The 222,660-nt window shown below is 45.4% G+C and overlaps 10 protein-coding genes across 32 annotated transcripts in view; 3 read left to right on the forward strand and 7 right to left on the reverse strand.

The window, feature by feature from the left end:
- HNRNPD (heterogeneous nuclear ribonucleoprotein D) overlaps window positions 1-4,945 on the reverse strand; it is a 9,356-nt gene extending 4,411 nt beyond the window's left edge. For 2 of the 3 annotated variants that reach the window (XR_004240211.1, XM_032109192.1), the window contains exons 1-3: window positions 4,595-4,945; window positions 1,000-1,168; window positions 110-271 (exon numbers count right to left, since the gene is read on the reverse strand). Coding sequence is in view for 2 of the 3 variants with exons in the window: in XM_032109192.1 (XP_031965083.1) it covers window positions 110-271; window positions 1,000-1,168; window positions 4,595-4,794 (531 nt within the window). In the remaining variant the exon portion in view is untranslated. The remainder of the gene's footprint in view (window positions 1-109; window positions 272-999; window positions 1,169-4,594) is intronic. The other variant, XM_032109193.1, reaches the window with a different exon arrangement.
- Window positions 4,946-6,563: 1,618 nt separating this feature from the next.
- Window positions 6,564-10,653, reverse strand: HNRNPDL (heterogeneous nuclear ribonucleoprotein D like). Of its 5 annotated transcripts, XR_004240213.1 has the most exons (9): window positions 10,452-10,653; window positions 9,989-10,157; window positions 9,739-9,900; window positions 9,347-9,478; window positions 9,120-9,234; window positions 8,293-8,460; window positions 8,017-8,113; window positions 7,531-7,634; window positions 6,564-6,834 (listed from the first exon to the last, which is right to left on the reverse strand). XR_004240213.1 is itself a non-coding variant. In XM_032109198.1 (8 exons), exons 1-7 carry the CDS (start codon window positions 10,538-10,540, stop codon window positions 8,043-8,045), a joined length of 906 nt encoding a protein of 301 aa, XP_031965089.1. In that variant the 5' UTR covers window positions 10,541-10,653; the 3' UTR covers window positions 6,564-6,834; window positions 8,017-8,042. The 5 variants fall into 5 exon arrangements, 3 of the variants coding, with proteins under 3 accessions (XP_031965089.1, XP_031965088.1, XP_031965087.1); XR_004240212.1 differs by having other exon boundaries at window positions 7,531-8,113; XM_032109198.1 differs by lacking the exon at window positions 7,531-7,634.
- Window positions 10,654-10,959: 306 nt separating this feature from the next.
- ENOPH1 (enolase-phosphatase 1) lies at window positions 10,960-20,229 on the forward strand. Its single transcript, XM_032109199.1, has 6 exons — window positions 10,960-11,092; window positions 14,668-14,769; window positions 15,623-15,825; window positions 16,744-16,876; window positions 17,147-17,270; window positions 18,294-20,229. The coding sequence occupies exons 1-6, from the start codon at window positions 11,009-11,011 to the stop codon at window positions 18,431-18,433; spliced, it is 786 nt and encodes a 261-aa protein (XP_031965090.1). The 5' UTR covers window positions 10,960-11,008; the 3' UTR covers window positions 18,434-20,229.
- A 159-nt stretch (window positions 20,230-20,388) lies between these two features.
- TMEM150C (transmembrane protein 150C) lies at window positions 20,389-47,815 on the reverse strand. Of its 4 annotated transcripts, none has more exons than XM_032109202.1 (9): window positions 47,767-47,815; window positions 35,640-35,774; window positions 30,351-30,435; window positions 29,298-29,351; window positions 29,148-29,180; window positions 28,978-29,045; window positions 25,690-25,817; window positions 23,195-23,372; window positions 20,389-22,565 (listed from the first exon to the last, which is right to left on the reverse strand). In XM_032109202.1, exons 2-9 carry the CDS (start codon window positions 35,644-35,646, stop codon window positions 22,357-22,359), a joined length of 762 nt encoding a protein of 253 aa, XP_031965093.1. In that variant the 5' UTR covers window positions 35,647-35,774; window positions 47,767-47,815; the 3' UTR covers window positions 20,389-22,356. The 4 variants fall into 4 exon arrangements, with proteins under 4 accessions (XP_031965093.1, XP_031965094.1, XP_031965091.1 ...); XM_032109203.1 differs by lacking the exon at window positions 47,767-47,815 and adding an exon at window positions 40,956-41,058 and having other exon boundaries at window positions 30,351-30,432; XM_032109200.1 differs by lacking the exon at window positions 47,767-47,815 and adding an exon at window positions 40,956-41,058.
- Window positions 47,816-48,709: 894 nt separating this feature from the next.
- SCD5 (stearoyl-CoA desaturase 5) lies at window positions 48,710-73,962 on the reverse strand. Its single transcript, XM_032109195.1, has 5 exons — window positions 73,641-73,962; window positions 58,017-58,147; window positions 53,523-53,728; window positions 50,964-51,196; window positions 48,710-50,430 (listed from the first exon to the last, which is right to left on the reverse strand). The coding sequence occupies exons 1-5, from the start codon at window positions 73,816-73,818 to the stop codon at window positions 50,240-50,242; spliced, it is 939 nt and encodes a 312-aa protein (XP_031965086.1). The 5' UTR covers window positions 73,819-73,962; the 3' UTR covers window positions 48,710-50,239.
- A 7,562-nt stretch (window positions 73,963-81,524) lies between these two features.
- Window positions 81,525-121,406, reverse strand: SEC31A (SEC31 homolog A, COPII coat complex component). Of its 10 annotated transcripts, none has more exons than XM_032108735.1 (30): window positions 121,302-121,406; window positions 120,824-121,065; window positions 120,170-120,252; window positions 119,518-119,641; window positions 117,155-117,353; window positions 116,011-116,106; window positions 114,321-114,461; window positions 113,168-113,310; window positions 112,143-112,242; window positions 110,742-110,903; window positions 110,415-110,567; window positions 108,803-109,042; window positions 108,171-108,245; window positions 106,082-106,132; window positions 105,215-105,292; window positions 102,944-103,019; window positions 102,145-102,323; window positions 100,494-100,620; window positions 100,211-100,356; window positions 98,358-98,531; window positions 97,664-97,837; window positions 95,020-95,112; window positions 94,226-94,355; window positions 92,883-93,239; window positions 89,594-89,641; window positions 88,058-88,116; window positions 85,792-86,064; window positions 85,282-85,401; window positions 83,133-83,204; window positions 81,525-82,279 (listed from the first exon to the last, which is right to left on the reverse strand). In XM_032108735.1, the coding sequence occupies exons 3-30, from the start codon at window positions 120,246-120,248 to the stop codon at window positions 82,100-82,102; spliced, it is 3,849 nt and encodes a 1,282-aa protein (XP_031964626.1). In that variant the 5' UTR covers window positions 120,249-120,252; window positions 120,824-121,065; window positions 121,302-121,406; the 3' UTR covers window positions 81,525-82,099. The 10 variants fall into 10 exon arrangements, with proteins under 10 accessions (XP_031964626.1, XP_031964625.1, XP_031964628.1 ...); XM_032108734.1 differs by having other exon boundaries at window positions 120,803-121,065; XM_032108737.1 differs by lacking the exon at window positions 105,215-105,292 and having other exon boundaries at window positions 120,803-121,065.
- A 332-nt stretch (window positions 121,407-121,738) lies between these two features.
- THAP9 (THAP domain containing 9) lies at window positions 121,739-127,612 on the forward strand. The gene is made up of 5 exons (XM_032107997.1): window positions 121,739-121,834; window positions 121,905-122,100; window positions 122,181-122,469; window positions 122,747-122,897; window positions 123,773-127,612. The coding sequence occupies exons 1-5, from the start codon at window positions 121,755-121,757 to the stop codon at window positions 125,700-125,702; spliced, it is 2,646 nt and encodes an 881-aa protein (XP_031963888.1). The 5' UTR covers window positions 121,739-121,754; the 3' UTR covers window positions 125,703-127,612.
- A 162-nt stretch (window positions 127,613-127,774) lies between these two features.
- Window positions 127,775-168,389, reverse strand: LIN54 (lin-54 DREAM MuvB core complex component). 5 transcript variants are annotated; one of them, XM_032107999.1, is made up of 14 exons: window positions 168,230-168,389; window positions 151,120-151,847; window positions 145,438-145,558; window positions 142,574-142,719; window positions 140,940-141,095; window positions 138,447-138,663; window positions 137,659-137,732; window positions 137,305-137,502; window positions 135,435-135,526; window positions 134,174-134,245; window positions 131,768-131,870; window positions 131,438-131,575; window positions 130,508-130,710; window positions 127,775-130,169 (listed from the first exon to the last, which is right to left on the reverse strand). In XM_032107999.1, exons 2-14 carry the CDS (start codon window positions 151,810-151,812, stop codon window positions 129,968-129,970), a joined length of 2,415 nt encoding a protein of 804 aa, XP_031963890.1. In that variant the 5' UTR covers window positions 151,813-151,847; window positions 168,230-168,389; the 3' UTR covers window positions 127,775-129,967. The 5 variants fall into 5 exon arrangements, with proteins under 5 accessions (XP_031963890.1, XP_031963891.1, XP_031963889.1 ...); XM_032108000.1 differs by lacking the exon at window positions 168,230-168,389 and adding an exon at window positions 167,728-167,821; XM_032107998.1 differs by lacking the exon at window positions 168,230-168,389 and adding an exon at window positions 166,588-166,686.
- Window positions 168,390-168,605: 216 nt separating this feature from the next.
- COPS4 (COP9 signalosome subunit 4) lies at window positions 168,606-177,576 on the forward strand. Its single transcript, XM_032108003.1, has 10 exons — window positions 168,606-168,784; window positions 169,887-169,966; window positions 170,701-170,852; window positions 171,865-171,968; window positions 172,733-172,886; window positions 173,993-174,143; window positions 174,495-174,665; window positions 175,953-176,068; window positions 176,414-176,498; window positions 176,994-177,576. Exons 1-10 carry the CDS (start codon window positions 168,708-168,710, stop codon window positions 177,125-177,127), a joined length of 1,224 nt encoding a protein of 407 aa, XP_031963894.1. The 5' UTR covers window positions 168,606-168,707; the 3' UTR covers window positions 177,128-177,576.
- Window positions 177,577-211,157: 33,581 nt separating this feature from the next.
- On the reverse strand, window positions 211,158-212,784 carry PRPF31 (pre-mRNA processing factor 31). Its single transcript, XM_032110414.1, is given in 8 exon segments — window positions 211,158-211,668; window positions 211,670-211,721; window positions 211,724-211,781; window positions 211,783-212,028; window positions 212,030-212,260; window positions 212,262-212,425; window positions 212,428-212,706; window positions 212,709-212,784. Coding segments are annotated over 8 exon segments (1,617 nt in total).
- Window positions 212,785-222,660: the final 9,876 nt, after the last annotated feature.

Below are 222,660 nucleotides of genomic sequence, written 5' to 3' on the forward strand. Positions count from 1 at the left end.
AGCTCACAGTAGCATCCATGCAGGCTGCATGTGGGGGATGCTTTTTATTAATAAATTTGTGAAGACAGAACAAGTTCCACAGATATAAGCAGTTTGTTTCACCACATACCTCACCAAAACCTCCAAAATATTCCCTTATTTTCTCCTCAGGTGTGTCTGGAGATAAGCCCCCAACAAAAATCTTTTTAACGGGTTCTTTTGTTTTCATGGCTTTAGCTCTTTTTGGATCAATGACCTTTCCATTCAGCTTGTGTTCTTTCTGGTCCATGACCTGAGGAAAATTAAAACACAATCTTACACAGTTCAAGCTAAATGTTTCACTGATGTTTTGAGTAAGGCCAAATTTGCTTCAATTTCAATACTTGGGTTACACCAATAATTTGTTGCACAAAACCAAAGAGTTTTATGATTTTTGATCACTATCCACTGACACTTCTGACAACTGGAACCACCTATTAACCAGCAGAAGCAAGAGTGTAACCTTTCTCAAAAAGTACTCTACTCATCCTCAAACCTTATGAAGTAAAAAATCTGTACTTTAGGTATCACAAAGGTCAATGAAGGCGAAAACTTTTCCATGTGCTGTATTTTAAAATGCTGCACAGCATTTTAAAAAAGTTAACAGACAATTTTTGCTTGGATAGAGCCCAAATGTATCAAAACTATTGGCTCTACTCTAGGAGTTCACATTACAGCTCTGGAATTGAAAGACTTTAAGTTCTTTGCAAATGCTGCTGTCACAGCAGTAGGCAGTGACATTTATACACTGTACTTTTCAAGTGCCCAAATCCACACCTCAGGAATCACTGGTAGTCCTGGACACTGCATCATGAGTAAGATGGTTCATAAAAGAAAGCATTTCAACAAGCACCTTAAGCACACTGCACTCCTGAATCACCTTTACCAGAAGATGTACAAACACCAGTGCCTACAGCCATCCTAGTAAGTGCTTTATCTCCGATACCTAAATTTCATCATGTTTCATTACATCAATCCCACCTTATCTACGCTCTCCGATTCTTTGAAGAGTACAAAGCCGAAGCCTCTCGATCGCCCAGTGATGGGGTCTAACTTCAGGGTGCAGTCTACAACTTCCCCAAACTTAGAGAAGTAGTCCTTCAGATCCTTCTTCGTTGTGTCCCAGCTAAGGCCACCGATGAACATTTTCCTGTTAAGACAAGATGGTCAATCTGTAAATGTGTGTTACCCAAAATCCTGCACTGCCAAGCTTTATGAACTCAATTACCTAATGCATGGAACTGGCAGTATTTTACCAGTCATATCACTACACACACAGGCCTGCACTTTTTGACAGCTTGCTTAAATGATTCTGGCCAGGACAGATAAAGACTTTCACATACACAGACGTTTTTCACCATTTTCTCCTGCAGCTGCTTACTCTGCTGTCCCAAGAAACTACCAACAGTGACAAAAATAGTCTTTTACTACTTCCTTACATCCCTACCACTACTGACCCACCACAGGCTTAATTCCATTTAGTTATCTGTGGAGCCTCCACCCAACTGCTCATGAAACACACCCAGGCAGATTAGATTTACAAGGAAGTGTGGTTAAACAGAAGCATTTATCTACCAGTCTGGACTGGACATATGCCCAAATTAGTAAACTAAAATAAAAAGTTTAGTCAAGTTCCCTTCCCCAGAAAGCAGTAAAGAAAAAGCAAAGTATTGGATGGTCAGAAGTTACCTTTCTTCACAAAAACTTTATATATACACCTGGCATAATCCAGTATCACTGAGAGAACGTCTTTCTGATACTTCTACAGCACCAGTTTTGCTAGGCAGATGTGTACAGCACATAATTCATGACTTGTATTTTCAAAAGCACACTGGAAGCTTAGAATCAAATCATAACCACCCCACCATGTTATTAAGGCATAAATTTTTTTTTTTTAAATTTTAAAAATATGAAAAATGAAGCCAATATACACCCAAATCAAACATTCCAAGTTATCAGGTATAGGGCTTAGGCACCCATTCAAAAGAGGATTGGATTTGAGATGATCTCTTTTAATACTGATAACGCAGATTTTACAGTGAGCTCTAACCAAAAATTATGATCCATTATGATCTATAAAAGCGCTTTCTACAAAGCTTTGCACATTTTCACTGTCCCAACTTATTCCACAATCAGACACAGTTTTCTGAAAACCTGAAAAACCACTGTACCATGTTTCCAACCCTTCCACTTCCCACACACAAATATTCCTGCCAATCATGCAAAATAGCATTGTACCTCCACAACTCAAACTCTCTCGAATTAAAAGCTGCTCCTGTGAACTAACTCTGTTGAATTAGCTGCGCTCTCACAGAATTAACAGGAGCATTCAGTTTCTGACAAACATATCCACACAGATGACAGTTCAGGAACTTCAGATGTTTTTATAACAAGTCTTGGAATTTGTGAAGAGGGAGCACCAGTTCCCCATCCCTTTATCCATTTTTCCCACTAGTTCCAGATCTCTCTTCAACAAAGTACCAACAGCCCTTTCTATCAGGTTCTGATTGTCTTCATGGAAGAAATGGTCCATCCTGGTAAACCAGCAGCCTCATACCAGTACAGAGAGTAAACCAAAGTATGCTTGCTGCCCTCTGTTCACCCATCATTAAGGTCCTTAGTTCGTTTGCTGTTCTGTGGAGGGTTTCTTAAGCATCCAAAACACAGAAACACAGAGGATGCAGCATCGTGTTTCTGACACATGGGGGGCAGTGATGCTCTAGCAGTTACTACTGAACTCACGCTTGCTACACAAACCACCTGTCTCAACATCAACACACAAACCCTGCTTTGTATCACTAAGGACAGACAGACCAAGAACACGAGCTTGAAACCAACAGCCTCTGAAGGGTTTTCATCCCTCCACACAGTAACTGCACGTTTGAGCCCAGTCACAGAGCAGCAAACCACGACTGCTTCCATCTGCCCCTACATAAACTACTGCTCCAAGGCAAAGCTGAGCTCAGGTCAAGGCTACACCACAAACGTGAGCACAACAAACAATTCAGGAGCAGTGTCACAGTGCTGCCAAAAGCTTGTAAAATACATACATTATTCCTAGCCCACAGTCTGGCTGGTCTAAGTCACTTCAGCACATACAGTTTCCCAAAATAAAATCCCAGAAGTGCACTGGGAAAGCTTTCAAACTTCACACTTGGCTAAACAAGGTATCACAGGTATGCTGTTTTCCCTTTACTACCAGAAGTGTAGTCGAAACACTTTGTTTCCTGTACAGCATTAAGAATTGACAGGTCAAATAAAAAGACTGAACTAGACTCCAAGTCAATGTGTGATGCATGTAAGCACTGCCCAACATCCCTGCACCACTTAGAGACCACTCTTTCTAGGCTGTGCTGCCTCAAAAGAACCTGAGCTTGCTCCTGAAAACCCTTTATTTGGTGTGTATTCCAGGGCAAGAAATGAAACAAGCAGGCAAACTCCGAAGATATTTAAAGCCATTAAGAGCAGGTGAGAAGTAACAAAACCATTCTAATTTTTTGCTAGTCCCAGCAAAACACTCAATAATAGGTTCCTCTCTCCCTGTAACATCTCAAATTATTAACATCTCTCTCAGCAACATCCCAGGTTATTACAGAAGGAAGAAGACACTGGAAGGTTTTGCAGCAGGTATCTGAAGAACACAGTAGCTAGTGCTCCTTTATCCAGGTTATCTTCTGCCTTGACCAAAAACAGACCTGCAGCTCCAGTTTCTCAGGGGTCAGACAGGAGACAGCAGAGCACATCAGCCTGTCCCGTCACTGGACTGACTACATGCAAATTTCACCGGCAATACGGAAGTGACACTGCCCCAGGCAGAGACCCTCTGAAGATTAAAAGTTGTCTTTATTCTCCATGAAACACAGTAACAGAATATGCTGAGTTGGAAGGGACCTATCAGAATCATCAAGTTCAACTCCAGCCCTGCACAGGACACCCCAAGAGTCACACCATGTGCCTGAGAGAATTGTCCAAGTGCTTCTTGAACTCTGTCAGGCTTGTCCTGTAACCACTTCCCTGTGGAGCCTGTTTCACTGCCCAAGCACCCTCTGGGTGAAAAACCTTTTCCTTATACCTAACCTGAACCTCTCCCGACTTAGCTTCCCGCCTTTTCGACTCCTACTTCTAGAGTTCGGACACCACCCAACATAATCCTCCCCACAGCAAGTTCCGAGAGAAGCAGAGGGACGCTTTAGGCTGGGAAGAAGTCCCGGTGCCTCTCGCCTCTTACTGACACTCAACTGACACACTGTAATGTCTGCAGCACAGGGCAATGCTGTGACTGCAACCAGAGCATTCAGCCACACCGAGTTACGGTCTTAACGCACGCATCGCACTTTAACTCACAGAAAATACATCCTTAAAAAAAAAAAATAAGTAAAAGAGGTCTGTAGCTTGGTGCACATCACACCATTTGGACACCCCGGGACCAGACACCGCCCCCGCCGCCCGGCCCGGCCCGTGACGTTGCCGAGGCGCCAAGTAAACAAACAGGGCGGCGAGCGGGGCCGAGGGGGGCCGGGCCGGGCCGGGGGCGCCAGGCCCCGCCCGGGACACACAACCCGCCCCCGCCGCTCACCCCTCGTCCTCCTCGTTCTTGCTGGCGTCGATCTTGGCTCCCTCCGACTCGATCCCGCCGCCGCCGCCTCCTCCTCCTCCTCCCCCATCGGTGCTCCCCGCCCCCGCCTGCCCCTCAGGCTGCTCCGCCGGCTCCGCCGCGCCGTCCCCGGCGCCAGCCGCCACTGCCGCCGAGTCCAGAGCGAACTGCTGATCCGACATGGTGCCGGTGCCACCGCCGCCGCCCCACACCGGCCACCCCCGGTGCCGCCGCCTCCCCGCCGAGGCCCCGGCCCCGCTGGCGGCCCCGGCCGAGTGCGCCGATCCCGCCGAGTCCTGCTCCTCTCGCTCCCTGTTTTTAATGGCGCCGCCACCGACCCAACCTAAAATGGCGGCCGGAAGGAGCGCGGCGGGCGGGACACGTGACACCGCCCCCGGGGAGCCGTGAGGGAGCGCGGGGCGGGCTCCGGCACAGCGCCGGCAGCAGCGGAGCCTGGGCGGGCCGAAGTGGGCAGTCACGGAATCGACAGGGCTGGACGGGGCCTCGGGAGATCGTCCAGTCCACCCTCCCCGCCCAAGGCAGGGCCACCTGCAGCGGGTGACACAGGAACAGGTCCCGGTGAGTTTGGAATGTCTCCAGAGGAGACTCCACAACCTCTCTGGTCAGCTGCTCCCAGCGCTCTGCCACCCTCAGCTTAAGAAGTCCTTCCTCATGGTGAGGTGGAACTTGTGTTTTAGTTTGTCGCCGTTGCTCCTCGCCCTTTCACTGGGCACCACTGAAAAGTGTCTGGCACCTCTTGGCACCTGCCTTTGAGATATTTATGTGCATTTATGAGATCCCCTTCAGTCTTCTCTTGATTAAACAGGCCCAGCTCCCAGTCGCTCCTTGAAAGAGATGCTCCAGACCCCTCATCATCTTTGTGGCCCTCTACTGGACCTTCTGCCCTATCTCCTTGCCTTTCTTGTGCTGAGGAGTGCAAACCTCCTGTACACAGCACTCCAGCCACACTTCACTAGGGCCAAGTAGAGCAGGAAGACCACAGAGTGAAGAAAACTTGGCTTAGTGGGGTTTTGTATATTAACAAACCACTGTAGCAATGAAGCCATGTCCTTGTGGCACAAGTCTTCTTCAGCCCCACAGAGTTGCTGTGGAGGACAGTGCTGGATCCAGCTGCACTCACACAGTCCGTGTATGAACTCACACACTGCTGTGGCTTCTCCCTGCAGTCCCATACCAATTCTCCAGTTTGTGCCCAGTGACATCAGTGAGCTTTAACAAGCAAGGTTTATTTTGATGCTTGACTAGGTACTTGTGCTGAGAAAAATCAAAACTTCAGGCAGACTACTGCAATCCTTCAACCTCCGTAAGAATGTATATGCTCCATTACCCATCCCAATCATTCTAATCCAAAGAGAACCTGCTGGGTAACAGTGTTCCTTCTCCAGCAGCCACTCAGGCTTTTAGTTGTTGCTTGCTAGCATGCACAAGATGGGAACCCCATTTTCTAATCCCAGTGGTAAGAGTACGGTACAGGACCTAACTTGTAGGTGCCAAGCTGTACAGAAAAGAGTTGCTGACCCTGAAGCTCAAGAACTTGTGATCTCCTGCTTGAAATCGGAATAGAAGTGGTGTAGGAAAGTAATTAACCTAGGTTCTAGAATATTCAAGGTTTAAAGTGCTTGAAAAACTCAACTCTTCAAGTACTGCTATCGGCATAAAAAAGTTGCTGCTATACTTCTAGATCGCTCCTGAGATGTTCAAAACTGGCAGCATTGTGCCACAGATCACTCTCCTCGTTTCTGCAGAGGGCAGGACACAACTCTACCATCTTCCACAGTGATGCTAATTCCAACCACTCTGGTGCTCTTTTTAGACAGATCAGGAAAAAAAGTGTTCTCACAGTAATGCTGACCTCCAGAGAGGTACCCGCCCTTCTGTCCAAATGAGTTTTAGATCTTACACCACTTTAAGGTGACAGCAAGACTACACGCTCACTTAAGTAAGCATTTATTAGAGAATCCTTTAACATGAAATTGTACAAATAAAGTTTGTATAAACACAAGTCCACATTGTGTCATAACATGAATGGCAAAAAGAAAGTAAAAACCATAAAAGAAAACTAGTCGGCCGCTATGTACAGTTGGACACAGTTGTGTCATACACTAAAAGTCTTTTACAAAATAGTCATTTCCTCTCACGAAGACCACCCTCCATTCACTCACGATGCGTTGCAAGATGGCTTTTTGTTGCAGTATCTCTACCTAAAAAATCAAGACAAAATGCATGTCAGATCTGTGACAGTTACTACAGAATTGTTAAAAGGTCCATTTTCATGAACTGCTTTAAGTCTTCTATATATTCCTTTCTTCACTGTTAAAGATCATATGCATATTTATTAAGGTAACACAAGAGGTTTGTTTAGTTACCCATCAGTAATTTGTTTTCCCAAATATTACCATTCAGCCCATCTAGGAAGCTGCTCCAAAACAAAAAACATCCAATTTAGACAAGTTAGCAGGCTCTGGATCGCTTTCTTTCCACTGAAGACACTGCCAAAAGGCTTTCTGATTATTTGTTTATACAACTAAACGACTTATGTGCAACACAAGTCAGGTCACTTTAGTTCAGACAGTCCATATGCATATGATCTTTAATGTTTATCCAGATTTAAAAGTTCGTTTTGGTTTGCAGATTTCACTATTAGCTATAAAAAGAAAAAAGCAAGCATTAAAATCTTAAAGAATGCACATTTAAAATGAGGTTCCACAATTGAAATACAACACTAAACAGAAGACCAAATGATTAAGCTGTAAAGGCATTTATGTACTTTAACTCCTGTAAAAAACCATTTAAGTTAAAGACACTTAATCTCCAAAAAAGATTAAAAAAAGAAGCCAAAGTCTGAAGTTTTCCACTTTAATCTTTACGCTGGTACATGAAGTTGGAAGAGACCATACCACAGGACAGCGTTTTCTGGTGTATGCCTTGCGCTCTGCCTGCAACGTGCGACCCCAGAGATAGACGTGGTCAGGGTGACACACGGCCTGCAATGAAGTTCCCGCTGGCGGGTACAAACAAGGTATAATGTCAGAGTTAGAAGACAACATTCTTGTTTTCCTTAAGTTGTACCCATTTCAGTACTTTACCTGTTAATACTTCTAATAAGTTTAATTATTCCTCTAGACCACCTGGTACACAACGCAAACCAGAAAAACTCTTATGTTTTTCTGAAGTACTAAAGAAGATAAAGTCACATTTTTACAAAGTTAAAGATCTATAGACACGTAGGCAAAGCTGGTTTTAAAAAAAAAAGTATTTTTTAAGTTAACAAAAGCTTAATTAAAGGAAAAGTCATGCTAGGCAAGTTTTTACTCTTCGTTTGTCTATTGATCTTTAAATTAGATTAGACATACTCGGAGTGGAGCTTGCACTCATGTACACACCTGTTTGTCAAGTACTAGGTACTGCTTTAGTACGGCTGGTAGTTGTTTTGGTGGTTGCCGCCGCCACGGGACGCCTTCCCATACGTGCTTTGTTGGCCTGGAGGTAACACATGGGAAAAACCAGAACAATCCAGAAGCATTAACATCCAGCCTCAGGAGACTTCACACACAGCACACCAAGAGATCTGATCTTTAGAGCCATGTGCTGAGTAAGAGCAATGTTCCAGAGAGGGGATGCATGCTCTTGTTATCGGGAGTGAGGGCAAAACCACTTACCACTGTAATCTGTGTATCCTGGCCCATATCCATAGTTGGGATAGTTGTACCCAGAGTAGTCATAGCCTCCATAGCCACTGTAGCTCTGATCACTGTAAGCACTATTGTAATTTCCATAGCCTTGATCATAATAGTTATTAAATCCTTGGTTCCAGTTTTGTCCCTGACCTGAAACCAAGTATAGCAAGTGTAAGTTTCAAAACTTATTTCACTCCTCTCCTGTGGCACGTCATCTAACTTTCAATGGCAATCTTTCTATACTAGAGCTATTACCCAAAAGAACCCTCTTGCCTCCCCAAGAACAGTAATTTTCTAAAAAGAATTGAGATATCCCATTTGGATACGAGAATAATCAGTAACTGCCTGAGCACCAAGTGACACCACAGGACCAGCCTTACTGAGTGGTGTTGTGACTGCTTGACCTTGTAAGACTGAGATGCATTAACCTGTAGCATAACAGCTGATGCCCTCTGATCCATTTGAAGGTGCAGCAAAGTGACTGCACTTCTCCTTCTGCCCATGAGCCAATTAAGTGTGTCCCTTTCAAGTGACAGTGTAACTGCACTGGTTACACTGTCCACTAAGGGTGTACAAAAGCACCCTACAGCCACCTTCCCACTTCACCACTTGAACACAAGCAGATCAAGAGGAGATTCCTCAGCTTCAACAAGCAATCATAACCACCAAACACCACTTACTAACAGGCTACTTTACATATTTGATTACACATGAGATCTGCACACAGACAACCTGGAATATCTACAAACTCCTGAGTGTTTGGTAAGACACTTAGTACTTACATTAATAGAACCACTGAAAACACTCACCCCGTCCACGCCCCCTTCCGCCTCCACGTCCACCAGAAGAATTGCTTTTCCCTCCTTTCTGCTGCTGCTGCTGCTGCCTGTACACCTCTTTGGGCTGTGCTACTTTGATCTCACACTGTAAGGACAGAAATTCTTTAACTCAGCAAGAATTTCAAGAGCATTGTCAGCTGCTTTCACAGAAGGCTATAGAGATAGATTTCACATGCTAAGAACAGCAGTATTCCTACCTTGCCTGAACCAATCTGGTGGTATCTGCTCTCTAGTAACTTCTTTACTGGCTCTTCATCTGTGTATGTGATAAAACAGAAGCCCCTCCTTTCATTTGTCTTTGTGTCCATGGGAAGTTCAATGTTTTCAATCTGAAATCAAAATGCATATAAACAATGCATGAAATCTGTAAGCAACTTTTTATGCCATCAGAACCATCTGGCAGGGCAGCATCTATGCTGACTACTTCTGGCAGCTATAAATCCGACCATTACCATTCTATGAAGTCACTAACATATAGATTCAACAATCTCTAGTTTTGGCCAACTCCCTCCTCGCAAATTCTATCTTAAGAGAGAGGCAACACTGCACTTGAGAACTAGAGGTGTTCTTATATGTCAATACACCATACCTCGCCAAAAGCACCAAAGTACTCCTTAATCTGTTCTTCAGATGTATCTGGACTCAGCCCACCAACAAACACTTTTTTTGGTGGCTCCTTCCCTTTCAGTGCTTTTGCCCTTTTAGGATCTATTAACTTCCCATCCAGTTTGTGTTCCTTCAGTTCCAACACCTAAAAAGCAGACAAAGGAACAACGTCTCAGATCGCTACAGCAACACAAGCTGGCTTCATGCCATCGATCCGCAGGCAAAGCGCCCACCTTCTCCACGCTGGCGGCATCCTTGAAGAGCACGAATCCAAACCCCCTCGACCTTCCAGTGACTGGGTCTGTTTTGATTGTGCAATCCACAACCTCGCCAAACCGCGAGAGATACTCCGTCAGGTCCTTCTTGCTGGTGTCCCAGCTGAGGCCTCCGATGAACATTTTCCTGGAGGGCAGGAAACGCGTACGGATACGGGTGAGGGAGCGGCGGGGGAGCCCCCCCAGCGCCCCATAGGCTGCCGGTGACGTCACGGCCCCGATCGGCCCCCCCCGTCCCTGTCCCCGCCCCACGGAAACTGGGTCACCCGCCCGGGACACAAAGGCGGGCGCGGCCATGGTGCGGGAAGGGAAGGCCCCGCTCCCTGCAGCCACCGAGCCGCCCCCCCGAGCCGCAGGGCGGGCGGCCGAGATGGACGCGCGACTCCCCCACACCTCCCCCCCACGCCATCCCAGGCCCTACCCGTCGTCCTGCTGGTTCTTGCTCGCGTTGATCTTGGAGCCCTCGGCGAACTCCTCCTGGCCGCCGCTCATCTCGGTCGCGTCCTCCATGGCGGGGCGAGGGCGGCGGGGGTGCTCGTGCGAGCGGCGGAGACAGCGGAGACCTGCGTCCGGCAGAAAATGGCGGCGGAAGAGATCCGGGCACCGCCTGCTTCTGCCTTATATACCCGCGCCGGCAGCCAATCAGAGCCGCCCTCCCGCCCGGCGCCGCAGCGCCCCCGGCGGCTCGCGGCGGGCCTGCAGCAGCCGCCCTGCGGCCGCCATCGCGCGGGCCGGGCCGAGTCGGTGTCGCGGCTCCGGGCGGGCACGGGCACCGCCGCACCGGCTACCGGGACGAGCGGGCGCCGGCGCTGGGCGGGCCGGCCGGGGGTGGGTTGTAACGCGTAACCCAGAAACCCCGTTCAGGCGGCGGCGGGGCGGGGCTGGGCGGGCGCTCCGGGGGCGGGCACAGCCGGCGCGGCGCTCCCCGCCGCTGCCGCGCGTCCCCGGTGCGCCCCACGTGCCGCCGCCGCCGCCGCCATGGGCGTGCTGCCGGTGCCGGCGGAGGTGCGCGCCATCCTGCTGGACATCGAGGGCACCACCACCCCCATCGCCTTCGTCCAGGTGAGACCCGGTGACCGCCGGCACCGCGGGGGCTCCGGTAGCATCGCCGCTCCCTCCTATCGTGACCCCCCAGCCCTGGCGTCGCGGGGGCTCCCGTAGCATCGCCGTTCGTACCGTGACTCCCTGGCCTCGGCAGCTCGCCGCGGGGCAGGCCCGAGGTGCCGCCGGGAGCGAAAGCTGTGACCCATTTTCTGCGTTTTTCCGAATAATGCTCACGAGAAAATACGCCTTGTCTTGCCGATCGGCTGCCCCCTTGGTGGGCTGAGGAGCAGGTCACTATCGCTGAGATTCAGGGCAGGTCTGGGATTTTTTTCATGGATATAGGGCACTTGGAGTGATCGCAGCCTCATCCGGGAAAAGCCCTCGAGCATCGCTGTTCCTTTGATGGCTGGAGCTGCAGCACCGCACCCGGGTCTGCAGAGAGCCTCAAGTGCGATCTCTTTGAAGTACGATGCTTCTTTGCCTTAATTTCAGTAATTAACAATTTGCAGTTATCGGTAATTCTCGGGGTTATGTGCTGCCTTTTCCCTTCGGGAGGGTAGTACAGCCAAATGCCCGCAACTGTGCCGGGGGAGCGTGTCCAGCACTGCGGGAGGGCAGCGCAGGGGACACACCGAGTGTACGCAACAGGGACTGTAGTGGCACCGAATGTACGAGTGCTTCCCTTGCCTAGGAAAAGGCTTTAGACTGCCGGAAATGCTGGTTTAGGTGCAGAACCGAGGGGACTGGGAAGTCTGCGTGTCACGGGTGCTTGGAGAACCGCAGATTTTAATAGCCGCGGTCCCTCCTCTCCGGGAGGCTTTGGTTCGCAGGAGGGAGCGGCTTGCTAGGACAGCAAACGGATGTATCCCTTCTCCTGCCATTAATTAACCTGCATTTCCCCATGAGACGTTATAGCTTTTGGTAGATCTTTTTAGCCAGTAGCTTACAAAGGTGTTTTGTGACCCACATGGCAGCTGAAAGCTCCTGCCAGGCTTTCTAGAGGTTTCTGCTAACACAGTTTAACAGAGGAACAGTATGACCTACATCTTTCCTGTCCATGTTCTTCCAGTGCTCTTGAAGAAACTTCGGGCCTAGATGGCATTACAGCTGCCTCCCTCCCCTCAATATCTTTCAATTTAAACTGTTTGGACAGCTCAGGTTTCTTAACTAAACATCTAACAGAGTTTATGTCCACCTTGAAGCTGTTTTGCTGTTGTGAAAACAACATGCCATGCACCTGAGACTTCCGGTTTCCACCCAAAATCTTTCTGTTGTAGGGAGGCCAAATGAGTTTTGGTTCTCAATAAAATTCAGTTTGCTGGAAATCCTGAAAATGCTTGGAACAAGTTATTTCATTTGGTCTTTCGGTTAACCTCTATTTGCCTTTGAAAGGTCCACTGCTGGTTCAGCAGACACTTTAAAGTTATATTAACTTATATATATTAATATTAAAGATAATATTAAACGATTTTATTTAATCCTTTCGCTAATGTTAGAATTACTGAATATGCAAAGTAAGGAAACAGAATGAGTCAGTCGATGGGTGGATTAAGGAAAGATACCAGAAAAGAGATCATCTGGTGACCATCAATTAGAGGTCATCAAGTTTTCTCATTTGCCAGGTCCACCCTGGCAGAGTGGAAGTAGATGGCAGGGGAAGAGATGTCGTTAGATAAACTGCATTCCATGCGATTTATCTAGGATTTGTTAGATCTCCTGTAAAAGAGCATATTGTCACTGAACTTTGTGACAGCTTGCATGGACATTAAGAGGAAAATAGACCCTGGTTACTTGAAATCCTGCAAGCGCTAATTACAGCTTGCATGTAATAATTAATGAGCTGCATCGGTGGCTATTGATGGTAAAAATGCTTCCCTTTCTATGCTGGGTTTGACATTGCTGTAAGCAGTTGTGAAGGCTTAGGAGGGCTGTCAAGCTGTGTTTGTTGGAGAATGATTCTCCATCCTGCCAAGCCAAGGAGCCTGTCCGTTCCCCCAGCACTCACAGGAGGTAGGCAGAGTGATGGGAGCTGTGCACAGGCAGGCTCATATCTCTGTTCTCCAGAGGAGAGAGAAGTGGGTGAACTTAGAAGGGTCCCAGTTAAACCTATTCAAGAGGTTACAGCTGCCAGCTTTTGCTGAAAGCTGAAGTGGTGGAGATGGAGGGGTTTCTTTGCAAGACACAAGGAGTCTTTCTTCCACACAGACTCATGGCCTATTAAACTTAGTACATCATTGACTGGGATCACTCCTGACATCCACAAACCATCTGTCCCACTGGCTGTCCACTATTCCAGCTGTCACGTGGGTGTCCCCTCTTAGTTCACAGACCGATGCATTTGCCAATGGACCAAGACTTTTACCCTTTTAAAATCCCTCAGATCACAGAATCCACTGATCTTTCAGAGCCTGTTTGGAAGTTTTTCTTAGCCAGCACGAGAGTATGAAACACTGCTTTTGGAAAACAATTGGGACCTTCTGACATCTGAGTTGTAAAGGAGGTTAAACCAAGGCAGCAGGTCAGCTGCATTTCCCAGTGGATTCTCTTTAATTTCCTCCATAATTTAAAAGATAGTTTGAAAGTAAAGGAAATGAGAGTAACTGGGGGCATTACAAGGCTTTTGATTTCCCTAGATCAGTTTGTGGTAATTTTTTTGGCAATTTGCATTGTTTTTAAAATATACAACATGGAAAACACAATATTACAGCAATAGAAAATCCTGCAGTTCTGCCACCACATCACACTCTCAGGACCATTGCTTTCTTAATTCAGTAACAAGCTAAAGATGATATACAACAAGGAACAAGAAACTATGGTCCATTTTTTGAGGAGAGGTGAGTTCAGGTTAGTTTTTGCCCAATTAAGAAAAGCTCAGTTCTCTACCCAAAGGAAGGAGTTCCCTGCCCTTCTCCTTGACCTGAGGCTTTTCCCACACCTGGAGACACACAGTGGCTGCTTGTGGCTTCTGACTCGTGAAACACCACTAATGAGAGCAATTTGTAATTATTTCTGGTTGCCCTTGGGATCTCTGTGAAGGCTTGTAATTTTCCTGTGGCACTTTTCCCAAACCCAATCCATTTCATTTGCAAGACTGTCCTGTGGAGTTCAGTGTCACCAGACCAGGCTTTTCATTTTAAAAGGTCCTCTAACTTTGGCGAGAGGTTAAGATGTTTTCAGAATGACCTTTGCTAGGACAAGTGCCCCATCAAAAATACAGTGGCATAAGTTGTCAGTTCAGAGTACATACATTGTCAGCCTTGTACTCCTCAGCTGGTGGGTCACATATGCCATTTGAGAGTTTTTCTGGCAAGCCCAGGAAAAGTTATCACCCACCTTTCCATCACAAGCTTTAAAAGTTTCAGCTATGTAAACATTTGTGTAAAAAAATCCACCTGCACTGATCTCGGCCTGAGGTTGGCTCAGTCCTGTGACCAGGCAGACACCCTTGTCAGGAAGTTTCACCAGCTGCAGCACTGCAGGGCAAGCTTAAGTCGGGAAAATAACTGTACACGGCAGCATGTGCCAAGAGTTCCTTTAGAAGCCAGTCAGCCTTACCTCTGCCAGGTTAAAGGAGCAGCCTGTTTTTCTGCCAGGAGACCTTGTTCCCTTACATCAAAGACAACGTGAAGGAGTATCTGCGTGCTCACTGGGAGGAGGAGGAGTGCCAGCGGGATGTCGGACTTCTGAGGAAACAGGTTAAGTAACAGAGTTATTCTGTGTCTCTGGGTTTTCATAGCATGCCTGAGGCTTCAGGTCACTCGGACTGTCCTGGTTACCCAACATTTGTCCCTATCTCTTTGCCCCCACCCATGGAGGCCGGTTGCCTCGATGGTCAGATTCTCCCCCATCCAAAGCCTGGGGTTGCGCTTGGCAGGCAGCATCCTTCCCTCAGCTCACCTTGGTCTTCACAGCCCCTGGGCAGCTGTTGAGCCTAGCCTTTCCAGCTTTGTGCCTGCACTGTGCCCTTCTATTGTTGAATTCAAACCTCTTTTGCGAAGCAGCACAGGGCGATGGCAGAGCACTTGGCCCACTCGGGGCAGTGGATGGTGCCTCTGTACAGAGACGCAGCATCAGTTTGAGACCTGTGGCTGAAGCCAACAGATGCATTTGCTTCTTTGCCTTAATTTCAGTAATTAAATACTTAAGCAAGCATAGTTCTCATTAGAGTATTTACAGTACAGCTACAGTAATGCTAATTGTTTGGTTTGGAAAGTACAATTCAAGCAAGTATTTCTAAACACAACTAAGTCTCAATTTCCCATTGAGAAAAGCATTCAAACAATGTTGTAACCCCTCACGTGAAGAGCAGTTCAAGCAGTGTCCTGCACAGGGGTGCATGAAGGCAGGTGTTAGACCACTTTCCCTACATTAGAGGTGATGAAACTGCTCCGCCTCTTCCCTCCCCTCTTTTTATCATGGATGATTTCACAGAATCACAGAACATTCCGGGTTGGAAGGGACCCACAAGGATCATCAAGCCCAATTCTTTAGTGAATGGCCCATACAGGGATCAAACCCACAACACCACGCTCTAACACCACTTTCCAGGCGCAGGAGGACTCCAGCCTGGACGGGGCCGTGCCGATCCCTTTGGAGAGTGGCAGCGGGGAAGAGGAGCTGGAGCGCGTCATCCAGGCGGTTGTAGACAACGTGCACTGGCAGATGTCCCTGGACAGGAAGACCACGGCACTGAAGCAGCTGCAGGGCCACATGTGGAGGGCAGCCTATGCCACTGGGCACGTCAAAGGAGAGTGAGTAATTGTGTGAGTAGTTGTGTGCCCCCTCCTGGGGGACAGGTATGGGGGGCATCTTTCCTAAAAGTTTATCGGCAGAACAGCTGCATGAGCTATTCCTGGGAACAGCCTCTCATACAAATACAAATAGGATTACTAGCTCAGCAAGCCAGTATTTGAGAGACTTCTTGGTAAACCAAGAGTCTAAGGCACAAGTATGGGCTTCTTACAGTTCTCTGTCTTGAATTTTTTATCCCCAGATTGCACTCATATTTTGGAACAAGTATAAACAAGTCAGGGTTGCAGGGTCAGACCCCTTCAGCTGTTTCCTTCTGCTTTGTCTTTACCTGTGTGTTTCCTGCCTTTCCACTTCTTTGTGTCTTCAGGTTCCTCTTTACGTTTCAGCCACAACACAGGAGTGCATAAGTAGGGACAACTGGAGTTAAGCCTGATCTCCTTATTTAGGTTAAGAGATACTTGGTTAAACCGTGCATTTCAGGTTTCTAAGTAAGTAAAACAAGCCCATAAATTCACAAAGTGTTTAGTCAAATGAGGAACAAGGAAGAAGAAAATGAGCTCACAGAAAAATGTAAACATCCACCAGAGAAAATAACAAAACCCAAAAACAAGTCAAGAGAGACAGATATCCTGTTGGTTTTATTTTTAAAAACAAGGCTAAATTGTCTTAGAGTGACCCAAAAACCTTGGAGAAAGCTGCCTGCTTGGCTGCATTCAAGGAGTGCGATCTCTAAAATCTCCTTGCCCAGCTCTGCATCACCTGCTGTTGAAATAGACTCCCTGGTTCCAGGAGCCCTGAGCAGATTGAAGTCCCCTTGCAAACTAATGGGACAAAACTAATTGTCACAGTGCCTGGCTAATGATGTCCCTCCAGTTGCCTCTGGGTTTGCCCTTACCTGCTGCCCTGTTTTGCTCCAGAATCTTCGAGGACGTGGTTCCAGCCATCCGGAAGTGGCGGGAAGCAGGGATGAAGGTCTATATATACTCTTCAGGCAGCGTTGAAGCCCAGAAGCTTCTGTTCGGATACTCTACAGAAGGTGATATCCTAGAGGTAGATAACCTTACCACCTTCCTTACAGCTTCTCCCGCTGCAGAGCACTCCCCTCCCTCAACCACCCTTGCTGTAATACTTGTGGAATGAATTCTGGGACAGGAAGGTGGGGCAGTGGGTTTGACCCATGGGAATTAAACTCGAGCAGTTGACTGTGAGAGCATGACTGCACCAACCCCTCATTACTGTGGCAGAAAGGGAGGGAGGGAGGTTTGTCCCTGCTCTTCAGGTGGCACTCAGCCATGGCCTGTGCTTCACCCTCTCTTTCAGCTCTTTGATGGCCACTTTGATACCAAAATAGGCCCCAAAGTAGAAAGTGAGAGCTACAGGAGGATTGCCGCCAGTATTGGGTGCGCCACCAACAACATCCTCTTCCTGACAGACGTTCCTCGAGGTATGTGACCTGCCAGTCCTACTGGCTCTCACCTGTGCAGGGGAGGCAGGTGCTATTCAAAGTGTGCTGCTGACTTCTCACAAGCAGCCCAGAAATGTTGCAGACCACTTTGCTTCAGCACGTTCCCTCTAGCTGTTGCCATCCTCCTTCCTTACACACCTGGGCTTGCACACAGCAGTGGGATGTCCGTGTGCAGCGCTGCAATGAGGGAAAATAGGTCAAGTAGAAAACCTGCCTTTGCACCAGCCAGGAAGGAGAGACTGCTGAAGCAGAGCTGAAGCACGCCCCATTTACAAACAGGGTCAGTGATTTGGCCTGTGCTCAGGGGAAATGATGGTGTTTGCTGTGTTGCTATGTGGCTGGTTCTTTGTGCCACTCATGGTCAGGCTGTATTCATCAGCAGGAAAACGTGGCTTCAGGTTGCCAAGACTTGACCCCTGGAAAGCCAGGCTTGAGAAGCTAATTTCCCGCCTTTGCTGGAAACATCTTTCTGGCAGAAATGGTGCTGGGTCTCAGTCTTAGCCAGCTCAGTGCCCCAGAGTTAGTCCTTACCTCCTCCCCAGCCTTGGCAGCAGAGCTGGTGAGAGCTTGTAGTTACCTCCTTTTCCCTGGATCATCTTCCAGCGGCCTTCTGTGCTCAGGGAGTGAAAAGAAGCTTGTGAGAAGAAGATTGGGGGAGGGGGGTGTTTGACTCACAAATGACATAGGCCGACCACATCCTCGTGACAGGAATGGAGCTGATGGTGTGTGCTGCCTGCAAGGTGCCTTGGTCAGCCATCAGCTGGCAGAAGGGAAGGGATGGTGAGGCAGCCAGCTCCTGTCCACTCCTGCAGCTACAGCCATCCACAGCAGGCCTGCCAGGAGCGGGTTCCTCTCTAGAGCCCTGCCACGTGCAAATGCTGCTTTCTCAGTCTCAGCCTTTAAAGGCACTCGAGTGTTTTGGGGCATCCTCAAGCCTTAAGGACCCCGATATGAAGAGGTCAGTAAGCAGCTCTCACCTCCACTCTCCCCACTCTGTTTCAGAAGCCAATGCGGCCGAGGAGGCGGACACTCACGTGGCTGTGGTGATCAGACCAGGCAACGCAGGACTGACAGATGATGAGAAATCCTATTACAGCCTCATCTCATCTTTCACCGAACTTTTCCTGCCTTCCTCCACCTAGGGAAAGCGGTGCACGCACAAAAGACTGTGCTTCACCTAATTGTCCTTGTGAAATGTTAGGTAATTTTGTCCATAATCAGAATTTCAAACCAAATCCACATTATGTCTTGGGCCTCGTGCAGGCAGGTATGGATGGAGAGTATGGTGTGAGGTCCCTTGTGCAGTAGGACAGAGGCCTGCTGCCAGCTGGAGCTGGGAACAGGGCAAAGAACAGCACCATGAGCCCTGCTGTTCCTCCCCTTTCCCAGCTAGCAGTTAGCCAAGGGAATGCTTCCTTCAGACTCATCCCCTGAAATCTGGTGCTGAGATGCCCCACCATGAGCTCTGTCATTTTTAGAAGCAGTCTGCAAACAAGGTTTATGTCCCCGTGTCCCAGAGGGAGCGCTGGGGACCACGGGGGGATGTGTGAGCTTCTCCCTGCAGATGGGATTGCTGGCTAAGTCAAAAACATTCACAGTTAGGATTCCCAAAGGAAAATGCCAATTGTGGGCTATAATACAGTAGGTTTGGGCTGCCACAGAAAAAGCCAGCCCTTGCTGCAGGCCAGCTCTTTAGACAAGGAACAATGTATATCTTGGCTGTGTCTGCAGCAGCTCTAGGTACAAAACAGTACAACTTGCATATGGAAGCTGCTTGGAGCTCCACAGCCAGCCTACCCAGAATGAAGCCGAGTATATATAAATACAGCTTTAAAAATTAAATTCTGGACACACTTCACTGCTGCATCATGGTGCTGGGCTATGGGATACGACTGGCTGAACCCCAAAGTCAGCTTGACAGCTTTTCTCAAGTATCTCAGCACTGACCCATGGAGCTCCTCCTCCAGCCATCATCACCCAGTCCCATGTTCATAGCACTGATCAGCTGTGAGCAAACCTTGACAAACTGCTCCTGAGGGCGGACATCCTGCTGCATTTGATGAGAATTAAACCCCTGACCTTTTCACCTTACCTAAGTTGTGCCAATTGTAGATCAGATGGTCATGGTGCTTTTCCTAATGTAGTAAATAAAACCACAACTTTGCTTTCATTGTGTTCATTCCATGACAGCATTTAGCCTTCCTGTACTAGCACCAGTGATCCCAGCACCTAAAAGGCAATTTTACTATTTTATTTCTAAACCTGTAAACACTGTTTTCCTGCTTTCACCTTCCCCAGTCCTTTCTTTAAGGCAGCAGCCTTGTTCTGACAAGGAAGCTGTACTACCTCCCTGACCGTTTTAGGATTTCAGTTGTGGCTCAGTGCAGGAGTGAGAGCCACAGGTAGGTTATACCTGGTAGTACTGGAGGCAGAGGCAGCCTGAAACTCCTGTGTGATATCTCCACTTCCCCATTCCCCGCTGCTGGCACTTCATGCATGGGTGTCTTGCCCTCACAGCCAGCCAGAATATAGTATGTGCAGGCTGCCTTCCTGAGCTCTGATCTATACCTACAGCTGTCCCTGTTGAGAGCAGCTGATGGATAAAGAGCAACGAAGAGGCAGGCACTTGGGGAGGAAACCACGTTGTGCCAGCATGGCCCTTCTAAAAATTTAATAGTAGCAGGTCAGGCTGTGGGGCAGCTAGTCCAGATGCCTTTCTGGGCTGTGTAGTGAGTGTGATCCTGCTCCTAGGAAGAGCCTGCTAATTAGTGCTGTTACAATAAGTGTATCTGCATGGCTGAACAGTCCCTGGCTTCCTTAAGTGATAATGTTAATCATTACACTGTAAATAAATACTCACCTTTTGTTTTGCCTTTGCCATCAGAAAGCTATGCTTGGGGTAGGGACAAAAATAAAGCTCACTTTCTCCATAAAAGCACTTTCTTGAGTGGTCATGTTTCAGTGTATATCAGTTGTCATTTAGTTGTACTGAAATGTGCTGTTAGAAATACTCTTTAAGAAATGTACAGAGTTATCCCTAAAAACCTGAAGTTCAGTTTGGATTGCATATAGGAAAAGGAACAAAAGGAAGAAAAAATAACCACATCATCTTTTTTTTTTCCTTTGATACAATTACAAAATCTAAAATAATAAACTGAAAGTATTAATTAATTAGGGGGGAAAAGTCACAGTGGACTATTTACAGTAAAACACCGTTACAACAAATTGCTATTTTGTGCTCCATATGGATTGAGTGTGTGCCAGTGCAAGAGGATCCCCACCTGCATGTTCTCCAGACTGCCCCCTCCTGTCCTTGCCCAAGAGTTCCCTGGATGAGCCTCCGGGGAGCTGGCACCTCACACTGCTGTGTCCTTGGCCACTCTCAGCACATCCTTCCAGGAAAGCTTTCCACTAATGACACTGCTACAAGGAGGAAGCCTTCAGCAATTCACAACAACCCTCTGTTGGCAAAAAATGCTCTGGATTTGTAACAGCTGCCTGAGAATAAGTTTTGGTGCACAGAAAATAAAGGGCTGGCTGAAAGCTTTCTACTTAATACAGTTTGTCTCAACTGTTTCTCCTCAGAGGCCTGTGACCTTTGCAGAGGACTGAATGCCCTTTTGCCTTTTCCCTTTCTCAGAAATGCCACAGAGCAGTACAAGTTCCCCTTCAAGTGGCTTTTCCTACCATTTTAATTTCTGTTTGTTTTCCTGCAGCTCAGACAAGATGCAGATGTAAGCTGAGCCTGATTTGTGGAGGAAAATAGGAGCCATGTTCATGGGAGGCAACTCCCATCACTCCCCTGCCCAGCCAATACAGCAGCCTTCCCAAAATGAGGCTTTCAAATGGGCTTTGAGCTCCTGCTTCTCTGAAAACAGACCTTCTATTTGAAAACCTCCCTTTAGGGAGGGAGAAGCCCTTCTGGTTCTGTTGTTCCCTTCTCCAACCTCCAGCCCTCAGGCAGATCACCCACCCCCTGGGGCAGAACTCCCTCCTGGCACACTGGAAGCCCATTTAAACCTGAGACAGACTCCACTCAGGACAACTGGCCACACTGAGGGGCCCAGAGCCCAGCCCAGCATGTCTGAAGTTTGGCTTGCACAAGGAGCAAAACCAAACCCTGTGCCCAGAACCACTGGTACTGTTCCCGTGGCAGACGAGCCTAGTGTCTCTTAACACAATGTTTTCCCCCTCAGCGAACATAAAAAAATTTTTTTAAAAATTTTTGAAATGCTATACATGATGTGTGGTGGAAGCACTACACATTTGGGAAGAGCAGCCTTTTTGGGGTCATCTTCAGAGCACACAGACATTCTCATCTTAATTCAGCACCTCACTCCCACCAGTCCCCACCAGGAAGCCCAGCACAGCACCCCACTGTGTCACCCCCTCAGGCCTGGGGATGATGTGCCTGGCTACAAGGCAGCATCAGCCAAGCCTCACCTCCTGATCGCAGCACAGTTCCTTCCAAACCCAGATTTACCGTCAGCTGCTTTCCAGGCTGGAAGAAATGCCTGCCTGCTTGCCATAACAGCCAGTCCGTTGGGGTCTTCCACATCTGATTCCAGGTTCCGAAGAAACAGCTGCTCTTGCTCATCCTACCAACTTCCCCCAGTTGGCAGCAAAGAATACAACCCCAGAAACACACGAAAGATGCAGTCTGCTGCCTCGGGAACCAGTGACTCCCGTGGTGCCCGAAGAAGTCTGCTTCCTTCACCTCCTCCTCTGCAGGGTGGGCTGAGCAGAACGTGTCTCAGAGGGGCGTCACAAGGACAGGCTGCTGAATGTTTTGAACAACAGGAGTGTGACAGAGCCACTCCAAAAGAGTCACTGGTGGCACAAACTACGCAGCTTGTGCTCTCTCATGCTGCTGCTGAGATGGATCCACTCCTCTTCTGGCAGACACCTCTGTTTGTTTAGCTCTTAGTGAGACAGCCACCCTCAGAGCCCTTTGGCAATACCATCATGATTGCACATGAAAACAAACTCATAAAAAAGTGTAAATGAGGTCATGTTTCACCCATGAGACCACACCTGCCCCCCTCCCCCCCTGCCAGAGGACAGGCTACACCTGATCTGTCTGGTACTCGGAGGCTTCTGATAAGTTTTCAGAAAAGCTCAGGAAGTTTTCCTGGTACTCAGAACAAATGATCTCAAATCTGTAATGCCTGAACTCCACTGCAAAGGTGCCAAAGTAGCACAGGAAGCACATCACCAGGCCCCACTGGATCCTGGAAGCATGCATGTGAATGCCCCGGTCCATAAGGATGAAATCTGGAAGAGAAAGTCAAGGAGAACAAGTGGGAGCAGAGACACAAACCAGTTTGAAAGCCAACAGGGAAGAAAATCTGAACAAAGTCACCTGGATAAGTCAACCCATCCAGCCATCATGAGGAGAGTGTGAATGTGATGCCAGAGATGAAAGGGATGTCGGGTGTCCAATGGTGCCCATGGAGCACAGCAGCCCTCCTATACGGACCACGTCTTCCTGGACCCCAGATTGGGGTGATAAACATTTACAGAGGGAAACCCGGGTGCAGACAAGTCAGTGATTTGCTTGAGCATCCAGCTAGCCAGGGACAAAGCCAGCAAGTGGGGATCTGGCTGGGGGCCCCTACCTTCCAGGAGCTTCCCAGTGGGAACTGGATCAGATCACTGCACCGCAGGCAATGGGAACACCTTTCAAACAGTGAAACCTTTCATTCTATTTAGATCTCCTGCAAAATTGTCCCTTTCTGTGAAGTCTGGAAGCATACTCTACACAGTATGGCACTGAAGTAGGATTGTGCCATGAAGACAAACTGAGTAGCATTCCTAAATGCTTTGAGATGCTAGGGCCGGTGTGAGAAGAGCTGCTGCAGAATATGATACCTGGCTTCCCAGGGAGCAAGACAAAAGGATACAGAGCACCACACAGAGGGTGATGCTGGCTGAGAGAGCCACTCGTGGAATCCCAGCTTTCCGCCCCTCATTCTTCAGGTTGATCTTGAGGGTAAGGGCAGACTGGATCCAGCACGCCAATGTCCCGAAGCCAAAGGTCAGCAATGTGCCCACGATGTGGATCTCCTCATCATTGGAAAGCTAGGAACAAATAAAACAGTGATTGTGTGGACACAAGAGGAATTACCTGATAGCTAACTGGATTGCTGCTGAGGTGGGACAGGGGAGAGTGGGGATCACTGGGGTGAGAGACAGAGATGCTGTATCATTTCTTCTGGCAGAGGTGTAAGGTTAACATAACCAAGGTGAGTTGACAGCTGTCACAGTCAAGCAGATCTTCTGCCCAAAGCCCAAGAGCACCATGGAAAATGCAGTTGCTTGAGGACTGTCTCCACAGCTCCCTGACAAGGCTCACAAATAAATCCTTCCTTGGCTCCAAGTGATGGCCAGGGCAGGCAAGGACAACCCACTGGGTCTTGTACAGCTCCCTGCAATGGATGCAAATTGTGCACCTTCAGTGCCAGCTGCAGGGAGCAGTGCTGCCTGGGGAGTGGGCAGCCAGAGCCCTGACACCCCCTTGAGCTAGCACAAGCCAAAACACAAATACATGCTCCTGGTTTGGCAAGTTTCTCCCAGCAAATTTCCTCTTCTGCCCATCCTTGACCGTTGGGGTCTGAGGCAACATGAACCCAACCTCTCTGGAGTGCCAGTGCTTCCCTGTTCCTTGGGCTTCCCTGTCTCACAGGGCTCAGTGACTGTGCAACACTGCAAGGCAAAATGACAGCCAGGTTCAACTAGCAAGAATCTGCAAAGAGATCCCTTGAGGCTACAAATCCAATCAAAAAGTCCAGCATGGACTTAAGCCAAACAATTTTCCTTTTCTCTCTGCCTCTGAGGCGTTTCTAGAAAAGAAACTACCAGTCTGTAACTTCTCCCTGCAGCCTTGATTCCTGTTTGATGATTTAACAAATCCCCATCAAATAAGACACAATCTACAGGACAACAATCTAGTTGCTGTACCTCCACTGGTATCTCCCCTCCTCTCTACCCCGATTTTTTTTCAAGAGTAGGTCCAAATAATAATACAGGTAAAAATGGGATTGAGCTGCCTTTCCCAAGATAGCCAGCACTGCAAGGGACTTGCAGGTATAATGTCCCTCTAAAACACCCAATGTATAATTTTGAAGAAATATGACTTAATGCCATATTCAGCTCAGCAGTCAGGCAGGGAGAGGCATGGACAAAGGTCTCATTATGACATGCTTTCATGTTTGGCAAAAGATGCAAGAAAGGATACAGATAACTAACAATGAATGGATAATTAGAATCAGATATCAGAGAATAGAATCAGAATTCATAGACAGGCATGATTCAAAGCATCTACTGTTAAATTACAATCATTTGCTCCGAAGAGTGAAAAAAGGAAGGAGAGATTGAAACTTAGTGCCTTAGTATTCTTCTCAGAGGTAGACAAAGCTGTTACAAAGGCTTCATAGTTCCTAGCTGGGAAGCTCCTGCGAGAAAACAAGACTCTGGGTTTTGGGCTTGTGCTGTGGAGTTAGTAAGACCAATCCATAAAAGTCAAATTATCTCACACCTCATTCAAATAGAAAAAAAAGTCAACTGTTAAGGACACCAAGTTCCTTCAATAACTGTACAACCCAAAGAGGTCCTCACCCTTCACAAAACAAGTACCATTTCTGCATTAGCTCCTTGTCATGCAAAGCCAGGGGAGCAGCCAGCCAGCACTGACCTTTCTCAGTTCCTGCCATTATTGGGGGTCATTACTTGCACCCCAGTGAGAGGCAGAGCCTCAGAGTCAAACCCACATGCCACTAACTCTAATGCCTTGATTTTCACTGCAGCCCTGACAGACACACTTGTGACCACAGGGGACACCCATCCCTACAGATGTGGCAGGTGTTTGTTCCTATAACGTTGCAGGACAGAGGGAGAATGGGAGGGCCGCCATCCAGACACCCATCACATCCGGAGAAGTCCTGGCACTCCTCTGCTGTGTCCCTCTCCTGGCAGGTCTGAGGATCAGCAGGAGGTGGATTTATAGCAGCATATGTTTTAAAAGGACACGGAGCTGTCTGCTAAATCTGTATGGGCATTTGTGCATCTGTTTGCACAGATGTGTCCGCAAACTTCCCGCTCAACCCTTTTACCCAGGGCCATCTGTGCCAGCTCCCAGGGCTCAAGAGATTCGGGAGGTTCCTGCTGTGGCTCTCAGCATGCAGGTGCAAATCCTGCTGGAAACATGTGAAAAGTGATTGTGGCCCTTCATCTCAGCACACGAGGGGCAGACAGAGGTGCTGGAGCAGGTACAGGGAGGGCTGGGGCACATGCTTTTCCCGGGCTCACATCACAGGCTGTTCAAAGACCCAAGCAGATCCCCTAGAATAGCAGGGAACTCACATCACAGACAGAGCAGTCCAAGCCTGCAGGGCAGTACCTGAAAGTTGCCGAGTAGGGTCATCCCAAAAGAAGCCAAGCACAGTGCCACCAAGCCGCTGATGTTCAGCCAAGGGGTGAGCACCTTTGGCTTCAGCTGAATGAAGCGCAGGACAGCCATAACAAGCGCTGGGAAGGAAACACAAGGCAAGGGGTGTCAGTAGGTAGAACCTGCTGCAGTGAACACCTGCCTGGGGGCTCACAGCCCCCTCCTCCTCTTTATACCTGCAGGCCAGCAAGCTCTGTGCTTCTGCATGGCCCCACTTAATCAGGGACAAGACTAAGCACAGGAAGCATTTCTCTTGTAATCCAGATGCACCAAGCTCCAGGCTTCCTTTCCTCATTATGCTTTGTCTGCAAATTTTCTGAGGGAAAGAACACCTTCCTGCTTGCCTGTGAAGCTTCCACAAACACACCATGCATTCACTTAGTGGCACCTGCATTTGCATTGCTTCACTCCACTCAGGAGTCCTGAGCTCTCCTGGAGGAGGTATGTCAAACCCCACTTGTATTAAAAAGCATATGAATGGCACATATTCCTGCATATGGGGTTTGCCATAATGCCCACTGCCTCTTCTCCTCCTCTGGAACAAGTTCTGTTGCCACAAACATTCCATGAAGAATGGAACAACAGTCCTTCCATGCTTACAATTCTCCCAAGCACCACGGTATGTGATAGATGATAGATATGATACATCATACGTCGTATGATATGGCATAACCCCAGAAGATACTCAAATCGTGTATGCTTGCCCTCCCTAGGGAATGCTGCATGGAACAACACAGAAAGAAAGGCAATCAGTTGGCCTCCAAATGGGATTCAAACCAGACCACTAAAAATCAATTTAGTTGAACAGGGAAACTTGCTTGCTGTCAAACACCTTCTTATGCTCATGCTCAAATTGATAGCGTGCAGCTCATATTGTTGTAAATAGTTTGCCTTAGCAAATTACATCTGCATTTTCCACAAAACCCCTGGTATAATATAAAAAACATGGTTTAGGAAAATAAGGGCACCGTAAGTGACAAATACCCACTTTTACCCAAACTGCATAAGATATTTGAATTTACTCTCTCACAGGGGCTCTAGTGAATCAATCCGCTCCAAATCCTTAAAAATGAGAACTTTGTTCCCCCCCAAAAAGAGGACTTCTATTTTTCATCCCCAGGCAATTGTTTGGGACAGCCACCTGTGATTAGTCAAGTTCACATACAGGAACTTTTAAATTTCTATTTCTACAATACAGACTCCTGAAATTATGTGATCTTTTTCTAAAACCTGATGGGAATGACAAAAGGGAATTAAAAGTATGCTGTGCAAAATAATGGCACTTTCAGTTTCAGTCATTCCTACATTTCTAGAATGTTTCTGTAGTTTTCCTCTCCTTTGACATAACTAAGGTGGGCAGAGATAAAAGCTAAAAGCAGCTCTCAGAAGTACACAAATACAGCAGAGGAAAGTTTGACTTTATCCACAAAGCAGAGATTAGAACAGAACAGACTATTTCTGTTGGAAGGGACCTACAACAATCATTGAACTCAGCTTCCTGACCAATTCAGAGCTGACCAAAAGTTAAGGGCATTGTTATTAAGGGCATTGTTCAGATGCTTCTTAAACAGTGACAGGCTTGGGGCATCAACCCTCTCACTAGGAATCCTATTCCCATGTTTGACCACTCTCTCAGTAAAGAAATGCCTCCTAACAGAGAGTCAACAGCACCTCCCAGTTTGGGATCACCAGCAAACTTGCTAATGGTGCCTTCATGTCACTCATCCAGATCGTTGAAAAAAACATTGAACAGAACTGGACCTGGAAATGACCCCTGAGGAACAACCACTGGTGGCTGGATGCTAGCCAGATGTAGCTTCTCTACAACTCTGTGAGCCTTGCCCTTCAGCCAGTTCTTCACCCAGTGCACTATGAACCTGCTGAACCCGCAGGTGGACAACATCTCCAGAAGGTTGCTGTGAGGGACAGTGTCAAAATCTTACTAAAATCCAGAAACACTACATCCAACACCTTCCCTTCATCCACCAGGTGTGTGGCCTTATCATGGAAGGATACTGCATTTGTTCAACAGGACTTTCCCTTTGTGAGCCCATGATGACTATGGCTGGTGATTGCACTGTTCTTTAAATGTGTCCATATCATCTTGTCCCTAATTTTTCCAGGAACTGAGGTTAGACCAACAGGTCTGTAGTTCTCTGGGTGTTCCTTCATGCCCTTCTTGAAGACTGGAATGACACTGGCTGGCTTCCAATCAGCAGGGCCCTCCCCAGAATCCCAAGACATTTGGTAGATGATAGAGAGAGGTCCTGCCCTAACATCCACTACCTCCTTCTGTACTCTGAGATGAATCCCATCTGGGCCAAGGGACTTGTGAGCATTCAGCTGTTACAGCTGGTCCCTGACAATTCCAGTGCCCACAAATGGAAAGTCTCCTCTCCCATGCTTGTGATCCTTCAACTCAGAGGACTGGGCAGCCCAAGGTCTATCAGCATTTTATTAAAGACTGAGGCAGAAAAAGCATTGAATGGCTCTGCTTCTTCTTCATCCCTATTAGCCAGGTTACAGCCTTTTACAAGTATATGTCCAACATTTTCTTTAGGCATCCTTTTGCCACTGACACTTAAAAACACTCTTTTTGCTGTCTGAAACAACTCTGGCCAGTTTCAAATCAAATGGAGCTTTGGCCTTTCCTGTCTTCTCCCTGTTTATACAAACCACAGCACTGCAATCTTCCTGCAAAGCCTGACCTCTCTTCCAGAGCCCATATAATGGCTTTTCCTCTTAAGCCAAGCTGCTCTTCTCCCCCACCCTTTGAGTACAATCTCACACAGTGGGATTGCCTGCTCCTATGCTTCTAAAAGTTCTTAAAGACTGACCAGCACTCATGGACACATAAGCCCTCAAAAGCAGATTCTCAACATACTCTCCTAAGTACTTCCCTGAAGAGCTTAAAGTTTGTTTTCTTGAAATTTAGCATTCAAAATTTAGGGATCAAAGCAATTCCTTTTTTGTCATTACAGCAAAAGTTCTAAACTCAACCACTTCATGATCACCAAGGCCAAGACAGTCACCTACCACCACACCTCCCATAACACATTTGCAGTCTGGAGGTTGCATTTCCCCTGTTACATTTTTTTCTTTGCAATGGGAAACAGCAATGAACAGTTCAAAAGACTTCACATCATCACATTCAAGAAGAATATGTACAGGATATTACTTATGTTCCAGTGACTCTTAAAAAAAGCAGAAAGAGAAAGAAACTCCAGTTGTGGTTCCTACCTAGAAATGCTGCCATGTTCATGACTTGACTAAACACACAGCTTGCAGGAGGTGCATCACCTGCAATACTTGAAAATATAAAGTGTATCATTGTAACTCTAGGATGGCAAAGACACATAAATAATAAACCATTAATCAGAGCAGTACTTGGAAGAAAATAATTCATTTACCTTATATAAGGCGGTCTTTCGGGACCAGGTTTCCTAAGAGACATAGGCACAGGGAAAAAGATTCAAGGTTTTCTTTCCCATTTTGCTTTAATTGTTTTATTATTTTAAAGAAACAAGTGATTGAATATAAAGCCCACAAGAAGCTCTTACCTATCTGGTACATTTAGTGGGAGAATTTTGTTGTCTTCCACTGCTATAAAGTACCTGTCAATAAAAAGGAAAAAAGAAGGAAACAGTATAAAACTTCATCCCAGCTTCTATTCCAAGTATCACTCAAACAACACAGTAAGTGTCTCAAAGCCCACTGGCAGGATCTGCTGGAGGAGCCTGTGTTTCTCTCTGCTCAAGCAGGCAGTTTTGCTCATTTCTCAGCCTGTGTGCCTTCCTTTGTGTTGCATCTGGTTTGCATGATCGAGTAGACGAACAGGGTCACTGAACTGAGCTGCCTTAAAAATAACAAGCCAGGGGAATGTTTTCATCTTTAGTTTGAATTGTTTTGATTCACCAGGTTTACTATGGTACTCCATCCACAAAAGCTGTTTTAATAGAGAGGGGATGGGACAAGAAAAACAACAAGCAATGGAGGTCACACAAAAGGCTTAAGCTGCCCCTGCTGCTGGAAAGCAGCATCCATAGACCATGGCCAAAGCCACATCCTACAACATAACTGCTTCTCAGCCTGAGCATAGCTGCTGATCACACATTTATCACTCCCAAATTCGTGCTGCAGTCATCTGCCTGCATGCTTGGAGAGAGCCCAGCTCAGGGAAGTGCATACCTTGTGTGCATTTCGGTAGGAAGCATTAGGGAGAAAGTGAGAAGTCAGCACTAAGCTGCTGGCAGGTTGTCAGTGCTGGATGCTGAAGATTTTGAGTTTCCACCCCAAAGCAGGGCCTAAGTGTTTCTCCAAGAGCTTTGCTGAGTCATTCAAAGAAAATGTGATTAAAGGAAATTTTTATGTTTTTTTCTTTCTCTTTTCAGGCAGCTCCCAGTAAGACATATCAGGAAGAAAGCAACTTGGCTTGGGGAGCACAGAAACTCAGAGATAAAAATGTGATCCTCCAAGCCATGAACTGCCACAGACTGGCCCCTGCCCCTATCATGTGCGGTCCCAGCCCCACAGCAGCTCAAGGGCAGAGCACCCCCAAAAGACTCTCCTTAATGAGAAGCAAGCTCCCACATAACCAGCAGGAGATAACTTACACTATCCATAATCCAGCTGATGTAAACAGGGTAAAGACAAGAGGTAAAAACATCCACATGCTGCATTTCTTCCCATCCATACCTGCTAGAAACAAAGAACAAAGTAAAAACAGAGGGCAGAGTCACCCATCCTCCTTAGCCCTCCCCTTCTGAGAGCAAGAAGGGCATCCCCACAGCAGGTGCTAAGGCACCGAGCTCCTCACAGCCACGGCAAAGCTTTCCTGCTGTCACTACTGGCATAAGGGGTTCAGCTGCTGCACACAGGCAGCATGCTCCACACAGTTTCTGACAACCAAGGCGCTGGAGCCACGGAGCAGGAGACTCTTCAGCCACACCTACAGAATTGGAGTGGTTTTCAAAGTACTTCCCTCAAGGATTTTGTGCAAGGTGACCACAAGACCTGCAGCTCTGATTCCCAACTACTTCCCGCAGGCACAAGGCAAGGCAGCCTCCTACCCAGGGTCATTACCAATTCCACACACGCTGCCTCAGCAAAGCCTGCAGCATGGGGAGAGAGGGATGCCCGTGCTGTCATAATCCCCACAAAGCACACGACCAGCTCCCATCCTGGCCACAGCAAGCAGCTAAAAATAGTGTCTGGCCACACACAGAGCGGAGCCGAGCTCCAGTGCCGGCACCCAGCACGCTGTCAGGAGTCGGGATGAGGCGCTGCAAACAGGATCAGCTCTTGACATGCAGGCACTGTGAAACCCTGCATGTGGCGTAAGGGTGCTGCGGACACTGCCTCCTGAGGAAGCATTTGCCCTCCAGGTAAGATCATGCTGGATGAGCATCTGGAATGCCGGGGCTGTTCCTGTAATATGTGCAATTCAGAAACACTGCTGTGCTGCGGACACAAAGAGTCCCATGTCTCCCCGTGAGACCTTTGATAATGGATCAAGTATTTTCTCATGCTTTGTCCTCCTCCATAAATGTTCTTCCAGGCACCAACACAGCCAAGAGACACAAAGAAAGCAGAACAACACGAGGCTCACGAGCTCCAGCACCTGCTTTACTTTCACCAGGGCAGCAGCACCTGTGCCCCTGCACTCTGCCCCCACCCCTGCTGCAGGGCAGGTATTCCCTGGGGTCACCAGCCTCACGAGGCATAGTGAGGCACTGTGGGGTGCCATGACAGCTTGGGATGATGGCCTCTCATTAGAGCCTGCTGGCATTTGCAGCTCAATTACCTCATCCAGGTCCTTAAAGCCATGACCCTTCCCTTTGCCCCAAAGAAAGTACCTGCATTGTCATCCTCCTCCTCTCAGCTCCCCTGGCCTTCCTACATCTGCAGCACAGAGCCATGGTCTGCTCCCTGCTGTGAAGACCAGAGGAGAGTCAGCACCCTCACCCTGTCACAGCAGCCTGCAGCTCACTGCTCCCCTACGGCACCCAAGCTGCAAAGGACACGCTGGCTGGACTGCTCGGGGCTCCAGACTCCGGCCCTGCCTCACTGGGACAGAGGCTGAAGGGCTTCAGTGAGGCTCTCCACACCCTGTAGAAGGCATGGCACTCTCACTCTTGCTCTACAAGTCAGCTATCTTGTTTTCCCTGCAAATGACCTAGCAGGGGTACAAAACAACACCCTGGCAGTGCCAGAGTCACACCACACTTGCCCAAAACCATGAGGCCATGATTTGGTGCTGTTTGTACAGACAGCCTAGAGTAAGAGAGAAAAGCAACCTTAAAAGACAGAAAAGCAATCAGATAAGGTCTCTTCCCTGACCTGGAAGCAGAGAGAACTGCAGACAAGGAGCATGAAATGATGCAAGTATTAAGTATGCTGATTTAAAAAGCAGGCAGCTCCAGTGTGCATACAGATCTTTAGCATGGCGTAACAGATCAGAAGAAATTATCAGTGAGGGGGACTTGATCTCCCATCTCACCTCTATTCCTCTCCTCCTGTACAGGAGACACAGCATTTCATAGCTCTGTTCCCCGCACAGCTCCTGCTGTTGTGCTTGCAGCTATTCCATGAAGTGCTGCCCTTGCCTTTTCCTCCTGCTGCTCAGCAGCAATGCAGCAGCATTCCTTAGCTGGTGTTGGATGGTGCTCTGGTACTGGAAGACCCATGACAGCAATGTCAAGGACTGCTTCCAGGTGGCAGCTGCCCCACGTGCCACAGGACCGTGTCCCTGACAGCCCCTGGCAGCACAGTGCCCAAGTGCCAGCGCCCCATGCAAGGCAGACATAACTGTGGCCAAATTGCCCCCTCCTGCCTTGGCTGAAGAGAGCAGGCAGGTAACATCACCTCCTGTCCCTGTCTGCTCTGCAAGGTAATTACTGCTGTGCTGGACTCTCCTCTTGTCTCTGGTGGTGGCTGGGCTGAGCCAAGGGAACACAATTCTTTCATGTCAGGGGATGGCACATCTTATTTACCCTTCACCTTTGGAAAGGTACAAAAGTTTCGTTTACACAATAAAAGCAAACACCAGCCATAACACCTGTCCTCATTAACGGGTTGCCATAGCTCCTCCACTTCCCAGCATGGAAACTTCACAAGCTATTTCAGCATTGTCCGTCATGCAGAGAGGGACGTGGCAAGGGCTTTTCCCCCAGGCAGAGCAGTGAGGCAGCACACAGGGACAAGGATTCCACACCAGAATGAAGTGGGGAAATGTGAAAATACTGTCCAGATAACCACTGCTCTGTGCCGAGCTCTAAAATGGAGTGAGGCCAGGACTAGTGCCCAACCTTCCCAGAGTCAGAGCAACATGGCTACAGACTCACCCCCTTGGAAAACAGCCCTCTGTTTAATATTCACTGTGCCACACTGAGTCCCCTTCCATCAGCCACTAACAGAAAATGACATCTAATCATTGAATATTAAATGAATGATCAGTGCAGAGCACAGTGTCCTGATGGGAAGCTGGCTCTGTAGTTCAGACACCCTAATTTCAGCCAGCTAAAAAGAAGGAAACCACCTGCGTCTGATGGATGAAATACCAAAAGTAGGGAAGAAGAGTCCCTTCCCCCCACGTCCCCAAACAGCAACACCTTTTAATGTTGGCCATTGGCACAGCCCACACATGCTTGGATATGTTTCAGCATCCCCACGTGGGCAGGGGACGGTTTAAAAACAGAGCTCAGCTCCCGCACATTTCTCATTTATTCCCTGCTGTGTTGTTCGGGTGCCAGGAACAAAATTACATGTAATCCCAACTTCTTCCAAAGGAGAAACCCTAAGCATGTGCCAAACCTGCCTAGCGTTGCACTAGTGTTCAGCAGACATCATTCTCAGCAGCTGCCTTTGGGTTAGCCTTGTCCTCTTCAGGGACGTCCCCAGTGCTTGTATCTTCAAGCTGGGAGACCTCTGTGCACACTAAGACCAGCACCTCTAAAAGCAGACAGGAACAAGAGAACAAGGAACCCAAACATCACCCTCTTCTGCAGCGCCACACCAGTTTAGCCAAAGTAAAAGGCCAAGAGTGATAGGAGAAATTACCAAAATTCTTTACGGGAAATGTAGAAACAAATTCTTTGACAGTTAATTGCTCCACGGGGATGACATAAAGCCAGCCTTCCTTTCCACAGCTCTGTTCCGCATTGCTGCCATGACCAGTGGTGCCAAATCTGAGCAGTCAACTCCAGCTGGCAACAACAGCAATCTCTGCCAGCCCATGTTCTCCCAAATAAACACACTGCATCCAACAGGCAGCTGGTAATTTCCCATGCCCATTCGTCTTCCGTTTTTAAGGCTTGCACAGGAAGGCCTTCAGCGACAGAAAGCCCTCATGGTGCAATGGATTCACAAAGCTAACAAAAATATTTTCAGCATCACAGCTGACCCAGCCCACCTTCTCAAAAGCTTACATGTGGTTTTCCAGTCCCTCTTGACACACACTCTCACACCAGCACTGCAAAACCACTGTTCAGGTGTGCTCCTGCTGCCAGCTAATATGAGTCAGGGTGCAGAACTGAAAAGAGTTTCTCATTAGCACTGCCCCAGTGTGTGTCTTGAGATTTTCTCTCAATGCAAGCTTACTCATCTCTAGTTCCATTTTTATGTCTAAATCTGCTTAGACTGTCAGCTGCTTGCTCTGCTTTTTTTACCATTGCCCTGCTATACACCCTCAACCAATTAAGCTTCCGTTCCTCTAATGTACACACTTCAATTACAGCAGGCAGTTCACCAAACATATACTGCTGCTTGCTCAAGGTTCATTTAATATGGACATCTTAATTTCATCTGCCAAGCAAAGTTAGAGGCTCCTCCTGAAGTTGCTTTTACCAGAGAACATGAATGTAAGGAAGGACAAAATTACCACATTAACAGAGCCATACATCTTTTTTAAGACTAAAGCATGCAGATGCATTTGAAATGCATAAGCCAGAGCAACACTGCTGCGTTTCACAGCACTAGGCCATGGGGTTATTTCAGAGAACAGGTACAAAGCCAGGAGCACTGGGAGAAGGAGGACACTGTTCAAAACATAGAGCAAGTCATAAAGAAGTGCTGCCAGTCAGCAACAATAAAAGGGGAACAAACACATTCTGTCTTTTGGGGGAGCCCACTATAGCTCTCTGTTGGTTTTAAAAGCAAAAATAACCACAGTCACTTGATACCTAATGACTGTAACTGAGTGGATACAAACCAGCACATTATATAACCTGCCACCCACAAGGCACAAATGCCAACATAACAAAGCAGGGCGTTTTCAGGTTTATCTCAAGGTTTCCAGTGTGAGCGAACAATGAGAGAGATAAGATGTGACAGAGGCTTGTAAATACGTAACAAAACGGTGGGATAACAAGAAAAGAAGTGATCCCCTCTGTCAGCAAGGTCTGATGTTCTGCTTGCTTCAGGTACCCACCTACCTAACATCTCACAGATGTGCAGAAATGCCATTTTCATTTTATTTATACAAGAGGAATGGGAAAAGGTAAAGACATCTCCGGGTTGTGCATGGGGGAAGCAGGAGATGCGTCAGTAATCCTGCAACAATGTTGAGAGGCAATGTTTTCAGCCACGGCAACATCAGTACACGTTTCTTGTCTCATTTCACACACTGTGACTGCATCCAGTGTGCTAATGAAATGCTCTGGCCAACATAAACCTATCAGAGATGGGCCAACTGCAACAAAGAAATGAAACCTTCTAGTCACCAACAAACAGGGGCAGAAAAGGACATACTGATAACCACAGTGTCTGACCCAGAGATATTCCCGCAGCACTGCTGGGTCCTGAGGCCAGCGCACCCCACTGTACTTCAAAAAGTGCCCTCGGTTTTCTGCTTCCTGCTGCCCCACAACCTTCACCCTCAGTCACACATGGGTGTAAGTACTTACAGGCCATTTAGCAACCAGTGCTGAGCTGCTGTGTTACAGCCAGAGACGCCGACTGTCAACTCTTGTGGGCTGAGTCTGCCGGTCTCACACTTGGCGCTGCACGAACCAGGCACGCCCCGCTTCCAGACCACGCTCCTGGGTGTTAGAAAAGAAAAATGAATATGATCTGCCACCACAGGACCAAAGGGGTGTTCTGTAGGCTTCGACCCATGGACTTATGCCAGATCACACTGATTTCCATGAGGTCCCACTCGTACCATGAGCAGGGCTTGGGCAGTGGTGGCCCTCAGCCTGCAAAACGGCAAAGGAGGCAGAGAGAGGAGCTGGGTGAGGCAGAAGGAAACATCCAGTTCAGACATAAGGAGCTGGGGCAGTAGGCAGGGAAACCAGGCAGGAGCAGCCAGGGTGAGCTGGGGAGAACTGCATTTTGCAGGTGCTGTGTGCTTTGCCCCAGGGATCTCATTCTGCTTGGGAGCACTCACTGCAAGATTCAGCCATCCTGGCTCCTCCTGACCTCAGGGGCTGCACAAGCCAGGTGGCAACCAGCTCCCAGTGAGTCCTCCCAGTGTGTGCTGGACTGCCCACACCCAAGGGCAGATGCTTTACCACCTCTGCAAACGCAGATGTTGAGGAATACACGTAGTAGCTTGGTGAGCAGCCGCAGTGGGAGCTGCAGATTGTGGTGGTGGCTGGAGCCGCAGGCAAGGAGCTGTGACCTGGCCCCCACCCTTTGCCTAGCACAGGGCATGGGGACCTGTGGCACTGGCCAAGGGTGGCTGGTCACCCAGAGACTCCACAGAACCAAATAAACAGCAAGAAGGCCCCAGACTAAATACCACAATTGGAACTGGTGCACAGACTGTGAGGATATAAAAGCCTGGGGATTCTTTAGTTCAGAGTCCCCCTTACCCAAGGCACCAATTCAAGCTGTCATGGTGTTACTGCACCATGATTAAATTACTTAAAGGGTCCAGACCTCTGGGACTCTGCTATGGGAATCCTGGGGTCCAGCCAGTGAGGGAAACCTGTCTGACTGTGTGAGTGTGGGTTGTGTGAGGAGTCAAGCAGGGTACACACCAGCTTAATGGAACCACATGCTGTGAAAGGGCTTCAGTCCCAGCCTGGCACAGTGGGAATGTGACTGCCAAAGTGGCTCCTGGGTGGCCAGACAGGAAAGTTTCCTTTACACAGAGATGCTCAAGACTGGAGCCACTTTCACCAGACTTCTGAGACACAAGGGAAATCTAGCAGAGTCTCAAGACAGACCAAACCCATAGTCTCACACCACCACCACAACCACAAGGGCGTATCTTTCCCTTGAGAAACCTTTGGTTTGGGATGCTTGTGAGAAGGGCACTTACCTTAAAGTCCCAGCCAATCCCCAAAGTAAAGAGCTGCTGGAAAATGAGGAGGGCTATTTATCTCCTCAAAAAAAAAAAAAAGATAGCAAAGCTCTCCCAGCTTCAGCTGTGCTGTGAGGAAAGCCTCTGAAACCACCTCCTTGCTCTGCAGGCAATACAGAAATGCAGGCTGATGTTATGGCAAAGCCCAGGAAGTCAGAGGCACTGTGCAGACAGGCTGTCCAGTGACTGTCCTCCACCTCAACCACCCCAATCTAATGACCACAGTCTGAACCCACAATAAGCAGAATGAGTGTTTCTCCACCCATAAAGTACAGAGATCTTGACAGGGTATTAATAAATTGATAGACGTGTTTTATTTGCTCCTCAGTTCCAAAAATCACAAATGCCTCCAAGCATTTCCAACGTGCATGAGCAAGCAAAGCCAAGACACCGGAAGGGGGAAGGAAGTCTGCCCAAAAGGTTTGTCCCATTATCAGGAAAACAATGTAAGTGTTGGGAGTGGCAAGGAACACTTAACAGGGAGGTGAAACCTCATGTGTTGACTTACAAATAGCTTTGAAGGTAAGGAAAAACAGACTAAGCCCAGGGGAACAGACTTGGCAGAACATTATTCCTGATCATATTGTCTCCTTCTCCCATAGTTTATGGATGAGAAAGTACACACCCTGCAAGGACAGAAAAATTCCAGGTTCCCCTGCCTTTTCTACCCTGCCACTGTTTTTTTCCCACCAAATAGAAAACACAAACTCAAGCTACAGAGCTTCTCATGAAGTGCAAGCGGGGCTTCTCCCACCTGTCTACCCTGTCTTTCATCTATTTTATCCCTTCCACCCCTCTTCTATTCACCTTGTGGAAGCACAAGCTCCTTTCTTCACTGCATTTTGCAGCTCTACACTTTTGAAGAGACGTACGCTGTCCCCAGAGCAGCATTTCCTTTGGTAAATGCAACTTGTCACGGGGAAAACACCCCAGGCCTGAGAGCTGTTAGGGACTGTGGCAGAGCATACTGAGCTTTCTCAGGACAGTTTTCCCTCACCAACCTCTTCAGCCTGACGACTCACTCCTCCTCCACAGAAAGAGGTGCCTCTTCTTCACATATTCACCACCAAAGCCCCAGAGGAGCAGCAATAAGGTGATGGCCCAGAGGGTGAGCTACAAGGAATAGATGTGCAGTACCCGTGACTTGGCTTCTGCCACTCCACTAAAGAGGCCCCTTCTGGCACAGGGATTGTCTTTTGACTCTGTTGACACCTGTGGAAATCATTTTCCCTGGGAGACAAAGTACAACATAAGCAGTCATACACAGGCACTTCTGTGTTCACCACTTCCTTGCCAGCATTCCTTATCTGTAGGAATTAGCTACACTTGTTTATCAGTGCCTCAAGCTGCTACAAACATAAGCTGCTCTTTGTAGGGTGTTTGGGTGAGCTACAGTAGGAAGGTGCCATACAGCGTTTCCCCTCATGCAAACACGATGGACAGAGGGGAGCAGGGAACAGCTTCCAGATGTTCAACAGGGGCCAAGCCTGTGTGCCCAGCCCCTACATTGCATCCAGAGGGAGTAAAACTTTTAAAGTCTGTTGAAATATTTTCAGAGACAGACTTTTCTGGAGGAGACCACATTAAATGACCTCTGAGAGCATTCAGCTGGGCCAAGACCACACTGGGGAGGCTCTCTCTGACAAAGCTGTGGCCATCTTCAGTGTCTTGGCCAGGCAGAATCCACTCTTGCAGTTCTGTGGTGCCAAAACTGAAGGGCCACTGGTTCTTCTGGTTCAGGCAGTCACCACTATTAATACCAGTGGTTCCTCACGGGAAGCAGGAAATAATACAGCGAGAGCAGAAGTTCTCTCCCTAAGTACCTGGACCTGCCCCAGCACAGGAAATTGCAGGGAGGATGCTGGACACTCTCCCCACCATTGCAGCACATCAGCCCACATCCTCCAGGTTTTTGCTCCCTTCCCTTTGCTACCCATGGGAGAGGCAGCCCAGACCTCTCCCCTGCAAGCAGGGCCATCCAGAGGCAACCTCAGCATTAAAAATGTACAATAAACCTCACGTGAGGTAACCTATAGCCATTTTCACATCTCTCTCCTCCCATTCACTCTGCCCTTCTTTCTCCACCTGTTCCCAATGTGTTTTTCTTCCTTTTCACTCTCATCCTGCCCTCATCCTTCAGCCTCAGGTGACCTCTTCTGCAACCTGCAGGGACCCAAGGTGAGGAAAGACCTTTGCAAGTCTTCTTGAGGCAGCAGAACCCCACAATTACTCCCATTTTAGGCAACAGGGCCAGTGATTTACTCGCTGAGAGGTCACACTGGAAATCAGTGACACAGAGGAGCATGTGCTCACAGAGTGCTGGTCCAAGCCTCCTACTGCAGCAGCAGCCTCCTCACCTGCCACCACCCCCTATCCCAGTGTATCCTTCCCAATACATTGCTTAGGATCATCTTTCTCTTTGCTCACAGACCTTTCTCAGCTTCTGTACTCCCTCTTAACCTGCAATCACAGTTCATTGTTTCAGCTTGGACTGCAGGATTGGGACCTTAAAGCGTCTCTGTTGGGGCAAACCACAATCTTGCAATCTCAGGCTGCCCGGAAATGGCTGGGGGAAGAGAGAAAACCATGGACATGACGTTTCTTTCAAGAAAAAACCAACTGAAAACGTTGGTGTTCTTGCAAGCACACATCCCTGCTCTGCATCTGGAAAGCAAACACTGCAGCACAAAGAATCTTAAAAGGGGAAATGAAACAACTGCACTTTCAGCATCCAGGTTCAGAAAATGCTGACAGCTGGGCATGGATAATCACAAGAAAACAATTTGACTTTTAGTAGTTCAGCAGTGAAATCAGGAGCAAGACGTTTGTCAAGCAAATAGGAGTCCCCTCTCTTCATCCCATTACCCAAAGGCAGAAGGTGGGCAAGAATCAAGTCCCCCTTCTTTTAGGCACTGTCATCTGTTCGAGCAAGACACAACAGGCAGGCAGTGTCAGGATACACCTTTCACACATTGCCCTCCTCCATATTGAATTGCTAATCCTAATTAACCATATGTGCGTACATTGCTATGGCATGAGGATTGTGTGAATGTTGATCAGACAACCCTTAGGGTCACTTCCACAAGTAGCTTTGTTTAAAAGGGAAAAAAAAAAGGAAAAAAAAAAAAGCAGAAAGGTTAACTCATAATTTCTGCAACCTTTATAGATTAAGGACTCTGCATCAAAGGTTTGGCACAAGGATGATGCTCTAATTAAAAACTAAGACTGAGATCCCAAGCGACCCCATCATCACCCTGGGACATCAGCACCCAGCATCTTCCTATCACTCAGAGAGAGGCTCTCGTCCTTCCTTCCCTGAGGGACCACAGCACAGCTGAACGGCCTTTCTCAACACCTTAAATTTCCTCCACGAATTTTAACCGGACACAGCCTGCATGTCCTGACAGGACGTCCTGGCAGGATCTGGGGAAGGCTGGACCTGTCCCACTCCACAACCTCAACCCAGGTGAGCTTCTTCACAGACCCCTATGCAGCAACCCGGCCGAAGACCCTGCCGAGTTCTGTCACCACCACATCCCTCAGCGCCCAAGGGATGGATGCCCCAGAGGGATTCATGGATGAGAGGGATGCCGAAATCATGACCTGGCAGAGCTCTTCCACAGCTGGATCCTTCAGGCCCTGGGTGAAGCAGCTCTAATCCTCCTACCCAGCCCGTGTCTACCTGCGGTGACACAGGACGCTCCAGGACAGGCAGCGCGGGGTCCCGGCTCCTGCCGCAGGCTGCAGCCCCAGCCCCGCCCGCAGCTCCAGGGCTCCCCGGCGGCCGCGGGCAGCCGGACCACGGCCGGGGCGGGGGCGACGATCCGCGACAGGGCGGGGCGGCAGCGAGACGGCAGCGGGAGGGAGGGGGTGTCTGGCACTCCCGGCGCAGGCTCCCGGGAGCGGCTCCTACCTGCGCACCTGCGGACGGCTCCGGCTCCGGCGGCGGCGGCGAGCGCGGCCGGGCTGGTCCGAGCCCCGGCTCCGCCGAGCCCCGCCCCGGACGGGCGGGTCCAGAGCCGCCGCGGCCACCGGGGGCCCCGGAGCAGCGCGGGGGGGAGGGGGCTACTGGAGATGGAGCCGCTGTGTCGCTCTGACCGCGGGTTTGGGATGCTGGGATGCCGGGATGCCGTCACAGTCCCCCCGGGCGCTTCAGGGCATCCCCCGGACACGGCCAGCGCCACGCCCCGTGTGCAGCCGCAGCTCCGCCCGGTCCCGCTGTCTGCGGGCCGTCCCCGGTGCGGCCGTGCGAAAGCGTCCCTGCTCTGCCCTCTTCCCTGCCCGCCCTTCCCAGCGCCAGGAGCACCTACGCAGCCTGCGGCTCTGCGTGCGCCCTCTGCTCCAAGCCCCCGGAGGCACCGGGGAGGGCTCGCCGCACAAACCCCGCATCTTTGCAGCCCTCCCGGGAGTGCTGCCCATTTGGATGGGTATTTTGAAATAAGGAAGCAGCCACCCAGTAGCAAGAGACCCCAAGAACAGCATCTTCCACCCCTTTTCCCTTTCCTACTATGGTGGGCTTTGTGATCTCTGTAAAGTATCTCTGTGGTTGGAATTTTGAGAAAAACATTCCCAGCAAAACAGCTCGGTGATAACCATTTGGGACTGTTTCCTGGAGTGGAGGGATCCCATCACTGTCTGATCTTCATGGGATTAAGTCAACATGAATGCTACCACTTCTTTTTCCTCTTCCTCCCATCCCTCTGTGTCAGGATAACTGATGTTATCTAGCAACTGTGTTGTTTGTTTTCCTAAAATCCAAATAAGGTAGCACTTACACAAAATTTTGTCCTGGTGCCATCACTTACGAACGAACACAAAACAGACAGATGCCCAAATCCATGTCAGCCCCCAGAACAGAGCTGAGTTATACATCAGCAGTTTATCTGCATTTCATAGTCTGCCCTTCTAGCAAGGAGCACTCCTTCACTCTGCAGGTTTGGCCCTCATAGAACACTCTGAAAAGATTTCGTGTCACTGATCCCCAGGGACTGAAAATCCTTCAGAGTGCTGATCCTCAGAGCAAGCACTGCACCAGCAGGTCCCCTGAGCCCTTTCCAAAGTGGCTGCATCATCAAGGGAGAGGACAGACACTCCCACAGAAAGGCATGTACTGTGTATGCTTCTCGGTGTTTTAAAGGCTGAGGGGGCTATTTTTAGAGCTGAAATAACATTCTTCCTGCTTTGGTATTTCAAATCCTATGTTATCCTGGACTAATAAATGGTTCCTTGCAGCATTTTCTTTTTTTGCAACCTCACAAAATCCAGAGATCTTGGCCAGGTTTCTCCTCTGCCCCATGGCACTGCCATGCTCAGGAGCCAAAAGTGACTTTCCAGGCATGGCTTTCCTCGGGCAAGGAGTTGCTATTGCCTCCATGTCACCAAGAGAGGCCCCAAAATCAGGTGCCTGGAAAAAAATATGCTTGAGGTATCAGCATTAACCACATCCCTCCCTGCAAGGCTTCTCATGACAGCAAAAGTCAGGGAAGCTCACCTTAAAAGTAATAGAGGGGAGGTGTTTGAATCCCAGCACCCTCTGGCTTTCAGCAGCTGAGGTTGAAGAAAACCTTCTGTCAAACACGTGAGAAGTGAGTGCTCAGCCCCAGCAATTTTGGCCAGAAAGGAAAATGCAGCAACTAATGAGAAACTGCCTTAGTCACTTCACCTCTGCTGTCAGCCAATACTGGAAAGGAAACAATGCACCATATGGGATTTTAAGGCAATTTCATTTTTGGTAAACTCTGAGTGTCTGAGACATTTTGTTCACAGTTCTTTTTTGAGCAGATGGTGTCCCTCTGAGTGCTGGAAAACGCATGATGCTGACAGGCCCACCAAAAACCTATTACAAATTTAAAAATCACAGCTTGAAAAAAGGGCACAGCCTGGGGACAGCAAGCATGTGCTGGAGCCCACCCAGTGCAGGAAGCAAGAGAGATGCAGGCAGGCATCAGCTGTCGAGGGGTGATGTTACGAGGGTCCATGGAGACATTTCCTACAATCATTTCTTCAAGGGGACACCATGGGAGGAGCAGCCCCTCTCCCACGACCCTCATCCTGCAGCATCTCCCTGTCGGGAGTGTGAGGGTGCAAAGGGAGGTAAGACACGTGGGCACGTTGTGTTGGAACTGCATCCCACAATAAGGCATCACCTGCCTCCCTCATGGTAATGCTGCACATCCCAAAGCCCACTGCAAGCTCACGCTGACCTATGGGAAGAGTCTTTTCTCCCACATCTCCACCAACACTGCCTTGGCAAAGTCGAGCAGCCACAAGTGCCTGCCCTCACCTTGTTTGAGGTTACACCTGGCTTTCCCAGGGGTGGATGTGCCAGAGGCTGACAAGAAGGCACAATTGCAATGACACTTCTGGGCAGATGTGAGGATGCTCCTGGGGTGCTGTGAGCAGCGTTTGAATTCTTCTGTCCCAATCTACACTGGGTTTTCCTGCTGGGCCACTGAGACCCACAGGGGATCTCCCTGGCAATTTTCCTGGACTGCAAAAGCAACCTGCTCCAACGCAAGCAAATGTTCCCAATTACAGCTTTGCTTTGCTGTCTGTTCATTAGTATTTCCGCCCCTGATGAATTACCGCACATGTACATTCCCTGTCCAAATTTCACCACATCAGTGCTCTTCATGAGGAGTGAACTGCAGGCCACTCACATCTGCTTTCTTCCAGAGACAGAGAAGTGGCAACTCTGAGCCCCCCATGTCCTGACATCAAGTAGCAGGATCAGGCCTTGGCAGTATTTTATTTTTCATGTGAAGGACAGGACTACCACAGAGCTAACCCCTGCCCTTGCAGACCTCACTCACAGCTCAGGAGGAAGCAAAGCAACGTCATGCCCCTCTAGTTGCAGTCCTTCCCAGGGTGATACTACCATTGAAGACTGGCTGTGGTTATTCTGGACTGGATTTTTTGGGAGGAAAAGGTACACAGAGATGAAGAAAATGGAAAAGGGAATTGCTTTGAGTTTGTTTTCATTTCTGGGAGATACATGTCTTTTGAAAATACATTTGCCACCTTTTTCTCCTGTCCTGCTCCTTTCAGCTCCAAAGCTGGAGTGAGGCCTGGCAAGAAAGGTTGCCCACCCAGAAAGAGGAGCAAGGGGGAAAACGGGCGTAGGGATCACTCAGCAGCAGGCATTGGAGCTGCTCCACACCCTGATGCATGTGTTAAATACAATTAAAACTGTTGAAAGCCAGTTTAAACTGTTTCTCAGTTGAAGTGTTAACCCTTATTTCATTAGCCAGATCAACTCTTATCAAAGCCATCTGTTCCTTTATTGAGCTTTTCAAATATTGTGATAGACTTCATTTCTCCAAATGCCCTGCTGATAAATAGATGCCATCTGAGCAAGTGCACCTGAGGCTTGGCTTTGACAAGGTGTGCTCAGGGTGGCTGGAGAGGCAGTGACCTGCAAAGTGCACTCTCTCACCCTAAGAAACATACCCAGATCCCACCCCTATGAGATGAAGCTCTTCTCAGTTCACCCACATGATCCCAACCAAGAAAAATGCACCTAGATCAGGGAATGGAGCAGCAAATTGAAGGGACCCATTCCATCTAACTGCAGCAAAGTGACATCATTTAAATGTTAGGAAAGGAAATGGAGTAAATGGAAACAAAATTATACATTTTTTCCATAAAAAGAGAAGTAAAAAAAAAAAAATTACTGCTGTGATAGCAAATACATGGGATAAAGAGGACTTGTAGTCAGGGTGTGAGCTCTGGGGAAGAAATTTTGCAGTGCCAGAATGCCAGTGTGTGCAGCTGAGAGCTGCAGCCTGGTGTGCCCTGGCCCCAGTGGGTGTGTATTCTGGCCTGGCAGGAGGACAGTCCTACATGAAGCACAGAAAATTCTGGGGGGAAAAAAGGGACAATTTTTTTTTCTTTAAGAATAATGACATTGTGTAAAATAATTATTTCCTATTATTGTGCTGTAAATGCTACTGGAACTGTGTCAGTCAGGAAAATTTAGCAGCCACAGTTAATAAAAAGGTTAGGCATGCTGTGCAGATGTGGTAAGGACCATTTCACCTACATTTCTTATCTGTGCTGCTCATTGGAGCCTTTCCTCCAATCATTTTCCAAGTCCTGCAGGAGGGATTTTTTTATTGTTCTGCAGGCAGGCTTTGCTGCTCACCTGCTTCTCTTGGGCAGTAGATTTATCTTTAACAATGCTTGTGTATGGCAAGGCCTTTACCTGCCCTGGGGCCATACCTTTGCTCCTTGCCCTTTTGGCTTTAACCCCAGCTTGGCCATGGGTGGTACAGGAAGGGGAGAGGCAGCGGCACAGCTCCTGGAGTCACTTGTCTGAAATCCAGGATGGGAATTCTTTCATCATTTTCTCAAAAAAAGCCTAAATCAGGGTTTAACTCTCCAGGGAGTGGGGCAGCAGGAGATGGACTCAGCAAAAGCAATGCACCCCATGTGCAAGGGGTGATTTAAACAGCAACAGCCTCCAAACCATCCCGTGGGCAATTTTGCCCATGCAGGGGCACCCCAGGAGTTCTAAATTTTTCCCCTATTCTCACCTGTTTAGTGGGGCTTAACCTGGGTAGAGGTTTTTGACAGAGGTTTCTGCTCCCAGGCCAGGCACAACTGTGCCAGTGCCTCTGTGAGAGCTGGGGCACATGGGCACATGTTAGCACTTGCCTCCTTTCCCACTGGGCTCAGCTTTCAGTTTTGCTTTTCATTCTTCTTTTAAAATAAGATCTTATGGGAAATTGCACCTTGATTCCCGTAAACACCCAGAACGTGGTGAATGCTCTGTAACACCCTTTCCACATAAAGGGTAGAGCTACAAAACAGCCTAGGGGCAAAAATATCCAGATAATACAAGTCCAGCCTGGCCATGCCTTTGGGACCACAGTCTGGGAGCTGATGTATCATCAACCTCCCTCCAAACTGAGAGGCCTCCCAGCTGCAAATACCCTAAACATTGTCCAACCCCATAAATCAGCCACCACACTTCCAGCCTTGCACGGATTCTCAGGCTCACATGGACACAGGAGACCTTTTAGAAGATCTTTTTTTTCCTAGGAGCCTCCCACCCCAGCAGCTGAATGTGATACCTGCAGGCAGGCCACATTTCCCATCTGCCGGGGTTATTTCTAGAAAGCTGTGTTCTGGCTGCCAGCCAGGGGACAGCAGTTGCCTTGCACTTCCAAGCTGCAAAGGGATGCAGACATTCCCGGGGCTTACCAGGGAACAGCAGAGCCTCTGGAGGAAGTGGGCTGAGCAGAAATCCACCCTTCATACCCCAAGAGTGCAAACCCCGATGCATTTCTTCAGCGCCAGCCCTCACCCTCTCCCTGCAGCATTGCTCTCAGGGCACAACTTCAGTGCCAGCAGGTTTTGCTCATGCCTCCTGCTCCAGGGATTACCCCAGCCCAGCCCAGCTCAGCCCAGCTGCAGCAAGGATAGGGTCAGATGAGCCTGGAAGTTTCTCTGCAGTCAGCCAGCACAACCTTGGTCTCACCTCACACTTTGACTGCTGTGTTTGTGCTCCTCCCTGACAATTGATAATAACATTGGTTATTATCAATAACATTAACCAATAACATTGGTTATCAATGTTTGCATAACCAATCATGTGCTGTAATTTGGAGATTAAATCCTCCTCTAGAGATTGTGCCAAGTCCCAGGGGTCCCAGGGCAGGCTAGCATTCCCTCGAGCCACCCCATGCCAGAAAGCAGCTAGCCTGCTTGGGAGTTTCCACTTGGAAGGAGCACACAGCTCCACAGCCAACACTGCATTTCCTAAGGGACCCACCAGTTCTGGGAAAAGAGGTAAGACTGACCCAGTGCCTGCTGTGTGCCAAGGCTGAGAGCCTGGAAACACTCACTGCCACGGTGCATGGGGCAAATACGTGTTCCCGCTCCTGCATGCTGTTATTCCAGATGAGTCAACGTGCCAAGAACAGAGTTAGAGACAACACAGGATCAGGCACTGCCAGACCATCAGGTCTCAGAAGACAGTCAGTGTGCTCCTGGTTAAGTGCAACCTACAGCCAGCCACCAATCCACCAGCAGTCCCTCAACACTTCTGCACTGCTCAGGAAGCTCTAGCCAGGTCTTTAACTACCAAATCAGCAGGAGAAGTGCCACAGACCACAGAAATAAGTGCAGCTCATGCCCCAGCACCCACCCTACCAAGGCTCCACAGCTTTCCCACATCACTTCATTCAACAGTGGATGGATCCAGCACCTACCCCGGGAAATGGCAGTGGCCCTTCCTGCCTCCCACAGACCCTACATCTTCTTGAGGAAGAGAAAATCACACTAAAGAACATGAGCATAATAATTTAAAAAAACAAAAAAACCAAAACAAATGAGCAAAAAGTTCAAAACAAACACAAAACCACAAACAAATAAGCAAAAAAAGGAAATGCATGGAAGTATTCCTTGTTTTACCAAAATTTGAGGCACCCTCTTTAAAAATCTATTTTTCCTGCAAAGCCTGACACTTTTTTAATCAACTCTACCACACGGAGAATTCAATCTACAAAAAGAAGGATTCAGGTAGCATAAGCTTCCAGATAAGCATTTGATAGAGGAGCTTTTTCTTTTCTGAACAATGTTTCTTCACTTATTTTCAGTTTTTCAAAACCAGGCAACTTGACAATGGCTTCAATTTCAGTTTTCATATCCCTGAAATACACTGGAACTGCTGCTGCTGCTTTTGAAGTCTTATACCTGGGGGAGGGTGGGGGGAATCTTACCTTGTTGTAATTGTAGGTATTCAGAACAGCAGGTGCTTCATAGCAAAGCCACTTACTCTTACACCAGGCACTTGACAGGAATGAGCCTGAGGAAGTCCAAGCAGTAGCAGGACAAAAGAAAAATGATAAAGATCAACAGGAAGCTGTGTATTTTGGTGCATTCCCTGTAGTTCTGCACTCAGGAAATTGCACGAAGGAACGGATGGGAGCACCAGTGAGGTCAGGTGTTTGCACATCTTCCAAGCTTCGCTCCTACACTCACACCCCAAGTCCAAACCCATTACATGCACCACTTTGGAACCACCCTAGGTTCCCTATGATTTTTGCCATGGAAGGAACAGCTCTATCTTTCTAACCAGCAGGTCAGGAGCCTCCCAGCTCCAGGAGCTCATTTCCACACCATCCTGCAGCCACCGCAGCAGGGGGTGGGGAGACATCTCCTACTCGTGTGTGTGTAATTCCTGTGTCTGTCAAATGGCTCTGACTCCGGATGAATGCACATCAAAACACATCTTCAGGCATACCCCGGTCTTCAGGCCCAGCTCAGCAGAAACAAATAAATAAAATCTAAATAAAATGTTTAATATTTTTGGCCAAAGCATTGTCCTGCAGTCACACCGGGCTGGTATTTTTCTATTCAAGCAGGATTTTCACATGCAAGAGCCTGCCACAGTCTCCTTTCAAGTTTATGTCGGCTCCCAGTTTCTTTTCCCCCTCTATCAGCTTGGCCAGGAAGCCCTAAGTAATCAAATCTCTTGGTGCCCTTCCATTTGACAGCCTCCTCTTCCCCTGACATTCAGAACTGCTGAGGGGGGGAGGCATTTTGAGCCACACCAAATGCGTAGCGGGAAATGGCAAGCAAAGCACTGCTGTAATTCTGATGTGTGATGCACAAAGATGTTTGCTTTGGGAGATGTTTCAGAATTAAACACAGTGGCCAGGCTAACTCATAACTGTTTATTGTAAATCACTCAAGAGTTTACACATCATTAATGGCAAAATAACACTTTTTAAACACCTGCTGGATGAAAGACAGAATAAAGACAACTCTTTTATATTATATGGCATCATTTGAAAAACAAGAAACAGAACAAAAAAGAAACCATTTTATTTTTTTTCCCCACTTTTGCATCTTTCCTGAAAATATCTGGGCCTGAGTCTCAGTTATCTTGAGATCCCTGCCTTGCCCAGGGTGTGGGGCTGTGTGGCTGGGAAACAGGCACTCCCTCTCCGAGGAGCAAGGCAGTGACCTTCTTTATAAATGAAAATCATGCCCTCTATCTTCAAAAGTGCTCCAGTGCTGACAGTACAAAGCCTCTCTCCTGCACTGGCTAACATCTAACACAAAGGGCTATATGTCCCATTAAATCCACATGCCTTTTTTTTAGTATTTTTTCTTTTTTTTTTCTTTTTTTTTCCTTTTTTTTTTTTTTTTTTGGTTAAGCAAGGCAACTGTTAAAATTCAGAAGCTACATAACTGTCTTTATATTTTGCTCAGAAACCAATGGATGTTGCATGCAGCTGAAATACTAGTACAGGCTCTGACTTAGATAAAGGTCAGTTTTCTAAGACCCACTAGTCAAAGGCAGAAAAAGAAATTAAGAGGCCTCTTGTGCAAAAGGAGCTAAAATATGCATGCATCGATGGCCATGACTAATTAGAGTATGACTTAGGTCTCCAAACATTGAAACCGAAGCTTTATTTGGCTTAAGACATGGTGGAGCTCTATACATTTACAATTACAATGCGTATGTGACAACAAAGGAACCATCTCAATATAGCATCAGTTGGTATTTTGGACTGTATAGAGACTAATCTTCAACACAAAAGCCTGCTCAGCAATAAATGGTTTTCATATTTAGCAAAGACAGCGGTGCACTGGGCTGGCTAACAGGGCTAACAAAAAGAAGAAAGCAGGTTTCCAAACTAATATCTAACTAAATTGAGGGTGATTTTTCCCCTTGGACATACTGTATTTCATCAGTGGTGTTACTGTCCTTTCCATGAGTATGCAGCTGACACAGCACACTGGGCCCTGCCCTATCCCCCCCGAAAGATGCGCCTCAAAAGCTTATTGGATTAGCAGTAGAAACAAAAATCTCCCCTAACTGCACTTGGAAAGGACAGTTAGTTCCTTCAACCTGCCAACGTTTACCATGAACAAGCAAATTACAACAAATCTCAGACATGAACTACAGTGACTAAAATCAATCTCTCTCCTGTTTAACTGCAATATTAAATAATATGTAACATTTTTACACTTAATAGTCTTAAGTTTGGACATCAGACAGCTAATAAGGAAAGAAAAAAAAGAAGCTGTGGCTGAATCAATTCCTGGGGAACTGATTCAGCCCAACTGATCTGAAACAAAAAAGTAATTTTACCCAGAGGTAAATCCACCACAGGCACGGGGTTGCGCGCACACCCAGCCAGCCACGCGGACAGCAGCGCTGGCACAGCGCAGCGTCACTCCTCAGGCACTGCCATCTCCAGTCCTTTCCTTGCGAGCCTGGATCATCTCCTTCGGGGCCTGCTTGCGGTCAGTGACCAACCCCAGCCAAAACATGAAGTCAATGAACCAGGTGGTGGGGTTGAACTTCAGGCCCAGCTCGCTGGCTGAGTAGTCAAACGGGAAGGTGTGGTGGTAGTTGTGGAAACCCTCACCTGAAAAACAGAGAGAGAGTTTAAAGACCACATGGCTGGCACTTTTGTCAACACAGGAACACACTCGGGTGGGACACTCCAATACCCAAGTCTTGCATCTAGTGGAGGTTATGCTCCACCCCAGAGCTCTGGGGCAGACCCAAACCAGACTCCATTTCACTGCTCTGGGCTTTCCTCCCCAGCAGGAAGAGGCATGTCCCATGCCTTATGCTCAAGGAAGAAAACCAGAAGTGCTTCAAGAGGGGAGACACGCAACTGGGTGAGAAGGGGGGTCACTCACTTCTGCTGAGCAGAGCTTGCTGCTGGGTGGGTGCTAACACCTCCCTTCCCAGAGACTACATGGCATTATTTCAACGTGGGCACCATCAATACAACAAGGGCGTCTTCCTCTAGAACGTGCAAGCTCCAGCCTCCTCCAAACCTTGGCTCCAAGCGGCATCCAGCTGCAGGCACCCAGAGTCCCAACCAGGGTGAAACAGGATGGGACATCACTCTGAGCTTGCAGAGTGCAAACCCAGGGCTGCAGCACTCACCGATGGCTCCCAGGGTGACCAGGGTGTTCTGCCTGGGGTTGATGTTCTTGTCGTAGGGGCGGTTGCCGTACATGTGGGCGGCGCTGTTGACCAGCCAGGTGACGTTCAGGGAGATGGTGTACCGCAGGATGGAGGCCAGGAAGTAGGCGTTCCACAGGCTCTCGCCCCACAGGTACCACGGCACGAAGGTGGGGATCACAAAGCACATCAGCACAACTGAGCTCTTGTAATACCTGCGGGTGTTACAAGGTAAGGAGGGAGAAAAGGAATGCACAGGAAGACCCATCTTGTTGGTGCCCCTATGACAGGTTTAAAATAGACCCCTGCTTTTTCTGAGTTTTGTGGAAGGGATGAGGAAAAACAGAGTTTAGATTTATTAGACAGTTATTAAAACTCTGCATTTGCTGAAAGTTTTTTGGATAGGAAGAACTGTCATTTTTTTTTGACAAAACCAAATAATTTTCAATTAAAACCCACAGAGGATTGAAAAAATATTAATATTAGAAGTATTTTTGAAAGGAAAGAAGTTTTCATGAACACAATTCTCATCTGTAACACATGAACTAGTTTTGATCATCTTCTGTATGAAATAAATCAACCTCTTGCCTTGCAAGTTCTTTGCTTGATATATTTTGTTGTTGTTTCGGGTTATCCCTCACATGTTGGGCTCCAGAAGAAGATCTGCAGCTCTCCAGCAACACCAGCCGTGGTGAAAAGAGAGCATTCCTCAACTCTTTCATAGAACTCTATCCTCACTCACCTGAGCTAAGGCCCTCCAAGGAAACAAGTTCTCTTTCTTTGCTCCACCAAAGATAACAAGTAATTTCCAACTCATATGACTGACTTCTGATAAGGTTTGCAAACCTCATCAATTCAAGGCCAGGGTTTAAGTAGAGCTGGAGGAGAAAAATACTTTCCAGTCCAGAAAACTCCTTCAAAGTTAAAAGCCTCTACTACTCTGGGGAAATAGAATAAAATATGAAAATAGCTTATCAGGCACCAATTAAAACCATTCTGCAAGATGCAAGAAGCCCAGACTGAAGTCTTTGATGAAGACATGAAATCTCCCATCTGAACAAGCATCTGAGTACATTGTCCCTCTTTGACTGAAACATCCACCCTGGAGTGAGTGAAACCTCCTTACCTGGAGTGCAGGGGAATCAATGCCTCGACACATGCTTGGGGAACAGCGCTGCTTTCACCACATGAAAACTTTGTCATGGAGACACTTCACCTGTGAGCTCCTCTCTCACATCCCTTGCAGGATTATTGCTCCGTTATTCACAGAGGGTAGGTTTTGCTGTCAGTCGTGCCTGGAGCAGTACTGTGATTTCAGCTGAAGTGATGTGGTTTTAAACTGAGTGGTGCCTCAGCCACAACTCAGCAGCACCACTAAATTCAGCAAAGCTAACAATTTGGCCTTAAAACAAAACGTGACAAGAAGGATTTATTATGATTCTTACTGATCTGACCTGCTAGTTTTTCCACGCTGTCAAAAAAAACCCCAACACTGCAACCTTGTAGAAAGGAGAAACCCAAATTCTGATTTCCAGATAAGGGACTAAGCCCTAAATCCATATCCAGAGCAGAGACATTTGCTAAGACAACTTTCCTGCAGAAAACATACTTCATCACTTTGCAGCATGACCAAAGCAGTACAGCCTGCTTCTTGTGGCATGCTGTTGTCTTGGAAAAGGTAATAAGCAAGAGGAGCTGCAGCGAACTCCAAGGGAGCTGCTGTGAACAGGTACTGCCAACTGAGGAACCAGTAAAAGCAACCATACATGGAGGGAAGTATTCCTCACTCCTGGAAGATTTCTATTACAATGGTAATTTTTTGCATTAGAGAAATCTGTGCACTAGCAGGAAAAACCCCTGATTTTTAGACTCAACTGACTGCTCCCCTCACTCAGAAAATACACAAAAATGGCCTAAAGCAATTTTCCAAAGTGCCTGGATGAAATGCTTGCAAGCAGGAAAGTCTTCTTGTGCCTAAAACACAGGTACTCACATAGAGCACAAAGAATGTTGCTCAATTCTAAGCTCTTACAGAGTGTGTAGCAAACCGAACTAGGACTGAGCTAATTCCCAAGGGAGATAATTAATTCTGTATAGACTGGCAGTCTTGAGAGAGGTGGCACTTGGCCTGCACTGGCCCAGGGGTGCCAAAGATGACCTTGCGAGTGAAATGTGCACTTCTGTGTTAAGGCAATTAGTGACTGCAGTGTTTGCTCCTGTGATCAAAGAAGAAGGCCAAGATCCGAGCAACTTCTGCCACAGCTGTTTTCATAACCAGCCCTGGCTTTTTGGGAAAGCAGAGGGACAAGGACAGGGCTCACTGCTTGTGCCACAGAGCCTGCGAGGACAGTCAGCAAGTGTCAGCCACACGGGAATAGTGGGGGCCAGAGGAAAGGCATCCCAGCACCTGCAGTCCCGCTGGCAGGGATATCTCGGGGAAGAAAAGGCAAAGATGAAAATAAGGAATGAGCCACAACCAGACCACCAGGTGGAAGGATCTCTGCACCCCCACCTCACATCAGGACATAGTGCTGCACTTACTTTCTTTGGAACCTGACAACAGGGTCATCCAGCAGGTCAGTGAAATCCAGTTTCCTGCCCTTCTCGATGACGTCCCGGTGCTTGCGCACGAAGAGCCAGCCGATGTGGGAGAAGAAGAAGCCCCGGCGGGCGTTGTGCGGGTCCGCGTCCGTCTCCGAGTACTTGTGGTGCACACGGTGGTCTCGGCTCCACTCGTAGATGTCATTCTGCACAAAAAATATGGTGGGGTGAGAGGAGAGGGGCCAGGCACTGCAACCTCCAGTCCCCCCCCACAGTAACAGCAATGAGCCCCTCTCTGACACTCCTCAAAAAGGCTGTTGACTAAAACCCCCAGCTCTGCAGCCAGCCAGCCCATCACACTGCTCCCGTCAGTCCCCACACGGAATGGGACCTGTTCTGGGAACTGGTGACACAGACTGGACAAGTCTCAGGACTGGAAAGGGCTGTTAGAGCCTCTTGGCAGCTACCATCATCAGTCTGCCCTGGCCCTGTGTCCTCCCTGGGTATTTGCTGTGTGAGTTACCATTGTCAGCCTGCCCTGGGTGTCTGAGGATGTGCTGCAGGGACTGGGTACATCCATGTTTACATTGTTATTTTAAGGCTGTGCTATGGGGAATCTTGTATATTTATTTTCAGGGGACTACTGTGCAGAGGCTCTCAGCTCCTCTTTCTCAGCTGGTTGCAGCTGGTGCCCTCCAGGCACAAACACAGCACTGAAAATGGGACAGAGCTTGTGGATCACTACAACTACTGTAGTGAACAACATGACACTGAAATGCCTTATGGCTGTAAATGGAGTCATGTGGATTGCAGGGAGGAAGGGATGGACCACAATTTCACACTTGGATCCATGAAGAGAGACTTTCTGAGTTCACTCAGCCAAAGGGATTTCAGCCTCCCAGTTTGCTCTACAGGATGCCCTGGCTGGATGCACTGGACTAAACTGGAGGCTTCTGCAGTGGTGCTGAGCTGTTATTGCAGGGCATTGTATGCACATTCAGCACTTGCAAGCCTCAGGCCACACACTCATCTGTGAATCGAGTTGCTCAACACCAGCACCAAAACATGGAAATGTCAGTTAATGCCCAGATCCACAGGAGCTTGAACTTTAATCAGAGAGTTCTTAGCAGAGGGTGCTATTTCCATCTCTGCACAGTCAGGGAGGTACCCAAGCAGAAATACCCAAGGAAGGAAAGGCTTGGGTTACTTTTAGGAACAGCACCCACAACCACCAACCACAGCAGCTTTGCTCCTGGCAGAACTTGAGCAAACCATTTGCAGTGTCTCTGAGGTAAGAGCAGGACACCACCCATCTGGGCACTGAACATACCACAGGACAAAGCAAGCACAGGATAATGAAACTGTGTACACCTGTATTTCGTGAGGCAAAAGCCCCGTGCTGAAAGCATTGCAGAAGTCATTGCTCTTTCTTTTGGCTATCAACGTTTGAGAGAAAGCACTGAGGTGACTCTGGGAACAACTGCAAAGAGAAGCTAGAGAACCCGGCTCAAATGGCCCCACATCCAACTTCAGCTTTGCAAAAATGCTCTCTGCCTGCAAGAGCACACCAGGGACAAGTGAGGAACAAGAGCCCTGGAAAGATCTCAGCTCCACTGCGTTCAGTTGTACTCAGCCCTTTACTGTTGTCATGTAGTGAACACAATGATGCTGGGAGTGGGCTGGGAATGAGGGGGACATTTTCCTGCAGCACTGACTCATCTAAGACATTGAGAGGAGGCAGCAAAGATCAGCCCCTTACCAGTGCTCCAGTGTGTTGCACCTTAACTATCCCACTGCATGAGAAAACAAAGTAAACTGCAAAACAGCAAAGGAAGTCACCCAAGTCCTCAGTGAGAACAAGGGCAGACCTCTACCTTCCTACAGAGAAATCAAAAGGAATGAAAACCTCTACACTGCTTCAAGTGGCTTCGGTGGGAATATCCATATGACTGGAAAATGTCAACATTAAGTAATTTAAAAATAAACCAGGGTTATGCAAAAAGCACACTTAGAAAAGTGTGCTTTTTCCTAACCAGATATAATTTTCCAAGTGAGACTATTGATCAGTTTGTCACAAGAACACTTGATAAGTCGTTTGTGGGACAGCAGATAACCAGGAAAAGCAACGATACTGTGAGAAATTAACTTGGCTTTTCATGCCACAGCAAATGCCTGCAGAGCTGGCAAAAAAACCATGATTCCCCAGATGAAAGAGTTAGGAAGCCATGAAACAACTGAATTGCATCTAATTAAAAACCACAAAGGCTAAGAGGAAACAAAGGCCGGAGGCCAGAGCTGTTGACAATAAACACACTAAGAACTGGAGCACAGCATGTGTAAATATGCTCTGCGTGTATTAATAGCAACCATTTTTCAGGAACACATCAATTTTGATCAAGTTTCGGGTAAACACAGGGGTGAAATCCCTTCCAACGCAGAGAGCAACAGCATCATGCTGTGACAGTGATGCAGCCATGAGGCTTCATTAGCAGGTCCCTCAATAAACCTGCAGACTGAAACATGCCAATAGCCTGGGCTGTGTGACAGTCTCCATGTGCTGACACAGCTTGCCACACCACCACTCCTGCTGTGTACAAAAGCACCCAGCACAAACACAGATTGTGCCACAGAGTTGAAACCAGCATGGCCCAGATGAGGTGCTGAACTTAAAATACTAGGAGATCAATAAGCCAGGTATTACCTATGTCTGAAACAGACAAGTGACAGCAAGAAGCACAGTCTTTCAAAATTGTGAGAGCTTCATTCTAGATGGAGGAAAGAAACACAGCTCAGCATGCTCTGATCATAAAAAATCCACGAGGCAACACAGCAAAAGTGGCTGCATCTGATGGTATTCCAGAGGAGGTACAGCATGTCACAGCCCAGGCAGCATCAAGTTAAAACTCTACAGCAGAGCTTCCTTCCCCTGCCCTTCGAATTCTGAATACTTCCTCCTTATTTAGCATCCAGGTATGCTGTACATATCTCCAATCCTACCTCTTCCTCCCACAGCCAATGTGAAGGAGATGGACCTGAAAACTCATCACTCACTGTCTGTTTGTGGTGGTGGAAACAGCCTTTACGGGCAATGGATGTCATGGTAATTAGGAGCAGGCTTCAGACTACTTCAAACTTAAGAGTGGGCAATTTGGCCTTTCATCTTATTTCTGATATGAAGGGCACAAAGGTGGCTTGAAGCTACTTTGAAGTACTTCCCTGCCTCTGAACCACACCGTGTCCTCAGACAAAAGCAGTGAGGAGGCCAATGCAGCTAAGAGCAAAAACCATAGCAACAGGGGAGCAGAATGCAATGAAATCCCTGTGTGCAGGCTCACTGCAAACAGCTCTACACATTCATTTAAATTACTTGTGAAAGACAAGATCAGGGAGACAGTACCAGGGGCTTCTCAGAACTCAAAACAGTTGTTTAACACACTGAGCAAAGGGCTTGTAAAGCTCTGCAAGGAACCAAGCAGCAGATGGGAAACAGTTCTGAACAAAGAAAGGTTATAGTCAAAATGGACACATTTCCATTTTCAAGCAAAAGCATTGTGCTCTTTGTAATGTGTAGAGGAGCTAACTAATTAATTCTTTCCACCTCAAAAAAGAAAAAATCAAAGATGATAAATGAGCAGTATAGAAGTAGATAAAAGGACTCTTTTCATTCTTTGTCAAGGTTCATGAACAGAAAGTCAACCAACCAGAGTGAAAGGAAAAAGATGAAAACTCAGGGCACAACACATACGTGGTACTCGGTGCCACAAGGGGTTATGGCAGCCAAGCTCAGTAAGTTTAATTTTAGTACAGATAAGTTTAATTTTAGTGCAGGTTCCTATCCCTATCCTTACCAGCCAGAGGAGGAACCAAATTCACACTGAGAAGATGCTGGTTCAGGGCTAACTCCTACAACCAGCTGGGTGTTACACAAGTGTTTCTGTGGTCTAAGACTGCCTACCAGTAAGTACAGAGCTAGTAACACACTTCTTCACGAATGTATTTGAATCTGGCTGGTGAAAAACGCTGCATAAAACAGAGATAAATTAAGATTGTGAAAGGATGCCTGCTCTCCTTTCTGGGCACAAAGTCTCCAACTGCCTGGATGAACAGACACTTGGTTACACAGACACATTTGCATCAGGTTGGCCCTTATAAAAGTCTCCATGTTGTCCTGTGAGGCATGGGGCCTGACCTGTGCCACAGATCAGCTGCTGGGGTGGTGAGGGGTGCTGAGCCTCTGACCTGGTCACATTCAGCTTGGTCCTTAAGTAATTATTGCTCCTGGTCTATCTAGTGCTTATTGTTACGTGGGTGGTGAGAGGGGCTCTGCATCCCCTGAGCCAGCAGAATGTGTTACAGCAAATAAATGTCTTTCTGTCTTTCTGCTGGGATTTTTTCTTTCTTTCTTTCTTCTGCTGTCTCTGAGCTGAGGGGATCCCTGCACAGCAGAGAGAGCTGCCTGGAGGTCAAGAATCTGAACAAGCAACACCAGCCCACCTGGAAAGCCATGGAGTTAGCTGCAGCCAGGAAGATCCTCAAAGGCAGCTTGGCTTTGTAGGAACGGTGGCTCCACAGGCGATGCGCGCCAGCTGTCACGCCCAGAGCCGTCAGCAGGAAACAGAAATACGCTGAAAGACACAAAAACAAAACATGGGGTGTGCCACGGGGCCAAATGACATTATTTGTGCTCTCTTTGGTGTGAACATGGTCCTTGCCCTGGCTGCTGACACCTGCAGGGTCACTCAGGAGACGGGGCTGGGCAGACAGGAGGTGAGGTTCTCAGCCCACCTCTACCTCACAGACTCTCTGCCTAGAGGACAGGCTCATTTTGCAAGTGTAAAATTAAAACAAGAGCCAATTCAAACATTTAAAGACTATTGCAGGACAACTTCAAATCAATTTACACCATCTGCAGCAATGTGTTGCTTAGCCAGGGCTCCCTGCCACCCTACACACACAGACATGTTTTGGTTACAACAGCCTATTTCAAATACCTAAACAGAGTCACCAGAACAAATAAGGAAAACGCGATCCCCAAAAAGGGGGGTTCTATTTGTGTCTGCACAAGAGTCTGTCCAGCAGGGAACCCTGTTAGACAGGCAGTGGCTAGACAGGAATTCACAGTCTGCTTTTCCCAGTATGTAATGCAAAACATTTGTCTCTGCAAGAAGAAAACAAATGTATATGTAGGTGTGTGTCTACTGTGTCCCTCTATCAACTCCCAGCTCACAGTGCTTGAAATTGCAGCATCTGAGAGGAAATATAACAGAAAGATATTTGGGAAAATAACAGCAACCATATTTCATGTTGATTGTCACCCCTGCGGACTGAAGAAGCAAATGGACTTTTTCCACTCCGCTGGTGGATCCATCAAAAACAGATTTACCCAAACTGCTTCCCATTATGTCCATGGCCAAAATCCCTGTCATCTCCTGTACAGCAAACCAAAGCCTTTCTCAAAAGATGCAGCAGACAGCTGGAGTCAGAATGGTCCCAGTAAAGATGATGCCTCTCTAAAACCTGCTTTGGTTGCCATCAGTGAAGAGACAATTCTGATTTTCAGCAGGCTGCGTGCTCATGGTAGTCCTAGAAAAGGCTCATTTGTGCAGTTACACCCAGCGTACTGAAGTCTATCATGAAATTAAAATTTCTACTCGCCTGAAGGGAGGTACAGAAATGAACTAAATTCAGGCATTCTCTCTACACATTATCTACAGATTTTGCTGAATTTACAGATTACTCTCAGATCAGTAAAAATGCTGACACCACAACTCCTTATGCTCCAGTCTCCACTGTAGTCTTGCAGTTCTTGCATATGCCTTGTTAGAGCAAGGGTTTGGACTTCTATGAAATTAGGGAAAACCTATCCTGCCATTTTCTCTGTGTGATGTTGAGCTGTGCAGAAACATCACCAAATAAAGCCTTCCAAATCACTCAAATAACTGTAATTGTGGGAACAGATCTGTGACTACCCAGCTAACATAAAAATATTAAGGTTAGAGTCCTGAATCATTACAAGAACATATTTTCTGTGGGCTTTATGACTGGTTAACCTCCTGCTAGTCACGGGCTGAAATCTCCCATCTTCAGCAGTTTCTTTGCCTCCTTAAAGCACAAGGGGGCTTTTCTCCCACTTCAAAGCAACAGATCATTTAATTGACCAAGTGCTTCTCAAGGGCATCCATCCATCTCAATCATGAATGATTGCTCAAAACGAGAATGAAAGATAAATGGGTAGCATGAGAGATATGCAACATTAGGGTTGATTTCACTTCCCTTCTCTGTCCACTGTAAGAAAGAGGCTGCATGGTAGGTAAGAGACCACATGGAACATCTGCACTGAACACAATCTGGGACAACCCTCTCTGGCCCTTTCCAGCCCCCCAGCGACTTGCCAGCCCCAGCCCACTCCTGCAGTGCTCAAGTGATCAAGGAAACAGCTGGGGCTTATACCCACGCAACATGCCTATTTTTTGGCTTTGCAGAGGAGGAATCACAAGGGCAGGAAATCTTCCTAATATAAATCCTGAGGGCTGAAACATCCTCAGAAACAAACAAACAAACAAAAATTACTCAGGAGGTTCAGTGTCAGAGCAGAAACAAATCCTGGCAGACAAATGAATTGTTCGGTGATGGCAAGTTTTGTGATTCTTACAGCAATTAGGGTGCCCGAAAATAATACTCGACCATTAACTCCCAATATGTAGGTAGCCAAGATGACAAATATCTGCCATGTAAGAAATAGGTCTCAAGCCCTCCTCTGCAGAATAAATTAGGATTTCAAACCAAAAATCAGACTACCAACCATTTGATTTTACATTAATCATGCACAGCTACAGTAACTGTATGAGAAGAAAGCCACTACTTGCCCACCTGTCTCATTTTTGGGGATGGGAGTGTGCCTAGGGGGTGAACATGTCAATGAAATAGACAAGGATGACAATACGAAGCAAAGCAGCCAGTTAATAGCAATTCCTCCCTATACTGAAAACACCCTCTTACACCAGTAGCTAAAGAGGTCTCCTAAGTAAGAGAGTAAATAATATTTATTGCAGAAAAAGGGGGAAAAGAATAAAACCACAAGAAAAGTACCAATAAACAACCTGGAATTAAAACAATTAATGTTTTATTTCTTCTTAATTTAGTGGGATAGCTAATGTACAAAGAGAAAAACAGCCACATGTGTCCTCTGCATGTTCTGCTAAGGTCTGACAGGAGCATTTCCAACCAGGAGCTCACTCGATAGAGCACAGCACAAGCAAAATGATTCAGAACCGGAGCAGTGGGAGAAACATTTAAAAGAGGGAACAAAGAGGAAGAGAGGGAAGAGAAAACAGCAGGTAAACCTGTGCAAAAAGACAAAAGAGAGACCCAGTGCACAAGGACAGGGAGAGGATGCAAGAAGAGACAAGACACATGAGGTTAAAGTAATGTGGAAACAGGGAGCTGGCGGGTTGCTAGGCTTCCAGTACACTGTGCCTGTGCACAGATGCTATTTATGGGAACACACCAGAATCAATAGGCAGAAGATTTTTATTCAACATTCTTATTAATGACCTGAAACAAAGGCAAACAGCATACTAATTACAACAGTGGATGATGCTGTATTTGGAGCAGCAGTGAGAGAGCTAAGAAAACATGCAAGGATCTATGCAGAAACAGGGAAAGTAAGGCTCAAAGCAAAGACAGAGCGAAGTAATGTAGTTTGGGGAGCAGTAATTAGAGACAGGGATCTGTGATGAGGATGAGAAGCTTGGGGAAGCAGGAGCCTGAAAGGAGGATCACCAACAGTTCATAAAACATTCCCAGTGGGCCATATGATAAGGCAGCAAGATATCAGCATGATTTTGAACAGCAGGCACAGAGGTATCATCTCACTGTCAGACAGAAGCAATGAAAACTATACCAGGCAAATCATTTAAAAATGGATGAGAAATCAACAGCATAAAACATTTGAGCCACCTTTTTTGGAACAATTCATTGTGCCCATAGGTGCATTTCCATAAAAGCTTCACTAAGCCCAAAGCCAAGCTCATCTGAAAATCCCAGTGTCCATGGAACTGGCCTCTTATGAAGATATGGGGAGATGTTGCCACAGTCTGTATCTGCTTCACAGGCATCAGAAAATCATACTCTGCTCTAAGTGGTTGCTTAAATTGGAGAAGATCTCACCCTCTGAAAATTTCAATTCTGTTTTATGCTGAATATCAAAATTAGAATTATTTATATTATAAAATTATTCTGTTTCTAAAACCTGGGACCCCATTACAAAGATATGTATTTATTGTTTGTGGATCCAGCACATTACAGATTGATTTTGACTTTCACCTCATTATTAAAAAAAACAAATCAACCAAAACAAGATGCTCAACAAGCACTGGGTTCACTCTGCATATCTGAACAGACAATGCTAGCTCTGGAAAGCGAGGAGATGACTGGACACCCTTGTTCAGCACAGATGACAAGGAGACACAGTGGGATAGCAACTATCCACACATTACCAATGTCAAACATAACCTAGTTAGATGGAGCAAATCACAATTATCTCAGAGGGACAACACATCAGACAAGAAAATAGGAGCAGTGAAACAGAACCAACTGCACATTCACAATAGCACTACTGTCAACACACAAACCATCTTTAAAATACAGAATGACGTCCCACAGTTGTTCCCATGGGGTGGCAGCACACGGAGCCCGGCACCAACTCACACCCAGTGGCTGCGATCCCTGTGCAGGGGTGGCATGGAGAGGAGGGACAGCAGGGCCAGGAGCAGGGAAGGGAATCAGCTCTCGCCAGTCCCACCGCTGGCATCTCTCTCCCATGTGGCTCCCAGTCCCTTCACTGGGACTTGAACACTGCATTCAACCACAGCAAGGTGACTACTCTGAACCTGGCACAGGCCTGGACAGCCATCATCCTCACACTTTGGTCTCCGTGAGTTGTTCCAAACACAGACCCCACCACAGCTTTATTTTCCAAACACACTTTGGGACTGGGCAACTTCTGTGAACCTTTGAGCTTTTTTGCATGTTACAGCATGTAAGAAACTATTTTCTGCTCCTGAAGCAGGCTTGGTTTTAAGTCAAGTGATGACACATCTTACATCAGCCAGAATCGGGGTGTATCACATCAAGTGCTAGCAAGCAGGGCAGAAACTCCCACACCACCAGTGCCTCTCCAGTACCAACAATAGGGAAAAACACGTGGGGGAAAGTGCTCACCCCTTCAAACAAGACAGATGGCAGGCCTTGTGAAATCAGAGCAGTGGCTCACCTAGCCCCATAGTTTCTTCTAACAGGGGTAAGGGGACTTGCCATGCAAAGGAGACAAAAGAAGAATAAAGAACTAAAAAGGAAAAAAATGACAACACAGCCCAGTTACTGCTGCACTAGCACTGCCTGCACACTTTCAGCAGCGTGGACTTCAAGATGTGGCCTTTTGCACAGAGAGTATGTGAAAAGTAATTACCAAGGCCAAGTAATTACTGGAGGCTGTCCAGGAGTTGTTATCACACTCGGTCTGACCAGGAAGGTGACAGACCTTGGGTCAGGGTAGCCACCAAGGGCCAGGGACTTGGTTTTATGTCTTGTTCTGAGGACATCAGCCCCATTTACTCCTGTGCTGGCTGCTGTCCCCTCCTGTCAATCCCCTGACACAAAGCCCTGCTCACAACCAACCCACAGAGTTATTTTGTACGTGCTCAGGGAGCTGCTCCTTTGGTGGTGTCTTCAGCTTCCAGTTGCTATTTTGGAAAAACCTTAGCTCTTCTACTGTCACCTTTTTGGGGACAGCTTCAGAAGCACGCAGCACTCTGTTCTGGTGGAGGTCCCACTGCTGGGTCACGACATTCCCAACATTGTTTAGCCTACAAAGTCTGACACGTTTCCAGGCCCAGCCTGAAGTTACATTCAGCAAAAGGCTTACACATTTTTACAAAGACACACCATGTCTCCAGCAGTTCAAGGATCAGGAGCCAAGATCCCATGGATACAGGAGGGAGTAATTTCCTCAGACACGAATTCTAATCACATTAATGGCAAAGAAAGCATGTCTTTTGCATGGGGAATTAAAATTAACAAATGCAAGGGCTGTGCTTCACCTGTAGACATCTGTTACCTCTTCAGCAAGAGGGCAGCTGGAGATAGCTGACCTTAAAATGCTGTTCATGATGAAGACATCTCATGACATGACACCATTTGGTGGAAATTCTCTCTCCACAGTAGCCAGCGAAGCCTCAAGGAAGCTGCCGAGAAATTTTCATCTTAGCACAGGCCATTTTTTTCTCCCCCACATATAAAAGGATACCACAACTTGACTCATTTATATAAAAAAACTATTTGGGGATTAAAAATAACACGGATGGACATGAAACTTTTGCCTACTTCCACACCAGCATCCTGTGCTTATTCAATCAGATAAAAATTCCTTGTTAAGGATTTTTACTAACCAAACGAGTCAAACCCCAAGTTTTCCATTAGGCTGCAAGAACTGCATGAGACATCCAAACAGCAAGTTGCTCAAGTGCAAACATGCATAGCTGACTGACCGCCATAAATATGTAACACTCCTATAACTTCCAGTGCTGACTTCTTCCTTTCTAAAAATTAAATTACATCTGCATATCCCGTATCTGCCTTCTCCTCCTCACCTGGGGGGTTTTGCTGTTACTCAGTGGCAGATTCAGGACTAATATGACCAAACCAGGGAAAGCACTTTCAGTAGTGCTGAGTGGTGCCTAACTCCATTCCCTCTGAAATTCAGGGCAGCACTGCCACCCATTTCAGCAGCTGCACCATGCCTGGTCTCTTCTGAACTCCTAAGAGATCCTCCACTTCACTACACACACAGACAGAGGTAGAAGATTCTCTTCTAATTCAGGGCTCAGACCAGAAACACAGCTGATAATTTTGTGGTGCCTGGTATGCTTTTGTATGCTTTCATTAGATAATGTCGAGTTTGGGGATATATTTTCTTAAAATGCCATGTCTGCCCTCAGAATGGCAAGTTTTCCTACCCCAAATCAGACCAGCAGTCCTTCCAAACAGCTCAGTTTAAAATGCTGGCTGATGTCATGCACTGCACTGGTGGGAGGGCCAGGGTCAGCATGCAGCATTCTTGGATGTAGATTAGGTATCAAGTCCCCAGTACCCATCTCTATTGCTAAACTCCAGGGAAACCTTGGAGATCTCTTCCTCCACAGCAAAGAGACACCAGGGAGCGGTAACACATCATTTAACCTGCAGCATCCTACTATAAAAGTCTTGTTTCCTGACCTGGAACTACATTTATTAAGGAGGAGGAAATTTTCACCATAGTCCCTAAATTGCTGCCAAGAAGCGATGTTGAATCAGCACTCTGGCCCTGGGGTCTCTGGGAAGGAAACGCTGCTCTGCTAGCCAACCCTCCGCTCCCCGAGCCCTGCTAACTATCAAAGGCTGGCATCAAAAGCTCCTTGGGCTGGATTCAAACAAGCAAATGAGAAATAAAAAGCACTGGAGTGCAGCAGCACCAATTCCCTGGGCCGCCCACCATACAGGTCATGCCAGCTCTCACGGGGAGCTGCGCTTCCCTGTGGAGACCAGACATGTGAAATCTCAGGCTAGAAAGTTTCATCTAAAATTAGATCTACACGTCCTCTGAGCTACTCGAAATTGAGCCAAGAGAGAAAGAGATAAGAGGAAGCACATCAAAGGCAAAGGGGAAGCAGAGTTTCAGAGCTGCAGAGATGATTTCTGATGATGTCCTGCTCCTACACCTCTGTACTGTGGTGGAGCTCCAGGAGAAGCCATCTATCACATCCCCTTGGCCCTGCCATCCCCAGCTCATGAAATCCAGGCTGCCTCTGCCTGGATGCACATGCCTGCGTATGCATTTTCAGGAACATTCCCCAGAGCCAGCACTTTTGGCTGAGTATACAAAAGACTTTATTCCGGTTGGAATAGCAGAAATGTTCATATTGACAACTGCAGCCAATGTGACATAAATAAAGCCAATAGAGCAATGGAAATCATGCCTGAAAGCAATTATTCCAGCCAATGCCAGAACTCCCCTAGGAAGGAAATACAGATTCCCTGAACTCACCAGCAACTGAAGATTGCCTTAAGATGTCGAACAGCTTACGTGTATTTTTAGATCAAAAGAGAAGGCTGGAAGATGCTTTGGTTTCTCTGAAATTTTTGATGCTTATGTGTAGCCTGTCTCAGCTCAGCTGTATCCTGCATCATCACAAAACCATGGGCAGATTTCACTTCTCTCCCAGTGACCTCACTGCTGTCCTCAATCCACACACTGACTTGTGCTCTGGTGGGTTTTAAGTGCTCTATAAATGCCAAGACAGAAATAATGCCAATTTTACCTCTTTTTTTTCAAGGACAGAGTAGAGAAATAGCATGGTTAAGCCATTAGCACAGCACCCCTGAGCCTTGCATTCAGCAGGCAGCTCTGCCCCAAGGAAGAAGGTTTAGTTATTCTTTAGTTATTGTTTAGCATCCCTGTCCAAAAAGGGACAAAGCCAAAGCTTGCCCTGTGCAGAACCAGGTACATGACAGGGGAATGCCCTGCCTGATCCAGTGCCCTCCCCCTGACCACTGAAGCAGAGATCTGATGGATTTGACTTTTCAGGGCTTTAGAGTCCAAATGTATCACTGCACCTTGCCTAGATGCTTTGTGTTTGCTCCACCTGTATGCTTTCAGCTGCTACACCTTTCCCCACCCCTTCCAAAACCAAACACAGCTCAGAGAAAAGCCTCTTGCAAAAAATGGCCTCTTCCAACTTTCACTCTTGGCAGTTGGAGCCTCAGAACTGGGCTGCAAGCACTAAACCTCATTAAAATTAGAAGGCACGAGCCCCTTGCACCCAGCAGGTCAGTTAGCCAGAGCTGTCAGGTTAGAGGATGGTGCCAGGGCAGACAAGGAGACCTTGTGTGTGGGCAGGCTGATGCTCCCCAGGGGCACTCACCAGATGATTGCTCCCCACGCTCCCCCAATGACTCCTCACTATGTCCCTCCAGCACAAACAGCCCCGCCCCAGCCCAGCTCTGCTCCCCCAGCAAGCTCTAGCACTCAGAACATCATCTGAAAAGCCACTGTCCAAAAACATGTTGAGAAAGATCCTCCAGAAACCCCCATCCGCTGCTGTTGAGGCCCCTGCACAAGAGGGATGGCAGGCACACAGGATTCCCGATGCCAGCATCACAAACAGCCTTCCCCTCTGTTTCACATCAGCTTTGCTTTACTTAGCACAGTTATTGTTAATGTTTCAGCTCTCCAGTAGGGCAGCACATTTAATTGTTAGCCTACGTGGTAAAAATAAAATCTGATTACAAGAAATTGCTTGGCTTCAATTATAACATCAGTGTTAGTTACAAGTGCAGCTGTGACTGCAGGGAGGGTAGGTGGAGTGGCAGAGACGAGGAATCACACTAAATTCAAGATAGTAAGCCCCTTGAGACTTCTCCTGCAGAAAAGTCCATCCTGACTCATTCACTGAAACTCCTCAGAGCTTGCATACTGTCATCCCCACCTGCATATGGAACCAAAGATAAAAAGCTACAGCCAGAAATCCCTGATGACTCCCCAGAGCTGCCTGCACCAGCTCAGGGGCTGCTGGACCACGGCTCAAGAAGGCTTTCGTGGCCTTTGGCTGGGCTTTTGTGTGTCTGCCACAGCCAGCTCTGGGGGTGCCAACAAAGCTCCCCTTCACAAGGCTGCTGCACAGGGACGCCTCTCCCAAGCCCACGATGTCAGGGGGCAGCCCAAATGCCAACAATCCTGCCAAATTCAGACAGGGACTTCTACCTTTGCTGGATCCAGCTATCATCTCTGTCCTCATCACACAGATCAAAGGGAAAGAGTGCTTGAGGTTCTTGTGGCTTGCCTGGAGCACAGGTCAGAGCAGCCCAGCAGTGCTTTCTGCTGGGTGAACATCCCGATGTCCAAGCATGCAGAGCTTCCCTGCTTGCTCATCCACTCCCACTGCAGGAACTCCTCAGGACTGCCTTGAACCCACTCCTGAGAGCAACAGGACCAAAAAACCATTGCATGCATCCAGGGCTCAGCACACACACGGAATTTTTTCCCCCCTTCCTTTGCCATGCTCACAGTGACCATGCGATGTGCAGCACACAGGACGGAGGGAAACAACACAGGAGCACCACCAATGCACAGGGGATTAAATCAGGATAAGGAACAAAACCACATAGTTACAGCTGAACATTGTGACAGACAAGACCTTGTTTTAACTCCAGCAAGCTTGTTTTAACTCCAGCAACAGTTAAAACAAGAGGGGAGTGAACACTGGGGAAGGGAAAACATCTGACAGGCAGGAGTGTCCTCAACAGGAGATCATCTCAGAGCAGGATTCTGGAACAGACCCAGGAACACCCTCAAGTGACTGTATCCATCCATACCTGTTCCATCAACAGGATGCCCAGGGAAGTGGTGGAGTCTCCATCCCTGGGTGGATTTAGATGTGCACTTGTGGTGCTTAGGGACGTAGTTTATTGGTGGACTTGGCAGTGTGGGCTAATGGTTGGTTGTGATGATCTTAGAGGTCTTTTCCAACCCAAGTGACTCTGTGACTCTGTTCTATCTGTGCATTATGTGAGGGTGCGTTCCCAGTTTTACCATGGACACGGAGCTCAGACCATTCCCAGATGTGTTACAGCCACCTCCAGATCTGGGGCTTGTCCCATTTTTAAGGAGAGAAACACTGTCTGAGAAAAGATTTTGTTCTTGTCAGAGATGATGGGAGTTCAGCTCTTGATGCCAGGAGGGAAGGAACAAGCCAAGAACGTGGCTATTAAGAGTGACAGCTGTATAACTATGCTTTCAAATGAGCCAGGGGAGGACAAGCCAGTCGAAAACTTCTCTGGAGACAAGCAGGGCTACTGCCCTGTGCACCTCAGAGATGGAATTACCATTCTGATGCTCCACCTCTTCTCCACTCATCATCTAGTGGACCAGCTGCCGCCTTGAACTGCTGAAAGTATGGTGGAGCTGGGGGCTGATGAACAACAAGGCCAGCCTCCTGTATTCCACAGAAACCTCCCAGAGCTGCTCCCTGCTCACAGCTGGGACTGTTCTGGGAGCCAGCAGCCAGGAGATCATCCATGAGAGTAAGGCGAGGGAAGGTCTTTCTGTTCATTAAGCCCTTCTCAGCGAGTACCCAGGATAAAAGCACTTGTTCCCTGTTTCCTGACCCAAAACCTTGCCTACAGCAATCACCTGAGCATAACCACTGTCCAGGACACAGCGGAGCATAACCCCTCTCCAGAGCAGCAGCAGGAGCGACAGAGAAGTTTCCATCAGATGTCTCCATTTCACTGGGTGTGAAACAGAGACAGTATTTCCACTCTCCTTCATCCTCCTTCAGAGGTACCAAGGAGAACTTCCCTGGAGCTTGGATTTTTTTTATTTACAGCTGTCTGCGCCGAGTTTCCAACACTGCGTGTAGAAATGGTTTGGGACTAAAACCAGTTAACAACCAGAAAGCCAGCAGGTGGCACTCAAGAATATCCGAGGCTCTGGAACCATGCAGGACCAATAAAACTTGAATCTGCAGTGCACAACAGCAACCTGTGCCTTATTACACAGGCGTGCTACCTACCAGGCAGCCTGGGAAACAGGCGATCACCCAAAGCACTAAGACCACAATTGCTTCAATCTCTCTTATTAAAGGGATCCAGGCATCCCAGGCAGGATCCAGACTCCTGCCTGGGAGCAGCTTGTACCTCAGCAGGAGCGCAGCTGGGCAGCACCGCTGCTCCGTCTGCGCTCCCAGCCAGCCAGCACTCGCGCAGGGGGAAAGCTGTGGATAAGCATGGCACAGGGCCCGCCACGGCTGAACATGAACAATCTGGCGCTCTCAGGAGCACTAAAACATCTCCTAAATGCAGCTAAAACAACAGCAACAAGCCTCCCTTCCCATATGAGCACCATTAGGGCAAGGCCATCCTCCTTCCCAACTCCAAGCTCTGGCAGGGCACAGCGTGTGAACTGACATTCACTCATCCCTCAGGCAGCTCTGCCAAACACATCCAGGTGATTTGGGATTTCTGGGTGGCCATGCTTGTGCAAGTTTTTAAAGTTGTTTCAGCAGCCTGAAATAAAAGGTTTTAAAGCAGGTAAACAGCCTAATCTTTTTTGTGGCAGCTCTTTTTCCTAAAATAAATTTGGCTACTTCAAGCGCTTCCTCACAAGCCTTCTGTGAAGACTAAAAAGCACCTTTTTCCAAACAAAATCTGAGAAAATCACATGATCCCCCAGATGGAGTCTTTAGGAAGATATCATGAGCCCACCAAAAGAAACTGTGAGCAGCTGTTAGCATCGGGCGCTGCAGTGAAACATGCTGGTACTTCTGCCTGTACAAGGATTTCAGAGGTTTTTTTAGTTTGTTTTCCTAAATCAAACAGATAAACCTCACTGGGACTGCCACAGCATGGGCCTGGCTGGAAGCAAGGAGGTTCCTGGTTAAGAAGCATCATTTAATGGCACGTTACTATTGCAGGGGATGAGTCCTGCAGAGAGTTTCCTCCCAGGTAGCCTCTGGAAGGTGGTGCAGCATGTCCAGCCCAAAAGAGGACACCAGTGAGCCACAGCCACAGCTGGCCACAAGCACCCCTTTGCACAAGTTAATTCCTAGGAAATCTGCATGTTTGGCCCAGCCAGCCCCACTAGCAGCGAGCTGCTCCCACCCTGCTTCACCTCCTCGTGGGGGCCTGGAGAGAATGGTGATGCCTCCCCTTCAAACCCCCGTGGTGCTGAGCGCCAGGGGGAAGGCAGCAGGGTCTTCTCCACACACCCCTGCACCAAACCACAGGTCAGGCTGGCAAAGAGCAAGGCAAGAGAGCTCCCAGTGAGCCTAGGCTGCTGCAGCAGGGGACATTCCAAATCCGCTCGGCCGGTTCCATGGCTGTCCCACGGGCACAGCCTGGGGCTGCTCGATGCTTCGCACACACCGTCTGCTGCCTCTTGGGTCAAAGCAGCTCCCAGCTCATGGAAAATTTTGACATGAGTAATTTCGTTGTTTTTGTTCAGCTTGGACTGAAGTCAAATTCCACAGAGACACTGGGATGGCCCTGAAAGCCTATGTTTTAACCAGCTTATCTGTACCTCCCTTGAAAGATAACGCAGTTCCCAGTTCTGCACCAACTCAAATCCCCAATTCTGCACCACCCAGAGTGCTGTTTGGGATCCCTTGTGCAGCCCTAGCTCCACGTGGGGTGTGGGAAGCTGCAGCGCGGGCCTCAAGGTGCCAGTGCGGGAGGCAACGGGAACAGAGCAGCACAGATAATCCTGAGTAAACAACCAGCTGAGCCTTCCTTGGCAGCGTTTTCTCATTGTCTATTATGTACAGCTGGACAAATGTCAATAAATTACCAATGGAAATGAGCCCTGCCGAGCAGGCAGCTTGGCTTGAACAGCTGTTTTCTAGGTGGCACAGTGGCATTTAGGCTCCACTTTTCAATCGGTGCTGCATCAGCTGCCTCTGGGGGTGGGAAGGGAAGGAGGAAAGCAAGCCCTGCACAGAGGGAGGGTTTGTACCCGGCCTCCCCCAGGGGAGAACACAACGAGAGGTGGATGTCTTGGGGGAGGAGAAGGTAAAAAGCCAAGCAGGCAGTGGTGAGTCACGGGAAGCTGTCGGCTTCCTGCCAGACACCACGGAGGTCACAGCCAGCCACTGGCATCCCACTCCCAGCACACTTGTTCCTGCAGCTTATCCGTGGACAAGCAGTGGTGGGGAACATGGAGCGGAGCAATGCAAGGGCTTGCACAGGATCACTGGGAAGCTTCTCGAGTCCCAGGAAAGCTTGGGAAGAGAAAGGAAACCATGGAGGGATGCATGGAAGGCTGCAGCCCCTCCATCTGCACCCTTCAGCATACACACATCCCTGCACTACCTGACACTACACTCATACCCACCATCCAAGTTTGCCAGCATGCCAGCCCTGCTCCGAAGGCTGGCTGGCAGCCAGCACCCACAGAAAGGCAGTCTCACAGCTGATCTGCACAGGCAAGGAGACGTGGAGAACTGGGGAGGGCGAGGGACACGTCTGATTGACACTTCTTCCTTCCAACACAACTTTACTGGTCGGCTCCTTGCACGCTGAAGCGAGGTGTGTTTGTCAACTTAGGCAACAGCCACCCTTTTTTATCTACCCTGAGCTGCTCAGAGGCACCTCAGAAACAGGTCACCAGCCTGACAGCAAGCTAATTTGTCTGGCATGTTCTGAAGAAGAGTGTGTATTTTCACGTTGCTCACCACCTCTGAGGGGAGCAGACTTGGCAGCAGCCAGATGTGAGAGTGGCACGCAGTGTCCAGGACAGCTGGAGCCAGTGCCCTCACTCCCTACTGTGGAGCCCCTGTAAAAACCACCCACCAAACTCCTGTAAAAACTCGTGGTCTGCTTTAGGGTGGCTGTTAAAAATAACGATGTCAAGAAATGAGAGGCTCTCACTTTCAGAAGGAAAGGCATTAAGCTGCAAAGTCGTTGAGAGCTGTTTATTATTTAGCATCTGTTTAATCTCAACTAGGAAAAAATACCTCAGAGGATGAAGGGCTGAATTGGTAATTCTGTCCTTTGCCTCCAGCCTCAGGGATTTTTGTAATTAAGGACAGTGAAATCAGAGATTATTTCAAATTGTCTTCTTGGAAAGGCAAAACAGAAAAAGAAAGCCCACCTGCCTGCACACTGCAGGACCTAAAAGGGTTGAAAACAGACCACAGGCTGTGCATTCCGGCCATTCAGCTCCCACAGGCTCTCCTGGTCTCCCTGAGCCTCAAGCTGTGGCCAAGGTAAACTATGAAATCAACTTGAACACAACCAGGAATAGGGAGGCGAGAGGAGTAGTGCTTACAGAAGGAAACTATGCAAAACACAACCACCCCACAAACCTCTTCTAGTCATGAGCAAGCCAGGTGAGGGATTGTGCAAACCAGGCTGCCAGTCAAATGCAGGTGCCCTCCAGGGACCCAGAAACCAAGGATGGTAATTGATGGAAAGATTTATTTCCCAAATGCAAGCAGCAATGGTGGTGGTTTCTAGGGCTTTAAGACAGACTGAATATCAAAAGCTGAACCACTGAAAAAGAGATTTCAGATTTCCTCAAACAGAAGGAATAAGCCTGACTTCTAAAGCATTTAGCTGGGGCTTCTGAGGAGTCACCTCAACACTAATGATGGCAGCCTAACAACCCAAATTCCACATCTGTGAGTTCCTGCAGCACAGACCCTTCTTTCAGCTGTATGAAAGAGTTCTGGGCTGTTATATTCTCCACTCACCCAAAAGCAGGTTATTTATCCAAGAAATTGCATCAGCTGTAAGCAGCACACAAGTTTTTACCCTCTTGGCCACCGAGATTTATATGACTCAATATATGATTCTGCCTGCTAAATAGTGATGCTGACATTCACCATCCATTTGGTCTCACAAACCCTGACAAGCCTTGCTCAACACTGCAGTGCTTCTGTGTAGCTCCTCTCCCAGCATCATTCTTTTGTGGAGAAAAGAGGACCTCACTACAGGATGGAAGAAAAGACGCTGTATTTCATATTCTCTTTCCCAGATCGAATCCTTGGCTTTTCACGGCTAGCAGGACAGACACTGCAAGCCATCTCCCCTCAGAAAGCAGAGCCAGGCTTATCTTCTCTGTGCCAGCACCTTACAGCTCTTCCTCGACTTTTACATCTTCCCTAATGAGATGTATCACCTTCCCCAAGAAACAAACGACGAGCTGATTTTCTGCTCCAAACCGGGCCAGAAAACCGTGAGTGTTCGTTCACAAAGTAACACAGTGAAACAGCAAAGGGACGGCCAGCGCGTCCTCCCTCAGACCTTTAAACCGAAACATCAGCGCTTGACTGGGTTTTTTAACTAAAAAACCTGATAAATGTAACCGGAGGGAGAGTGCCTCCTGTTTCTACAGCAACCGAGGGCCCGGCGCGGCGCTGCCAATGGCATCCCGGGAGCGGCCGGGGGGGGGCTCGGGAACAAAAGCGACCGCGCCGGTAAACAGGGGACGGACACGGGGAAACCGAGACGCGCCCGCTGCCCCGGGTGCCGCCGCGGGCCGCCCCTCGCCCCCCGCCCCACCTGTAGCGCATCCCCCGCACTCACCCCAGAGCAGGGTGAGGATGTGCGCCCGCGGCACCAGGCTGAGCGCGTAGACGGCGCCCAGGTGCAGCAGCCCCATGAGCACCACGTTGCGCCAGACGATGGCCTGCCCGCCGCCCGCCGTGCCCGCCGTGCCCGCCGTGCCCGCCTCGCTGCCGGCCGCCCTCCGGGGCGCGGCCATCGCGCCGGCCGGGCGCTGGGGAGAGGCGGCGGCGGCCCCCGCGCAGCGCGGCCCCACAGCGGCTACGGGCGGCCGGGACGCGCCGCCGCCGCATCTGTTGCTGCCACCGCCGCCTCCATGGAGCCGCCGCGCCGCCGGCTGCGCCCCGCACCGCGGCGGGGACGGGCGGGGGGCGGCCGCCGGGACCGCATAGCGACAGCCAATGGTGGCCCCGGGCCGCCCGCCCCGCCCCGGCCCCGGCTCCGGCAGCGGCTCCGGCAGCGGCTCCGGCTCCGCCCGCGGCCGCCTCCCGGCGCGCCCCCGCGGCAGCGCGGCCCCGCTCCCCTGCCCGCACCGCTGCTGCCCGCACCTCTCCCCCCCACACCGCGCCCGCGGGCTCTCCGGCTCCCAGGAGACAAAGGTTCCAGTGGCGTTTAATTCTGGAAGCTCGTGCCATCAAAGTAAAAGATGCCTCTGGCGCTAGGGTGGAGCAGGTGTTGGAGAGATGGTGGGCAAAGTTTGCCTGTGTGGGAGTGACAAGGTGGGCACTGGAAACAAACACACAGGCAGCAAGCTGTCCATCGGCAGCGCACACCGAAGGAAGAGCTGCCACACCTGCTCTTTACTCCGTCCCACCGCGGAGGGAGCGGCGCGGTTTTAGCGCTCAGGTGCGGCTCCGTGGCGCTGCCGTCCCGCTGTGTGCCCCCCGTGCTGCCGCCACCTCCCGCTGCCAGCCCTGCGGGAGAGCAAGGATCCCGGGGTAGCGGAGATGCCGGGGCGGGCGTTGTTAATGGCAGGTTCAGCGGTGGCAGAAGGGTGGCCCGGAGGAGTGGCAGGCGGAAAGCGACTCACTGTTACCAGCGAGGTGCTTCACCTGCCGCGGAGCGAGAACATCCTGCACAGGCAGCGTACAGAGGGTTTAAGCCGTTAGGTAGGAACCAGACACTGATTCCAGATAAAATTCGTTTTGAATGCTCCTGGGAGGACTGGAGGCAAGGAGGGAACGGCCCGAGAGTTCCAGCAGCCCTCCGCCCTGGCAGGGACCAGATTTTCCATGATTTACAGCCTGCCATGTCCTTCCATTGCTGCGCCAGGGCCGCAGAAGGAGGTGATTTAACTTGCACTGTGTTTTCCTGCCCTGACCTCCTCCGGGTGCCCAAGGTCAACTGTCAGGCTTATTTCAAGTGTACCCACTACTGATCTAATACGTGACGTTCATTTTCCTGTTTGGACTCTGCAGTCTGATGTTGGGGGCAGGCAGGAGAGAACACTCCATCCTTTAATGATTTTTCCACATCTCGGTGCCTGAGAGCAGAAAGAAGCCCCCATCCCTTGCACAGCAGCTGCTCCCCAGCTGCTGATGGGCACACCCGCGCAGGAGGAGAGTGCACAGCCCAAGCTCACCTCCACACACCACGGACAGGATGCCCTGAATGTTTAAGGCAGGAATGTCAAGGTCCAAGGTGAATGAAATGGGAATGTTACCAGGCAGCAAGGAAATACGGGGACCCAGGGAGCGCACGTCTCTGAAAAGGCAGGATGCAACCATTCATCCTGACCTGGTTTTGCAGGCTATTAAAGCAAGGCACAGGATAGATATTAGTCTTGTACACTCAGGCAGATGCAAGTGGCACTGAAGCCTCGCAGCTGCCTTCCACAGGCATTTCCTGTCACCCTGGCAAGAGGCAAACACAAACAAACTGCTTTGCAAGATTTTCAGCTAATTTGAGTCACTGATGAACACATCTGTGAAGGCTCCCCCTGTGAGCCTTTGCACACAATACTCTAAGTTTAATGCCCCACATTTACCTCCAGTTCCGAGCAGTTTGCTTACAGAGTAGCCAACACAGCAGGGAAAGCAGGTGAACAAAGATGACATGGAAAATGTTCTGCTGTGGCCAGAGGTCCTCTGGGTGCAGGGAGTGCTGATGCGTAGGGTGGCAACTCTCGGGTAACTTCTGTGAAGGAGAAGTCCTCGTGCCCCTCTCCAGGTGAAGCTGGCTGCATGCAGAGAAAGCTTGTCAAGAGCAGCAGTAAAACTGTAAGGAGGATATTATGTGGTACCCAGCCCACCTGGCTCCAGAGGGGTCCCTAATGCTCATGGAGTTGCTGGTCCTGATGGAAGAGCAGAGGAAGCCCAAGCCAGACCAAAGTTTCCCCCCTGAGAATGTCATTGCATAGTGTTATTCCTCATGAGTGTAGCCCATCACTGTTCCCCTGATTCCAGTAATCACTGCTCAGGCAGTGGCAACTCGGTGACAGCATCAGCATTTGTCCCAGGATCACTGCAGTGGCTCTGGGAAGCAGCGTATTTTGGGACATGATGCTGTTAAAACTTATACCCTCTTTTAAAAAGCTACCTGGCTCCACAGATCATAATGTCAGGACTACATACCGCAGACAGAGGTCTGGACTTTCAGATTAAGACCTTGCTAGTACCCAGAAATGCAAAGAAAAGATTTTGAAAATCTGACTCCTACTTCTCTTGGTAAAAAAATAGTATTGGAAAACACTCAGTGAGCCAGAATTGCCTAGAGAAAAAAACCTGGGGAGCTGTAACCACAACAGCAACAGAGTTAAAAGATTTTCTCAATAAACATTCCAGGGTTCGTATTTTTAAAAGCGAAGGATGTGCAAGTCTGGAAAAAAAAAAAAAAAGCTTGAGTGTAGTTCAAAGATCTGGAAACAACTTGGTTTCGTCTGCTGTACCTAATGGTGAATGTAGATGTGCTGAAAATGAGAACTCAAGGCAGTGTTTTGAGAGAAAGATGACACCCTCCCTCTTGTTTGCACATCCTGCCTTTGCAGGCAGTTCCAGCGGGACTTTCTGTTGTCCTGCCTGTCCGTCTGCTCACTGAGTTTGGCCTCCACTGCTGCAACAATGCCTTTCCTGTGCAGGTAAAAGAGGCACCTGGCACTGAGCTGTGGTCCAGGGGACCTGTAGGTAGTTCTCGTTGCTGTCTTGTGCACTGCCTTCAAACGATCTCACTGTGTGGTCTGCCTCACACAGCTCTTGCTCAAATCTCACTGATGGGTGAGAGGGCTGGACTAAAGACTCAAATCCACTCACAGGAAGCAGGCAAGCGTGTAATTCCCCCTGGGACTGAGCCTGCCTTTCTGAACCTCGCTGAAATGCTCCACCAGGTTGCTGAACACGTTGGCACAGGCTCTGAGTAGTGCTTGGGTGCACCCCGCAAGTGATCAGACATCCTCAGCCTCGCCAGCGAGAGAGGGCTCATCCATCATCTGCACCGAGGTGTGAAATGCTGCCCTGGACAGCAGCCTGGGAATACCTCACTGGCAGATTCCCACTGCTGATGGGGACAGCCGTCTCTGTGCCACAAAGATTCTTCTGTGTTGCTGGGAGGAAGGAGGTTACAGGTCACTCTGCCCACACAACTGAGTGTCAGTCAACCAACGCAAGAACAAAGGACAAAGACCTAAATCTTGTGGAGCTTCCTATTCCAGCAGAAACCATCATGGACTTGCAGGGGTTCAGGGTTCAGCACTGCTGCTGGAGTTAGGTACTGCCCCTTAGACAAAGCCTGTTTTCTTTTCTCACTTTGCAGGGAGAAGCACGGGGGAATCCACTCAAACCTGCGCATGGTCCCCACCTGTTTTGTTCTGTGTGTCAGTGCGTGGGCGGGCAGCAGCAGCTTGTCAGGTTGATGCCTGTTTCATCAAAAATCCTTACTGCTGACTAACACGAGACCTACAGGCTCTCTGCCTTACTGGGGTGAGCCAGGCTGGCATGGTCCTCTGGAGCTGAGGCTGCGAAGGGCCTGAAAGGCTTTGTAACGTCTTCACATTTTTTACTATCACAAAGGTTTAAGAAACAGCAAAAACTGGGCACTAATGTTGCATAGCTCCAGAATTTATTTGTCCATCTCCAGTTATTTGACCTGACCATTTACTACCTTAGAAAGCCGAAGGAGTTCAGAGGGAGGCTTTTGCCAGGGTCTGAGAGTGGTGTGGCAGGAGGAGGCAGACACCAGCGCATCTCCATCCCAAGTGGGGCTTGGCACAGCACTGGCCTCACCTCCTGATGGGCCTGGACCCAGCAGAGCTTGGTTTTATGAGTGATATTGCTACAAAGCACATTAGTCTGCTGAGCTAATTAATTTCTAACTACCCCTCCTGAGGCAACTGAATCAGCAGAGAGCACATAATTAAACCCGAGATTGTTTTTGATATATTCTGAACATTCTTCTAGAATTCTCTGCCTGGAAGAAAGAAAGAAGGCAACAATGATGAAAGGTTCTTGGGAACATTGAGTATCATTTTAATGGCACTCAGTCCTGACTGCTACCAACACATTTCACTGCAGAACTATTTAACATGTCAGCAGTGGCCTTTCTATTTTTTTTCTATTCTCTTGCCATGAAAAATGAAGTAATGACCCCAAAGCATTGTTCAAATGAACACTTTAGGTAAAGAAGGAAACAAAGCCTAAAACATCAGAGGGACAAGGAATATGTGATCAGTGTTGGTGGATTGAAGTGCTTCTTGTGTACCTGGCAAAGAATTTGAGCCACAATTTACCAAGGAGCCTTCTGTATGCTGTCCAGGAAGGCACGGACTTACTGGGTGAGATCAGCTGCAGCTGCCTTTTTAGAGTAGTTCTTAATAAAACCCCTTTTAATTAGATGCTCTTCTGGATAACTTGCAGCTCTAAAGCTCATAGGAATTTAATCAGTTTAGCCTCTTTTGGGTGAGGATTGCATTAAATGTATCCATGGATCCCTGCTGACTGGCGACTTGGTGATGTATCTGTTTGATCTGCAGGATTGGCAGAGGAAACATGGGAATGATCAACTCATCATACAGCAAGTCAAGGCTGGGAGATTACCCATTTGAGACTGGACATGTTGCAACTGTGCCTGCTCTCAGTACATTATTTATTGCATGCCTCAGTATTCTCTGACGGTGGCCTTGGCCCTTGTTCAAGCCTGAGCGACTCAGCTCAGCACCAGGCACCTCAACAGGACACTGAGCATTCCCTGCAGGGGAGGTGCTGTCACTTGGTGGCAGATGTTCGGCTGGATTTCCCTTTAGCTTTGAGCCATTGCTGGCTCTATACCTGCTGCTCTGCCTTTGCAATGGACATTTCAGAACAATGAACACTTTGGAGCTGGGTGGGTTAAAAGGTAGTGGGGAGGGGGGCAGGGGAGGGAAATCTCTGACTCAGGATACCCTTTATTTCCCCTCTCAGGCACAGCAGTGTCCCAGCCAGGCTGATGACACAGTGGGGTTGGTGTTGCTGAAGCCACGTACCAGCACAGTGGTGAACGTGAGGATGAAGCTGAGGACAGCTTGCAGAACTCTGGGGAGTGGTGCCACTGCTCTGCATGCTGGCTCTGCCACGTTTCCCCTCCATAGTTTTTTGGGGAAACAGCTCTGGCAGCAAGACCCCTCTCCCTTGTCTCTCATTTGCCCGGTCCGTGTAGCACGTGCTTCCTTCTGGGCAGAGAAAACAAGGCACTGAACAGTGAACCCACATTCCCAATCTTTATGTTTGGGAGCTGCATTGTCCAGAAGGCACAAGACAGGACAAATCTGATGTAAACCTAGCACAGGCTAGAAAGGCAGCAGCAATTAAAGACAATATCCAACATTCCTGTCTAATGCTGACCTTGGACCTCTGCCAGCAAAACCAAGGCAAATCCATTACAGAGCTTTACAAGCACAAAAAGGTTTTCACTCAAGTGCTTAACTTGGATGTCCTGCCTGCAGCCAGCCCTCTCTGCAGCACTGCCCCTGTTACATCCCCACCTGTTTCCAGCAAATAGCACACAAATGCATTAACTCTGCCCTTCCCTGCTGGCCCTTTTGCTTGGATGGTGACTGCTGAAGTAGCAAGGTACCTCCCCATGTCAGCTGCCATCAGGTAACACCCATGCTGCTCTGATTGCATCCTTGAATTTCCTTCCATCCCTTCTTCTTACAATTCTGTAGCCTTGGGTGGCTACAAAGAGGAGCAGCTTGGTTGGTGTTATAAAGGTATAAATCTCTTCTCACTCAGTGAGATCAAAATTAGGCTATTTGGGGCCAAATTATTTTACCAGCATAACTTGGCAGGGCTTCATTGCCTTCTGGAAATGAAGACGGCCGTTTGCATTTATCCCATCAGATGGGTGGCTAATTGCTTGGCATTCCTTGAAGATATGAACAGACGGCAGCATAACCAATAATTCATCTCAGCTGCTCTCAGGAGAGAAGTAGCAGATTTTTGCATCCACTCCTGTTACGTACTCAGGCAGTGTAGTTTTCCTGTCCTGAGCTCCTTATGATGGCTGAGGTGGAAGACAGCTTTCCTTTCAGCAGGGAGAGGGGATTACTCCATTGCTGACATAGTGTCCAGGCCATGGGGTGACAACCCTGATGTCACCCTTAGGATACTATCACCTCAAAACCCCCCAGTGTTTCCCTCTGATCTGGTGGTCTCATTTTTGACCACTTCAATTTCCAGACCAAACCTACACATGGCCAGCTCAGACCACATTTATTCTCATGCTAACACTGCTCTCTAGTTCCAATGAACCCGATTCCCTTGTGCTCTTCACAAGGGGAACAAGCAAAGTTTATTTAATCTCTTCCCATTAAATAAACTCTTCAGTCCTGTCCCTAGCATGTGTGCCTTGCCGAGTCCCTTCTCTTTGGCATCCTCTGTGACACGGATGCAAGTCTCATGAAGGTTTGTGTCATTAAACATTCCATGGCTTTTACAAAGTCACATCTCACACAGGAGATATTCCCAGCCAATTACTCTCACATGCTGCTGCTCGCTCTTGTTCCCAACTTATGATCTTCCAATTTACAGCAGTGCTTTTGCCCACGACCCTGCACCTACTGGAGGGCATCCCCTTCTGCCACCACCATCAGTCTCCTCAGTTGTCACTGCCCAGAAACAGCCAGCTTCCCAAAATATGGACCAGCTGCCTGTCCTTCACAGTGCTTGCCACGCTTCCTGTTCCATGTCCACAACTCCCAAAAACAGAGAGAGCATATGCAAGGCCAGCTCCTGTATTCCTCTAGCATTACCTCCTAGCTGCTGGTTTGGTCCTGAAGTGCTGAGACTGCTTTTTGTTTTCCTTGCTGAGCAATGCATCACAGAAACCTCAGGCCAGCCCAGCACACTTGCTTTTCACCTTGTTGAGGGGGTTTTTTAAAATTTTATTCCTGCTTACCTTTGAATGTGTCTTCTTTTAAAACTTTTCTACCTTGAATCAAGAAACGAGGTACTGCTATACTAAGTATACTTACACAAGAGTACTTGTAATGCTGCTTAGAAACCTGTAACCTAGATCAAAAAATTTACTCCAATTGTTGTTTAGACTCCTCAAATAAGGTAACTCCAAACTGATGGTTTGTGTTCACCAATTTTAAAAGTTTATGAAGTAAGAAAATGCTGGAAAGGAAATAAAACTGTTTTGCCTGACAAATCTGTTTGAAGTCACAGAAGTCACCAGTGATTTACATTGTTATTTAGATGTTATTTCTTGCAGTGTGCATTGCCAAAGCTACATTCCACTGGCACTGATATTTTAGGGAGTTTTCATGCCAAATTGCTTCTTTTATTTCCAAAATCCAGACATTTCTTCCAACTGCTGTTCTTTCTGTGTTCTACACAGAGCTTTAGTGATGAAGTATTCTCATGCCCAGGACACAACAGACAGCAGCCCCACTGTACTCCAGGTTCAAAATCTCTCCATTGCACTTCATAAAGACAAATTTTAATAAATTTACATTTATTGAAAATATCACATTAGCTTTTATTTTGCTCATTTGCCCCAGTGCACAATTAAGCAATTTAACATGTAAATTGTAATAACAGAACTGCAAGCAGCTTCATAAAATGAAAGACCAAATACACTTATAACATGATCAGACTGTTTTTAATCTGGTGGATAAGGAACAGTGGGGTGGAAAGGGAATAATCTGTTTTAGGGTCTGATACACAACCTATCCTGTTGTTTCAACACATACATCTGTTATTAAAAGCCACTGTTTAGCAGTGTAACATGCACCTAAAAATTGACAACGTGGGGCATCATCCATTAAATATACTATTTGTAGATGAGAATCATTAGGGATGGGGAAAGGATTAAAATAAGAAGAAAAGCACCAGGGCTCCACAGCCCTTCTAGAACAAAGTACTTTGCAGGGAGAGTGTAATGCCATTTGCCAGCTCTACTGCGCCATGCTGTGAGGACGAGCGCTTGGTCCATTTCCTGCATGTCTGCTGTAGAAATGCACTTCTTTGGGAAAGCAACCACCAGGGCTTTGCAAGTGCAGGGCTACCTCACACCCCCAGTTTGTTGGCCTGGGTGAGGACGACCTTCAGGACTGGCATGAAAGCAGAGGTCTCGCTGAAGTTGCTGGTGCTGACGATGTGTGTGTGGATGTTCAGTCCCTCCTGGTAGTTGCGGGTTTCGATGCTCTTCACGATGTTGTGCAAGCCACTGATGATGGTTGGAGAGAGCTGCAAGGAAGGCAGGCAAGGCAGGTCAGCACAAAAGAAAAACTAGAAAGAGAGAAATTCTGAGTGTAGCACTTGGTCCTCAGGAAGGTGGAGCAATTAGTTCCTTCTGTTGGAGCCAGCCAACTTCAGAGCTGCACCACACTGGGAACAGTCACTGGGAAGTCTAACAGCAGACTTCAACCAGCATGGACCTTCTCTGCAGTACTGCTACGCCCTGCAAGCCTTCCCTGCCAGCCCCTGGATGCAATTCCCTGGGGTGGGAGACCTGCTGTGACAGACTCTTGGCACCAGAAAAACCTACTGAGCTTTTACACCTTTGGGTAAAGTTAATAGCTCAGCAAACATGGCCTGACAACAAGAGGATTACATCACTCTCATCTTAAGGTACTAAGACATTTAAGCACGGTCCTTTGTTCTGCCAAAGCCTTCTGGAAGGCTTTGGAAAAATTACCAGATCTTCAAAAGTACTTGCACATCTGCCTTCCAGTGAAGTCAGTGAGCCTCCAACATGGAAGTCTCCTGGGTTCTGTTTTGACCCCAGGCTGTGTGTCTCAGTTCCTTCCTGGAGCAGAGAAACAATGCCTGCTGCAAGGAGCTCTGCTCTTTGGCTCAGCACAGCACCACAAAACTCATGACAACCTCAAAACACTGTGAAGTCTGCACAGGTGTGTGGAGTCAAGCACAGTAACTAGCTGTTTTCTAAGAAATCCATGCAAACATCCAATAAATGGATCTGGAGCACACTTCCAAAGAAAAAACGAGCACCTGCTGCATATTGCCGAAGTAGTACTGCACCAATGAAGTCATTGGCCATACGTGATTGAGGGGTGGGGGGAAGTACAACAGAACTTACTGTCTGTTCCCTAAGTTTGTCATATAGAAACTCCAGGCGTTTATTTGCATCATCCAGCTTCCTCTTGGTTTGCTGCAAGAGAAATAAATACATCAAAGCACAGTGATTTTAAGAACCCCAGACTAACCTGATATCATTGCAAAGAGCAATGCAGCACATCAAATTCCTAACACATAATTTGGATTCATTGTTCTGCACTCTTCTCTCCTGATTTCGCTACGAAAGATCACGTGATATGACTGTAGTTCTCCACACGTAAATGCTCCAGTTGTCTACAGAGACTAGAAAACAGTAGAGGTACACCCCAAAAGCCACTGGTCATTTGCAAACCCCACTGGCATAGCTGATAAGAAAAGTGACAGAATTCTGAGTTGCAGCATGATTTTCTTCCCTATGGTTCATTGAAAAAGTATAGTGGTAATTGGATAAAATTCTTACTGGAATGAAGTATCCAGCAACATCAGCGAGAGCTTAAGGGCACATGCAAGTACTCAAGTTCTAAGTGTTTACAACTCAGTCATCATTTATGGCAAATCCTAATTATATTTTTCCTCATGTGATTAGTAAAGCCAGCAGTTTGTCTGTAAGTTTTTAGTGTCAATAGAACAGCTAATAGCCTAGCCCAATCTGTCCTTACAGACCCTTTGTGCTTCCATGACTTTTATAAAGTAAACCACCCACTGATGTGCCTGGAATTGTTTTGCCACCAAAATAACCCCAGTACATTCCACCTGGAGCTGCAGCTGCCGGAGAAATGAATTTTTACCCATTTTTTTTTTTCCAAAACAACATCTAAAATTGTAGATTTTACTTCAGAGTAATAAAGTAATAAAGCATCAAGGTTACAATTGCAGGAGCACAAAAAAAGCTGCTGGTCAACAGCAGCAGAAATGTCATCAGTGCACAAGAGTAATGGAACTTCCTCCTAAATCAGTCCATGCATGAAACCATCTTCACTTATCCTAAGTGCCATTTTCCCTGGCAACTGGAAACATTTCTCTGGATTAAATCCTGGAGAAAATAAAGCTTGTGGGAATGCTCTAGCTCAAGGGTGAAGACCAACTGATGGCTGCCTGCTGTGCTAGAAATTAGGGAAAGCTGTTCAGATGGCATAAAGGAGAACACAGCACACAGATCTTGGGCCACATGTGGAAAACTCCTCAGCAGCAGTTATGTCATCAAGGAACTGAGGTATCTAAGGAAAAAGTACCCCAGGAGGAGCAGGTATGAAACCCCCAGTTCTTTTGAACTGGCTAACTCTCAGATAAATGGACCACAGAACATTTGTTTCAAAACCCATGAAAGGTGCACATGCTACTTTCATTTTACAGATGGTCAGCTAGGACAAAGAGGAATAAATGGTGTCTAGGAAACTGCAAGGCATCTCTCCAGCCAAAGCAATTAGGTGGAAGTGCAAACTGGTTGTTCTCCTCGCTCTTTTAGTGCCCGTTCCCATTTTCCCCTTTAGAATGTAATAGCTGAGCAGTGCCTGTATTTGCTCTGACAACAACTGATGTGTACAGTCAGGGTGGTGTCTCTTGTCTCCCTGGGCTGAAACACTTTCTCTGCCTAACAAAATCAGAGAGACTTAACAAGAAGCAAGCAAAATGTGTTGGTAGTGCAGAAAAGCAATCCCCAGGTGCAGATGTGAGTGGAATGCTTTTGCCTTCTTTGTCTGGCTGGGAGAAGGGGCACTTAGAGGAAGAAAAGGTCAAAAGGAATGCAGTATACACTATATATACACACACACGTGTATATATGCTCGCTACAGCCTTTATTTAAAGGATTTTGAGCAATTGAGTGATACTGAACCAAGAAGAGCACGAGTCTGTGCTGCTGACCATGCAGATTCAGTGCACAAAGCCCTCTGCACACCACCAGCACCACCTTGTAGCATGTGGCAGGCACAAGCTGAACAGTCAGCATCTGGGCTTTGTGGTGGCATGTTATTTACTGGCCATCAGAAATAATTGAGAAGCTTTGGGAGGGATGGCTCATTTACAAAGTACTGGCTGCCATGGGAAATGTTTTTCCTATCCAGCTCCAGTGGTTGTCTTAAAGCTGTTAATCTTCCCCTTTCTCAGCTAACTGTTGCTTCCCTTTGAAATGAGTTTGTTATCAGAAATCACACATCACAGAAGTCACCTACCGGATCGGAGGCAGACAGCAGGCACCTCTGGATGAGAGCTTCAAATGTAGTCTTCAGAATAAGGTGCTCCTCAGGGATGGGCTTCTTGGTGATCTTCTCTGTTGGCAGTGCCTGCACGTGCTGCACAACAGAGAACAGGTGAGACTTTTCCAGGTCACTGTGCCCACATGTTGTTTTCAGCTAAACTGAGTGGCATTATTAGCTAGCTTGGCACAACTCCTATTTCTTCCCTGTGGGTGTGTGGAGGTGACTTTACCAGCAGCTGCTGTTGCTCCCTCTGGGAAGGTGTGGAAGTTGCAGAAGGAAGCAGCTTGTTGGCCCATACTGACTATAGGATTAGTGGCATCTAGGTGAAGATTACAGTACCAAAATGCCAGCACGGCACACAGCCAGTGCCTAGAAACTCCACAGTACACTTTGCAGCTACAAGAAAAGCCTGGATAACAGGATCCTGCCTGGCAGGCTCTACTGATGGACAAACAAACCCATGCAGTGCTGGGGCTACGTTACCTGGATGGCATTGCCGATTGGGGCCCCCGGGGCCCCCTCCGTGCTGGGTTTGGAAACAGTGGGTGACATGATGGATGGCCCCAGGGGCTGGGAAGCAGGCTGGAAGCCACCCTGCAGCACCATCTGCCCTGCAGGGAAGAGTGGAGGCTGGAAGCTGGGTGCACTGCTGGGCGGTGCCGGAGCCGGGGGCTGCTGCATCTGAGCCTGTGGATCCGCCAGCGGGTTCATGATGGGGGAAGTGATGGGGACTGGGGGCAGGAAGTTGTCAGGGACCTGGGAAAAAAGCAGGGCATTTGTGTTGGTGTGGCTGCTGCAGGCACAGCACAACACCCAGCTCTTACAGACTTCCCAAACCACAGTAAGTGGGAGCACTGGATACAGACATCACAGGGGCAGACAACACAGGATTGCACTCTGGCTAACCAAACCCATCCCTCGGGCTGCACAGCAGGAACTGCCTTGGGGCAGCCCAGCCAGCCCCTGGCCACAAGAGGTGAGTGCAGCCACCTCGAACCAGAGCCACTCTCCCCCAGCCAAGGGCACAAACCAGAGATGTGGCAGACTAGCACTATTAGAAGAGAAAACTAACCCACACCTACATCTATTCTTACTATTGGGTCATTATATTTAGACTTTTGTGTCTCACTTTCAAGGGTGTATTTTTGTCCATGCAGTACGTAGGTCGCAGCCAGCAACACGCCCCAGTAAAGCTTCTGAAAGCTTTCCAAGCTTCTGGCACACAGGTCTGCACTAAGGCAGATTACCAGGGCATTTCAGATTCATCCCTGAGCATCTGCCAGTCTTTACACAGGGGTGTTTCACAAACATTTGGAAGAGGGAAGAGACAACAAAATGAGCTTCTGGCCTCTGCTACACATCATGCAGGAATCCAAACAACAGAAAAAGGGCTTCCATGGGAACGTGCACACTTCTTTGGGTGCGCATGGAAAAAAAAGGGAATATTACAGAGCCCTGAATGAACAACCCTAGAATTAAGATAGTGGTTTCGGACAGCAAAAAAAATATTCCCAATCCAGCAACAAAGCCAGTAATAAAAGAAATGAATCACAGCAATAAACTTTTGAATGGTGAATAAGTTCTTAGTTAGGAGGAAAACAGCTGAAAATTATGGCTTGACGTTCCTTCTATTTTGTAATAGTGCATGTGGTGAGTCATTTTATAATATCCTAAACCACCCCTCAGACAGTGGACAAAAGGGAAACAAACACAGAAACACAACTGACAGATTTGTTAAATACCCAACAGGGAATGCAAGGAGCACATTCCTCACTTAGAAGGAGCCAACCCGCAAGCCTTGGCTACAGCAGAAACTCTGGCTGTGACACACACACACACAGACACACACACACACAGACACACACACACACAGACACACACACACACAGACACACACACACACAGACACACAGAAGTAGCAAAACCCTGTGTGCAGAAGGCTGCCTCTTGAGCTCTCAGCTCCAGCAGTCATTCTGACACTAAAAGTTCTCTAACCAACCTCCAAAAGGTTTTTCACCTTGAACTGCAGAGACCAAAGGGAAAGGAAGACTTCTGCCTTCACCTTCACCCAGATCTTATCTTGCCTGCTCTAACTTTTTTTGTTCTCTGCACACTTTAGACACTCCAGACTAACTCTTGCTTCCCAGGGTCAGAGTGGTGGATGACACTGACTGCTATGGAGATACTCCAGGCTATAGCAGCACCAGGGGATGAAAAGGCTCACTCTGCTCCATGCCAAGTGTTCCCAGTTATCCTGCCCTGCTGCAATTTAAATCCATTTTGCAAAACTACATTATCTCCATCATGGAAATTGTCTTACTCTCAACAGATCTCTTAGGGTCAGACCCTTCATCAGGATAAATTGCTTTCAGCTCCAGCAACATCAATAATCTATAACAATTTGCACAGACTCCTCATTTTACCTAAGTATCATCTCCTGCAAAACTCTGCTGCTTTCCTGCAGATGTAAACAGTCAGAAGTATTTGCTTCAAACCAGGAACAATGTTGTTATTAACAACCACAACTTCAGCAAAAACCCACCATCTCTTTAGAGGCTTAGATATTTGGAGAGGGATAATGCATATTAGAGACACATTAAGGCCATTTCTGCTCATGAGGTGCAGCTTTTGTTTGCTGCTAACCCTTCTCTTTCCTTATCCTGCCAAAAGGTGTCCCAGGAGCAGCTTAAACAATTGCTTTTCAAGTGACCAGCACTCAGCTGTGTTGAGGTAGGACTTCCTAGAATACCTTCTTCTTCTTGGCAGCTCTGTTCAGGGTGGGAGGGTCATTCCAGCCGTTCTGAGGCCCTGGGACGAAGAGAAAACAGAGACTCTAAGTACCTGGGAGGAGGTGATGCCTTCTTGAGCTCAGCTGAGCCAGCTCCCTGCCATGGCTCTACTGGCAGAGCCTGCCCTCTCCTGTCTGCTCCTCTGCCCTTCCCTGAGGGCCAGAACAGCTCCTGTGCCAGCCAGAGCCTCTCAACATCCCTGCCATCAGACCCTTTGGGCTCCGCACCCGCTGGGCAGGTTTGGGATCTTGACCAAGTGTTCTCAAGTTAATAACTTAATTATTAACTTTTCCTTCTCTTGCAGGAAGAAAGAGCTTTGAGCAGACATGCCCTTGAAAAGGGCCTACCATGCCCAAAAAAGCTCTGCTACACAACCTGTGTATGTGAAGAGAGCTTATCCGTGACATTTGTACATGAAGTTCCCCAGCAACACCACACAAAAAGAAGAGGCATAAGAGGCCTTAAACATTTCAGGCCAGATTCACCCAGCCACCTTGCAAACACAAAAGAGCTACAAACCCAGCTTTCCCCTGCCAGCTACAGCATGGTTTTGGGTGCTTTGTATCCCCAAATCAGAGCAGAGCTGCTTGAGCAAGGTGGAAAAGTCTGGCTTTCTGCACCAGGGGTGATTTGTTTGAAACTGGAAGAAGCACAGAGGAGGTCTGAGCAGATTCACTCCAAGTCTGGGGTGCTGCTCTGCACCAAACCTTCTGTTCTCCCAGGAAAACAAGCCCCCTGCAGCTGTGAGATTTGCACCCCAAAGCTCCATTAGTGCATTAGAAAGAGCTGCCCATCTCCTCATGGAGCACATGGAATCGGGCCCACGGCATTACATCCAGGCATTACCGGGGCCTCCCCGAATAATCAGGATTTATTGCACAAAGCCACAAAAAGCCAGCAAAACCAAATCCCTGCTCAATGGACTTTTTCACCACAGTGTTTTTCACTTAGCAGATGATGAATTTACCTTAGACTGCACAGCTTAACATTACTGCAGAATTTGCTCAATTTATCTGAAATTTCATTTGCTCCCGAGCTTTTGTCAAGCAAGTTCCACATCCAGAGCATCTTAAAGGGGTAAATGAAAAACTATTTAAAACCCCTTTCACGTCTGCTTTCTCTTTAACCAAAGGCAGTGCCATCTCCTGGCAGCCTCCTCTATTCCTTCCTATCCAGAAAATCCTAGACTATTTCAGATACAGGGAGTCCAACTGATAGGAGTAACATGTTAAGAAAATCTCCCAGACTGCTACTGCTGTTAATTTCCTGGAATAATTTGCATTAAAAAAGGAAAATATTTTAAAAGAATTTGTTTCTGTGGTTAAAAACTCCAGATATATTGTTATTGGTTTCAATTAAGGAATTAAAAATCAATTTGATTAAAGCCTAATTGGCAAACAGCATCACACAATGTCCTCTAAAGAACGTTTGCATAACTGATGTCTGTTCAATTAATTTCATGTAGTGGCTGTAATTATTTTCAGGTTAGGTGGTACCTAGTTCACCTGCGAAGGGAGAGGCCTGGTCTTGAGATGGTAGACTTTCTGCAGACAAAATGCAAAGATAACTAAAAAAAAAAAAATTCTTCAAAAATAATTAAGCAGTTGGCCTTTAATTTTTGACCAGCAATTTAGTTTCACAACATGCATCAGCAGAAAAAAACACCTAATCTAATTACTATGCCAGCTTGGAGACAGGTCATTTGTTCAAACCCCCCATGGAATTCCTTTTGTTCACCTTCCCCCAAAACAAGCCTGTTGCTCTTTCCATGCAGTAAATCAGTGTTTCTAGTTGTTTATAACAAATGTTGCAGGGTTCTGGCCCATTTTCTTATCTCTTCGGGTGTTCTCATTTTCTATTCCAGTGCAGCTGACAGACCATTACTCTTAGCCACAATCTTCTCCACACCATTTTACATTCCAGAAAGCTTTTTGATGCTTGAAGTACTTGAACTTAAGGTGGATCTCCAAGTATTTTCTCAAATCAAGGCACACTCTCAACTGCATGCAGCCCAGCAACCCAAGTATGTTCACACATCAACCTTACACTCACACACAGAGACACACTGCCTGCTCAGACTGAGCAATAAATCCAAATGGCAAAATGCAGCCAATAAAGCCCACACCATTTCAAAGAGTGAAGGAGCTTTGGGGATGAGGTAACTCCTGTCCCTGGGGTTGGCCTGCTCATAGTTCTGGTGCAAACCCTTCCTTTAGCTCAGAATTGGTCTACTGCATTTTCAAACAAGATTCAGGACGCTGAAAATTAGAACTTCCTTGAAAGTAGGTTCAAAGATCTATCACAAAACAAAGTGAGAAGGGTTGAAAATAAAATTAAATGTGGGCTTTTCTTGCTTACCGAAGCTCTGAGCACAGCTTAACATATTGATGTTATATACTGTTGCAAAAAACCAGAAAATATTTACAGAACTCTTTCTTTTTAAGTGCATCTTTAAATCCAAGCCAGTTCAAAGGTCAGGTGCTTCTCAAGAGTTCAAATTTGAGATCTGTTTTCCTTCCTCCCTTACTCCTGCCTATAAATGAGTCACATCTGCAAAGTGAAGCATGATGTTCCCAGATAAGATCATCACCCCACACAAAAGCACACTACTTCATTGCCAGGATCAGTATCTCTGCAGCAGAACACTCCGAGTCACAGGTGAGATCTACTTCTGGCTGCAGATCTCTGTGGTTCTACAGGATCTCATGCCAAGGCATCCCTAACTAGGCACTGCAGCTGCTCAGAAAATGTGTTGGTGGTTAGGCATATTAAGCATGTACACTGTCACTGCTGCACTTAGGAAAAAAGATTTTTTTCCTTCTTGTTTGCATGCTTTCTGAAAGGTGTAATCTAAACACTGGAAGAGAACAGAGTGTGCTCTTCAATCTTTTTTCCATAGTTCTCCAGCTGCACCCATCACTTGTGTGTATGCATGAGCCATCCTGGCCTCAGCACCTTGCCATGCCCTGGAGTCCACCTCTGCATTTCAGCCTAAGGCTGCAGAAATGGAGAGGATGCCCAAGTTTGGGTTCCTGAAGTCTGACACTTTGTACTGGCTACCTTCTCACCACACCTGCTGAGAAGAACATAAGCAGCATGGATAATTCTCGGAAAGTTTTATAAAAAGCCTAATATGAACAACTTTTAACTTTGACAAGAGCCTCACCCACTCTGAGCATGCCACGTGGACTATGTCACGTCACTGCAAGAAACTCAGCAAGTGGCAGATCCGAAGTGCCTGCCAGTGACGCAAGCCGAGTAGTAAAACGGGTAAGAAAGAACAATCTTCTTGTTCCTTGCATTTATTTGGAGGTGCAGAGACTATGCTGTCTGCATTATAATGTGCTGCTTGACATCCCAGGCCTAGAATCCTATCCAATACCTCTTCCACCATCCAATTTAATAATTCCTTTGGCTTAGAGATTCAAATTTGACATGCCCCGTAACATGGGGTCAGGAGAGGTCACAGTACAGCACCTCCAAGAACAAACAGAACACCAAATCTGGCTGCATGGTGAATGGAAAAGGCCTTTTCTCCCCTTGCAACTCTGGCAGCCCTACACCTATTTTTTGACAGGGCAAAAGACTGCTTTTCCCCCAAATGCAAGGGGGTATGTGAGCTGCCAGCCCCAAGGACACCAACAGGAGCATCTACTCATAGGATTCATGCTGCCAAAGGCAAAATGGCTTTTCTGCACTGCATCACCCCTAAGAGACTTTTAAAATAAGAGAGGGAATGACAGTGTGCACATTAGGGCCTGTCAGCAGACTCGACATCCCCAAAACATCCCTCAAATCTTGTCCAGCATTCCCTGTACTCTCTGCCTCCCAGATCTGGTCCTTGACTCTTCAGCTGGACCACCTGGATGTCAAGTATGTTTATGAGCAGGTTTAGAAAAGGACTGCTGATTCTTCCTGCACTGTCTGGCATGCAAAGCTGTTGCTTCACAGGCTGCTAAGTAAAGGGACAGGTTTGTTATGGCAGGCGAGGTCACTGTCCCACGGCAAACAGTGACACCCAGGCAGTCACAAGCAGACACAGAGCCCCACGTCAGCGAGTGCTCTCTCACCAAGCGTGCTCCAACGTGCTCCTACGTGTCAGCCACACACACATGCTTTTAATTGACATTCAGGGAAGAGACATGTGAAAGCATTTCTAAATCACTTCTGATTATCTTTTAAGGCAGTTGCAGCTACAGTAAAATCCCATCACCATAAGAGGTTAGGGACAAAATAGTGAAAAGGAGCTGATGTCACAGGAAATGCTGTTTGAATTAAATATGCTGCCAATCCTGGGCTTAAAAGGCTGCTCAAGAACCAGGGACACAGGGACAAATCACATCTGCAAAATCATTCTGCGAGGAGAACTAGGATCATCTTGTCTGCAGCGATTAGGAAAACTTGCTCATTTTTGTACTTTGCTCTCCAGTCACAACACAGGCTCTGACGCCAGTGATAAAATTGAGCCATGATCCATCCATGGCATACGACAGCCTCATAACAAGCCTGTTGTAGCATCCTGTCCTGGGCAAGACAAAAGCTCTGTGACTGTGGCAAGGTCTGGCTCGCCAGAGAAAGGTGACTGCTCATGCTGCTTAGTGCACCAACAGCCCTATCACAGATGCACAGGGGTGATGATGTGGTTTAGAAATGCTTTGAACTGATCTCTAAGCAAAAGCAAACTTTTTGCAGAGCATTCACAAGGAAAAAAGTGCATATTTAACTGAGTGGGTGAAGACCGAACCCCTCCCTCCTCCCTGCCTGCCCCCCTGTCCAAGCGCAGACCTGTTCTCTGGGATGCAGGAAGGTCACTGGTTGCAGGCAGAGTACCTGTTGGTCCAGTAGGTAATGCATAAGCCACAGAAGTTGCTGGAGGTCCTGGCCTGCCATGCTGAAAGGATGTGCCAGAAGAAGGAACAGGGTAGGAAGAGATGGGATTCAGGCTTGTTGGGGAGGGCTGAGGCTGCCCGGGGTACAGCGGGGAGGGCATGGAGTGGGCAGGGGCAGAGGGCAGGTAGGAAGGGGTGGTGTTAGGGGCAGGGCTGGAGTAAGAGGCTGAAGCAGGGACAGCAATAGGCTGCTGAGGCTGATAGAGAGCTGGTCCCCCTGTTCCAGAGGAGTACTGCTGTGTGGCCTGATACGCTACAAACAGGGAGAAAAAACAGTCAGTCAGTGAGTTCATAACAGAGCAGCGGTTTCATCTGCCTCTGCTTCCTGACTCTCCTCTCTTCATCCCCCTACCCCCCAAAACCACTTACCTGCCCAGCCAAATCCTGGTTCCCACAGCTCTGCCTGCACTTGTAGGACTGCTCGAATCCCCAGCCTGTCGCTGGGAGCAGGGAGGCACAGAGAGGATGGCCTTGGCTCAAAGGACTCCTCCTCTCCCACACACACTCTCCAGCCCAGAGCCACCATGCTGCTTGGGGTGGGGCTGGGACATGGACACTGTGGTCTTCTGGACCACTGCCATCCTCACAGGGGTTCACAGGGCAGGGAAAGCCCTACCCCAGGTTTTTACAAAGGGAAAGTCCAGGCCAAGGAAATGAACAGGCTCTGGAAGGGAATGTAAGCTCACAGGCTTTCACTGTGGGCCCTGCAGCCTAATTTCACTGCCTCTGCCCATCTATGGCCATTTTTCCTACATCATGCCAGTACTTTCAGTCCCTCCTTTGAGTGTATCAGGGCTCTGCCCCCTTCTTCACTCACCTCTACTACTGCCCTCATTTCCTCATCCCCTTTCCTATCTCCATGGAGCCCCAATGAGAAATGGATGGCCCAGCTGCACATAGATGACCTATGTCGCTCCTTACCAGTCCTGTGCTGCTTTCCCAGGACTCAGACTTTGGAGTTTCTGACCCTAGCGCAACCTTGGGCAGGGCCAGCTGTCGAGTGAGTCTGAGAGCTGTGGGTAGACACCTCAGCAGAGGAGGAGTGTTTGACAGAGGGTGTCTGGACCCCATCAAGAAATGACAATACTCAAATGTCACCTCACCTTTCTCCCCACCCCGCAGGAACTGTGGGACTGGCTTGGTCTGAACACTCCCAACCACAAGGAGAGGACTGGTTATTCCTGAGTTAATGCTGGCCCACCTGGGTGAGAGAGAGAGGGGGAAGCTGCTGTTACTCACTCTGTGGGTACGCTGGCCGCGCTCCTCCTTGCGAGTACATGCTGTAGTTGGAAGATGTGGCTTGCTGTGGTGGCATGCTGGGGCCAACAGCACCTGGCATAATAAACCCTGGAGGAGGTGGGTTGTCCCCCTGCAAAAAGAAAAAAGATTACAGGAAAAATGGTTGGGAGGGACAGGGTTTAACCAGTAATGGTAATGCAGTGCTGAAGCAGAACTGCTGCAAAATGATCAGTTCACATTTCAAGGCCCAAAACCACATTCCCTGGAAGAAGGGAATCACCGGCACAGGGACAAATGCCTCCAAGCACCCCAGTGCCTTAGGGTGCCCAGCACAGCACTGAAAGCACAGCTGGATGTGCAGTGACTTCAGCAGCAAGCAGAGCAGCACACACCTTCCTGCACAAGGGAGAGCTCCCTTCCCGTGCTGCCTGGTGTTCAGGCAGCCCGAGAGCGCCCTGCCATCTTTCAACTAAACTTCAATGTTAACTCTGAAGCTTCTAATCTCCATGGAAAAGGGGAAAGGAAAAATCATACTTCAAATATTCCAGTGTGGGGCAAGGGTTGGGGAGACTCAGGTCACACTGAGCTCCCACTCAAGGCTTTCCAGTGCCGCTCATCTGGGCATTGGTGGAAAAAAAAAAAGTAACACGATGCAGAGGAGTAAAACCAGAGCACACATGAGAGCTGCTCCTTCCATCTATCTATCTGTACCAGGCTGTGCCAAGTACCCAGACTATACAAGGGGACATACCAGGGTGGAGCAGAGGCTCAGAGAGGAATAATGAAGGTTATACCTGTATGTCAGAGGGACAGCCTGCAGGAGGATGGCTGGGAAGGGCAGTAGGAGTTTTGTTACTCCAGGTAGTGACAGTAGGGGCAATTCTAACCTGAATCGAACAAAGAAATACCAATCATGGAAAACAAAACAATAAAAAAGTCTAAAGGGTTTCACAAAACAAGATGCAAAGACGTGAACGCAAGAAGGTTTGCATGCTGGCACTTGTAATAGCCATGAAATCTCAGAGGAAGAAGGAAATTGCATTCAAGACAGACAAAAATCACTGTGCACTGGAGCCAAAGTAAATTGCAGAGTGAGGACAAAGCACAGTGGAATTGCAGCTGCAACAGGCTGTGGAGCAAGCGCAGTGTTACCTGTGCCAGTCAGCCAGGTCTCCAGCTTTCAGCACATTTTCCTACTGCATACGGCGCCCCCCCCCGCCATTAGTCCATGACAGCGAGCATCACTAACCACAGCTGCAAGCCCCAGGTTCCGTGTTAAATTCAAACATATGCCTCACACAAAAGGAGTCTGTTTAAACTGAGCTTCAGATGAATTAAAAAAGGTTAAAATCTGATACTCAGCTCTTGCACATGCACAAACACACATCGTAATGATAATTGCTCCCCAGCCAGTCTCCCGTAGCTCCTTTCCTCTATTTTCCTTCTTTGCCACTCCAAACGGCTTCAATTCCATACAACCACTTCTACCTTTCTGATGGGACAGAAATCAAGAACTTCCTGTGCCTGTCACATTCCTGAGCAAGGAGTGTGTGTGCTGCCCAACAGCAGGACAACATGGCTAGGGTTCAGGAGTGTAGGCAGAGGGAAAGCTGTGACCCTGCAGTCCTGGCTGGCTCAAGTGGCTTCAGTCTCTGTGTCTCTAGCCGCACACAGTGCTAGGCTAATGGTGCAGTCAGCTGCACAACAGCCAGTGCTAATGCCTGCATAACTCATCACTGGAGTATCTGAAAGACTTTTTCACCCCCTTTCATGCCTGGTTTATTCAGATGAAAAAGAGGGTTCACAAAACTATGCTAAAAGGAATCCAAATGTTAAGTGCATGTTCCTATTTGGGACAGCAGTTAAACAAAGGCTGCCTCAAGCTTGAACAAGTCACGCTTTCTTAAAAGGAAGTCAAACAAAGCAAGTGTCCTGAGACTCAAATATGTCATTTCTCTCCATTTTGGTTCATCAGCTCAGAACCTTTCTGACTGACACCTGTCCCCTTCAAGCCCTTCCTGCTGAGGATGAACTCCCTGAAAAGCCAGGAACATAGAGGGTTGTAACTGCCAGTGAACTTGAGGGGTTGTGATACACCCAGCCTTTAATTAATGAGCAGGGCTTGCTGAAATAATTGCTTGAGGCATTCTGGAAACAGTGGGAGAAAGAGGGAGCTCAGGTTTAAAAAAAGCATTGCTCATATCTCAACATCTAGAGGAGAGCTGCTATTCTCCAGAGCCAAACAGGAAACACACAGCTTCGCTTCTCAAGGCAACTCATTGCTTACAAGGAAGAAGGCCAAAGACACAGACAGCACAGCAGACTTGATTATTAATGATGATGCATTTAAAATCATATGCACTGGGGTTAGCAAGGTAAATCCTGGATGAATGCTTTGTCCCTTCTGAAATCTACCTTGCTAACACTCTGGAGAGAAGGCAGAGGCACGCACTGCTGCTGACATTGAGAATGCCCAACTGCCCCCCAATCTTTCATCCCTTCTTTCTTTCCTGCCCTGGTTTTTCTGGCAGGCACTGCCTGAGGAGCAGCACAGACAAGAGATAATTTCGCTTGTGCCAATCTCTGTGTAAGGAGAACACTCACAGCCCTAACACAGCTCTGCTCTCAGAAAAGACCAGCCCAGAGCACCTTTAGAGCAGGGCCAGATGAGCTGCAGTGCTGTGCTGGGGGATGAGAGACTGGCAGTGCTCCCTAAGCGCACACACAGCCAGGGCTGCCCAACACACCACACTGCCCTGATGGCCAGTGTGTTTTCTTGTAGTGTCATCCTCACGTTAGAGGCAAAACCAAGGAATTTTCCTACCCCATTCCTCCTCCTCCTCCCTGCACAGCTCCCTTATTAGTCTTACACTCACCAGGTCCGTCTTGTAAGCCCAGCTCACTCTCAGCCTCCCCACCAGCCCATGCCCCTTACAGCTGGCTGGGAAAGTCTTTTCACAGCAGGCTGTACCCACAGCTGCTGAAATGTGCCCTCAGTTTGCTATTGCCACTGCTCAGCAACTTCTGCAGCCAAAATCAGAGCTGGGGGTGGGAATAATCCGCCCCAGGGAGGCTGGTGAGCCCCAAGGCCTGCAGGGATGGGACAACATCAGGGACTGTGAGAGGGAGCACAGAGAACTCCTGCAGTGCTCTCCCACACAGCTGGTCTTGGCACTGAAGCACATTTTCAAACAGTGGGGAAAGACCAAATCTTCAGAAGCAGGCTACTTGATAAGGTGCTTAAAGAATGTTTCCGGATGAGAAGTAAAGGAGGTATCTGTACTGACTGACAGGAAGCACCAAGGACCTTCACCACAAGGCTCTCAGTAGAGGTTTGTCACACAGCCTCAGATCAAGAGAAAGCAAAAAAATTATTACATCCATGACTCTCCAGAACTCAAGCAACATGTCCCTCCCTTATTGCCAAAGGCCATTTACCTGCTGGTAGTACTGCTGGGCTGGAGCCTGGGGTGCCTGCATCCGCCCAGCCACCGGGCCAGCTCGTCCTTTGGGCATGGGCTCTCTCTCATATGGTCCCTTGAGGCCATCCTGTCCTGCTGGGAGCTCCCCTTGGGCTCTGCAAAGCCTGTCCCGTAGCTGCACGATGTTTGGCTGCAATCAGAAAAGGGCAGTGAAGGGAGGGGAAATGCACTGCCTGGCACGCGGTGTATCACAGCGAGAGGCAGAGTGGCCACTCTCTCTCAGAAGCCTGCTCCGCTTTATTTCATTGGAATAAGTCTTTTCTGCATGAGACATGAGGCCATTGGAACTGCCTTACAAGTGCCTGCCTCATTCCCAAACCAGCCTGTCTACAAATATCAGCTGATGGAAGATGAAGTCAGAAGAGAACAACCAAATGTCATTCGCTGTGTCTGGCTTGCAGGAGGGACACCCTTTGGCAGTCATTGGCTGCAGGCACAAGGGTGTGAAACCAAGAGGGAGCAGAAGTCTGTGCACGTCTGCCAGCTCAGTGAGGCCAGTGCAGGGTGAGGGTAACAGCCTGGCTGTCACATCCCAAGGTGCATGTCAAGTGGCAGCCCGGATGCCGAACTCCACTGTGAAGAGACCTTTGCTCCAAAGCACACCGGTCCACAGAGAGAGAGGGGAAGCAAAGAGCCTGAAGGCCCCATACCTGGTTGGTGTTGGCAGGGAGGAAGGTCAATGCTGCAGCCAGGCTTCCCTGAGCAGCCAGGAGGTTGGCATACTGGCTCATCTTCTCAGCCAAAAGGGCCCCCACGGCATTCGGGTCCACAGCCTGCGTGAGCTGCACAGCTTTGCGCAGGATCACGACCTTCTCTATTAAATCCTGAAAGAGCAGGAGGGGAAAAACCCACCCACAAGTGAGAACAATGAAGTGAAGGAAGTCTTGGCTAAGGACTGCTGTGGAGAGCTGCTCCTCAGGGCAGCCCTGCAGCACCCCTCCCACCCAAAGGGGAGCACAAGCCAAGCGCAGGTTTCCCGAACAGCCACAGCTGCACCAAAGGCATGGCTGTTCCCAGAGGATGGAACAGCAACCACCCACCAAGCAGCTTCTAACAGCAAAGCCAGCAGAGTTCAAGAGAAGTGCTTTTATTAAACAGGATTTCAGGGCCCTATCAGCACTGAGCATGTCCACCAAGTGGATGCTTTCATAAAACTATCTGGTGACAGCCTGAGAGCAAACAAACATCACAGCTGTCATCACTACTAGTGCCGGGCTGCTGCATGTTCATTTAGAGTGTTTCAGTAAGTCAGTTCTTATCCATCTTAAAAGGAGCTAAAAACTCCCTTGGGAGAGTTGTCCATAGTTTTCTAGTTGTTACAGCAAAATGGTTTTCCTGATATTCACCAGAAATACTCTATATCTTGCCTTCCTTGCACATCCCCAAACACCAGAGCTAGTCTTGGGTTGGGTTTCCTTCTAGTCCTAAATTACAGGAACATTTTCTGTTCCATTCTCTCATGTTTTTCTTACTGTATTTATACTACAAATATTCATTTGCCAAAATTAAACCCCTTTTTAAAATCTTACAAGAGATTTAATGAGAGTGTACCACACAAAAGATTTCAACCATACATTACTAATAGATTGTTTGCTAACCGTTTGTTTTTCCCAACAAATCAGCACTTCAAAAAAGGCAACTAAAAAAAAAAAACCACCAACAGCTTCTATTGCCACTATCATAGTAAACAAGCCACCTAATTAGGACTTTACCAATATTTTTCAATTTTACTGTCTGAGAGGCCAAAGCCATGCAATCAAAATGCAAATTCAAACTGAAGGTAAATCTGTAAATAAAGCCCTCAAAATTAAATAATTTTGATAATTCAAAACTGGAGAGAGTTAATGACATGAAGCAAAACTCAGATACACATCAGTTCCTTCAATTAACTACACAAGAGTCTCACAGTATCATCAAATAAATACTTTCCAAAACTGGTCCTTCAAAGGCCTTGAACAGATGGAAGAAACTAACATTGTACTATAAAATCAATTATTCCATAACTGCTTCATTCCACTCATCAATCCTATTCCCTCAAGATATCTGCTAGGAGCAATGTTTTTCACTGCTGGAAACCAAGCCTTGTATATGCAAACCCCTAGAGAAAACTCTCATGACAGCCTTCCTACAATTGTCTCTCCAGATTTAAATCTAATTCTTTTGATTTCTTCTCCTGAATTTCCAAAAGTATAGAAGTCCAAGTATTTCCTAACTGCAAAAGATGCAAGCACTGAAAGACCCTTCTTTACCACAACAATAAGTACTACAATTGTTTTTACACAAGTGTATTAGCAGCACCACCCAAAGAACAAGGCAAGCACAAGGGCCGCTGTACTTCCCAACACATTTTCCAGTACCACATTTATGTGTTATTTTTCCAGAAAGGAAAGGCTTGCATCCTGATGTACGTCAGTCAGCAAAGCTCTACACTAGGTAAGTTGATTTAAGAGCCAAATGACTGCAGTCTCTTATTTCCAACATCTTTTTTAAAAGAATTACCAACCTGAAGGGACAAGGGGCTATTTCCATCCTGAACTTTGGTCCAACAAGCAACGAGCTTATCCACGTTGCCGGCACAAATGTAACACAGGCAAGCTTGTGTCTGCAGAACGCTGTCCCCCTCATTTTCCAGCCTGCTACCCAGGAGATCTAGATAAAATATGAATAAAGATGCTGGTGAATCACTCTGGTGATCTCTCCCCACCACTGCTGAAGCTGGGGAAGCAACTGGCCGAGCAAAGCCATGGTACTGCTCCAGAATTAACCAGTCTGTGAAGTATCCTTACCGCAAAGGGCTGTAAACTCGTCTGGCCTGGCATAAGTGAGCACAGCAGCCAAAGCCTCTCTCCAATTCTGCAGGTCACAAGACTGCACAATCTCTTTCCAGTTCTTCGTTACAACTGCAGTGATGAGCTGGAACAGGACAGAGACCACAGTTAGAACCCTGGTAGGATTTCCTCTGTATAATACACAAGATAATTTGGATCTGTTCCAGTGTACTCATCCCCACTGTATCCAGGGTCAGGACAGGTACTGCACTGCAGTTCAATGGCTGCACAACAGCACATTTTACTTAAAAAGGAGTTCAGTGAAAAAAAATCACAGAACAAACTCAGAGAATATGCAAAGGCCAATTATTTTTGCTACAAAATGTACAAGAAAAGAATACACGAATCTCCACAAGCTGTTGCAAACAGTTTTCAACACTGTTTTTGCAGACAAAGATAACACACCAAGTACTTAGCTACAAGTCTTCTACACAATGAACAGGGAGAGGTATGGATTTTGTTTGTTAAACTGTTTCATTCAGCTTTAAGCTCTTGGTCTCAAGCTGACCAGCAAGGAGCAGTTGAAAAGGCTGCATAAAGGAAGCAGCAAGTTGGCAGCAATATCAGCCTGAGCTGGGCTGTAGTATCCCTGTCCTCCACCCACCCACCCACCCACCCAGGCTGCCTCTGCACAGCCCTCAGAATGAAATTCCAGTTTCTTTCTTCTCAAACTCTGCCTCCAGTTATTTTGCTTTGGACAAAAGACAGACTTGGCAGCTGTGCTGCTCTTTAGTGAACAAAGCCCTTCTCATGCGAAGACTTCAAGCTCAGAAACAGCTGAACAAGCAGTATGTGGGCAGTTTGGGACCAGAAAAGAAGAAACACCTGAACAACAAATGCAAGATCCTAACTACAAGGTCTGTCAGCATAGGCACAGATAACTGGCCAGCTCTTCATAAAAACACCTTTTCCCAAAAGATGAACTACAGTGGAGAAATTCCTTTAAAAGCTGCCACCCTTGCTAAACCAATTGTTCTTTTAAAGCCACTTCTCCTGTTTCAACCTCCTGTCACTACTTTCTCATACTGGTAGCAAAAAACAAAGATTTGCACAAGCAGCATCAGCAACCCCTAGCAGTGCAAAAAGCTGAAAATAACAATAACCAGCTGGCCGTAAGACACTGTCTCCTAGACAAGGGGTGATTAATCTACCCTGGGCATATTTTGCTCTCTCTTCTGTGCATGCAGTAAAACAAAGCATCAGCAAAATCTGTGTAGACCAATCACGGGTAGAAATCAACATGCTGCTGCTGGCCCTGAGCACAGGTCACCTGTGAAAAATGTGACAGAAGGGCAGACTGAAATGTGCCCTGCTTAAGGTATTTGTCTTTATTGTTGAGAATCTGTTAGTGTACATGCAACTCAGAGACACTGGAGATGAGATAAAGAATACTCTTGTTCACTGATATTCAGGTGGTGTGCCTCTTCTCCCTTTATCAATGCATTAAAAAAGACTAACAGAAATCCTTCTGCTCCGAGACCTTACAGACTTGAACACTTACTAACATCTGCCAGAAATAAACCTATAACATGGCAAGAAAACTTTTAAGGTGAAAAAGGGAGTTGCCAAAGGCATATGAGCATGTTAGCTCTGACTTGGAAACACATACCCTGGTAATTTTGCTCTGCATCTTGGCAAAGTACTTCTCCTGTGTCCGGGAGAGCAGCTCCTGCCCGCCGGCGATGGCCAGGATGATGGCATCGGCCATGCGGTTGTCGTGCAGGCACAGATCCACTGCGCTTTCAAAGTTCCCCGTCAGCAGAGCCTGTGTGATCAGCCCATCCACATCTGCAAGGAGACAGGGGTGCACTTCCAAATGCTGCCACAAAAGCCACTGAAAGATGCAGCAGCAGGTGACACTGTCTGACTGTACAATGCTGGCACAGCTGTCTGCAAACCAGCCTGCTCCTGGCCAGGTACTTACAGAGGTGCTCACCTTCACCTCCAGCCTCAAACACACAGGGGCACTGTCAAGCATTACTTACCTCGTTGCAGATCAAGTTCCTAGAGGTCTAAATGGCCTCTGAAACAACTACCTGAACAGTGCCATAAAAAGTCTAACCTCGACAGGGGTCAGTGGCTTCTGTGTTACTCAAGATCCCCTGGGAGTTTCTGTATGAACAGCACTTCATGCCTGACCAAGCGTGTCGACTTTTATATCAGAAATCACTCAGAGCAGCTGCCATGTCAGCAATAGGGTACACAAGTGCTGTATAACTTCCTTCCTTCCTCAAAAAAGTTGTATTTTCAAGTGCCTTGAGACTGTGTGATAATGCAGTTAGAGGCAAGTAATTACAACCCTTCACAATCTGTGCAGAATTTGCCTTCTCACTGGAACACCAGTATCAACATCAGTACTTATAAATAGCAGTACATACAATGAAATCAATATCAAGGTTTTTTTGTACCTCCACTAACAGAAATGTTAAATGTTGTCTTTGCAGATCCCAAATCTTCAGTTTCTTTTTTATGGTCCTTCAGCGTCTAAGAGAAAGGAAAAGCATGATTTTGGAGATTATGTAAACACCGAGAAATACACACATTTTAAAACCATGCGGCTCTTGCACTGCAAGTTAAATTTAGAACTTCACACTACCAGTCAACTCAGAGATCATTAACTCAGAAGGGAAGGTTATCCCTGTGTGCTAGTTTGGGCAGAGGTGAAGTCACTTTTCTTCAGTATGGGGCTGTGTGATTTGTCCTGGAAACAGTGCTGATAATGAGATGTTGTTGCTTTTGCTGAGCAGCACTTGCACAGCATCAAGGCCTTTTCTACTTCTCATACTGCACCTCCAGTGAGGAGGTGGGGAGTGCATGGGGAAGCTGGGATGAGACACAACCAGGACAGCTGACCCCAAACTGACCCAAGGGATATTCCAGGCCATATGACATCATGCTCAGCATAATACAAAGCTGGAGGAAGAAGAAAGAGGTGGATGTTTGGAGTGGTGGCATTTCTCTTCCTGTCACTGTTACATGTGATGGAGCTCAGCTTTCTTAGGGATGAACACATGCCTGCCCATGGGAAGCAGTGAATTAATTCCTTGCTTTGCTTTACAAAATAAACTTCCTTTATCTCACAAGTACCAGCAGCCAGACACCTGGATCCTGGGTACTGACTTGCACCTGTGCCCATACACACACAGCCCCCTCCGAGCAAAGCTAGAGGTACAAAGAGAAAATCAGAAACCTTTTCTTTCCTCCTCTTTCAATTTTAACCCCTACCAAGAACAGTCTACCATTAATGCTACCTAGGTTCCACTTTGAATTCCAGCTCATCCTTGAAACCCTTTGCACTAGACATACACCCTAGTTTAAATAAGCAAATTACACGTGAACACAAGCTTAATTTTCAACACAGAAGTCCAATGTAGCACTCAGTACAGGAGTGCTCAGTGGACAGAGGCTGCATTTTTTATAAAACTCACCCAGAATTAAGACAGAGACCACTTTGTGCAAGTACTTGGATTTTGGGATTTCAAACAAAACATTTCAATAATAAAAAATAATATCAAGAGGGAAGTCTCTCTCCACCATCAAATTTCACAGCACAGGCTAAGCAGAGTGCAGAGCCTGACCCACAAACTGCCTCCTCTGTCACAAGCCACTGCTCCATACACGAAGGGAGTTCAGGAACACCCTGCTTGTTCAGCTAAATTGAAGGACACAGTCGACCAAAGATAGGCCTTTGGATGGGAAGCAAGTCTGAAACAAGCTTTATGTTGGGCTCATGAAAAGGACACAGTGCCTGGAAAATTATTTTGTTGTCAGATAACACAGGATGCGTGTTTGTATCAGTTGAGATCATGTTGTGACTATCACAGGACTAACGTGCCCATCCATTTACTTTACATATGGGCACACCCTGATGCATCACCAGTGGCTTCAGGCCAGGCTCACAAATATTTAGGTAGGCTAAGGTCATGTTTGGCTGTGAATTCTCTCCTAGAAGAGACATTTGTTATGAGACATCCGATATCTTCATGACTGCATACAGCAAAACCCTTACCCAGTCAGATACACGTGTCTGCCTCTACAGAGCCCAAAGAATTAACAAGCAATCAAGCACCTAACCAAGGAGAGCATTCTGGTTTTGGTGTCCTTAACAGGCTGTTTGTTATGTGGAGTCAAGTGCACCACTCCATCATGAGGAGTGAGCCTTAAACCACTGTCCCATCCCACAGACAGCTGCAGACAGGCACCAAGCACAGGGAGCACAGCTAACAACCCAAATTCTAACCCAAAAAGGAGACTGAGGGAGTGGGGAAGAATGAAGTTGGCCTATTCCACAGCAGTACAGCATATTCAGTGCTAGTGACACCTCATAAGGCAGGGGCTGGGTCCTTAGTGCTAATTATAGACCTGTCCCCATATGTAAAACACAGGGCTGAAAACAATGCTGTTCAAATGGTCAGACAGGAGCAGTAGGTGTAGGATCCCAAATGCTGGCATGGTGGAGCACAAACTGCCTGCGATAAACCTGGCTGAACATACTGCCTGAAGCAGATGAAAAAAATCTCAAGTAACTTAACAAGAGACCAGTTTTACCATTCTAAATAACTTTTTGTATTTCTGTATATCCTCAGCAGCAGGAAAAGCCAACAAAATGAAATGCTGTCAAAAGGAACAAAGTAAACAGAGGGGAGGTCAGCAGGGTTAGTCTAGAGGGCAACAGATACCTCTCCCAAGAACTGCTCCTCTGTAGTCTGGCCTTCATCACCCTCGTCTGGCACAGATGCATCAGATTCTGCAGGAGCCTTCAGCAGAGAGAAGACGCCATAAAAATCCACCAGCAAAAGAGGCAGAAGTACTTTGCATTGCAGAGTATAGTCACCTTCCCACCAAACAACAGTTAGAACCAGACTGAAAATCACAGAAATGCATTGGGAATATATGCTTGAGCATCACAAACATGGTAGAGGCCGTTTCCCTGCTCTTTGTAATTACACAGTACCTTGTGCTGTTTTCATCTCAGCTGCCTCAAAACATGCAACAAAAGCCCTCTTCCCCATTAGGCATCTACAGAAGACTCTGAACTGTCTGTGGCACAAAAGCAATGCAGTCCTGCTGTAGACTCAGGCCATTGCAATCACAATGGGCAATGCCTGCACTGTAGTTACCACTCCTGTAGGAAAAGTTACAGGACCACACTCTCAGTCCTGTTTTTGAAGCCTGATGAAGGCAGTGTTCTTGAAATCAGGTGCCAGGCAGCAAGGCTCTGCCCTGTCTCACAGGCAGCACAAAGTGCCACAGTGGGCAAGACATGCAGCAGCAAGGAAAGGTGGAGGGACACCAATGAGACCCCAGATTAAAACCTGTGACTGAGAGCCCTTCATTGGAAAAGGAGGGGAACATCTGAGTGAAAAATAAGTGGCTGGTTTTTTTAAATACCTTCATCCTACTGAATGTAGGAACTTGCCATATGCTGGATTATTTGTGACTTACTTTGGGACAGCTATCAACTGAAAAGAAAAATGACTCTTACTTTGCAAATTACCATGGCATTATAGAACTAACCACAGAGTTACATACATGTGTTTGCTTACCTCTCCCAAGACACCATCTGCAAGACCTTCTTTATTCAGAGCAGATGTGATCTATAAAACAACATATTGAAGTAAGTACCCTTTTAAAGAGGCACCAAATTCTCAGACTGCAAAACTGGCACATGTAGCTACTATGTTGCTTACACAACACTTAACATGAAATTAAACATTTTAACATAAAACTAAAGCCATTTCCTTTTCCAGCCTGGTGATGGATTTACTGCTAAGACCCCTACACCCCAAGCTCTGATGGAAACAACAGCTGCACTATGCCTTTAAACCTTTAATTGTTAACTCAAGGGCCTCAAACCTCAACTAGAGCTGCTGGAAACCACAGGAAAAAAAAGCAGTATCAGAACATGAAGGACAAAACCCTCTGTCTGCTCTGGTCAGGGAAAACAAAGCAGTGACAATCCTTGTGGAACAGGGAGCCTGTCAGGAAGCTGTGCTTTCAAGCACATCAAGTACATGGCTGTGGACTAGGATTTTCCAAGGTACAAAAGAGTTAAAATGCTCAGCTTCTACTGCTTTGCGAAGCAAGTCGTGACTCCAGATTCAATTAGGGCTCTCAAAGCCAGCGATTTTATGGATAGAGTTTCTATATTATTTCAGCGTCAGGGAGCCTGGGTTTCACATTGCTCCTAAAATTATCTACTGCTTTTGGTATTGTAGGCTTTATTTTACCCTTGTAGGCTGGTTTGTGTAAAGAGCTGAGCCCAAATTGCCAGAGAGAGTTTTCTCTTTCTTTTTTAATCACTGGTTTACAATAAAAATGGGAAATCCAGGACTTGGCTTGCATGAGAATCACAGGTTTTAAGACTATAACCCACCCTCCCATGTTCCTAACAGCTTATTACAAGAAGCTGAAATCTGTGATCCCTGTTTTACTTTCCTAATGCTACCAGTAACAGGAAAACCAAGTTGTGATTTAGTGAGCTTTTCATCTGGGTATCACAAACTTTCAGATGACCTGTACTGTGTTGCTTCTTGACACTGTAGAAAGCATGGACTCAACTTTTATGGGGAATGTTTTTAGAAAACAGCTCATAAAAACAGAGCATTGTAGCTCCTCTCATCTGTTTCTCAAATACTGAAATAATGGTGTAGGCCTGGCATTCCAGGCCACCCAGTTCAGCTGTGCCCATTTTCCCAGCTTCTCCCCATGCACAGGGCATATCAAACCCAGAGAAACAGCAAGCAGTGGGCTTTAATCTCATGAGGTCACTCTGCAGAACCACTACTAAATTTCAACTGGATTTTCTAATTGAAAGCTGCTTCTCAAAAACAGGGTTACCCTTGCTGTGCTTGCCTTTGCACAAATATTTAGAAGCTGAGGACAAACTGTTATCAAAACCATGATTTTTTTCCATAATCATATTAATTTTGCCCTGAAGGACATTTAATTCATGAGCACAATGACACTTTAATGGAGTCAATCTTGGAAAATAAAAACAGTTTGATATAATGAAAATGAGTCAAATGTTAAAATGAAATACTAGATAGTTCCTGGGTAGACAACTGAAAGCAACGAAGAGCCAAAAGGCACAGCAGGTAACTCCCTGTAACACTGAGTAAAAACCTTCCAACTGGGAAGAAAGGTCTATAATGATGTGCAAATTGCTTCCTGGTAATCCAAATTTTGCTTTTCCAAATGTAACCACATTTGACCTTTGGGGTTGGCTTTTTTTCTTTTTCTTTCAAAAATGAATGATGCCTCCCACAAGCAAAAAAGACTACCCCAGGTTTTCCTAGTTAATGATAGCCTGAAAACTGCTTACGTGTTCTACAACCAGAAAGCCTAAAAGCATATCCCATTCCAGATGCTAGAGCAGAAGGATGTCACATGGCAAAGTAACATGACTAGCCTGAATCAATAAATATCAAAGCTTCTTGAGGGGTGAGAATTTCAAATCAACTATGGACAGTCAGATGCAGACATCTCTGAAGTCTGTTGCCTGCTCTGACATTTCCATTGAACATCCGTATTACAAGAAGACACAACTAATGAAAAAACCCAACAGAGCAAACTGTTTTCTGTAAGAATGCTGAAGTACTCAGAAGTTATTTATCTCACATATCACACATTTACCTTCTTCCTCAGATCATCCTTCCTGTATCCTAAGAGCTCGAGGTACTTAACACGTGAATCTTCTTCGAAGTTCACCTTTAAAAAGTTAAAGGCCATATTGCAATTTACAACTCTTCATTTTCTCCCTCACTGGCACAAATGACTCAGTGAGATTCACTGACTGAGTAGACTGAATGTAATAAAGAGAACTGCGAAAGTCTTCAGTGACTTGGGCAACTGAGCAGGTGGGCAAGGCTTCCATCTGGTTATTGTAGGTGAATAATCTGTTTATCTGCTTCACTTGGAAACCTCTAAATGCTCGGAGTGAGCAGTGAAAAGCCCATCTAAAGCTATCCCAAAGCTTTAATCCTTCTCACTAGCTCCCTGTACAAGTATGTGCTGATGGGGGATATCAAAAACCATGGGATACCTTCACCCACACCTTTGCTTTGCCATGACTTCTCACAAACACCCCTGACCCTGAGGACCCTCCCTCTTCTGGTGGGCCCCCTCCAGTGACCTGGCTTATGGGCACTATTCCCACAGCCTGCAGCTTTTGGTTCCCAGCACCTCTCCTGCTAAATGTGCAGAAGGAACCACGTCCTGGCTTTCCCAGTCAGTGGGGAACTCCCAAAGGGCTGTTACCCTATTACCTTTAAGAAGGCCCACACGTTCCTCTCAAAGTCAGCCAGGGCCATGTCGATTTTCTTCTGACAGTAGCTGACAAAGCCCTCGGACTGCACAGCCTCCTGCAGCTGGTTTGAGCGGGCCAGGAACTCCTTCTCTGTGACAACCTGGCTCACGTAGACATGGGGATGCTGCTGCTGCTGCTGCTCCATGCCCGGCTGCTGTGGAGACTTGGAATTCTCAAACGTCACCAGCTTGCCTCCAAACTGGAATTGAAGCACACACGCAGTATGTGAAAAGTATACAGCAGGGAAGCAAGCATGAAAATGTGTTTTATGTAACATATATACGCTTATTGCCCAATAACTGAACACTCCTGACATCTGCTCATTGATTTGTCCCGTCCCCCCCCAATATTTCTATGCATATAAGGAGCTTGTGGGATAAGTAGGTTCACATTTAATAAGATTTATAAGCACAGCCATTCCTGTGCCTGTGTTTTTCTCAGGCAAAAGACTGACCAGAAACTGAGAGCTAGAGCCATGGATTTATAGAGTACCCAGCATCAGTGGAGTATCTCGTGATACTGCAATGCAATTATCAAAGAAACCTATGCATCATTAAGTAAACGCTCAAGCATGATGTCTGCCCTGCTCTTGCCAGGCTGTTTAGCAGTTGAAATCCTACTGAGAGATAGGCAGTAAGTTGTGACAACATTTGAAGAGGTAAAATCAACACAAGAAAATAATTAGGAGGGGCTTATGATATTATTTCATTCTGTAGCTCAAAGTTAATTTACACAGGCTAGTCCAGTAAAATCTGCCTTAAAAAAAAAGCAAAAGCCTAGCCAGGAAAAAGACTGACACCTGGCTCCTACAAAACCAGGACAAATAAGGGAAAAAACAACATCATAAAAGACACATCAGTCAGTGGCTAGGCAACATCACGTCTGACAAGAGAAAACTGCATTTAATTTGTGCATCAGATTGTGAATAAGCAGACATACAAGGCTGAAAATTGAGAAGTATTTCAGCAGAGAAGTCAATTTCAAATGGACAGGCTAAAATCTCCAGAAGATCCCAAATAAATGGCCTGTGAGTTTAGAAAATAAGCCAAAAGTGGAGCCAAAGAGCAGATGACTGCAAAAAGCGGCGCTTGCCATGCCCTCACCTGGCTCCTCTGCAAATCAACTGGCCATAGAGGAACCCAGCCTTGTGCTGCGACAGCAACTCCTGCTCCCTTGATCAGAGCTAACCTGAGTGTTCTCCACCACACTGACTCACATGAGTGAGGTCTGAAGCTGTGAAGTCTCAGATACTTGCCCAGTTTGGTCTCATTCCCCCCTCCCATTCCCTCCCATGTATATTTGTTTACTCCAAAGCAAGCACTGCACAGAAATAAAACCGAAGCCCTAATGCCAAAACACAGACTAACAAATGCCTGTTGGCAATGTTTCTTTTCCCCAAGCATTTCGGTCAGGCTTTTGCTGCCCCGAGCACCTCCCACTATGGTGACAAACAGGAAGTTCTCCCAAGGTGGAGCACCACACTGAACTCCCCCCTTCCTAAGGGGTTTAGCAGGTGCCAGCTATCTCCCTACCTGCCTGGCCAACCCTGCCCATCCCTGTCTCCCCCTTACCGAGAAGGATGCTCCCATGGGTCGCCGAATCCACTTGGGTGGTTTCTTCAGAGGCAACACCACACTCTGTGGGGCAGTCTGCTGGGGAAGCTGCAGGGGAGGCAGGGGCTGGCCAGTGCCAAAGGGATCAAGGTTCCCAAAAGACGAGGAGAGCTTTAATAACACAAGGGGGAAAAAACAGAAGTGACATTTCTCTTATGAGCTAAACATTTATTTGTGCTGAAGTGGTACTCCTGCAAGCAGGGCTGCAGACAGCCGCTGAAGACTTCCCATGGTTTGTCCCCCCACCCTTTCTGTCCCTATTCTTAGCTGAACAATTTTCAACACCTGGTCAACTTGCTTCTGCCTCAAGCCATCGGTGCTGCCGCCCATGATGGAGTAGACACTGATGCGCCCGTCGAAGGAGGCCGCAGACATGACAGCAGGGTTCCTCGGGCACCACTGGATATCAAAGCACCACTGTGTGTTCGTGGGCAGCTCGTACAGCACCTGGGGAGCAAAACCAAGCCCAACCAATCAGAGCTTTCCTGGAGCACCCTGCCACATAGCAGCTATCCTCCCGTCTGCCCTGAGACTGGTCTGCTCTTGCTGCTCCCCAGCAGTCTCCACATCACCGTACACACTAACAGCGGGCAAAGCCTGATGATCCCCAAACAGCTGAATGTCACACACCACTGCTTCATTTCCTTCTCCTCCCATTAAATCTTCTCTTTAATCTACACAGGACAAATTATGCAGGTGGAGTGTATCTGTGCTGTCCCACTGAGAGCTGTGAGCTGCTGACATTCATGCTAACTTATTCAAAGCTGATTTAGGTATCCCCACACACTACATGGAGTAAGTCTGTTTTCACAGGAAAACTGAAAAAGGTAAAACCTGCACCCTGGGCAGACAGCCTCTTGTGCCCTGGGACAGATAAGCCCCCCTTACAGCAGACATTTAACCATAAATGAGGAGAAAGTCAAAGAACAAAACGCTGACTGTCAGCAAAATGCTGTCTCCCAGGAAACTGCTTTTATTTTTAATAAAAACATGCAGCATGATTCAACCACATGTAAAAGCTTCGGAACAGCACAGGATCCAGCTCAGATAACTCATTTACCACTGTACAGCTTTTGCACTTCTGGGCCAGTGTCTGAATTTTAGAAACACTTCCCACTCCACAACTGTTGCCCACTGGAGGCAAGGATCCCTCCAGCACGTCTGAAGCGCTTCTCATGGTCTAGGGACAAACACTGTCTGAAAAACAGATCTGCATTCTCATTGAAAGGTATCCCCAGGCTCAAAAGGGTGGGGTGGGAACACATTTGAGTGGCTTTCACTGATCTGCCACTATTATGGCAACCTACAAAATTCCTCCTGTCTGGATAAAGTTCTTACAGAAGGAAAAAGGCAACTACAACAATGATCCAGCCACACTGGACCCAAAACAAAAGAGTAGGAAGCATATACTTAGTTTAAGTGGAGCCATTTCCATCTCTTATAATGAACAGGGACATCACTACTCGGTAAGAGAGAAGCAGCAAGGACAAATGTGTAATATTGACAATACCAGGAAGGAATCCTGCACCACCAGAACACACTCAGAAAACACATATAGCAATAGGATAGGGAGAAACTTCCCACAGAAGCATCATTCCTAGGAATGCAAGCACAGGAACACATACGTGCTTTGCTACCTCTGAGCAGAGATTTTTGGGGTTTTTGTAAGTGGCATGTATACAATACCTCGCCTGTGTTAGGGTTGGAGCAGAGAATTTTAGCATCCTTCCCACAGCTAAGTAGCAGCTCTGGATCTGCCATACTCCAAGCAATGGCCAATATACCCCTGCATGAAAAGCCACAACCAAAAGAAGCTTAATGTAAATGCAAAATGGTGATAAATAAAGCATATTTATAAGTTCAGCATCCCACGTCTAAATGCCCTCTCCACCCCTTCCTCTTACAGGGGGAGGAATTTTTCAATGTTATCAGTCCTTGTTTTGTTGAAATAGATGGTTTCTATTTTCTGCATGAAAAAGTATAAAGATGCAGCCATTGTATCTGAAAATTAAATGCAGTATTCATGTGGGAGAACCTGGGCATTAGTGTAACAATACGGTTTGTTTGCCTGCAGTGTCACTAATATCCAGTGTGCAAACCCATAGGTAAGGTCAGTGACTAGCGATTTATCAGCTTTTTATTAACAAGAGATTCAAGTCAGCAGAACCCACTGGCAGCTGTTTTGGTAGAAGCCACAACACTGTTCTCCCTCCTTAAATCAAGCATTGGATTTGAGCAATAAGGAAGGTTTTATCAGCAATAAAGGAGGGACAAGAGTTTAACAAAATCATCCACTATGCCCAAAATTAAGGCACTTAGGGGACTGAGGGGCAGAGAAATGGTGCAAACCCACACATGAGGATGTGCCTGGGTGCACCTTTAGTACATTATTCAGGCAAAATCAACTACCATTAACTCTTTTTACCTTAGCTTCCTCCTCTTAAACTCAGAAACAAACAAGTAGCTTCACTGTTTCAGCAGCGCGGTGAGTTTATTTAGTTATTTAATTTTGGGACCTGTTCCCTTCAAAGTACCAAGTTCCAAAAAGGCAAGTCTTTCATGGCACAGCATATAGCGCTGCCTGCTGCTGAAACTGCCCCCTTAACCAAGCCTTCCTTCACAGAGGACAGCAGGAAGTGAGATGTACAAACCAGGACAGCCACCAGCAGTGCAAACACCATGGAGCACACCACGCTATGCAAGACTCGTACCTTGTGTGGCTCTCCAGAACACGAAGTGGCGAGGAGGCAAATCTGAGGTCCCACATCTGAATAACAGGCAGCCTGTCATCCTCTGAGGCCAAAATCATCTGGGTGGCAACTTCAGGGTGCCACGCCAAGCCTGAGCAGTGCATCTAAGGGGTGACATCGGGCCAAAGCATCACATAACTAAGCAGCACTAAAAGAAAAAGGAAGCTAGACCAAATATGTCTGTGTGCATGGTAAAACACTGTTGTGAGGGAATTTGTAGCTGTGTTTCTGGGCATTATTTCTGACTGCATTCAGCGTGGATATTTCTCCTTAATCCTGTGAATGAGGACACTTGCAGTTAGGTTTCCCAAGGTCCTCTCAGAGAGATTACATTGAGCTGACTTTTTCACGGTCCTACATTTTAATGTGAGAAAACAGTAAAGTCCACCATATAAACCTTTTCCTCTACTACTTTTATTGATATATTAATAAAAGCCAACATTAGGCAGAGGCTATTGTCATGAGAACATTGTATCACAGGACTACCATCACATGATGAAGACGGCCTACTGTGCTGCTGTTATGTCAGGCAACAAACACATAAAACACTGAGTTACACAGTTTATCAAAATAAGAGTGCTGTCACGAAAGAGCTACTTCACAACCACCCAGCAACTTTCATTTTTAACCCTTGCTGTATCTTTGAAGTGTTTTATAGGGATATTCTATTTAAAATAATACAAAATTATACAAATATGTCACTCTCAACAAGCTGAACAGGCTCTTTTTTACATTTAACACTGCCTAAAGTGACGGCATGGTGGTTGTAACTACAGGAGGCAGCGCCCCTGTAACCTGCTCAATGCTACACTTCTCTGTGCCAAAATCAATAAAAGTCTGTGGTAGCCCCAAACAGATCAGTAAGAGCTTTCTCAAAATTAAATCATCACTCTGATAGGATATCTGAGTGCCTTGCCTTGCTTCCATCTGCATCTGGCTATTTTAATTTATAATGCTGACAATCCCTCTTGCATAAACATATTCTCAAGAGCAAACTGGGCCAGGCACCAGTGTCTCTGTCACAGAAGAAGGGGTGCCATGACCCATCCCCACACATCCAGAAGCACCCCACACCTCTCTGCAAGCACCCCAGCAGCTGCAGGAGAGAACTCACCCTGTTGTTGTGGTCACTGACTTTGATGATGGGCTCGTTCTTCCTGAGATCCCACACGGTGGCTCGGCCACTGGGGCTGGCGGATGCCAGGATGTGCTGGACTTGCCTGTTCCACGCAATGCAGCTGATGTCCTCCAGAGGCTGCCACACACACAACAGCCTGTCACAACTCCGCCACACTGAAGACTCAACCCCTGTTATTTTCAGGCTTTGCTAAGTGAGAAATCTGCAAGGAGACTGTCCCGTGTACTGGGTGTGTTCTGGCTTCTTTTCTACACATGCTGTAGGGTACAACACCTGAAAACACTGATTTATAAGCTGCTAGAATTTCTCCGTGAAGTTATTTTCTGCTTTACAGTACTACACGCTAGTTACTGAATCAAGACTAAGCACAACTGTCTTCAAGAACACAAAATTACTCCATGAAAGTATATCCAGACATATGAACTGCTCTTTTGTCTTGGACTACTAGGTTTTGATTCAGAAAAAAAAAAGCTTGCTTGCAGGAATTCCATGGGGTTTTTTTATTCTCCCCAATGCTTATTTTTAGACTAAAAATTAAAAGCAGTATTAACCCAGCCCTTTTTGTCCTATTATTTCTAGTTGTCATTATGCATATGGACTAAAAAGATATCTCAGCCTAAAAAAAATCACTATTAGACATAAAAAGTCTTTTACAGGGATCTCTAAGGTGAGCATTCTCTCAAATGCCTACGTGTTAATAATGACTTGAACTAAACAAAGTAACCAAACTCACAGAGTTTAAACTAAAAATCTTCAAACCGAAGATTACTTCTCATCTCATTTGCATACTTTATCTCCAAATTATCATGCAGTAATAAACACATTTTCCAGTAACCATGAACTTCTGTGGAATTTTGTAACAGCTACAAAAGGGTACTTGCATTGAAACAACTTCCTCCCATTCTTCCATTTCCTTCACAAGGCACAAAGCACAAAAGACTATTGTTCTTCCCCACAGATCATCTTTAAGAGACACAGGCTAAACACTGGGCCTTGAGTACAGCAATTAAACCACTCCCTGAAACCCACCAAGGTAACTGCAAAACCTACTGCCTCACGATGTGACTTCTCAGTAGCTGCTTTTTATCTTCCTCCTGTTTTCCTCTGTGTACCTGCACCATCTTCAGGTTTGTGCATGCAGTGAAACATGCATAGGAAGACTAAAAGACATCTAACGGCTATGGGACTTGAAAAGCAGCGTAACGTGAGAGACTCGGCTTGTTGCTTGATAAAACACAACATTTCTCAAAGACTAAGGGGACACTACAGCTTTCCATGGCCAAATACAATTTCTTAACAAAAAGTTGCCACATGAAGACATGGCTGGCTTGTGCAGCCAGCCAAAACTGCAGGTCAGTTGTGGATAAACAAGACAGCACATCCAGGGTTGCTGCAGGGGAAGCAGAGCACACACTTATTGCATGGACCCGTGCACACTTGCACTTACAGGCACAGCTAGGACACTGCTCTCCAGGGGCTGCAAAACTAGCAGCATCCAGTCACCCTCATGTGCAGCTACTACCCAAGTTAGACTTCAAGAGGCTTCTCCGCCTCCTTTCCCTTGAGACGGCTTTAAAACTGCAAATTTCAATCAGCTCTCACTTAACTGCCATACATCTTTTTCATGAGTCTGCTCTGGAGAACTTTATAAACACAAATCTGGTACCTGTGTCTTCACTCCTGGTGTCATTGGTGTGGCAAAGTTGTTCAAGTCCCAGATATAGATTTCAGACTCATTAGCACCAGAGGCCACCAGATTAGTCTGTAAGAAACATTAATAGATATTAAGAGTATTTTCAGCATCAGCTTTCCCAGTCTTAGCTGCTGGGAGGCATCAGATCTGCAGGACTCTGAATTTCCCTTATCAGCTCAGAATATAGGGAAAGATACAGGGAAAATAGGGCAGAGGAGGAAGTGGTGCTGCAGTTATGGCCACCACAGAGCTTTGCTCTGGACAGTGTGGCATTCCTGCCCTGCCCACAGTGAGTGCAGCCATCCAGAGCAATCCTGTATCTGGGATGCAAAAGTCCAGGCAGGGCAACATGAGCCAAGGCCACCAAGTGCCCTTTGGTCACATTTTGTGGCTGATGACAGGCAGGTCCTGAGTTCATAATGGGCAGATTCAGAGAGGACACAGTGAACACAGTACAGCCTTGCTGGAAGCAAGTGTGCTGGGACAGAAGTGTTATTTAGGAACAAATCCAACTGAATTCTCACACAGCTGGTGGCAACAAGAAAAAACCAACACGCTGTATCTAGAGAGAAGTTCATTGGTGATGTGGGAAGGATTGTTGGTTTTGAGAGCCCTTCTGCTAAAGAGGCCACATGGCTGTGTTTCCTTGTTGTCTCCTCTTCCCAAACAACAATACTTAGAAGTCTTGAAGATAGGTCCTTCCCAATCCCCAGAGGAGATAGCTGAAAACTGATCTCACCAGGAATATGAATGAGAGCATGTAACTAGTCCCTGTGTGATTGGCACAATGCACAGAAGCTAAGAGAGGAGACTGACTAAAGACACCCTGAAGAACCCCTCTACTTCCCACATAGCATAGCTAAAAAGATCAACTAAATTGATGAGGTAAACTGATGAGGGAAAGGAATGAACCAAACACCTCAGGCACTTTCAGTCCCCATCCTGAAATGCCAGTAATGGGACAGGTTTTTCCTACTAAATACAAACAGACCCTCAAACACTAAATACCGTTCATGCTTTTCAGGGGACAGGAAGCAGCAGAAACATCTGAGGTCACAATCAAGATAAGCCACTCCTCTATTGATGGTATGTTAAGAGGAACAGCAGAAAAACCAACCTGGAACATGTTGACATCGAGAGCTCTCACTGGTCCTGTGTGCTTGTCTTTCTGGGCGATTATTACCTCAGCCTCTCCATCTATGATTTTGGCTGGGTCGTACAGAATGACATTTCCATTTTCACCCCCAGCAATCAAGACTCCAGACACTCTGTCCCCTGAGCTCATGCTGTGAGGGCCCCAGATCAGCTTGTGGTACCTGTAAGACACAGAGGTCCCCACAGTTTAGAACCATCCACCACCAGCTTCCCATAGGCTGATACATCCCATTTTTCCTCACCCCAGCTAAAGTCAGAGAAAAGCACTGCCTGCATTTCTTCCTAAGGACGAGTCTCTGCACTTAAAACACCTTCTATCAGAAAGACATGCCCCAATTCTGCTCATAAACAAGAGGCACGACATGCACAACCAATAACCCATAAACTGATAACATCTCTAATGTCCTGGCTGCAAAATCAGGTAAGGAGTAATCAAAGTAAGGGCTGTAAGCCCATCCAGCCACAGCCTAGAGAAAAACCTCTGTTATTTGCAAGCAGCTTCATACAGGAGAAGAAACAGGTGAAACTAGAAAAATTCCATATCTGTGCTTTTGGATGTACAAGTGTTTTGTCTGCCATACCAGGGGCTCAGCACATGGTTTACTCACCTCACAAACACATCTCTTGGACCACAGCCTGTTTTCAGGTTAAATCATGAGGAATCAAACATACTTCCAAAAATTAAGAACTTTTACACTATTGTGTCCATCTGTAAATACTCAAATTCCCTTCAACTCAATTAACTTCCTGCATAAGCAAAACGGGATTCCTGTGCCATGCAAAGAATGAATATCTTCCACATAAAATGACACAGCCACCTATCAGCTCTTATGCAAGCAGAAAGCAAACCCACATTGACTGGAAGGTGGCAAGGAGCTACCTTAGCATTCACTGTAATATAATTAATCTCTTTGTTATCTCTGGGCAATCTTCAAGTGATTTCTTTAAACCACAGCAACTTTAGCACGGTAAGATAAAACACTGCAGAAAGCTACCCAAAGAGCATATGCTGGGTGAGAAATACCGTGACAGCCAAGTGCTCAGGCTCCCAGTGTTGAGAATACAGCAGGGGTTCACCAAAGAATGGTGCTACGAATGGAAATTGGTCTGTGATATCAGACAGACCCATTCCTGGGCATGATTTTTATGCTTCTGCACCTAACGATGCAAGTTTACGAGAAATTAAGTGACTGACAGGGTTGTCCAGGCACCACCAGCAAGACTGAACAGGACTTAAGATAACCCAAAATGAAGGCAGGAAACGGTGAGGAACAAAACCCAAAATTTAACTGTGCAATTACTTTTCTCTTGCCCTTTACTCTTTCCAAGATAAAGTAAGGTCCTATAAAAGCAGCTCAAAGCTTTCCTGGGAGGGCAATTAAGGACTTAATCTTTTGTGGGTCTAACCACCAGGACATTTTCATTAGCTGAAAACCAAAATATAACCTGATGTATACACTGCTATCTAATCTTTAATTAAAAACAAACAAACAAACAACCCTCAACCTCCTTTTTAATGCATTTTCTGGGGCAAAGTCAAATCCTCATGTTGCTGGTCAAGGGAGTTATTTTACAAGGAGCACTGCATCCTGGCTGTAAGGAGTGCTTCTAGAAATCCAGTAAGCAAATAGCAAGTCTTGAAGAATCTCAGTTATAGCTAAAACAAGGCAGAACAATGAAACTCAAGGATCCAACACCGCGTCCTGCTCTGAGCAGGTCAGTAGGACATGTTGACATCAGCTCTGCTCCCAGAGCAGGGCATTTAAAAAGGGACTGTGGCTGTTGCAGCTCTGCCAGAGAGCTGCTGCAAGTGCTGCTGAGATGGAAACCGGATGCGCTGATGCTAACAATATTTGTCTGGATAAGCACATGGTAAGGAACTAACAGCCAAGTGGAGCTGTGCAGCCAGGAATTTGGCTTCCCAGCTGTGGAAACACACACAACATGACCCACGTTAGTCATGTTACAGGAGTCCCCCTGAAATACCTATTTACAAACAGGATGGCGCAATATGAAAAGTTCCTACCACATTTTCACTATTTCACATTTTCTTCTGTTCTCTTGTGAATCCCAGAGGCTTCCTGAGGGTAAAGGGTCCACACACCTACTCAAAAACTTCTGTTTATGTCAAAGCATGAGCTGCTTGCTTGGAGTCCAAGCTCATTGCCCCACAATATCAATTGCACTCACTTGCCTTCACCTTTCAGTGCTGAACTTCTGCTTCTCTCCTCAACAAGTGCAGGCAAACCACATGAAGTGACATTTCCACACACACCACATGTAACAGTTCCACACACCTTACTTTTCCCTTACAACACTGCCTACCTGTGTGAGGAGGAGAACGTGGCGCAGCTCTTCATATCCAGTGAAGGGTCTGCTAAATCCAGCTCAAATATTTCTAGAGAAGCACTTGTACTGAAGGTTGCATCCAGCTGCTGAGCTGATGTACCTGTGAGGAAGCACATCTGGCAGTGAGAAAGACACAATACACACAGCAGTAACTGCAAATGCAGCACAAGAAGGGGAAGGAAAACATCATCCTTCCAAAAAAGATCCTGAGGTGGGGTCAGGCTTCTGTTTCTGTTACTTAGAAGTAGTTCCACACAACTCTCCTCCCCATGGTTCCCCCTTTGGGTGTTTTTTAATGAGTACGAGCAGGAAAAGCTTTGGGCAAGTATCTCTCCCTGATGATGCACAGAACATAATCAAAGTTACAAAGGAGCCACAAGTGACCAGTGCTTACGATTGGTGTCACCTTTCCCTGGCAGAAAGAGGAGGATGCCTGCTGATACTTGCAGAATGCGAAGCACGTTTTTGTCAGCACAATGAGAGAACCCCACTCAAAGCAGCACAATATATACCCCACTCCAGCCCTCAGGACACAGAGTAACTCCTACAGCTTCCAATAATGGCCCCTTCATGGCAGCCACCAGACACAGCCCGAGGTCTGCTAGCACATGCTTCCCAAAAAACTCACCTGTGGCCAGGTAAATGGGGTGCTGCTGGGCAGGGCTCCATGCCTGCATGGCAGTACGGTCTATTTCCTTCAGCTTCATCTTGCTGAAAAGTAAGACCAAGAAAGGTGATGCTTGAATGGTACATGGGGAGACTGCACTGCCACAGATTCAGGATCTGCATTAGGACTTGGCAGAAGAAGCCGGAGGGACCGTTTTCCTAAAGACATCCCACAGACACCTAAGCCATCGTCTCCAGAGCACACCCGGGGGGAGGGGAGGAATAACTCTCCACTGGCAGGGGAACATTGACACGTAGAGGAAACTGACGAGTGCTGAACATAACACAGGAAAACGTGGGCAAAGCTTCAACAGCTGTGAAAAACCCTCTTCTCACAGCATCAAGGCATCGAGCACCCTACAGCTGCTTTCTGCCTTAACCCACGAAATAAACTCAGCCCCGGGAAGACCCTCCCCAGACCCCTGCCGCCAAACACCCTCTGCGGCTCATTTCTGGGTTCTATTTCAGCAGCCTAGGGCACCCCCGCCTCGGGAACACCCCGCGCGGCCGGCGGGACCGCCACCCTCGCCCCGTTTCCGACAGGAACCGGCGGAAAACAGCTGTAAACCAGATGATTTCCCCGTCCCTGCCTCACCTCGGCGTCCCCGGCGCTCACCCGTCCCCGAACCGCTCCAACGTGGCAGCCCCGGCACCGCCTCCCGGCCGCCACCGTCTTCCGGGCGCGCCCCGCGGCTTCCGGGCGGCGGCAGCGGGGCCGCGCCTTCCCGGCACGGGGAGCGGCGGGAAGCGACGGGGGGCGCCGGGGGGGTGATGGTGGGAGGGTGTGTATGGGGATGTGCGGCCGCCTCCTTCCGCGGGTGTCCTCCGTGTCCCTCGAGGCGGGAGCAGCCATCGGCCCTGGGGAAGAGGGAGACCGGTTAGGGGCGCCGGGACCGGGGGGAGCCGGGGGGCAGCGCCGGCAGCGCGGGGGCCGCGGTGCCGCCTGTCCTCAGCTCCAGGGCAGTAATCATGGCGTGCTCATGATGTGAACAGCAGTGAGGCTCATCACGGGACAGGGGCCACCCCAGGGTGGGGGAACAGCCCGAGGGAGCTCAGCCGGCTTGCACAGCCGGAGGCGGCAGCTCCGGACCCACCTCCTCACGGCAGCCGGGGCACAGCTCCGCTGCCGCCTCCCGCCGCTGGACTCCGCGGCCGCTCGGCGGGCAAACGCCGTGCGCGGGGCGGGCGCTGCCCGGGCCGCATGGCGCGGCGCAGCAGGAGCCCAGCGGGAGAGGCGGCGGGCACTCCCGGCGCCGCTATAAATAGGGGCTGGAGGCGCCGCTCCCATTGGCGCTGAGGATCGCCGCTCGCCACTGGCTGCGCCCGCCGCCGCCGCCGCTCCCCGTTGGCTCGGTTCGCTCCCCGCTCCCGCCGCCGGCGCCGCCGTGACGCCGCCGCGCCCAATGGGGCCGCGGTCCGACGGGCCCGCCGGCCAATGGCGAGGCGGCGGCCGGGCGCGCGGGCGGCGGCGGCGGCCAATGGGCGGGCCCGTCGGGGCGCGCGTGCAGGGCGGCAGGCGCGGTGGCGGCGGCGCGCGCGGGGCCGCCATGACGCGGAGCTGCTCCGCGCTGGGCTGCACCGCGCGCGACACCGGGCGGAGCCGCGAGCGCGGCATCTCCTTCCACCAGTGAGTGCGGCCGCCCCGCGCTGCCCGCCGCCCCCCCAGCCCTCCGTTCCCTCATCTCCTTCTGCCGCAGGTTCCCGGCCGACGCCGCGCAGCGCCGCCAGTGGATCCGCGCCGTGAACCGCGTGGACCCGCGGAGCCACCGGGCGTGGCGGCCCGGCCCCGGCGCCATCCTCTGCTCCCGACACTTCGCCGAGGGTGACTTCGAGCGCTACGGGCTGCGGCGGAAGCTGCGGCGGGGGGCCGTGCCCTCCCGCTTCCCCCCCTCGGTGCGGGCGGGTACCGGGCGCGCTCCCCGCTCCCCCCCGGGCGGTTCCGCCGGGTGCCGTGACCTCCCCTCTCCCGCCAGGAGCCGCCGGGCGCCGGCCGGAGGAGGAGCGGGACCCACGGCCGAGCGCTGAAGCAGCCGCTGCCCAGCTCCCCCGCCGGGGACCACAACTACAGCCTGCAGGGACAGCGGGCGGCCGAGCCGCGGCCGCCGCCGGACGCCCTGCGGCAGCAGCAGCAGCAGCCCCCGGCCGCCGGGAGATGCGGCCCCGCGCACCGGCGCAGAACCGTGCCGAGCATCCTCGGGGAGCTGGCGGAGAAGCGTCAGCTTTCTGAGGAAGTCGTGAGTTTGCTGCAGGCGCAGTTTTCAGGTACTGCTGGGGACGCTTGCTGAGGCAGAGTGCACTCCCTCGCCCCGGTTTCATGTCTTTGCTTAGCCCGTGCCAAGGAAGAGGTGAGGCACAGTGGTGTCATTGCTGAGCCCTACACTTCACACCAGAAACACGCTGGATGGAGTTGTTCCAGAGGCCACGCTGTTGCCTTGTATTCTGCAGTGTATTTGTGTTATGTATCCCTCATATAAATAATAATATAAATCAGCCATTTATTTGTTTCACTGAAGTTGACCTTTTGTGATTTCTTAAGCAGATTTGCCTCGAGAGTTGCACAGCTGGAGGCAGATGGCAGACTACTCACCAGAAATGAGGCAATTTGCTTGTCTACTCCACCTCTACCATATTAAGGCCTATGATTACCTACGGAAGATTCTTCCCCTCCCTCATCCTTACAGCCTGACAAAGCAAGTTTTCATTCATTCATTCATTCATTCATTCATTCATTCATTCATTCATTCATAATGTATTTCCAGGTACTCGTATAGAAATAGGTGTAACAGATCTGTCCTGAAGACATTAAGCAGTAGTAATTTTCCCTGCTTTGTTTTTAGTAGCAGGAGCAGAGTAGAGAGGAAATGCCAAGAAACGTGGATACCCCTCATTTCAGAGAGCTGGAATGTGTTCCTGCATGTGGGTCGGCTGCTTATCAGAATTTATTGCCTGAAGCTACCTGAACAAGGCTGAAGAAACTCTCGCCCTGCAGGTTTAGGGTTTCAAGACTCCTTTAGGGCAGTTAGAGGGATCCCAGGGGATACACACAATCCATGCCAGCCTGTGGGGGTTTAGCACAGCTTCCTGCTAGGAATCTGTTGAAAGGGGTGCTGGGAGTAGTGGATGGGAGTGTGTTGAGAACAGTACCATACCCCATGGACTGCTGAGGGTTTCACATCTTCCAAACTGGATTACAATGTCCAATGTGGAGAAAGCCAGTGAAGAAGGAGAGCAGACTGGTGTTGCTGGCCCTCTGCATAGCCTGATTTGCATTCCTATGTCTGGTTTAATTTTTTTTTCCTTTTTGTCATGAGATTTTATACTTTGAAAAGGCAGGAAGCTGCTTTGTTACTTCCCTGCATGGTTAATACTTTCCTTGGCTACCCATCACTAGGGTGGGAGAAAAGAAACTCAGACTATGCATGAAGGAAAGCAGGGCTGCCTTCTTTGCCCTGCATGTCTCAGTCTGCTCTGCAGCTCTGGGCATGGCTGACTGGTAAAAAGTGCTGTCTGATGCTTCAGCTTTTCCAGAATCACATCTCCTAATTACATCCTCCCTTTTTTCCAGCTGGCTGTCTAATAACGAGGCTGCTGCAGGCTTCAGCAGTGACATTTTTCTCCGGCTTCAGGAAAAGGTGGAGAGAGGGGATCAGGCCTACCGCTACTGTGCCGTGCTGGTACAGGACATGTCCCTGCAGAAGCAGCGGGAGTGGGACCCACAGACCAAGCAGCTGACAGGCTTTGTTGACTTGGGAGCAGGCATCCTCGATGCTGACGAAGCTCCGCTGGCATCGGAAGCGATAATCCTCATGGCAGTCGGCATCTGGAGCCCTTGGACAGCTCCCCTTGGCTATTTCTTTGTGAGCAGCACTTCTGGCCACTTCCTTGCTCAGCTCCTTCGTCAGGCCATCAATAAGCTGAACAATGTTGGGATCGTGGTCCTGGCTGTGACATCAGGTGCCTCTGCTTGCGGTGCTGAGACTGCCAGAGCTTTGGGGATCAGGATGGATCCAAAAAGGATTCAGTGCACTTTCCAGCATCCACCCGGTTCTGCTCACAGCATTGCATACTTCTTTGACGTTTGTCATGCCCTCCTGCTGATAAGGAATGCTCTGCAATGCTTCCAGAAGGTGGAGTGGCTCGGTGACACCGTGTGGTGGCAGCAGGTGGTGGAGCTGGCAGCTCTGCGGGAGCAGAGGGTGTTGGAGCCGTGCAGTCCTGAGTCAGGCAGGGCTGGGAGTAAAGGGAGTTACCACCTGAAGGTCAACCCTGCTACCCTGCTGTTCAGCGAGGGTGTTGCTGAGTCGCTGGAGCACTTCCAGAAGCTGGGCCTGGCCTCATTTCAGAACTGCAGTGGGACTGTCAAGTTTGTGCGTCTGCTGAGCTCTCTGTGCAATGTATTTTATGGCAGAGGGCCCTATGGAAAGGAGCCTTTGCTAGCTGGAAATTACACCAAAATAAGCACCCTCTTCGATGAGGCCAAGAGCTTCTTTGTCAACTTAACAGACTCTGGGGGGAGATACATCATTAAGAGCAAACGCAAATTAGGATTTCTGAGCTTCTTGCTAAATGCTGAAAGCCTCAAGTGGCTTTTCTCCAACTATCCGTGTCCAGAAGACACTCCTTCCTACCACCTCCACACACATGCCTTCAGCCTGGACCCTCTGGAGCAGTTTCTCAGGGCCCTCCAGCAAGCCTGTGGCAGCAGTGGCAGCCCCACCTGCGCTGTGTTCCAGGCTGCTTACCACAGACTGCTGGCCAGCTGCAGCCTGGCACCGGGCTCACCGCACAGCGCTGGCAATGCGAGCCCCTGGGACAGATCCCTGTCTCGGAGGAGAGATCTGACCCTGGGCAGCATTCGTGCTCAGTATCACCCAGCTCCTGCGAGGACTCTGGCCCCAGAGTGCCCCTACAGGGCAGGCCTGCTTTTGCCCAGCTCTGCCCTGAGCAACGCGCTGACGGATCTGTCGCTGTACACACGGAGCCTCACCTGCACTGCTGGCTGGGTGGCTGAGCAGCTGGCCTTGGACTTGCAATGTGAGGCTTGTCTTGCCTCTCTCTTTGAGGCAGATGAGAGCAGGCTAAGGTACAGGTCAGTGCTCTACATCAAAAAGTTAGGTGGTGTGAGTCTGCCCTCGCCCAGTGTGCACCACATAACAAGCATTTCAGAACGAGTCTTAAGCTGGTATGGCAAAGTAAGAGGTGCCAACAAAAATACTAAGCTGTGGCATTTGGCTCTAGAACAGAAAGTCCTCCAGGAGCTTCTGGGTGAAAGCCCCCTCTTTCCCACCCTCACAAACCATTTATTTGAGGGGGACCTGAGCATCAACAACCACTACACAGTCTTGGTAAAGGAAATAACACAGTGTTACTTAAACATAAGAACAAACCCTGCCCCACACCTGAATTTGAAATACCCTTGTGGAAGGCACAGATTGAAGAGACTGAAGGGAAAACATCTGTCTCCATCACCACTGGGTAGCTGTCAGTCAAGCTAAACCCACACAGGGTCTAGCTGAGTACTCTGCTGTTCCAAGGATGGCTGTTCCCTGCTGAGGCTCAGTGCTGGACAGATCTAGGCAACACATGAGCAAACAAGGCTGGCAAAACTAGTGGTGATAAGCAGTGATGTTTTGGGCCATTCCAAACCCCCATAGCAGAGTTTAAACTGAGCAAACCAAGGAGGTTTATCTGATCCTGTGTTCTTTCCAGCAATCCTGCAATGCAGTCACATATATCATGAAACTTGCATGGCAGGTCAGGATGAGCAACAGTTGCTCAAGGTGCCTGGGGCAGTGGTAGGAGACTCTGCAATGGCCCCAGAAGTGCTGGGTGGCTTCAGTGCTGTGAGTGCTCTTGCCAGGAGAAAACTGATGCATATTTGATGGGGTTGCAGGGAAATCGTGCACTGGCACTTTGATTTCACCAAAGCAGATGTGCTTTATAAAAGCTGGAGGCAAGAAAGCTTGCAGAGCTTCTACTTAAATAGGAAAATAAAGATGTGAAAAGAAAGTGGCACTCAAGTTGTACACAAGCTCTCATCTCCTTTCCAACAGGTCTCATCAAACAGCTAAAGAAGCTACAAGAAATCTAGATCCTTTGGATCAGTCCTGAGCCTGTGCCCAGACTGTTGTGTCCAGTGGCACCCAGGAGCACCAATACCCTCCTCCCTGGGCAGGAATCCCACACTGTGCTGCAGCAGGGCGAGCAGTTCAGGTCCCATTTCATGGCCCCATCCTCCCACGGCTGGCCTGTGTCCTGCAGGCCAGGGCACAAGGCAGTCTCATTTTGATGTTTCCACTGATCACCTGAACCATCGCTTTGATGCCACCAAGCAGGACAGGCTTCTTCAGGTAGTTCATTTCCATGGCAAGGAAGCTGTGTCCAGTGCTTTGCCTGGAACAACAAAGTTGGGCATAACTGCTGCTGAGGGGTTTCCCTTTGCCATGCAGAACAGCAGTTGCATCCATAGAGATGGAAGGCAACTAATTCCCATCAAACCTGCTGTTCAGTCACTTTCAAGATCCATGATGGAGCTGGGATGAAAAATGGTGATCTGCCACATCCTAGGGCAGTAATAATATTAAAGGTACCATTCTGCCTACCAGTGACTTGACAAAACTGTCCCTGGTTGGTTTGGGTTCCTCCTCCTTCCCTTAGCTCTACTCACTCATGGTGGGAGCAGAACTGCTGCCCTCAATCCCTCAAGCTGTGCTTTGAGAGCAGCAGCACCACAGAACTTCATATAAACACTGCTGGGAGGAACAAACCAGAACCTCTAGGCTTTTTTTCCCCCAATCCAAATACCTATGCAAAAAGCCATGTTGAAGCCAACACTGTTATGGAGCCATTCCAGCTTACAAGAGACTTTGCAGGAAATTATTCCCTCCCCTCTATATGGGATTTTTGGGACAACTAGCAAAATGCTGCTGCTGAAATCCCAGTGACAGATTGGTTGCAGTCATGTAATGTTGGAACACTTGCATTGCCTCCACCTCCAGCCCTGAGATGAATAGTTATGAATTGTGCCATGGATTACTGTGCATGACAGCACACCAGTAACCAAGGGATATTTATCTCTGGTAAGGTTTGGTCTCACTGAAAATCCAATTCAGTACTTGCATCAGAAGTGGACCTACTGTTAACAATTTATTTTGATATTTCAAGTGACAAACCTTCTGTGTATATTTGTCAGTCCTGAAGCAAAGGAGTGCAAAAAAAAAATCGTATTTACAGAATAGTATAAATGTTTATTTTTTGTGATTTATCTGACTGTTTTATTTGTACAATATAGAAAAGTGTATTCTTTGAGTAGGTCTTGTAAATATAAATTTAATTTTTCTACTTTTGGATGTAAACAGAACTATAAAATGAACCCTTGCCCCATTCCCAATTGTTTTTTATGTAACTGGATGAACTTGACTGTTAATCTTGTCCAGCAGTTTGATGCAAATGGCTAAGGAAGTACAAAAACCAATTCATACACTCTACACCGGGGAGAGGGGAGAGAGGAATCCAAGCTTAATATTTGAGAAAGCTTGTTCAAAACAAAATAGAAGAACTAAGAGCATTTGATTGCACCTTCAAAGTCTTTACAAGCAAAATATTCTCCAGCAATGCCATCATACATAATTACAACTGTAATCTAAATTTCACAAGTGCTTTTGCACACTGTATATAAATACACATCACAAAAGGTGCAATTTAGAGTAAAACACTGAATATATACAAAATTAACATGGATTGAAGTCTAAACAAAAGGCATATTGCAATCTGTTTGAAAAATAATGTAAGTAGGTATTACTTTATTCACTTACACTAATTTACATTTATACAAATCTTACTGGACAGACTATATTAGGTCACTAGAAGGGAACGGAATATCCGCGCTATCTACAGGTAAAGTTACTGCACTGATTTTTTAGTAAATCCAAGTCCTAATTACGAAAAAACATGGCATTTACTTACACAAGAGATGGATTCCCTTTTCAGAGATTTGCACAAACATTGCTATTTATTCTCAGGGAGATGTCCGTAGCAGACAGAGCCCTTCAGGCAGTGACTGGCAGGTCAAACCTGGTCTGTGAGCGCACCACTGCTGCTGGCTGCCTCCCAGGCATTTCAAGGAGACAGCAGAGAAGAGTCAAGGGCCTTCTGCTCAGTGCACAGGGCTGGGAGGTGAAGCATCCTCCCACCCTACTACCTTCACACACACAGGCACCTATCTCTGCTGCTGGTGTGCCTAGCCCCTACCTCTCCCCAGCCTGGCCCTGCTAGAAAACCTGGAGAAAGAGCTCTGCTGCATTTCTCTGTATTTACATTTTTATAGGGGAATACAAAATCCCTTTTGGAAAAAAAATGTAGCTAGTTCAGGCTGCAGTGAGACAGGTAATAAAAATGCCTGTGATTAAACATGGTTAATGGATCTTTATGATCGGTAAGTAACCTACCAGGTTAATTCTGCAAATGTGCTCCACTATCAAAAATGTGATCTGAGATTGCCTGTAACAAATACTGAAAAAAATCCCCTGCCTTAGTCTGTACCCAGCTATAGTTGATTGCCCCCCGTTTAGTGTAAAAGGATCTGTGTCTGTTTTTGTAGATATCCTGATTCTGTGCTAGTACTTTCTCTGATCACAGCTCTCACAATTATTCTAAACAACACTAAAAGAGCCCTTATGTCAAGTAAATTGCCAACATGGAGAGAAGCAGCATGCTGAATACCCACACAGCCAGGCTGAACATGATCCCTACCTGCATTTGCAAGTCGATTCAGATGCAGATTGTCATCTCCCATGACTTCAGCTTCTCAGGCCTAAACACTCTTCCAGGGTTACAGCTTGATCCTAGAAAACACAACGGACTGCACAGGCCTACTTCCAGTGAGGGATTTGGCTGCTGCAGACCTCTGAAAAAACAATCTTCACCTAGAAACAGTATCCATCTGCTACACACTTAGGTAACACTACACTGGGCAGACAGTCTGGCATTGTGGTGTGGCTGCTCTTCCTCACTTCCGAGGACAGGCCACTGTCTTAGCCTTCAAGTTCCAGCTTAAAAAACACCTGAGCACTCCACTCCATTCCTATCAAAAATTCCCCGTAATGCCATTCACCTCTATACTCCTTGGGCCCTGCTCCAGAAACATTCTCCATGACTTGCTCAGTGCTAAATCTGCAAGCAACCCCTCTGTATTATTGCCTATGTATCTCACAGTGCTCCATGCACTAAAGGAACATGCTGTGTCAGGTCCTAAATACAAGTACTACCTTCCATTTAGATGCTTATTTCTACATATTTCCTTTCAGAATTATCTTGGATACACTGGTACCTCCATATTACAGGCCTGTCAGCAAAAGCATGACCTGGCTGTTGACATCACCTGTGTTTTCCTGTATGCACAGTGATGCAAATTCATACACTGTAAATAATATATATTATAATAATTTATATATGCCCTTCAGACAATTATTCTGGGGGAAAGGGGAGAACACACCTAATTTTTAAGAAACCCAGGGTAAAAGCTGTACATTGGGAAGAAGAACTGACCTTTAGGCATTGTCTTAAGTAGAAGAGGATTTAGCTAAGATTTAAAAGGCTCTACATCTTGTTATAAAAGAATTTCTTGTTTCAATCTTACATGGGTCAATTTACAACAAGCACCAAATTAACAAATATTATTAAATCCTTTATGCTAAACCAAAGTGTCCCTGTGCCTTAAGTGTTCTGTTCAGTCCGCTTCATTGTGGCTCATGTGCATGAGTCAGCAGTTCATGGCACAAGGGTCACCTTTGGACTTCCCTGCAGAGCTGATAACCCTCATCAGACAGCGTCCAAACTCCTCCAGGATCATGCGCTCTGCCGCAGCTTTGGACTTGCCCATCTTCTCCGCTTGCTCTGCCTGTGCCAGGAGGCATTCACAGGTTGCATCGGCCACCTCCTTGGTGACAAACGTAAAGGGCAGCCTGAACCAAAGAAACATCCGCTTAGTCACTGCAAAAACACACAAGGCACCTAACTGGAGCTGGCAACTTTTTAGTCTGAGGACTGATGAGATTTCGTATGTCCCATTGCTTCCAAGAGCCTTTAGATAGTGAGTAAGCCTCAGTTAACAGCCAAATGAACTGGTGGGTCAGTATCCCACTGTTACAGGAACAAAGTGTTCCATTCACCTGCCTGCTCCCACCTCTACAGCTTACACAGACAAGGCCCAGAGATGACAGGGACATACAGGGACATACCTGTCACATACATCAAAAACCCGCACTAGAAACAACTCAAAGAGGGTGCAGCATTAACTTACTTCCCACCACCACTGCTGAGTGCCGGTGTTGGCCTTGTCAGCAAGTCTGAGATCTGGGAAGATAACTTGGTCTTTGCAGCAGTCTGCTGCTGGACCCTGACTTCTGCAGCATCTGCTAAATGCATTAATGTCTTTCGCTCCGGGCTTTCTTCAAAATTTTTACAGCCAATGCATTTGCATATGGAAGAACACATTATTTTTGCCTGAAAGAAACAAACAAAATGTAAGAAACCTGTTGCAAGTTTGACTCCCCTTATGAGAAGCCACAACAAAAAGGAGATTTTGTTTTTATCTCTTACCAATTAACCACCAGAACAAACTTCCAAGTAGTAGTTTTCTCTCTAAATTCTTACCTCTGAGGTGAGGCATCTTCCCAGAATATATACTTGAATCAAATAATAGAATCATAGAGCACAGAATGTAAATCGGTGGTTTCCCACTCATCCCTTTCTTCATCAACCTCCAGTTTCCAGTGGAATTTAGACAGCTGAGCTTTGAGAAAGGCCAGTCTACACTGTCTCTACATCTACAGACTAATCAGTTAGCACATGAAGTAACAACAACTTTTGCTTTTGAATTCCACAAATACATTCTATCCCAGAGCATCTGTGGGATGCTACTTCAGCTCCTCCTAGAAAGTTGGTGCAGTAGATTTCTTTAGGAAATGGTGCTATTCAGAAAAAGAACAAATTCAAGCCTAAGTCCGAAGTTGCTAAATTGTTTAAAATTAAAATTGCAGAACAGCAGTGATCAGTTTTTCCATGTACATGGCTTTCTATGTGCAAACTGCTGGGAGAAGAGGTAACATTGTAGGAATGGAAAAGAACAGAAAGCATTAAAGCAATACAAGGGAGAGACAAAGTAAATGAGAGAAGTCACTGCACTAAAGGGAAAAAGCTACTGTCTTTCAAATGAGATAATGCTTCGTACCTCATAACACTCGCAGTAGTTTTTGAGACATCCCGAGCGTTTACAGTTACACCCTTTGCTGTGCCTCCGATCCGATTCTCCTTCCTTTCCTTTCCCTATTTTGGGCTTGAAGGCTTCAGGGTTTCTGTCGAGGCAGGCCTGTCAATGCAGACCCAAAGGGTCAGTCACTTCATGCAGGGAGCAGAATTTAGAGGTGCAATAAAAGAACTAAAGCCTTGCACATGTGGGAGGAGATCAGGGCATTATACACCCACTCTGCCCCGCTCTGGAGCTTCAGAAGAAGGAAGCTAAATGGCTTTGGTCCCAGGGGCAGGGGAAGAGGCCCCTCACCTTTATTGCTTTTTGCCTATCGTTTTCATGGTCCAGGTTGTTGTAACAATTTGTACAGTTGCAGTTATTGCAGAATTCACCGTTTGCAAAACAGTCACAATACCTGAAACAGAAGATGCAGAAGGCATTTGTAAACTTTATCATGACACTGGTGTGTGACAGCAGTAGCAGAAGTTCCTACTCTGGCACCAATACGGGTAAGGGTCACCCTATGCTCAACACCACACGTACAAGCAGTACCAGCCTCACTGCAGAGCCAAAATCCTCTAGAGTGCAGGTCCAGCTGCTGTCTTTAGACAGGTGGAGCTCAAGGGGGTCCACCTGAGCTCATCACATAGCATAGGTCCTCTCTGCAAGAGAAGCTAATGACACTTCTTCCTAGGGTGACTCCTGGGTCACCCACATATTGTGGGCCATCCTGCTGCAGCCACCTCACAGCCAGTTCCCGACCCAGTCGGTCCAAATCAGCCCTCAGGAGATCTCATACAGCCAAAACAAAAGGAAAGCAACTGGAGTGCCAGTTAACAGTTTTGTCCATAAGCTGGGATGGAAGAATAGAAAAGGAATAACAATTGGTACATCTCAGAGGCTTTGAGGCACAGGTAACCAGGTGAAGGATCTGAATGAGGATAAAGCTGACTTTTTAAAGGGACAAATATATGAACAAAAAGAAGCAAAACATGGACAGGGAAAGCCAATCACATTGCTAGGCCCCTTATGTACCTCTGGTGCCTCCCATCAAAAACATCTCACCAATCCCACAGATCTGATACATCGAAGTAGCACATTCATCCCCAGCTCAAACATGGCTTTAGGCCACAACAAACTCTGACATGTTTCAATGCTTCCAGCTCTACCTCCAGCTATGGCTAAAAACTGCTGATCCTCTTCACTTGCTTTTCAAAGCCTGCTGGGAGTGTATGGTCATTTTTTGGAGCCTAAACCCATTGCTAAACTGGCTTTCTGTGGCTTGCCCAGCCTAGCACTACACAAACTAGATTAGGGTTGCCCTGGAGTCCACTACAACCCTTCATCAGACTGAACTGGATTTTGGAGATTTTTAGCATCTTGAATGGTTCCCAGCCTTGGTCTTGAATGTTTTAGGGACATCCTAAATCAAAAGCTTTTATAACCTGTAATAGCTCTCCTTTCTTTTTTAAAATTCAGCGGTGGAATACTCCTGCTTTCCAAAACAAACAGTGCCAGCATCAATCCAGAATATAAATGAGCAAATAACTTACCTGAGTTGACTTTTTTGTAGAATGGGCTATGCGCCTACCTTTAACGTGCATTTGGAAAAAAACAAGTTTCCCTCCAGACAGAAAAAGTTTTACTAGTGAGAAAGCATCTGTGCCAGAGTGAAATAACCATTTGCTCTGTACCAATGCCCTGCCACTTGAAGATACAATGACAGTGATTTACAAGAAAAGTTTGTTTCCAAACAGCATTCTGTAGGTGCAAAGTATCACCAGTGAGGCCATTATTCTCCAGGAATTTCTAGTGCACATTCAAACACCAAAAGCTGAAACCCTACACATCTAACATACATTGGGCACTGTGAGGTCAGTCATGTATGTAAAATACCTGAAAAGCAGCTGCACATCTTCCTGCCATGCAACATACAAGTTTGGGACTAGGAAGCACAGGGCACACCTCCCCATATAGAGGTGGGGTGCACTACACAAAAAGACACCCAAGCTTAAAAGTTTAAACACACTTGTTAACTTGGGTTCTGATGTCATTGCATCACTTCCCCTTGAAGTACCACACCCCTGATTTCCCCTTCATTGTCTAGGATTCAGGGAACCACAGATTAATTTCAGTATCTCCTCCCATTCCCGTCCCAAAAATATCAGTAAACTGACTTTGCCTCAAGATGAAGAGCTCTCCTCATCTTAAAATACTTTTGTGTCAAATTCTTACAGATACATGGACTGGAACAGCAAAATACCTCATAGATAAGCAAGACTTATCAGTGAAGAATCACTTGTCTATTTAGTCCTTTAATAAAATATACACAGCCCATTTTTTCTGAAGTATTTGAGCCAGCATGGTATTACTGAAGCACTTCACCAAAGTATAGGAAATGCCCATGAATGATACCATGAGATGCCATTTCACTCGGTACCAAAAAGGCAGCCAGAGCTGCTGAGTGGAATTGGCTCCACCATGCAAAAAGGTGCATGGTGCAGAATTAGACCTTTTCAAATGTTATGGTCCATATAGCTCACAGGAGTTGCAAAATTACACAGGCTCTGCAACATCTCCACCAATATCCACCTTAAATCAGCATCTAGACATAAAATTTCTGACATACTTAAAACCATTATATTCTGATACTTGGCACACTTTTGTGATGTTAAAAATAAGGCTTGAAAGACAGAAACTGTACCAAGCTATACTTACAATTTCAAGCACAGAGACTTAGTACAATTGCAAGGCTTCCTGGGGCGGTTTGCAGACTCAGAAGAAATAATTCTGTGGAGGGAAAAGGGCATTTATATACACACAGTTTTATCAGTTTTTTCCTATTTTAAATTCATGTGAACAGCTCATGATAAAAACTTTGAAAAAAATGTTTATATTCCCCTTGCACTGGGTTTTTGGCTGAGTGTGTTTAAGTAACTATTATAAATAGTGCCTTTCCAATCCAGAAAGAGATTATTTGCTGCAAATTTGGATGCATGCCTGAAGTAGAAATTAGGCTTTAAAGCTAGAGGAAGCATAACTAAAAACTGGAGTCGGGAAAACCTTCCCCAGAATCCCTTCAAGCACTATGGGACCAGATCCAACCAAGATTCACACAACATGATCATGCCTTTTCTTTTGTTCTGCTCGGAATTAAAAAAATCCCCAAACCCAAAAAATATCCCCTCTGGAATAATGGGAAAGCAAGCCAAACCATGCTATTCAGTTCATAGATAAATTTTATAGTAGACACAGTCTTTAACTGCTCCTAAAACTTGGATTTGGTGACACTAATCGCTTCTGATGAGATTTGTTCCATCCCTATCCAGCAATTTCTGCATGTAATACCAGGGAGATTAAATCAAACCCGTTCATTTGAATAGCTGCTTCGGGATTTGGGATTAGTTTGCATCAGTTGAGGCTGCAGCAACAAAAAGCACCTTCATGTTCACAATTTCCAGCAAACAGTAACACAAAAGGACTGTGCGGAACAGCTAAGCCTGCTGGATTGGCAAAGGGAAAATAATATATGTTAGCTGTTATTTTCATCCTTAAAGGAAAAATGCAAGACTGAAAAAACCCAAAGCCTCCTATCAGGATCCATTTTGCTGTTTGGCTGAATTTCTGCATGCGTTAAGCATCTAGCTTTATGTTGTACAGAACCTCTTTGCAGCGATGTTGAGAAATAGTTGAGGCCTGTAGCTCATAGGTGCTGCTGCAAAATAAAAAATGAGCAACAGGGAGCTTTCAGGTCAACTTCCTGCTATATGAGTTCAAAAAACAGAAAGGAAAACAGCTTTGATCAAGAGATCAAATTGGCTCAATTGTCAGAGAGGTCCACACCCTTCAGTCAGAGGTAATAACCACACCACAGCAGACTTGAGTGTCTTGGAAAATTCCCCAAACCAAACTCCAATACCTCACGCTTATTCAAGCAGCCTATTCTACAGACTTTGGGATTTTTTTTCAAAACACTTACCCATTAAATGGCAGCCGTGCCTGGGACTGGACACTGGATGTCCCTGTGAAGCCAGTGTTGCTCGCTATAGATACATACGATGACTGTTGCAGCTAACAAAACAAACAGGTTAATGCCTGACATGAAAGAAATTAAAGAATACACTTTATACTGTACAGACTGTAACAAGTCTTTAAATCAGCTTTCCAGATATTGTTATAAAAATAACTTGCTTGTAAGTACAGTTTTAGATATAGAACTTGGACCAGGTGGCAGCCTCCTGCCTCCATACTTAGCATAAAAATACTATTTTAGATTCTATTTTTGTTGTCTATTACAGTGTCTAGATCCATACAGATGACAAGGATAACACACAGAAATGTTCAGACCACAAACAGTTCCTGCTCCTAAAAACATGTTCGTTTTCCCCCTGATAGAGCAGAATCACTTCCTGCACAAATTAGTAGCTTCCTTTATATACAAGCCACTTAGTATGAAAGTAAGCAAAATGGTTTGCATTCCAACTCCTTTGCATACCTGAACCCACGATATATTTTTCATATTAAAAAACCAAAATCTCGTAAGAATTGCCAAACAATACTGCTCTGGGCTACTTTCTTTAGCATTACCTACAAGCAGCTGTTAGCTCCTGCTGGGACAGGTTCTGGGGACAGACTGGCACACAGCAAGATATGGACCTATAATGGGGCCAAGCAAAAGGGGTCAGGTTGTGACTGGAACACAAACCTCAGAGGAGAGGTCCAACAGATGCTAGCTGAAGTAAAATTTGCAGAACTAGACTGCAAGAACACAGTAACAATCTTCAGGGTAAAACTGCAACTGTGATAAAACCAAAGGGCAACCAGAAACCAGGCTGGTACCAGCAATACTGGAGCTATGAGAGTCTTTGTTTCTACAAACCAGCCTTCTGCAGAATGTTTCATTTATTCTCCTTTTTTTATGCTGAATGTTGGTCAGATCTTGGCAAAGAGCAAAAAATTAATCTCTCAGCCTCAGTTGGGGTGCCTGGTACCAGCTGCTTCTGACCCCTGGCAATGTGCTTAGCATTAACTAACATCATTTAATAATGAAAACAGCCATACTCTGTGACCAAGCAGGTCACATATATGCTCCCTTTCTCCTCATCATCAGGCCCTGAAGGTCCTGTGAACCAAGCAGACAAACCAATGGGATTTCTTCTTCCCCTCACTAAAGGTCTCAGGATTCCTGGGCACCAGGCCAATTACGCTGTTCCTTACTGGCTGTGAAGGGTCTCAGGCACCCAGACAACTAGGTGGTGGTAATTGTCACAGAACAGGGAAGCGTAACAGCACACAGAGAACAGCTATAAAATCAAGCTGTTCCAAGTCCTAAGTGATGAACCTGGACTGGAACTGCTGCTGGACACTGAGCCTGCAACTGCCAGTGGCCAGGGTCACCTCCACTGACATCTGTCTCCTCCAAGGACTGAGTGACTTGTACTCTTTTATATGATTTTCATGTCTAGGTTATGATTGTTAAAATGATGAAGTAATGTGTATCAAGATCAGACCCAGTATGCAGAGGGTCTAGGTGATAAGAAATTCCAAATTGAGATCTAGGTGATTTGAGTAAGTTTGTATTGTAAATTCTGTACTATGCTACTCAAAATTGTACTACACTGATTCTGCTTATAGAAATCCTGGGCTATTATGCTAATAAAGAAACCTGTTGAGAAAATAAAGCTTTAATTGCAACTATGATTTAGTGCCATCATCATTCCGCCAAGGGTGCCTAAAAGAAACGGTTGCCTCAGTGTCAGGTGACAGTCACGGAGCAGGAACCTTTAAGAGGAAGGCAGAATGTTCCACAAGAGCAGAATTTCCTTGAGCATCTCTGGGAAAGACTGTACCTGTGTGACATACTGAGCTGGAAGGACTGCATAGCCAACATTTCCCGTGCCAGGGGCTGGTGCCAGCACAGTGCCCGGGGGGAGGTTGGTGAGGTTGGGCTGGATCTGTGGCAGTGGAGTGGCTGGCATGATAAGTCTTTGTTGGGGCTGACTAGTAGTGACTATCTGAGAAGTCGAGTTGATTGGTTTGGGCACCACCTGGAGAGAAAAGAGGTCTTTATGAAACCAGTGTTTCACTCATTCAGAATGCACTTTTATTAACAGAACATTTGATTACAGAGCTGGAAGCAGACCTTTTTTCTGTCCAGCTAAAATTCCAGGTCAGGAATATTACATGATTTAAACTTAGCTCACCTGTTTCACAGTCTGTGCTGGTACTATGGGAACTGACATACGCACTGGGGTCGCATTCACCACCACAGGCTTCGCTGGTGTCAAGAAACAACATCATAGGAATGTGTGTTAGTCATCTCAAGTCCACAGTTCAGCCCTTCAAACTTTCACATGTGCATAACACAGAGGTACGGAACACTCTAACTCATGGCATGCAACACTTGGGTCTAAAGAACACCTTTATAAACAGGTATTTGGCACAAGAGTGTGTGCACACATTTCACAGCAATGGCTTAAAAAAACAGCCTGGGTGCAGACCTCCTCTGGACACTGGATTTCCCTTACAGCCCTTTTCCCTTTGAAATCTTTTATTCCATCACAGCTCTGGAAAGCATGGACAGAAACCAGCAGAAACATCTGGCACTTCTAAAGCAATTTACATGAAAGTATCTTCACGTTACAGGAGTTTTGGCAATATGCTTGTGGGCTGGCCTGCCTTCACACTGCATATAGAGGAGATGGCAGTTGCCATGAACCACCCACAAATCTGGTAAACTAGGGAAAAGCAACCTAAAATGCTCCCAGGATTCAGGCCCAACTACAGAGTAATTTGACACAAAGGAGCATTTTCATATACAAACCAGACGTAGCAGCAGAATATGGAATTTATAGAAGTCTTACCACAAAACCAAGTACATCTGGCAGTCTTCACACATCTCTGTAATGTATTCATTTTAATCCTTACAGAACAAACATGAAAGAAAAAACCCAACAGAAGCTTCAGACAATATGTTACCCCCAGCACTTACCCTGTTGAAGAGGCTGAGTATTCGTACTGGGATTTTGACTGGCAGATTGGGTTGAACTACTGGCTGTTGTGGCAGTAACGAGTCTGACATAATGGAACTTGCTTCCAGGTACCTGAATCTGCTGAACATTGGGTGCAGTTGCCAAAGGAATAATGGTCTTAAATTGAGATGTACCCACTCCTCCTACAGTAATGGTCTGCACTGCTGATTTCACAGCCTGTTAAGCCAACACAGACAGCACGAAGTTACTTGTACAAAGGCAGAAAGAACATCAGCATGTTTATTTCTCAGTTCCTTAGTGAGCAACTCTAGCACACCATTTGTACCCTTGAGAGGGAAGTCAGTTACCCCCTTCCTGCTTTCCAAAGTAGAACAGATGCAAAGAGATAAATGCCTCTCAACAGCTCAGAGTAAACTCAGTTCCATTTTCAATGCTCTATACCAAACACCAGAGTAAACTAGTATTTACATGAGTAGGGTGACTAGTCCACATCTGCCAAAACTATTTCAGGTGACTACAGAGAACATGGTTTGGTTTGTTTTCCACAATCAAACAACCAAACATAGAAATATTCCTACTATTAAAAGTACATGGTAAGAATCTGCAGAACAGCTTGTGCTGGACTGCAGCATGATTTATCTGCGTGTGTACAGATATGTCCTGTTAAGATAGTTTGTGATTAATCCACAGAAATCACTGTGCAACCCTGGAGAGGAAAATGGAACAGAATCCTTAAACTGATGGACATCAGAAAGAGTGCAAGCTGAGAAATGAAAGAAGCAAGAACAATGAGGAGTAGCAAAACAAATTCATTAAGAAAAAAGGCAAAACGGTGAAAGAAAGGGAGCTCAGCAGACCTGTGCTACCTTACAGCTGGAGGATCAGTATACCTGGAATTTGTAAAAGTTCATCTTTCCAGCTTTTCTCAAACTACAAACTAATAACAAGAAAGTTTTATTTTCTTTATACACATTCATAAGTCTACTGGTTTGATAACAGCCTCTCTTTCCAGACTTGCTCAGCCTCAAACCTTGATTTCTTCCTTTTTCTCCTTCCATTTAATTTCTTTTAGAGCTCAGCTTTTTATTCTCAGTATCTTTTGCTATTTATATTAAGCATATTGTCCTTGACATCAAATTTTTAAGTACTACATTTGGTTGACAGTATGATGTGAATTCTTAGGAGAGCATTTTCCCAGCTCCTCAGCTTTCAGCAACTACACGAATGAAATCTCAATTTGCACACATTTACTAGAAATACAACCCTGGTCTTCTAAAAGGTGTTTTCTTGGGATTTTTTTTATTTTTTTCCTAATACATTGAAACCTTAACAGGCCAGAGCATCAAAACAAGCACTATGTGCAAGCACAGTCACAGACACTATCAAAGGGAGACCAGTATGGGCAAAGTTCTCTCTACCACACAAATTAGAGGCTGCCATCCAAGGACAACTGGGAAAATTGTAAAATTCAAGGGACAGTTTCTTCTAAAGGCATGTTCTGGAGCCCAGTGAAGATAGATGAAGCCCTTGTGTTGTGTCAGATAGCTTTGTATCAGAACTCAGTATGTATACCCCACAGATATCTCCATTTTCTCACTTAGGGTGCTTGCATTAGAGAGACTTAATCTTTTAACAACTATTTCAAAAGACAGTTTTCCCTGGGGAAAAGAAATAAAAGTCAAATCTCAATGGTGTCCACATCCATATATCAGCATTCCAATTATCTCCTGTATCAGTAGGATAAGACTGAGCCTCTGGTCTCATGCTGTACATGCATGTCCACTCCCAGCTACATCTACACTCTGGATATATTTACACCCATACACACCGCTTCACGTTTACCAAAACAGGAGTACAGATATTATGACAGAAAAAGATTCATCTAAGATCACAAAAGAGGAAAACAGTAAAAACTGTAGTTTGTAAGAAAGGTCAGTTTTGTCTTGTGATTTATTAATGCAAAACTATTTATAAAAGTTATTACAGAAAACCCCATTTTTCTAGAAATGAGACATAGGAAATTAATAATTTCTAGTTCTTTGGTTCCAGCCCATGGTGTCTTGCTTATGCAGACCTCTACAGCAGGCATATGAACTCCACTGCTGCAAACCTCAGAAACACCTGGAAAGCAGCCCTAGGCAGTGGCATAGAAACATTGGCAGAAGAGAACCACCCAAAGAACTCCTCCTCGTGTCACAGAGTTCTTCAGGTGACTTGGGAGATTCGGTGTACAAAAACAAGAATTTGCACCAAGTGGGGCTTTCCAGGTTGGAAAGCTGCTTTCTAATAGCATGCCCTTGTACGGGCTTGCAATGGTTTGCACCCCTCAACTGAAGAGGTATATGCTCCTCAGGGCAATACCTTTGCCAATTCCTAAGCAAACACCATTCCAAGAACACCGTTGGACAGACCGCTGCCAACCTGTGGTCCAGCACTCCAGTTTCCAGCAAGCAATGACACAGACACACCAGAACACAAAGGAAAGTCTGTACCTGGGTGGTTGTGTGGTTGACTATAGCCTTCCCAGGGGAGGAGGGTGCTGACTGCTGCACTGTGAGGATCTGCTGTCCTAACGCTACATTCAGTGGGACGCCCACCGTCTTCTGGGGGGAGTTGGGAGGCTGGGAGGCCACTGACACCACTGTTAGCTGCTTGGCAAAACAAAAAGCAGTTTAAACCTCTGCACAGGATACAGGACCCTGGACATACACATTCCCCTCCTCAGGACAGTACAGCTCTCCATCAGAACAGAGCTCTTTCTGGGAACAAGAATTTAACCACAAATGACACGGGTCCAGCTGCAACAACAGCAAATAGATCCCTTAGGAGCTTGAAGGCATCCCTGGTTTCCAGCACCAAAAGGCTCCTGCAGAAACCCAGCACAGCGTCTGGGTGAGAGTGAGGGGTTGTCTTTTCATCTGTTTTGTGTTTTTTTTTTTTTAAGGAAACTATCCCATTGAAGCCTGAGCATTGTCAAGAGGGATCTTCTAAATAAAAGCTTTATAACTGGTACAATGACTATTTCATCGAAAATAGAAATTTTAAAGAAAAGCTGCTGAAAAGAAAAAAAAATTCTCGCCTCATACTACTGATTCAGTCAAAGTATAAGAACATGAGTACTTCAAAATCCACACTGCAGTTTCCCACAGAGATCCAGTCTTCTGACCATATCTCTGCAGAATGCAGTGTTTGAACACTCTGTATAACCATACCCCTTCCAAGGCTGGTTTTCTACTTTTTGTTCTAAACTTCCCTATGTTTTAAAAAAAATCAGATACTTAGAATTACTTATCTACAGTAAATTCAAGATGCAACCCTAAAGAGTCATCACACTCACTCCTAGTTAAAAAAGTAACTTTAGAATCAAAATTAACTTCTTTATGTTCCTTCTTTTAGTAATAATTGCCAAACACAAGTCATTTACTCCATCTGTGTAAACATTACATCACTAAAGCACAGCCAAACTAAAATAATTCTTCACTCTTACTTTGCTTCTCATACATGATACTTAGTTTGCCTGCACTGTGCATCTTGTCCCCCTGCCTCCCTTTCTCCAGCAATATTCCTCTTCTCAGGACAATTATCAAAATCTAAACCACAAGTGTCACCTTGACCTGTGCCAATCTCCAGCTCTGTGTTTGTCAAGGACCATTGCAAATCTCATTTACTTCAGAAGTGATCAGGGAAGACTAAATTGCCTGTGCAGTAGCAGGCAATGGTTAATAAGTGCTGACCTATTAATATTATTGAGGTCTCCTCTTAAAACAGCCTGCTGACGTTTTATGAAGGCATTAAAAATAGTTTGAGTGCTTGGCTAAGAGAGAACAGCTGCTCTCAGAATGGATGCTTAGGGAATGGCAAGAAATGGCAGGAATGGGAAACTATGCAGTAATGCATATCTACTTAAAACCATAGTAAGGGAGCCAGTTGAAAAAAATCTAAATTAGGGCATTACCACAGAGCATTGTGATGCGAAATGGAGACTCTGGAGATATTTTTATGGACTCTGGAGATATGTTTATTATCTCTGGAGAGATAATAAACAGCTTGTAGCAAAGACACAGAGAGCTCCATTCAGACCACTGTGCAGGAGGGATAGAAGGCTGCAGCCAGAACAGGTCCTTACCTTATTGGGGGATTTGAGTGGTGAGATAGCTATTTTATTCGGTGTCTGTTGTGTTGTTGTACTCAGAGATGATCCAATGACTCCGCTCTCAGAGATCGTTATTGTCTTTGGTGGTGTCCCTGGAGCAGACTGTGAAAAAACCCTACCTATAAACAATGAAGATACCATCAGCTCCAGTTATCCCTGGTCACATTAACTTTTAAAGCAAAGTTTTCCCTGCCATTTGTGCAATTGAGCCCTACTTCTGAGAGTGTACAACCTGGCAGGAAGGACACTGGCATTCTTTAAGTTAGATTTAGCAACAAAGAAGAAAATAATTGTCATTATTACAAATAAAAAGACAGCTCTCTCGGGCTTTTAAAAAGAGCTAAAATGCACATTGAGCTTTCTGTGCCATTCAGCTGATAATTCTTGACAGCCAGGATAGCATCCTGAGGAGCAGAGCCCTCCAATACACCTGCACCACACACAAACACCCAGCCAGCTGGCAGTTTCCTGGGAAAGCCCTGGGCTGCTGCCAACGTACAGAGAAACTGAGCATCTGTGGGGGACGAGTTCCTTTAAAACCTCAGCCATCAAAAATGAGCTGTGTTACAGTGACCAAGAAAAAGGTATTTGGTCTGTCTACAATCAACTTCGAGGTTTCTTGTTTGTTTTTTTGTCCTCTGTTGATGATTGTTTCTTTCACTGCCTAACAGTTTTTAGTCACACTACCACCCATGTTTTCATGTGTGTGTCATACATTCTCTGTCTTTTTACAATGCCAAAGAAGATTAAACATCAAAAACAGCAGCTCCAAAACATGACATCAGTTTCAGGAATATTGCAAAACTCCCAGAATGGAAAACAGATTTTTTTTTTTTCCATACTTTCTAAGTTTCTTTCCAAAGAGTGCTTGACCACTGAGCTTTCCTCTGCTCCACTTTGGTTCAGACTCATTTCTGTCATAGCTTCTGTCACCCATTCTCTTGTACTACATTTATAAAAATAAGAAACAAACAAACAAATACCAGCATAACTTTTCCATCCAAAATCAACTAGTGGCATAACAATTAAAGTCAACTGGAACTAACAAGAAAAAGCACTATCCTCATGGAAAGCTGAATTCCTCTGAGGTCTATGTGCTCTAAAATAACCACTTTTGTGCAGTCTAACTAACAGCATAGATAAGTTGCCAGCAGCTGCTAAAGCCACATGCAATCTGAAGAATCTCAAGTCTGTAGGGATTTTCACCATCTAGAGGTTTCAATCCTTTGAGTTATTTTCTTGGTGACAGCTTTCCATTTCTTACTACATCCCCTCTGCACCCCTTGGCATCATGTAATGGGTTGAAACTGAGTTGATGGATGAGCTTCCTAAACAGAACCTGGTTGCTAATATTGACAAGTCTTTCACATTTACAACTTCCACCTCAGCTTGCAGGAATTTCCAGCCAATTAAAAATATTTATCAGATTCATGAAAACATGCAAACAAAATCAAAACACAAACCACAACTGTTATACCTTCCCTAAAGTGATGCCAGCCTCCCAAAGCTCACAAGCTGTGCTGGCTGTTTGGAACAGTGAGGGAAAAACTGATATTCAAAGATTTCCATCTCAATGAGCAAGCAACTTTACCTCCCACTGATGCTTCTCTCACAAGCTCAGGCACAGGTGATTTTTCAACATACTGATTTAAAAACTGCAAGTCATTTCTAATGGTTTTGGGTTGTTTTTTGTTTGTTTGGATTGTGTTTTTAAACACACAAACAGCTTAATTCAAGTATTTATAAGCATAGCAATCTTCTTACAGGTCTGTATATTTGGTAGGGAATTTGAGAAAGGGGACAAACTGGGGAGTGGGATGGGGAATCCCTCTTTCACCTGAAACACAGGTCAGGCTGCAGGCAGCCTGACAACTCAAGAAAAAGGTTATGTTCCAGCTATGGGCCATTCACTGGCATCTATCAGTGTTTTGAATACAGGAGAGAGTTGCATCCTTCTAAAAACCAGCTCAAGTCCCAGTGCTGTAAAGACTTAACAAATCTGTTTAAATATGTAGGAAAGATTCTAGACCTACTTAGGCTGATCAATCTGTAAGCAGTTAAAGACATCCTTTAAAGCTCTAAAGATGACTCCGCCTTCCTACATTTGTCTTTTTCAGACAAATTACGTGTCTAAGATGTTTAGCAACAGATACACTGCCATTATAAACAAGGTATTACACTGTGGTTTTTTCTTTAGTTTTGGTGGTGGTTTTGTTGTTATTCTGTGGTTGGTTGGGCTTTTTTTTTTTTTTAAGGATATATAGATTTGTTTTCCAAAGAGAGAGACCATTTGGTATTTGCTTTAGTTACTTTCTTAGACACTTCTGCGATAGTTATTTTTAAAGTAGGTGAGCAACTTAACAAAAACAACACAGCTTTATTCATTTTCTTCATTCAAACATTTTTTTCTGTTACTTGCATGTATTGCATTTAAGTCCAACTACAAGCAGATTAAAGTAATACAAAAGCATGTGTCTCCCTTTCCCCCTGTGTATTTATATAATGTTTCTACAAATACTTTCTGTTTATTAAGTAATCTTTTCTGTGGCTCTGGGGTATTTTCTTCTCCTCCCCAAAATCTGTGAAGTAAAAGTACCTTGCAGTAAAAGCAACTCTGTAATCACAAAGATTATTCTAAACAAGCTAAGTATAAAGGTACCAACAACTTCATTTATCTGCTTCTACCCAAAAAGCTTTCTGACTTTTTTTTTCAATTGCTTGAGGTACTTTGACAGAAACTACAGTAAAATCGTTGAGACAGAAGAATTTCTACAATTACCATTTCTTTGAAAAGCCTTTAAAAAATGGTAAAGCAAAACAAGTCAAAGTAGTACAACCTGCAATGACTGGTGACACTTGAGTGGTCTGCCCTGTAACAGCTTTGCTATTGATTGGTTTTGCAAATATCAGCTTGGTGATCACCGGGCCAGAAGTTGGGGTTCGAGTCTTCTTCGCAATCTAAAAGATGGAGGAAAAAAGATCTCAAGTAATTTGAGCATTTTGGATCTAAATTATTGTATTGTTAAGTACATTAAAAAATAAAAAGGGCAATACTCGCACACATAATTAGAAGAATAACTGCGTATCGTGCATTTCACCTCCATTTCTCCCTATGGAAAGAACTAGGAGATTATCCTTGACACTTTAGAATGCCAGCTACCAAAGTAGGATAGCCAAATCCCTCTCAGCTTTTTCATAAGATAGCTCTCTGTGCAAACATCTCATTTTCAAGATGCTGGAATTACTTCTTACATGTGGTTGGTCTACATAAAAATGTTAAAATTAAATGCAGAACTCTCAGTATGTGAAGCTTTAAATGAGGTCACTTCTTTTTCAGCCAACCAGGAAAAACTTGTCCCCCCGTGACTTAAATATGACCACTACTGCTCTGAAACATTTCTTGACCATTTTGACACAGCGGCAAACTTGTTTTGCAAATGGAAAATGCCTTCTGAAACAGCTCCCCAAAAGTACATGGATCATCAGTGCCTGAAAGTTTTGAGTACTCACTAGTCAAGAACAAATCAGTTGGCTACCTCTTAAGTACAAGGGGATCTCTTTTCATATTGTAATCCAGTCTCCTGAAACACACCTGGACCAAGAACATGTACAGCAATTCAATGATAGATCACTTCAGTTTGAAATCTTTGTAAGCAAGAGCTTATAGTCTTAAAAGTTTTAAAGAAGACTTTCCCCCCTTTTCCACACTGAGAGAAGTTAACTACCACATACATTTATTCCAACAGTTTTTATACACTGGCACCCAGCTAGTGAATAGTTCAATTTAGAGGCTGACTTCTTCCAGACTTTTAACCTGCTGACAGCAGAGGCTGCCTATGGATGTGGCCTGAGTCGATGTGAGCACACTGGAAGGCATTACTGAAGCCCTTACACCTGCCCACCCCACAGGTCAGGCACATCCTGCCTCTCCTCCACCACACACCCTCAGGCACATCCTGTGGGCAACAGCCATCAGCTCCAGCAATACCAGAGAGGCACAACATTACAACATCCACGTGGGGAGCCACCTCTCAGAGGCACAAAACCACCTTATTACTCAAGCAGCTAAATCTGAAATCTGCCTGACGTGCAAAGATACAGAGCTGACAGCTACTTTTGACAGCCTGAGAAAGTTACAAATGCTCAAATGAAGCAATTGAGTAGGCTGGAAGTTATGGCTTCCTACACAAAACCCTATCTATAGAATTTGTTGCCTGAAAACACCTTTTTTACAATCACTTAAGGCCAAACATTCAAAGTATTCAGTAGCATGTAAATTCCTCAACTGCTCCACAGAAAGCACACGTGAGGCTGCCCCAGTTCCTAGTAGCACAGTCATGGCACAGCCTGGGAAGCTGGAGCTCCCCTCTGCTATGGCACTGGAGCCCTGCAGGCTGCTATGGAAAGCCAAGGGCACCTCCGTGTGCCCGAGCTATGCCAGCCAAGGGAAGCCAGCAAGGAGCAGCTCTGACATCAGGCACTACCAGAGAATGGATCTCATTTAAAGGAAGCCACATGCTGCTCCTCAGATACAGTACAGGTGCTCCTCAGAGGAAAGCTCCATCTCAGAACAAATACACTGGTCCCCAGGCACATTAGGTGCTTTATAGGTGAAATACAATTGTCAAGGCTTTAAAATGAAACAGAGGAGAAATAAACCTGTTCTTTTTGGAGATATATTAACTAACACTTTGAAACATAACTTGTTTGAAGAAGGAAGCTTCACTCACAGCCCTGTTCGCAAATTTAACTCAAAGCCATTTTAACATTTCAAGGATTCAATTATCTTAGCACATATACAACTGATAGATGAGCAGACATTTTGTCTGGTTTTTTTTTTTTTTTTTCAGCTTAGACACATTTTAATTTCTGATAAATTCTACACATTTCATCTGCTTGATTTGAGATTTCTGTTTTGCTTAAATTAATCTTACCCAGCCATAAGGTATTATTGCAACTCAACTGCTATTGCTTTTTCTCTGAAGTGAGAGCAAAGTCTGGCTCAGAAAACGATGAACACTGAGCAGGAACAGCCAGCTCTGGATAACAGCAGTTGTTTCCCAGTAACAGTCAATAAATGTGCCTAAATGACTTACATGAATGCGTGTAAAATACTAGCAACGATTAACACCAAGTATTTCAAAAAACCCCTTAAAAATCTCAAAATAACAGGTCAACACAAGCAACCCTGCTTCCCTCATACTCAGCTTGCAGTATCCTCCTCAAATAAATTTCCCCCTGCTTTTTAGGTGAACTGTTTGTCTATAAAGAAGGAGGTCTAATAAACAAGTGAATCTCCTCAGGGCTTAGGAAACAGCAAGACAAATGTGGTTGGTTATAAATGAGGAACAGCACTCCTGCCCTTCCTGCTGCCAAGTGAGCCTTTCTGAGGTTTGTGCCACTAGATAACCCCCGCCACACCAGGGAGAGGCTTCTAGGCATCACTGTGAAACTCACTACCCATTTCAGTAGAGACTGGAGAAGCCAGAGGAAATAATCAAGATGCCCAAGAAGCTTAACATTATCCCCCTGCCTATGTAAGCTAAGCATGCCCTCTCCAAGTTACTTTGAGTTAGACTGCAAAAATACTGCCTGGAACAACAAGTTCTTCTGCAACAATGTTATTATATTTGGGAGCACACACCAACCTTCTTTCCCCTACAGAAGTCAAGAGATTTACCTGCAGGCAACTTGACATAAAGGGTCAAGTTATGTCTTCCTAAACACTCTCCACTAAAGATGAGCCAGCAAGTTCATATGGCTGGACTTTGTTTTCAGTTGTCAGACTCTGTTCTACTCATACAGAAATAGGCACACTCATTCCTCACATTTACTGCTGGATATCCACATAGTCAGCTACCACAAAGAAGCGAACACACTATAAATCCACTCCCTAGATGACCTCTTGGGAGCCTGTCCATGTACCCACTCTCTGTGTAATTTATATTTGGCGTAGTATGAAATATCAGGGACTCCAGAAATAGAAAAGGACTGCTTACTTCAGAGATGAAGAAACTGAACTAGGAATGGGCATTTGAGGTTAGCGAGTGGACAAGGTCCCTATTCAATGATGAGATGAAGACACAACGATGGCTTAGCAGCTGCCTTGCCATGGTAGCAACGATGCTGTGGACACTGTTGAAACCAGAGCCAGTTACCAAAGCAAAACAAGCACAGGTCAGACTTAATGACAACCATGGCCATGTGTCTGGACGCTTGGTTCAGAGTCACATGCAAGGCCAAATTCCTGCTTAACGAACCTGGACTAAAGTAGTAGAGCAGCAGGCACACCACCACTTTTAAGGCTGTAGGCAGGCAGGAGCCACAGGCTGAAAGCAGATGCACTTGCCCAACAGCTTATTTCCACACATCCACAGCAGTAGTTTCAACTAAATCAGGACAAACTGCTAAGGACAGTAATTAACTTCTGGATATAGATGAGGCCAAAAGCCCTGCCACACTTTGCACCTCACAGTTTCATACATCTAGACCTGTAAGTGGAGAAGGAGCCAAGTTCCAAGAAACATTTTGCTGAACTCTACTAATTATGCCTCAGGTGCTGAGACTTCAACTGTCACAATTAGATTACAAGATTAGATTAGAAGTCAAGGCAACTGAATTTCTCTAATGATATGCAAAGCCCCTATGACAGTGACCACAAGAACTGATAAGAGCTCTTTGTCATCTAAACTTTATCAGTTCACTTTTCAGCACCAAGTCAAGCTCCTGTGCTGCCCTCCATCTGAAATACCTTAGTCATAAAGCCACAAGACCCGCGGGGAGGCAGGGAGGCATTCATAGCCTCCTTTGCCACTCACTGAAAGCTTATGGGGCTTGTTCAGGGTGATGGGGTAAATGAACCACTTCTTTTCTAAGACAGGGACTCGAGGTGTGGGTTACCTCCCTGACATTCAGGGTAGAGTACAGCAAGAATCTCTCACCCAGCCTCATACATCACTCTGATACTTTAGCTATTTTCTACAAGGAAAAGCACTGTCTGAAGTGCTAATGCAATCCTTTTCCCTGCAATATCGGGTGCTAACCTTGCCTTCTTGCTTTTCATTTCTACTTCCTCCTCTCTTTATGGGAAAAAAGGAATGTCAAGTGCTAACAATTCAATCTGTTTTGCAAAAGGAACCAATGGCTTAACAAAAAGAAACCACAACAAAACACATTTACCCAAACTGCAATCAACTAGATTTAAAAATGGATGCAAGTCCACTAGTAAGAGCTTCTGCTAAGGAACCTGTAGAATTCCCAATGGCAAATGGCAGAGGTCAATGGCCAAGTCGCTGTATTTCAGTCACTCATAGCACAAGTCATCTCATGCAAGGAAAAACCACATCACAGCTAAGTCGTTCTCCTCAGTTTCCTGTATCTGTCACTTAGCAATGAATAATGAAGCAAAGTAACAGGAACTGACCCACTCTTAAATGTTCCTACGCTGAGTAAAGAGCAGAGACTTTCTTAAGAGCTACAGTGACAATCATTTATGTTTCAAATGGCTATTACTAAACATGTTTCCACAGGTACAATGTAGCAACAAAAAAGAAGCAAGTAGAAATTGGTGCAGGAATCACCTGCAGCTTTAAAAACATATTCAGAATTGATCTCATTCACCTGCCATGAAACACTAATCAAGGAACATTTGGCTAATGAAATGCTTTAAACTTCGTCATTTTTTATGTGCAGCTGATTATTTTTAATAGCATACTTAAGAGTTTAATTTCTCATTTCATTTAGACAGTAAAATAAATATTTTTCCACCATAACCTGCATTGAGTTCTACTTATCCTTCACTTTAGGAGGTCTTATTTCTGCTTCACTGCCAACTAGAACAAAGTCACTCACATTTAGTTCTGCCACATAGCAGATGAGAATCAGACACTTTGGATCATAACCCAAGTCTTTTCAACACGTTTTCAGATCCAATCCAATTTTCTGTGGTTTCAAATATCTCAAGATCCATGCCAGAGATTGGGAACAAAACCTCAAAGTGTTCAGCTTATGACAGTGCCTAGTCCATCATCATCTATTAACAAGCTTAACTAGATTTGAGGCAGACAAGACACACCTTTCTGTTCTTTTTCAGATGCTAGAAGTTTTTTTCAGACAGTTTATTTAAACAAACTGAATATAATAGGCAAAAGCTACTCTTCCGTAAAGGAGTGTATACTCTGAATAAAGAACAACAGGCATATAGAGTTGAATTCAGTCCTCCTGAAAACATGCAGGATTTATTTTTATAAAATGAAAATGAGAAAAGTATCTTAAATTTACTGAATAGTTCACTTTCTCTGAGGTAAACCCTAAGTTTCTAGACAGTAGCTAGAGGCAAACAGCATAAAATGGCAAACGCATCCACAGATGAAAGCATGGGCTAAGAGCAGCATTGTATTTAATACAAAGAATAAATGCAAAGGCTGAAAGCAACAGTGTGTCAATCAGTGCAGGAAACAGACAACAACTGCAGCAACAGAACTGGTTTTAAGACATTTCATCAGCATAACTCATTTTACCTGTACTGTTTTTACTTGCTGGGACTGCAAGACAGAGGGCTGGGCCGCAGTGTTTATCAGCTGACTTCCCTGCGTCAAAGCTGAGACACCCACAACAGGTTTCGCTTCCGACCGACCTCCAATGACAACTTTGATCTGCTGGCCTTGTACCTTGGAGTCTCCAGCCTGGGCTTGGGACACGGCCTTCTGCGACTGCGGGAGCTGGCTGTGGGGTAATGCTAAAACAATAGGCTGGCCAGACTTGCCCAAAGTTGTTACAATCAGCTTTTGCCCGTCCGGTTTAATACTCTGACTGCCTATTTTAATATCAGTGGCCTTGTTCAGAATAATCTGATTGGCTGAGATAGTGACAGGGGTCTGAGCACCAAGTTTGTGGAGGCCACCTGGAAAGGCAGGCTTTACAGCTGCATTCACATCAGGGCTTGGGGCTGTGGTGTTCAGTGCTGCATCTCCTGAGTGGCTGCTGGGCGCAGGAACTGATTCCGTGGTGACTGCGGCTGTAGTCGTGGCTGAGGAGTCGCTGGCAGAGCTTATGTTCACTATTTCTTCCAGTTCTGTTTCCATGGGAATAGACTCTCCCATCGGCGAAGACACGATAACGGCCTCGATGCTGTCGTCTTCCACCAGAGTTATGCCAGTGTCCATGATTTCCTCAGGGAGCAAGCTGTTGACTTCTGCTGAAACCACCTCCATTTTAGTAGCTGTGGCAGTGATGGCCGGAACAGGTACTGCAATATTTTAAAAAGTTATTGGCTTCCAGAAAACACACATTTTCAAAGTTTTATGAATAATATTACCAAAGAAGAAAATATAGTAGAATTTTTTCAGACTGAAAGTATTGTGCATGCACAGGAGAGATATCATGGAATAAAAAATGTTATTAAAACATAACACATTAAGCTGAACTTACTCTCAACCATAACTTACACCAAACCTCTACAACATCATTCACTGAAGTCAGATGAAGACATTACCAGTCCACTCTTCACAACACAGTACACAAAGAAGCAGTGTTTCCCCGCTGAAGATACAGGCACAGACATTTAAATTCATTGAAGCATAAAGCAAGAGTTAAGTAACTTTAAAAAAAATCCAGTAGATGACGATGTCTTCTCATACATGTCAACATTGATTAGCAGGTTATCTTGCTCAAGAGACTTGTTATCCGTTTTGGAAATCTCAGAAAAACAAATGACTGCTTAGTGATGGACTTGAACAACCCCAAAAGCTCCATCAACAGCCACCTACCCCAGGATCAAGCCAAAGCCCACTCACAAGATGGACAGATAATCCCTTGATGCTGGCTATGAAAAGAAGAGCTCAGTAATTTTTTTCCTCAATACTCACCAGAAAATATAACACACAAATTCATGATTAATTTGAAAGGTGCTCTAAACACAAAACAAGTAACACCCCATATGAAAGAAAACAGAATTTTTTAGAGAGTACCCAAATTATATATTAAACAAACCTGTGCAGTGAGATTCAAAGCCAGAGTTACTTCCACTTGAGAAACCTTACAGACTTTGCTGGAAATGGTCTATACCATTCCCATAAAGCTGTATCACTGTCAGAGTCTGAAAACAGATCAGCTTAATAAGGCATTTTCTGCACTTGTTGACCCCATGAGCACACTTGGGCACTGGATGGGTGAGCACACCATGTGGGTCTGTGTACATGCTCCTGAGTACTAATCATAAGCTCAAGGGGACAAAATCCTTGCAAATTCTGTTTCCTACTTGCTAGGAGAAGCAGAGCTGGGTTTTAATACTAATTCATGAGGAACTGTGCCAGTAAAAACACTGACCAAATGCTGAGGTGACATTGTTTCCTCAAGTCATTGTGGGCCCATTTTGTACAGCAGCTAAGTACAGAACAGCTGCATTTCACCCACGAGGTGGAAGGAGTGGGGAAAAAAACCCCTGCTAGAATTACACAGTTTCCATGCTGAGCTCCAGAGGCTAAGCTGGAGCAGTCCTGGCCTCCCTGATTGCCAAGGGTGCCACTCTGATCCCCCTCACCTCAGAGTGCCAGCCAGATCAAACTGCCATGACACTCAAGAAGCCTGAGCTGTGAAAGAACTCAACTGACAGTCAAACTCACAGCTCACTCATTGGCAGGCATTTAAAGATGCAAAGTTATCTGATGTCACTGCCAGAAATACCTCCTTTGGAAAGCATTTCTCCCAAAGTAATAATGCCTGCACAGTGATGCCAGCCCTGGTAACCAGCTCTAGACAAAACAGCCAACTCCTAAGGACACATTAGTAATAGTATCAGATTGCTGCCTTAAAGTCAAATAGGTTAACTGCATAGATGATTACTCAAAAACAGGAATAGTAAAAGTAGACTATGATTTTGAAGACAGTCTATGTTAAGCCCACTAGGTCTTCTTCTGAGCTGTGTCACTTGACTGTCACCTCAGCAACTTGCAAAGGCTTGTGGCTCAGATATTACAACTTCAAACTATTTCAGACACAAAAAAACTAAACCTCAAACCAAACCATCGTCCTGTTCTATACTGATATGCACACAGGGCTTGGATCCAGAAGTTAGACTCCTAGTGTCAAGCACAATCCATGCAATGATTGCCTCCAAGTCTGAAAAGGAGAGACTCATCTAAATCAGACAGTGGGAAAGTCTGTAAGTCACTCTGTAACTATAAATGATTTTAAATAACTTGCTTTTGGTTTGCATTTGTACATGTTTTTCCCAAGAAGAAAGGCCATTCTTAGTATCTTTTAACAGTATGACCATGAAATACTTAAACATACCCAAGTAGTTTTATAGTTCAACAGTTATTTGCCTTCTTCATCCTTGCCATTTGGTCATGTTACAAAGAAGTAAGTGGTTATTAAATACCTATATCTAGCTGAAAGTATATTTATATTAAAATACATGGAGTCAGGCTTTTAGACAGCATTTTGAGTCCAAACCAACCACTTGCAAGTCAGAATGCAGAAGGAAAAGAAATACATCACATCACATCTGGAATCAGAAACTGAGAAGTGAAAAGGAAAGAAACATTACTCAGTTACTGGATTAACAGTTTATTGCAACCACATTGGAGGATTTTGCAGTTATCAGGTCATTTTAAACTTAGCTTCCACTAATGTATTCAGGCTAGTGTGCTCAACAACAGCAAAAAGGAACCATAACACAACCCACTTGTTTTATTTCTTCACTGCATATTGGACATGACTGAAACAGATACGTGAAAGGCAATAATTAAAATCTCATCCTGGCTATACCAGAGGCGGCTGTCAAAGGCAGCTTCAACATCCCTGCAGATTTTTAGTTTTTGGTATTTAGCCAGGATTTCTCAACAGTTCAGCTGTTTATTTTTTACTAATGCTTTTATACTGTTTCCATTTTTCCAGCTCCTCTACTAAAGCGATTACCAACAGTAAAAGCATGCCAACCTCTTTTAGGATCCTAACAGCCTTGAGATTGTCAAGAAAGGGTAGAGAATTATTTTAACTATTTAAAACCCTTGTAAGTTTCATTCACTTCAGCAGTTATGCTCCGAGTACTGGATAATGCAAGAGCTCTAACTACAACCCCTTGAAAAGATGCATCACTAAATGTTTACTCAAAACCTGAAGAAAAAAACCAAGCTAGACCAAGGAAGTGTTTAGGCTTCAGACTGGGAAACTCGACAAAAATCCTAGGTTCAGATTACTAAACAGATAATTTTAGCCTAAAAAATAATGGCCATACAATTAAATAAAAGCTCACAAAGAAATTCACATAATGAAGATTTGTAAACATAGCTAGCTCAGGACACCCAACCAGCCAAACACATTAAAAAAATTAGAGACTAAAGCATATTGTCAGCAAAGTCTTGGACCAACAACTTTGAAAAGTGCTAGGTACAGTAAGTAGGAGGAGAGGAAAATATTCTCAGTTTGAGCAAACCACCTGTGATCATCCTACTCATAAAACAGATTCCTATTCTTGATAGTCACAAAGAACAATATATCTATGATGGTGTAAAGGATAAAGAGGATTTGTAAGGAAGAGGATAAAGAAGACCAGGACTGCTGGCAAAAATACAGAATGGTGTCTGACAGGTATCTGTGAATTTTCATCTTTTTTCTCTGTCACTGCAAAATCTTTTAAGAAACTGTGTTAAAAGTATTGAGATCAATCATATTAACATCTTTGTTGACAAAATACCACAACAGCCACACTAAACAGGAAAACCAAAAAAATCAATATAATAAAGCACAGTGATCTACAAAGAAGTAAACAAAATGCAAGACATAACCATGCTTGTACTTTTCAGTAACTGCATTTTATTACATGCAGAAACATCTCCATTTCACTAAGAATAGCCAACCTTCCAGCCTGCAACCATGAGCAGTTTGAGTACAGTGACCCGTTGTGGGATATGCCCAGCCACTGCCCTGGAGGGATGTCTGCTGAGATAAAAGATTTTGCAATCGCCCAGCAGGACTCCCTGGAAAGGCAACCACTTTTGGGTCATGGCGAGGAAAGGCAGACCCACAATCCTTTGGGAGACCCTATGCAGATCATTCTGTAACCCACTGGTCTGTCCCAGACCCTCTGTAATCCATTGGTCCCCTTGCTGATCCCCTGTATCCCTATAAAGGCAAGCTCCCTTGAACCCCTTGAGAGAGAGCTCATCCCTGGCTCCCCCCTTCGCCGGAGGGAACCCACAATAAAGCTACCTTCGTGCGGAACCAGCCACACGGGCCTTCTCGTCTCTCTGGTCTGGCTTGGCCTGGAGGCTGCCCTGCAGAGCTGAGCTGAAACCACGAGCTGACAATCACTAAAGAGCTGACAGCTTCTGCATGGGCCCTCCTGCCAGCAGCTGAGAGGAAGACACGGGACCTCGGGAAGGCGATTCCTTTCGGGACCATCTCCCCGGACCGGTCATCTCTTCCTGGGTCACAGCCTCGGACCCCACCACCAGCTGTAATAACACCTTACAAAGGTATCAGCAAGGCTATGTACTGCAAGCAAAATACATGTTCATAAATTCAGATTACACAGAAACAAGGCTGCTGAGACCAGCTTTACACAAACTCCTGGGAAGGTGATGCACGTTAGCAAGGCCATGACAATGAAGCAGAGGACCAAAGGGACTCATCACCATTTGTGGCTGCTTTAGCAAGCCCCTTCTTATTCTCTTTTCAGTGCACAGCACTGGCCTGGTGGCGCTCAGCCATGGGAACACTCTGGTATAACTTGACAGATCTAGGAACACTGGCCAGACCTGCCTTGAGTCATTGGCAATGTTCATTTCTTAACCAAATTCTCAAGTGTCACTTTCACCAGAAAACAAGGAAATCTAATTAGTAACAGCATCTGTACGAACACCTTGTGAAGTACAAAACAAACCCACACCACCCAAAATCAAAAGCCTGATAAATGCAATACATCTAATGGACCCCTAAAGCAGCAGGGATTCTCCTGGGATCAGCAAGAAAACACTAAGTGAAACGAAATATCATTGCCAAATACAGCAGTATCTGCTAGTAGCTCTTTAAAGCTGGGACAGATACACTTAAGAGTAGCACTATTAAGAGCCGAAAGACGCAAATATTTTCAACTTCTGAGCTAAAACTGGGCAAAAACCCTTAAAAGAAGGTATGAAGAAGAACAATAAAGCCTGCTCTCAAGAAAGGGGAGAATGAGGCTGAAAAGCTGAGTCAGATGAATGGCAGAAAAGTAAGAGAGGACAACCTAACAAGTAATTGTTCACTGCAAATACAGTGGACTCTAATGAAAATGAACACAAAAGAATGCAGTATCACCAGTTAGTAGAAAAGGGGTAACATTTGGAAGTTTCATTGCTGAGACAAAAATATGCCAACACCATCTCTTCTCTTTCCAATCAAGATGCAGCAGAAAACTGTCAGCAGGCTATAGCTTACATTTGAGGATTTTAGAACTCAAAAATTCCACAATATTTGTATGGTTACATTCATAAAATTGGCATATTTAAACCTTAACTAGCAAAGGTTTAAAAACACAATATATTTCATTCCTAAATCCATTCATTAGAACAAAAGCAAGAGCAGGAAGAAGAAGGGGAAATACAGAATGGATCCTTAATGATTTAACTGAGAAGCTTGACATGCTGTCAACCACATTTTAGGTGCTTAAAGGCTTTTCAAATTTTTCACCTTCTGCTTATCTGTCCTCTCCACTACTGGCAGATACGTAAACTCCTGAAGGCTGCTGAGCTGAATAAATCCGATTTTTTTGGGGACTTAATACTTAGAGATTAAGCAATTTGAAATGACCAGGCCTCAACTGCCAGTGCCTAGACCTTTCTGTCGGGGCAGGGACAGGTAGCAGACCTGTCTGCAAAAGGTGTGCCCAGGTGTTGGACCTCCTGCAGCAGGTGGCTGAGCTGCAGGAGATGGTAGGAAGGAGCTGGATGGCTGGTTCCAAGCACAGGCTGCAGGACACTCAGTCTACAGCCAAAGAGCCAAAAACTCCCCCATCAACACACCCAGAAGGGACAGGGGCAATCATCATGCTGAAGAATGGAGGCTTGCAATGACAAGGACTGGCAGGAGGAAGAGACTTCTCCCAAAGGCTCTGCAGACTGAAGAGGAAACACCTATCACAGCAGGAAAGATGTTGCAGCTAAGGCAGCCCATCTACTCCCCATGCCACCAGTAGGAGTTTGGGTACGCAGACCATGGGACTGGCTTGGAGAAACCTGGTCTGTGAGGGACTGGTGGGGGTCCATCTGCCAGAGAAAGGAAAGAGATTCTTCATTCATAGGCTTGTCTGGATGGTGAGGAGGGTTTTAAACTACAGTTGTCAGAAGAGGGAAATGGTGGGTTGTGATCTGGAGTGGAGTCTGGTTGGAGGCCTGTAGCCAGCAGTGTTCCCCAAGGAGTCACTACTGGGTCTGGTCCTGCTGAATTTGTTAAATGACCTGGCTGACAGGACAGAGCACATCCTCAGCAAGTTTGTGGATGACTAAAATCTGGGAGGAGTGGCTGACACACCAAGAGGTGGTGCTACCATTCAGTGAGACTTGGACAGAGAGGAACCTAACAAAAATTCATCAAAAGCAAGTGCAGGGTCCTACACCTGGTGAGGAATAATCCCACACACCAGTGCAAGCTGGGGGCTGACCTGCTGGAAAGCAGCTCTGTGGAGAACAACCTGGGAGTTGTTCCAGGGGACAAGTTCTCTGCAAGCCAGCAATGTGTGCCCCTGTGGCCAAGAAGGCCAGTGGCACCCTGGGGTGAGTTAGGAACAGTGTGGTCACTAGAACTGCTGCCTGGAGAGGTTGTGGAGGGTCCTCTTCTGCAGAAACCCACCTAGACACAAACACATGTAACCTGCCCTAGGTTTGGTTGGAATAGACAATCTCCAGAGGTCCCTTCCAACCCCAGCCATTCTGTGATTCTGTGAGCACTTGGAAGCTGCAACAATTTAAGTACAATCCAGTGGAAGAGAGAGATTTAAGTACAATCCCGTGGAAACACTGTACTGCAGTAGCAATTCGTTCACCTGCTCTGATTCCTCTTCCTAATCTCCCAGCTCTTGGGATGTAGGGGAATAAAAGCAAGTTGCAATTATTCAACCATGAAACAGTTACTAAGCTCTCCATGCTGCTATAATTAACATATAATACCACAAAATATGGACAAGGACAGTTAAAACACAATGAGCACCCTCTCCTGCCCAAAAAACCCAAATCACAGAGGAAGAAAGAGATTATGTTCTTTGCAGACATGCTGTAAAGAAAAAAAATATTTTAAAGTTTTCAAAAATTCATGTCTTACTGTCTTCAAAACAGAAATGTTTTACACAATTGCATCTTCTTCCTTCACCACAACAGCTGCGACAAATATACTTTAAGACTCAGCTATCCTGTGACCTATAGCTGTTTTCTTCACATCAAAACTATTTCTCACATAGAAGGAATCATAGCATGCTATCACAGAAATTCAATTACACACAGCAAGTACAAAAGCAATTCCTACAATTAAACTAACAAGGACCTTAGAAAGAGTACATAACCGAAAATCTCCATGAGTCAGAGCCTTTCAGGCAAAATGGAAGGTGGAGAGAAAAAGAAAAAAGCTATAACTAAGTTTTGGATAAAAGCAGCATGTCATACAAATTGCAAATGGTTGAATCACGTTACATGTACAAGCGAATGCATTGTTTCCTAGAAAACCAGCATTTCAAAACACTGAGATATCTAGTTCTGGATGGGACAACCCCCTTTCCACCACAAGAAAATACTACGTTGCCCAAAGGTACCATCTGTTACAAAAGAAGATTATTAAGGAAGAACATTCCAGCGCTTGTGAGGTACTGAACAAAACACAACAAAACTCCAAGCACTCACTCACAGTCATTAGTTAAAGTCTTAAACACTACTTGTTTACCACACACCTCACTTACAGCAACTTTCCAGAAAAGTACTGGAAATAATATTCTGTGCAGCAGAATACTTCAAAGCAGTTCAGTTTGCCTTCTGTAATTGGAAACAATGTTCTACTTTCAAGCAGAGCTTTAGGCAAACTAAAAATAAAATAGAAACTAAAAATCAGAACATTTCCCTTCGCCCTTCCCTTGGTTTGCATGCCAGTCATTTTCAAAACATACCATAGCACGAAAGCCAAAACACAGACCTGCACAGATGCTAAGGCCACTAAACATATTCTGAAGGTGTTCACTACACAGAACAATCCAAATTCGGGGTTTGTAGATTCCAGGGCCTTTACATTTAATCAAGTACTTCTAACCTTATGTTCCCTACAAACTTTGGTTTGAGATGAAAAGGAAAAAAAAAACCTAAAATAACTTCAAATAATTTAATTTTCTGCAGTGTTTAGTAGGCCAACAGTAAGGCATTACAAATCTAAAATTACATTGAATAAACATGTAGTGAACTTAGTTTGACTGATAAAAAATCCAAAAACCAAACAAACCTGAAATGCGAAGAGCACTTATCACTAGACCCCCCCAAAAATGCAGATTTTTGTCTTCTATATATAGCTTGAAATAAAGGTCTTGCTTTCCAAACTCCAGACACCTCTTGAATGTGAGGCTACAGAAGAATTCCGAAGATACAGCAATATCACACCAAGAACACTCTTAACAACACATGTGAAAACTACCACCATAGGCTTGATATCGAGTTCCCCACAAACTTTTAGCAGGTGTTATCATATTGCACACCTTTAAGATGTGGCTGTCTGCCAGCAATTTCAGCAAGAGTTTTACATTTTAGAGCTGTATTTATGAACAAGAGTTCATCACAACAGAACTGTAACCTGCCAGTTTACTGGGACTTTGCCAACCAGGAAGCACAATGATGAGCCAGTGCATCACATATATACTACACCAGTACTGCCCAGCTGGGAGGTACAATGCATGAAGTTCATTCTAACTGAAACAAAAACCCCACACCCAACACTGATTTCAGTGAAGTATTTAATTTCAAAAAAATATGCTAAAATGGCACACAAAATTTTGCTCTAAAATCTTAATTCCTTATGTGTCTTATGCAATCATGATCCTTTCCAAAGTTAGAACACCACAGAGAAGAAAACCAGAAAAAAAATCTTAAGACGATACAGCACAATGCTTTAAAGGTGGTGCTGTCAAGATTTGAACAGTGGTGAAAGCTGCTAGGGCCACTACCGCTTTTTAAACTTATCCTAGAAATCTAGGCTGGCTTTCTTCATTTTTGAGTCCAGTGGAGCATTAAAACAAAGACAGCCCAACAGTTACACTGGAGTGATCTGCAGGAAAACATGCTTATAGCTGCAGATCTCAGCAGTTCTACCAGCTTTAAACATGACAACACTTCACAAGTACAGAATATATTTACTTGCAGAAGGGCTGAGCTGAAGATAAACAGCTCACCTGCAGGCAAACCAGGACTTCATCCAGATTCCTTCATTCAGAAAAAAACACTATTAACACTTCCTTCCCACTACAATCTCTAGATAGAGCACCTCTGTATTCCTTTTGGGAAAACTTACTTAAACAACTAGGACTGTGCAATAGCTGACTGACTTTTGTGGAATGAAATTCCACATTAAGATTTTGAGTTGAGATCAATTCAAAAGGAGAAATAGGAATTTCTGTGGAATCTGCATCCCTGCTCCAGTACCACGTGGGTCACTTCAAATGCAGGCTTCTCAGACCTCTGAAGTCTCATGTGTCATAACATAAAAGGTTGAAGAGCTTCCGAAACACAAACTCCAAGTTTCATCAGCTTTAGGTAATAAAACCAACAGCTTTGGATAAACACTTCAAAAACTCCCAAAAACTTACAGGCAGGACTAGCCAGAAAGAAGCATTTCAGTGACTAGGACAACACTGTATCTCTTACAATCTTTGCTTTCAATATGCTGAAAGCGACACAGCAAGATATCGACACTGTATCTTATCCCATCCCTGGAGAAACTCTGTTCCAGACAATATGCCAAGCAAGGCCACTTAAGGAAGATGAGTTCTTTGCATGCACCCTCCATGCTGCTCACCGTTCCAGTGCCCAATCACTCTCTGGGGGAAGAACCCTTTCCTACTACCCAACCTAAACAACCAGCAGGCTTTGAGAAAAGCCCCAAATCTGTCCCTACGGGATACCCTTCCCAATTTGATTTTCATGGCAAACATGCTCAACCACCATTTGAACAAGTCATCACTAAGTACACTGAGTTGATACAGATCCAGAATGTTCATCTTCTCAGAATTACTAAGTGAAGAAACAATAGCATGCAAAGCCTTAACTGTATTTTTCCATGGAAGAAGTTGTTCGGCTTTTTTTTTTAATGTAGCAAGATCTAGCTCTTCACTACATCTAAAACCAATTTGACACACAAAAGAAGCTTTAGCCAACTGTCAGGTCAATTTTGAGGGCTGGAGATTAGCAGTGATTAACATATGGCAGGACACTGGAGCTGACCTGCAGTTTGGCAGGTTCTCTGTGTGACTCAGTTGTCCTCGTTCATCACTACACAGTTAATAGCACCATGTACCCACAAAGAGCTGGACACACCTGCACCAGAGGCTGTCACTCTAAATTCTCTCACAGTCCAGCTCAGGACACACACCCAAACAGCTCTGTATCAAACTGTACAGCCTACTGAAACCAACCCAGCAGCGGCAACAGAACTTAAAAATAACTATGGGATGTCTTTCCGCAAAATTCTGTAGCATCTGCATTTATCAATGTCATTAAGAATTCTTGTTAAGAATCCAGGACATCCAACTTGTCAAAACCTTTTATTCAACCTATTTCTTTTTGCTGACATAATACCAAAACTCACCTTCCTGTTCAACAAAGAATGAGCTCTTATTTTTCCTAGTCATTCCAGTAGCAATGGTAAAAATTCACAAGCAGCCTCCCTCTTGCCTGTTTTCTGCTTCTCTCCTGGAAAAAGCCACATTTTTTTGTCCACAAGAAACAGGAGTGACAAACTTTGCCAATATCATTGAGTGCAAAACTGACTACAGCCTTACTGATCATTCCAGCGTAGCCAGTCCACAGCACTGGCACCAAAACTAATCTCTGCAAATGGAAAAACACCCACTGGTCATTTAATGATCCAGGCATTCTCCCAGCAAATAAAAAATTTATTTTAGGAAAAGATCAATGCATAACAACACAAGGTTCACAGTGCACAGATTCTTGACTGCTTGCTAGTACAAGGGATTTAGAACACCTACCTATGCAAAGTAGAATCAAGTTACAGTTTAGAAAGTGAAGGTCACTTGTTTGCCTAAGTTGATTTCAAGGGGAAAACAAATAAATCTTAGAGAAACAAATCCTTTTATTGGGTCATTTTATAAGCAAAACAAACTCAAGAACAGGCTAGTTAATCTCCTTGCTTGCTGTGTTCTCTCATCCCTTTTTAACAAATACAAACAAGCCCATCAACTATTCCAGGCAACTGAAGTTCACAAAAAAATAGGAAATGCAGTTCTTAAGAAATTCTTGACACCAGACATGTTTTCATTCTTCAGGAAAGCCTCTGCAGAAACATATGTATACCCAAGACTCACCCTGCCCTGCTGGCATACTGTCAAACGAAAGAGCACAACTGCACGTAGGTGATCTTGCTGTACTACAATTCTCCTAATTAATTGCCATTCTTCAATTTTGCTATCTTTTCAATAATGGGCAAAATAGTGTCATTCATTTCAGGCATTCCCTATTTTCTTACTCTCTCTGACACTCTCTGTTTTCTCTCTAAAATTGAAAGATTTGTTTTGTCATAAAGCAAAGAATTACAAAATCACTCAGCACTGTTTTTTTCAACAGAGAGGCTTTTGTTTAAGCTTACTGAGCTAGAGATGCTTTAACAAAATGCATGTCATGAAACCAGAAAAAGATGAATCCATGAGGAAGCTATGATTAACAAGAGTAAGTGGAAAAATTAATCACCTAAGACTGCAAACTCACCATGTTTGCATATGTAATAGCAGAGTGAAAGCAAATAGTTTTAACACAGTAATAAAATATGTCGAACACAGGCAAAACAATTTCCATTCCCTTTTCCACTCTCTACAGAAGGCAAATCATGGAGGCAGTTTGTCTGCACGCTTCCCAGAGGATCATGGCTCTAGATTTATCAAATACAATACCAGTGGCAAACTAGAACAAGGAAAAAAAACCAACCTTACTCCTTATCAAATGCTGAATACATAACTAGTGTAAGTATCTGGTCTTTTTTCCAACAGCTACAATGAATACTTAAGAAAATACCAGGTGTTCTTCTACCACAAATTAACCACCTATAGTCACAAAATAGTTCCCAAGGCAACCATAATTCCCTCAACCAATGCACACCACTTCCTTCCCATTACTCTACATTCTGCTAAGTGAGTGCTCACTGCCTGAGACACCACACAAACAACTGTGTGCAGCAGATCAGAAGAATGGGCAAGGTACACAAATTAGCAACTCCTACGTGTTTAAACTGACAGTTGTCAAGTGATATGTACATGAGAATTTTATATTACACTGTTGAGGGTTTTGGGTTTGTTTGGGTTTTTTTCCATGAGAAGATTGCTTAAGCTCATGTTTCCACTGCCAAGTTTATAACAGAGGTGCTAGCTGGTTTGTTTTTAACAATGGACAGAGAAAAAAACCAAATCAACACACCAACTAACCTCTTGTCCACATACCAGTTCTGAAAAGATCCTTCTTCCCTTGGCAAATTCTGGGTAACTTATGCTTCCATTATAATTTTAAAATGAAAAGCAAAAGCTAAAAAAACCTTGTATGTCAACAAATTGTTAATTATACACTAACAAAACAAGCACCTGTTACAATTGTATAGGATTTAGTGTAAGCAATATCCTAGCAACACCTTTATTGCACTGTTACTTCAAATAACATCATTTGCTACTTTGACCACTGTGCACACGAGCAGTGGCATTACTTTCCCTGTATTTCAGTTCCCTGTGCATATCAACTACTGCTAAAGGTGTCCTGCTCACCTTTGGCATCTGCCCTTTCATTTCCATACACTTTCCCTTCTTGTGCTAGCAAACATCTGTGGAGCTGCAAGGGCAGCCCAGATGAAGGAGCCAGGCTGGAGCAAAGCCATCCAAACCCAACTGTAGGTTGTCACTGGCCCATTTTCTCCATGCCACTGACACTGGTGTTCAACCCAGGAAGAAAATTACTCCACAAAGTAGTAAGCAAATTCTAGCAAGTCAGTGTGCTGAGATAGCTCAGTTCAAAGTCTATGAGCACCAGAGCAGCACCAAGGGATCACATCTAAAAGATTTTTCACAGAAACAATAATTTCATCCAAGGAAGACAAAGTTCTTGAGTCTATAGCAGAAACTGCTGTTACTCCAAAGGAAGAAAAACCCCAAAACAGTCAGTCCCTAGAGAGGGGGATTCAGTACATACCTAGAACTCATGCAACAGCTCAAAGCAGAGCCCAAAACTAAGGACACAACCCTCATGTGAGAAGCAACACATCCAATGGCAGAAGGATGGCTCTTGAAGGGGAGTGACACACAAATTAAGGAGCCACAAATGAAGATCTGGAACATGAGAATCTCTCAAATCCTGTAGCTTTGCGCCTCATGACTGATCAAGGGGTTATTTTGTCACTCTCGCTCTTTCTTGTGCAAGAACGTTTTTTTCAGATTTCTAATGTCAGGTGAGCAAGCCTAGTCACAGGCTGTACTGAAAGCCACATGCTCCTCATCAGCTTTCTGAGCAACCAAGGAAACCAAGCTACTCAAATATAAGGCCTGGCAAAATGCAAACCTTCGAAACAAGAATTCAAGAAATATTTTCCACTACTCATTGGGAGCTCCTGAAACTAAGAAGAATAATAAAAAACCCAAACCAAACAATCCTGAGTTTACCTCCTAGGAACTTGCTATGAAGTATCCCACCACACCCTCCCACTGCTGCAGTGTACAACCTCTGTGGGACATTAGGATGTGCTTCTCACAGCATGTGACAAAGAAAGCCCTACCTCTATAGCACATATAGGGAACAAAAGCACAAACACACCAAATGACAGATAAGGAACCTCAGTTTGCTGCTGAAGCAGAAACCAAATGTTGTTGTCCCCCCCGTCTACCTTAGTTCCCCCTACAAATATTTTTTAAACAAGTGTAAGGGAAAAGAACCTAAGGGACTCTGATGGTTTTTCCAAATCTAGAATAAAATATATCACAGTGTATGAGATCTCTACAACATCTCTAAGAATTAATTCTGACAGTAGTCTTCATCACCACCCTTATTTACCTGTGGTTAGCAGATACTCCACCTTTGAAAGCATTTAAAACTTCTCAGGAATTCCAGCTGAACTAACTGTTCAGAGCATTCAGTTACAAACTATCTGAGTGTGGACAGCACAGGAGTATAAGCAAACCAGACATCAGCAGATAGTTCTTGATACATAAGCTGAACAAGCAACCTTGCATAACAAACTGTTGAAGCTTACCCCATTACAACAAGCATGAAGTACTTTTTTAACCCATTAGAGAAGCTGGGCTGTATTTTCAAATGCACTCTCCAAGCCAGCCTGTAAGAGTGTCTGGCCTACAGAACAGTACATCTCTCTGTAGGTTGATGCAATTCTGTACAAGGCATGTAACCAACACTTACCACTTGCTGACAGATACGTAAATTGGATGTCTTCACAAATAATAATTTAAGAAAAAAAAAAAAAGACAAGTATAATGCATTGTATTTTACAAAGGGATGCCACTGACAGAAGAAATATTTTCAGCTAATAACACACTACTCTTCTTGCCTCCAATAAACCAAAAGCTGTTGTGAAGAAGATAACCACATACTCACGGATTCATTACCTGTTTGTTATTGCCAGCTCCATGTAAACATTGCAAAGAGTACTTCAAATTATTTCTCTATATTCAGTATTTCCTACAGTAACTGTATATATTTCAAGGAACTGTTCAGAAGGATGAAACTAATAAAAGGTGATTTAAATATCTGTTCTTTCCTCACCTGACATCTTAAGTCTGAGAGCTTTCCTCCTGATTACAGTATATTCCAGTGGACAGTTTCACATGCTCTCAACGCCACAGGGCTTTCCAGAACCAAAATCTTCAATATCAAGCATTACATAATTAGGACATTACATGCTTCAAAGTCAAGGCCACAAATAATTAAAAACACATTCTAAATACTGATACACCTCATAACAAGCAAGAATAGTGACAAGAAAAGATGGGACTATCTGAAAACATGCTCTGGCTACATTCACAGAATCACAGAATTGTTAAGTTCGAAAAGCACCTCTGGAGATGTCCTACCTCCCTGCCAAGACAGGGCCACTTGGAGCAGGTGACACAGGACCATGGTGAGGTGGGTTTCAATGTCTCCAGAGAGAGAGACTCCACAATCTCTCTGGGCAGCCTGTTCTAGTGCTCTGCTACCCTCAACGTAAAGTTCCTCCTCGTGTTGAGGTGAAACTTCTTCTATTTTAGTTTATGGCCATATATCCTTATCCTGTTGCTGAGCAGCACCAAAAACTCTGCCACCATCCTCTTGGCACCCGCCTTTGAGATATTTATGTCCATTAATGACATCAGTCTTCTCTTCTCTAGACTAAACACACCCAGCTCCCAGAGTCTCTCCTCATAAGAGGGATGCTCCAGACCCCTTATCATCTTCGTGGCCTCCGCTGGATCCTCTCCAGTATCTCCTTGCTTTTCTTGTACTGAGGATCCCAGAACCGGTCATATTCCCTTGGAGCTGGGGGCTGTCCACCGGCCGGGCAGCGCACGCTCAGGGCACAGGTGCGCCCTGGCAGCGGGGTGAGCTGAGGAAACACCGCACCCGCTCCGCGGGGCAGAGCCGGAGCGAGCATCCCGCTGACACAGGCGGGACGTCCTCACCCACCCGGGGCGGAGCCCAGCACGACCCCGGCGGCTCACCGGGGGCGGCCCGGTCTCCTCGGGCGGCGTACGCCGGCGAGTTCGGCGAGCAGTCCGGGCCCCGGAGCCGCCCGACGCGCTGTCCCCGGGCCGGGGCAGCCGGGCCCCGCCGGCCCCAGGCCCGGCGCGACGAGCCCCAGCGGCCGCCGTCCCCGCGCGGTGCCGCCAGCGCGGCCGCGCCCCCCGCGCCCCCCGGGCCGGGTCTCACCTCGCGGGGGCGGCCCGGGCCCGTCAGCGCCGGCGGCTGCCACCGTATTTCGAAAGATCCGCCATTTTCAGCCCGTCACCGCCGCTCCCGCCCCCGCCGCACCTGCCCCCGCCGCCCCGCCCCGGCGCCGCCCCCGAGCCGCGAACCCCAACCCCTTCCGCACCGGCGGGTCCCGCGCATAGCCCGCTCCGAGGGGGAGCCTCACCGCGCCCTGGGGCCGCCGTGACCCCGCCGCTCCGCCGCGGCTCCGGGCGCAGCCGACCCCGGCGAGCGGCAGGGAGGGGACGCGCCGGGCGGGCGGCCCCGCGGCGGAGGGGCGGCCGGGACCGACTGTCCGCGCCATCCCGGGGAGGCCGGCAGGGCCACCCGGGAGCACGGCCCGCCACGGGGACAGCGCACAGTGAGGCCGGGCCTATTCTTTCCCGGCGGGAGGCGGCTGTCAGCCGCGCTCGCACCCCCTTCTCCGTCCTCTTGCCGCCGCTTTTCCGCCCCTCGCACTCACCGGGAGGGCGGGCGCTCTTATTCTTCCTCCGCTGGCGATGCCTCTCTCCAGTGCCGGCGCGCCCCGGTGCCGCTCCCGGCGGCCGCGGCGGCGGCGGCTGCACCCGCGCCGATCCCGCCGCCGCGTTTGTTCAAAATCACGCGCCCCGCGCCATTCCCCCGCCGCATCCCATAATACCGCGCCGCCCTAGCAACCGCCGGCGCAGCGCCCCGCGCTTCCGGGACCGCCCCGCCTCGCCGTCCGCTTCCGGGGCCACGCGCGGGCACTACCCGCGGGAGGCGGAGGCGGCCGCTCCGGCCTTATCCCACGCGCGGTTTAAATCCCGTGGGACAGCTCCCTGGGATATTCCCCCCCGCCCGCGCGCGGGGCCCACCGGCCCGCGCCCCTTCCCGCGGCCCGCGCGCGCTCCCCCGTCACGTGACCGCCCCCCCTCCCGCCGGCGCGCGCGGCTCCATGGTGGGAGGAGGCGGCTCCCAAGATGGCGGCGGGCGCGGTGAGGCAGGACCTGGCGCAGCTGATGAACTCCAGCGGCTCCCACAAGGACCTGGCGGGAAAGTGAGTTGTCCGGCGCCGCCGCCGCCGCCTCCCCGCGTTGCGGCGAGGGGTGCGAGCCGCCCGCGGGGTGAGGGTGAAGGGGCGCCGTGCGCTGAGAGGGCGGATCGCGTCCGGCGGCCGCGTTTCTTCAAATAAAAAGGAGACAGAAAGGTTTCACCTCGTGGTTGTGTAGTTTTTTCGTTCACGGGCTCCCGCGTGTCCGTCCGGCGCCCCTCAGGGCTCGGCTGCTGCCCCTGGGCTGTGCCACAGCGGGAGGCCGGGGAATTTGTTTTCCTCTGCTGCCGTATATCAGCGATTCTTTTGTTATTAGTAATAATTCTTATTCTCTTCATTAAGAGAGGATTTTGGACGGCAGCCCTCAGGGGTTGAGCTGCTCGTGGCGTGATGTGTCACGTAGGTTTTCACTCCTTCGAGAGTCCAGTCAGATGCAGATCCGTCACCTGGAATTCCTTGACTCCCTGTCCAGTTGCTTGTGTTTTAGGGGAGCTGTGTCACTTGTAGGATTTTCGTGTGAAACCTTGGAAATTTTGCCTTCAAAATGTAGCTTGAACGCGGATGTAGTAGTTTATCAGTATTGCACACACTGAGACAAAGTTTCATTAGCTTGCTGAAACAAGAAAAGAGAAATTGCTGGGTTTTGCAGCAATAAACACTTGAAAACACATAGTGTGCACCTGTGTTAATGTCAAGTGGCTGTAACATAATATTTATCATCCAGTCGCATAGAGTGTGGCATTTTGAACATTTGACTACCTTGGTTAATCGATGACCAGTAAACTTTTCATTACTTTTTCTATGCACTATCCTGGACATGTGATTATTAATTTTTTAAACCTCCAAAATCACACATACATTCTTAGATAACAAAAATTATGAGCTCTGTTATCTGAGAATCTAGTTGTGGGTTTTAAGAAGAGCCAGGTGCCAATTCCAGGTGAATGTTCATAGTACTTGAGAACAAACTGTTTGGAGAATTGCCACCTTCAAGCATACAAAATATGAGCAAAAATAGGGCTCTGACATGAAAAGTAAGCAGAGGGGCAGAAGTTCTTAGTGAAAAAAAATGTCATTTTTAACCTTTTTTTTATTTCTTTATGGACAGGTACCGTCAAATATTGGAAAAAGCCATTCAGCTGTCGGGTGTGGAACAGCTTGAAGCTCTGAAAGCTTTTGTAGAAGCAAGTAAGTACATCTAAGTGGTTGCACACTGAGTGAAGGCCAGAGGTCTGTGGGGTTGTGTGTTTGTTAGCTCTATGTGAGGCTGTGTAAATGCCATGTATTTTGGTCCTGTTGGACCTCAGACACAACAGGAAGAGGAACCCTCATCACCACATTTGGAAGTGAAGAGGGAATGGATTTGTAAGCTTTATGGTTATTACAGCTTTCCAACCTGTCAGCGCTGGAAGGTGAAAACAAAGCAGCCTCTGTTGGGTGCTAAAGTTGGTACTGGATGCCAGGTGGTATTTAAACTGACAGCCTCCTTCTTCACCCATTTGTAAAACTGCCAAGAAATTGTTAGGGGGATTTTTTGTTTGGGTGTTTGGCTTATTGAACATCTCTGTAAATTATATCTATTAAAATGTTTTTAAAGTCGAGAATAAGCTTAGTGAGATTTAGCCCAAACATGTGCTTTGTCCAAGATATTTCAGCAACCGAGAACTGTAAATCAAGGTGAAAAATTCATTTTTTATCCGTCAGGGGTTAGAACTCTGGTGACCTCTAGTGTAAACAGTTTCTGAAAGAAAAAAACCCCCACCTTTTTAAAAAAAAAGGAAAAAAAAGTCACCCTTACTTGCATACCGTTTTAAAAATTGAAATATTCAAATTTAGCATAAAAGCAAATTATCACCTGCAGTGAAGGTACTGACAAATATGGCATCCATTCTGTGTTTTTCTTCTGTGCATCTCTGAACCAGTGGTGAATGAGAATGTCAGTCTAGTGATCTCACGGCAGCTGCTGACAGATTTCTGTACCCATCTTCCAAGTCTCCCTGACAGCACAGCCAAAGAAATTTACCACTTCACCTTGGAAAAGATACAGCCCAGAGTTATTTCGTTTGAAGAACAGGTGAGAAATCAATGAGGGGGGTTTTGGCTTGTGGGTTTGGCTTTGGTTTTTCCCCTCCTTATCTGCTGACTATTTCAAGCCTTTCAAAGAGCTGTTCAAAACAGATATTCCTACTTAGAGTCCAGTTTTGCAGTCCTGTACATGGAAAACCTGAGCTGAATGCAGAGAGCACTTAGGACTGTGCAAAGATGACAGTCACTTCATCATGATGATGGACATGTAATTCCTCTGCTACCAGAAATTGGCTTGTTACAATGAAACAATCCTTGAGCCTGCTGGAGGTGCTCTAGAGAGACAGACTGCTACTCATAGTATTGCCTTTTACCCGAGTAGTAGAACAGTCAGACGGTGTAAAGAGCATGCACCCTGACAAATAGCTTTTGTTTCAAAATAAATGAATTTTCTCTGTGTGTTTATTTTAGCCATAACCATTTTACCTCGAAAAAATGCTTTCTTGCAATCCCAATTCTCTTCCACTACTGAATGTGCTGCTGTGCTTTTTCAGTTCAGTTCTGTGTTTTGTTGTATGAATGTGCAGTATCATCTGAGAGTTCTTAGAGAAGTTGCTTATATAAAAAGTCCTTAGGATCTAGTGTTTGAGAAGAAAGTCAAGGCAGTTTCTGAAGTGATTTTTATTCGCTTCTCTTTACCTTTTGTCTTGTTAAGCAGCTTTTACTTTGAGCTGAACATGCTTGCTTTTATGTCATCATGATTAGGCATAAGTTAAATTTAATATATCAGATGATTTTTTTTTTTACCCACACTTCCACTTAAAAAGCCAGGTTGTAAGCACTGATATTTTGCTTGCTGACAGCTGCTCTCCAAAGTAGAAGTTTCTGCATTAGGATCTAATCACAGTTCATCTCATTCATACCTCACAGGCATGATATGAGGTGTAACTGCAAAAATGGCTTGTGACTTTTGGTGGTCCAGTTCTTGAAAGATTTGTTTTGTCTTTTTAAAAGCTTTATAAACGGTGGCTACTTTTGCTATTGATTTTATTGTTCTTCAGGTGGCTTCAATAAGGCAACATCTTGCATCAATCTATGAGAAAGAGGAAGACTGGAGAAACGCAGCACAAGTGTTGGTGGGGATCCCTTTGGAAACAGGGCAAAAGTATGCTATATCCAGTTCTGTGGTGTTATCTGTACCTGCTCTCTCTTTCTACTGATCTAGACCAGCGAGTGAGAATTTTGGGGTTTGCTGCAGCAGGAGTTACCCACTATTAATTAGTGCTGATAAACAAGTCTTTCTAATAGTACTTTGCAAAAATGTTATTAAGGTTATTGAAAGGTTCCTGAAAGGTGGCAGTTCTTCCACGTGTCCACCTTCTCAGTTCAAAATGAAGACATAGTTTGAAATTGGATAATAACAAATGCAGTTGGGGATTCTTTGGTGTGTTCATGAAGTGGGGTTTGTTTTGGCTTGTTTTGTTTGTTTGGGTTTTTTTATGTTGAGAACCCTTGCTGTTACTTTTCTCTGGCAGTCCTTTCCCCTTTCTCAGTTTGCCCATAGAAGGAATTGCTGTAGGTTTTGCCTATTTAGCACCTATTTGTTGCACTGCAAGGTTGCTTCTTAACTCAAGTGGCTCACCACTGGTGGCAAACTTCCAGTCCACAAAAAACAAATTATGAGAGTGTAGATTTGTGTCTTGGTGGACTGCATTATTTCTACTGGTGTTTGCAGGAGCCAGTTCTCTATTGGCATTCATCTCAAATTTCTTACTCTGTACAGAAAGCACTAATTTTGGTAGTAGGGAAGAAGAAAGCAGGGTAAAGCAAATGTTGCCAAGTGCTTAAGAATCATAATAAATGTATAGAGTTAAGAGCAAGGGTAGTTCTGGAGCAACTCTGAGCACTTGCTTTTCTCTTTCCCTACAGACAGTACAATGTAGATTATAAACTGGAGACCTACCTGAAAATTGCCAGGCTGTATCTGGAGGATGATGACCCAGTTCAAGCAGAAGCTTACATTAATCGAGCTTCCCTGCTGCAGAATGAATCAACTAATGAACAGCTGCAAATCCATTATAAGGTTGTCTAACCTGTTTTATTGCTTTCTCTTTCTACAGGGAGACAATTCCACATTGAGATGTTTTTATGCACTGCCATTAAAACTCTCATCATGAGAAAAGAGACAAAGGGAAAAGCTATATGGTTTTGGGAGCTTGAGAGACACGTCGTAGCAATAATTAACTCATTCCTTACCATTTGGAGATAAGTCTGTAATGGTTCTTTAAATGCCAGCTTTACTGATAGAAAATATAAGTTAGGCTTCAAAACATCTGAAATATTGCTGAAAATACTGCCTCCACCTTTGTCTATAAATCTAAGAGGGAGAAAAAACTGCATCCAATATTAGAAACAGTAGAAGTCCTCCTATCCCCCAGTAATTAACTAATAAGTCCCATACATAAATGTAGCACAAAGTCTTATGTAGTAAATTAACTGCTGACATTCCTGCTTTGTTGTGGGTTTGCTGTGTACATAGTTCATACACAAATTTCTCAAACCATTTTATAACTGGTGAGCAGTGATGACTACACTGTAATGGAATTGGTCAAGTGGGCTGGTGTTTAAAATTCTATGTCACAAAGCAGATGTGCCGTGAGCAGTAGCTCAGCATCTGGTGGTTTTGGTTTGTTGGTTTTCCCTTTCCTTTTTTCTTCATCCCATATTACGTTTTGAAGTGCACACCCAGTTGAAAGTGTAAATATTTTCTGTGAATCGTAGAAAAGCACAAAGGAAGGAAGAAATATCAGGTGTTACCGTGCTGAAAGGGAAAAGCAAACACTTGAATCATAAATTGCTGCCTAAGTGGTAGCTATCAGTGCCAGTAGTGAAGGGGAAACTCACACGAGTACAGTACCAGCTGTACAATATTTCATTTACTTAGGCTCAATACTTGGCTTTTAGACATTTGTAGTGTTTAACACGTGAAATGCCCTTTCAGTTGATTTCCATGATACTTTAGCAAGGACTTTTCAAGTCAGGCTAATTCTTTGAAGATGCAGATTTCCCTAGGAAGCAGAAGAACAATATTTATGGGAGCTATCACTTGATAGCGTGCAATTTTTACACACCTATATTGTGCAGCCTCCTCTGCTGCTTTTCTTTTTCTGAGATATCCTTCCTTTCTAGGTTTGCTATGCTCGAGTACTCGACTATAGAAGAAAGTTCATTGAGGCTGCCCAAAGGTACAACGAGCTGTCCTACAAGAGCATAGTCCATGAAACTGAGCGGCTGGAGGCATTGAAACATGCTTTGCATTGTACTATTTTGGCATCAGCAGGTAAAATACACCTTACATGTTTGTGTAAAAGACCTGACATAGGTATTTCCCCTGAAGCAAATCAGCTTGTGTGTTACTTGTGGGGAGGTACCTTGTGACAAGATTTGGTGAGGAATCCAAAATTGTGAACATGGTGTCAGCATTACCTGTTGGCACACTATTAGCTCAGAGTTGGATTAGTTCAGTGTCTTTGCCTTTGAACCGAGCACAACCAAATTCCTTCTTCAGTAGAGCTTTGTTGGCTGTTATTTGCATGTATTATGGGAAAAAAGATGGTAACTTTCTGCTGTTCACCTCCAAATACTTGGTGCTTTGGTGGTCATTTATGAGAATTCCTCTTGACTTTCCTAGGGCAACAGCGTTCCCGCATGCTTGCTACTCTCTTCAAGGATGAGAGATGCCAGCAGCTTGCAGCCTATGGGATCTTGGAGAAAATGTATCTCGACAGAATTATCCGTGGAAATCAACTGCAAGAGTTTGCAGCTATGCTAATGCCTCACCAGAAAGCGACTACAGCTGATGGTACACACTTCTCTAAAACCTTGTAATGCTAGGTGTTCATCTGTGGGAGTTAGACTTCCCAAATCAGTCAAGAAGTGTCATGGAAAAGAATTTAGTATTGCTTATATCATTAGTTTAAAAATACTTTTCAGCATGTACTTTGGTAGTAAAGCTTCTTAGCCATAGTTCATCTTTCTGGTTTGCCATTAAGGTTTTGAAATACTCTTCTGGAAGATAACTTGTCAAATTTTCTTTCCCTGTCCATGTACAGTCCTCTTCACTGACAACCTCCCAGTATTTCTAACTGATTCTCTGTCCTCATGAGCTTCTAAGGCACTGTGAGGAATAGGGTGCCTAGAAACCCATGACATGCATGTAGGCCATAAATGGTCTGTACTGATGACACATTTATTTGAACTGCTTCCTGACTTGACAGGAAGGTGACATAGTGAGGGGATGGTTTTGACCTCACACATGTCTCCACTGACATGACATTAAGTCTGGAATCTGAACAATCAGAAAAAATGTCAAGTAATGACTTCACTGGAATCCTAAACACACCAGTCTCAGTTTTCTAGATGGGAAGAATATCAAAGTGGAAAAATACGTAAGCATGAAATACCTCTGAATCAGGAAAATCCTCCTAGTGAAAAATAATCGTTGATTGAGGAAAAATAAGTAACCATGTAATTGCAGAAGTGAAAACTGGGTTGAAGGTACTTGCTACCAATGTGCTGCATTCCTTCCCTTGGGTCACTTTATTGTTCATTTATAACCTGTACTGTTTGTCCTTAAAGAATGCAGGTTAGTTGGTATTTAATAATGTGCTTATCTTCAGCTAGAGGTTAAGGGGCAAATGAGTTACACTGTTGAAAACTGTTCAGTCAAGAAGAGAGACATCAGATAAGGGTTTATCACAAGCACAGTGAGAGAGGTTAATTGTACCCCTAAGAGCCGTGATGAATAATAAGAAAACCCCCAATGGTCTTTCCATTTGTCAAGCTAGGATCACAGGAGGTCAAACCCCCTCAATTCAGACATTAAGTCTTGTAGCAAGGGCTCCACTTACTCTAGAAGTTAAATAAAGGGTTTATCTGTTTTAAAATCAGCCATGTGCCATCCATTTGTTTTTGTCCACTGTCTCTGCGCTGCTTAACAGGGATGCAAGGCAGATGCATCTGGACCTTCTGCACATGTAGCACTTCAGAAAAATAAAAGAGAAGCGTTGTTTCATTTGCTCTGCTATATAAACCAATATTTCAGTCTTATAGTAATGTTTTGGGGATTTTTTCTCATCTAACCCTAAAGGTTCCAGTATTCTGGACAGAGCTGTTATTGAACACAACTTATTATCTGCAAGCAAACTTTACAACAACATTACCTTTGAAGAGCTTGGAGCATTACTAGAGATCCCTGCAGCCAAGGTATCCATTTTCTACCGTTTTTTGGTTTTTTTTAAACAAGGAGCATGAATGGCATGAGAAAATATCTGTGGTAAATATTAGGAAAATCAGTTAAATTTTAGGGAATCACTAAATATTCCATATTAGGAGAAAGGTTAAATATCTGGCACATTTATGAGAATGGGAGGTACACAATGTTGAATGAACAACAGTGGCGTTAGGCCACTGATAGTTTGTCTAATCATTTCATAATGAGTGCTGTCTATAGGTTCCTTCCCCCCTGTGTGTGGACCTCGTTAAGTCTGAATAATTTCTAACTTCTTTGAGAATGGACAAAGTTTCTGACATCTTTCCTTGCTATTCCAGGCAGAGAAGATCGCTTCTCAGATGATAACTGAGGGTCGCATGAATGGATTTATTGATCAGATTGATGGAATTGTTCATTTTGAGAGTAAGTTCAACCACAGTATAATTTATTTTTTTGGCGCCTTTCAGAGTGACCTTTTCGAGGTGGTGCCTGCAAGGCCAAGGATACTAAGTTTATTAATCCCTTCTGCCCAAAGTGAGCTGGCTCGTCCTTCTGTGGCCAGGAGGTGGCAGAGTTGGCCATAAGGGACAACCTTTGACACTTCACTCATTCCTGCCCTGCATCTTCTTACCCACAGGAAAGTGTGAATTTATTCCATCAGTCTCCTTCTAGGAACAGGTTCACCAGGAAGTTCTCTGTCTAATCTGCTCCAATGCAGGAGTTAGGCTTGTAACAGGCAGCCAGAATAATTGTAGCTTTTGAGTACATAAGTGATCCTGATGTCACTGCAAGGAAGGCTTCCTCTGTGAGTTAGGTGAGGGTGGTGGCAAAAGGAAAGGTTGCAGTTGACAAGGCAGAGGAATTGCTAAGACTTGCTTTGTTTAGTGTGGGTTGTTTTTTCTTTTCTTTTCTTTTCAGCTCGTGAAGCTTTGCCAACTTGGGACAAGCAGATTCAGTCGCTGTGCTTCCAAGTGAACAACCTGCTGGAGAAGATCAGTCAGACAGCCCCGGAATGGACAGCGCAGGCCATGGAGGCCCAGATGGCTCAGTGACTGTGCCCCGCTGTCCAAAGGGAGGCAGTCACCTGCCTGCTGTGCCAGCAGGGGCAAGCTGAGCAGGACTGGGAAGCAAACAAACCTACCATCTGCACTTGCCTATCTTCTGCTTCCACTGTGGCTTAGGACACGATTAGCTGATACCATGTTTGGTCTGACAGGCTCCCAGTTCTCTGAGCTTAGATTGATGCTCTTGCTGCCTCTGCGTTGCACTCTGCTTGTCCTGAAAACTCTGATTTCCGTTTAAAAGAAGCTGTAATGTCTGCAGCAAGCTTTGGGTTTGGTTTATTTAATTTTATTTTTTTCCACTGTATTGCTATAGCTTTGTAGCCCATTACTTCCTATGATGCGTGTCCTGCTGTGAAAATAGAAGCACCACGTTTCTTTTAGTTGTAATTATTCTAATAAAGGCTGAGATAAGCCACTTGGTTTAAGTGTTGTAAGGACCTGTGGTTTTGGTTTGTTTGGTTTTGTTTTCATGTTTTTTCTTAAACAGTAACTTGAAATAAATCAATTTTTTATAATTGCATTTTCAGCCCCTGAAAATGTTAAATGAAAACCATATTTTTTTTCCATCTTTGCTTATAAAATGCAGATCAAGCTGTCATGTGATAAGCAGGACTAACTTGAAATGCTTATGCACAGCAATGAAGTATGAAAGTGGCCCTTCTGACATTTATTAGTCTGGAGTTGGGCACTCTTTACCCATCCTTATGCTTTGCCAGATACACACATTTAAAAATCACGACAAATATTTGGGTCTTCAGAGGCTTTTATGCTTGGTTATCTCCAGTCTGTTGGAAACTCCATCTACTCTTACATATTTAGCTGCATACCTTGGATCCATTATATTTTTCAGTTGTTCAGCTTCTTAGAGAAACAAAACCAAGTTGGATGATGAGGCAAACATCCCTGAAGAAAGGAATTCATAAGGTTTCAGGATGTCAAGCACAGCAGAAACTAGTTGCTATTAAATCAAAATCTTCAAACAGGAAAGAGCAGCATGCACACTTGCTGTTCTTGTCCATGTTTGTAAACAGGTGTCTTGTTTCGAGGTGTGTTGCTGCTACTACTCAGAAACTGTCAAGTGAGTATAGACCCAATTACAATGTTGTCCTTGCTGTGCAGGTATTGCACATCTTAGTACAACAGCATGATAAAAGTAAGAGCAAAGTGATGACATAAAGGGTGGGAGTAGGCTGAAGGGTATTTTGACCACCTATTTTTAAGGCAGATGACATGTAACTTGTTTAAAGTGGTACTGGCTGAGAATTTTCTCTCCCCTCAACAGAAATGTTGTTACTGTTAGTTTGGAGCCTGTTGTTTTTCTTGTTGCTTGTGCTCTGACTTCTGCACAGAGCTCTTCTCCTGGAGCATGCCCTTTGCAGATGGAGGTGTGCCGTGTATGCCATCCATGTACATTCCCATTTAGGTTATTTGCTGCTTCACTCTGGCACTTAACGGAGAATCCAGTTCTAAAAAGTCATACCAGTGTGTTCACAGCTGCTTTGTGGACCTTTTCTTCCTGTGGGCCAGGACTGACTTCTGGAAAGCAGTAAATAGTTCTACTGAACCATTTCTGAAAGGACAGACCCGAAGTGGCCAAACTCGAGCCTCAAAACCAAGATGACTTTTGGTGATGCATATTTCAAGTAAGCCAAGACTGATTTATGTGATGGCCCCTGACATAACCAAGATCTAGTCTGGGAATGCTGTGGTAAGCCAGGGACAGGTGAGGGAAGCAGATCCACTTCCAGCAAGGATGAACAGAGAAGGAGCAGAAGTTGCACCCTTGAAACATGCAGCATTTGGGCTATGTCATGCAACAGGCATGCTATGGAAGGAGTGTGTAACTTTCACATCATCAGGGAAGATCTTATTTATTAGAGTAAGTACAATTACCCTCAGAAATTGCTGTGATACATTGCCCAGCCCACACTAGAGGCATTACAGAAATTGATAAAGGGAATGGTTCTGAACACCTGCTCCAATATGTTATAGATGTGCAAAGAGTTTGAAAGAGTGAAGAGAGCATGCTCAGTGGTATCAGCCCAGCCCACTGGAGATACAGGTACATGATATACAACCTGGACATGGAAGCATTAATGAACATTTTCTCACAAAAATCCAAGTATGAGCATAAATGGGAGGGGCTATACACTGTCTTATTATGTTCTTACTCTGCAGTTAACAGTTTTAGGTAGGGAAAACTGGATCCACCATTCTCACATTAGATGAGTAGTTAAATGATCAACCAGTTGATCAACAAGTGACTCTAGAGAATCCGTCATGATTTTATATTGATAATCGTTACCACTCCATGGCAATCTTTCTGGCCTTAATTCTGTTATGTTTGTTACTTGTAAGGGCAGTGGTTAAATAGCTTGAAAGTTTTCTTTTTATTTCTTTTTCCTTAAAGTAAATCAGCAGGTATGCTCAATTAAAACAGAGGGATGATGAGGAACACACACAGTGCTGGTGGCAGAAGCACAACCCAAGCTGTTATGGTGTTGCTGCACCACCATTGAATTACTTTTAGGATCCAGATGAGTGGGACTCTGTTATGGGAACCTGGGGTCCAGCCAGTGAGGAAAACCTGTCTGACTGTGTGAGTGTGGGGTGTGTGGGGACTCAAACAGGGCACCCATCAGGTCACTGGAACCCCCCGCTGCCAAGGGGCTTCGGTCCCAGCAGCGACAGCCTGGGGCGGGGGGAGTGTGACTGACAGAGCGGCTCCTGAGCGGTCAGACAGGAAAGTTTGCTTATCAAACGTGTGTACAGAGCAGTGCCAGCCCCCTCGAACTCATTCCCCACTGCTGGCCTGGGGATCCTTCCTGCTTCAGCCGGGAGCCAAAGCCAGCAGCTCCCCGCTAGATGGAGAGCTAAGCGCACATAACCCACGTTGAGGCCTTAGGGATTGTGGAAGGGCAGCACATTCCCGGTTTTATTTTGTGATTAAACTCTGCTCATCCATACTGGGCACAGAAGAACAAATTAATTGGCCTCTGGGCTCTGTAGATTTGTGAGCCTTTAGCTGTATTCAGGGCAGGCTACGAAGCTTGTTACTTAGGTTGTACTTCTTGACTTCAACTAACAGTCCCCTGGTACAGAAAGTTTTCCCTTCACCAAAGCTAAAAATGACAAAAAGAGAACTTTGCTCAGAATAAGGGAGTAAAAATTACCACAGGATGCCTCACAGGATGATTCAAAACAATATATAATATGTTTTTAAGTATAATGCGGGACTGAATTTGGGATAAATGAGGTCTTGGTAGTTTAGCAATTTTTTTTTTAAAAATAAAGTCTTAGTACAAGGAGTTGCATTTATCTAGAAAAAGGATTTCTATGAAGAAACCCGAAAACAATGTAAGTAATCTGTTAGGGGAACAACACCCATGCAAATTCATCTCTTTTTTTTTTTTTTTTTTTTTTTTGTTTAGGGCTCAGGTACTTTGCTTTACATAGGAGAAATTGCTTCTCTATGAAATTATGTTTTCATTCTTTGTGGTAGTCACTATTCTAACTTCATTATTCATTGCAAAAAAAAAAATCCAAAAGCGAAGTAAAAAAGTTTACCAGACTAAGAACATTAGACTGAAAAATAGGCTGTCAGCATACTTCATACTGAGTGCACAGCACTCATTTTGTTGCAACAGTGTGAACTTATAATATTATGGCTTTTGAGGGAAGGGATGCCACCCAGAGGCACCTTGCCAGGCTTCAGAGGTGGGGCTGTGTGAACTGTGAACCTCAAATTCAACAAGGCCAGTGCAAGATCCTGCATGTGGGTCAGGGCATCTCAAGCACAAATACAAGCTGGGCAGAGAATGCATAGAGAGCAGCCCTGAGGAGAAGGACTTGGAGGTGTTCATGGATAAGAAGCTCAATATGACCTGGCAACGTGTGCCTGCAGCCCAGAAAGCCAATTATATCCTGGGCTGCATCCAAAGCAGCTTGGCCAGCAGGGCGAGGGAGGGGATTCTGCCCCTCTGCTCCGCTCTGGTGAGACCCCACCTGCAGTGCTGCATCAGCTCTGGGGTCCCCAACATGAGGATATGGACCTGTGAGAGTGAGTCCAGAGGGGGCCACTAAGATGATCAGAGGGATGGAGCGCCTCTGATATGGAGACAGGCTGAGAGAGTTGAGGTGTACAGCCTGGAGACCTTATAACACCTTCCAGTGTCTAAAGGGAGCCTACAGGAAGGCTGGAGAGGGACTTTGTAAGGGCATAGAGTGACAGGATGAGGGGTAATGGCTTTAAATCCTAAGAGAGCAGGCTTAAATTAGATATTAGGAAGAAATTCCTTACTGTGAGGTTGGTGAGGCACTGGCACAGGTTGCCCAGAGAAGTTGTGGATGCCCCATCCCTGGAAGTGTTCACGGCCAGCTTAGATGGGGCTTTGAGCAACCTGGTCTAGGGGCCGGTGTCTCTGCCCATGGCAGGGGGTTTGGAACCAGATCAGTTACCATGCTGTAAGTCAAGCAATTGATATATTTTCATAGCATGTTTGGGGCAAGGATTGAGGAAAACATGTGTTATCAGTTACCTCACAGCTTTGGGTGAGTCCCAGCATGGTTATATTTTTGTTGGCTTTCAAATGCTGCAGTCATTGTTGGAACTTCTATGCTTCAGGGTACATAATGCTTCCATTATTGCCTGTGTGGTACTTTATTTCTGGGTACAAAACACGGCCCTGCTGCTGTGACTTTGCTTTTGAAACATGCACTCTGGTTGCACACCTGAGCACCATTAAACCATCATGTAACAATTGGCACTGATTGTTTCTGAGGGGTTTTAAGAGCCAGGAAGGACAGGAACTGCTTTTTCCAGCATGTTCTGCCTAGCTGGTCTCTACTAAATAGGGATAGGCCTAAGGTACTACACTGACTATAAAATTAGAGGAAAATGGTAAGGTATGTGTAGTACTTTGTAACTATTTCATGTGGTCAATGTCCATGACCAGCCATGATTTTCTGCTCTGAAGACTGGGGAATAGTCACTTCCTATAGTTTCTACTGCCTTGCCTTGTTCATCTGTGTTGGATATGGCATTTTGTTGTGACTTCTCATAACTTGTAGCATTATAGGCAGCCATATGACTAGGTTTTTGTCCTTTGAATTAGCATGTTTATTATCTGAAAACAGATAATTGTCATTATGTATTTCTACTTTGCAGTAATGGATAAAACCAGAGAGGAATAGTTGGAGAGTCTTTTAAACTCTCACAGTCTTTGTAAGATGTCTTGTTACTTGAATGTGCTCCGACAACGTTCCATTCTTGTCATCTCCTTTTTGAAGGGCTGGAAATCCAGACCTGCTCCTGTAAGCCTCCTTTACCAGCAGCTGGTCAGTAGCTTTGATTTGTGGGGCTTTGCTAATGGAGCTCAGTACCTGCTCCCCTAACCTGAGGGCATCTTCTCTGATCAGATGCTTTTTCCTTCCATGCAGAATAAAGATTACTAGCCAGGGGAGGATTAGCAGAGTGGGCAAGATTATGGGTTTCCTGGAGGCTGTTGGGGAATTCAGGATGCATATCCAGCCGGTGGGGCTAATATACCTGGGAAGGCGTATTTGTACTGTAGGGGTAACTGAAGACCCAAGACAGGATCAGAAGGATTTTTTTATTGTTGCTTGCAAAAGTTGCTAGAACTTTCCCAGTAAAAAAATCCCAAATCCTTATCATGTACTTCAGATTTACTATGATTTTTTAATGTATGGTTTTTAGCTGGAATTTGCCTTTGTATTGTAAGTAATGTTTTCCTTTTTGTGGCACATGTGAAGAGATAAACAGATGGGAGCTGATCGCTGGACTAGGAGCTCACATTGGTTTAGGGCTCATCAGTAGCCTGGCTATTCTGTCAGTAGTCCCAGGGAAAATATGTCAAAACTGAAATGAGGTTCACTCAATAAACAATTATAGGATGGGAATGTATTAGTGCTGGTCAATATGGCTTAAAGGGAAGCAGGTGCTAGCAAACAAGCTAAGCAGGGTTGGAAAAAGTAATTGTGCAGGGGACAAGAGGTACCCAACTTTACAGGTGCTTGTGACTTGCAAGAATTAGCTGTTCAGAGCCGAAAGGGATAAGCGTTAACGAGCTGATGTCATTCTAGCTGTCGATTAGGGAATCCTTATCAGCTGAGGGGCTTTGTTAGAAACAGCCACAGCTCAGTATTTCTGCTTACAGTCTGCAAGTAAATAGCTAATCGAATGATGTTTGTGGGTGCTGTGTTACAGTGAGGACAGACTGGTACGGTAAGGTAGTCTGGATGGAGGGGAGTCATTAATGCAAAATAGCCCTGAAATGGCTGCATGCAAATTAGACACAGGTATGTCAGTATTTCATTGCCTTTTGTCCTGCATATTGGTACTGGACTAAGCCACTAAGAGAAAAGCCCAAAATACTGGTACATGTTTTTAAAGCTGTGTTAAAACATATGGACAATGCAGTCAAGTGTGGTTAGACTGATTTTAAAAAAGGTAAATACTTTTTAGGAAGGACCTGAGGAATTTATGCTGTCGAGCTCTCTCAGAACTCCCTGGAGTGGCTAGCTATCCATTTTCTTCCATGCAAAGCATATTTGTGGAACTAGGGTGAGAGATGAAGTAACAAATGGGTAAAAATTCAAAACACGTAACTGTAATGAGACAACAAAGCAGCAGTTCCTAAGAGCAGGAATTAAGCTCTGGAATTCACTATCAAAGGGCAAGGATAGGTTTCCAGTGTTCTGCTGTCTTGAAATCCAGAATGGCTGCCTGGCTGGAAAGTGGCTTAGTCAATTAATACTGGCTGAGTTTAGTCCAGAGGCAACAGTGCAATTTAAGGGTCTGATCTACAGGAGGTCAGACACCATGACCTAACGATCTGTTCAAGCCTTAAGCTTTTTCAATCTGTGAAGTGATTTGAAGGTGAAAAGAGACTTTTACCTTACCCATTTCTGCACAGCAGCCATGCCGTAGCCTTTAATTGTTTTCATTCTGTGATGCTTGTATTTGAGGCAGAGCCACATCAGAAATTTATGGACAGACAACAAAGCAATCAAGTGCATCAAATAATAACTACATTAACTTCTGGGTCTGAGGGGAAGGTTATGTTATATTTTCCAATAAGTTGATCATATTTCATCTGACGGTTTGACTTTAATTAATGCAATACATATTTAAATTCCTTGATCAGAAAGTGAGCTGCTAGAGGATGTATTGCCACATGTTAAACACTCCTTTGTTTTTGTTGTTGTGGCTTGCCTCAGTCAAGTCTGGAAAACATTTTCCAGGGAGTTATCAAACATTGGTGAGAAGCTAATACCAATTGTGCCTTGCCTTCTAGTGACAGACATTGACATTAGTGCTGATGAGTGACCCAGCTGGATACTTGGGGAGAATTAGAGGGCAGGTGGGTGAATTTCAAATCAGTCTGCCCTGCCTTGCAGGTGTGTGGGCTGCTGTTAGCAGAGTGGTGGGGTTGTTCAGAAATGCCTTCTGCTGTCATCTAGAGCCTGTGGCATTTTGCTGATTCTGAACATGATTTACAAACTGATGCTGGTGTTAAATCCCATCAGCATGCTGCCTCCTGGCATGAATGTGGACAGCCTTTGGGAGACAGATGGGTAAAAGACCTCTAAAGGACACAGACTGGATTATCAGTTGTAATACTTCATCCCACTGGACTCTTCCATAATTTTTAATTGAAAAAAACCCTGACAATTCAATTATGTGTCTTGTTGTGTAGGCATTCAATTTCATAGCTAGTTGCTCCTCTTCTCTCTGCCCAAGGATGGATCTGGTTTTACCCTGATCTCACTTTTGTTGCCTTGTGACCATTAATCTCATTGCCAAGCTGCTGCATGCACCAGCCTGCACAGAGGAGTCCTACTAGAAGCTGCAGCTGGTAGGAAGAGGAGGTATGGCAGAAAACTCTCTTGTATCAGAGGTTTCTTACAAACCCACCTGTGCTGACAGCAGGCATTGGGGATGTTCAGGTGTGTTTATGCATGCTGTGGGAGCTGGGAAGAAAGCAGTGTGCTCATTACTGATGGCTTATTTTTGCTCAAGTGTGTGACTAGGAGACTGATACCAGCCAGCTGCTATCTGCTCCTGAGGATCTAAAACAATTCTGATAGTTAAGGGAGAAAATGGTTAAAGATGTTCTGTGTGCCACTCAAAGTTTCTTGCTTCCCACACTTGTAGAGCTGTCAGGCATTTTCTTCCATTGTTGACATTCTGCAATTGCTTCTGGCTGCTATCAGCATTGATTGTGGTATTAGCTTGCACTAAAATAGGAGAGAGTCTGTGCAAATGGTTGGCTTTTCTTTCTCACCAGCACCTGGCAATCAATTCTTAACCTGCCAGGCCTAGAACAAATCACTGCATTCTCACAAAATGAAATATATTCCATCTTGGTGGGAAGCCCTTTGTCCTTAGCTGGATTGATTTTCTCGAGAGCACCACGAAGCCAGCTTGGGATTTCTAAAAATATTAGGTGCAGTACATTGGAAGGGAATCTGTTGCCTCATATTTTAAGGGCTTCAGAAATGAAACACTGATTCTGTCTCACAGCAAATATAACTAGGTTGCTAGTTTTGGGTGTTCACCAACTGTTTTGTGTGCTAGGTACAGTTATAAACCTGTCCTGTGTTGTTCATGTGGCTGGGACAGGATCTGGGATGGGTTAGAGTTAGAACCCTGGCAGCTCAGTGTGCCCTATCTTCCAGTGTAGCAGCCATGGGGCTGTAAAGATGTCCCAAAGTGCTACAGCTGTGCAAGAGCAGCAGCGATTGTTTCCCATGGGGAGTCCCGGGGAAGGAGACCCCAGTTTGAGTTAGCAGAACTACACTTGTGAAAGCTGGTGTTGCAGGAAAAGGGGGCGCACTTTGATAGCACTTCCACAGAAATATGCTGACATGGGCCTGATTCTGATAGAGTGCGAAATCTCTGAATGAAACTGGATCACAAGGTTAAAGCATGTACAGCAGAGTTAAGAAACCCAAGTGAAAATATCCTGTTGTGATACCTAGTAGTACAAATGGTCACTGTAAAAATGGCATCAGTTTTAGTACCTAAAATATTCTCTGGGCTATATCCTGCTAAAAAGTGACTCTTTAAACCTTCTAGTTGTTTTGGGGCATATCTTAAAGAATCAATGGTGCGGTATTGTTTCAGCTTGTGATAAGGGCTTTTCTTTATTGCCTTGCATGGGATATGTTTTATTCATGTTTTCCATGCAGTTGTTTTTTTGTTTCCTGGAAATGGCTGCTGTGCATGGTGACCTGGAGAGCCACTGCATCTCCACACCTGTGAGGCTGAAGTAACTGGGTAGTTTCCCTTAATGAGCAGCTGAGTCCCACAGTGGAAGTTTCCACTGCAAGGACCCAGCAAGCTCCTCTGGCACCTTATTTTGTCCATCAGACAGTGGCTCCTGTGGGACTTGTGAGCGGAAGAGCAAGAGAAGAAGCTGTGCCACCCCTCGCTGCAGGGCACTTACTTTGGGTTTTGCCTTGTGACAGTCAGGTGGCAAAATGCAGATTTCCATTTCAGACTGATGTTTTCCCACAGTGTCTGTGCTGTAAAGGGTTTTGTGCTGTAGACACATCCATGCTACACAGCGAGGACAAGCTGGGTAAAACAGGCTGTGCTGAATTCTGGGCTTTTGTACCTAACCTATCACAGGCTTTTGGTTCAGCTCAATTAAGCTTTGCTTTCATATCTCTTAACTGTCCTATGTCATGATTACTTTCTGTGCATGGCTAATGAGGGGCTTTAATTTCTTTGATATGTACAAGCTGCATTCTCCATGTGTGCTGGTTTTGGCTGGGGTAGAGTTATTTTTCTCCACAGTAGCAGGTATGGGGCTCTGTTTTGGATTTGTGCTGAACACACTGTTGATAACACAAAGGATGTTTTAGTTACTGCTGAGTGGGCCTTGTACAGCATCAAGGCCTTTTCTGCTTCTTGTACTGCCCTGCCAGTGGGGATGCTGGGGGTACACAAGGATTGGGGAGGGGACACAGCTGGGAAAACTGGCCCAGCTGGCCCATATCCCAGACCATATGACATCATGCTTAGCACATAAACCTGGGGGAAGATGAAGGAAGCAGAGGGAATGTTTTCTCCTGGCCACCCCTTCTCTTGAACTTTGTGTTCCTACCACACTGAACAACCAATTTGCTGCCATGAAACCTGAGTGCCAGCCATAAAACATTTTATAGAACATTCCCAGACGCTTGCTGCTTTGTCACATGGATCATTCTTGATGTGCTCTGAGGCTGGTCTCCTTTGCTGCTCCTAATCTGTGCTGAACCATTTTAAGCTCCTAAGGACACCCAGTGATTCAGAGTGGTGTCATAGTTTATTTTCAGTATTAACACAGAGAAAGCATCATTTCACTGAACACAAGAGCCTCCAGTCTAGTGCATTAGGGAATGTTAGTAAAAGCCTAGAGGCCATTAAGCTGAAACTACAAAATCCTTTCTTAAACACAGTAATGAAGAATTTTTCTTGAAAACCTGATTTCTTCTCTCTCAGAGGTCTTGTTGGTGGTTTGCACCAAAAAAACTCCAAACAACCTAACTCACCTGCATTAGTTTCCAAGTACCAGAGAGGAAAGCCAAACATGAGGTGTCCTAAATGAGCTTAGTGTGTGGCCTGAGAGGTGGTCAGGGACCCAGGATGCTTCTCACAGAGTATTCCCTGTTGTTCTGTGTGGATACCTAATCATCCAGTCTCCTGAAGTTGAGAAACACATAACATGTTAGCCAGAGACTTAGTTTTGTTAGATGAAAAATGCCCTGCAGGGATTTCCCTACCATTGGAGGGCAAACTGTTGAATTATGTCTGTGGTGGTACGTTCTGGGTTTAAAATGCCTTAGAGGAAGGCTTGAGAGAAGGTTCAGCCTAAGTGGGTTTGTTCCAATACCTGGAGGTGGAACATAGTCTTTGCTCTTCCACTGATTTCCCTTTAGGAAAGAGTAAGTAGCAGTGTATTTCTAAGGTCTGCTTAGACAGGAGAAATTATAAAACACAGCCAAGATTATGTAAAACTTTAGGATTCCTTGGGGGGTTGAGTTTTTCAGGCTCACTAGATTTGGAGAGGATTCTCAGGAGCAGTAGCCTGAAGCTGTGATGGGAGGGCCACACAAAGCCTTTGCATGTCCAGGCAAATGAGTCCCATAGTATTTCTCAAGGGGAAAACGCAGCCTGATCCAAACCCCCCTTAATGTCAGTGGTTCAGATAAGGGAGGACATGGACCATTGCCCTGTGCCTTTAATTTGCAAGCAAGCTAATAGGAGCCCACCCAAATTAGGGCTTCTGAGAACCAGAGAGGACAGCCAAATGTGAGTTGTCCCAAACCATCTTAGCATGGCCTGCAGGGCGGTCAGGGAGCAAGGATGCTTCTCATACAGCATTACCCATTGCACTGTGTGGGTAATTAATCATCCAGTCTCCTGGGTGAGAAACACCCAGAGCAGAGAGCGGTTCACACCTTATGCCCAGGAGAGTGTTGGTTATCCTGCTTGCCTGTGGAGGGAGCCAACATGCCTGGGATGTTGTGCGCTTACATCACCTTTACTCAGCATTCATTGGCTGGAGAAATGACATTCGGAGCACTGTCCTTCATACCCTGACAGCCAAATGATCCCAAGGGTTAGCCCTTCCTCTGACAGTGATTCAGGCCATGCCAACGGGATAACCTCTTGTTTGGAGATTGAAATGAGCCACAGATTGCTCACATGAATGGAAAATGTTGATGGTAAACAGAGCCTGTGTAACTAACATGTGACAGTACAAAAGGGCAAAAAAGATAGTTTATACATGTCAAGACAGGGCTAATGGGACAAAAAAAGTTATTTTTTCTAGTCTGTGTTTCTGGGTAGGGTTTTCTGGGGTTGTCCTTGTCTCCTGTCTGCAATAAACACTTTATTGAGAAAGCAGAGCCACTGGTACTCTGTGATTCCCAAGACTCTGCTTTAATGCAAGTAAGTTTTGCTAAGGACTACTGGTCTTTCCATATGATTAAATATCCTTCCTCCCTTTCCATTTTAGGTGATAGAATTTGTCAGGAGCACTGACAGTGTCAGAACTGGGGAGTCCTGCCTTGCAAGGAGATCTTTGAGGCAGCAATACAGAAAATCTACAAAACTTAGCCTGAAGCGAGTGCTTGTTTCCAGCTGAAACCTTCCCAGCAGCTGTTGTCAAAAGCTAGGTGGAAGATATAGAACAGGCTCTGATCCCTGGCTGTGAGCTGAGTTGTCTTGGGATTGTGGCACGGCATTAATACAAATATTGCCACACAGTAACAACAGGAGATTATCTTCTCTATCTACTGTAATACAGACTTTCCTGGAGTCATGGAGTAGCAAGTAATAAACAGTGCTGAGGGCTGTCGTAAAAAAAATGGTGATTGCATATCTTGGGATGAAGGTTTTGTTTCCTTTGCAGAAACTATCTCAAAGCTTGTAGCTGGAGAAACTGTTGTGTTACTTCTTCAAAATGTGCTACAGTTAGTATTGCTTATGCCTGGGGATAGTAGGATGCAGTTGTTCTGTCTATGATGGAGTGGGAGCCACAAGAAAAAGGACAAGAACGTGCAGAGACTATTCCCTCTTCTCTTGCATCTTCCATCACGTGTACAGGCTTAATTATGTAGCTATAGGGAAATGCATGGAATTGGCATTCCAGTTAAGGATGAACAGAACGATTCAGCTTCCAACATCTATGTTATATAAATGGGATGGCTGCAGCAGGGAAATGCACTCAGAGGAGAGTAGGAAATGAGCCAGATATTAGGGATTTATTTGAAATTCTGTGAGCTTGAGGGTAGAATTTGTGTTGGCAGGGTGCATCCTTGAGACACACATTGGCAGCTTTGTCTGGATATCTGACCCAGGACAAATGCCCTGTGGCATTGGGCTTATCAGTGGGATGTTATTACTGTATCCCGTGGCCATCGGGAGGAGAGAAGATCCAGCAGGCAGGAATTGTGCAGCAAGATTGATTTATTTAATTATTTTTACAAACTCTTTTATAGACTTTTTTCTTCATCGTCTAATTGGACAAAGGATCAGCCGCTCCTTCGGGGTGATTGGCTAAAATCCTAAAGCATCCATTGTCAAAATATTTTTCTACTGTACCGTAAACGTAGTTCTACAAGGTCGCAGGTGTTCACAGTTTACAGAACTTCTGCTATTATCTTCGTGAGAGAGAAAAGTGTCTCACGGGCTTAGAAAGAAGCAAGAAAAATTCTTGCTAGCAGCAATATTGTATCCACAGGATGTCAACTGAAATTGGTGCTGTTAATACCTCACTGGTTCTGAGCACAGGGGTCCTGCAGACACAGGTTGGAATGGAGGAATCCAAACAAGGTAAAGGCTGTTTCTCGATAAGTTGGTCCTACTGAAGGGTCCTGCTGGTCTCTACTGTTCTTCTGTTTACCCAAATGCCATTTATTACCATGTTTTCCCAATGTGCCTGTGTGAAAGTGGAGTAGGGACTGTTTCTGCCCCTTAAAACTGCTACAAATCTGTTAGACTGTACAGATCATGGATCTAAATATGCATTTAGGTAAAATATATAACACAGCTGCTAGGCAGTTTATTTTCACCAGTGGAAAGACTATATTTCAAGAGAGTGGTGAAATGTCAAGTGAATTATGGGGTTTGTCGTCTTACTTGTAAAAATAAATTGTATATTCTATAATCTGAACCAGACTAGGTTTTAATTATGCACTGTTTTGCTTTGATTTACTAGGCAAGTTATCTAGAGGCCAAAACACTAGCAGATATATTGTAGTAAGTCTGGAATGACTTAAAGGGCAAACATTAGACTGAGTAATTCATTTTCAACAAGTTACCATAGGTTTCTTTGCTAGGCTTTCTTTCATCTTTTGCCTCCAAGCTTAACTCTTTCGTGGATTAGTGTAATTTCATTTCTGCTTTATATTTTGATTGTTAATTATCAACCCTGTTGGTTCTGCACATAGTTTATGCCTATAGGGTTCTGGAGAAATAGATATAATTTGAACTTGTCTATGCAGGACTTTTAGCTAATTGACTGCTTTTTCTTGTGGAGTGCTGAGTCTGGAAAGATAAGCCAGGTGGTTCAGTGAAATGTGTGTGGTGTGTGATGGGAGATGCTCACTGAAGTCTCACGTTACTGGTAGCAACACTGATGTCTAATCTTCATAGACATGTGATACTCCAGAGATTTGACCCTCTGCTTTTTGTATCATGCTTGAATTTTGTGTTCAAATCAAATGCCAAAAGTTTCTGCAGACCAGGATGGGTTTTGAGTCGGACAAGCTTTTCTTATCAGTGGACTGAGTGCTTGTGGTCAGTGACGAGCAATTGCCTTTGACACTCTCCTGCATGCTGGTCATGGATTCTGACAGCACATTGAGAGATGCTATCAGCAGAATTTCAATGTTACACTAACTGTCAGCCTTTAAAATGGCAATAGAAATGGTTAGTTTGGATTTGTGAAGATAAGAGCTGAGAAAAGCTGCATGTAAAAATCACCTGTTAGCATCTCCAATCTGGACATCAAAGCTAGTAGATCTGATGAAATCTGTTAAATACAAGGGCTGAAAAACTGATATTAGACCAGAATCTGTGTAAAGAACCCAGGAACTTTACCTAGTGAGACGTAAAACAGAAACATGGGGATGGCTTGGGCTGCCATTGTCTTGGAAGGTTTTTTGACTGCAGATGTTTCAAATAAAAGCTGTTATGTGAAAACAAGGAGATGCTAACTTTGACTAGAAAGCATTCTAGAGAAAATGCTACATCAATAACTGGGTAGCAGTGGTTCAAAGGGGACAATGCAGACAGACTAACTGTCCAAAGTTAGTGAGCTCTGATACTGTGCTGGAAGAATGACTGCTGTTTTCACATCGAATGATGCTCTAGCCTGACCTTGCTTCCTTCTGAGATCTTAAGTATTTTTAGCCTGTTTGATGCCTCAGATAACTCAGCTGTAAAACAAACATTTGGGCATGCAATTTGTGCACTGGAAAGCAGTTTCTTGACATGTGATCAGGTGCTGCAAAGCAAGCTGGTATTTGTCAGTGAGCAGTGGAACGGGGTTTGTTCACTTGGATTTGTAATATTTGTAATCTAAGTTAGATTTTTGAGTTGCTTTTTGACTTTTCTTAGATCAGTACAAAGCTTATAAAAAGGCATTGGGTCTATCTGAAGAATTATGTAAGTAGAAAGCCAATTACTCAGGAACAATAGTCTGTACCCTAAGTGCTCCCAAAGTGTTCAGTGCTCATTACTAGTTGTTTGCAGTAGTGGAACAGAACAGCATCTGCCTCACACCAAATCCATGACTGTGGTTTCTAATTTAAGTCAGGGAAGAAAATTTGGCCCTACTCCTCAAACAGCCTTCTTCTATTTCACAGTAAAATGTCCTCATTTTAAAGAAACTCCATAATCAGCAAAACTGGGTGGAACTCTTTATTCACCCGCTTAGCCTAACATTAAGTGCTGAATGTATGTACTGACCCTGCTACAAACATTACCAGAGCCTACTCTCACCAGCCCAAAGCAAAGACCATGCTTTTTTCATTTATTCCTGTAGTTAGCATGCACTGGATAGGTTGTAGAGAGCTAGATGAATTACTGAAATTCTTTGCAGAGCTAGAGCTGAACTTGATTATTTTTTAGCAGTAAGTTTTTAATTACCTTGTCACTTACCCCAAATTTGCCCACAGGCTTCAGTGAGTCTGTGCATTGCAGTAGAGCTACTGAATGTAGCACAACATGGTTGGCGTGCTTTATCTTGTAGGTCCGTCAGAGGGGTTTTTATTCTTTGTATTAATATCAGGTTATTGTACATGGAATCTCAGAAGCATGCATCTTTATATTTTTCTCTTGTTAGAAAGAAAATTGTTGGCGAGAACTCTACCAGTTGAGAAACACCTTTTACCATCACGAAGCAATGCTGTGTTCACTGCCCCTTAATGTCATGGGAGCTTCCTAGATTTTTTTTTTGGTTTTTTTTTGCTGTTGTGGTTGATGTTTGCTCTTAGAACCACATGATTAACTGCTGTTTAGGCAAATTACAGACAGATACAGAAGGAATGGTTGCACTTCTCAGAAAAGGAGGAAATAGCAACAGGGTAGCTAGTTAAAATGATGATGTCAAGTAAAAGGGAGGGCCTGTGAAAGGTACTGAAAGCTGAAGTATAGAGACAACTATTTATGGAAAATAGGAGGAGAGAAATACAGACTTGTGCTGCATTTGCCTTCTGCCTGGTGACTAAAAAATTAGCTGCAGTTGTCTGTGTAATACTACCCTGGCTGTGGCCTGACAATCACCATTTGTTCCCTGGCAATCTATTTCTCTCACGGAATTTCTTCTCCTGGAGTCAATCTGAGAGAATATTTATATTAGACTGCATCACACATTTATTTCCTTGCTGTAGACAAGTATCTAAGGCAAACCTGTGGCCAGTGTCCGAGCACAACAGTTAAACAAGAAGTAGTAGGTGGTCACTCTGTGGAGAGAGCCTCTTGGAAAGAAGCAGTGGATTTTTAACTTGTAGACACTTCAGCAGTGCATAGGAAGCTGCAATTTGCATTTCCTTTATTACTTCACAGGACTGTACCCACTCCATTTTCCAGGGCATAATGGTACACAATAAAAAAACAGCATGAGATTTTCATACCAAACAGCATTACTTGACTGAGATCTTGCACTTGCTTAGCTATAAAGGTCAGTGAAGTTTCTCTGGGTCACAGCAGAATCAGATGCTCCACAGTACCCAGCCTGGGTTTGCTCTTTGCCTGAGACTAAATACGAGAGAGTAAACCAGGCAGTGAGCACAAAGGGTAATTCTGTGCTTCTGGAGAAGCTCTGTGTATTGATGGAATTTGGCAGGTCAGATTGCACGATTGCATCTGGTTCTTTTAGGTTTGAAATCGAGGAATCCATAAGTTGGAGGAAATGAAAGAATTTTGCCTGCTCATCAAGACCTAAGTTTCAAATTTGCATATTCAAATGTATCCATTGAAATTCTCCATTTTGTGGTCATGGTTTCAGAGACCGAAATATTTAACATCTGTTAACATGAATGCAACTTAAGCATTTGCACAGCTGGGGATCATGCCATGTATGAGACTTGGGTGTAACCTTGAAGAGAAGAAAGCAGATAATTTCCACTTAGCTGCATGAAAAAGAAGTCCTGCTTCAAGACTTGTGTAGTGCCTTTCTAAATAAGTGTTGCTAGGTTGTTGGATGTGTGGCTGCTCCTAGTACCCTTTTATAAGTGACTTATATGCTACCAAATACACCTATTAACCTTCATTTGATGGAATAACCAAATAAAGCTTAGAAAGCTGTATTACAAAGACTGATATGTATGTAGGCTGGTTCATTCATGTTCTGGTTTACTTGACTGCTCTTGAAAAACAGAAATGTGGCGTTACTTGTGGCTTATCTGAATAGGATTATCAGGGTTTTCTAGCAATTACTTCCAGCTGTTTCAAAGAAGTGTGAGAAATGGAAAGCTGTGGAGAAGGGTTGGATGTAGATATGCAAACTCTTCACACCCTGTGTAATAAATACTGAGTGTGAATGTAAACAGTGCTGCTTTGAGGGTATGTAACAAGGATTTTGGGGATGGCGCTGTGTGGCAAATATCCTGAGTGCAGGCATGGAAAAGACTAATTATATCTGTAAAAGTAGTAGTAGCAGTATCAAAAAGAAAAAAAGTTGTAACATTTCCTATTCGTGAGATTTCCTGACTATTTGGTAATGTATGATAAAACGACACAAAGAATCCAATTTCTCATTTGCAGCTACAATTCCTGAGGGTAGAAAAGTGATTTTTTTTCTTTTTTTTTTTTTTGCAAGTAATACTTTCATATCTAAAGGAATAGGTTGAGCTGGGTGCTTCAGTGAGGCCCTGTTTCGATCCCTGATAGATAGGAAACAAACCACAGGAACTGCCAGAAATGAAATTAAGTGAAGTGAAAATGAGCACCACTTAAACAATCAGGCACTGCATCTTAAGAAACTGAAGAGGGGAGTCCAAGGACTGTGCACTCTCCTGTGTCATGGTTTTTGTTATACAGGAGTTAGAGGTGTGAAGTCCCAACTTGACTGCTGCTGGGGCCCCTGGAGGCAGGGAGCAGAGTTATTCTAGCTGAGCATCTGCTACACAGCTGAAGCAGTGAAGAGAAAGTGCTGTTCATGCATTTGCTGCGATTGATTATTATCAATTTAGCAGGCATCCAGTGCCTCAATAACTCAGTGACATGAAACAGGTAAACTAATGATACCTTATTTACAGGCACATCCTGCTGTGATGCCTTTGCCAGTGGCCAAATGTAGATCATCCCATGTCTTTTAGCCCCTTCAAAAACTGGGCAAGTAATTTTCTCAGTCTCCTGATTATCCCAGGAAACTTTCCAGAGCTGTACAAGTTGCAGTAGAAGCTGCTTCCAATCACACTAGAAAGAAGGCAAGTGCAAGGACATGAAGCCCAAGATCAGCTGATGTTCAACAGGCAGGTGTCAGACTCATCCTGCCCTCCATGTGCTTTATCTTGTAGCTAACTGTATGTGAATATTCCTGTCAATATTCTAAATCTTAAGGATATAATTTTTTTTAATTGGTAAACAGGACAACATTCATCAAGGTTTTTGCAAGAGAGGACAACAGTTTGGTCTTAAATCAGAAACTTAGCCCCGTTAGTTGGGGATTTTAGCTCTCGGAAATGGTTCTAGAAGAGAACCAAAATGGTTGTAGCACAAATTGCAAATCTCCTTTGAAAGGAAATAAATGTTCTATAAAAATGTTGTTCATAATAGATTATAAAAACCAAAACAACAAACCCAAGAAAGTTCAGAGTAAGTACATATTATTGACATACTAATAGCTAAGTTTGTACCTCCTGTATGCTCCTGTGCTAAATTACAAATGCTTTCACAAGCAACTTAGCAGTAGAGGCTTAAAATACCTCCTCTGCAGTCAGTTGAGTTCATAAAATGTGGTAAGCAGAGAAAGTCCTTAGTTCTTAGTTAAATTAAATGAAAAACATTTGATGTCTAACAGGGTCATGGCTAGAGCCTGTGCTTCAAATGAATTTTTTTTTATAAACTTTTTTGTTCTGCTTGACTGAGATGCCTGAAGCACAATTATGGTTTCCCACATTAAAATAAAAGCTCTGAACAGCCTTTCTAGTGGTGATTTTCTGTGGGATGCTATAGTACAACAAAAAGATCAGTCTGTAATATCTGCAGTTCTGATGCAACCTCAGCTGTTAGCTATGGAGTATAAATGTAAGTTGCCAAGGCTTTAATGTCCATACTACTGATTCTAGGAAATGCTGATCAATATTTTTCCCTTCCCCTTTCCTTCCCCAACAAGGCACCCAAATAAATATTTCTGCCTCCCTTTCCTTTCCTCAAACACAAGGCAATTTCTGAGGTTTAAATGTCTGTAAGGGTGGGTATGAATACATGGATTTTCCATCACAATGATATATCTGCTTCCACTGGAGTGGTCAGGTGATCTAATAAGTTTTTGTCTCTGCAAGGGGGAGAGTGAGAAAGCAACTACATTATTGCCTCATTTTAAAAAGCAGTTGAGCAACAGCAAATAACCCAGTGTTTTCATACTGTTTCAGAGAATGGTTTGGGTTGGAAGGGGCCTTAGATATTTAGTGGTGGATGAAATGAATGCTAAAGCTGTTCATATAATGAGCAGTCCTCAAGGATGTGCACGATTTCTCCTGCAGAATCCATGGATCCTGTGCTAATACCTCAGCTGAACTGCAGTCAGAAGGGCTTGCAAAAGGAGAAAGTGTTATTCATGAGAAGGGCTCATGGCCTGCTCACTGCTGGGGACAGGTGAGTCAGATGATTTTGGCAATTCAAGGTATTTGCAAAGAGAACAGATGAAAAAAAGAATATATTTTAGAAGGGAACAGTCACAGAGTTCATGTTCCTGCTAGGACAAGTTTGTATTGTTCTGTTAATATAAATCATTCCTTAAGAGGTCTTGGGAATGCAGGCAGGCAAAAGTGCTGACACCTTAGGATATTTGCCCAGGGGTTTTTCCTCAGAGGCTCTATCTTGAGACTGATCCTGATAAAGGAAAATCTTTCAAAGTAGAAAATGACCTTGCAGTTAAACCAGCTTTGACTTTTGTTATTCACTCAGTTCTGTGTTGCAATGTTTAGTATGTTAGAAAGTTCTTTTGGAAAGATCAACGGTAATACTTATATAAGCTTTCTTTTGTCCTGTTCGGCTATTCCTTCTGCATGGAGGAACTTGTCATTTTCTCACTAAGTGTTGTCAGGAATACACTTCAAGGGCTTTATTGTTCATAAAGGAGTTTAATCAGTTTGGAACAAGATATCTATGAGGCATGATTATTTCCAGCAGGAAGAGTAGCAAAAGAAGTGTGTCTTATGTGTATGTTCCCAGCAATGCTCTGTGTGTGTCAGTTTTGCTGTTGGCATAACTGTGTATGGGACAGGGCTCCAGAGATGTAAGCTAATTTGACACACTGTCATAGCTTAGGAGAGATTGCTTTGCATGAAAATAGTGTCTTAAACCTAAGGTTTTTCTTTCAGCATGATCAGGAAAGGAAGTTTCTCAGGTGGTTGATATATGTATAAAGCATTTCTCTGAGACTGTGTGGCCTGGTGGCAGTGCCAGCTCTGCTACGGTCCAACCACATCACCCAAAAAAAGTTGTGGGCCGAGCCTGTCTCAGTTCTGCTACATGTAGAACAGGGAGAGTCACTGACTGCCTTCTCCTAATCATTTCTGCCCTGGTCCACCCCACGCTGGGTGAAGGAGGAGAAGGAGAGGGCCTCCAACCCCTCTGGGAATGCTTGAGGAGTGAGCAGCTATGAGCTGCCAGCTGCCAGCTTGGGTGAAACCACAACACTTCCACATCTGTGGGGGAGAACACTGCATAAATGGTAGCAAGAAAAAGAGTTTTTTCTTCAGTTCCACAACTGCTGTTGTCCCAGTCCTCGCTTGGAAGTGCCATCTGTGGAAATATGCAGATCTGCACTCAGGTTAAGGTTCTGGCCTGTGCAAAGCAAAGATTACCACTAATCCAGTTTTGTCTTGGGGAGAAATTTTCTCTGGGGAACAGGAGAATACACCCTTTTCTGTGCAGCAGCCGACATTCACTTGTGGAGACAATGGACAGTAAAGGCTTTGCTGTGGTGCTAAAGCAAATTTGAAGTTTCAAATTATTTCCTTTCAGAGTTGGTATCTATAATTCATCTGAGAGCAACAGTTCTGAAATCAGAGATCTACTCAGGGAGTGCCTGGCTTTGACTCAAGAAATAATGAAAGAGAGGAAGAATAAAAAGAATGGTTTCTACAATATATGGAGCAATGGCACTTTGAGATGCTTCAGTAGGCTTCTGTGCCTTGAGTGCAGCCTTTTATGTTACCTCTGGCTGCACTCACTTATCTGCAGCCTCTCCCTCTTTGTCCTGGTTTGCTATTCTCCTCTTTGAAAGAACTTACTTTTTTTTTTTTTTTTTTTTTTTTTTTTTTTTTTTTTTTTTTCCTCCTGAATGAATCGTCTGGAATCCACTTCAAGGGCTTATTCATCTTGATGGCATTTACTTGCTTTGGAACAAGCCTCCAACGAGGCACGGTCTTAAGGTGCTTCCTACAATTTATGGTCTATAGATCATATTCTTTAATCTGCTTCCTCTGTAAACTTGATGTGGACAGGTTTTCCCCCATCTCAGCTTGCTCCTACACCTCCAGTGAAGTGTGAGGGTGCAGTGAACCCCATCTTTGTCGAAGCTGACTGGAGAGTAAGGCTTGTTTTAAGAGGAGTCGTGCCAAGTTCCCCAAGATGTGTGAGTTTTGGAAACTATGCAAAAATGCCTCTTGCCCCTTAGTACTCTGCCAGCAATAAGCTCAAATAATTTTAAGCTTTTTTTTTTTCTGCTAAAGAGTATAGATGGACAAGTTCCTTCTCATCTGTTGCCTCTTACTGAACTTTCTAGAGATTTGTCTAACTTCACAATTAAGAGCAAGTTATCAAAGATTTAAAGAAATGTGGCATGCAGTGGCAGATCCTAACCTTGGAGTCGTGTAATTCCTTATTAGAAGGAAAACAGGTTTTGTAGTAAATATTCAGAGGCCAATACATCCCAAATGGAAACCTCAGAGCTGCAGTTCAAAATCGTGCTCTGGCTGGGCTGTGGCAGGACCTCTGTGCCATGGGGTGGGCAGACAGGGCTGAAGGCAATGGAGCAGTTGAAAATTTCACAGCACAGAGCTGGACAAGGACACTGTGGCCCCTTGGGAAGAGTTCTGTGGCTGTTTTGCTTACAATCAGCATGTATTTTATATGTTCAATGTTGGTACTGAACTTCTTTTGGAAGACATAATCAAATAATGTGTGTATGATAAAGGTAGTTAAGCAAGAGATAATAACAATATTATTCTGTGTCGGTATTTCCATGGCATTGTTATTTCTGGTGTTGATGAGCAATTTGCGAAGTCTGCTAAGCTGTGTCCTAATTTCAATTTTACAATAGAATAAGCAGTTACTTAAAACTTAAATGTTTTAATTAATCAGAATTTCCTTACACTGATACAGAAGATGCTCCTGTATAGCAGTGAAGCACAGATAACTGTAGGCATGCTGGCTAACCTTGCAACAATTCCATCAGATGAAGGTGCTACTTAAGCATTTATTCTTTGGAAGTAACAAAGTTTGTATCTTCGAGGTGAAAATAAGCAGTTCTTTGGTTGTGATTTGCAGTGAATGACTCATTTGTGACGAGTGAAGAAGGCATGTGCAAATGTGCACTCTGCTGTGTTGCATTGCTCAGATCTTTTCCAGCATGTGATGTGCCCAAGTGGCACACGCTGGATGGAAAAATCTGGTGCTGTAAGAGATGAGCTCATCCTTTTCTTGCTGGGGCTCACATCTTGTTGCTGAAATAGAATATTCAGTGTTTTTCTCATCTACAACTTTTCTTTCCTTCCATCGCTTTACAAATGGAAGACTAGCAGTTACCCAAAAAATGTCTTTTCAATATCTCTGCTTCCTAGATACTTGCGTTTTTATTGTTTACTTTTTCACTGGTACTGAGCCTGTTCAGTTGGAATTCAATAATTTCTATACCATTCTTAAAATTCAATTTCTCTGGTTAACCAGAATTGAGCTCTGAGGAGAAACTTTAATGTTAGTCTACAGCTCCCTGAAAAGGAGGCTGTAGCAAGGAGGGAGTCAGTCATTTCTCCCAGGTAACAAGTGACAGGATGAGAGGAAATGGCCTCAAGCTGCACCACAGGGGGTTTAGACTGGATATTAGGAAAAATGTCTTTGCTGAAAGGGTAGTCAGGAATTGGAACAGGCCGCCCAGGGAAGCGGTGGAGCTTTAGACGTTTACATTAATGTCATAACTAGAAAGATGCAAGTCATTAACTGCACTTCTTACAGTAAACAGACAGTTGACTTCATAGTTAAATTAGAGACGATTTCATTGATGAAAAATGCAGCTATTGCCCAGTTCACATGGCAAGGCAAGTGTTTAATACCCCTTTGTTTTTCACACAGCGGAAGGTCAAGTTACAATGTCAGATGGCTGGTGAGAGACTGTGAGTCCCGTTGAGCTCTGAGAGGGTCCCTGTGTGCCCTTCATGAACAGCAGAGAGAGATCAGGTGTAATCCTACAACTACACATTTCTTGCAGTAGGCAAGTGGGTGAGGGGAGAGCTGTCTTGTTTTGCTGATAATCAGTTTTTACAAATGCATGAAGTATGAGAAAATAATGGATTTTGTGGTGTGTGGTGGGTATTTGGCTACACTTAAATCTCCTTAGTGCCTGTGCAATGGTCATATCAGCAGGAGGAAATCCCAAAAGCAGAACTCTGACATCTAGAAATAAATATATTTTTGAGTGCATGAGAAGCTGGAGTACCCCTAGCTGCAGTAAACCTTCCGCAAGTGCTGGAAATAAAGGGATCTGGTTAGGATCTTCTGCTCTAACATTTGGACTGGTAAGAAAACATTATAATCAAGTGAACATTTTTAGATTAAGAGTTTGAAGTACTTTTAGAATTGCAACAAATGTTTTAAATTGACATCTTCACATATTAACTGCAATATTTGACTGGTTTGGACTGTGAGAACTGCTGAAATGCAACAGCGTCATAAAGTTCAAGTGTGGAATTTTGTGAGGACAGAAACCTTTCTCTTCATAGCTAGAAAACAGGTAAGAAAACCCTGCTCCAAACACTTTAAAGGCAAAAATGAATTTGGAGCATACCTACAGCTAAAAATGCAGTTTTACTCAGTACAGCATTTTATGTATTTATTAAAATTTATTGAATGACAATTTTACTTTCCTTGATGTTTTGAAAATTATCTTAACATTGTAATATTACCAGACTTGTTTGCTTGAAGAAATTAATTTTAATTGGAAAAGACCCAGCTGTATGCTGTGGACCTTCTCCCTGGTGGAGATTTTGTGGATTGTTGTGTGTAGCTGCAGAGTGACACATCAGTTATTAACCTCTGAGAAATGGAGGTTATGATAATGGAAAGGCTGGCACCTTGTCTTTAGGGCCACAAGGAGTGCCACTGTAATAACAAGGTGTCGCTTCACTCTGTGAATATTGTGGAAAGAGACCTTCAGCTGCTCCTCTCCTTTTGAAAAACAGATTAAATTTTTCATGGGGGAAACTTTGGGATGGACAGCCCTTGAAGTGAAATCCTGGGTTTATTCATAGAAGAGCTGTAATGTGGACAGCAGAGGTGTGGGTTTCTTAAGACTGATGAGTAAATGCTGTGATTTTTTTTTTAAGGCAAGTTCCAGAGTATCACAGAATTGCTTAGGCTGGGAAGGACTTTGTGGATCATTGACTCCACGTCCTCCAAGACTATCCCCAGGCATTTTTGTGTTTTCTAACACATCGATAACCGTTGTCTTTGCAGCCAGGTGGATCTCCATGCCCTGCCTTGTCTGAGATTGCCATCTGAAGGTCAAATCCTCAGACATGGGTGTGCTGTCCCCAGACAGTGCCTGAGTTTGGCTGACAAAGGCAACTCTGTTCAGAACCTGAGAGTCTGAACATGATGTGGAATTTCAGAGCCCATGTCATGCCATTGTTATAAAATAAATATCTTGGTTTCAAACAAAAGTTTTTCCATTTTCAATTAAAATGCAATGCAACTTCTCACCAGAAATTGTGCTTATGATCTGGTGCTGCGAGATGTAAAGTGAAAAACAAAGAAATAAATTGATGTCAAAATAAAATAAGGTTATATAACATAAGGGAGGACTGCAAAACCAGACAGGAGCGTGGTACACTAAAATGCAGCATAAACAAGTTTAGTTTCAATTTTTGCTGGTAATGGAACTTTCTTTCTTTGGGAATAATGAGTCTCCTTAAGGTATAGTTACCATGAAAATTCCATGATTGCTTTTAATAGCACAAATTCATATGGATGTATAAAACAGTCTATTGCTAGTACCAAGAAAACCTTTCCATTTAGACTAACTTTATTAAGTTTTTGTCATCATAGAGGAGCAATAAATGCCTTCTGAGCCTGAACAAAAGACTTTTGTCTTTTGCTCTGAACAAGGTTGGAGTGAGCATGTGCTGGCAATCCCTTTGAATTTCTCCTCTAAAAAGAAGGGAGGGTGGAGTAGCTGTATTTATAAAAGTTCACTAGAAACAGAGTGTGTGTGTTAGTGCCACAAAACTGTCTTGTGATAGTTCTAGCTGAGATGTCTCTCCATGTTGTACATTACTAGACTTTCATGGAATGTTTCTATGATAAATACAGCTTTTCAGTGCATCTTGTTTTCCCACCATTTTTTTCCTGCTGGATCAAAAGTAGATCAAAGTCTGGGGAGAAATAACATGGAAATTTAAGGCAGTAGAACGAGGATCAGAAAAAAAGAGGGCTGGGAACTGCCCTGGGGATGATGTCTGGACAGCAAGCTGTAGCAAATGTTTTGGGGTTGGAAATGAATGCGAAGAACGGGGACCACGGTATTTTTGTCTTCCAGCTACTCCAGGCAGCAGAAGAGCAGGCACTTAGGGTGTACAGTACAGCAACCCTGAGCAGCAAACTGGCTCCAGGCAGAAGCAGGACTGGAGATGGGAAAACTGCCTCTCCATGGGCTCCCCTTGCTGCTTGGATAGATCAGGACTGGGAGATTACAGAACGGCTTTCGGAGGGAAAGCAACCTCTCCAGCAAAGAGGAGAAGGGAGCCCTTCAACTTCACACCCCAAGAGACACACAGCCCGGGAGAGCTTGTTGGAGGAACCTGAGGCAGCCAGCCCCACGGAACAGCAAGGGAAGCCAGATCCCTTGAGGCTGTGTGTATGTGACAGTCGATATTTCTCGTAGCAGAGACAGAGCAGAGTGCTTGCCCTCGGGGCAAAATGAGAGACTGCTTCAGATGCTCTGTAGCTCACCCTGTGCAATGAATGGGACTCAGAAAACTGAGCTGTCTGCTAGACCAGAATACCAGAGCCTGGATATCAAGCTGATGAAGTCAACTCTACCACTAAAGCTTCAGCAAATTAGCAGATTAAAATGATTTTATGCACCTAAAGGTAGAATGTAATTCTCCTAATGAAAGTGGACAACAGGAGGAAAAAATAGGCTTGCAAGATTATCAGCAATGTGGTAATTGCTTCAGTTGTCTGCTTTGGGGTGCAGGACACTGACAAGTGAATTGCAGACCTTCTCTGAATTGTTCAGATTCTGATATAGTCTGAAAGAACTTGTCACTTTAATAGGGTGTGTTTGCAATTGTTATCAGCATAAATGGCACAGATTAGGTTAAAAAAAATTAAAATCCACTATTTTAATGAGTCTGGCTCAAGGAAGGTGGCTTTCTATCAGTTTTTAAGTAATATCTTAACATTTTTAACAGAGATGTTAAGGGTAAATTGTATTTCAGTCAAATACATGCTATTATTTTCACCTTACTCTCTGGCATGCTGTTTTGGTGTTAGGCTAAGGGCCCAAACTATGACTTAATCTGGATTTCATATCCTGCATTTCAGGGGCACTGAATTCTGAGACTTGGCTGTTCAGCAAATAGCAGACACCAACTTCTCCTTTAATCATTCTTGGAATGGAACTCGTGTTTCTGCCCAGTTTAATTTGTTGGCTCTGACTGCTCCTTCATGCTGATGCTTTTGGTGGCTTTGTTACTTCAAAATCTTATGTGTGTCATCTAAGAGTGAGGGCCCAGGGCACTGTGTTATGAGGCTGCCTGAACTGAACAGAGGTCACTTAAGATCCTTGTGAGCTCAGTTCAGTGATTCCACTCAGCTGTTCAGAAATGAAAGCTGGTCTTGCTTTAAAGTGGAGGGACAACATAGGGAAGAAGGCAATAAACCTGTTTTCTAAAAAATAGCTTGACTTTTAAACCTTTAATCTTCAAGCTGGACTGAGGCAAAGGCAAAATCTCCAGTAATGAATTTCACAAGTACCTGAGTTCAATTCATCCTTCTGTGTTAGTTACATAATTGGCTTTCACTGCCTTTCTCCTGAGTGCTTGCTGGCTGGCTGCTGCTCTGAGATTTATGAAAATATTCATTCTTCCCAAGTCAGGTACAGGATAAAAGTTCAGGCAAAAGGTAGAACTTTTAATGCAGGTGTATACAGCCCATAGGCTGTATTTGCTCTGTATTCAAGCAAATGTACTGTTAAAATCCTAGACTTGCTGAAATAAATACCCAATTTTGGTATTAGAGGTACCAAATTAAAGAAGTATGAGAAATATTAAAAGCTATGATCAAGGGAATAATGTTTTCTCTGAATATGTGAAAATACACATAGTTCTCTCCAGTAGGGCTTTCTAATTATCTTAGAGGGAAGCAGAAACTACTCAGCCAGCTCAGCAGGGCAGAGAGAAGAAAGTTCGTTAGAAGTTGCTAAGAACATAAAGCTTAAGCTTATTTAGGTAGCTACCTGTCTTCCACAGTCATAATATCTGCAGGAAAACACTAACATAAGTAGGTGCTTTAATGGCGTTTATATCTAATTCTTTCATCCTATCATGTCCTTCCCTTTGCCAGACCAGAAATGAGTATTAGTCAATGTTTTCTTGAGCTTATTGTGTTTAGTTTTAAATGCTCAAGGTGTAGGATTCTGTGTGAATTTACCTGCAGGTAGCATCTGGCAAGTGTGCGAGAAGAGGGTGTGGATATTTTGGTCTCGACACTTAATTAGAAAAATAATGCTTCTTATGTTATCCCATGCTTCTCTGTATTAAGTCCTTTATCTTTTCTTTTAGGTTTTTTTGGTGGTAGGATAACATAATTGCACTTGCTGAATATGAGCATGGCTTAAACTGTTGGAATTATGCCCATTTTAGTATTTTTTTTAAAGATGCTTTTACTCTCTTTTTGAGGGAAGGACTTGGATTTAGCAGCAGAGTAGGAAAGCTGCTAATTGAACACAGAGCAAGTTTATCCTGTCTCCAGATCAGAGTAGTGGTTAGTTTTATTAGTGTGTCTAAGTGAAGACTATTCAAGTTTATAGTATAAGAAAGTTTGGGGAAAAACATCATTTCAGTGTTGCCTGGATAGCCTGTGAGGCAGACTGCCTTCCCCTGCGAATTCACTAAGCTCAGGTTTGTTTCAAGGTGCAATCAGAATTTTGGAGCTTCAGGCTCTTTTCATACCTGCTGCTCAGTCTGTGCCTGTTTCTAGCAGTTGTACATCCCTTTATCTTTGTATCAACTGAGTTAATCGTGCAGCTCTTGAAAAGAGGCTGGAAGTGCTGCTTACTCACCTGTGCAAAGACTGTGGCAGCTGGGACTTCCAGAGGCTGAATCATCTATTTTATTCACATGGATTTTTAATCTACAAGCTTGAATTCAAATTTAAGAGTCACTGTTTTTTGTTTAGGTAATTCAATTTCGGGTTTATGGGATCTCTTCTGAGTAAAAGAAAATGCCATCATTTATAGGCACTAAAGGTGACAGAGCTAAATTGCTCTGCCTTACATCAATGAAAGGGCAAAAGGCAATAGCCACAGACAGAAGAACAAGAGAATTTGTTTTAAGATAAGAAGTCTTTCTCCTGTGAAAGTGGTCAAGAAGGATCAGAGATTTCTCAGAGAGACTGTGAAATCTCCATTCTTGGGCTATTCAAACCCCATATGAACCTGGGACAGTCTGTTGTAGATGGCCTGGGTTAAATAGGGGCACTGGACCAAATTATCTTCAGAGGTCTCCTCCAGCTCAGTCCTCTGGTGTTTTGAGCAAGCTGCAACCATTCCCTCTGTAAGCATCAATGTGAGGTTGAAAGCTCACCATTTGCTACAGGTAAAGAAAAGTTTTTGTTCAGTTGTGCAAGAAAAAAAAGGACTTAGAAATGCTGTCCTTTTTTGCAGAAACTCCTAATAATTAATTTGCTGTTCTGGACTATACAATGTGTTGAGGAATTCTAGGTTTTATAGTATTACCTGCAAAAATAGGCTGATTGGGTAAGATTCTGTACCTGCATGAAAAAGCCTATTAAGCACTGTTGTGATCTGCCACCGCCTGATTCACAATGCATTTAATCGGTCTCCAGTTCTAAATTTGCATGTTTTCAGTGTTTTCTTACGCTTCTAACTGTCCTGATAAAATGTGTATAAAAGCAGGTGCAACACTTGATTTGACAGAAGTGTTTTATATGCATGTCTTTGAAATGGCAGCCTCAGCTAAAGCCATACCAACAAAGCTTGCTGAGGTGTTGATGCCTTTTTACCTGAAAATTCCCCTCATGGACTTAATTCCCTAAATGCTGGCTTGCAGCTTGCTTAACTTGATCTGTCACTAGGCTTTAACTGTAGAGTTTAAAATTAGCATTGATGGGTCTTTTGCTTCATTTGCAACACGTGTAGGTATTAGAGATACTTTAAATTGTTTCTTTTTGAGTGCTAGCAGGAGATAGTGTATTATAACAGTGATTTTTGTCCTGCAGAGGATGAGTTGAGGGAGCCTTAGTTCAATTTAGCTTACAGAAGCATCAATATAAACAAGTTTACTGTGGAGGTGAATTTAAAATACATTGGAATTCCATTAACCTCAAAATAGAAGCCATTTTGTCAGCTGCTTTGTGCCACTATTATTGGACAAGCACAACAGTGATGTTCCCATATCCTATATACAGCTTTCCTTCTGGTCTCCGTGGGTTTGAGAACAGTACAGGCTGAGAAATGAATGTTCTTGAGAGTCTGCAGTTGTGTGCCTACTGCATGAAAGTCTAACAGTGTCTATGATGTCAAGTGCAAGTCAGGGGTCTGTGAGTTCCTTTTTAAATAACTGAGAAGGACAAGGTGATACTTTTACATCTCTAACGATTCTCCAAGTGGGGTGGGGTGGAAGTTAAGGTTTGTGTTTTTTAACAGACTTGGTAAATTAATGCAATAAACAAGTGTAAATATTAATTTAATATGCTTTCTGTAAGGGACCAAACTATTTGTAAGAATGTTAGTGTTGAGGGTTGAATTTAATTCTTAGCTTGGCAAAAGAAAGCACTTACCTTTACAGAACACAGCATGGGGCTGTCCACTTCTACATCAATGCAATGAGCTCTGCTTTGGCAGAGGACTTTTAATTAATATAATGTGGTATAGTATCTGACCATGGTAGGGTTCAATTAAAGCTGCTCTGGCAGCACTGACACACAATTATCTGTTTCTCTTAGTTCATTTTGTGACTTCATAGAATCATTAAGGCTGGAAAAGACCTCCAGGATCAAGTCCAACCTTTGACCAAGCACCACCCCCCTGACCAAACCACAGCACTGAGTGCAATATTCACTTGTTTATCAAACACCTCCAGGGATGGTGATTCCACCACCTCCCTGGGCAGCCTGTTCCAGTGCCCAGTCGCCCTTTCAGTGAAAAAATTCTTCCTGATTTCCAGCCTGACCCTCCCCTGGCTCAGCTTGAGGCTATTCCCTCTCATCTTGTCACTAGTTGCCTTGGAGAAGAGACTGACCCCCACCTTCCTACAACCTCCTTTCAGGCAGTTATAGAGTGATGAGGTGTCCCCTGAGCCTCTTCTTCTCTGGGCTAAACAATGCCAGCTCTCTGAGCTTCTCCTCACAGGACTTGCCCTCTAGACCCTTCCTCAGCTCTGTTGCCCTTCTGTGGACTTGCTCAATCATGGTCCCTTCAAAATCTCTCAGTCTTCAAAATGTTATTTTTAAGCTTGTTGCCTTTGGTATTAAATTGCTATGTTAAAGCTGAGTATTTGGGAACATTTTTTTAGTAGCCAGCTGCAAGATAAAGTATGATGTCAAAAGCGCTCTTCAGCAACTTAGTTTTCAGAAGTCAGTAGCCAGCTTTTTTGGGAAATGGATGAGCTTTACTGCTCTTAGGAAAGCAGCAGGAAGCTGTCACAAACCTTGCTATAAACAGTGGGAGAGGTATGTGTAGGCAGCCAAGTTATTACGATTCTGAAGAAAAACTCTTGTGGAATGTTTTATAAACTTTGTTTTTTTAAGAGAAACTCATGACATGTAGAATTTTATTCTAAAACGAACAGGAGTTAATACCTTCAAAAAGATTTAATTCATAATTGTGAGTAATTTGGCATTGACTCCAAATCATAAACAGAAAGTGTGCATGAAAGGAAGTTGACTTTGTGGCATGAGAGAGATGGAACAAAATGCAAGTTAGGCAGGGGTAAAATGAGTAAGAACTGCAACCAGCTGAGCATATTTACTGCTGTTTTGTTTGTTATAGCTACCTTGTTCAGTTACTAAAAGTCTTCAGGGTATCTGGCCTGATGTTTCCAGTGCCAGAGAAGTTAGGAAGAAACAGGCAGGCCTGATGAAGGCCTGGACTTGTGCAGAAGTTCCCCACGAAAGCAAACTGCAGAAAGCATCACACTGTGTTTCAAAGGGTGTGATCTGGATTAATGTTCTGAAGGTCGACATGAAGTGTCTGTAGTTCCATAAGATAAGACTGAAAGTGAAACTGGATCCCAGCTGTTGCAGCTGGTCTGTGTATTCCTAAAGCCTTGCAGGATACCTCCTCTTCACTTAAAGGCTGTCAAGAATCCTCACTCCTCTTTGTGCAGAGTGGAAACCTGACTCTCTGTTCGGGTCATGCTTTGCATTTAGGTGTCCACATAAATGGAGTGGAGTGGTTTTCTTCAAAACTGGGAACACTGAAGCTGCTTTAGTTCTGGGCTTTGACACGGATTCCTTTTGGACTATATTTAGTGTAAGGGTTTTGTACCAGCAAAGTACAAGCCTCTCAAGCCAGGAATAAGAAAACTCACAAGGATTGGCAGTTGAAGGAGCTGGAAGATTAGTTCAAATGAAATTTAGAATAACAAAATTCCCCAGTAAGCTGAACCATTATGCAGTTTTTTCACTAAATGCAACAGTGACAGTTGTACTTAATGGGCTGTTAAGGGATGTGTCTCTATAGCACAACTTCTATTTTACTGGTCTTTTGCTTCAGTGATATTTTAATTTTGTGATGGATACAGAAGTTTCTGGAGTTGGCTGAAATGAATTATCCTTTTCGCTTTCTCAACTACTTATTGCTTTTGAAACAGTCAGAACATAGCACAGTCTGTGTTTTGAGCTGATATTTAAAAAAAAAAGCATTGAGAAAATTGATAAATGCCTCTTTGTTTTTCTTAACCCATATGATTGCAGAGTTGGTATTTACCATTATATTGCATCATTACGTAGAACATGGAATAACACCAAGGTGGAAAGAAAAATTTGCACGCTCTTTTAGATCTGATATTACATCCTTTTAGGTCAGTAACAATTGAGAAGCCTTTTCACTGTATGTTCTAGTGGCTTGTTTAGCAGCTTGTGCCAGGCACAGGTGAAGATGTCAGAGGAGAGGTGCCTTTCAGCTTTTTCTGGGCAAAATAGCCGCAGCTTGCCTGAAAGTGATACAACAAAGCAGACAGGACTCTACTCCTTCTGTCAAGGAATTCTTCCCAAGCTGCTGTTATGGAACATTTTTGTATTTCCAAGCCTTCCTTTAAAAGATAAGGTTAGTATCTTGCCCATCAGCCCTCTTGTGGGATGAAAGTGGGAGAGTTAAGAAAACAGTGAGCCAGGGTTCACTGGTGCAGAGCTTGTGAGCAGCTGCCTGCTTTGAGTGACAGCAAATAAACAGGCCTTGTGTTTACAAACCAAACACATCCAGGTGCTCCAGAATTCATGGTGCTGTGGGCGTTGGATTTCAAGGGCATGGAGAGGACTCTCAGGATTACAAAGAGACTCTTATATAGATTTTTTTTTAGATATTAAAAAAGAAACAACTTGAGAAATGAGACCTGTGTGCTGCTTAATGTGATGTACTCTCCCAGGAACACATTTCTCATTTTGGGAAGCTGTACTAATGTAAGAGTTTGGCATCTGTAGTTCTATTCTGAGGCTGTAAAATTCACAAACACATCTTAATCCAGGCCCAGCATTTAATCAGTCTCTATTGTTTTAAGTTTATTGCATAAGATTCAGTCAATTGAATGTCCAGGAAAATCAACAGTTTTTCATATAGTTATTTGCTCATTAAATATACTACTCAGTGGCTGGGGTTTTGTTGTCTGCTTTTTGGGCTGATATTTTAGCCCTGATGTATATATAGGTCAGTTTTGTCTTACCAGGATGTTATGATTGTGAATTTAACCCAAGAAACAAAAAATCAGGCTCCAGTAGTTCTAGCATAGGACTAGCAGCAAGGCCTGCTTAATTCCAGGCTGCAGTGCAGTGCAGGTGTTATCATGGTAACTTCTTAAATATCAAAGTACTGTGTGGGTGTGATGCCTATTGATTTTTGCCTTTTTTTTTAATGTATTCTCTGCATTCTTTGCACATATATTTGTTACTCTGTAGTCTATTTTTTTTCTTTATTATTTTTTTTCCAAGGCTCCCCAAAATCCATCCAGGACCCCCTGACCCCTTCAACCCCCCCAAAACCTCCCCCAAGATGCTCCAACCACAAATTCCAATATTTATAAAAAGTCTGGGAAAGTGATACTGGGGGGGAATGCCAGGGATTTGGGGGTTGCAGGGTGGGATTTGGGGATCCTACTGGGGCTGAGGGGGTGGGAACCCCGTTTTTGTCCCCCTTGACCTGGAGGACCTCCCCCAGAAACCAAATTCTGATGGAAAAGGAAGGGGAGGGTGATATGGGGGAATTTTTGGGGGTCCTGGGGCCTCGGGGGGGGTGGGGACCCCACTTCTGTCCCCATTGACCTTGAGGAACTTGGCCATGCTGTAGAAATATTTCTTGTTGGCCTTGGCCACTCTCTTTTCGGCTGCCTGTGGGTTCACAGTCTCCAACCCCTGCAAGGGGGTGAAGGCCATGCTCGAGGCCATGCCCAAGCTGTGATCCTGGATTGTAGATTTGCCTCCATAGATGACACTCTGCTTCTGCAGGGTCCTCTGCAGGGTCTTGCTGATCCGGGCCTTGGTGGCCTCGTTGACCTGGGTCTGGCACATGTAGTCACTGCCTGCCTTGCCCAGGTGGCCCAGGCCGAACCTGAGGTTTTCCTGGTAGGCGTCCTCCTCGATCTCCCTGAAGCTCACCCTGTTTGCAGATCTCTGTCAGCCCCAAGCGTTCCTTCGTCTCCCGGTACCGCCGCCCCCCCACTTCTTCCTCTGCCCTTCCAGCGGTGTTGGCAGTGGCCTCACCTGCTTGACCGGGCTGGGGCTCCTGCCACTTGTCAAACTTATGGTCAATCTCCTCCCTCAGCTTGTAGCCCACCTTCCTGTCCTGGCTCTCATGGAAGCTGTCCACCCTGGCCACCAGCATGCACTTGGCCGCCACGAGCTGCGCTGCTTTTCTCCTCAAATCTGGCTGCAGGGACTGGACAATGTCGCTGTGGTAGATGAAGCCAGTGTGGGGCAGGACAGAGGTGGAGGAGAAGCTGGACAGCATCTGGCGCTGGGCCCCTAGCCAGGAGGATGTTGCAGGGTGGCAGCTTGGACAGCAGGGTCAGGCCTCCTGCCATCCCCATGATCTTGGAGGCTGTGGAGGCCCCAAGGATAAGGGAGAGGTTGGGGGTGATGAAGGACATGCGGGATTCCATGTACTCATAGATACACAGGTTGGCCCTGCTCAGTGCCAGGGCCATGTCGCACGCATCCTTGGTCCTGCCCAGCTCCTCTGCCAACAGCTGCTGCCCCCGTGGTGGTGGAGGCCATCACGCTGACCACCATGGTGGTGGTGTTGGTCAGGATCTGCTGCGTGTTCTCGTTGTTCTTGCATTTATCCAGGGAATTCCCCAATTCCTTGACTGTTCGGATGCAATCCAGGGCGTTGGGCACCAGTGACTCCAGCTCCAGGAACTGTTGGAATATTTGTCCCGGATGAACTTGTGGATGATGTTGAGCTCATTCTCAAACTCCACTGGGAGGTTGTTGGCCTCCATGATCACCCAGTATTCAGGGGCAGCCTCCACCAGCCCCAAAACTTCAGGCACCTTGGGCTGTTTCCCAATGTATTCCTCAATTTTCTGCGTGATCTCTGTAAATGCCTTGGAGTCCCAGAGCTTGGCAATGGTCCACACAGACTCCATGGCCTTGGGTGGCTCTGGCTCCTCCTGCATGTCCTCGACTGCGAGCTCCTTCCCCCCCCCTCAGAGCCTTTGGCCTTCTCCTCCTCCCCTGCTGCCTCCTCCAGGTCCGCCACCAGCTCATCCACCAGCGACATGGTGAACTGGGAGCGCTGGGAGCACTCCCACCATTCCTGTTGCAGCCACGCTGATGTCACTTCTGTCAGGAAAATCCAAAAACACCAGAGGTTTATGTCCAAAAAGGAGACAGAGGAGTCCTGCAACCTTATTTGAATAACAGGAGAGAGTCCACCAGGCATGCGCCCGCAGGGTTTTATCTTTCTGGGTTTCAGAGGGTGCAGCCTCCTTTTATCCTAAACTCCCGGCCGCATGTTGCCCTCTTCCTTCTCCCATTGGCTGAAGTACTAGTGTTGGAGATAATAGGTAATTTAAAATGTTTTTAATGTAACTTTAGTCAGTTTTCACAGAATCACAGAATGAACTAGGTTGGAAAAGACCTTTGATAACATCAAGTCCAACCAATGTTCGCCTTTGCCCCGGCAGAAGGGGATTTAAGTTTCTTTCCAGGGCACTGTTCCACCAGATGAAGGCCTGATGAGTTTAACATCTCCACAGACTGGGAGTAGCACAGAAGACACCCAAAAGATAATGACCATCAACTCCAAACAAGGCATGGTGAGATACCTGGTCTGGGAAAGGAGAGATAAGAATGAGGACCTAATTAGCATCAGAGGCAAAGGCATCTGTAACCAGTGGGAAACCAAATACTAAGAACTACATTGGAACTTGGAACCAACGAACATTGAACCAATGAATCTCTAGGAGTTTTGACTGCATAAAATTTGTGAAAAATCTGGCAAAATTCATGTGTCATGGAATGATTTTCTCTGCACACCTGGGTTTTGTACGGATGAAATTTCTGTTACACATCCTGTGCAGAATTAAGTAATGCCTTGATTCTCTAACACTAAAAATGTTGTTGGAAGGTTTTTGTTCTTCCTGCAGTTTTGGTGACACTAGGAAGGTGTACAGCCTTCCTGAATTGCCTACCACATATTCCCCCCTTGAACCTATTATTTTACCCCAAAGTTCAGAACTTCGGGCTTGTGAAGACTCTTGTCTGTTTCAGGAGTGAAAGTATCTGGGCTCTGAAAGGAACCTGCTGCCCAAAATTAGTAGAGATGTTAAGACCCATTTCAAAGACGTTAACATCCATACCTTCACCCATCAAATTGTTTGTGAAGACATTAGCTTTCCTCTCACTTCCGACTGCATCACCACTTGTGGTCCTAATTGGTTGTTTTTGTCAATTATGCTAATTTACTAAACTTGTAAAACTGTATTGACCCCTTTGGGGGGGTGGGCTTTTGTGGACATTTCTCCATAACTGCCCTGGAGGCCTCCAATGAAAACCAGCTTTTATATTCCCTCCTATACTAATATTATCTCGAAAGTGTGTGTTGTTTCATTTCTAGGTTGAAAAAGGCATCAGAGGCAGAAACCTTCCCAGCAGAGACCTGGGAGACACTTAGTCCATTTGAGATACAGGCTCTGAGCTGTATCACAGCTGGGCATCTTGCTGAAAGCCAGGGGAATTAGGAGCTAAATGAGCTTTTGAAAAGTTAATTCATTAATAACACATTTTCTGAGCAGTTAATGCAAGTGGATTGAATAGTATGTGTAAGGGTGGCATGATTGGCCCTTAACTAAAATAGCAGTGGGGAAAGGAAGTATTTATAGCCGTGAACTGAGGATTTCATTGTCCAATTGCCTCTGTATTCCAAATTATTCCTTGAAGACCTTCTGAAGGCAGCTGTTGAGGGAAGGATGAATGTTTCCAAACCTGTGCTATGCAAGAGATTCGTAGGCTGCCTCAGCTGACTTCCAGTTAGTTCTCACTGTGGTCTCAAGCAGACTTGGCACAGGATATGGATGGCTGATAGGAAAAGGCAGCACATCTGTCTTCTGCTGACTTTAACCCTTGAAGCTGTTTGTTTTTGGTGGAATATGAGACCCCTGGCACATCAAATCTGTGTTTGCTTTCCCAGAACACAGGAAAGCTGGCTGCCTGGCAACTGTTACGGTTTCATTAAGATCTGAGATTTTTATGGGGCAGAACATTTTGTGCTGGTTTCGCTGCCACTTGACACCCTGGTGATGGGACTGAAAAAGCCCTGATCTGTTTGTGTGTACATATGTCCTGTCCTAAACGGGGATTGCAAGGATTATTTCCTTCAATATGGTACCTGGCTACTAAGAAACACCTTCCAAAAGGAGCACTGTTGTAAACATTCCCACACATCCTCTCAAATGCTCTACCTGTGCAGCTCTCTGAAGGTTCTCTCTAAAGCAGGCAGAGCTGGTGTTGGAATAACACCCAGGCCTTTCCCTGGTCCTTCAAGAGGATTTACTGTAGTCTCCTTCCTAAAGTGAGGTCAGACCAAGTGAAATCCACAAAAGGATTATTAATCACGCCTGCCAGGACAGAGCAGAAGAAGAGAACAAAGGAGACAAAAGGTCACGAAGTCCCCTCATATGAACTTGTCAGGCCCATGAATGAAACAGCTTAGTCTCCTGACACATCTCTGACCACATGTCATGTTTTCAGTTGTTCCAGCTTTCTGGAATGGCTGCACGATACAGTCACCATAGAGACAACCTCTTTCTAGATACCCAGAGGGCCCATAAAATATTACCCACAAATCAGAGGGTACCTCTGTGGACCTCATGGGAGATGATTTATAGGACTTTTAGCTCGTGAGCTCATCAGGTGAAGAGCTGGAGGACTGGAGGTGGCTGCCACCCACTGTTTGCTGGTCATTCTCTGACCCTTCATCTTAGTCCTAAAGACTTCCACATCAAATATCACGGAAGCCCTCTAAAGCTCAGAGCTTTTTTTTGACTGTCCTAATGCAAAATTGCTTGACCGCTGTATGTTGTGTCTTGAAAACTGCTGTATACCAGCTCAGGGACTTGTGTTTTGGCTTGAGTTCCAGATCTGGTTGCTTGCAAGTGATGCAAATTCTGAAACAAAGAATATGACATGATGCATAGCGTCCTTCAGGTACTGATACTTTTTTACTGTACGTAAGAGCAGGTTATAGAAGGGAAGGAGATTTAAGGCTAGGGTATTTCAGGTTATACAACCAGCTCTAGGTTAAATGCCTTATGCATGTTTTGGCAAAATATTCAAGCATTGCTGCTCCTTTATTAATTAGTATCCGAGTTCTCTATATGAGTTGTGTATGTTATTTCAAATGTCAGTTCACAGATAGGGTTTGTTTGCATTCATTCTCATGCTTGCTCTGTGTCATAATTTTCATACAGTTATAGGAACAAACTTGTTTGAACATTCCTAGTTAAGTGTAAAAAAATATATTCCCATGAGCATCATCTTTTTGGCAAACATTTATGTGAAAAGGAACTGCCGTGGAAACTGTTCTGTGTGCTTGGGAAGAATTTACTTTGAAATCCCTTCATATTGCAGAAAAAAAATTTCAGTATCAGTCATTGCACAGAAGGTCTGTGGAAATACAAACTTCACCCACCTGTCTGTGGTATTGATAAATAGCACTATATTTTCTAGAAGATTCTTGACAGTGAAGCTAAAGTTAAGGGTCATCTTTTTCAACAATATCTGAGGAAACTTCATGACCTATTTGAACAACCAGGATGTACTTCTCGGTTTTGTATGGGCCAATCACATCTTGTTTCGTGATGATTTAGTAACTGGGAAAATTTGATGCTGGTTTCTTAGGATGGAAAGAGTTCTGCCAGGTTCAGTTGTTATATGCTAATTTTACTAATGTAAGCGCTGTCTTAATGACACTGTAAGCGTGTGATACTGTGACTGTAGCTGAAATCTGGTGTGCTTTTGGTTTTGGTTGGTCAGGTAACATTATACTGAGGGAAAGCTGCATTTTGTCTGGGATCCTGAATGCAGTTTTCCCCACTTTGTTTTTGATCTGAGGTCTGTAGGAGGTCAGTGGAGACGATGGCTGGGAACAAATGAAAGTGTGTCAGTACAGAAAGCTGCAATGCTGTAATCGAGCATCTGTTGCTGTAATGTGTGAATGCTTGGCATTCTGGGAGCTGGGACACAGATTGTTGCTAGCTCCTTCCCAAGGTTATTTCAGAAGCACCCAGAGCAGCTGGCAGGGTCTGGGACAGGTTTAACTCTCTAGCGGCTTCCAAGTGCACGCTGCATTAAAAGTTAAGTACACATCAAGAAGCAGTTTTTCTCAGCATAAGATTTTTTTTCTTCTGTAACTTACATTTGACCTCAATACTAAATCCCTTGGTCACCATCTGAATGAATTACTTAGTGTGAGACATGCAAAAACAAAATAGAAATCTGCAATAGGTTTTGATGGGGTTTGGGGCATTGTTTTTGAAAGGGGTTGTTGAGCAGAACTGAGCAAAATAACAGGATGTTTATTGAGAGCGAACATTACTGTATAGCCAGACATTAACTGCCCTGGAAATGACCTGTAGGACGTAAGGAGACAAGCTTCCATCAGTCATCACTGTGCTATCCAACCAGACAACTGAGGCTACAGCTTGCCATTCCTCCTACAAAAGGCTTACTCCACAACTGCACACTGTCTGCTAATAAACTGTAGACCGTAACATCTTTTTCTTTTGCATTTGATCTGAACTTTTTAGCTGTTTGTTAAACTCTGTATCAGACTTGGTACAGTGAAATAATAGCAGGAGAAAGTATCACTCATATGGGAAATGAAGTTCTATTGCTACTTAATACTCTATTAGACCTATCTTGTTCCTCTGCAATTCAAATTTAGTTGTAGGATTAGTTGTTGAACAGCTACAATGTGAAGTCAGATGAGTAAGTCGAGTGAAATACAAACATGAATAGTGACAGCACTTTTCATGGCTTCTTAAGACCTTATACTTCTTAGCACCTTGGAAACTTGAAACTGATTGCTTTTATAAAACATGTTTTGAAAATTATTAAAGTATATACTCATTGGGTAATGGTGCTTCATTTCCCTGAATGTACATGGAGTTCATCATTGAATGCTTGTTATTCTTGAGCTATCACAAAAAAAAATTTTTAAAGATTTAAGCAATGAACCATTGCAGTTTTGAAGAATTTGGGGGCATGTATTTTTTTGTTTTGTTTTGGATTATATTCTAGGACTTAAGATTCAATATACTTTGGATATAATGTTCTTTAACCTCAAAGAAATCAAATTCTATAGTGAAAAATACTATGTCCCATTTTAGTGGTATGTGTTTATTCAGGTAGAGGAAAAAGGATAAGTGTGGTGAGCCACTAAGGATTCTTGCTGTGCTTAACAAAGAAGTTGTTAATGGATGTCCCCAGGTTGTTGCACTTTCAAATGGCTTGAGATGATCATTATGTCATTAAAAATCTAAAGAGGTGAGCAAATCAAGGTGTCTAGGTGTATACAGAAGCTAAGAATCACTGCATAAAAGAGGTGAGGCAATCTTTCAGCACTCTCATGTTATTAGTTGCTTATTACACAGCATCTTCTGCTGCCCAATTTGCTTTGAGGCACAGTTGTCATCTAATTCAAAAAAGGCTGTTCATGCTGTTCATCCTTTAATATTGAATATGATCTCATTTTTAATGTAATTTTTTTTTTTTTTAAATCCTTAGATAAGTTTCCTGTCTTCTGATAGTATCTGTCTGAAATGTAGTTTGAGGGAAGGGAATGAATCTTGGCTGGTAATTACTCTACAGCAATCAAAACTGATTTTCTCTGTAGGTGTTACATAAACACAACACTGGCCACAGCAGAGCTCAGTTTCCCCATGACCTGGTCCTGTAGGCGTTCCTGTATCTGATGGAAGGCCTTACATCCCACAGTTCTTCATTTCCCTGGTGTCTCCATTGAAATCTGTGCTGACTAATAAGCATGAGAGTACTGTGGTGCTGCAAATACTTTTGCAGTAGAATTATTTATTTTGCGCTTTTTCTGTCTCTGGAAGAGAAAGTTCCTTTCGCTGCTGTATGTAGAAGCATCATATGTTCATTTCATGTCATGAGCTAATTCTCTCCTAGGTACCTGTGTTTGACTTGAGACATGAGAACTGGATCCTCACATGAGGAATAAGTTGGAGGTGCAAACTAAATTGTTCAGTCAGTGCAGGCAATGGATTCTAAACCAAACTGAAAGATGATGGTGGTTCTCTGGTGGTTGATGGAGGTTTGTTCGCTGCATTTAAAACTTTTTTTTTACTTTTTTTTGCTGCTTTAGGCTCTATTTGTCCTTGCTCTCCCTGTTCTGAAACCCTACAGATTGCCCGCAAGAGTTTTTCTGTGAATAAATTGTAGGTCTTGGAAAAAGAAAAAAAAGATAAAACACAGTTTCTGTTTTTTTCCATTCTGCCTCTCCCATAAGGGAACTGTAAGCAAAATACAAATTTTCAGATCACACAGGAATTGCCAGAATGGGTTGCCCAGCACCTCCTGTAATGGGCAACTCTACTTTGTCCTTCCATTTTTTCTCAGGGAGTCTTAGGTTTACCTTGCCAGATTGCAACCCATTAGGTACATGTGTGATATGTAAACATTTTGTATTGATATTCTTCCATAAACTCAGAACTACAAGAAATGCTGAGTTATTGACAAGTCTCAGAAGAAACTCCTGTGTTGACTTAAGGCCATGCTCAGTGATACAGAAATTTTTCCAGTGTAATTTGTATGAAATTGTGTACTGGATTTCTTTCTGTGTGAATATGACAGAAAAGAAGAGGTTTTGTTTGCTAAAGGTCAGATTATATAAAAAAGATGCACTGTTTTTGGGGAGATTCTTCTTGCACATGTGCACTTTTACTGGGTCAGATGTGGGTGGCCTGCGCTGATAAAATCAAATATCTGAGTAGGCTACTTGTGGACTGCTCAGTAAACAGCTCAAGTACTGTGTCTAGAAGTGCCTTAAAACACAGTCATGTAATATTTTTGGCTCAGTATATTGCAAAATCTTTGGTACTTTCTTTACAATAATCTGTTTGCCCCAACCACACTGTTAGATCTCTGTAGCATTACTGGAAAAAAGTCTCTCTGGTAACACTGAAAGTAATTTATTCTCTCTTGATCAACTTTTCCTTTCATCTTGTGTATTGAAACCCCTTAAAGGGCTAGTATGGGCCAGATTACTGGGATATTAATGCAGTGCTGTCCTCCACAATAGCCTTCAAGGTATTTGCTTCACTTATATTTTTTTCCTCTCCCTGTTCCCTGCATGCACACAGGATGTTGCAAACAACAGGCAGCTCTATTTTCAGACACTGAAAAGTTCCACAGTTTGCACATCTATTTTTCATGATTGATGTGATGATAACTTGATAGTTTCAGGATAGATCAAAACACAGGTAACTTGGTAAGCACCTCTTTTCGTGAGGGAGGAGAGTACAAAGATGGTGTTTCAGGAAACTGTGAGAACACCTGGAATTACTTTTATATGTATTGGGCATGTCTCTTCTATTTTTTTGTTTTGACTTTGTGGGTTGTTCTTTGTTTGGAGGGTTTTTGTGGTTTTATTTGTTGTTGTTGGTTGTCTGATTTCAGGCACATGGATTTCATAAAACAGGCTGAAATTTGACTTTGAGCTCTGCATTTGACAAGTTGCTCCTCCACAGTGATATTAACACACTGGTGATGAAAGGAAGCATAAATTTTCCTTCCTGGTATATCATCCCAGTACACTGGGCTACCAAGTTAAATATTTTAAAAATTAACTTGAGAGATCACCTACTTTTACTGCTACCTACAGTTGAGATGTTTGATTATCAAGTGTTACCACAAAGCTGAACTGAAATATTAATATACAGTCAGTGAAGAATACTCTTGCTGGGTCTTTCACTGCATGCTTCCTTGCCACGACTTTTTTGGGGGGATGTTCTGTCTGTGAGAGGCAGATGTGAGACTAGATGTAAAGTTTAATGCAGACATTTGAAGCCACTGGTGGGAGGGAGCCCTGAGCCTTTGCTGACTCTCTTTCCCTTTGGGCCTGGTCTCTCTGCTGCCTTGCAGGCACTGCAGTTATTTACCCTTGTTCTGGCTGAAGATGAAGGGATCAATTTCATCTGTTTGCACAGCTCTAAATGGTGACACAGTGGTAGAAGCAGAAGGTGGAGACTGAAAACTAAGTTTGGTACTCCAGCAGTGTGAACCGTGTGACAGAAGAAAACAGGCCCACTTTGTGTCCATTTAGTGGCACCAGCTGAAATTTGTTTTAAACTGATGCGGTTTAAACTGATCCTAAGTGGATTTAGGCATACTGATTTTAAGTGAAGATCAAAACTCCCTATGCCACACAATGGTAAAGCTGGAACAATTTATTTAGGTTCTTGTTTATTTTGTCAGCATCGTGTTGGCAGCTGTTCTGGTTTCTCTTTATTTTATGAAAGAGCTCATATTCAAGCTGTAACAAACTTGATTCAGTGTGGTTGCTGTCTTTCAACTTTCTTGCTGCTCGCACCCGTTCTTAGGCTGCCTCAGAAGCCTGGGTTAACTGGGGCTGTCTGCAAGGAAGGTGCTGTGAGCTTTAACAGGTAGGGTGAACCTCCAAGAGGCAGATGAAAAACAAAAAATTGAGTTTGAAAAGCTCATGGGAAGCAAAAGTTTGAGCTGAGCCAGTATAAAGCTCTGTCTGGGCCAGGATCACATCACAAGGGTCCTGGACACATTTTAGCTTGTAATTTATTGAAAACTCAGAGAGGAAAAGGAAGTTTTCTTAAATCTTTGTATTTATAAAAGAAAGTGTTTTGGAAGATGTACCCTGGAGGTAGCAGCTACCAAGAATTAAAGATTTAAAAACAAAACAAACAAAAACCCCCCCAAACCAATTTACCAGTACTTTTAGAATAAAAGCAATGAAACGAACCCAAAACCCATTCTCTCTGATGCGAAGTTGTCTGAGCCTTAGGTATGACATGGCTTAGTGTCATCCATGGAAATAAATAGGAAGTACACATGTTTTCATCATTTGTGAAATGGATGTTATCATCTCTGATTTTTCAGATTTCTTGCTCATCAAACACTGAGGCAGGAACCAGGATGAATATCTAACTTACTGGCTAAAGCAGCAATAACCCTCCCCATAGCTGTAACAATAAAGTTCTTTTCTGATTTAAAAGAACAGCATGTTGAAGCATTAAATTTTCCAGATGAAGAAAATATATTAAAATAAATTAACTTAGAAGCTTCTGATTTATCGTACCAATGGATCCAAAGCTTTAGAAGAGTGTCTTGTTCAGAAGCTTAGAAGTAGAGTATCAGTTTTATTGTGGGAAACTGTTCCTTTGAAAAACTGAAAAGACACATTCCTTACTAGTTTTAGAATCTATTTATTTTTCCTGTTATGATTCAGACAAATCAAAGGTTAAAAAGTCAGCATTTCATATTTGACAATCTGTGACTCAGCTCAATTGAAAAAAATCATACATTCAATGAGAAATAACACTCTAGACTCCCTTTATTACACAGAAATCTTAAGAACTGTTGGTTTTTTTCATGCACACACATGCCAATTTATCAGCTGGTATTTACCATGCTTTCCTTCCAGGGCTTACTGCCCTTCCTGTGGGGTACCAAGCAAGAGGGCTCAGATTAACTTTTCCCACAAGAAAAAAGAGTTGTGGGGGCAGTAAGGTCAGCTGAACTGCTTGGAAGGAGGAGTGTTGTCAGTCTTTTACTAAGTAAATGTGTCTTTAAACTTTGCCACCTTCACAAAGAGCTCCATAGGAAATGTACAGCACCGACTAACGGTATTTAGCAACTATTGCTCTCTGAAGAAGTTTCCTGATTTATTTCCCTCTGCAATCAGTTTCTCCATTGTACTTTTTAGTAGCATATCTGATTACTTTGAATGAAACAGTAATAATGTTTTCTTCCATTTACTACTCAGAGTTGATAGTATTTTGTGAGCATGTAACTTACTATTTCCCTGTCCCTTTATTTATGTGTATGTGCTACAGTAAAAAAAAAAACCAACAAAAATTATATATATTAAATGTAAATT

Source organism: Corvus moneduloides, chromosome 5, assembly GCF_009650955.1.
Source record: "Corvus moneduloides isolate bCorMon1 chromosome 5, bCorMon1.pri, whole genome shotgun sequence".
In the NCBI taxonomy this organism is placed as follows: Eukaryota; Metazoa; Chordata; class Aves; order Passeriformes; family Corvidae; genus Corvus; species Corvus moneduloides.

Bases quoted from the DNA above. Each gene is read 5' to 3' on its own strand.
- SCD5 (XM_032109195.1), bottom strand. From the start codon at position 73,818: ATGGCCGCGCCCCGGAGGGCGGCCGGCAGCGAGGCGGGCACGGCGGGC. The intron at 51,197-53,522 runs GTAAGTGCAGCA...TAACACCCGCAG, and splicing joins GTTGTCAGGTTCCAAAGAAA to GTATTACAAGAGCTCAGTTG. The intron at 50,431-50,963 runs GTGAGTGCTGCA...TCTGTTTTTCAG, and splicing joins GGTCACCCTGGGAGCCATCG to GTGAGGGTTTCCACAACTAC.
- COPS4 (XM_032108003.1), top strand. From the start codon at position 168,708: ATGGCGGCGGGCGCGGTGAGGCAGGACCTGGCGCAGCTGATGAACTCC. The intron at 170,853-171,864 runs GTGAGAAATCAA...ATTGTTCTTCAG, and splicing joins TTATTTCGTTTGAAGAACAG to GTGGCTTCAATAAGGCAACA. The intron at 171,969-172,732 runs GTATGCTATATC...CTTTCCCTACAG, and splicing joins CCTTTGGAAACAGGGCAAAA to ACAGTACAATGTAGATTATA.
- LIN54 (XM_032107998.1), bottom strand. The intron at 145,559-151,119 runs GTAAAATGAGTT...TCCATCTTTTAG, and splicing joins AGCAAGTAAAAACAGTACAG to ATTGCGAAGAAGACTCGAAC. The intron at 130,711-131,437 runs GTACGAAGCATT...TGTTTCTTTCAG, and splicing joins ACTACTGCGAGTGTTATGAG to GCAAAAATAATGTGTTCTTC.
- SEC31A (XM_032108735.1), bottom strand. From the start codon at position 120,248: ATGAAGCTGAAGGAAATAGACCGTACTGCCATGCAGGCATGGAGCCCT. The intron at 119,642-120,169 runs GTGAGTTTTTTG...GCTTCCTCACAG, and splicing joins CCCCATTTACCTGGCCACAG to GTACATCAGCTCAGCAGCTG. The intron at 110,904-112,142 runs GTATTGTATACA...TTTGCTCCCCAG, and splicing joins CCAACCCTAACACAGGCGAG to GTGCTGTACGAGCTGCCCAC.
- HNRNPDL (XM_032109198.1), bottom strand. From the start codon at position 10,540: ATGGAGGACGCGACCGAGATGAGCGGCGGCCAGGAGGAGTTCGCCGAG. The intron at 9,479-9,738 runs GTATGGTGTATT...TTTTGATTTCAG, and splicing joins ACTTTGGTGCTTTTGGCGAG to ATTGAAAACATTGAACTTCC. The intron at 8,461-9,119 runs GTGAGTGTTTTC...ACTTGGTTTCAG, and splicing joins CGGAAGGGGGCGTGGACGGG to GTCAGGGACAAAACTGGAAC.
- THAP9 (XM_032107997.1), top strand. From the start codon at position 121,755: ATGACGCGGAGCTGCTCCGCGCTGGGCTGCACCGCGCGCGACACCGGG. The intron at 121,835-121,904 runs GTGAGTGCGGCC...CTTCTGCCGCAG, and splicing joins CGCGGCATCTCCTTCCACCA to GTTCCCGGCCGACGCCGCGC. The intron at 122,101-122,180 runs GTGCGGGCGGGT...CTCTCCCGCCAG, and splicing joins CCTCCCGCTTCCCCCCCTCG to GAGCCGCCGGGCGCCGGCCG.
- ENOPH1 (XM_032109199.1), top strand. From the start codon at position 11,009: ATGGGCGTGCTGCCGGTGCCGGCGGAGGTGCGCGCCATCCTGCTGGAC. The intron at 14,770-15,622 runs GTTAAGTAACAG...ACCACTTTCCAG, and splicing joins TCGGACTTCTGAGGAAACAG to GCGCAGGAGGACTCCAGCCT. The intron at 17,271-18,293 runs GTATGTGACCTG...ACTCTGTTTCAG, and splicing joins CCTGACAGACGTTCCTCGAG to AAGCCAATGCGGCCGAGGAG.
- TMEM150C (XM_032109202.1), bottom strand. The intron at 29,352-30,350 runs GTAAGTTATCTC...TTTTATTGACAG, and splicing joins TCAGCTGGATTATGGATAGT to GTACTTTATAGCAGTGGAAG. The intron at 29,046-29,147 runs GTAAATGAATTA...TATATTTTCAAG, and splicing joins GAAAGACCGCCTTATATAAG to TATTGCAGGTGATGCACCTC.